Consider the following 288358-nt stretch of genomic DNA (forward strand, 5'->3'; position numbering starts at 1 on the left):
CAGTCAATTTGAAAAATCTCAAGAACTTTAAATGTATCCCATGTGCAGTCATCGAATGCCAAGAGCTACCAATGCTGCAAAATATATACGTTTAATAGATTCACTAACCTCAAAAACCAGCCGATTTTCATAAATTTTTAACATCCACTGTTCAGAGTAGACTGTAAGTCAGAGGTTCATTGTCGATTTGCGGTAAAGAAATCATTACTTTGGAAGAACAGCAAGCAGAAGAGACATTCTTTGAGCCAAGAAACACAAGGATCTAATGAATATTAATTAACTAATCCTTTACATAATAAACAGCAAGTTTGGACACACCTTCTCATTTAATACTTATTATTATTGTTTTCAATATTGTATATTAATAGCGGAGACATTCAAACTTCCTAGACAAATATCTCCTCCATAAATTAGAGGTGTGTTGGGGTCATTGTCCTGTTTAAAAAAAAAAAGAATGACGGTCCAACTAAGTGCAAGCCGAATGGGATGTCACTCGAAATCCTTTGATAGGCATGCTGGATAGATGTGCCCTCAACAGTTTTACCAGCAAATCTTCCCCACACGATCGTACCTCCTCCCCCATGCGTCACAGTGGGATCCACACATTCAGGAACCGTCTGTTCAAACTCTGTAAGTCTAACGAAGACACGTCAGACAGAAGCAAAATTTTTAATTTGGATTCATCAGGCCAAAGGTTTCCACTAATGTCCGTTCTTTGTGGTTTCTTTGCTGCCAAATCGTGTATAATGTGTACAGGGTGCAATGTAAACATACAAAATCCTGCAGACTTTGATTAGTTTTATGATGTTATTCATATTTGTTTGGGGGTGTATGTGTAATGTGTGTATGCAAAGTATTCAGAAGTAGTCTGTGTTGTGTGCGTGTAGGAAATATAAAGTAGTGCTTCATGCATTTTTCAAGTATCTACTTTATCACTCATCATTTTGAGAAACTGAATTTTTCAACATAGTGGGGGGGGGCATTACTCACTACTTTGAAGTGAATACATACTGTAAATTGCATTAAATTTGCATTAAATGAGAAGCTGTCAGGAGTTCACAAGTGTAACAGCACAATTCTGGCAAGAGTTTGAGTGAAGTGAGGGTTCGTTCACTGTGTGTAATTATAGAAAACTCTCTTTTCATTAAAGTTGAGTTCTCATAGATCAGGTTTACTTGTGATACTTGGGTACAGTACATTCAAAAGTAAGTATTTTTACGGAAGCAGAAATGTGAATGAGGATACTTTTACTGGAGTAATTATTAATCAGGAAATTTGAATATAAGTAACAGAAGCAGGGTAGGTTGTCCACCAATTAGTTCCTTCACAGTGCCATATTACTGTATAAGTACTGTACTGATATAAATGCATAGTTACCAAAGCTAAAGAGTTGATCATTTGATTGGTACTGTAGATTTACACAATAATGGACAGGGAATTTGTGTATTCTGTTGAATATGAACATTTTAAGAAACAGTTACATTTTTAGCTAGTTGAAGTAGCTATTCGGAAATTCCCAAATGTCTGCTGTGTGTGTTGTTAAATGTTATGCTAGCTACAACTTTGATGTTTAGTGGAAAATACTTTTTTAAAAATGCAGATTTCTCAAGATATTAGTCTGAGATTATACATGTAAACGTGTTAATTTCATTCTCACGGGACTCAAGACATGCCTTCTGACATTTCCCGTAACTGCAGGCTGTAATTTAAAATTCGGCATCGATGGGGTAATATTTTTACCATTGAAAGAGCACACCATCTGCCGGTTTAATTTACATCCATTATTAGAATTATAAAGGTCAGATGCTTATGGCTGCAGGCTTAATAGAGTTATAATAAACAATCGGGGAAAACTTCGATTTCCTTTAAAGACAAATTTTCCTTCAGCAATTTTACAATTTTTTGCAGATTTCCACATTTTAAATCAAGACTTAATATAAGGAAAGAATGACAAAAGAAAATAAAACATTCTGATAATCAAGACAAGACATCATTTGCTCAAAATAGTTTATTTATTTTTGTGAACCTCTGTTTAGCTCAGTATTAGGATAGACCATACCAAACCAATGCTGAGTTACATTATCTTATTTAAAAAAAAAAAAAAAAAAAGCATATATTTATTAAAGAAATAATATAATAAATGAGATTTTAAAAAATTCTAATAAAAATGATAACTTTATTAGTTGCTTCCATGCCTGCATAGGATTTTTCTTTTTCCAGGAACCACATGCTTGAAACCATTTTTTAGATTATACTCAAGTGATAATGTATTCTATAAGTGAATAATAAATGTTATTGTTATATAAACAAAAATATGTGCATCAGCTCTGTTGAAAATAAATAAATAAAAGCCGTTTATCGATTGGCTCATAGTTAAAGGCACAGGTTGAATCATGTTCGGAATAATTTTTAGTTTCTTGAATATTGCTCTGATTTTTTTTTTTCCCTGTAAATATATAAAAAATGTATTTGTATGTAACCATTAACAGGCATAAAACATCACCTGATGTGATGCAGGAAATACAGGACAGTATACTGTATAATACAAACCAATAACAGTTCTAGCTTTATATACGGTATATATGCATTGTTTAAAGTATTGTACAGATCTGTACCTGAGTCTAAACAATATTCCAAAAAAATAAGACTTATTTTACATTTATAGCACCCAATACATACATCTTACATCTAATAGTTACTAAACAATGTGTAAAACCTACAGAAGGCCAGAAATTATTTTTTATATATTTACTAACTAATCAACAACAAATACTGTGCAACAAAGCTATTCCTGTTGGTTTTGTATTTGCATGTATAGTCGTTTAAATAGGCCCTCAATGCAGCCTACATACTAGGGCTTAATTTGAGAACATCATGTAGAAGGCCAATGTGACATTCAGCCATGTCATTTAACATCTAACCTCAAACCTGGGCACGTTACTAAAGACAGACTTCAGTATGTAATTGTACAAGAAGATACAATCAGCTACAGGGGTACAAGCTGTCTTCAGCTTGCTCTGCAGGCCCTTCTGTGCTTCATGTTCTGCTTCTGGAGAGTGTAAGAGTTTTAGTTTTGCCCCTCGCTGACTGTGCAGTTGCGAAGGCGGGTGCATGTGGCCACTCGGTTGCCCTCCCAATAGCCAGCATCCTGTCCGTCATGGCATCGGCATTTGGTGCAGGAATCCACCCACACTGAATCGCCTCCGGGGATTATCTGTGTCCGAGATTCGTCCACGTAGCAATTGGGGCCTAAAAGAAATTACACACACTAAGTGGACTGGAAATGACATTAGCATGCCGAATATTATGCCAAGGGTTATGATAATATAGCATGATGTACAAATCTAAACGTTTGCTCGATTCTTATTCTGAGGAACAGTAATGTAGGCGCCTTACAATCAACAATTAAAAGTATTCGCCACTTCCAATAAATAAAATTAACCACACCAAACTTGGTAAAAGATGGTCAAATGGATTTTATATTTCTGGGTCTCTCTCTTTTAGAGTTGCTTTTCCTGTGTTCCTGTAGGTTTCATCAGACTTTTCTGGTTTCCTCCCACCTCCCAAAACATGGATCCCAGACTCATGCCCAGTGTTCCCCAAATAGTCTCCGGATCACCACAAGCCAGAGTAGAATAAAGTGCTCACTGAAAGAGTGAATGCCTGTATTTTATTAAGAATAATACGTGATGAAGATTATTAACACAAAATGATCAGCATCCCCACAAATAGTAACTAATACGACTAGAGAGAATCACAGCATCAAGCCTCTGCCTGTAAACCCAGTTAAAACTGCAGGCTTTAAATCTGTAGGAGGGTCAGTACACTTAAGCATCCTGGAATGCTTCAAAATCTTCGGTTATTTTTAACCATTTTAAAGTGTGGTATTATATATACAGTAAATGGACTGAACATATTTTTCCCATATCTTTTACTTGAACTGTGTACAAGCTGATATACAATGCAAACCTGGATTAATTTCAGGGGGAAATTCCATTTTTTGTCAATAAGACTAGAAACTGGCACAGTCATGTTCCTGCTTGAGTATTACACTAGGGTTAATACATTGCCAAGAGAAACGAATTGCAGATAAAAGCTGGATGTATCATTGCCTGGGGTGTCCTAAGTTCAGAATAGTAGGATTATTAATGCGTTTTGAAGTCGGTGCTTGAATAAAGGGTGTTCTCCCCTAAATCGGGTCTATCTACACTGTTTAAAGCAGCTTACCATCTTTGCAGTCTGGGCAGCACTTCCCACTTTGAAACACCGGGTTCACACATGCAGGGGGGGCACAGTCCGCCACTAGGCACCTGGCGATGCCATCGTTGTCACAGGTGCACTGTTCACTTCGGATGGCTGTAAAAATATTCACATGCGTTTGTTGTTGTCAGTAATACCTAATCTCGGCTCTTGAAATATAACCTAGAACGCATAATTTATCATAGAGAAAATCCTTTTCCCCCCAGCTGACAATGTGTAAAGCTCTTAGACCTAAAATTCACAGGGTTAACCTTTAATTTGACATTTTTACACAATGTCCTCCTAGTCAAACGCATACAATATAATATAGTCCTCGCCTCCAGGATAAAGAAATCACAGGGCAGCACAGCCACCTGCTGTTTAAACTGCGACAGCATGCCACCTACAGTTCCAAAATTGGTCCAAAAAAAAAAAAAAGAGACATCAGCTGCAAAAAAAGCACCCACCTGCAAACCTGTCACAGTGCTTTGATCACCCCCTTAGGATTCTTCCATTCCCTATAATAATTTTAATAACTATAATAACTAAATGAGCAAGATATCTAGAGCTGATCTGTACCATATGCATCCAATGCTGCAGCTCCTTTATTTAATTTATTATTCTGTTTTTATTTCTCAATGGAGAAGTCCTATTTTACTATAGAGTTTTTATTATAGATAAAAGAAGGCGGTAGAACTCAGGGACACCTTTAATAAAATGTAATTAAAATTACAATCTTCTTCTTCTTCGTCTTCTTTCGGCTTCTCCTATTAGGGGTCGCCACAGCGGCTCATCCGTCTCCAGTTATTAAAAATGCAATAACGAAATAAAAATGTCGTCACACAACATTTAAAACATTTCGAGAGGTATAATGTGCCATTCTAATGCAGACCATCCGATGAAACATTTTCAAACAGTACAACCTTTAAACGTTTGTAGATTCTTTAGAAAATGCTTTATGAACACGACAAAATAATATGGGGAAGTTATGCCAATACTATAGTCGACGTCATATTCCTATTGAAGGAATAGTGAAATGTGGTTGTATGAAGTATATATATACCTGCAGTAGTCAGCACTCAGCACTCTCCCTGTTTGGAGAAGCAAAGAGATACACTGCTGAGAACAGGGACAGCAACACAACAACAAAACACACATCTTATCCTCTTCAAAGAAGTCTCGTTTGATGCTGAGTTGTTGTTTCTGTGCTCAGCAGTGGATCTCTCTGGTTTTGTCCCTGCACTGTGCTTTGCTTATGCAAACTGGAAGAATGCTGTGAGCTGTCTAGTATGGGAAATACACTGACTATGCATACAAATCTCATACAACCCCACTTCAGTATTACTGTAATATGAATATTACATTGACTATAGTTAAAAGCGTACCTTTACTATTTTTTAAGTACTTTTTTCTTTTTCTCTTCTTCTTTCCCAAGAACACTGCTGTATGTCTCTGCCATCTCCATCTTTCTTGCAATTTAAATGCAGTCGTTTCCAGGAAATGAATTTTTTTCCAAGCACTCCCTAAGTTTGTATAACACTTCAAACAAAACATATACTTAAGTGAAAAGAAAATTACAGATTTTAAAAACCACTTTAAAAATTTGAACTACACATAAATATATACACACAATAAATAACACAATAATGTAATTTTTAAAAACTTCTTTACTGCCTATAGGTTTATTTATAAAACATTAAATCAGAGGTTCCACATTTCCAGGCTTGGAGTTTTGGTTACCTAAAAATAGTTGATTAAGTACATCCCAAACTAGGATCAATAGGTGGTTCCGAGTGATGTCAGGTTTGGAGTTGAGGAATCATGGGCTGACCCGAGTAGTTTTTCACAGACAAAATATGCATTGATGTTTCAGAATTAGCTATTATATTCATTGTACCCATTATTGTACAACCTGCAAATCAATAACTTTATAATAGCAGTTGCTAACAAACAATATGCCAATATATTTTACCCTACAGGTCAATATACGCTAAATATACACTTTTTTTTTACACCTTATTCTTGCACCTATTTAATCAGTCAATCAAGTGGCAGATTACTTGGGTCAATTCATAAAGTCAGACAAAAGTAATCCAGAAACTATTGATCTCCTGGGATTTTTATGTAAACACAAACACAGCGGTGTCTAGAATTGATACAAAATGGTCCAAAAAACATCCATTAAACAGCAGGTCTGTGGGCAGAAAGCACTTATTAGTGGAAGATGTAAAAAAAAAAAAAAGAACAGTCAGATTGGTTCAATCTAAAAAGAAGTTTGTGATAAAACAAATAACCACTCTATAACTGCGGTGAGCAGACAAACAATTCAGAATGCACACCATGGATGGGCTACAGAAGCACAAGACTGCATCAAGTTACACTCGCCAGCCCAGTACAGGACTCTGAGAATGCAGTGGGTACAGGATCACCAAAACATACATAGCTGAAGCCTGGAAAAACCGTGTTTGGTTTTTTCCCGCCTTAAACTGTGTCCATTGTAAGTCTAGTGGAGAATCCATTATTTCATAACCTTATTGGTGCACTTATATAGAAAGTAAGAAAGTAGAGACGTTAAGAATTTGTAGATAAATATAAAAGAAAAACGTTTTATTTTACTAGGGATGTAACTAACGATTGTTTTGATAATCGATTCATAGGACGATTTATTATTATTATTATTATTAATTGGATAAATTAGATGTTTTGCTTATTATAACTATTTGAAAATCTAATTCAGGGTATTTATGTATAGAAGTGTACTTTAGAAATGCAAAAGCCACATATTGAGTTTAACTATCGTTAACATCGATATTTTAAAGCTGATAGTGGCTGCTTTTTTGAGGAGCGAATGGGGGATTTCTCCTTTGAACAAATTCACTCATGCAGGTGTTGCTTCCTCCTGTAAAAATGTTTTCATAAAAAACAGAATTTAAATATTCAAGGTGAAGCAAATTTGTTTAAATCAACATTTGTATTCTTTTTAATGATAATTAAAGATGGCAAGTTGACAACCATGCTTAAAAAACCCCAATATAAAATATAATAAAACATTGTTTTGACAATTTTTGTTTAAACAAAAACAGACATTTTGTTCAGTTGTAAAGATATAAGCATCGAGAATATATAATGAATTACATTTTGCATAATAATGATACGATAGATGCATAAATATACAAATATTGAAAACAAGCATGTGAACGTAGTTCAGCGTATTTCAAAGTAGAACAGAACCGAAAAACTCAGCAGGGTTCATTCGAAAAGCATTCGCTAAAAACCACAACAGTGACTAAAAATGTGATCATTTACTCTGTGATTGTTTCCTCTCCATCAATCACACAAGTGTGTTTACTTTTCGTGTGCTTGTGCATCACTGTAGTACTTCCATCCCACACAAGCTCCACTTTCCAATAATTTGCAGGTTACAGTCTTCTTTATTGTGTTTAATATAAAATGCTGCCATGCCTTGGATGACTTGGGACACACACTTTTTCCTGCTGCAGATTAACCTGTACTTTAGCAACTTCAGCAGCCCAACTAATCGATAATGGCATTCGTTGAATTTCATTATTGATTATTATCGATTTCATCAATTAGTTGTTGCAGCCCTATATGTAACAAATAAACGCTCAAGTATTTGAATTTTTAGGTTAGTCCTATTGTATCCAATTATTAAAAAAAAAAATACTCAGCTTGAGTCATAATGCATATCAAATGTCTCATGTCATCAGAAGATCTCTGTGGTCGAGTCCCTTGTCACCGTTTTCCTTTACAGAAGACAGTGGACCTGCATGTCCAGAGTCAGGTACTGGCAATTTTCTTGTTCAGAGACATCTATTTCATCTTGTAACTATATTGCCACGTGTTTCTATTGTGCAGGATCATATTTAGACCTTCAAACTCTAATAAATAATAGTCTAATAAACCAAAGTGGTTATGGCCTGCAGAAGTACATACACTGTAAATTGCTGTACGAAATAACTCTTGATCAGTCGTCACCAATCCTCCTTATACCAAACAGAATTCATTATAAAACCAGATCTACCCATTACCCTGTCCAATGTCCTCTGAAAGTGATTAATTGTATGCAGTGCACTACACTATGTCTCAGTATGTGCAAGAAGGTAAATATTCAGGTGATGATGTAGTGGTCACTGATATCTGAATACACTTCTGTTATTTTTAATATACTAAGGAATATTGACTTGCCTTGACTTTTACCAGCTAGCTTGATATTATCAGTGGTACAGAGGGGGCTTTTCTCACCTTAGGCTTCTGGGAACCATCATAAAGACTGACAGATTGTTTATGAGCCACATGATCTTCATGCTCAGGAACTGAACTATGCTGCATTCAAAGGATGCAGAGATCAAATATGTAGGTGAAGCAATCATTTCTGTATGAAGGCTGAATTACCAGTGGAAGTACCATTCAGAGATCTACTGTACATGGGACAACCACATGGTGGCAGTGAACTTTCCAAAAGAAATATTAACTTGGCTGGCTTTGTGCCCAGATTTCTTGAAGCAGATTGAACCGATTTACTAGGTTACTTTGTTTTGGAACCAGTGGTCTACACTACAGTTGGCCTGAGTAAGTGCAGATAACATTTAACATATGTTGAGATGAGTCCAGAAGATAAAATACTTGCGTTTCAAAGCCATTTTCAGTTGTGTAACCTCTGTAAGTATTTGTAAAGAAGGCTGTGAACACTGATTGAACAAGAATAATAAATCAGGTGAAAAATGCTTATGTTCATACCACAAGCTACTAATATATAAATATTGTATTGCCAAAATAAAAAGAGAAAAAGGAATGAGTAAAAATATAAAACAGACTCATAGAGCCATATCTTACACAGTATCTATCTATCTATCTATCTATCTATCTATCTATCTATCTATCTATCTATCTATCTATCTATCTATCTATCTATCTATCCATCCGTCAACAATCCATCTATCCTACCTACTGACCTACATACCTTCCCCATCCATCCCATACATCCTTCTATCCTTCCTGTCGACCTACCTAGCCGTCTATCCATCCTTTCATCCATCAACCATCCATTTATCCTACCTAACAATCTACCTACCTACATTTCACATCCATCAATCCATCCATCCATCAATCCTTGCTACCTACTTACCTACCTACCTACCCATTCATCCATTTTCCGTCCTTCTATCTGTCAACCATCCATCCAAACAACTACCTTCTCCATCTATCCATCCATCCATCTGTCAACAATCCATCCATCCTACCTACTAAACTACCTACCTTCTCCATCCATCCCATCCATCTATCTATCCTTCCTGTCGACCTACTTATCCATCCTTTCATCCATCCTTTCATCCATCCATCCATCCATCCTTGCTACCTATTTACCTACCTACCTACCTACCTACCTACCCATCCATCCAAACACCCATCCAAACACTACCTTCTCCATCTTTTCATCCATCCATCCATCCACCCTAAAGGAAGGGGTGTTTGGAAGCGCTCACCTGGAACTTCTGCCCGAGGTCGTACACCTCACCGCGGTACTCACAGCCGATCCTCTCGCAGCGCGCGCAGCAGTCGCTCGGGTAGCGGCTCACGTGGATGCAGGCGGGGGCAGCGCGGTGCACTCGGTGCGCGCGCACGCCGCTCCTCGGCTGTGCACTCGCACTGCGTGCAGTGTTCCGAGTCCAAGAAGTACCACTCACCCACGTAGTACACCGAGCCGTTCGCCTCGCATGTGCCCTCCTGCCCCGCCACTGAGAAGCTGAAGACGCTGCGCACGCAGAGCAGAAAAGCGCCCACTCCGAGCCACGGTCAGCCGCCCCATCGCCGCCATGGCCCCTGGCTTATTATTATAGAGGGGTAAATAAATATATAAATATATTAATTAATAAATGGTAGCAATAATTGGCTGTAGTTTTGCGATTAAAAAAAAGTTAGAAAGTTAGAAACGGGCGCTGTTGCATTGTAGGCTGGTTCCACATTCGAGCGCGCGCTCTGACGGACTCGGGAGGCACGAGAAACTTTGCACGCCTCTCGGATTTGGTTACGGTGCGCACGTGACAGCGGAATATTAACGGTGCTGTACTGTAGTGCGCCGCTCAATATTCATTACATCGGCATATACAGTATGCACGTTATTGTGCGCATGCGTGCGGAGATGCGGGTCAAAAATGTAGCCATTAAAATCCTATTTTTTTATTTTTTATTTTTGGACCAAGAAGCAGTTGCACGCAAGACACATTTTTCACGGATTTTTTTTATATATAACGTGCATATTTTATTATTATACATCCTATATGAGTATATATATATTTTTTAGATGTACATGTTGAATTATTCATTTTAATGGTTGCATATGGACTCAACTCACCAGAATGGAGAACCAGTGCGAGCTTCATTTAATGATACATAGAAAATTAAAAACAAAAGAAAATGCGACTGAAATTGCTGATGGACTCGGGAATGGTCATATTTTATAAACTAAAAACAACCAAATAAAAATACCTCCTAACATTATGTGAGTGGAATCACAAAAAAAGTGCCAAACTCTTCAGTGCATTAATAACATGCATTTATTTCATGGCATTGATGCAACAATTTGTGTTTACTTTCCTTTTGGAGTGAGAAAATATGTGTGTGTGTGCTTTCCCATGCAATTTCACTGTTCTCGTTTGCAGCTCTGTAATCTCGCGAGACCTTGTGCCTAGCAACGCAATGTATACATGGATACAGGAAGAGGCAAGAGAATAAGGTAAGAATCCAACTAAAGCACGAATTAATAATAATTGTGTAGCTGCAAATGTTTGGAAAGGGTTTGAACCAGATGTTTGAACATTTTCACATGCTCATGTTGTATCTGATTCTATAAATAAGCTTATTTACTGACATCTACAACTGTATTTAATTATAGGCTAGCTCATACTACAGTGGGACCACAATGGTGTTAAATGAATGATGCAGGTGGTTTAATGGAACCTGTTGAGCGTGAACAGTGTGTGTGGAGCCTGATAAAGGAGTGTGTGCCTGACTCTGAGATTCCTGAGATAAGGGCTATACTTGGGGATGCACTCATCGACATGTACACAGAAATCTACTCTGAGGTAAGCCAAACTGTAATTTACACAGTCACCAAAAATAATGATACAAAAAAAAAAAAAAAACCTGCTTTCACAAAAGTGCCAAAATGTGTTTTGGCATGGTTTGAAGTGGGTCAAGCGAGACAAAATACTACTTTTCCTGTGTTGGAACTATTCATTATTTCTGTCATAATAACATTTGTGGTTAAGACACAAGTCTACTCAGACTGCCAGCTTCATGCCTACTTATCACTTCATTAAGTTTGTGGTGAATGCACATTTTTTTCTAAGGCAAAACCCCCAAAATACTGGAGCTTTAATAGTCATAACTGTCCGTATTCATTTAAACAATACTCCAAACTACTTCTAGAAAGGGAGGAAGTAAAACCAGGTGATGAGAAGATGCTTTGCATGTCAGTTTAAGGTAATTTAAAGCTCCCAGAGGTGCTCCGTCACACATGGCTCAAATATGCGGAATGCATTCACGTACATGACATGGATTCATTTTGCAGGCAAGTGAGGCACAATCCAAGCATGTACTGTCTTCAAGTACTTATGGTTTAAAGGCTTTGCTCAAGAATCCTAGAGGAACTTCCTGTTAGCCCTGGTATTTAAAATCACAATGTTATACCTGCTAGCATAGATCATGCAAAATTGATTTCTCTCTTGCTTGCATTTAGCCGAGGATAAGAGCCTCATTAGTCCTCCTGTACACTAGATAATGACAGCATCGACCTCTAAAAGAGCATTCTCTTCAGGATCAATGTCCCATTACCATCGCATAATAATAATAATAATAATAGTAATAATAATAATAAATTATTATTATTTAAAAAACTGTCTTTATTAATATAAGAATTGGCATTTGTGTGTGCATGCGCTGAATATTGTTGGCTCACTCTAGGTGCAGATGTGGCAGCAGATGTGGCATGAGGTGCATGATGGGAAATCCCAGATGCCCCATTCCCCCCTTGCTGACCCTCCAGCTGTTAAAGAGCTGCTGCGTTCTGAGCTCCAGCTGCTGCTACTCAGTCTGAGACAGCAAGCAGCCACATTGGGCAGGTGAGGAGAAATTTTTACTTTTGGACCATTACATACACAATAACTATAAATAGCACAGGTGAAGTGCTGTGATGCTCCAAAAAGTAAAACCTTTTTCCTGTGTGTGTGTGTGTGTGTGTGGGCGGTGTGTGTGTTGGGGGGGGGCTATGTCTGTGTTGTTCTTATTAAGGTGATTTTTTGATCCTGATACACTATATGGACAAATGTTCTGAGTTGACTGACTTTTCCAGCCATATGTGGTTCATCTCTCAATTGTTACCACAGTGTTGGAGGCACACAATTTCTATAGGATGTCTCTGAAAGCAGTAGCATTAAACTTTCCCTTTACTTAAACTAGGAGACCCAAACCTGTTCTAGCATCACAATGTCTCTGTGCACAATGTAAGCTTCGTGAATATATATTTTACATATATTTTACATATATTTTACATCCTCACCCTACATCAGCACCTGATTTCACTAAAGCACTTGACAATGAGAGAAAGACTCCATTATGTCCATTATGAAAAGTGCTATAGAAATAAACTTGACTTGACTTGTGGCTAAATGAGCAAAAATCTCTACAAGCACACTCTATGGCTTAGTGAAACAACCTCAGAGAAGAATCGAGTTTATTATAACAGCAGATGGGTCAGGTATCCACAACCTTTTGTCCATAATATATGTCTTTTTTAATACACTGATATGAAATGTAATTTCCCGTTAAACAGGTGGCTAACCCAATGGTAGCACAAATGTATTATTGTAATTTTAATATTCTAGTGTTCATAAACGTATCTTTCACTACAGTATGGAGATCAGACTTTTTCTTATTAACCAGACTTCCAAATTTAGAATGACCTAAAGGACATAACGCACTTTGTGTTTCTGTTTGTGATATTAGTAAGATATACTGTAATATTGCAGCCATGAGTTGCTAAACTCAAGCTACACTAAGTAAATAATGCTTTTATTGCCTTTTTTTGTGCAAAAATATATAAAATAAGATAAGATAAGATATACCTTTATTTGTCCCACAGTGGTGTTACAGCAGCAAAGGAAAATAAATGCAGATATATAAAAGAATAGAGGCAGAATATAGTATACAGTATATACACAACACAATGCATAATAACACAAAAGAAGAAAATAAATAAATAAATATGGCTCTACTTATATGTGTACAATTCGTAGTATATTTTATTAAGTTTCTATCGAAGGTCTTCCTGTTTAGTGGGTGTGGGAGAGTATTGGCTTTTAATTTCATACAAATTTACTTAAAAGATTTACAATTGAAATTTATTAAATTTGTAATAAAACCATACCATTGGTCTGTTGGTGCTTGTACTAGAACCTTGAAAGTGCAATGATGTCCATAACTCCTAATCTAATTTGAACAAAGGGTGAATTTTAAAAAGGATATATATAAAAAAAAAAAAGGTTTTTTATTTGTGTGTCTATTAAATGGTTAAAATGGACTTGGCTTGACCAATTGGTCTGCATTAACCAGACTGATTCTTGTCTGGCCTCAGTAAACAGCCATGCATGAAATTTCAGGAAACAGGAACTAATACATCCTGCAGTTTAACAAAGAATCAATTTAGATCGGTTTCTGTGATAACAGCGGGAAGAAACGGGCTAAATTTCGTAAGGCCTTTCGTGTGAATGAATGCGTTCATCTTTGCACTAATCCAGCCTTCATTTCTCCTTTCAGCTTTCATTTGGCCTTTAGATTCACTCCCTTCCCATAAATAAATGTGCTGATAAATGTGCTGAGACTACACTGGTCTCTGAGGTATGGGAAAGGGTCAGGACCCCAATTTGTCAAGTACGGACAAAAGCTCTAAAAGAACAAGTGCTGCATTTTAAATCATGTATTTGTGGGAGCAGAGACTGAACTGAACCCAGTGTTTAAGTGTGAAGGCATCGCTGCTACTAATTGTTTTCACAAAGCATTTCTATAGCATTGTTCACTCCTTGTTTACTTAAGTCTTTTTGAATTATTGCGTTTTATGATAACATTTCAATTAGTTGCTCGGTTACAGGCATTATAGAGGATGCCATGTGGCAAAATAGCAGGCTTTTGGGTGGCCTCGCTTTTCAGTGCAACAATGCATCCGGATGACCGTTTAACTCTTTCTAAAAGAAGTTATTTACAGGTACTACTTGAACAGAACGAGTGATCGTGTCCAAGTAGTGAAACGATGGCGGAAAGAATGCTATGTCTGCCAAAGCACTTCCTTCCAAATAGCAGTTTTATGTGTTAGTCCTATAGAATTTTTTTTTTTTTTTAAGATGTTGATGTCAAACATCACTTGACTTTGCATGCATTGACAGTTAAGATTAGAGGCCTGGTTTCCCAGACATGACTAAAGCCTAATTGTAGATTAAAAGGCTTTTTAAATGCAGAATACCAACCGACTGTTATTTGGTCCATCCACGGTTTAATCCGCGTCCGGAAAAGCGTTCATTAAATCTTTGTTTGGTGCGCTACACCTTATTGTTGGGAGCAGGTGCACAGCAAACAGCGAGACACTTCATCAGGAGAGCACTTCGAATGTTTACAAGGAGTCTTAAAGCATAAATTTGTGATCTCTTTCGAGCTGTGTTGAAATAAATCGCCCCAAACGACATTAGCAGAAGCCGGCTATACGATGTCCTCACCGTTTCTCAGTCGTGTTTGTTTTGTTCGTCATGCTTCGTCTCTCTCTTTGCTTGTATAATTAAGTCTCACACTGTAAGTCAGTTGCTTTCAGATGGGGTGTTGATCTTTGCCCACTGGTTTTGCTCCAGGCTTGTGTTTTTTTTTCCCAGCACAGAACAGGAAACCTTTGACTCAGTGCCACTTTGGTGAGGACGGACTCACCTTTTAAACAGAGCCTGATTTACAGGAGTGGACTGACAGCATTTTTTCTCCCTCTTTCTCTCTTTGGGTTTCACCAGCTTCCCTCCCCTCTTGTGTGGTCAGCCTCCATACATTGTTTGTGTGATTTGTTATGGGTGAAGGCAACGGAGCTGCACCTGTCCCTTTCCACTGAATGCCCATTGATTAATCGCATTAACGTGGCCGTGTGAACTGCAACCGGCATAGGCCCTCAAAGCTCCCTAAATCTCCACAGTCAAGCAGAATAGCAAATGCAGCAAGCCTGGAAGGCTGCAAAAGCTGTGTTCATGCAGTATTTTATGTTTGAACGGAGGCAACATTTTCAGCCTAAAGGAAACAAATGAGGCATTAGGAATCCTCTCACTGGGAGCAGCTCTGTGCTAGTCCCCAATCTATTCTTGTGATCTGTGCACAATGTAGCCTCTGTTCTCCCCTTTCACCACAAACACACATAGTAAGGAGTATGATGATGCTGGCTATCATACTTGGATCCTCTTTTTGAAAAGAAAAAAAAAGGGTAAAATTATATATATATTTTTTACAGAATGTAAAAAAAGGATAGTGTCTTTTTTTTACTAAAAGCAAGTTTGATATAATACACAAACCCTACATGAGCATTTATTTGTGACAGAAGTTGTTTTTGGTTTTTTTCATAAGGTTGTGTAGTGACCTTGTACCAATGTGCCTTACACATAGTCTCAAAATAACCAAATGGAACAGTGTTTAAGCAGCACGCACTGCTAAGAAGTGCATAAGAGCATACATATGATACATCTCAATAGACAAACTTTGGGCGATTTCTGGATCGTGTGACTGTAAACATTGCACTGTCATAGGATACCACCTTTGCTACTAATCCGAGCAATTTCCATTCTGTCAGATCAGTGCATCTACAAATCACCCCATTTTCTATTCTGTCGCTGAAAACAGAGTTCCAAAATACTGTACCTCTGGATGAAACATCACCGGATGAACTGTGCATTGGGAGTTTAGAGATATGGTCTTCCATGGGCGAGCAGGTTGCACGCAAGCATATTTTCACTATGCACAGCTTGCGGGGCAACTCTATTGTAATATTTACGATTTTGGAATGGGATGTCCAAAAGCTCATGTAGGTGAAATAGTCCGGTGTGGATATAATGCCATTTATTGTCAGAATCAGCATCAGAATCATCTTTACTGCCAAGTATCATGGGTTGCATGTAAAACGGAATTTGCATGGTGTGCTGTTGCTATAAAAATATAAAAAAACTCTTCAAGAACTAGAAAAAATAAATACAGATAAAGATATTACTATACCGTTTGTGCAGGGTATGTAAAGTGAGGCATTGCAAATAATAATAAAAGTGAGAGTGCAATGATCTTTTTTTTTTTTAATATAAGTCCAAGGTGCAGGGTTGCAATATACTGTAGTAGCCCTTGTTGATTGTGTTAATGTAATACATGTGAAATGAACAGTGTGGGATTTACATTACTTTAACGTTAATGGATGCAGGTCAGGAATGATGGTGGGTCCTTTTTATTACTGATGAGGTCGGTTGCAGATGGGGAAAAAATATTTTTGTGGCGTGAGTTTTTGGTTCTGATGGTCAGCAGCCTCCTGTCAGAGGAGAGTGATTTAAAAGTGATTCAAAATTGTAATTGTCATGACAAAGCCATGGTATTAAATACACTATATGAACAAGACTATTGAGACACTTGACTTTTCCAGCCATCTGTGGTTTTTCCCGAAAAAGATGGCTTAAAATGGTCGCAATAAATTTTCCCCTCACTTGCACTAGGAGACCGAAGTCTGTTTGAGCATGACAGTGCCTCTGTTCCAATGCTCCATGAGAATATGGTTTCCATTGGTTGAAGTGAAGATGTTGAGTGGCCAGCTACACAGATTTGACCTCAACCATCTTGAACACCTTTGGGATAAATTGGAATGCACCCCGACCCTCCTCACCCTACATTAGTAACTGACTTGACTTGTAGCTAAATGAGCACAAATCTACAGAATCACACTGTACAATCAAGTGGAACATCTTCTCAGAAGATAGATTTTTTTGTCCATAGTATAGACCCCATTTGGGTAATAAAGATATTTTTCTACATAACTGTTTTAATTATTTTAGCTTAATTTAACAAATGTATTAATTCCATTCTTTATTATAATCAAAATTGTCTGCTTTTAAGAGAAATTCTTGAAGCAAACACGAAAAAAATACATATCGCTGGACAGACATCGATTATGCTCATGTGCGAAGAAACAACGCACTTAATATATATATTAAGTGCATATAATATATATATGCATATATAACAATGCATATCATATATATATACCCCCTGGCATTGTTTTGTATGTTTTCAAGTTTAATAATAAAAAAATTTAAATATGCGCTTAAAGTGGGAGGCGGAGACTAATCTAACTTGCGATCCGCCACTAAATATGTTCTTGAAAGAACTCAGATTTAAGATATGTTCTGCACATTAAAAGGATTGAATGAACCGAAAGCCCTGTACTAAAAAGTTTGATGTGAAAACATGTGCCATTATAATCCTAATATAGTATATAAGTGCTGTTTTTTTAATCTATATTGATCACTTTCATGCAACAACGAGTTGCAAATCAGTGGTCTTGACTTTTTAAAGTATATTTGTTAAGAGAGTATCATAACAGGTCTGTGTAACTGAAAAAAAAAAACTGACGTATTTAGTAGACGTCATGTATCGGAATTAATTGTCATAATTTTTTAAGGAAATGTCATCAATAGCTTTATAGGCATATATTTGCTAAGAAGCAGTGTAAAACACAAACACTCAGTATACAGTGGGTTCTGTATCTAATTCTCAGTGGGTACTCTAATGCCTCACACATGCCTGTTCAAACTTGTCTTTTAGACCGGCGGGGTTTATTTCAATGCTGCAGAATTGGCTAGAGATAATAAGATGCACTCCTGCAGCCTTGTTCCAAATCCCCCGACTCAGTCTCTGTTTTCCCTCTCTCTGTCTCTCTTTCTCACTGGAACTCAGACAAGAAGAAAAAATGGAAAGGATCCTCTTTATCTTTTTCTTCTTGCCTGTGAGTCAGTTCTGCATGGGGAGTAAAAGATTACAGCACAGAGCTTCAGAAAAACAGAGCAGATAAAAGGAAGAGGTAGAGTGTTCACACTGAGGCCAGGATTTTGGAAACATACATAAACTGCAGATTTGCAGAATGTGCTTAACATGATGGACTTATTTTTTATGTCAGAAAATTCACGTTTGCTTAGTGTAAAATATGTTACTTCTATAGCGGTAACAACCCTGAATTTAATATAATTTTATTTGTATACCAGTGGGACACTGCCACAAAGCAGTGTCAACAAAACGAGTAGCCATGGCGACACAAATTTCCCTCTTTTTTCAGGTCATTGAGGATGATTTTTATTGTAATGTATTTGGAAGCATTTTTGGTGCCTTTCCTTCTGCTACTTGATACCACAGACACTGTGTGTTTTTTTTCTAGTTTGTTATAATTTTTTTAATCTTCAAGCACTATTACTTAACATTTAAGCAGGAGACTGTATCCTTGTTTTTATTGCTTTATATTCGGGAAGCTACTCGCTATTATAAACCATCGTCAGTGGTCCCTTCCAGTCAAAACACAATAAATATATTCTTTTCGTTAAATAAGGAGACTGCGTTAATTAGAGAGACACACATTTATTACAGTATAATCCCAACCCTAACCGTATATTTTCTGCCTTATTTTCTGATAAAAATAGGGAAAGAGATTATCTTTGGCATTTCTGTCAGCATTAACCATGATTCGTTGCTATAGAGATGAAGCCAGAAAAAGGCAGTCGTGCTGAGTCGCACGAAAAAAGGAGGGAAATTTATGTCCATGAACACGAATTAATAGATTAAAGTTTGTGACTATATTACGAAATGCCATCAGACTGTAGATAGATAGATAGATAGATAGATAGATAGATAGATAGATAGATAGATAGATAGATAGATAGATAAATGGATAGAAACAAATTAAAGTTATTAACTTTTCACTGATGGACATTTGAGTTTGCTAAGATTATTATTTATTTTTTATAACATGTTTTTTTGCTTACATGCAGCAGGTATTTCAGGGGAAATTCTTTTTATGTTAATTCAAATTTAAATGTTAATAAATTGTGCATTTAAGATGCTCTATAACTGAATTACATGACAAGCCTGTGTGTGTCATTATGAGGAATAGGAATGTTTAGAACATTTCTCAGTACATTTTTAATGTAGAACAAATGAGTAAAATCTTCCAGCATTGTTTTATTAATATTTCTGGACATGTTCTAAAGTCCCAAATAAGCATAATTTAAATAAAAGTATCTGGTCTAAAATGAACAACAGTAGTGTATAATTCTGCACCCACAAATGCATCTTACTTCATTGTTGACACATGAATGACTGTTATACAATTTATTATTAATCTTATTCTTATTAAATTCTGATCATCTTTTGTTCTGAACTGTTTCTTGTGAAAAGATCTTTGTCCTCTGTGTGTTGCAGAGGTGGAGATGAAGTCATGTCCCGGTACAGTCCCAGAGTAGTCAGTTATGCGCTCTGCACAGAGAGACAGCAAAGTCCAGACAGCATTGATCGTCTAACACCATCTAGCAGGCCTGAGTCCAGCAGGTCAGTGTTGCCGTAATGTAATCCCAATCCAATTGAACTGCAGTCGTTTCATCATCTCATTTAAAAAATTTAGACCATTTCCCAAAAATATATTACGACCATGATGTCACAATATATGAGTACAGGCGGATGCGATTGCATTAAAACAGTTTTAATTGGAAGCCAGACGAATATTAAAATGTGGTCGGAAAACAGGCAAAGTTTGGGGCGATTAAGGGGGGGGTTAATATCATCATTTATCATCATTTATCATTTCATTTTATCAATACATCATATGGGATGCAAAATAAAAAAAAATAAAAAAAAATTAATAATAAATGTAAAAGTTTAATAAGTTATTTAATAATGGAATAACTTTCAAATGTTAATTTGTTTTAATTTAGCCAAAAAAAAAAAATGTAAAAAGGAGTTTCGGTACAGCATATAGTTTGATCACATTTTTTTAGAAGCAGCTAAGATATTTGATTTATATTTTAGGTTTAGTAATTCCAATGTATTTTTTTTTTTACAGGTCAAGTTCAAGGCTCTCGTCTCACTCCAGCATCAAAGATGAAATTGAAGCGCTGCAACAAAAACTGAACATCACCCATATAAATGAAGTTGTGTCCCATTTACAGTGAGTTGAAATGAGCGAAATAATTCAATGGGTTGCTGAAAGTCAGGCATTAATGTAAAAATTGTTTATTCAGAGACTCAGAGAACTTATATACTTTTTAAATTCTATTGAACCAATGATAACCTCTGGGATTTATAGCTTTGATTAACAACAGGATTGCATTTTTTTTTACATTTAATTTTAAATTATTATTATTATTATTATTATTATTATTATTAGTAGTAGTAGTAGTAGTAGTAGTAGTAGTTGTATTGACTTAGTGGTGAAAACGGGAACTGCAGAAAATTGCAAATCAATAAAAGCATCTCTGCCTCATGGTTAGAGAAATAGCAGCAGATTAAACAGTTAAGGACACATCATATCTGGATTTTATAACAGTCTCTGGCTGTCAAGTCTTGTTCAAATATTCACAGTTTTGAATTAATTCTGCAAACAATGTATAAGTCCAGACAGTGTGTCTATGAAGTACAGAAGCTTTTCTATTATATCACAAAGATGAGAAGAAATTGGATTATGAGTGGATAACGTGTGTAGATAAGAAAGGTGTGTGCGCCATGGTAAACTTGTTTTCACCTCAAAGGCTGAGGGAAAAAAATGTGTCTCCTGTTTCCAATTCCTTATTGTATTTATTTAGCTGATGGATTATTATATATAGTTGACTATTTAGGGTTAACTTTCAAAAATCACTACTCGTTAATCTATTTCATAATTTACATGCAAAAATCACTTGTAGAAATAATGGATGCAAAGCTTGACACTAGGTTGCACAGTTCTTTGTAACTGTATTGTAATATACAATATATGATTCACTTGCATGCAGAAGATCAATCTGTGATGCACCACAATAAAAGGATTCATTTTACAACCACATCCTTGCTGTCTAAGTCCAGGCTCACGGTGGTAAATAGCGGTCAATAGGAGTGGCTTAGAGCTTCTTATTACTTACAGCACACTTGTGGTGGAGATACTGTATAATGCTATACACTGCTTCGTAATAATACAATAAAACCATGAATGTATATACAAATTATTAACCATTTATTAAATCACATGATATGTGATTTTTAAAGATCTTAAGCCAGATTTGTATTTAACACAGAACACAGGAATCTCTTGGTGTGGCCTTTCACTTAATTCTGTGTTAAACCGGTGTGGTAAATGTTCCAGAATGACTGTTCATTCACAGATGGTTCATTACCCACTCGTCCCGTTCGTGGACACAGAGCAGATATATGTGCAGATGTGCTATTTAAAGACTAAGCACTCTATGTTTCTCACTCTCCACTGTTACCCCTTAAAGGGACACTCCCTGTCTAGACTCCAAACCGTCTGCATAACTTCTACAGTACATGGCCTGATGTTTGTAGGACATCAGATGTTTGTAAGACATCTACTGGCTCTGAACTCTTGTAAAGTCATAATTATCCTTCATTAGCATTTTATTAAGAAGCATGAATTGTTATCAACAAAAAGAACTGTTTAACTTTTGTAAATAATATCCTGGGCTCTTTTTGGCAGACGATTGAGTAGTGGAGAGTGGAGAGGAAGTGGGCCAGCTCAGTCCACCAGAACAGAAACCCCCTTTGTGAGCAAATGAATAGCAGACCCAGGCATATGTAAGATTCCTGAGCCCTAAAAAAGGGGAAAGCAATTAAGAGTGTTCAATGTTTATGTAACAGGAAAAGACTAGCCCCTTTCTCTTACCCCTTTCCTGCTTCTGCTTTTAAAAAAGATTTAATCTTTAGTTTTTTTGCCTTTGCCATATGTTTAAAATGTCTGAACTGGACATAAGCATTGTGATAAGAGGAATCATAAGAGAAATGTTGGGGCAAACTCAATGACTGCAAAATACTTTATGCTAATCCTGAAATCATGTTTCTGCCACTCTATTATTGTAATCATTTGTATCCCTATATAGTCAAGCTTTTTTTTCATAAAATATGATGTTTGTGTTACATCTGATTGCTTGTTTGACAGATCGGTTCTTATCGAGGAATATGAAGCGCTGAAAAATGATTTACACATGCTGCAGGTAAGATTCTGCTTTGTTGTCTGTCTATTAATCACACGCATTTTTTTTAAAAATACATTTTGCTGAAAAATTAAAAAAAATAAAGCAATGCTTGGCCATCGGGGAGTTGGAGCTGGAGCTTTAATTTCAGAATTTTTGTGTTGAAAATTGTGAGTTGAAGACATAATGTTTCATTAGTGTGGATGCCTGGGTAAGGGTCATCTCTCCCTGACTACAGGAGGTGGTTGTATTAGTGTAACACCAGATTTGCTTCACTCTACTTAAGAATGCAATATCATACTGTATACTACCTTCTATTAAAATTGTAATGGTCAGGATTGCCAGGTTTAGATCTAACTTGACAAACCCTTTCCAGTTTTTGAACATGAATTGCAAACAAGCCTAAAATGCAGTATGTTGTCCTATAATGTTTGCTCTAGATTCTTTGGATAAATTCATGAATATAATCTGGTTTATTTCACATCTCTGCTGATGATACACAGTTCTAAAAATGCACAGATGAAGAGAAATTCTATTTTCCCAAACTGTAATAAACAGAAATGCTGACTCTAGATAGTAAAGTTTTAGCCCTAGAGTTTGATAGATGTTATTTGAAAGCCTTGTAGTACTGTATGATGTCCCATAAGATGTTGTCTTTATTATTTATCTTTTATATAACCCAATAGATACATAATTCACAAATTTATTGTAGGCTTTCAGTTTTATGACGATGACACACTTATGCGTTAGGCCAAGTTCAACAACACAGCTACACACAATGGAAGAATGCTGTAACAAAATTAAATGCTGATACTATTCGGTACTAAAATGGCCACTATATTACATATTAACATTATAGGTTATATGACCACAATGAGAATTCTGAGAAAAAATCACTAAATACAAAATAAGAATAATATTCCAATCCTTTATAAAACTGTACTTGTATATTTATTTGAGGCTATCCAGTGAGGCACTGTACTTTTAATCCTTGCCCATCATCCATTAATTAAACAAGATTTTGACATCAACATTTGGCTTCATATTCCTTTCTAGCAATAACTGCACCAACCCTGTGACTCACAGACACCACCAAACTGTTGCTTGTTTTGTGTGTGTGCATGAGGGGTCTCTCTTCAGAAGGTAAATGCTAGACAATTGGGTTAAGGTCTGATGATTGGCTTGCCCGGTTTAAAACCTTCCACAATTCCCCCCGACGAAATCCTTAGTTGAATTGGAGGTGTGTTTTGGATCACCGTCTGCATAATTAAATTCCTTCTGATTAATCTGGATGATTCATTTCTGTAAATTAGCAAACAAAATGTTTTTGTGAATTCATTCTTCAGCTACCATCATGAATGAAACACTCAATAAAAATGATTGGGCTTATTCCAGAGGTAGCATGCAAGCCCAAGCCATGACACTACCACCACCACCACCATGTGTTACATAGATGAACTTGTATATTTTGGATCATGAGCAGATCCTTTGTATTTTTTTATTTCTTTGATGTTGCCTCTAAAAGTTTGCTTTAAATCCACTTTGAATCCAGTGGATTCACTTCACTTCTGCCCTGTGGAGGTTGTTTGCTGTGTCACTAACTATCATTAAAGCTTTTTTTTTTTTTTTTGTCAAAGCTCTCACAATGTTTCTGTCATCAACTGTTGTTCTCCTTGGCCAACTCACTCAATGTCTGTTGCTCATTACACCAGTGGTTTCTTTCTCTTTCAGGACATTTCAAATTGTTGTATTGGCTTTGCTCAATGACTCTGATTGATTTTCACCCATTTTCTCAGCTTCAAAATGTCTAGCTTTAATCCCATAGAAGGCTTTCTGAACATCATGCTGTCTTGTCCTTTTTTAACAACAAGCACAGTCTACACAGGTGAAACCGAAGACTAAAAGAGTAGAGTAGATCAGTCTAACAGGACACACCTGTAAGTCATATGTTCCAGTATTTTAACTTGCTTAAAAATGTAGTGGTCTGATACAAAGGGGTAGTGGTAATTATAACAATTGGTAACTAGTGGTTAGAACAATAGATCATAAGTTTCAAATGCAACAACACCAACCTGGCAAGGCTCACAGACCCAGGAGCAGATCAACCCTTATCTACACAGTTGTATAAATCAAATACTTGTGAGCAGCTCTGGATAAGGGTGTTTGCCAAATGCAGTAAAAGATGCAAAATTTGGTTCATCGTTGATCTTATACCCAAATGTCTTTAAACTACAGCCAATACAAATGAATTGGGCTTTCTGTTCCAATAGTTTCAGAGGGGACTGTAACTACTGAAAGGAGCTGAACATTATTAAGGAACACTTGTAATATATAAAGCAGTTAGGGAATGGGAACGAATAACAAAAAGCTTAAAACTCTACTGAGAGTCTAAAGAAAACTTTTTTTGGGAGGAGAAGAAAACTAGAAAGGTTAAAATAATAATAATAAATAATAATAATAATCATCAAAATTTATTCCATTTGAGTTCTGAAATCCTGAATAATTTTTTTTTCTATAACAGTGGTTCAGATTGTATTTTGAAATTGTTGTTGGCTATAACAATGGAAATCACACAATTGTTTAAAAGTTAAAGCTTATTTATCATCTCAAGAACTAAGAGTAATGATCTGCACTGTAATTAATACCAAAAGTCTGCTAGAACGGCTCAGAACCACAGGTAGCATGAACAGTTTTGCATTTACCGTATTTTCCGGACTATAAGCCGCTACTTTTTTCCCACGCTTTGAACCCCGCGGCTTAAACAATGAAGCGGCTAATATATAGATTTTTACCCAGGATATCCTGTGTTTTTCCCCGTTTCACAAGCTTCATACTAAAAAATTGAGCCCCATAACATTAGACCAATGAAATTGCCGAACAGGTTCAGTTGAACCAGTGAAACTCTTTATATTAAATCAGATGCGCTCTCACTGAATCGGGCCACACCACATCATAAATATGGATGAGGTTTCTCTGAGGTTTGACCTGCCGCTCACTCAGACTGTCAACAGGAAATGAGAATCATTCATCACGCTGAAAACAACCGGGCATGAAAACACGCACTTCACCTGTGTTCTGAGCTGCACGGCATCGGGAGAAAAGCTTCACCGATGGTGATTTTTAAACGCATGACGATGCCAAAAGATAAACTCCTGAGAGAAATTGTTGTGAAAGGAAAGAGGAAGACAGTGAGCAATGACTTTCTTGGTAGGCTACTGTTTAGATACAAGCCGTGTAACAGACACTGTCTTTTGTTAAAGCCTGTGAAAAGTTCATTAGTTTCAATGTAGACACCTGCGGCGTATAGACAGGTGCGGCGTATTTATGTTCAAAATAAAAATCTTTGTCAAATTCAGTGGGTGCGGCTTAATAGTCCGGAAATTACAGTAAGTGCCCATCACTGAAAAACTCAACAATGATGGAACCGTAATAAATGGAAATTTGGTGCCACCCAGATGAGGATGGGTTTCCTCTTTGAGTCTTGTTCCTTAAAAGGTTTCTTCCTCATGCCATCTCAGGGAGTTTTTCCTTGCCACAGTCACCACATGCTCACTCATTAGGGATAAACATTATAAGGATCAAACTTAAGGAACAAACTTATAGGCACTAAACTTATGCATTCCTTTCTATGACTTTATAACCGCTGTATCTGTGTAAAGCTGCTTTAAGACAATGTCCATTGTTAAATGTGCTATATAAATAAAACTAATTGAATTGAATTGAAGCTTTCTATTAGTAAATGTTTAACAATATGTCTGAACAATATATCCTCTTTATTAATGTCGAGAGAGAGAGAGAGAGAGAGAGAGAGAGAGAAAAGACTGCTGGGGAAAATTGTTTATTGCTATAATGTAAGTGATAACAGGAACTAACTTATATCATGGACATTTTCTACCATTATGCATGGATCTATATGGTTAACAACAAATACCTACATTTTTTTAACCTTAAATCTTACCTCTCTCCCTCTCTCCCTCTCTCTCTCTCTCTCTCTCTCTCTCTCTCTCTCTCTCTCTTTCTTTCTAAACACACACTTCCTTTACTTTGTGTTGGCACAACAGTGAACACAGTTCCAGATGTGGCACTTCTTAACCCTATCAGATGGGAAAACCACACATTCCCCTTCCCTACATTCATACTGTACTACCAACATAGCACTCAGCTTCTCCATCCTCTCTTTACTATGATTTATAATAAAATAAGTTTTAAGAAGGTACACTCACTATTACTGAGCTGTTTGGAAAGTATTTACATGTATGACTTCAAATTCAAAGCAACACCCAGTGAGAGACCCCTATTCCAAAAAAACTGCACAGTTATTATATATTTTCCTCTTGAGGGTTTGTTTCAGATGGCTTTTCTCCACACTGGGCATGCAGACAGGGCCATCTGCTTCAGCCGAACTGTAGAGGGACATCTAGCACACACTTAACACAAACAGCTGTGTCCTCCCCACTAGAATATTTAGCTGTTTAATTCATGTCAGAGCAATAAGCTCAGAGCACATAAAGAGGTTTTGATGGGTCTCACAGTGCTCCTTCACCGCCAGCTGCTGGATACCACATGCACTAATGCGAGAGCATATCTTGTGACAGCTGTGGCTTTTCAAGCAGGGATGTAATAGGTGTCTAGTCACTTAACCAAAAAACCATGACTAAGAAGTTGTGGAGTACAGCATTACTCTTACATTTAATTTTGCTTTGGTGTGCTGTTTAATCATTTATCATATATTCGCAGTGGAGCTTAAACCTTACATGAAACCTTGTATGTGTGTGTTTCAGGAGAGTGTGGAGTTGATATATATGAAGCCGAGGAGCTTCCAGGAACCCACTCTAATAGGTCAGTAGGCAGCCCTATATTTTGACTGTATTCACTGTTTTATTTTTTTATTTAGTATCCATTTCATATTAGTTATGGTAAGTATATGGGACTCACTGACTCAGCATTTTTAAGGCTGGGATTTGTGCTCACAGCTACCTTTTAGCAACTGATGTATAATTTGGATAGTCTCAGTTGCTTCCAGGTATTAATAGTGCTCAATTACTGAGTTTTACTGAAAAGTTATTTCAATTACTGAAAATGAATGAAGAAAGAAAAAATGATATATTTAGCTGAACTAAATGATCAGCTAAATATATACTTTTTTCTTTCTTCGTTCATTGTTTAACTTAGAATAATGTATACTTTTTTCCTCCTTAAAAAAAAAAGGGAAGATGAAAATAAAGACTTCATTTACAACTGCAAAGTCTTGTTTATCAGCCAATTATCAAAAAATGTTTGGAAATGTTTCAAAGGTGACTGTATCAGGGTTAAGGCAGATTAAATAATGTAGGTAACAGAATACTCAGCTGGAATAAACATCCAAAGCAGCATGAGCAAGAGCACTTTAAAGTAAATGAAAGAATAAAAGGAGACGAGAAAAAAAGGAGACCAGTATTTGTGGAAAACAGCTTTAATATATTAAACAGAATGTGTGTATGATTAATTTCGTAAAATACTCGGATTGTCACCAAAAAAGGTCTCTTGATGAACCAAATGAATTTGCGAACGTTGTGTTTTTGCAATTATGTAGCAATGGCAAAATGACCTGAGGGGTTTAGGAATCAAAAAAGGAGGTATGCGATAATTTACTTGAACATGTTGACTGTTATATAATATCGATTTAGAAATGTGGGAGACTATAAAGGTTCTTTGTAGGACCTAATTAATTAATAAATGGCCATTCAGCGCCACCCAGATGAGGACAGGTTCCCTTTCAAGTCTCAAGGTTTCTTCCTCATGTCATCTCAGGGAGTTTATTGCCTTGCCACAGTTGCGCCTGACTCACTCATAAGGAACAAACGTATACTTTTTATGATAACCTTTTATAATTCTTTATCTCTGTAAATGCTTTGAGACAAATACTTTAAAATACATTGCTAAATGGATGTGTCTGAATACAAAATATGGACATTCAAGTCAAGTCAAGAAGGTAATAGAAATAAAGTATTTTAATAACTTTAAGGAACATTTTAAACTATCATGTTATCTATTTTCAAACACATGAGCATGAGCCGCTCAATTGAGTTTCACTACCATCTAGTGGTTTTGTGATGAATTTATATCCAACTTTAATGTTCTTTCACTCTCTAAAAGGATCAGTGGTATGAAGAGCACAAAGAAATATATACTTGATTAGCATTTTTTAATTAAGCTTTTAAACCTGAGACAAACTTAAACTGTGAGATCAGTCAGTGTGTCCTGCCTCAGCACTTTGACGCAATGACAATGAATCGATATTTTAATTCATAGAATGGAAGGAACATGTTTGTGGGGTAAAAGTCTTTAATGCCAATTTTTCTGATCCCTATTTCTCCCCAGAGCTGAAAAGGGAACGGCGTCTTATCCAGCAAGACTTGAATTTGATGAAGGAATCCACAGGCACAAATCTAAAGTCTGCTGTCTCCCAGATTCCCAGCAGGTTTGATTTTGTTTTCTCCATTTATTTATTTCATATTTTTCACTATAAAACCACTGTATGTTATTTCGCTCTGTGAGATACTGAAAATATTTCCATTCTACTGCATCAATTTTCAGGGAAATGAAAATGACTGCTTTGGCAAATGATTCAGAGAAAAAGCAGCCGGTCTCACCCGTCTCACTCCGAACAGATTTTCTTCAACCAATGCCTCCTCCAGCTTTATATAAGAACAGAGCTGCTTCCCTGGGCCAAACCAGGCACAGAATTCCGCTTAAGGCTACACAGCTTCCACGGTCATCCCTGGATCTTCCACAGCTTCACAAACCGGATTTGGAGAACAACCGTATCCAACCAGTGGAACAAATGAGCTCTGCATGTTCAGCCACTCTACAGAGTTCTTCAAGCGAGTCTAAAATTGCATGTGTAGGATCAGAAACTTGTAGACTTGGCCATATCGGAGCTGAAGCTGTCCTAACACCGCTGATACCAGTCCCACCTGCAGGGCAGAGAGGCAGCAGCAGGGGGCAAAGGATGGGCAGACACCTTGTACTTCATCACACATAAAACCTCCTCAGTGCTACTGGAATTCTCTAACTCAATATTTTCTGGGATCACAGTGCATTATCTGGACTAAGATCACAGTGCATTATCTGGAAGCCAGATAGATATACTATTTACATGATAAACTATGTTGTAGAGGTTTTATGATACATGTTCACACATTCCATACATGCAAACTCAATACATTGAAACAGTTTTATGTATTTATGTATTGAAAAAATAAATACATTCGTGCAATCTTTTTCTCCAGACAGATTTTTAGGCTGATGGTATCCTAAGTCTGCAGCCTAGTGACCAAGCGTTGATGTATTCAAAGCCGTAAATGCAACTGTAAACAGCTGTTATTCCATAAAAAGATGCACAAACAGTTGATCTTTAAAATAAACTTTATTTTATCATTCGAAATTGAACCATTTAAGATACACAGCTGACGTGACTAAGACAATGTTTGATGCAATTTGGCCCTCAAATTCCAAAGACATGGCTAGATATGTTTGATAGAACGTTCTGAGTTTGTTTTTGTACATGTGCTTTACTCTCCCTCCATGCTGTTGCACCAGTTTCAGCAGGATGTGACAGTAGTGGAGATTTAAAGTAGTTGAGAGGTTATTCTATATAACATACTCCTATTAAACATCATAAAAGTGAGATTTGTAAAGTGCTGGAAAGACAGGAAAATGCCACCTGATGCATTCTGTTCGGAAATAAAAAGGACTAAGCTGAAAGAAAAAAAAAGCACAGCTTTAGTTATTTTGCTTGTATTTTAAATTATATAATGCTATACTGTCACTGTCCAAATAAAATCTAGTGTGCATTAATACATGGCAAACCCCCAAAAATATAAACTATGTTATATTTGTAGTGGAACTCAATAACAGATATGTGAGCAGCACAGACATTCAAACCAGAAGTACATATTGTGGTGTGTTACAATATCTCTATTGGAAGACCCCACAGTGCACTGTGATATTTCAGTTAAATCTGCAGCGTATTAAAAGGACTAATAATTGCACAGTGACAGATTTAGTTGAAACGTCAGTGAACCCTCTGAAACTTTACAGACCATCTCCGTTCTAAGTAAATTATAATGAATTGCCTTGTTTTGAGAATGTTGTTGAAGCTTATCTGTTATAGGCATTTTATTTTAAACATGACTTGGAGGATGGAGATGGAGATAAACTTCCTGTAAAGTTCCAGTGTCCACTGACATTTCATAGTGGATGATCACCTCCTAACCTCCTACTATGATTAGTCCTTTTAATGCAATGCCATTTACAAATTTGGCATCTGGCAGACGCCCTTATCCAGTGTGACCTACATTTATCTCATTCACACAACTGAGCAGCTATGAGGTTAAGGGTCTTGTTTAGGGGCCAAGGAGTTTCAGCTTGGTGTGGTTGGGATTTAAACTAAAGTCAAATGCCGTAACCACTAAACTACAAAGTCCCATTTAAACTGAAATGTCACAATCCAATAGAGATAGCTAGACTAGATCCTGTGTATGTTTTTTTCCCCAGATGGCTGATTGGGCAGGTTACTATCTTGCCAAACCAGAAGCTATTATAATTTAGGCCAGCTGCTGATATTGTTCTTCTCTGTATCAGTACTCCTCTACTAAGAACTCTTCTATCAAACATGTCTATCAACAGATTTTGGAATATAGTTTTAGTTGGACCAGAGTATGTAGAGTCATATTTTCCTAAAGGAGACTACAGCATGCTTTAGAGAACATGGTTCAGGCAGAACGTATTACACTGTGGTGAAAAAAAAAAAAAACTGTTTAAATCTGTGTTTGTACTGTGCACTGTAAAAGAGGTGAATATTCGTTCTTAGTTGAGCACTGTGAAAATCATTCCTCGGTGCTTCAAGTTTCAGTCCAGAGTGTTAGTTTGGCAATATTTTTTGATATCAGCTGGTTTAAGGAGCTTAAGATAAAATAAAACGGTGTCACTGCATATAGAAAAAAAAAATGGTACAACTTTAGGATAACACACAGTTTTAGTACTATAAAAATAAACCAAAAGCGACTCTCTTAAAAAGGTAAACTCTTTCTGTTAAACGACCACATGGCTAGTTACATACGCATTTCAAATGACATCAATACTGATATTATTCTGCACTAGGTAAAGACTGTGCCGAGTACACAGAAACGACGGCTAACAAAAAGAAAAACAAATTTAAAAAACCTATAATATGTTCCCCAATTACAAAGAAAAAAAATGCACATGCACACAAGTCCGCTTCTTTAATTATGTTTGAAAGCACTGAAATACAAAACAGTACAGGACCAGAGTGCACTTGCATCAGACCAAGTCTCGTCATCGCTAGCATAGACAAGAATTAACCGAATTCTACACACTAATAAAATATTCATTTCAGAGGAAGAGGTTCAGAACATCAAGTTAAATGCTAAAACAGACCCAGTTTGTGGGCTACGATTCACCGTGTGAACAGGTCCGTCATGCATCAACACCGTGCAGAAATGATTACTCGAAGGAAATTCATATACTTCTTCGTATATTTTTGTGTATCGTGATCATTGTTAAACAATTTTTATACATCGCTTCGTGCTCTTTCTACTATTTCAGGATAGCTACCGATCATGCAAAGGCTAGTTTCAGCCTCACAGACTGATGCCACTTCAGAATCATTTGCTTTTGCAGGCTGACTGGTCCCACAATCCTGTTCACTGCTTTTTAGATCGAAACACAGTGGTTCAAAGCAAAATATAGACACGCCAATTCTTTTAAAGTTAGTTAAAAATTCAGACAATGTCGGATCAACATGCTCAGCCATTTACATCGTCATTTTAACGCCTTTTGACAAAAAATAGTACCTGACTGTTCCTATCATTGGGATATTCTGATTTAAAACTGGACTTTCATAGAACATAAAAATGCATAGAAGTGCTAGCACTGCCAACCTCTAAGCAGGATGTCAGGTAAGAGCTGCACAGGTTTTAGAGGAATATCTGTTTATGGGGGGAGAGTGGAAAAAATGGCAGGGAGTTGAAATCTAAAAATTGTCCAAGCTGACAGAAAACTTACAAGTTGTCTACAAGAGGACATTAATCTCCTTTGTAATAAATAAATCTCATGTCCTGGTCAGAATTGTGAATTTCCTATATATGACTTGATGCTTATTACTAATACTGAAGCAGGGGCAGGCTTCTAAACTGTGCAGGACACCGACATGGCATCATGGCACCATTTTAATTATTGCAAAACATCAATTATTGCAGTATGAGTACATGCTTTTTTTAAATTGTAAAGTCAAGTAATGTAAAACCATTGCACTGACCAGGTTTATGCTTGTGCCTATTATTTCCTTAAATGACTCGCATTAAAGGATTGCACTGTGCTGTGCCCAACTGAGCGTCCGATACCTCTCACCTCCCTACTTCTTTTTTTTTTCCTATAATTTCCTATTGCTGTTTGTTAGTTTGTACATTATTTCTACACGTTCTGTGGGACAAGAGTATAATCTTATCATTTTTCAATCAAGAGGTTATTCAAACAAAAAAGAGAACTACAGACAAAATAAAAAGGACTTGTACAGCAAATATGACACAGTGATATATTGTTAAAAGATAAAAAAAAAAATAAAAAACAGAAATACAACCCAGGAGTTTGTTCCATTGCATCATGAAATGCACTTATAGCAGCTACATTGCTAGACCACTGCCTTCCTCTGGCACTGTCTGGCAATATCTCTAACATACTGTATACAAGTGTCCAATACACTGTGACACTAGACTAGACAGGCCTTGGTGACTTTGTGTATCTGGAATATCTGTAAACTGACAATTCCAGTAAAGAGCTCACAGCAAGACCCCCCTCCACCCCAAAAAACTTATCTGAAAAGAAAAGAAAAAAAAACTGAAAATAAGTTTACAATTGAGGAATGGTAAACGTTTACAGGTTATCACACATAATCCTCTTGTATCTTTACGAAATAAACGCACAATGATTTAGTACCATGATATACAATAAAGGTCAGTCAGTAAAGCTCTATTCTATGTATTACAAATGCTATGCAATTCAGTGAGGTCAGTAAAAAGGACTGATTTCTTTTCCATAATCAGAGTCCATCATATCTCCAGCATTAAATCTCTGTCTCCACCTTACCACTTCTCCTTCTCTATCAGTGTGGTGAGGACAGATGATCCTAAACACAAATATATAAACAAAAAGACACACAAACACTTGCACTCCAGCAGTGCCCTCAGGAAATAGGAGGTTTGTGCATATCACAATTTCTTTTTTTTGCCTTGTGTGTGTACACTACAGTACTGAGTCTATGGCAGCTCCTCTCAAGCCTTTTTTTCTCAATGATCCGCTCACTCACCACGTATTTCTATTCAGAATGGAACACTAGTCAAAACCAATGAGATGTCTCTTAAGTTTAAAATGTTAGCATGATTACAAACACTTTATAGAGGGAAAAAAATTATAGGAAATTGTGCACAACCCTGAGAATGGGTTTGGGAACTTAATGTGCTTAGATCGAGGGATTTTCCATTAGTAGCTGTTCTAAAAGCTGAAGGCAAAATATCCTTTGTGCTTTGTCTCATGCATCTCTTTAGCCCAAGTGTAAAAAGTGTTGGTTCTGTAAAAAAAAAAAAAAAAAAAAAAGAAAATAGAAGAACCACTGATAAAATACTACAAGCAAACATGGGGCAGTGGGTAACATAAAGAGAAATCCCAATCTAAAGATTGAACACGGCTGCGTTTCGATAATAGATGGTGTCTATAATCACTACAGTCAAAGAACATTTGGTCTTCAGCTTTTAACCCAACCAGCACTGTCACCACTGTACACACAACAAGCCGAAACCTACAGCTGCAGCAACAGTAGTCACATTTCCAGATAAATTTTTACATGGAAGGAGAAAGAAAACCAATATAATCCCACGCTGCACTATATATACACACGATCAAGATGCATAAAAGACTTCCTGTGTATGCATATGAACACATTTTTGTACTTACAAAAACAGCATTATTAAATTAAAAAGAACCCAAAAAAAAAAAAAAATCGAGGGGTTGGGATGAGAACCGATTCTCTCTAGAGGTTAGGTGTAATAAAGCCCTTACAATATGTAAAGGTTCAGCAGGTGTGGTCTTGCGTCTATACACTGGGTGTGGGGTTGAGCGTGGAGCCGTTGCTGCCCTTTATGGTGAGCCCGATCTCTTCCTTCTTGTCTTTATCCTGATCTTTCTCTTCATCTTTAAGAGAACGCACCTCCACGGATTCGGGGCCGGCCATGGCGTAGCGGCCCTTGCGGTGCTCTTGCAGCGCCGGGCCCCAGCTGGGATGTGGCTTTATCGAGTTCTTAAACCTCTGCAAGCAAAGCACAGAGTTTGAAAATAGATTATGAAGTGAAACACAGACGCATCTTTTCCACCTGGTGTGTTCGCTTATCGTGCTTTCAAAGCGGGGTGGAATTCATCAGAATTAGCTGAGTCAGCTGAAATAATGGAGCGGATTTAAACGAGCAGCATGCTGATGTAGATAAGTAATAGAAAACGTGCTCGGTTAAAAAGGAACATTCTAGATTAACGGCCTTTATGTGACTTCTTTCGTCCAAAGCATGAGGGTTTTTGCCCTCAGCTGTATAAAACACTTATTTGAACTTTTTCAAGCTAAATTTTGTAGCAATTTTCAGTCACTAACTGCATCATGAGTTAGTTTTAATTTCGGTATGGTAAGGGGGAAAGACATGCAAAGCATAAAATTGCTTGTTGTTTTTTTTTTTATTAATATTTGTGATCTAAACATTTAAACAGTTTACATTAAACACAAAAATTTAATTTTATTCCTGCTTGGTTAAATAAAATCGAAAATGATATTTCATAAAAAATAAAAAATAAAAATCAAATGAATGTTTATCAAATTCATTCAATACCTCGATATGCGGAATTGTCGGGATATTCTCCTCTTAAGAAAAACACTTTTTTTTCCTGGTTAGCAGCTAACGGTAGTGATTTGCATTCTTAAGCGTTTTCATGCGTGCGCAAAAACAAACCTTATTTTCCGGTACGGAGTGAGTAGCCACAGTGACACTGCGCTAGCTTTACTTTCTTTTTTATACCCCTGGCAGTGTTGTGTATTTTTTTACGTATAATAATAATCAGAGGTGGCAAAAGTACACACATCCTTTACTTAAGTAGAAGTACAGATACTCATGTTTTAAAATACTCGGGTAAAAGTTAAAGTACTGATTAAACTTTTTTACTTAAGTGAAAGTAAAGAAGTCTTGGCTCTGACATGTACTTAAGTAAAAAGTAGTTATTACTTCTACCTGTTTTAGCTGTTAACTGGACCTCTCATCATAGATAGATAGATAGATGGATAGATGGATGGATGGATGTGATAGTCTAGTGGGTTAATGTCAGGGTCCCCACAAGGATGAGTTTGAGAGTTTGATTCCTGGTTGAGCTGGTTGCTGTGTTGGTAAATAAAACTTCTGGACCTTGTCCACTCTGAAAACATTTCAATTCTGTGTTGGATTAATTTCTTGATTTCCTGGTCTTTAATGAAAGATAACACCACCAAAAAAAAAAACAAGCACTTCAGAGGTAGCTCAGTGGGTTAAGGCTTGTGCCTGAACATGGTCCTTAATATAGTCCATGCTGGTGATAAGGTTTCAAAGCCAGTCCTACATGCCTTCTTTCTTACTGCACTGGCATGAAACAAAGTATGAACCCTCCAAAAAGCACACATGCTTTTCAGCAGTGGTCGCTCAGTGGTTTAAGGCTTGTGCCTCATCTACACATGCTTCCCAGTCTGATCTCTTTCATGGTTCAGTGGGTTAAGGCTGGTGCCTTGCTGATTGTGAGGATCAGGGTTTGAATCCTGCTTTCTGCCTGCTAGTTGTGATGTAGGTTATGTTCCTGCTTCCTAATCTTACTTACATCTATATTCGCTTCCTAAATCTTTCTTTAGCATTAAATTATTGTGTTGATGGTTTGAAAAGAATGACAGACCTGCTCTAATCAAGCTTCCCATCCTGTTTTTTCCTGATGGCTTAGTGGGTTAAGGCTGGTACTTTGCTAATGTTGGTGGTCAGGGTTCAAACATGAGGTAGGTTAAATTCCTGATTCCTACATCTTCATATTCTTGTTTTGATGGGTTAAAAAGAAAGATAGACCTGCTCTAAACAAGCTTTCCAGCTTGTCCTTCCTGATGGTTCAGTGGGTTAATGCTGGTGCCTTGGTAATGGTGTGAATCAGGGTTCGAATCCTGCTTTGTCCTTGCTATTAACGTTATGGGTTTGCTTCCTATGTCTGTCTTTAGCATTATATTCTTGTGTTGATGGTTTGAAAGAAAAGATAGACCTGCTCTAAACAATCGTCGCAGCCGGTCCTTCCCGATGGTTCAGTGGGTTAAGACTGGTATTTCGCTGTTGGTGGGGTTCAGGGTTCGAATCCTGCTTTCTGTGTTTCTGTCTGGTCTGAATTTCTAGTTTTGAAGCATGAAACGAAGGATAAACCCCCAAAAAAAAAGAAGGTGTGTTGTGGGACTTGATGGCTTTGTGGTAAAAGCCTTGCCTCTGAGTTCAGAGGTTGCAGGTTCAATTCTGGCTTCTCCCTGCACTGGGTAAGCTGTGTGGAAAGTACTCTGTGGTGAGCAATGGAGTGGTTGACTGTAAACAAAGGCTGTGAAGACCTGCTGCTTCACAGCCTCAGAAAAAGTGGGGGTGATAGGTTTTTGGCAGAAATTTTCCCTATAGATGCAAAACTAAGTCGATACTTTTTAGGACGTTTTTGCTTTATAACCCCCTGTTTTCAGCTTCTCAGACGCTGGGGGGGCAGATGCCCGGATATTGCCCCCCTGTTTCAGGATACGCCCTCCGAAACCGTCCACATCCAACCTTCCACGCAGCCATTCCTGACACCTTCCTTACTACGGCCACCGGAACCTTCCACGCTCTTAACTTTGAGCCCTGGCCGGGGTTTGAACCGGCAACCTCTCAACCCAGAGGTAAAGCTCTTCCAATTGAGCCACAGGATCTCCTTCAAGAACCTGATTTTTAGGACCTTTTATAGTTCTTTATTAAAACTTTTTAAACACTTTAAAGTAAAGCTAAGCAGTAGGAATCAAACCGGGTGAGTCAGATAGCAGAGACCGCATCACTAACCACTACACTACCATAGGGGTGGCAAACAAGGCTTTGCTTATAGGACTCTTGGTTTTTCTATAGTTAAGAGACCACTGTTTTCTCTTAGATCATGATTTTAGAGGGTCAAAATTTCTCCTTCCTGTTCGTTCTCTCAGTAACTCGAAGTCTATGAGAAGTGACTCAGGTACAAGAACCACATCTCCAACACCTGCACCACTGTTATATCATGATTTGCCAGCAACCAATTTTAATGATCTTTCATTGTTCTGTTTTTAAAAACTTCTTATAATGTTCAATATGAAACTAAAGGTAAGAATCGAACCAGGGAAGTCTTTTATCATAGATCACTAATGGTATTACTTCAAAACTCAAAACTTTGTTAGACATGTAAATAAGCAGGAAAGACAGAGACAAAGACAAAGAGACACAGACACAGCTTTAGAAAGAGTGAGAAACAAATAGAGAGACAAATAGAGAGAGACATATCCAGTGAGACAGAGACATTTACTAAAAGAGACACAGAGACAATTAGATAGAGAAAATAGAGAGACAAAGATAGCGAGATATAGCCACTTACTGTTGGAAGTGTTTATCCTGAGCGACTCTTAATGATCTCATTTACTAAATGAGCAGTAGTGAGTTAAGGGCTTGCTCAGGTGCCCAAAACTGGCAGCTTGGAGGTGTTAAACATGTATCATATGTACAGCATGTGATATATATGTAAGCATATGTACAGTGATTAAATATAAAGGCTATAACAGGGCAGAGATGTGTGGACATCATTAAAATCCTTAGCTATGTTTCCACACGGACAGTTATTGAGGTGATACCGGAGAGACTGCACCTCTTCAAGTCAAGTCAGGAAGCTTATATATATAAAATTATAGACATTTTACAGATTTGAATGATGTTTTATTTTTATCTGTACGATCAATAAAGACAGTAATTTAAGTTTGTGTCGCCATTATGAGGGAAAACCCCACAAAACGCCACCCAGAGGGTAAATTGTGAGAATCATGGTGGATTTTGGTGTTTGATTTGAGACTCAAAAATAAAACAAAAGTTTAAAAATATTTTTATCTGGAGTTAATTTATTTATTTTATATGTAAGTAAAGAAAGGAAAAACATTTCGTGCCGTTTAAAATAATTTTAATTTTGACGGCTAAATATATATATATTAATAAAAATTACAGAAGGCAGTAAGAAGTTTGGGGTTAATGTGGATGAGACAGAGGGAGTCAGTGATTAAACATGACTGAGAACAGACACATTTATGATCATCATCATCTTTTCTCTGCTTGTGTTCTATATGTGGATCTTCAGCCTGGGTACATTCATTAGGTAACAACATTTTTAATTGGTTTTGTATTCATATATATATATTTGGCTGTCAAAATTCAAATGATTGTAAACGGCACTAGATGTTATTAACGCTATCAATTCAGCGCGCATTTCTGTTTTTACCATTTTTATAAAAAGTATAAATACATAAATAAAGAACTAAATATAAAAGAGGCGAAATTAAAACCTCCAGCAAAACATACACTTATTCACGACGTCCCTTTTTTTACTTAGATATAAAATAAACAAATAAACTCCACCGAAAAATATTTTTAATCAGTAAACTTTTGTTTTATTTTTGCACAAAGTCTCAAATCAAACACCAAATCCGCCATGTTTTACACAATTAATCCTCTGGGTGGCGTTTTGTGGGTTTTTCCCTCATAATGGGGACACGAATTTAAATGACTGTGTTTACTGATCGTACAGATAAAAACAATACTTCATTTAAATCTGTAAAATGTCTATGATTATATATAAAAGCTTCTTGATTTGAAGAGGTGCACTTTCTCCGGTATCACCTCATTAACTGTCCGTGTGGAAACATAGCAAAGGCTCTTAATGATGTCCACACGTCTCTGCACTGTTATAGCCTTTATATTTAATCACTGTACATATGCTTACATACATATCACATGCTGTACATATGATACATGTTTATCTGCACTATTTGCACGATTGCTACTTTTTGCACTTCTGGTAGATGCCAAACTGCATTTCGTTGCTGTGTACCTGTACTATGCAATGACAGTGTTCTATCTATCTATCTATCTATCTATCTATCTATCTATCTATCTATCTATCTATCTATCTATCTATCTATCTATCTATCTATCTATCTATCTATCTCTCTGTCTGTCTGTCTGTCTGTCTGTCTGTCTGTCAAATATTAATATGATGTGAGGTCCAGTTAACAGCTTAAACAGGTAGAAGTAATAACTACTTTTTACTTAAGTACATGTGAGAGCCAAGACTTCTTTACTTTCACTTAAGTAAAAAGGTATAATCAGTACTTCAACTTCTACCCGAGTATTTTAAAACATGAGTATCTGTACTTCTACTTAAGTAAAAGATGTGTGTACTTTTGCCACCTCTGCCAGTATCACTGGACACCAGGCCTAAATACACTCTATCCAGATTCATTCACAGGTTTAGTCACAGCTACAGGCGTTTAAGTGTAGCCTAATTCTACCTACTGCCTTGTTTTTATAAAGCAGAACAACAGAGAGAAAACAAGAGACGCTTAGGCTTAATACCATCATACCGTCTCACCTCCAAAAATGTGGTTCCATCAGACATGGAGATCTTGAAAAGAGCGTAGACAGGAATGCAGATTACTGAGGACAGGGCCATGCAGAAACCGATGACCAGAGACCAGTCTGGGTACACGTAATCATTGTAGGTAATAGGTTTGTACTGGATCACTGTGAAGATCAGGATGAACTGGACACAAAGATGACGGGAGAGTGTTAATGCTAGTTGAGAACATAGTTAAACTATAGGAATTTTTTTTTTTACAAATGACACAAAAAAAAAGACTTTAAACATTTACTCCAAAATTCCACACTTACAGAGATAATGAGTGGAGAGATGAACCTCCAGCAGACCCTGAAGAACACAGGTGGAGGGAAACCCAGCATCATCTCCACATCCTTGAAGTAGTTTTTATGGCCTATCAGAGAGAAATAAAAACGCACTGAGCACCGCAGCCCTATCCACACAATCAGCAGATAAATAGGATGTCGAGGTGGATAACTTACCGTAAACATACATGATGCAGATGCACATGATGCACGAGATGATGACGAGAGAGAAGCTGGCAGCGTAGTTATCCATCAGCAGCAGCCAGTATATTCCCGCCTGCGACCACAAGAGGGCAATATAACATGAGGCACAGCATGGTTTACTGGCTTTTACAGTTTGTCTGCGTTGCTTTGAAGCATTTCTCAAGTCAAGTCAAGTTTATTTCTATAGCGCTTTTCACAACAAACATTGTCTCAAAGCAGCTTTACAGAATTTGCCCTGATGAGCAAGCCATGGCGATTTCTTAGATCAGAGATGAAAAGATTAAAACTACTTGTTCAACCTCCACATCATGCAGTCACTTGTAAAACCATTTCTCGCTGCTTTGAACAAATTGCGAATGCTTTGGTACCATTTTTGAATTGATTGTGTACAATTGAGTTTCTTACATAATCAACTGGTTATGTTGATCAAAATATATTATACTGGCTCTCACCTCAAAAGTTTTTCTAAATTGCTTTGGAGTGTTTTTTTTTTAAATCATCCTTAATATTTGCAAACCGGGTAAATGCTTTTCTCAAAACAATTTGTACAAACAGCATAACATTGGATTTCTTGCCTGTACCTTTCCCAAAATCCTTATTTATCTCTTAAAAGTAAGTATTTGTATCAATGAACATCATATTGCTATCAGAATGACAAGTCCTTTTGTCACTGTTCAAACAAGATATTCAAAATGTTTGGTCATGTTATCAGTGTGAGTGCACAGTTTCAGTATTTCCAGATATAAACTACAGTTTGGATTACAGTGATTGAAAATTCACCATTTTGCATTCAGTTGCATCACTTCATTGCATAACTCACTGAATGCAAACGGGTTAAACCAGTTGTCAGAATCCATCAAGCTTAAATTTCTATTTAACGCTTTTTCCCCCAAATGTTTCTTGAATTGATGAATTGTGCACATTGTGTATGATATCAAGATCAACCAATAATCAACTAGTTCTCTAAAACAGGTCAAAAGTGAATCTCGTGAACCTTCGATCGGCGACAGACAGAGCAATCCACAGAATTACAATTTCTGAAAATGGATGCACAACCAGGAAACGAACAGAGGCTATTACAGGAAGGTAAAATTGTGAATCAAATGCAATCATGTAAATGAATGTGTGCTGTTGAAATACATAGATGTCGCACAGGAGAAATTCAGCCTTGTGCATTTTCAATCCCTGTAATCCAAACTGTAGTTTATATCAGGAAATACTGAAACTGTGCACTCATACTGACACCCTGACCAAACAATTTGACTATTTTGTTTGTGAACGATGACAAAAGGATTTTCAGATGGCAATGATTTGTATATTGACACAAATACTTACTTATCAATGCTGATTCTAAGAAAAGCTTCAAAGCAACTGAGAAAAACTGTAAGACTATTCAGGTGAAACCAATATATTATATTTTGATCAACATGAAATCGTTAAGTGATAATGTCACAAAAAAAGCAGACAATTGTATAAAAATCTATTAAATGAATGTACCCAAACATTTGCGATTTGATCAAAGTTTTCACAAGTGACTTCATGATGTGTAAATAAATGTCTCGAAGCAACTGAGATAAAACTGTAACCCCCAAAACATCCAGGCATCAGTTCGTTGCATAAATCATTAATTGCAAAATGGTTAAACCAACTGTCATAATCTGTCAAGCTAATCTTCTTCACATTTCTATTTAACTTTTTTTTTATATTTATATTTTGAATTTATAAATTGTGGAGATGAATCTTGAATGGCACTAATTAAGGGGAGTGTACGGCATCAAGATCAACAAATTTCGTGAACCTTCAATTTGCAAGCATTAAGTATATAAACAGAGCAAAACTCAAAATGACTAATTCAAAAATGAATGAACAAATAGGAGATGAAAAAACACTAGTACAGTACGGAATCCTGTCCGGTCTCTTGCAATCAATATCTCACATACAGCAATGTGTAAATTGAAATTGATATCTTCTATACAGATTTTGACGATCTCATTTGTGAACAATGACAAAGGGACTTGCTATTCTGATGGCAATGATATGTTCAGTGACACAAATATTTACTTTTGAGAGATGAACTAGGCATTTTGAGAATAGAGCAGGCTTTTTGCCAGAAATCCATTGTGTGGTTTCTGTGTGAACAAATTGTTTTAGGAAATGCATTTACCGGTTTGCAAATATTAGGTGATTCGAGAAATGCTCTAAACAACCAAAACCCGCCCCTGTAATTATTAGGTGTGAGCACGACTCACCCGTGTGGTCAGTGGCACTCCCAAGAGAAACCCAAGGACGGCCACTCCGAGCGTGATGTAGGTTTTGTTGCGGATGATCCAGTCGGTGCCGATCTCGTCCACTACGGCTGTCACCAGCGTCTCCAGAAGACAGAACTGTCCAAACACACACACAAAATTAGATGGTACTGCACTCTTCATACATTCCTTGCTTATGAATTAACAGTACAAAAGTGCATTACTGAATTCTTCATTCTGATTTTCTGCGTTTTTTTTTTAAAGCGTGTTTGTTGAAACTACAGAAGCCAAGTTTACCTGTGTGCCGAGACCCAGCAGGATGAGCATGAAGAAGAAAAGCAGCGACCAGAGTGGTGAGATAGGCAGCAGCGTCAGGGCTTCTGGGTAGGCGACGAAGGCCAGGCCCGGGCCGTGATCAGCCACCTCGGACACGTCCACTCCCAGGTGCTGTGCCATGAAGCCCAGGATGGAGAAGATGACAAAGCCGGCGTACACGCTTGTTGCACAGTTCGTCACACTGATAATGATGCTGTCTCTGTTCAGCGAAATTTAAAAAGAAAGTGGATTTTATTCATGAGTTTGATTCATTTGATACACCTTAACCTAAAATTCAAATCATATGCATTCATATACATACAGTAAATGTGCTAGAAAATGTCTAATAATAATTATTTACTGTATATACAATTTTATTGTGATTGTGGTTTGTTTAATAAGATAAACATTCCCGATTATACTGTAAGCAATCGTTTATAGATTTTGCTGGACAAAAGCAAAATCTAAAACCAGGCAGGTAATATTTAATTGTATAAAAAACACCCAATATATCTAAATATGAATGTAAAGGGAATTATTTCACATCTTAATATTCGAGACAAAGGCCATTTCATTTCATATTCCTTTCATATTTTACAAAATGCTCTAAAATTTGAAGTCTTCAAGCTGTACCTGAAACAGTTGTTGTGAAATTTGTTATAGGAAGCCATGGTGATGAGTCCACCCCAGGCACAACCCAGAGAGTAGAAAATCTGAGAAGCAGCGTCACCCCACACCTACAGGACAACAAAACAGAAACTGTGTTATACCGGTACTGAATATAAACATTGCTGCTTCTCAATGTTAATCTGTGTTCCAGGTTGGTGGTGTGCTGACCTTGGCATCCAGAATCTTCTCCCACTGTGGAGTGAGGTAGTATTGGATTCCACTGATGGCACCATCTAACGTGATGCCTCGAATGAAGAGAATGGTCAGTACCACATAGGGGAAGGTTGCTGTGAAGTACACCACCTGAGAAACATCCAAAACATCAAAATTAGTACATTTACCCAATAAATGATTCTCTTCTCTATTTCAGCGGACAGATTGTGGCCTGGATAAAAAAGCAGCAAAGAATTCCAGCGGATTTCTCTAAGCATTTCGTACGGAAATGTAACAGAGTCTAGAGTCCATATGTCAGTCTTCCCATATTTTTGTTGATTTATTTTGATCATTGAACTTTGATATTTTTACTTCTCCTCTCTACAGTCTGATTAATCAACTGCATAGAAGTGTTTTCTTCATGTATTTATTTCAAGACAGACATACAGTAGAAGCCAAAAATAATAATGTGAGTCCATTTAATGTCAAACAGATGAGGATGGGTTGCCATTTAAGTCTGTTTTTTCTTAAGGTTCCTTCCTTATAAGGGGTTTCAGGGAGTTTTTCTTTGCCATCACTGGCTTTCCTCATTAGGGACATTTTTTTATGTATTTATGATGCTAAAATTTATATTTCTTTCTTTCGGCTTCTCCCGTTAGGGGTCGCCACAGCGGATCCTCCGCATTTTTGATTGGGCACATGTTTTTACGCTGGATGCCCTTCCTAACGCAACCCTCCTCATTTATCCGGGTTTGGGACCGGCACTAAGAGTGGCTGGGGTTGGTTCCCTGACCGGGGATCGAACCCGGGCCGCAGCCGTGAGAGCGCCGCATCCTAACCACTAGACCACCAGGGAACCTTCTAAAATGTATATTTGTAATTGATTTATCACTGTAACGCTTCTTTAGGACCATGTAGATAGTCAAAAGCACTATACAAATCAGTGGTGTAAAGTATTTGAGAAAATGCACTTTGTTACTGTACTTAAGTATTTTTTTGGGCTATTTTTCTTACTGAGTATCAAAGATTTAAGCAGCTTTTACTCTCTACTCAATTACATTTATGATTTAATATATGTACTTTTTACGCTACTCTATTTTAATTGACAGTTACATTTACCAACGTTTTATTATATTACATTGTGTTACCAATTACATGCACCTCTGTTGAAGATGTCATTAAGGTTCAACACTCCCCTACCTGCATCTGATGCCTGTAAGCGACTTTTTAGCACTGCAGTGCTTGTTTTTATTTCCATATTTATTAATAAAAATATTGTCCCTCTCTGAGACTGAGAGGTGCATCCAATCACAGTCAGCTCTAAATATTTGGTTTTATTTTATCTAAAATTATTTACTTAAATGTACTTGTCCATTGAATACCAATAGTTCTTTTACTTTGTGATATGATATCTTAAATTATATTTGTTAATTGAAGGTACCTTTTTGAAAGGCTGCTTTACTACTTTGTCTTTTTTGTTTTTGACCGACTTGTTTAATCTTTGTTTCAATCTGACGTGTTAAAGACGCTGTTGATCTGGTTAATGCTGTGTAGAAAACCTCATGTGTCTTGGTGTCTTGGTGCAGTATGACACAAAGCCACCACTTCACATGACCTATATACACCCTACATAACCATGAACTCATCATTAATGGTTAGGATATCTGTTGTCACCATTATGTCAATTTTAACCAATATTTCAAAAAAATCTTTGTAACTGAAAGAAAGTTTGGTTTCTTAATGTTTAGCATAACACAAAAATTGCAGTCATTTAAAATTTGCTTCAGTTTTATGTAGGGAGAACAGATGGAGAACAGTCTGGCTCACCTTGCCAGAGGACTTCACCCCACGGATAAGGCAAAGGAACACCACCACCCAAGAGACAGCCAGGCAGCCCAGGATGGGGAGACGCACTTCGCCAAAGTCCCCTATGCCGTCTGATATGTTCAGAACATAGTTCCTGAAAGGACATGACAAATTAATAATGAGTGTACATATTTCTGTGAAGCTGTTTTGTAAATTGTATAAACGCGTAATACGCGATTATCAATGTACTGTAGATTTTATTTTCCACTGTAACATTATATTTTAAATTATTCATTATTTTCATCAGTTATAATTAACAAAAACAAAAACATTTCTAGAAACATTTATTGGGAATCTTCCTAATGGAAGATTTCCTCGACTGGTTTCCTCGACTGGTACCACCTTCTCTCAGAATGAGAGGTAAGTATACTTCAAGGCTCTTCTCTGTTCTGGCACCGAGGTGGTGGAATGAACTTCCCCTAGATGTCTGTACAGCGGAGTCCCTGACTATCTTCAAGTGACGATTGAAGACCTACCTCTTCCTGAAACACTTAAATTAGCACTTTCCAAGTTTGCTTTGTAGAATTCAAGAGTTATATTTATATTAAGTTTGTAATCTTGACTTAAAGCACTTTTGTACGTCGCTCTGGATAAAGGCGTCTGCTAAATGTCGCAAATGTAAATGTAAATGTAAATGTAATGGCAGAGTCGGCTGACTAACATAAGGACATTAGCCTTATAAATGAATAGAGATCTAATTATTCAAAATTATATCATGGAGAGGTACATAGCAAATATATTAGTTTTAATAAATGTCATTTTGTATATATACGGCTTCTAAAAAACAGCATACTCCTTACATTAATACAAAAGCAAGGCGCACACCTAAACAACTAAGAAACTAAAATTATTATGGCCAATATATTGACTAAGAAGATATACGCTCTCCTGCCTAATCTTTTGCTGTAGGTTTCCATTTACTGATAAAGCACCAATCACTCTGGACTGTGGGTTTAGTACACAGAGAAAAACAATCCAATATTTTGAAACCACTCATCAATCCGAACAAACCCTGCTCTCACGATGCTGGGACAGAACAACAGCAACAGAAACGTCTTTCATGGTACAATAACAAACACAACCCGTGGAGCTAGGCACAACCCATCTACAGGATGATTTAACACACACACACACACACACACACACACACACACACCTCACTGTCAAAGCTTCCATTTTCCACACACTGACAGCAAAAAGTTGTATACAGAATGATTACACACATACACACATTCACGTGGGTACACACGTACACATGCAGAAGCATCCCGAAAAACATTATGCGCTGAACAAACGTATCTGTGAAGCCTAAATCCAAAACTTGCAGTGCATTTCCACAGCATAAGAAAACTGCAGAGACAGTACATTTCATACACTAATGAAAAACGCAATTTATCATAATAATTATGGTGGTTCATTCATTTTTGAGCACACTGCAAGTTTAATTGTTACATGCAGGGCTGTTTTGGAACGTTTTCGGTGCCTGAAGTGACATGGCAAAGAGAAAAAAAACAAGCCCCATCATCTGGCACTTCACTAATTTTATGTCCATTCTTACATCAGTGGAAAAATCATCGTGGATCATTGCGTTCCAGTGAGCTCGACTGGTTCATGGTTTTTATCAAATCAATTAAATATCAGAAAACTTTGCTGTTGTAATGACGTGATGCTGCAGATGCGAAGACATTTTATTTATCGTGTGTTTCATCTGTCCTTTCAGCTGACTGGTATCTTCTGCACCATGAGCATTGCAGATAGAAAGCTAAAGCAAAGATATAAATGAGCCAAAATAAAACATTTGGAATGTTAAAAACCTTTTTTGGAAAATAAACAAAGTGGACGTTTGTTTGTGGAGGTACTACAGTGGGGGAAATAATAATTTGATCCCCTGCTGGTTTTGTACATTTACCCCCTTACAAAGAAATGAACAGTCTAGAATTATTATGGTAGATTTATTTTAACGGAGAGAAACAGAAAATAAAATAAAAAAAAATGCAAATAAGACGCAAATAAATCCTGTCTTTTTAGTAAAGTACTCCTAATATCATCTCGCATTGTGTATAACAGACACCAGTCACAGAATCAACCTCTTCCATTCAAACCTCTCCACCACCATGGGCAAGACCAAAGAGCTTTCAAAGGAATTCAGGGACAAGATTAAAGACCTGCACAAGGATAAAATTGGCTACAAGACCATCATATTGTTGCCTCAGCCATATGTTTTTTAGTCATTGTCACACTGGAAGCCCCATCCCACCACCCATCTTCAGTGTTCTGGCTGAGGCCGGGAGGTTCTCATCCAAGATTCTACAGATTCTACAGTTGTCTTCCTGTACCCTCCTTAGCAAAGAAACAGTCCCAAAGCAGAATGTTTCCTTTGGATATTATGACTCTTTTTGTTAAAATAAACCTACCATAAAAATTCTAGACTGTTAATTTCTTTGTAAGGGGTAAACACAAAATCAGCAGGGGATCAAATAATTATTTCCCCCACTGTAACCAATATTTCTGTATTATATTTCTGGATGTTTTCAAGAATTCATCCATGGTATCAAGTGAGTTCTGCCAAAATAGCTTTGCAGGCATAAAATATTATAATGGATGATGTGAGAAAACAGTTCTAATACTGTGTATTATATAAAACTACAAACTCATTGGTGCTGTTCTAACCTCCAGTATTCCTCACTGGGACTCGTCCTCTTCGAGTGGCTGATCACCTCAGTAAGGCCTGACGCTACAGTAGCGGTGATATTAGCTAAGGTGCCGTTTGCTTGCGGTGTGCCCACTACGCCACTACAGTCAGGGGTGTTCCAGGGATTGTTGCAGTATGTCCATGGCAACAGATTGGTCATGGACATGAAAAAGTAGTAGATTGCGATGCAAATCACAACATTGTAATAGATGCCGATGTAAGTAGAGACCACCATCATTCCATAGCCGACACCTAAGAGGAAAAAAGTGCAAGAGCAGAATATAATTAAACCTGTTGACTTATGCTTTCATATCTGCTTTCATATTGCAACATTGAACATTTAACTTAAACTCCTCAAAATACTGTTTAGAAATATAAACAATATCAGGACCCTACTGATAGAAAATAGCACAGAACAAAGAGCAAATACGTGATGAATGGAAAAATTATCATTTTGCTTCATTCATTCTTTATTGTCTAGACTTTTATTTTAACTTGGTCATGTTAAAGTGATCTATATGATCTGACTTTGTATGTTTAGCATTCCAACATTAAATACTTAGGTAGAAATCTTTTTCAAAATGTAGAATTTATGACCAAACAGATCCTAAACATTAGACACGGGGTCTTGGTTAAAAGAAATGTCAAAATTTAGACTTTAAACCATGGGCCCAAAAATCAATCATTACTAAGTGACGTCTGGTTCTATATCTGACCTAAATGGTGCTATCTGGAGGTTTACCTTTGAACATGGGGCTGACCTTCCACACTCCCAGGCAGCCAAGTGATGTGAACTGACCAAAGGAGAGCTCCAAGAAAAACAGTGGGATGCCACAAAACACCAGCATGATAAAGTACGGGAACATGAAGGCGCCTAAGAAACACAACACACAGTAGTAAATCCCTTATTTATATTGTGATGTTTCATTGTTAAATAACAACTGAATTATATTGTGAGCTCATAAGAAGAAAAAACAATCCAGTATAACCCAACAAGGGGTTTCGTTTTTTAGAAACAATTCTAAATTATAGGACCCTGTAAGTATTTGAAGAACCCTAAACTATACAAAATACTATTAAAACACACACAAACACAGACATTTTAAAATATTCAGCTAATAAACTAGAGTAAAAACTAGTAGATGACGCAACAGAGTCACAGGGTGAGCTAGATAGATAACAACTAGCTAAAAACACTGATATAAAACAAGCATAAAATTTCTATATGATCAGGAAACATTGCATTTGCTCTTTTGGCAAAATGTCTATAATGTGTAGTGTTTTTACTTTTTTTGGTTGTTGAATCTACTGGTCAATGACTTATTCAAAATGAATTGCATGTCATCATAATTTGCTTCTGGGCTAATCGTGTGTATTTTAAAGTAGCATGGGACAGAATACAAACAGGAGCATTCACAGTCAAACTTGAAATTTGCTAGGTGTGCTAGAATAATTGGTAGAATTTTTGGAGACAGAGCTTAAGGTGGCAGAGAGATGCAGTGATTTTTATTTGGAGTTACATGGACGGGCAGGAATAGAAATGAGTTTATCAGAGGGACTGCGCAGGTTGGATAGAGGCAAGGTCAGAGAGAATCGATTGAGATGTTTTGATCATGTGCAGAGGAGGAAGGACATGGGGTATATCGTCATAAGAAGGCTAAGGATGGCGCCGCCAGGCGGGAGGAACAGAGGAAGGCCAAGGATGTGGTAGGGAAAGACGGTTGCAGTTTGTTGGTTTGAAAGAGACAGATGTAGAGGACAGAGTGATTCCCCTAATGGGCAACCCAAAGAAGAAGAAGAAGAAGAAGAAGTAGTAGAGGTCTAATTCAGTGGCTGATCTTCCAGTGAATAAGAATCAATACTACTTGTCACTATTCCAAAACATACACAAGGATAACCAGTAAGTGAACTGATGATATGACTGATAACTGGGCAACTGTTCAACACGTGTGAAATCTTTCTGATTCATTATTCCTTACATAAGATGATTAAAGATAGGATATTTTTTTACAGAAAATACAGATTGGTTTTTGAACAGTACAAATTCAATACAGACAATACAGATTAGTTGATACATTATAAGAGAAAAACAACATACTCACCTCCGCCATTCCTGTAACAAAGGTAGGGGAACCTCCAGACATTGCCAAGCCCCACTGCATAGCCTACACTAGTCAGGACAAACTCAATCTGGTTCCCCCAGTTTCCTCGTCGAGAATTCTCATCCTTTTTCACTTGTTCTCCTGGAACCGCTCCATTCTAGACCACAAGCACACAGAAAGACACGGGGTCAAAGATTTATTTGAAAAAAAGAGAATACTCGTGGTTAACGCATTAACTTGCATTTAGTACAGTATTTAAACACACACAAATTTCTCACAAATATTTGCATATTATCAGCTTTCAAATCATGACGATCGATCTCTGTGAATATTACATGACCTCTGTTCCTTGACAGCATGTGTGCAAGGAGTGCAAATGATGTGAACCAAAATCACTGCTGTCTCCACAAAACTACCCTTTGGTCTTGTCAGCTCATTTTCTCCATCTGTTCCTGTCAGATGGTTGTTAGCGTGACCTCTAAAATGACCACTAAAGAGACACGATGAGAGTGTCTTGCCACAATCACAGTAGGAGTGGAACTCACAGTCAGTCTGCTTACACAACTGTCTGGGCTTTTTAAGATCTCATAAACAATAGAGGCAGAACAGTCAATATAAAAAAAAAAAATAAACTGGTCATAGAGAACACAGTGCATGGACTCAATTCATTGTATGATAATTATATAAATAACTAGCGCAGATAATTTTTTTTTGCATGAAGACATTCTCTTTTTGTCCACTGTTTCAAATATCTATCATCCTATTTCAGCAGCTCTACAACTACTAGGTCAGTTGTTGGTCATCAGAACAACAAAGCTCTCAAACAAAAAGTGTCATGTTTGGTTCATTTCTTGCAGCTGGACAAGTTAAGGCTGGAATCACTTTGTTATTGTATTTAAACATTAGAGTTTCTTTGGAACAGAACCAAGACCACTTTGCTCAGAAGGATTTCTAAACATAATTCCTGCTTTGTCATTCTTATGGATGTATAGTTGGTTCTGTATGTATGAATTAATTATACATACATACATACATACATACATACAGTATAATTGGTTCTGTATAGATGTATGAATTGGACCATTTTGAGCCTTATAGCCCCTATAAAACATTTGTTAGTAAGAGAGTACAGTATAACATTAGTATTCTCAATAACCTGTACACATATTATTTGCCTAGAGGACAAATAGCCTCATACCTCTTTAAATATCTTTCGAAATGAAACTAGCAGGTATTGATCAGATCAGAGATGTGTTGTTGGTTTTTTTTGCTGCTTGATTTACTAGGTTTGAAATTTTGTCATTTTGGCATATTTACTGTACAGTCAATTGTGTAATTTCTGAATTGTTGGTGGATAAATTTTAGTTGCCTAAATAATTAAACATATAATACAGATTACTGTAAACTGTGGACTGTACACAGAACTTTCTTTTGGCTGATATTTACCTGTAAGAATGAATTTAAAAGCGGCCAACATGTTGAAAGAAAATGGTGGTTTATGACCTTGCTTTTCTTATTTTAAGTATTAACTACTACTGTTTTTTTATTTTTATTTTTTAATTTTTTTTCAAGCTTTTGCATTAGCTTAATTCATTAGTTATCTTGTATCGAGTAGGGCTGCAGTGTAGTATGAGCACTTGTATTGCAGTCTGGTGTCTCCATAAATAATAATTTCTACAATTCATGTTCAATCACCATTCATCTTTAGTGACTGCTTAACTTTACTTAATTATTATGTACAACCCTGAGCAGCAGGGTTTATGGAATCTTTTTTCTTGTACTGCTGTAGCTTCTTTTGGTTAAACATTAACATTTTTATTCTAATCCCAAGTGAGATTCAAATGCACCTGAGCCAAATAGCTGATGGCAGTACAGGCCTGATGAAATGCCTCGTGTGTGGAAACAGCTGCGACACTTCAGAAATGTGTACTGTCTACAATTCCTCCAAAATGCATACACCTTTTCCTAATATTACTTACCTACATGCAATAGCCCTTTCTTTTAAAGCACCCACTTTTAAAATGTTCTTTTTTGTCTTAATTGACATCAATCATTATAAAATATCAAAGTTGTTTTGTCTTGTCTGTTGATTTGCAGAGAAACATACAGAATAACAGGTTTTCAACACATAGCATCACCTGGTTGGCATATCCCTTATTGCTGTTTCTACAGTACAGAGTGCTCCATACAGAACTGTCTATATAGTTAACAGATAATTCATTTATTCATTCATAGAGCTCCAGTAAGCACTTTAGTCTGATAGATCTGGAATCTTGGAAAGTTTAGTGTGAAACTGCAAAACGCTCTAAATAGGACTTTATGCATGTCTTTATTTGTTCAAAACATTAATTTGTTTCCTTTTGGTGAAATGCACTTAGTTTATTTAAAAACAAAAATCAAACAGAAAACGAAAAAAATGTATGTAACCATGGTTCCCTGAGGGAAAGAAACGCTGCATCAACAACGCTTTGGGAATGAGTGTCCAATACCGCCAGACTGACCAGTTCCTGCCTAGTGTGTAAGAGCACAGCTTGGTCGAAGAACAGAGGGGCCAGAGGATCAAGCCTTAGATGCCACCACACTCCAAGTTGAGTGCGCTCTGACCCCGAAAGGAGCCGGGGGACCAGAGGACTCATAGGAGGATTAAATAGCATCCACAATTCATCTGCTGAGCATCTGCTTGTTCGCAGCAAGACCTTTCCTCAGAGGGCCATAGCAGATAAACAGTTGCTCAGACTTTCTGAACATACTTGTTCAGGCCAAGAGACCTTGGCCATAGTGGCCACTCATGACTGCATCTCCAACCCATGAGGAAAGCATCCATCTCCGGCATGTAGGGCTCACCACGTGACCTTGATTGTATGTAGTAGAGGGATCACAATGTCCTCCTTCCTTAGGAGAGTGTCTACTTCCTGTTCCATGACCAGAGCCTTCTCGGGTCCCACAAGGGTGGAACACGCACCGCTGAATCGTGGCGGATGAGACCCGAACTGAATCGTATATATTCTCTGTCTACAGTACACAGGACCCACAGGTAGTCTTTTAAGGGTATCAGTCCCTCAAAACTGACCTCTGGTAAGCCTAGAGCCAGAGCTACACGCTGGTGCAGCTCTAGGGGCCTCCTAGGAAACCAAGGAGCGTACTCACTGGAGTTGGTCGTGACCTTAAGCACTAAGCGTGGCAGGGACCAGCTCCCTGGGGGTGCCAGGGCGTGGCAGGCACCGTATAATGAGTAGCACAGCGCACCTTCCCGGCAAAATCACCAGAACATTCTGTGTCAGGATCATTTGGCCAAAGCCCTCTTATTGAAAATTATCCTCAAATCTGTCATTTCTCGGGGCTTCAGCCAAGAGCATCGCACAAGGTCCCTGGTCGTGACGCTCTATTTCTGAACCGCTGAAATACTGTAGACTGCTCCTGGAACCTCTCGACAACCGTATTAACAAATTTGCCGAATAGGCCAGTCGGTACCAGAGGGGCGTCAAGCTGCACGGCCCTATACCTATCGAAAAGATCCGACAGTGTGAGCCATAAGTGTCTCTCAGTCGACACAAGGGCGGCCATAGACAATGGCCACAGCGGTCTCTTTAGTTGCCCTAAGGGCCCAATCTGCTGTACAGCGGAGCTCCTGGACCTCTTCGCCGCCCGAGATGCCACCCACGTCCAGCTCTCGCAGCAGGTCAGCCTGATAGACCTGCAACACTGCCATGGTGTGCAGGCACGCAGCGGGCAACGTATTTCGAAGGGGCTTGGTGGGCAGAGTCTGGGTTTTCAATGTTGGAGTACACGGACGTTTTTAAGAAAGCAGGCCGAAAAAAGGCTTAGCCCAGGACCTGGACACCCCATGGCCCTGGGCAAAACCTGACGCGGAAGCTGAGATGCTGGTTGCAATTTATATCAAGTTTGGTGCGGGTTATAACCTCCAATAGCTCCTCAAACCCTTGTTTTCGTGCTTCTGAGACTTGCGAGCGAGTGCTGGACCAGGCATGTGAGGAAGGAGAAAGAGACAAACCAATCTCCAGACACTTTGCCAGGTCCACCTGCAAGCCCCAGGAACTAGCGTGCCCCTCTGCCTCAGCGAGAGGAAGGCCATTACCACGAGGAGCAGGGGCATCCTTGAAGAGTGCCCACCAGGAGCGGATATAGACATGTGAGCGCAATTTACCGATTTAGCATTCTCCACTCCCAGGAAAGCCACACACAGGTTGTGTGTATCCCCCCATAATATAGCGGGGTCAGGGAGGAACACACAGCCGGAAAGTGTGCTTAGCTTTCTTGCTTGCCTTAATTTTTCTTTATATATATTTTTTCAGACATTTACCACTGACCATTCAGACAAACATACATAGAGTGCTTCATGAACAAACAGAAGCTAGCGCCGGCTTCACTCCATGTGCTTTTTATAGCTTTCTAGTCATGACGTCACCCCGCCAGTGGTGCCGTGCCTTTTATTGGACTTAATACACGCGTTGTTGATGCAGCTCAAGTTCCTGAAAGGGAAATGTGGCTACAAACAGCCTTTTAGATTAATTGCTGAATGTCTAAGTACAGATTTGTGCAAACCTGGCTAGCCACCTGTTCTCTGTGATGAAGAAATAAAAGCAAGGTTAGGTTCTGGTTGTGTGCTGTAGAAGCCATGAAGAAGATACATCTACACTGCTTTATGTATATGACCAGAAAAGCGAACACGGAGAAAGCACACAAACACAAAAATCCCTCTCGTCTACTTTTAAATGAGTTTATAGCAATAGCTCTTTTAACACACTACCAGGTTAAATAAATTACACTGCCCACATAAAGTTATGTTTTTAGAAGATGTTTATTAACATTAGTTATCACAAATGTCGTCTATTTTATTGCTAAACTACTTGCTATTGTTTACTGGCTTGTTTTATGCTACGATACTGACTGCTGCTGTGCTGCAATTTTAGTCCAAAATGTTGCACAAATGGGTTCACTATAGTAAAAGAGAACCTAGAGCTACTGTAACTTTAATGCATTTAGAAAAAGCTGTTTATAAGCTTTGCATCAGAGGTGGGAAGTAATGAAGTACAAATACATTGTTACCGTGCTAAAATAGATTTTTCTGGTAACAGTACTTTACATCACTATTTTTACTTAACTTTTTTATTTTTGTTTTACTTTTTAATTTCACTTATTGCATTTTTACACAAATATATGTACTTTCTACTTCTTACATTTACAACCCAGGCTTGTTACTTTAGTTTTAAGTGATTATTTTGCTCAATGGTGACATTATCAATATTTTTTCTTTTCATTGCACACCATTTTTAGCCCATCAACCTATTTCGTGTCATTGCACCACTTTTTCAATCTACCACTGGTGTATTATTTCCTGGCTATCACGCACCACAGATGTAGGCTAGTCTATAAAGCTAACAACAAGCAAGGCAGAAGGCAACAAGAAGTATGACTAGCGTGGATGAGACAGAGTGAGTCAGGGATGTAAACATGAATGAGAACAGGGACATTTCTGATCACCTGATCATCATCATCTTTTCTCTGCTTGTGTTCTATATGGTGGTTGTTCAGCCTGTATACATTCATAAGGTAGCAACATTTTAAATTCATTTACACTGCTCAAAAAAATAAAGGGAACACTTAAACAAAACAATGTAACTCCAAGTCAATCACCCTTCTGTAAAATTAAACTGCCCACTTAGGAAGCAACACTGATTGACCATCAATTTCACATGCTGTTGTGCAAATGGAATAGACAACAGGTGGAAATTATAGGCAATCAGCAAGACACCCCCAATAAAAGAGGGTGGTGACCACAGACCACTTATCAGTTCCTATGCTTTCAGGATGATGTTTTGGTCACTTTTGAATGCTGGCAGTGCTTTCACTCTAGTGGTAGCATTAAACGGAGTCTACAACCCACACAAGTGGATCAGGTAATGCAGCTCATCCAGGATGGCACATCAATGCGAGCTGTGGCAAGAAGGTTTGCTGTGTCTGTTAGCGTAGTGTCTAGAGCATGGAGGCGCTACCAGGAGACACTCCAGTACATCAGGAGACGTGGAGGAGGCCGTAGGAGGACAACGACCCAGCAGCAGGACCGCTACCTCCGCCTTTGTGCAAGGAGGAACAGGAGGAGCACTACCAGAGCCCTGCAAAATTACCTCCAGCAGGCCACAAATGTGCATGTGTCTGATCAAATGGTCAGAAACAGACTCCATGAGGGTGGTATGAGGGCCCGACGTCCACAGGTGGGGGGTTGTGCTTACAGCCCAACACCGTGCAGGACGTTTGGCATTTGCCAGAGAACACCAACATTGGCAAATTTGCCACTGGCACGCTGTCCTCTTTACAGATGAAAGCAGGTTCACACTGAGCACATGTGACAGAGGTGACAGCGATGCCTTGGAGCACGTTCTGCTGCCTGCAACATCCTTGCAGTTTGGCAGTGAGTCAGCAATGGTGTGGGGTAGCATTTCATTAGAGGGCCGCACAGCTTTCCATTTGCTCACCAGAGGTAGCCTGACTGCCATTAGGTACTGAGATGAGATCCTCAGACCCCTTGTGAGACCATATGCCGGTGCTGTTGGCCCTGGGTTCCTCCTAATGCAAGACAATGCTAGACCTCATGTGGCTGGAGTGTCAGCGAAGGCATTGATGCTATAGACTGGCCCGCCCATTCCCCAGACCTCATGTCTGAGACTGTCCAGGCGTTGGCGGATGCTTTAGTCCAGGTCTGGGAGGAGATCCCTCAGGAGACCATCCGCCACCTCATCAGGAGCATGCCCAGGCATTGTAGGGAGGTCACACAGGCATGTGGATGCCACACACACACTTCTAAACCTCATTTCGACTTGTTTTAAGGACATTACATCAAAGTTGGATCAGCCTGTAGTGTGTTTTTCCACTTCAATTTTGTAAGTCCAGACCTCCATGGGTTAATAAATTAGATTTTCATTGATAGTTTTTGTGTGATTTTGTTGTCAGCACATTCATCTATGTAAAGAACAAAGTATTTAATAAGAATATTTTATTCATTCAGATCTAGGATGTGTTGTTTAAGTGTTCCCTTTATTTATATTATGTCAATATATTAATATGATGTGAGGTGCAGTTACCAGGGTGACACTGAAACAGGTACTAGTAATAGCAACTTTTTACCTAAGTCAGAGCCCAAACTTCATTACTTTAACTTGAGTGAAAAAGTGTAGTCAATACTTAAACTTTTACCAGAGTCTTTTAAAACATAAGGAACTGTACTTCTACTTGAGTGAAGGATGTGTGTAGTTTTGCCACCTCTGCTGTCCATGCGCTCACAGAGCAAAGAAACTGGCAACATTCATATTCTTTTTCTCATTTTGCTTATAGGGATGTAAGAAATTATATTACATCACAAGTTACAAACAGTATTTGGCTTTAAGTTTTTAACTTCAATCAAAAGAGAGATTTAAATGCAGCAGAGTTAAAATAGCTATATAAAAACCCGTTTCAGTGCCTCATGTTTTCATCCAATATAAACAGAATACCTATTTTTCAGTAGTATTTTACTTTTAAGTGCCTGCAATTAAATAACTGACCACAAGGTATCACTAATTTTTCGTCATTTACGTTTACAATGTCTACTTGATAAAGTGACCTATTTACTCAAGTCACAGCAATGTTTAGTCTTAGACTGAATGTATTTTGTTCAGTCATGGGAACCACCATGCTGTTTTCGGTCTTGCTGTTTTTAAAACTGCACCCACTGAAAGAGACAAAAAAAAAAACCAAGAACAAAAGATCCCAGCTGGGATCATCTGCCCTGTTACACAAGTGTACACACACGTAAACATGGCCTCAGTAGGACCCAGTCTAAGCATGTGCCCCTTTGCAAGCACATGTGCATGTATATGTACACGCATTATTTCGGAGAAAAAAAACCTGCGGTGGAATGAAGATGGCTGGATGACAAAGAAACAAAACCTGGGAACTCTGCACATACAGGAAGAATAAGTCAACTAATGAATCTGATACAGGCAGGTGAGATATGAAATAGCTGCGTTTTTTAAATGAGGTGAATGTTTTAGGTCATGACTTTTTTGTAGAGAAAGTGATAGTAGACACTGACATTTTGAAAACATAGTGATAATAAGATGGTATAATGTAGTGTTGATTTGATTTTAATAACAAAACAGCCCTGATATTATTAGTTTTAGGTATATTTTTTGTTATATTATTATTGACAGAGCAATTATAATGTACTTTTAGCCATCAACATTTTTTGGGACATAAATTATTCATTCAAATTCAAAAACAGTTAACTATTGTGTATTATGACATGTATATTGACCTTGAATTACATTATTACATTTTAAAACATTCAGTCATATCAAGTAAAATTATTGTATTGTCCCTAAAAATATGTACTTATTAACAGTTTTCTCTGAAGAATAAAACTCGGGTTTTCAGTTATTGGACAATAATCAACTCCTTATTTAACTCTAAATTAAAATCTGCTCAAGAGCACCTTTTTAGGGAAGGTTTCTTGGAGTATATGTGTGAAGATTAAACATCTAGTTGGTGCTAACCACAGCTTTCACCATGCAAGTATGTTCATGCAAAAAAAAAAAAAAAAAAAGGAGACGCATAGACATCCCCACACATCTCAATTCAACCTTCATATACAACCTCATGTTGTAACAAAGTTGCTTATTAAAAAGATTGATTTTACTTCCTATTGTGCAGGTTAAAGAGGTCTGAAGGTCTAAAGTCCTAACCTTTCATAAAGAGGCTCATTAAGTCTAGGTTTCTAATTAACAGATCACTTGACATCCAACTTCTAATACACGAGTAAAGACAGCAATATCTATAATTTAAATAGTGACCAATAGAGAAAAGTCTCAATATTTGATTATTGGGACAAACAAGTAAAATATATAAAACAACAACCTTAAGGACAGTGAGAATTTTTTTTCTTCTCAGAATCAAAGCAACACATTTCGAAACAGCTGAAGCCATCTGTTCAAATACCTTGGTTATACAAGGTTCATCGATGATGGTGGGCTGACCTCCTGCCCAACCTTCTGAACTCAAACGACTCCTGGAGGCTGCATTTCTAACACCATGTTTACCGTCTTTCTCTCCTTGGGGAGAAATTCCTTCACCACAGGAGAGTAAAAGTCCCAGTTTGAAGAAAGTGAAGATTCAGGAAAAAGTTACAGGGCAATTAACACGGTTCAGCTGATATTAGGAATACAATAATATAAGCCTAATAAGAAGATTTTCAGAAAACTGCAACAAAGCTGCAAGGACTCTTTAGAGAACCTCAAATTTATATATATAAAAAAATTGCACACCTGGCTAAAGCAACATGTTAAAAAAAAAAAAAAAAAAAATTAATAATAGGTTAAGTTCATGATATCTGCATTAGCCAACAGTATTTTTTGGACCACCATCTGCTGAAGGCCCCTCAAATTTCCCTAAACTTCACTCAGGAGGTAAATAAGAGAGGCTTCATTCTCTTCCAGTGGGATTAGATAAAGTTGTGTGGACAAAGCTATTAAAGGGCCCATTATGCATTCTCTGTGAGGTGAAAGTAATTCTGCCACAGACACTAGGCTAAGGCTTTTCACCCTGGAAGTGGTGGGCCACAATTCTGCACACTCATTGGTTCCATAGCTTCTAAAAACAAAGTAGATGTTTGATGAATAACTTGAAAGGACAACTGGGCTTGGGAAGGGCAACCTTGGATAGCATTAGGTTGCTGGGTTAGGAAAGAGGGCATGGTAGGGGTCAGGTCAAATCAATCAAAAACTGTGTTGATACATTTGTGTTGCATTGGGTTAAAGCTAGGTCTAGCTATTTCTGTAGCCTGGTATTTGAGCTGCAGGTTTAAATATACACACAAAGTCAAAGTCAAAATTAAAACCCATATTTAAAATTCCATATGCAAAATAAAATTTAATTAACAGTTAAATTAACAGTTTTGCTAAGCTTCTATATCTATTACCAGTGTTGTAGTCAGGACTGTCTCTAGTCTAGACCAGAAATGTTAAATCCTGTCCAATCCACATCAGCATTTTTGTAAAACACAACTTAAGACTGTCATCGTTTTAAAAACACTTCTATTCTTTTGATTTACAACTACAGTAAGCTTACAACTACAGTAAGCTACAACCTCCATTACTACATAGAGCACCTCTTGTCACTCATATACTGTACTTGCATTCTAATGGATAGAGACTAAGCAGATCTTAGTGTGATACATTTGAATTTTTTCCACCAAATAACTTCAAATTATTGTTAACCAGGACTATAAAGAGAAACAGCCTATGCAGTGGGCAGTGTAGCAGCTGACACGTATTATATATACAGTAAACTAGCATAGGTTTCTTCACAATACCCAGTTCATTCATTTGGTACCCAATAAATGAAATCAAGTTTTCTGAACTAGAAACCAGTCAAAGATGTGCTGATCGGTTTGTTCTCCTTGGTCCGAGTTCAGTACAAGCTTGAACGTGTACAAACCTCCCAAAACTGATCGGCATTAAGAGCGAGGTCTAGCCGTAGCTATGCACAGCATGTGCTTAACTAGATCATTTAATTAGTGCTCAGTGAGCATAGCTGTCAAGTGATGCAGGAATGTAGCCTGAGGAGATCTAAGCCAATGCAAGCTGTTCACCTGTCCTCTACACACAGACACACAGACATACACAGACACACACAGACACACACAGACACACACACAGACACACACACACACACACACACACAGTTTTTTGTTTAATAAATAAAAAAAAATAATAATAATAATAAATATAAATGAACACAACTTACACAGACAAGGTGGTCACTGCAAAATGTGGTCTGGGACGCATGTGTCCACATTGTATGTCTAGTCTGAACGCAAATGCATCGGGTTACTGTATGAATCAAAGCTATAGAAGATTTTTTCATTTATACCAATAAACCATGTTATATTAACTATAGTAATTTTATAAACCTGTTTATATGAAACCTATGGTTTCTGTAAACCATAAACACATTTCTTAATTGTTCTTGACAATCCCAGATTTATCAATGAATTTCATCCACTGATCTGATCACCAATGACAATGCAGTACTAGAATTTTTTTTTGTCAAATTTGCAACCCTGCTCCTAAAGGAATGTGAAGACATATGATCGGTGGACACTTATGAAACGCATAAAATTACCAAGTGTACATGGCTAACAACCTCGACTGTCCACCGGTGACCAGGTTATGTAAAACAGAAGTTAAAACCAATACTTAAAATACTGACATATCTTTGGCCAAGTTATAACTTCCTGGCAGAGGCTAGTAGATGCCAGTCTTTGAGCAGTTTTATTAGGTTTATCAAATGGTAATAATATTATTTTAAAACTTCCTCTGAAAAATCTCTTTGATAAGAAATAATTTTTGCATTGGAAGAAGGTTGAGTAGTTTCTTTCAAATGTTTAAGTGGAATTTTTGTTATAAATTAAAGTGTAGATGTAGAGGACAGGGTGGTATGGAGACGGATGTCGACCCCTGTGGCAACCCCTTATGGGAGCAGCCGAAAGAAGAAGAAGAAGATAGTGTGTAATAGTTACTAGATTGTTAAATGGCACCAAAACTCGCAGTGGAAAGTAATGAATTTATACACTGCAAAATGCCAAGAATCTGTTGACCTTACATATTCAGGCAATACTGTCTAGTCACAAATAGTTTTTGCATTTTCAGCAAACCTACAATATGATTTTTGCCATGTAAATGCTGTGGCTGGAGTCAATTAGCTTTCCTCTACTATCAAACAGCCTCATATCTACATGTAAACAAGAAATAATTGACTGTCATAGGTCTATCATATCAATATAATATACTTTAAAAATGCTAATCAATTTGCTAATAAACACTTTGCATTACAGGACAAACTTCTCCTTCCTCGTGGAATGTTTGGTTGGGAAACTCCCTCAGCATGTCACAAACAATATAAATCACCTGGAGGCTGTAAAAAAAACCAAACTAACCTCTAAAGAATCTTACAAGTTCTGCCTAAAAAGTAAAAGTAGCTTATATATAACTAACCGTGAGTAACTATTACCAATAGTTTTCCCCAAAGGCATGTAAAAGAAACACCAGGAGATAGTAAAGTTATATTTTGATTATGGACACAAAATACAGATAAGCACATTTATTGCATAATCCAGACCTAGATTCATTCCATTGTGTTCTCACCCTTCACCACATTTTGGATAGTGCTTGTATGTAACAAGCTTTTCGCAGAGATCGCAAAGATTGGGGTATGAAAGAATTAGAACTGTGTGACAGGACACGAGTGTGAAGAAGGCAGACACGCTAGCATTTACTTCAGTTATCTCTGTCTTATTCCAACCTGCTCATCTCTGTCTTTCTCATAATACAAGAAAGACAAGTGATAACAATTGTGCTGTGAGGTGGCAATCTCTAGGTCATGGAGAATAAAACCGAAGCACACAACATTCTATTTTAAAATGTATAATTTTACTATACATGCAACTGCATTTATTTCTTTAACTGTCCAGTTGACGAAAGGGCACCCGCTGTCTCCTGATGAGGTCTCTGTTGTAGCTCATCCACCTCAAGCATTAATAAGTGTTTTTGAAATGCTTTTCTGCTCATTACAGCTGTATAAATTGTTTGATTATTTTAGCTACTGCAGATGTCCAGGTCAGGTTATTCTCCTCTGATCTCTCTCATCATCAAGGCATTTCTACCTAAAGAAGTGATGCGTTTGACTTTAATTGTATTTTTGCCATTTTTTTAAGCCTACATGTCTGGCATTAATAATGAAGCAACAGTTAAAATCGCAGAGATCACATTTTTCCCCATTCTGATGTTTTTGTTAGCCTTAACCAAAGTGCTCGACTTACTTACTTTATGCATTGTGCTGTTGCCACATTATTGGATACAGATTACAATGTTACAGATTAGGTGTATCAGCAGCTGATGCGTGTAGCTTGATACATCTAGGATACAGACAGTTACAACACACAAAACAACCTAGAAAAGCCTTAAAAAATGATCAAAAAGAAACAGAACAAGAGAGTGCTTAGTACATCATATGCACTAGTGACTGGCAGCTGTATGCCTTGGAGGATAGTCAGAGGAGGATTCTGCACGGCGGCTGCCTTCAAAAGACCATATGGCTGTCCCTATGTCGCTCGCACTCTTGAGTGTACCTCTCTGATGGTACGTCCTTGTGTTGTGAATGACATAAGATGTCCATTTGTTGAACATACCAGATTACCATATACAAAAAGTAAACATCACTTGTGAGATCGTATAACCGACGCAGAAATCTAGGACAAGATTATCATCATCTGTGCATTCCAGTGCATTGACTAACACGATTGACATATTTTTTTTGTTACTGTATTAACAGTTAAATGCTGAATGAGTTGAGGAGAAGCATGATGTGACTACATGCTGACCTGTTCGCCAATCCTCTGAACACCTCATTTCATTTGTCCATGCTGTTAAAGCAAGCGAGGCTCCGTCAGAGATTATAGCTCCATGTAACCTCTTGCAAGTCCTTATTAGCGCAATTATTACTGAACCATACGGTTTGCCTTTTAGCAATTCAGTACACAGGAGGAGTGATTACATCAAATATTAGCAGCTTGTAAAGAAAATTTCATAGAAATAAAGTTGTAAATGTAATCTAACAATTTATTCCTCGCTAAAGCAAAATACACTTCCATGATGTACAGTTTATTCAGATTTATTTGACTAAGCTAACATTACACAAGTATATTTTGAAAAATTTAATCATAGACTAATAATAAATAATATTACTTATATTAAAGTAAAAAAAAGTGTGTTTCCAATTTGAATATAATACAACCATATATAATCTGTGGAAAAAAAACATTATATCAAAAAGTGTTATTTTTTTTTATTAATTCATTTATTTTTTTAGATCCACCAATTGCCACTGCCAACAAACAGTTCCTGACTGAACTGCTGGTGCTATTAATATTAAGCCCTTTCCAACTCTCCTCAAACCTGAAATTGTGGAAAAATTATCATTACATACATACATTCATCTACAAGAGAAGGTACATCAAACACATTATTATGCATTAGAGCCTTAACTTTATTTAAAATTAGTTATATCAATTAGCCTAAACAAAAAATCTGGAATAATATTTTTTCATATCATATGTTTTTTTTTTTTAAACTGATCTTCTTTTCCATTTGTATTTGCTTTGCACGTTACTCAGAGAAGCACAGTGGCTCCACAGTGGCTCTTATTTCCGACAAATCTTTCTGTGGCTAAATGCTAATGTGTGTATGTAGTTTTGCACATATCAAATAAATAAAAAATTTTTTTTGTGTGTGTAGAGACGTCCAACAATGATCAAACCAATCAGACATCGGCTGGTGCAATGTACCATATATCCCTCCGCCAGTAAAAACATAATGTTCAATTATACTGTTTTTCCCTTTATGTACAGTAAATCAAAACTATATAGCCATGTCTCTGGAATAAAAGACCAATAATATATTTAAGTTGAAGGCAACATTATATTGAAACAAATACAGTACACATATAAAATAAAACATATAAAACTGATGTCCATTCATAAATTTCTATTTCATTGACAGTGTTGTTACATCTCCAGGCTCATTGAACAAAGTGGCAAATACACCACATGTAAATCTGGGACGTACAAAGTGGCTTAACGGATATCAGCGGCTCTTTTTCTCCGAGCAAATCTTCCTGGGGATTGTTTAAGTGCCCTAGCGGGTAAAAGGGAAGCAGAGGAAGAAAGAAAGGCATAAATATGAGTCAGACTCCTTTTAAAAAAAAAGCCTGGACACTTTCCTTCTTCGCTCTGTCATTCAGTCACACAGTTCTCCTGCCCACTTCCTTAAAACTTTATCACACAGCCCTTCTGCTAGTGCGGCCCGAACTTCCCACTGCAATTAGTTATAAAAACTTTTCAGCCCGGCCCACACGTGGTTTGTTTTTTAAGGAGCTGCAGCTCCCTTCTCACGTGGTATATGGACTATTGAGTCGTCACAGGCCCCCTGAATGATGGCTGAAAAATAAGGCGGTGCAAACAATGCTTGGCCTTGATTAATTCAATTCTTTCAGGACCCTGCACCGTCGTCCGGGCAGCTTCACACAATTGCCGCTTTGATGCTTGGGATAACGTACTCGTGCACTTAGTGAATTAAAATAATTACATTTTTAAAAATGTTCTGCCTTAATGATTTTTTTAATTGTAGCGAAGGTGTCAAACTTTTGCATTAAAAAAAAACGGAACTGTTTGTCATTACAGTTCTAGACGTTCTACCAAAGACACAGGAAGAAAAACACTGACCTGATCGGCCTGAAACGCCACGGTGTTGGTGGACTCCGCCATGGTTTACCAGCACCTGCAGTTTCTCTAGGTTCCGATCTTGAGTTCTTCATTCACCTTTCCATTTGCTTTCACAGAAGGCGCGTGCACGAGGAGGGGGGGCGGGTACCCTCCTTTCGGCTAGGCTTGATTAATGCCTGAATTATTTTCACCTCATTTCATTTGAGGGAGTTCTGCTTCCTCTCCGCCTCTTTCAATCATTCGGTGTGGAAGCGTTCTCTCTTTTTCTCCCACCCTCCAGCAAACCCACACTGCCTCTCTCACATTCCCTCCTTCATCCATTCCCTTGCTTTACCTCATTTCCAGTCCCTTTTCTGCTCTATTATACTTTGGAGAAAATGCCCCCCCCCGCCGTATTCGTCTACACTCGTAGGGGGGAGCTGAGCAGATCCACAGCCCTTGCCTCTACTTTTGCGATGAATAGATTCGTTGTCATTCAAAGCACTTTGGGTGCATACTGAGTATCAGGAAACTGCTAGCTTAGCTGCCTGGAGTTTGCTAGATGAAAGGGCGAGAGGACTGTGCGCATCCACAAGATTCTGTTCCACAGTTTCTTCTACTTGTTTTCAGAGGAGCTGAACCCAGACCACCAACGCTTCCTATTCACAGATACTTGACTCTCAAATCCTCGTCCCTCAACATTGCCAAGCCTTCAGTAACGTCCTGCTAGAGGCCAGAAGAGGGACAGACGCTGTCCTCCTTCTGCGCTGCACCATACTCCCTGTAATTCATCTGCTTTTTCTCTAAAAGGCAACAGATTTCCTACTCTTTGTTGTTGCAGCCACAACCAGTCCATAGATCCATTGCTGGAAGGTGGTGCTTGCCGGAAAGAGGATAACTGCACCACAATGCATGGGAAAAAGATTGTAGAGAAGCCGAAATCTTCACACAAAAGAAAGCTTTCAATTGATGCTCTTGGCGGTGGCCTCAACCGAGTATCCTGTTAGTGGTGTCAGAAGTTGACAAGCTTTTGGCCATCAGCCTAATGAGCATTTAGTGAAGGTAAACAATAGGAGTAGGGTGTTCAATAAACAGGCCCTAAGTTAATATGGTGTGAGGATTGATGCAGCAGATTTCACACTGATTGAGACCTCAATTCTTACACAGGATCTCATGAACATGAAGAGCTATCAAACAGCACTTGCTTTGTGTGTTTTTAGCACAGTATCATCAAGAGATTCCAAAAAGTTGCATGCAATGTAACATTACAATGTTTCATACTCTAAAACAATGCAACAGCATTTTCTGGACTGATGGTCTACATTTCCTAGGGGTGCAATGATACAGCTTATAGTAGCATACTGTTTTATTTGAGCCTGCACATGAACAATACATTTAATAAGGCGTTTAATAAAGTAGGCTACCACTTATTTTAAGATTTATACTTAATACTTATATTGAACCATCAAGACTAACAAAAAATGAAGTCTATAATCTCAAATCTACACTAGCTTCCATTCTATTTCAAATCAGGAAAGACTACAATGGTTTAAAAACCATTTCTCCTAAACACACTGTGTTCACAAACCAATGAGCTAGCATACAAGCAGCAATGGATTTAGTCCATTGGAAAAGTAGCAATGGATTCACTTAACAAATATCCAGTTCTAGTGTATGGAGCACTTCGGCTTCCTAGTAGGTTACTGTTATTAGTGTAACATACATCCACGTAAAACTAGACAAAAACATGAAGCAGCAGCATACAAAACTCACACACACTTGCACATCTCTCTTTGTTGTATTCAGTTAGCATCTCCTTGCTACAAATAACAAATCTCCTTCAAATAACTAAAAAAAATCTGAGCAGCTAATAGGAAGCTAATAGCTGCATATATAAGATTTTATGCATGTCCATGGCTACAGAGACCTGGGTAACTCTAATAGATAAAAAGCAATGTCCAACACTTCAGACACACCACCCCTGAGAGTCTTCTGTGACTAATGAAATCTTGGCCTTGGATTTAATGTTTAATAAGCCATGTTTGATTGTGTTACATTCTATTGCACAGTTTCTTTGCTAAAAAAAGTCGGAATGGATCTTGCAAAACTACCCTGAATCATTTTAAAGTTTTTATTATTGTGCATTAAATGTTCTGTAACAAATAACAATAAAAACTGATGTAGATGGCGTGGCTTATTTTTGCTCCCTTAAAAATGTCAAGACGTGTACATTTATTTACACCCAAAGCAAAGCACCGAACCAACCGTGTTAACTTTGTGGTAGCTCACTGGATAAGACTTTGGAATTTTGATCAAAAGGCAGTGAGTTCAAATCAAGCAATCCCTTTTTGCCACTGCTGGGACCCCGAGTAAGCATAAATGAAATAATATTGTAATATTAATTATTGTTATATAATATTGTCGTTAAGGGCATCTGAAAAAATTCTGTATAAGTTACCATATGCCTTTCTACAATACTACCAGCTGGTAAACCAATCGATTTATTCCAACTGATACCTGTATAGCAGATGCATATGTAGAAATAATACTGCACAAGCTAATTTAACTTGATGAGTAAAATTTATTGAGTTTTGTATCAAGTATCAAAATCTAAATAGTAAAAAAAGTCAAACACTTTAAGTGCACTGATATTTTTTTTTTTTTAGATGCATTGTTACGGATTTCCTTTTAGTTTCCACAATCAGTTTTTGATACAGGTCTTAGAAGACGATGTACTCTACAAATGCAATGCCTAGTAATTAGCCAGAATATGGAAAAACAAGTAATTTGCCCCCTTAGCCACACCCACTCAGTTACCCATTATATCTCGCTTAGCATGGCAGAAATTCACCTAAGCAGCAATATTGTATAGGGTTAGGGTTAGGGTTATATATATTCTTGGACATGAAGCTTATATAGAGACTCCTAAAGGTTCTGTATGAGGGCCAAAGATCACAATGTGCATAATAATTAGTTGGTTCCTTTCTAGCAGATGTCAATACAAGTCTCTTCGCCATATCCATTTGGTTTAATACATTTTTAAACAAGTTATTTTCAACTTGTCATCAACTCATAACTCGAGACCCTTCTCGGATTAGGGATTGTGACTCAATACATTTAAATCACAAACTGAATATAAAGTTGAGATTTTAACTGAAAGCTTTGTATATTTTTTTGACCTTATTATGACTACTGCACATTTTCACAGGTGCCAGCACGGATAACAAGAAAATCCTAGGGAAAAAAAAAAAAGAGAGAGAGAGAGAGAGAGAGAGAGAGAGAGAGAGAGAGAGAGAGAGAGAGAGAGAGAGAAAGAAACAGATTTCACCACAGAATCCCCCAGCGTATGTCGGGTATTTTTTAGCTGAACAGCGATCAAGAAAGCTGCAGTAATGTGTGGATTTATATGCAACCAGCACAGTGTAAAAACTTACGTTACACATTTGATACAAACGAACATAAGCATGTGTTTAGGCTGTTTATGATGATGTATATGATATGGGCTAAAAAGATTTTTTCTGTTGATTAACTGCATTAATTTTTGTATACTGAGCATTAGAATATAGTATTCAACTATTATCAGAATTACTAATAAACAAATTCAGACAATTACAGACAGCCCTGACTCTTTTTCTAGTGCAGCAAATGACAAAACAAAAAAAACATGGCAAACATTTGGTGTGACTGCCACCAACCTTTTTAAAATTCTTCTTATTCGAAGATAGTGTCCTATGAATCTATACCTCACAGTTTATCTATTCAACATAAACAAATCCACTATTGAATGCAAATCCTTTCCTATTCATTGACCAGTTCTTTTTCAGATTTTTTGCCTCTCTCTGATCCAATGGTTTTGAGTTGCTTGTAATGTAAAGAATAAGAACAGTGCTGTAAATGACAATCAGCCACACTTTTAACAGGAGTTTTTAATTAGCCAGATTCTAAGGTTCTAAGTTTCACAGTTCTACAATTGCTAATAATGTTGTTGGTTTTAAAAGGTATTTGCAGCTCGGTGGCTAATAAGACTTCATATAACAGCTGTTTGAATGTCATTTAATGTTTGAATGTCACTTAATCAATGTGTGTTGATAACTGCCTAAAACACTGCGATAAACTAACAACATTAATGGAATAAAAGAATGCTGTCAGTGGCTCTGATCTATTGTAACTTCACTTGACATTTACTAATGAAAGCTGGATTTCCAGCTCCATCCTACTTGATGAAGTGCTGAAGGACCAGCCGAATGTCCTCAAGATCTGGCTCATCCTCTCTAGATACAGTCTCCCAAGCAGGCTATAGAATATGTGTTTTATTTTGTTCCATCTTACATTCACAGACAGACAAACAGATACAGATACAGACAGACACAAACACAAACACACACACACACACACACACACACACACACACCGCTCCAGGCAGCGTGTTGCATCTGAGCCATGGGCCTGGCACGAAGAAAGTTTGACACCAGCGGTCATTAGAGTCTCCAGGGGCCGCAGCCAACTCCTATTAGTCAAAATGCAGCACGGGGTCTTGCCGCCTGCCATACAATAGCGCTCTTCTAATGAGGATATGAAGACTGGCTATTTTGACAACTCAGCAGAATGGAAAGCTACAAGAAGAAGGAAAGGAAGAACAAAAAAAGGAAAAAGCATACCCGAAGCAAGCATGTGTTAGGGCAATTAGCTCTGATAATTAGATGGTTATATTAGGTACTTAGTGCTCATTAGGGAACACAGATTTCAAACCGTTGACTAAGTCCCAAATTAGCAGTGAACATTCAACAGGACCTTTTCCACACTCCAAAACTCCACACTCTGAAAGAGACAAGCTACTTTTTTTGGTTTATTTTGAATGAGAAATAAGGTTTGGAGTGTGGATTTAGCAGTTAGCATTGGCCTTCCAAATCAACATCATCACTGACTACAGGTAGCTAAATAAAGGGATACTTCACTTCATAGAAAAGTTGGAAGAGTATGTGGAAAAGTATATGCAGAAATGTAGTTTGTCTAGATTTGCGATGAGCACATAGTGTATACTAGAAAACCACCTGTTCAGGTGTTGCTAGATGCATAAATAGTCCTGTACTGCCAACACTTGAATGTCTTGCATAAGGCCATGGACACTCCCTGCAAACCAGCAGCAAGTTTATATTCAAGAAGGTTGAAGGTCTTCAAGTAGTAATTAAAGAACATGGAGCTAATTCCAATAATTAAAAGGTCCAACTATTTTTTGAATGTAGAATTTGGTGCAAAATGGTTACAAAAAGCAAGCAGGGATGGAATGATACAAGATTAAATGTCGATATGATATGATATGATATATGATATGATATGATATGATATGATATATGATATGATATATGATATGATATGAAATATGACATAGTGGTGCCTTGGTATAATACATTTTCTATTGAAACTTGATCTGTTTAGCATTTAACCAAACATCAGAACCATAGACATGAAGTGCATTAGTTCCCATTGATTATCAGTTTAAAAAAGGTAACGTCATCTAATGACTCATGAGAGGTCTGCATCACTGGGTGTTTATTACTTATTCAATTGTTTTGTAATTCATGCCTTTTCCATCTTCTAAAATATCAGCACAAGAAAGAAAAAAAAACAAAAGACAGAAAAAAGAGAGAGAAAATAGAGTATGGAGTGTGTATGTGTGTGTGTGTGTGTGTGTGTGTGTGTGTGTGTGTGTGTGTGTGTGTGTGTAAATAATTCCATTGCATCTCCCTATTCCACACATAAAGGAAGTTACTCTTCAAAGAACTGATTGTATTTTTTGGAAGATTCAGGTTACTTATTTTTTATTTTTGTGATTGGTACTTTGTTTTATGTTTATGACGCAATCTGGGAAACATATTGTTCTGCACCCAGACACATGGCATCAAGACCTTGTAATAGTACAAGACATTTTTGTATGCCTCATTTTATAATGTGTCATTGTATCTGCAAATAGGTAAGAGCATGATTATTAGCCATTATTACCCGTTATTCCAATTTTTTTTGCCTATTTACGTCATTTTCTGAAAGCAACCCCACCACACACACACACACACACACACAGACACACAAAAGAGGAAACAAAAAATAAGGCACAACATAGGAGTGAATTGAGAATTTGTTCAAACTGGACTGGAAAACCAGAGAAAAGGACAAGCAGGCAGTAAATTTGCCAGAAAGGAAGTGCAGTTTCAAGCATCTCTGCTTAACCAGGTATTTCCTATTCGGGACACGTCTGTGCTATTGACAAGGCGAACAACAGAGCCTCAGTGAGCACTAAAATACTACTGCTGACTAAAAATGTCACTTTTTTTAACTTACTGCACCTTTGATGCACCACCTCTTTCCGCCGCACTCTCAGTTTTTTTCCCCCCAATCTCAAGTGGCATGTCCGACACACACATAAAAACTAACACACACAAAGCAGGGGACTACGACATAAAGCAATCCTGCACGATTCTCAGCCAGGACAACAATGAGTCTGAAAACACTGCCTGGCCTACATAGCATGCGATGCTGGTAACAAACTGTCTGGTTGTATACACAACTTAAAAAGCCAAATGCTTAACACTAAATCTACCACTAGATCTAATTTAGCTCTGAATTAACTCATTGTGATACGGTCATGTGCACACTTATTACCATTAACTGAGTTGTATTATTGATTTTAAATATAATACCCAATATTCGTAACAGCTCAAAACACAAAACCAAACAATGAAACTGTTAAACATAAAATTAAGCTTTTTAAATGTTTACATATCCAATTACTGCCCTTTTTCAAAAGATATTCTCAAAATTCATTTGATTAATTTATTTGTTTATTTATGAAAGGAAAAAAATAAAAATAAAAATCACTCTGCTGCTGAGCATGAAATGCTTAAAGATCACTATTAGATAATGTTACATGTTATGCCTACAGAAACAATAAAGATGGCTGTGAATATACTTCCTTTTGACAGCCTTAGAATTGTAAATACATTTATATAATTTTCTAACATTTCTATTGAATTATAATATTTGCATTATTGTGTTTATATTTTCACTGGATTATGAATCAATAAGATGCATGGTTTGATGTGTGGTACTGAAAGTGTTATTCTTCTTTTTAAACTTTTTCAATTCAGGTTGCCAAGTATAAGAAGACGCAGGTGCTCTGCAGTGGAGACAAGAGTCTTGGGAGTATTTTAATCCTGCTTGACCTGAGAACACTGATGGCGAACCATGAACCATTTCCAAGTCTAGGGCAAAAGAAACAGGAAAATCTAATCATTTGAAGCTGGAGTTAAAATTAACTTCCTGTGCCATATCTTTAGCTGGTTTGTGTAGTATATTTAAAGTATATAATCTGTGACAGGTTCAGCATTGCTCAGGAATACAAAGAAACGATTAACAGCGGCTGAGTAAATCCAAAGTTTTTATGATAATTTCCCCCTCCTGGAAGGGCCCCAGCTGCTAATTCTTTATAAATAGCGAGTCGCTCGCCTCTGGGGAAAATGGGGCTCAGCAGAAAGGCAAGGACACAAATCGAACTGGAAAAAAGAATTCACGTTTAGAGAAACATATGGGACCATCAGAATAGATGGGAGGTTGGTAGGAGTGTTGCATCAGTTTAATGAGTTCAGTAAGTAAAAACTGGAATGGTCGCACTTGTAATTTCAAGCTTTGGAGAGACACTAACACGTTGGCCCAGAGTGGTTCAGGAAAGAACAGAAAGACCATGTGTTACTATGTTTGAAGCGCAACACTGTGGCGACCATATTTGTGCACATGTTTAAAGCAAACATGTTCCAAAGGGAGGTCAGGGGAAAGAGAAAAGGGCTTCTGAAGGGTCAAGGCTGTTTTTCGCAAGTCACAAAGAAATGTTCCAGGAAGCAGTCAAAGATACTTTTAATACACCAGTGAAGAACTTTGAGACACGGTAACATTGAGACATGGTAACCATGAACTTTACAGAAAGAAATAGTTCAGGTTTTTATTTATTATTTATTTATTTTATTTTTTTAAGAAACAAGAGAATTTGAAACTGTGTTGGAGGTCCTTTGACACGGATAGCTTCATAGTGATAAATAATAGCAAAGAGGGGCTGGCTGTGGGGAAAGACCCCTGAGAATTGTGAACCCCCCTTTATCCCATGCCTGTATCTCCTATTCAGCAAGGCAACCAGGGGAGCAGGTTGGATTCAAGCACAAAAAAATGACCTAAATATGGGGTGAAAAGCTGCTGAAGGCTTGCAATTCAACTTGTAAAAGAAATAATCATCCGAAGCCAGATGGAGCAATGGTGTGAAGACACATGGGTAGACTAAAACACAAAACAGCATCCTATTTTTGTAGTTGCTGTTGGCTTTGCTGTTAGTATTTTTGTTTAACTTCAGACCACCTCCATACATAAAAGGAGAAAGGAAGCAAAACAGAAAAACTAAATTTTCAGCTTGAGTGGTTTCTTCAAACAGAATCCAAAGGCTGAGCCTCAATGGGGCCTTTTGGCGCAGGGTAGCTGGATTTTTTTATTTTTTTGTTAAGGAAATGCAGCAGTGGACGTGTTTAGCATGTGGTGGCCCTTGTCCCCCATTGTGGCTTCACCACAGTGACTGCCTGACCCAGGCTTGTTGCACTGTATTGCAAAGCAAAACAGACAGTGTGTTCGACTTCCCCTTTTCTCCGCCACATCTGTTTTCAGTCCCCTTGATGCAGCATGGTGCAAAGCCTCACAGTGTTACCAGTGTTAGAATAACCTAGAGGGCGAATCGCATCTCAATATGTTCCTTACGTAAGTCTGAAACATCTAGCAGAGACATGGCCTTGAGAAGAGCCTGAATAAATGTGCAAATAATGAAGGATGTCCAGAATGCAATGTAACTAAACTGACCTTAATTGACTCTTTGTTTAATAAAATTTAAATAAAAATGTATTTATTTTGTAATTGAGATAGGATAAAGAAGTCAGAAAAAAGATAGGAGTATGAACATATCCCAGCCTTGCTCTGATTTGTTTAGAGTTTTTGCAGGTCGCTGACAGTAAAGGACGATATGCAGTTTGAGATGGTAAACAGCATGTGCACTGAACTGATATTTCATTGTCTACGCATCAAGGGCCTCTTAAAGCTGAATAGCTCCTGTCTTGAGATAAGGAAAAGTCACAGTCTAGTCAAGCCCTTGGCACTAGCTTGCGTGCCATTGTTTTGTATGACAGCACAAACAACAATTTTCATTACTATAGTAGACGTGGAGAAGTGTCCGCTGCTCAGATATTGTAAAGTACCTTAAATAAAGGGTTTGTATGGAAATAGGAGAGATGCACCTTCAAGCAGGACACAGCAACAAAAGTGATCTGTCCATCAAAAAAGTAATTTCCTGCTGAATGCACTGCACTGTCCACAAAGTCCCTGATCATACAAAAGTTATACAAGGGCATACAGTAGAGAAGCTGTTTAACAACAAAGACACAGGCCCCTTACTTAAAAAACAATAATGCTAAAAGTTTAAACAAATGTATGCAATTTACGTAACATCCTAAACAATGCATGTAGCTTACTGTGCATGTAATGGATCCCCCTGTGTAGCACGTGTAACATACTGTGAAATACATGGCACCCCTGTGCAGTTAATGGAAGCTATTGTGCAATACATGTAACACCTTGTACAATATATGGAACCCCCTGTGTAATACATGTACAACACTGAAATACATGGAACCCCTATGCAAATAATGGAACCCATTGTGCTATACATGTAACACCCTGTACAATACATGAAACCCCCTGTGTAAAACATGTAACACCCTGTACAATACATGAAACCCCCTGTGTAATACATGTAACCCCCTGTACAACACGTGTAACACCCTGTACAATATGTGTAACAGCCTGTGCAATATGTGTACCCTACTGAGAAATACATGGAACTGCTGAGCAATTATTGGAACCCATTGTGCAATACGTGAAACACCTTGTCTAATACCTGTAATGCCCTGTCTAATACATGTAACAGCCTGTGAAATACGTTGTAGCATGTGCAATACATGCAACCTACTGTGAAATACATGTAACAGGTGAAACATTGAAAAAAATTTGTTTTCTTGATTTTCATGTTTAATTAGAAAGTTGCAAAGTTATGCATCATTCTAAAGGTGCTATTACAAGTACAGTAATAAAGATGTCTATGGGAGTCAATTTATGTTTTTATACTGCGCAAAGCACAAGTGGTATTCTAGGGCTATGTTTTCTAGAACATATGACAAGTTCTTTTCCAAGTTTGAAATACTACTTAATAATCACAAAGTGACATTTCAGCCTGTTTCACGGTTTCTGAACATAATTACATATAATTTTCCAGAGGCGTCACATCAGCAGCAATTTATAAAATGGACACTTATGGTGGATCAGCTGGACAATGTTCCGGGTGTTTAAATGCCGTACATGTAAATACATGTTAGTCTTTTCCCTTCACTTAACATGAATGACAAATAAAAGTGTGACATATTTATGACCATGGCTTGTATGCATGTGGCATGTGGGAGATATATATATTTTGATGCATGCAATTCAATAATAGTTTCTCAAATGTTCCATGCTGTATGATACACTGATTTGGCAGTACACTACATTTTGAGTATAGTTTTTGAATTCTGACCTTGGAAATGTCTTGTTCTTTTTATTATTTTGGCTCTATAGCATCACTAAGCATAATTCCTGAGAAGACTGAGCAAAGCGCATCCCCCTCCCCCCATCCTAACCATGTTCTTCAGAGGGACCATCGAGAGCATCTTTAGCAGCTGCATAACTGCCTGGTTTGGGAACTGCACCGTCTAGGATCGCAAGACCCTACAGAGGATAATGAGGGCGGCTGAGAAGATCATCAGCGTCTCTCTCTCCTCTATCACGAACATTTATACCACACACTGCATCCGCAAAGCCAACAGCATTGTGGACGACCCCACACACCCCTCATACACACACTGCACTCTCCTACCATCAGGAAAGGAGGCATTCAAACCACACATCCAGACTCTCACACACACACACACACACACACACACACACACACACACACACACACACACACACACTCACTCAACTAACACTTAATGTGTTACTAAACTGTACAACCTGAACTCAACATCCTCATCTCAATCCATTCCACCACCATATTATATTTATATTTAATCATATTGTTTACATACTGTTTACATACAGCTGTTTACATACTGTTTATATGCTGTTTTTTGCACCTCTCGACTGCTGCTACTGCAGTTTTTGCACCACATTGTGTTTATGTTTACAAATACTCTTACACTCCTGTATACAGTTCTATTTTGCACATTACTGTATAACCTATTATACAATAGGTTTACTATTTTGTGTTTCGTGTATCTGTCCCACACTCTGTCTGTCTGTCTGCACTGTTTGCGCTCGATTGCACACGATGCACTTTATGTGGCGAGGACACTTACTTTAATCCTTTGCTCTGTGTTCTGATATGTAGCTTTATTTTGTGTGATGTAGCTCTATGTTTAATGTAGCACCAGGGTTTTGGAGGAACATTGTCTCATTTCACTGTGTGTCAGCTAGATATGGTAGAAAATAAAAGCTTCTTGACTTGACTAATCCATTCATCCTTCAAATTGGATGGGAGGCTCTTTCATGAATGATTTCGTTGATTATTTATTCAATCATATCGAAAAAGCTCCTAAAATTTCCTAAAAGTGACCCTTTTTTCCTTAAGTAAGAACACCACACACACACACACACACACACACACACACACACACACACACACACACACACACACACACACACACACACACTAAATCTGAAGGATAATGCAGCACTGCAGCCATTCAGATGGAACTGTACTCAAAAGAAAGCAGAAGTATTAAGCTGGGAATGCAACGTCATCTTGTGTACAGTTACTGAAAGTGCTACAGACATATAATCTCAACTGCAATTTTAAAAGTATACTCAAGAGCAGTTCAGTTTAGGATGGCACAGAAAATGAGGAATTGATCTGATGTACATTTGGAGTCACTTTAAGGAATGAAGACATTTTGGGTACTAATGATCAACAGCTCTGCATACAGAAACAGTATATTACTTCCACATCCATTGGTTTATTGTTCTTTTAATGCCAATGCTAGCATCCATGGCTATTTTCATAGCAGGATCAAAGTAGAGAAAGTGAGACAATACGGAAATAAATCGTACAGTTTTTTGACTGTGACAAAAATCTGTTTTAAATTCAGTTATTTTAAATCCGTGGTTTTAATACTTTAAGAATTCCAGTATATCCTTTAGTGACACATCCAAATTAATGGACAAATATGAATTTATGACAATAACTGGACCATGTCCGACTATCTATAATGGTTTAGCAATGATCCACCATGAAGAAAAAAAGTCTCTTATATAGAATGAGATTTTATATAGTCTAATAAAAGTTCTAACACTAAGCACAAACATAATGCACAGATCTACACAACAGCCAGATTTACACTAATGACATCCAAATGAATACATTCACTATTTGTTTCCTTACTGAACAGTGTTAACAAATCTAATATACATTGTACTCCGTCACTAAAACCTAAGTCCTGATTCTCACTGCATGCATCAACAAGCCTGTTCTCCTCTCCTCTTCTACTACTGGATGACCTTTAGGCTGTATTTATTCATATTTCATGGTTTGTTTTTATGTCTTTGTAGATTTTAGCCAGTCTATTGGCATATATTACCAAGTTTAAACAGTAGACCTATAATGTATTAAAAACTTTTGTGTTTTGAATGCTTCAGCCAAACTATTGCAAACCATCCCTGCAATACTGACTATCCCAAGTTAATGATGGTCAAAGGAAAGTTCCTCTTGGCTCAGGCTAATTACTAATGTTGCACACAGGACTCACACAGGTATAAACAGGACATGACACTGATTTATTGTAATGATGCTGAAGTACATCTTTGTAATTGAGAATTTGGATTGGAAATGGACATTTGTACATTGTGTATTGAGCAAATTCAACAGGAGCTTATTTCTCGTTTTCAAATGGCCCATTTGCTAGATTATTCACTGAAGGAGAAACTGCATGAGTGGATTTATTGTGTAAATTCTTTTAAATATTTGACATTAAAAGTTGTGTTTGTGTGTGCGATGTCATTATAGTGAGCAGTATTAGCATTCTATTAGCAATCTGACTATTTCAAAGTTACTGAGAGCACCATGCTGTTATAATGTTGCACCTGCAGTCAGATTTTTTTGTATATGCTATTTTCTTCTGTCTACTTGCCAAAAATATTCCTAAACTGATAGATTGGTGAGAGAACTTTTTAACTTTTTTGTAACAGATATAAAAGTGGACACAAGCAAAATGAAAAAAATACAATACAGTATTAAATAAAAAGACTCACCAAGATGCCAGAAAACTGTTTTTCCTCCATATTGGCAAACTATGGTCCTCTTGCAGAAGGATGAAGGTCCTCTGCTCTCTGGGACTTGTCCTTGTGTTGCTTGATGTGTGTCTCTCCCACTGCGCTTTCTCTCTCTCTCTCCCTCTCTCTTTCTCCAACACTGACTCTCTCACTCCTCTTGTTCACTTGCTGGCTACTTCGCAGAGCTGGGCTTTATGCTAATTCCACACTAATCCAGGAACTTTTCTATGCTGTGAAAGGGACATGTGACAGAAAGTGGGGCGGGAGGGACGGTACAAAATGGGAAGGAAAGCAATACTGTTTACTGCATTTTTCTTTTACAAACCATTTTATAAAACAAGCTCTGCATTTGTCCTAAAAGAAAAAATAAAGAAGTGTGAAATGTACAGTCAATAATGCTGATCTGTTTAAGCGCAAACCATTGCTTCTTCCACACCAAATGCTTTACCACAGTAAGAACCTCCAAGCATATTCAAACCATATAGGTTTTTTTTTCCCACATCCCAGCAAATCCATTATCACTCTATAAACAGATGGAGGCCCTTATCACTTAATGACACTTCTTCAGCTATCAGGTAGCCCCGGTGACAGCGCAGTAGCTCACTCAAAAATTTTAGTGGGCTTCCTACTTGGTTTTAATCTCTGGAAATATAATTATCTGCTTAACGTTTTTAGGAGTCCCTAAGCAATTAAAACAGGTCGCTTCCATTACTCAGCTCACTGAAATCACTAAACGAGAACAGAGGGTTTCATGGACTAGAAATTGTCCAAACTCAGCAGTTTTGCTTTAGATTTGACAATGTGTTACTGTGACATGTTTTGTGCATTTCATAAATTCTGGGTCTTTAGTAATAGAACAATAGTCTTTTTATAAAACCTTTACAAAAACAAGAAATTAAAAAGTGGCTTTTTTTTCTAAGAATGAGACTGTGTCAATCATTTGGAATAATATGCTTAAATCAATATAAAAATGTAGGACGTTTTCAAATCAATCCTACACTGAGCTCAAGAGCTTATATTTAGTTTTAGCACTGACAATCAAGATTCAGCAGAGCCATTTTCTATTACGGTGCGTGCAGTCAAAGGTGGATGCTGACGCAAACATATCAGCCCTTGGACAGCGACACATAACCGTTTCAGAATTCAATAAGTCATGAAAACATATCAGCGAAGAAAAGAATTTGCCTCCATAAAGTCAACATTCATAAATCACTCACACTGTTGCCCCATGGGAAAATGGTGAACGGAAAGGCTTCACAAAACCCAGTTAAAAACCGAGATTGCCCTCACTGGAATACTGACTTGCAGGTTTAATGAATTAGGTTGCTCAACTAGCACTTCTGTGAAACTCTGATGAAGTCTGATGAGTGTCCTATCCCCCTCTTCCAACTCCTGTATGTACACACAGCTCCTCAGTCACACAAAGGGAGGGTTAGAGATAGAAGTTTCTTTCAGAAAGATCATTATTTACATGTGCACATGAAGCCATATCTAACCCTTAAATGTGCCCAAATGTTTTAAAAAGGAAGAGGATAGGAAGCAACTAAGGAAAAAATCTCTGAAGAAGAAAAAACTAGAGAAATAATATGTTAGTCCCAAAGAAGACCCATTTAAAAAAAATATCAAGAAACAGCGGTTGGTGTGAAATCTTCTTTTGTTTAATGAATGGAAATGGTAACGTGTACATCTTTATAATAATAAATAATATAAACCATATCAAATAAATTATGCTTAATATGATGTAGTAAGAAAAAAAAGCTGTAAATAGGTCTTTGTGCATAATGAACATACAGTGATCTATTGTTATTTAATATACCCTAAGCTACATATATGTATTATGATTTAGCTCTGAATTTTCCTGATGTCCGTGCAAGGTTACTTTTTTGAGTACTGTTACAATTGACCTAAGCAAACCAAATTGACTTTTGGTTGCAGTGGAATTGTACATTAATGACTGACAATATGGGTGAACTTGTAGTATGAAGTAAGCAAAGTGAAATGACAAAAAAGCAAACAAATCTAACATTGTACCAACCTTTCATTCAATTTTAATTGATTCACTTTATTTTTATTTAAATTATCAGGACATGACGAGTGTACTTTTCCACTGTGTCCGAAGGAATTGTTCCTGAAAAATTTAAGAAATAATCTGTAAATCTAGCCCTATCTCAAGTCTGAATTTTGATACACCGACATCAACAGTGGACTTTAATCCATGAAGACATAAAGACTAAAGCTCTTCAGGGTGCTTTTCCGCTGACTAGACTCAATGCCTAATCCTAAATCATTCTGTGTGCATCTACCACAAAAGAGCTGATTCCCTGCCAGCAAATTTGGTTATATTCTATATTATATATAGAAGGAATAGAATAGAAATTAATGCTGGTTGGAGCAAACTCCCATTGTGCGCTGTCAAATACATCCCATTCTACATTTAGTCCCTCTTTTACTGTTATAATAACCTGCACTCTTCTGGGACATGTCCCACAAGATTTAAAATTGTGGTTTTGGAGATTTATGCTCATTCTTCAACAAAGGTTTAAGTAATGTCAGATTCTGAAAAAGGGTGAGAAGATCTAGATTGCAGACAGCATTCCAATTTATACCAAAGGTGTTCAATAGGCTTGAGGTCAGAGCTCTACAGAAGGCCACTTAAGATCTTCCACTCCAACCCATGTAAACCATATCTTTATGGAGATCAAGATCATGAAAAAGATTTGGGTCTTCTAGTTCTAATAAACGGAAAATGTAATGCTACCAAATCCACAGACATCCTAATTTCCAACTGTGTGGTAACAGTTTGGGGAAAAATCACATGGATGGAAAAGTCAGGGGTTACATTACTTTTGTCCTTATAGTGACTATATAAAAAGGCACATTTAATTTCCATTATTTAAAATTCACTAATTTAAATCAAGTGTGAAACACAAGCACAAAATGTGGATCTTAAAATTCCCACACCTAAAGGTGGCACCTACTAAACAAAATGTTTTGCAAGCATTTATTTTATTTATTTTTTATTAATAAATAAAAGTTTGACTCATTCATCAAATACAGGACAGTGTAAATCATGTGAATCAATGTTGGGTGAAAAACAGTACACACCACCTCCAAGTTTCAGACTTAATTCTGAATAGAAATCAAACAGCAAATTCAATAAAATCACATTAATATGGCTTTCAGATGCAAAACCATGAACCCTGATTGAATAACAGGGTCTGAATTTATATTTTTTACATGAAGGTAGACAATACATGGCAGAATTCATGCACAATTCATATATATACAGTACAGACCAAAAGTTTGGACACAAATTCTCATTCAAAGATTTTTCTTTATTTTCATGACTATGAAAATTGTAGAGTCACACTGAAGGCATCAAAACTATGAATTAACACATGTGGAATTATATACATAACAGAAAAGTGTGAAACAACTGAAAATATGTCATATTGTAGGTTCTTCAAAGTAGCCACCTTTTGCTTAGATTACTGCTTTGCACACTCTTGGCATTCTCTTGATGCCTACTTTGAAGAACCTACAATATGACATATTTTCAGTTCACTTTTTTGTTATGTATATAATTCCACGTGTTAATTCATAGTTTTGATGCCTTCAGTGTGACTCTACAATTTTCATAGTCATGAAAATAAAGAAAACACTTTGAATGAGCAGGTGTGTCCAAACTTTTGGTCTGTACTGTATATATACTAATTCTGCACCCACAATAAGATGTACTAATTTATTTTAAGTTTTTAAAGTTCATCAAAATATTCTAATCTTAAGTCACATCTTATCTTAAATTTATATTAACTCTTCTGAGAAATTTAAACTCTCTGCATCAACTAATAGATATTAAGAATCTTAAATCTTAGAATGAAATATAAACAAAAAAAAACTTAAACTTGAAAATTTCATCTTACCCCCTGTGCTTAGTTTTTGATTTAGAAGTTTGAAAAAGAAATGAGAATAACTGAAGCATTGGAATCTTGGATCTAATGAATTATGATCTATGTTGGATTCATGACATTTTAGTTAGAGAGTAGAGCAAGAAGAATGGGGTCAGGATCCGATTGTGTTTTCAATGCTGAAATCTGGGAGATTACTCTTGACCTAACAACACGAATAAACACATTCCTTGTTTGCAATCATCCGAGAAACGGAATACGGCAAATATGGCCATCTAATCCTGTGGCCCCATTGTAATGACAAAGGATAGGCCGATGGTCTGGATGGGAAATTCAGTGTTTGGGTTTTCTCTAATTGTGCCCAGAGGCATCAACGATACAAAAAGAGTTATGAACATCTGAGCTCTTAGTGCAGCTAATCATGTTGAAGTAATTTGTAATTAGTGATCATGCCCAATTTAATATAGACATACCACCAGTGGTCTGTTATGCAAAATGTGCTGGTTTGCTGCTACAGAAAACAGGCACATAATGGTGCATTTGATGATTCTTTTCAACTGGTGGAAAAAAATTGGGGGAAAATTCAAACGAGTGCATTTAGAGTCACATGACAAGATGAGTGGCTTGTTAAGAATGATTGCATCATGCTCTCTCAACACAAGAATAAAGCTCGCAGGCTTGGATTTAAACTGCTGTGTTGCACTTAAAGCACTTTTTCACATGTCACATCAGCAAGGCAAAACCCACACATTACGCCTGACAAGAGATTGTGGTAAAAAGGAAATAAAGCTTCCCGTCTGCAAGGGAAGGACGTTTAGTGTTGACAGTGTGTGGTATTCCGCACTGATAGACCGCATCTGGTGAAAAACACAAAAAAAAAAGCAGATACTGGGCTCAGCGATGATGCCCCCAAGAATGCTATCAAAGCCTAAACCTGGTAGAAAGCCTTGCTCCAAACATGTTAGTATCCTTATTACATCTTCTTATTGGTCTCCTAATTTTATAACCAGATTTGATTGATAAGACTGTTAATGGACATTGGACATAATTTCCCATCTTTCCTTATGACCTTTTTTGTAACATATAAACTTACATACTACTAGTTGTAAAGCCAATGGGCAAAAATTATATCGCTGAAGTCAATGTAAAGGTGGTGGTGGTATAAAACAATACTATAGTAATAACTAATAAGTATTACATTTAAACCACATATTCCAACATTAAATCCCAGAAACTCCCAGGTAGATTTTATTTTAGTTCCATATTTACCTCCACTTCTAGATCTAAATAAACCGATCCCACTGTAGAGATAAACATCTCTATACCGAGGTTAGGAGAGCTTGAGCCTGAACTGAAAAAAATGTGGACTGGCTGGTTTTAGAGTCTAATGGCTACAGATGCTATAGAATCTGTCAGTTTGGTGCCTTTAATCATTTTAACTTTGTGTCCCATAAATACAAAAAAGATTTATATGTTATAAAGCAAATTTGTGACAGATACAAATTTAAAATACTGATTATGCTATTTAAATGGGTGCAATAATTATTTGGTTATATATGAAGATATTGAGCAGTTTACACCTGATTATTTCAGTTACAGGATATGCAAAAAAAATTGATTGTAATCAAGGTAATGCTATACAAAATTGTTAAAATTATGAGAACTCTTTTAGCTTGAGCGTCCAGTCAAATAAACCAATAGCTATATGAATGAAACAATAAATATAACAACGTCCACCACTGTAGCAAAACATCAGCAACAAAATAAAAACCCTGGTTGCACTGCTACACTCTGTACATTTACTTCCAACCAAATAATCAGTTGGTAAATAGATCAATGGCTCAGTAGGAATGAAATTAAAACACCTCAATCGGACTGACTGAACCCAATATAAATGACATTTCTATCCAATTGAAAAGGGGATGGTGTAGATTTGAAATAAAAAAATAGGTGAAAACAGCTTGGAAATGACTGATCCGACTATTTGCTTCAAAAATACCTTGTGCACATGTGCAGCCTTCTCATCTTTTTTCCTGCACATAAAGTTTTTTGGAATTTCATCTGGAAAATTGTTTCAATGCAAATGTAAACATATATCTGAACAGAGAATGTTTAGAGTAGATATATACAGTACTGTGAAAATCTTTAGTCGTAATGAATTTGTTCGAATTGACAAACATCAGTGCATTTTTTTCCTTATTGCTGAGGTGATTCCATAAAGGACATATCTCATGTCTCTTTATTTTTTCCCTATTTTATTCAACCTTGTAATCTAGCTTTAAAATGATAATCTTAAAAAAAAAAAAAAAAAAAAAAAGGTACACCCTATGCACCGTCCCAGGTTAAACATACAAACTGAAGGTACTACCAAATATTGTACTTTTATTTCTGAATGTGTTTTCCACGAATCCCTGGAAAAATTTCTAATCCTTACTTTTGAGATCATTGTTATTTAGCAACACCCTTGTTCTACATACATCAACTACATTCACAGCACATTTACAACCGTAAAAGTTTCTTCGTTTGACGTTTAGTTTTTTGTTTTCTTTCAGAAAGGTTCGAAATTGAGCCATTTTTCTGTATCGAACGAACCTTGAACACCTGAAGAAACATTTTTAATGCATTCTAAAGTATAAAGGAATCATTTTGAAGTGTTCCCATGAAAAAAATGATACATTTGTTAGAATTATTCCTAGTATTTTCCTTCAGAGAGTTACCCTGAAAGAATGGGGGGAAAAGAAAACAAATTTAAAAGTTGGCAAAGGTTCACAGATCATGATCATAATAATATTATTATCATGACCATAATATTAGGAGTATATTAGTGTGTTTATTTTGGCTTTCTACCTCCCATTCTGCAACACTCCAGAGGTGCAAGGGATTCGCCACGTGGTTAGAGAACACACTAAACACCTCACTGATTAGGTTTCTGTCAAAGCTTTGGCAAATGGCCAAGTTTTTATCATCATTTTTCGGATAAACCTATAAAAAAAGCTTTTTGACGGCAACACTGTAACCGACCCGCCTCCTGTATTATCATTAATACATAATAATACATTGTTATTATATTTAACACCAAATTACCCCATATAATAAATGATATAGATGGTATAAAATGAATGCATTCCGACTTCTAAATACATTAGACCTAAACAGGATTAAAGATTTTCAAAACCGGACTTTTAAAAGATCACTGTTTACAATGATCACTGTTTACAATTTACAATTCATTCATTGCTCTTACCATCACTCGGTCCCTTGTGTTCTACTGGTCAGAAATGAGAATTTCATTACAAAAGTGTAGTTTAAAAAAAAATGCACATATGATTTAGCACCAAATTCTCCGGCTAACATCTCAGCACCTCCCCAAGTCAGACCCTCCTTTTTTGGTCGAAACAGAATATTGAAGTAGCCGCGGTGGCGGTGGTGGTGGTGGTGCGCCCCTCCTCCAGCCATGTGGCCAAACAGAAACAGCCGGCAGCTAAAAGTCATTCACCTTCACTCGATACAACCGTCTGAGCCAATGGTGTTAAACATAATTATTAAAGGGGGCCAGAAACCAAATACTGGCTTAAAGTAAAGGGTCAAACACTGGCAACATTTATAAACAAGACAAACAAGATATAAAATAAAGTGTGGAAATAAAACAGAACGTAAAAGCAGTACATTCATAGTTTTTGTCAAGATTTGGGGGGGATCCTTTTAAGTTTCCACCCTTTTGTATTTTTCTTTTCGTGTTTATCCCTGTTTTGACCACCAGATGTCACCATTTGTGTACTTGTGTCCCTAATTGGTCGCTTATTGTTTGCACCTGAGTCCTGTGTGCATTAAAGTTCCCCACTTTTGTCTCAGTTTCTTTGCTTGATCTTTAGAGATGTGTGGTTTGTTTCCCTTGTTTGTTTTCATGATGTGAGGTCTCCTGCCATAATTGTTCCTGAGTTTGTAAGTTCTTGAGAACATTATGATTTTGCTTTCTTGAGTTGTGGACTGATCTTTGCTCCTTTCTTCATTTCTGAGTCTGTCTTTGCACTTGGGTTCACACACGCCCTTGTGGCAAACTCCTTAAACTCTTACCTTTCACAAGGTTAACCACAGTTCAAAGCCCAAACCTGACACATTTGTCTGAGCAGGATGGTTGGCATCATTTCTTGACTCTCAGTTCATCTATGTTTCAGGGTTAGGTGCTGTGGTGGAGAACAGATGGTGCGCATCAGTGAGAAGACTCCTGTGTGTGCTATTGTTCACCTTCATAATGGAGAAAAAGTCCTCACACAGGTATGTACTCTACTTCCAAACATGCAGAGTGTTAGAGCAGCCTGTAGGCAGAGATGGGAAGTGTAGAAACTGTGCAGTGACCACAGAGTCAAGCTTTTATCAGTAATAAAGAATAGAGAATCATTTCACAGGCTGGATATAATAGATTCTTGGGACAGAAGTGATTAAGCTGATTCCTTAAAGCCGTTTGTAAATATTGTGTAGAATGTAATTTCATTCCTAATTCCACATTAACTACAGCATGCAACCTAAATACATAATATATATTTATAACATTATATAATACACAATTTATGCAACTAACAAAATTGTATTTTGCTTGTCCTTTTAGTGTTTTCGAGAACATTAATGATTTACTATTAAAGGATGTCCTCGGGTTATAAAAAAAGGTTATTAAGACAAAAGTATGTAAATGAATATCCAATATATTTTATACTTATTAATACTTCATTACACTATTGTCCTGTGTAATTATTGCCCTGTATTGGCCTTTATTGTTTAATAATCTGTGTTCCACATTCCACATTCTTCTATGTAGAAGAATGGCAATATGAATGTGCAAAATGTTTCTTTATTACATTTATTTTTATTATTGATCATTTATAGGTATTAACTATTTTTCCTAGTGGTAGAAAGCCACAATGGATCTCTCAGAGTAAATATGAGAAATTACTGCATTATTCATCAGAGGTCAAGGACAACAACAATACCAGTAATCACCTTCTAGCTACTTTGCAGTATGTAAAGTAGGGCTAATGTCCCTGTAGAGCATAACATAAGTGCTATTAACTTAACTTATTCACGTTTGGTATTAAATGCGTAGAAATATTGACATTTTGCCCTGTTTTGGGTCTGCAATCTCATGCTCTCATGCTTGCATATTTCTAAGCCTTTCACTTCTTTTTACATTTTTTTTTTATATATAAAACAGCTTACATTGTGACTTCTCTACCCAAAGGCAAGGTTTCTGCAGGACCTGCACATATTTCCATATTTATAGCAGCTTTAAGCCTGTTTTATACAGTCATTGGGCTTACTCTGTATGTACTGCCATGTGCCCACCCTTTATGCTAAATGTGAATGGAAGATCCGGCACAGCAGCAGGCTGTAAGGCATGCAGTCCTGGTTATGTTCAGTTCATTTGTATGCGTACACCACAGACGAGCCGCATTCCCTCAGCCTGAGCCCTTCAAAAAAAAAAAAAAAAAAAACACCCTGTAGCCCTTGCACCACTTCAGATGGATCTGTTCTTAACAAATTTAGCATCGTTATCAAGCATGGATATCGCCATTAGTGTGGTTCTTATCCCTGCAGCGAAAACACTTAGTAAACCTTCTGAAATGTTAACCAAACATGGGCCCATGGGATTGTGGGTTTGTGAGGTGCTATCAAGGGCAATACTATGGGTCCCCCAACATAGCACACAAATACTCCCTGAACCAAAACAGACATGACTGAATTCTTTCTTTTATTAGAGTAAGCAATTCACAAATAAAACACTTTATATATATATATATATATATATATATATATATATATATATATATATATATATATATATATATATATATATATATATATATATATATTTTTTTTTTTTTTTTTTGCTGCTCCCAGTAGGGGTCGCCACAGTGGATCATCTATCTCCATTCCCCTCTGTCCTCTACATCTGCCTCTTTTAAACCAACTACCTGCATGTTTTCCCTTTACCACCTCCATAAACCTCCTCCTTGGCCTTCCTCTTTTCCTTTTTCCAGTGGCTCCATCCTCAGCATTTTCCTACTGATATACCACATGTCCCTCCTCTGCACATGTCCAAACCATCTCAATCGCGTCTCTCTCGCTTTGTCGCCAAATCGTCCTACATGCACGGTACCTTTTAATAAACTATCATTCTAATCCTGTCCATCCTAGTCACTCCCAATGAAAATCCCAGCATTTTCAGCTCTGCCACCTCCAGCTCCATCTCCTGTATTTTAAGGTCTCTAAACCATACAACATAGCAGGTCTCACCACAGTCCTATAAACTTTCCCCTTCACTCTTGCTGATACCCTTTTATCATGCTGTCCTCATACATGTCCTGCACCACCCTCACATACTTCTGTGCCACACCTGACTACCTCATACAATACCACAACTCCTCTCTCTCCGATTACCTTCCAAAATCTTGTTAAACAATCTGGTTAAAAACTCCTCTGCATCTCTCCTAAACAGCTCCATGCTTCTACTGGTATGTCATCTGGTCCAACTAACTTTCCACTCCTCATCCTCTTAATAGCTGCTCTCACTTCATCCTAACTAATCCTATCCACTTTCTGCTTCACCATCTCCACACTATCCAACCTTTCTTTCTTCCTCATTCATCAGCTGCTCAAAATACTCCCTCTACCTTCTCAACACTCTCTTCACTAGTCAACACATTTCCATCTCCATCCTTTATTGCTCTAACTTGCAGCACATCCTTCCCAGCTCGGTCCCTCTGCCTGGCCAATCAGTACAAATCCTTTTCTCCTTCCTTAGTGTCCAACTTCTCATACAGCTCCTCATATGCCTTTGCCTTTTGCTTTAGCCACATCCCCCTTCACCTGCTGCTGCATCTCCTTGTACTCCTGCCTACTTTTCTCATCACTCTGTCGATCCCAATTCTGTTAATCCAACCTCTTTTTCCTTATGCTCTCCTGTACTTTTCCATTCCACTACCACATCTCTTTGTCTTCCTTTCTATTTTCAGAAGTAACACCAAGTACCTTCCTAGCTGTCTCCCTTATCACTCCTGCAGTAGTTGCCCAATCACCCAGCACGTCTTCCCTGAATCTCAAACTACAGTCTTCCTTTAGCGGTTTCCACCATCTGGTTCTTTTTTCAGTCCCCACTCTCCTCCTCATCTTTTTAACCTCCAAAGCCATCCTACAGACCACCATCCGATGCTGTCTAGCTACACTGTCCCCTGCCAGCACCTTACAGTCTCCAATCTTTTTCAGGTTGCCTCTCCTGCATAGTCCACCTGTGTGCACCTTCCTCCACCCTTATGCATCACCCTATGTGCCTCCTTCTTCTTAAAATAAGTATTAACCACAGCCATTTCCACCCTTTTAGCAAAATCTACCACTATCTGCCCTTCCACATTCCTCTCCTTAAAGCCATATTTACCCATCACCTCTTCATCACCTCTGTTCCCTTCACCAACATGCTCCCATGCCTCAATTACCAATCATTCATTCCTAGGTACACCTTCTACCACTTCATCTAACTCACTCCAGAATTTTTCCTTTTCCTCCTTACAACCCATTAGAAGAGCATAATTACTTCTTATTTCCTTGCTGTAGACGTCGTCCTCCTCTCCGTCTCCTTCCTTGGTCAAGAGTAGCACAATTTCCACTGATACGCTGTTGTTAACCCGGGTCTCGACTGTTCCAGTATGGAATTATGGTTTGTGATCAACATTTGATTTGCCATGTTTTATGCTGGATGCTCTTCCTAACGCAACCCTCCCCATTTACCTGGGCTTGGGACCCGCACTAAGAATGCACTGGCTTGTGCAACCCTATTGGCTGGGTTAAGTTAATAATAAGCTATAGTAGATTATTATGTATAGGTAAGTCACCAGTGGGGTTCTGTACCATTGCTATCATGATTATGCAAAAAGAAAAAAAAAATCCTTATTATTAGATAATCAGTGTGTCCTCCTGGCCATAAGACAGACCTGCACATTACCAATTCTTATTCTTTGATGACAGACAAAGGTGGACATCAGCTGCAATATTGTGTGTTGACTGACAAAAGAGCTGATGTTTCCTTGCTCCTGCTGATTTTTTCACAGTTAAATTAATTAATTAACTATTGCTAAATGCTCTTCAGATAGACAGCCATTAACACATTTTATAACGAATTAAATTCCTTTAATTTCAATTTGTATAAAATAATGGATTGCAATTAGTGCTACACAGGAAAGAATGAGTTACTTCAATTTTTTCATCCACTTTGCACCATATGCCAGGTTACTGGTTCACAAACACAAAGAAGCTGGTTTATTAATGTTTCAAGATTCAGATTAACATAATGAAGTGGATACTCAACCTCAGATTATTAGAAAGAGTTAGGGAAAAGATTTAATAATACAAAAATTAACGGTAATTAACGTCTGCTGTAGTCGAACCCAGTGCCTCACATTTGCAGGGTAAATCTTTAACAAAGCAACCCTTTCTTCCACGACTCAAACAAATGGTCATCTAAATTCCTGGTGGTCTTTATATGCAAAAAAAAACCTGCTTATGCTATTTTCACAATTGGCTCAAATACTTGAGTCTGCACCCAGGACAGCTTTTGAGCTGAGTTTCAACATGTGACAAAAAAATGCCTTATTTATTAGAGGTTTACTTTAACTGTTTTAAGTCAAGCAGTGAAGAGCAGTCTTTTCATTTAAATTTATTCTTTACTTCATATATTGGAAAAGGACCTGTAATTTTAGTTCACACACAATGACAAACATGCAAGGGTTTGGTTGCAGTGGGTTCCAGACCACCAATTTTAGAAAGACAATGAAGTTGTTCCCTAGAAACGGCTCACACACACCATCAAGCATAATGAACTCTCAAAGCAAACAGTCAGAAGTCTGTCACATATTTTATGATGCACTATACTTTAGTAATAATAGCTGCTGGTTTTGTGAAGGTTTGAGTAGTTTTTTAATGTTGTGTGCCATTCAACTGAGATGCAACCTTGTGAGTCTGGCAAGCACTGTTTAGTTATGTATTACATAATGTAAAGTATTTTAATATAACCGAAACATCTTCAGAGCTTTCATTACAAAATCAGTCCCGTCATCTGTACCAGATTCAATTATTTTTTTATTTGCATAGCGCTTTCTCAAAGCAGCGTTACACAGATAATGTGATTAAAAGTGAATATGTTCTTTATAAGTAAGTTTGTCCCTGATGAGCAAGCCGGTGGTGACTATGGCAAGGAAAAACTCCCCGAGATGGAACCAGACTCAAGAGGGAACCCATCCTCATCTGGGTTGCACCGAATGTCTATTTGTAGCAGATATACGATGTTGTGGGGTACAGTGATGATGATCAGAAGTGAATAGTAGTCCTAAGTCAGTGTAGGAGACTGTTGACATTAACTACAGTCCAATCCATCCTTAAAGCTCCCGTTCTTACTCCAGAATTTCATGGAACCACCCAAGGTGTTGATGAGAAACCGTCCCAAGCTGCACAGAGTGGCTTCCAATCGAAGAGAACACTATCCAGAGGCAGGCCTGGACGAAGTGGGAAGATCCACGGAGGGGGGAGGGGCAGGAACAGTGGTCACTGGAGCCTCAGGAGTATGTTTAACTCGACAGAGAGAGAGTAAGGGAGAGAGTAAGGGAGAGAGAAAGGGAGAGAAGAGGGGTAAGAGGAGGAGAAGTATATGGATTATTATGTGTCCTTATTGTTGTATAAAAGTTAATGTCACTGTGCAGTTTGGACTCCAGCAAGACTCGCTATGGCAGCATAACTACAGTTGTGTTCAAAATTATTCAACCCCCACTGAAATTGATTGTTTTGGTCGGTTTGACATTGATTATGATCATTCAGTCATCCTGCTTACAATTAAATCAAAGAGGCACGTGTAGGTCAGACAAATATAACAACATTTATAATGAAATAACCACAAATGTCTTTTCTGAGCTCACATCATTATCAGTTTTATTCAACCCCCAAGTGACATTCAATCTTAGTACTTAGTACAACATCCTTTTACAGTTATAACAGCTTTTAAACGTGAAGCATAGCTTGACACAAGTGTCTTGCAGCGATCTATGGGTATCTTCGCCCATTCATCATGGGCAAAAGCCTCCAGTTCAGTCACATTCTTAGGCTTGCGCACTGCAACTGCTTTCTTTAAGTCCCACCAGAGGTTCTCAATCGGATTTAAGTCTGGTGACTGCGATGGCCACTTCAAAATGTTCCAGCCTTTAATCTGCAACCATGCTCTAGTGGACTTGGAGGTATGCTTGGGATCATTGTCCTGTTGAAAGGTCCAACGTCTTCCAAGCCTCAGGTTTGTGACGGACTGCATCACATTGTCATCCAATATCTCCTGGTACTGAAGAGAATTCATGGTACCTTGCACACGCTGAAGCTTCCCAGTACCTGCAGAAGCAAAACAGCCCCAAAGCATGATTGACCCCCCGCCATGCTTCACAGTAGGCAAGGTGTTCTTTTCTTCATAGGCCTTGTTCTTCCTCCTCCAAACATAGCGTTGATCCATGGGCCCAAACAGTTCTAATTTTGTTTCATCAGTCCACAGAACACTATCCCAAAACTTCTGTGGTTTGTCCACATGACTTTTGGCATACTGCAGTCGACTCTTCTTATTCTTTGGGGACAGCAAGGGGGTGCGCCTGGGAGTTCTGGCATGGAGGCCTTCATTACGCAGGGTGCGCCGTATTGTCTGAGCAGAAACTTCAGTACCCACATCTGACAAATCTTTTCTCAGTTCCTCAGCAGTCACACGGGACTTTTCTCCACTCTACGCTTCAGGTAGCGCACAGCAGTCGAAGTCAGCATCTTCTTTCTGCCACGACCAGGTAGCGTTTCAACAGTGCCCTTTGCCTTGAATTTGCGAATGATGCTTCCTATGGTGTCTCTTGGTATGTTTAACATCTTTGCAATCTTCTTATAGCCATTGCCCTTCCTGTGAAGAGTAATCACCTGTTCTCTTGTCTTCCTGGACCATTCTCTTGACCTCACCATGTTTGTAACCACACCAGTAAATGTCTAGAAGGAGCTGAGTATCACAGTCATTTTAAAGCTGCCTAATTGGTGCTTATTAGGCTTTATTGCTGCTCCCTGATATCCACAGGTGTTTTCAATACCTGATTGAAAACACTTCATTGAACCTCTGTTCTTCAGAGTGGTAGTCTTTAAGGGGTTGAATAATTGTCAATGAAGAATTCACAAAAGAAACATTTACTACTGTATTACAAAACTAATTGATATCATTTTAGTTGCACATGGTTCTTTAGAAGTCCTTGTAGGATTTCATTCTGAATACAATTACAAATGTACACTAAATTCCCTAAAACCATTTACAGCATTGGGGGTTGAATAATTTTGAACACAACTGTAAAAGGGAGAACCAGAAGGTAACACAGACATGAGGGATCTCTGGGATAAGAGATGACCCACCACACCACCGTCAACAAACCTGAGTGAACGTGTGAATGACAGCATACAAATATCCCAGTTCACCAAACACAATCTACTGATCAAAGACTTAATAAATATGTTTTTAACTTTGACTTGAACACTGAGACTGTGTCTGAGTCCCGAACACTGATTGGAAGGCTGTTCCATAACTGTGGGGCTTTATAAGAGAAAGATCTGCCCCCTGCTGTAGTCTTCGTTATTTGAGGAACCAACAGATAGCCTGCACCTTTTGATCTATGTAGGTGTGGAGGATCATACTGGTACAGAAGTTCACTCAGATACTGCGGTGCGAGAGCGTTAAGTGCTTTATACATCAGTAGTAGTATTTTATAATCAATGTGAGATTTGATTGAAAGCCAGTGTAGACTGAATAAAACAGAAGTGATGTGGTCTCTTGCTGCTGCATTCTGAACTAACGAAAGCTTATTTATGCACTTACTTGCACACCCAGACAGTAAAGTGTTACAGTAGTCTAAACCATGAAGTAACAAAAGCATGAACTAGTTTTTCTGCATCCTGTAACGACATCATAGCTCTAATTTTAGCAATATTTCTAAGGTGAAAGAAGGCGATAATGGTAATATTATTCACGTGAGCCTCAAAGGAAAGACTAGGGTCAATAATAACACCAAGGTCTTTGACAGCCGTACACGCTGAAACAGAAACACCATCCAGAGATGCTACGTAGAAATATGATCTAACATACTTTTCAGTATGTCATTGAACAGCACCTATCAAACGCAAAAAAAAACAACCCAAAAAACACTACCTCATCTGGAGCTTCATAAAGTTACCAGAGGATCCCTTTTCCACACAAAAAAAATCCGACCTACAATAATACATGCAGGTCATACAGTTCATTAAGGCCATAAGATTTATGTAATCTTCATTTAGATTTTTACCTCCAGATAGAACAGTACACATTCCGATGAATCAAATGGCTTCTTTTTCTTAAAAACATAATCCTGTTTATGGAAAACAACTGGCTAGTTTTCATAGTAACATGGCTTACCCCTGCATTTTTTTTCTGGGTGACAAAGTACACTGAACATTTTATTATGCAGTAAAAATTTTAAATTTTTGAGAAAACATTAAGTTAATGATTGTACAATACATTATTTGTACCTTTAGTAAATATGCTTTACCTAGAGAAGTGATTACAGTGCAAAACACTATCAACATTTGTATGATATATTTTCCATCTTGTTTTCATCAGTCCTAGATCTTCTGTTTAAAAAAAAAAATCAGTCATAAAGCTTAGAACTAGAATTAATGCATGGCTTCTTCTTTATCTACATTAATTGTTACATATCATATACAAGGCAATACAGTATGTTTACAGTATTGCCTTGTAGTTTACAGTATCATCACCAGCAGCCAAACATATGCTCAATGCAGTGTTCCTTTTCTGGCCAGTTCTCACAAGATTTGTGCATTGATGAACTCAAGTTCAATCAATGACTGAGTCTATCATAAGAACAGTATTTTAAAAAATGGAAAGTTAAAAATTATAAAGTCTAAGAGTAGTCTTCAACTGTACAATTTGGGTGAGTTTGTGCCCATAACAATCACAGATTCTTGTTCCTGGCTGACAGAAGTGGAACCTAGTGAGGTCTGCTACTTTAGAAGCTCATTCTCCTCAACATCTGATGTATTCTGATAAGCTTTTCTACTCACCATGGATAATAAGGTGCTTTTTGGACTTGCTATATAATTCCACTGCAAATTTTTCATCCTCCTTTGAGCATCCTTATCAAAAAGGTATTTTAACCTACAGACCCTCTGTATGTCCAGATGTTTAACACCATAGACTCTAGAAACTGTTTGTAAAATCCTAAAAGATAATCAGTTAAAAAAAGTATTTAATCAGTCCCTCTAGTACATAAACCATGTCACAGTCACAGAGATTACACTCCCTCTAATATTTTATATAAATATTACCTAAAACTCTTGACCAGTATCTACAAGTATTGCACTGCTGACAAATGATTGGCTGTTTGGAAAACTGAAGAAATTAGCAGATGTACAGGTGTTCCTAGTAAAATGGACAGTGAATATATACAGTGCATTGCAAAAACATTCATACCCTTTTGAATATTTTCACATTGTCATGTTTTAAGCACAAACTTTAATTTATTTAATTGGGAGTTTATGTGACAAACCAACACAATATTGCATAATTGTGAAGTGGAAGAACAATGATACATGATCTTAAAGATTATTTACAAATACAAATCTGAAAAGTGTGGTGTGCATATGTATTCAGCCACTTTTACTCTGAAACCCCTAAATAAAATCCAGCACAATCAACTGCCTTTAGAAGTCACCTAATTAGTTATTAGAATCTACCTGTGTGTACTTAAATCCCAGTATACAGTGAGTAAAATAATTATTTGAACATTCTGCTATTTTGCAAGTTCTCCCACTTAGAAATCATGGAGGGGTCTGAAATTGTCATCGTAGGTGCATGTCCACTGTGAGAGACATAATCTAAAAAAAAAAAATCCAGAAATAACAATGTATGATTTTTTTAACTATTTATTTGTATGATACAGCTGCAAATAAGTATTTAAACACCTGAGAAAGTCAATGTTAATATTTGGTACAGTAGCCTTTGTTTGTTATTACAGAGGTCAAATGTTTCCTGTAGTTTTTCACCAGGTTTGCATACACTGCAGGAGGGATTTTGGCCCACTCCTCCACACAGATGATCTCTAGATCAGTCAGGTTTCTGGCCTGTCACTGAGAAACACGGAGTTTGAGCTCCCTCCAAAGATTCTCTATTGGGTTTAGGTCTGGCTAGGCCATGCCAGAACCTTGATATGCTTCTTACAGAGCCACTCCTTGGTTATCCTGGCTGTGTGCTTCGGGTCATTGTCATGTTGGAAGACCCAGCCTCGACCCATCTTCAATGCTCTAACTGAGGGATGGAGGTTTTTTCCCAAAATCTCGCAATACATGGCCCCGGTCATCCTCTCCTTAATACAGTGCAGTTGCCCTGTCCCATGTGCAGAAAAACACCCCAAAGATGATGCTACCACCCCATGCTTCACAGTAGGGATGGTGTTCTTGGATGGTACTCATCATTCTTCTTCCTCCAAACACGTTTAGTGGAATTATGACCCAAAAGTTCTATTTTGGTCTCATCTGACCACATGACTTTCTCCCATGACTCCTCTGGATCATCCAAATGGTCATTGGCAAACTTAAGAAGTGCCTGGACATGTGCTGGTTTAAGCAGGGGAACCTTTCGTGCCATGCATGATTTAAAACCATGACGTACACTTAGTGTACCAACAGTAACCTTGGAAACGGTGGTCCCAGCTCTTTTCAGGTCATTGACCAGCTCCTCTCGTGTAGTTCTGGGCTGATTTCTCACATTCCTTAGGATCATTGAGACCCCACGAGGTGAGATCTTGCATAGAGCCCCAGTCCGAGGGAGATTGACAGTCATGTTTAGCTTCCATTTTCTAATGATTGCTCCAACAGTGGACATTTTTTCACCAAGCTGCTTGGCAATTTCCCCTTAGCCCTTTCCAGGCTTGTGGAGGTGTACAATTTTGTCTCTAGTGTCTTTGGACAGCTCTTTGGTCTTGGCCATGTTAGTAGTTGGATTCTTACTGATTGTATGGGGTGGACAGGTGTCTTTATGCAGCTAACGACCTCAAACAGGTGCATCTAATTTAGGATAATAAATGTAGTGGAGGTGGACATTTTAAAGGCAGACTAACAGGTCTTTAAGGGTCAGAATTCTAGCTAATCGACAGGTGTTCAAATACTTATTTGCAGCTGTATCATACAAATAAATAGTTTAAAAATCATTTATTGTGATTTCTGGATTTTTAATTTTTTTTAGATTATGTCTCTCACAGTGGACATGCACCTACGATGACAATTTCAGACCCCTCCATGATTTCTAAATGGGAGAACTTGCAAAATAGCAGGGTGTTCAAATACTTATTTTCCTCACTGTAATTACAGCTGCTCTGTGAAGGCCTCAGAGGTTTGTTAGAGAACATTAGTGAGCATGTTCTCTACTGTCTGGTGTGACTAATAACACACCATATAAAACATTATATGTTTAAATGTTATAAAAACATTTCCCAAGCTTTAAACATCTCACCAAGCACTGTTTAATCCATCATCCAAAAATGGAAAGAGTATGGCACAATTGCTAACCTACCAAAACTGACAGCCCGGGCAAGGAGAGCATTGATCAAAAAAGCAGCCAGAAGGCCAATGGTAACTCTGGAGGAGCTGCAGAGATCCATAGCTCAGGTGGAAGAGTCTGTCCAAAGGACACTATTAGTCATGCACTCCACCATTCTGGCTATTATTGGAAGGAACAGCCTTCCAATCAGTGTGTGTTTAGGGCCCAGACACAGTCTCAGTGTTCAAGTTTAAGCTGAAAACATATTTATTTAGTCGTCTTTTATCAGTAGATTTTTCTTAAGTAAAGGAGCAGATCTGGATGGATTATAGATATAGAGTTTTCAGTGAACTGTGGTATTTGTGTGCTGTCGTCTTTTCACTCTCACACGTTCACTCAGGTTTGTTGATGGTGGTGTGGTATATTTACATTTACTTTTGCGGCATTTAGCAGACGCCCTTGTCCAGAGCGACGTACAAAAGTGCTTTTAGTCTCTAGCAATGAATAAATCTACACTAGATTACAAACTTAATAAAAATATTACTCTTGAATTCTACAAAGCAAACTTGGAAAGGGCTAATTTAAGTGTTTCAGGAAGAGGGAGGTCAACCATCACTTAGCCAGGGACTCTAGGGAAAGTTCATTCCACCAGCAGTGGTTCCATGAAATTCCGGAGTAAGAACGGGAGCTTTGATGATGGATTTTGACAGTAGTTAATGTCAACAGCCTGCTACACTGACTCAGGACTACAGTTTGCTTCTGATCACCATCACTGTACCCCACAACAATGTTTATCTGTAATAAATGGACATTCGGTGCAACCCAGATGAGGATGGTTCCTCTCAAGGTTTCTTCCTTATGCCATCTTGGGGAGTTTTTCCTTGCCACAGTTGCCACCGGCTCACTCGTCAGGGACAAACTTACACTTATAAAGAACATTTTATTCATTTTTAATACCACATTATCTGTTTAAAGCTGCTTTGACAAAATGTTCATTGTTAAAAGTGCTATACTTGCTATATATAATAAAAATGAATTGAATTGAATTATGGAAGAGTGGCAAGAAGAAAGCCATTGTTGACAAAAAAAAAAAAAAAGAAGTCCCGTTTGCAGTTTGCCACAAGCAATGTAGGGGACATAGCAAACATGTAAAATAAGGTGCTGTGGTCAGATGAACCCACATTTTTACTTTTTGGCCTACCCTGTCCTCTACATCTGCCTCTTTTACACCAACTACCTGCATGTCTTCCCTCACCACATCCATGAACCTCCTCTTTGGCTTTCTTCTTTTCCTCTTTCCTGGTGGTCCCTCCTCTGCACATGTCCAAACCATCTCAATCTCGCTTCCCTCACCTTCTCACCAAAACGTCCTACATGGGCTGTCCCTCTAATAAACTCATTTTTAATCTTGTCCACCCTTGTCACTTCCAACGAAAACCTTAACAACTTCAGCTCTGCTACCTCCAGCTCTGCCTCCTGTTTTTTACTCAATACCACTGTCACTAATCCATACAACATCGCAGGTCTCACCACAGTCCTATAAACTTTCCCTTTCATTCTTGCAGATACCCTACTATCACAAATCACTCCTGTCACTCTTCTCCACCCACTCCACCCTGCCTGCACCCTTTTCTTCACTTCCCTAACACACTCTCCATTACTTTGCACTGTTGACCCCAGGTACCTAAACTCCTCCACCTTCTCCACCTCTTCTCCCTGAATCCGCACCACTGCACTGACCTTCCTCCCATTCACACACATGTACTGTCTTACTCCTACTGACTTTCATTCCCCTTCTCTCCAGCACATACCTCCACCTCTCCAGGCTCTCCTCAACCTGCTCACTACTCTCACCACCTGTCAACCTATCCATCACCACTGCAAACAGGAAAGGGCTCAGGGCCGATCCTTGATGCAGTCTGACCTTCACCTTTAACCAGTCTGTCGTTCCTTCTGTGCTTCTCTATACTTCTCCATCAACATTCTCAAATGCAAATAAGGCACCTCTTCTCTCAGCCTGGCTTCCACTACTCTTTCCCATAACTTCATGGTGTGACTGATCAACTTAATTCCCCTGTAGTTACTGCAGGTCTGCACATCTCCCTTATTCTTAAAGATCGGTACCAGCACACTCCTTCTCCATTCCTCAGGCATCTCACCTTCCAGAATCTTGTTAAACAATCTGATTAAAAACTTCACTGCCATCTCTCCTAAACATCTCCATGCTTCTAGCGGTATGTCATCTGGTCCAACTGACTTCCCACTCTTCATCCTCTTAATCGCTGCTCTTACTTCTTCCTTACTAATCCTATCCAGTTCCTTCTTCACCAACTCCACACCACCCAACCTTCTCTCTCTCTCATTTTCCTCATTCATCAGCTGTCTAGCTACACTGTCCCCCCCCAACACCTTACAGTCTCCAATCTCCTTCAGGTTGGATCTCCTACATAGAACATAGCCCACTTGTGTGCACCTTCCTCCACTCTTATACGTTACCCTATGATCCTCCTTCTTCATAAAATACATATTTACCACTGCCATTTCCATCCTTTTAGCAAAATCTAGCACCATCTGCCCTTCCACATTCCTCTCCTTAAAACCATACCTACCCATCACCTCCTCAATTCCTCTGTTCCCTTTACCTACATGCCCATTAAAGTCTGCCCCAATCACCAATCGTTCATTCCTAGGTACACCATCTACCACTTCATCTAATTCACTCCAGAATCTTTCCTTCTCCTCCATCTCACAACCCACTTGTGGAGCATAAGCACTGATGACATTAATCATCATCCCTTCAACTTGCAGCTTCATGTTCATCACCCTATCAGAAACTCTCTTCACCTCCTCTACACTCTTACTCTTCCTTCAGAATCACCCCTACACCATTTCTCTTTCCATCCACACCATGATAGAACAGTTTAAACCCACCTCCAATGTTCCTGGCCTTACTCCCTTTCCACTTGGTCTCCTGAACACACAACATATCTACCTTTCTCCTCTCTATCATATCAGCTACCTCTCTCCCTTTACCCGTCATAGTACAAACATTTAAAGTACCAACCCGAACCTCTACTCTCCTACACTTCTCCTTTCCCTGCCATCTCTGTAGACGTCTTCCTCCTCTCCTTTTCCTCCTTCTCCTCCTCCACCTGTACCCTGTTGGCCAACGATACCTGAGGCGGTCATTGGTAACCCGGGCCTCGACCGATCCGGTATGAAATTCTTATTTGTGATCCGCATATTCGATTTGGCACGTTTTACGCCGGATGCCCTTTCTAACGCAACCCCTTTCCATTTATCCGGGCTTGGGACCAGCACTAAGAGTGCACTGGCTTGTGCCTCCCTAATGGCTGGGTTAAACATACAGCCAGAGCTACAGTGTTCAGAAAGTGTTAGAAAGGAACAGTCAAAGTCCAAACCCAAATCCTATTGAGAATCTTTGGCAAGACTTAAAAATTGGTGTTCAAAGATGTTTTGAATCCAATCTGATTCAATTGGAGCTGTTTTGCAAAGAAGAATGTACAGTCTCTATGTGCTGGCAGAGACATACTGTACCCTAAAAGACTTGCAGCTGTAATTGATTGTAATAAAAGTATTGATTCAGATGGGCCTAATACATATGCACGCCACATTTTTTAGATTTTTATTTGTAAAAAATCTTTAACACCATGTATATTTTCCTTCCACTTCAGAATTATATGACATTTTGTGTTGGCCTTTCACATAAAATCCCAATAAAATAAATTTAAGTTTGTGGTTATAACTCTCAGGGATCCACCTGCCACGCCCCCTTTGGTGGCTCTCTATGCCTCCGCTCTCCCTAGAGCTCCAGGTTTAACCACGCACACCTGGAGCTCATCATCACTCATGCCTCCACTCTCTCTGGAGCTCCAGGCATAATCACGCTCACCTGGGGCTCATCATCACTCCACCCCGCTTCTATATAAGCTCCTCATTCACTCCCACTCCCCGTTCGTTATTGTATGTGTTGGACTTTACGTGCGATCTATGTTTACCTGTGCAGGTCTTCACACAGAACTCTACTTATCCGTTGCATCCGGACTCCACAATCCCGTACCGGCTGCCCTTCACCTTCCTGCGCATCTCGGGTCAGCTAGCGCACCTCAGACTCTCTCAACCGTAGGACTGATGAAAATTGTCCTTGGTTTCTCAGTGACATAGTAAAATGTGTTCTAAGTGATATAATAAATAACTGTCAATGACTGAAATCATTGACTGGAATTGAAAAGCAAAGCACAATTTTTTTTGTGCAGTCTGTGAACTTAGTGTCAATTTCAAATACAAAACTGCATGCAGTGCACATGTAACCCGAGAAGAGAAGTAATGAAGTGCAAATACCTGTTAATTAAGTAGATTTTTCTGGTACTTTGCTTCACTATTTCTTTTACTGTTTTAAACAAATATCTCTATTTTCTACTCTTCACATTTTCAAACCAGGCTTGTTACTTTCGTTTGAATCTTTTTGATGAATGATCAATATTTTTTTTTTCTCATTGCACAGTTTTCAGCCCATCAACCTATTTCTTGCCATTGCGCATCTTTTTCAGCCTACCAGTGGTGAATCATTTCCTGGCTATTACGCACCACAGATGTAGGCTAGCCTACAAAGCTAACAGCGAGCAAGGCAGAAGGCAACAAGAAGTATGGGGCTAACATGGATGAGACAGAGGGAGTCAGTAATGTATACATGATTAAGAATAGAGACATTCCTGATTTCCTGATCATCATCATCTTTACTCTGCTTGTATTTTATATGGTGGATGTTGAGCCTGGATACATTCATTAGGTATAAAAATTTTAAATTATTTTATATCAATATTTTAATATGATGTGAGGTCAAGTTATCAGAGTGACACTAAAACAGGTAGTAGTAATGGCTACTTTTTACTTAAGTACATTGCAGAGCCCAACCTTCTTTACTTTAACTTGAGTGAAAAACGTGTAGTCAGTACTTTAACTTTAACCAGAGTCTTTTAAAACATGAGTATCTGTACTTCTACTTGAGTTTATGTAGAGTCATAAAGTGAACACATTAGGCAGAAGAAGCAGATCGAGGAAGGCTTGGCACGCTACTATGTTTTGGTGAAAACTTTTAGATATCAGGCAGTCACAGGGGGCCACCTTGTGGTCTAAAATAGAAACAAATTAAAGTGACAAAATAAGCCAAAAATAAATAAAAATACAGGAGTGAAAAGGGACTAAAATGTTGGTTAAGAGAACAAAAATGATAGAGGTGATGGGTAGGTATGGCTTTAAGGAGAAGAATGTGGAAGGGCAGATGGAGGTAGATTTTGCTAAAAAGAGGGAAATGGCAGTGGTAAATACTTATTGTAAGAAGAGGATGGATCATAGAGTGACGTATCAGAGCGGAGGAAGGTGCACACCAGACTATATTTTATGCAGGAGATACAACCTGAAAGGGTTAAAAGAGACTAAGGTGTTAGCAGGGGACAGTGTAGCTAGACAGCATCAGATGGTGTGCTGTAGGATTGGGAGGAGGAGAGTGTAGGACTGAAAGAAGAATAAGATGATGGAAACTGAAAAGGAAGATTGTAGTGTGAGATTCAGAGAAGAGGTCAGACAGGGGCTCGGTGGTGGTGAAGAGGTGCTGGATGATTGGGCAACTACAGCAGAAGTGATAAGGGAGACCGTTAGGAAGGTACCTTGGTATGACATCTGGAAAGAGAAAGAAAGACAGAGACATGGTGGTGGAATGAGGAAGTGCAGGAAACCATAAGGAGAAAGATGTTGGCAAAACAAAATTGCGATTGACAGAGATTTAAAACGTAGGCAGGAGTACAAGGAGATGCGGCAGCAGGTGAAGTGAGATGTAGCGAAAGTAAGGGAAAAGCCATATGAGGAGCTGTATGAGAAGTTGGACACTAAGGAAGGAGAAAAGGATTTGTACCGATTGGCCAGGCAGAGAGACAGACCTGGGAAGGATGTGCTGCAAGGTACAGGAATAAAGGATGCAGATGAAAGTGTGTTGATTAGTGAGGAGAGTGTGTTGAGAAGGTGGAGGGAGTACTTTACGCACCTGATGAATGAAGAAAATAAGAGAAAGATAGGTTAGTTGATGTGTAGATGGTGAAGCACAAAGTGGAAAGGACTAGTAAGGATGAAGTGAGAGCAGCAATTAAGAGGATGAACAGTGTAAAGTCGACCAGTTGACATACCAGTAGAAGTGTGGAGATGTTTAGGAGAGATAATAGTTGAGTTTTTAAGATTCTGGAAGATGAGAGATGCCAGAGGAAGAGAGAAGGAGTGTGCTGGTACTGATTTTCAAGAATAAGGGCAATGTGCAGTTGATCAGTCACACCATGAAGTTATTGGAAAAAGTAGTGGAAGCCAGGCTGAGAGAAGAGGTGACCATCTGTGAGCAACAGTATGGTTTCATGCCAAGGAATAGCACTACAGATGCAATATTTGCTATGAGAATGTTGATGGAGAAGTATAGAGAAGGTCAGAAGGATCTAGAGAAAGCATACGACTGGATGCGGAGACTGGAGTTATTGTATGAGGAAGTCTGGTGTGGCAGAGAAGAATGTGAGGGTGGTGCAGGTCATGTACGAGGATGGTGTGACAGCAGTGAAGTGTGCAGTAGGAATGACAGACTGGTTCAAGGTGGAGGTGGGACTGCAAGAAGGATCAGCTCTGAGCACTTTCCTGTTTGCAGTGGTGATGGACATGTAGACAGACGAGGTCAGACAAGAGACGCTATGGACTATTATGTTTGCGGGTGATATTTTTATTAGTGGCGAGATTAGGGAGCAGGTTGAGAAGAAGCTGGAGAGGTGGAGGTACGTGCTGGAGAGAATAGGAATGAAAGTCAGAAGGAGTAAGACAGAGTACATATGTTTTAGAGGGAGGGCATTGGAGTGGTGCGGTTGCAGGAAGAAGAGGTAAAGGTGAAGGAGTTTAAATACCAGGGGTCAACAGTGCAAAGTAATGGAGAGTGGGTTAGAAAAGTGAAGAAAAGAGTGCAGGCAGGGTGAAGTGGGTGGAGAAGAGTGGCAGGAGTGATTTGTGGTAAGTGTGTCTGCAAGAGTGGAAGGGAAAGTTTATAAGACGGTGGTGAGACCTGATATATTGTATGGGTTAGAGACAGTAGCGTTGACTAAAAAACATTAGGCAGAGCTAAAGGTAGCAGAGCTGAAGATGTTGAGATTTAATTTGGAAGTGACCAGGATGGACAGGATTAGAAACGAGTTTATTAGAGGGACAGTGCATGTAGGGCGTTTTGGGGCCAAGGTGAGAGAGGAGATTGAGATAGTTTGGACATGCATCGGGGAAGGGACATGGGGTATATCGGTAGAAAAATGCTGAGGATGGAGCTGCCAGTGAGGAGAAAACGAGAAAGGCCAAAGAGGAGGTTAATGAATGTGGTGAGGAAAGACATGCAGGTAGTTAAATAAATATAAGGCAGATGTAGAGGAGAAGGTAGTATGGAAATGGAAGATCCGCTGTGGTGAACCCTAATGGGAGCAGTCAAAAAAGAAGAAGAAGAAGAAGGAGAAGAAGAAGGAGAAGAAGAATTGAATAAGGACTGAAAACACTTGTATAAAATAATTGCTAATGAATTAGGTTTACTCTATTTGTGCTCTGTTTTTTTTAACAGACCTACATTTTAGAAAAAGTTCTACTGAAATATAATTAAATATGATAAAAAAATATAATTAAAAGTATTTTATGACTACTTGAAGATGAAATAACAAATTACCTCTCTGGGTCAAACATATATTTATCAGAGAAAGAGGTTAACAAATGTGTGCTGTTGCTTACCTTAAAGACCAGATTTCATGGTCAGAATTGTAGTTTTTCGAATTTTTTTTGCATGTATTGGTCAAATTTAGGGGTCACCTAACATACTGATGGTAAATGACTGCCAGTCTGTCGGTCAGTCGAGTTCTGTCCAGCCCCCGGGCATAAACTGTCAAGTTGTATGAATTTTAAAGCTGACGCAAAGCAGCACCTTATGTAGTAGATGTGTAAAGAAGTTAAGAGAATCAAAATGTGCCTAATGACTTAAAAACAAAATCTTGAAAGCAGGTAAGCAATGAAAAATGCAAATAAATAGCATGCATATCCCCTGGTTGCAGTAACTGTCATGCATTTGACTCAATTACATTACCAAATTTTGAAATTTTGATATTCTCCAGGCTTTTACCCCAGTCTCTTTTAGTTTTTTTTATGTAATCACAGTCCAAATCCATTCTCTTGAGTTGATCAGTAACTTAATGGATCTTTAGACTAACAGCTGGTCTCCAATTGAAGAAAACTCATCCAGAGATAGGCCAAACGGAAAAACAGGGCAAAAATGAATAGAAGAAAGAAACAGGAGCACTGGCACCGCAGAAGCATGTTTAATTTGACACAGAGGGGGGAGAGAGAGAGAGAGAGAGAGAGAGAGCGGTGTTTAAACTTTATAATCTTTCATCGCATGTGTTAGTAAGGCCATGTTACAGCACCCCGGGAGCACAGACTGTTAATAGGCTTGTTAAATGTCCACAAGACTGGTGAGTGGCTTGGCAATAGCAGGACTTGAATCCCTACTAGCAACCCAGAGTTTTAACCACTGCTTTACAATCTCCCCAGAAAGAGAGAAGAGAGCTGACAAGAAGAGTAAAATAAGGATTATAAGAGGTCCCTTTTTTACTGTTATAAGAAGTATTATCATTCTGGAACAATTTTGGGTGGTCTTGATCTAGTGAAGGAAACATTTTACAATTCTCTACAATTCTATACAACAATGCATCCAGAAAGTATTCATGAATTAAATTAAATATTAATTATTGAATTAAAATTGATCAAATTAAATGTTTTCCTCAGAATTTTACAAACAATTAGTAAAAGAAGTTTGAAATGTTTGCTAATTTTTTAAAAAACAAACAAAAATCACATGTAACTGCCTTTGTCATGGCACTCAAAATTGAGCTCAGGTGCATCCTGTTTCCACCGATCATCCTTGAGATGTTTCTGCAACTTGATTGAAGTTCACCAGTAGTAAATTAATTTGATTGGGCAAGATTTGAAAAGGCACACACTTGTCTATATAAGGTCCAACAGTCAGCAGTCAGAGCACAAACCAAGCAATAAAGTCTGCAGACCTCTGAGACAGGAATATATCGAGGCACAGATTTGGGGAAGGGTACAGAAAATTTTTTGCAGCATTGAATGTCGGAATGAGCACAACGTGAAATTTTGGTTTCCTAGAGGTAAATATATTACCTTTTGATAACTGGCTTATGTCAGAATTCCCTTTCAGGAACTCGAGTTGCGTCAACAACACTTTGGGAACGCTTCCGCGTTTCCATGCTTTGAATCACGTGTAATCTGTCCATAGGAAAGGCACTAGATCCTCGGCGGGGTGACGTCACAACCATGAAGCTATAAAAGCATGTGTGGTGAAGACAACCATAGCTTCTGTTTGTTCAGAAAGTGCTCTGTGTGTGTCTGTGTCAATGGTAAGTGGTAAAATATAAAAAAATAAATAAAAGATTTAGCTGTGTGTAGCTTGCCTTGGAGCGGAGAATACTCAGTCGGTTCTTGAGGGAGCCGACTGCTCTCATTTGGCCGCATGTCCATGCGGGCCCTCTTGTCCCGCAAAGCGCTCTTCGGAAAGGGTGCTCTCGCGCCTCGCAGTTCTGGCCCTGCTTCCGCTAAGGCGATCCACGTCGTGGGGATAGCAGGTGGATCTGGCAGAGGGCTTGGAGAATGGCTTGTCCCTTTCTTCAGCTTCACCTGCCAGATCAGGTTCCAATGTCTCCATCTATGCAAATGTAGTAGGGTTAAAAAAGTGTGGTTGGAATTCCCCGGCACTGCCCACCAAGTCCCTTTGGACTTCCTTGGCCTTGTTGGGCAAGGCTTACATGGCAGTGGGTCAAGGTGCTGGTTGCCTGCACACCATGGCAGTGCTGCAGACTTATCAGGCTGACATGCTTCAAAGGCTGGACAAGGGAGCTATTACGGGGCTGACGACCAGTAAGAAGACCGCTAGGGCCATTTGCCGGTCCATGTCAGCCCTCATGTCCACATCTGTGGCTCATGTAGGCATCTAGGAGGAAAGCTCTCTCCCTGTCAGGGATATCAGTGTGCACCTCAGTATACGGTGCCAGTCTTGAGAGACTGGTTCCCTTAAGAAACTATCTGGCAGCCTGGAAATGTTTGCCAGATGTGTCTCAGTGGGTCCTGCTCACTGTAGAGAGGGGCTACTCGATTCAGTTTAAGTCTTGTCCCTCCACTTTAACAGGATGTGTCCCACTTTCATGAGACCTGGCTCTGGTCATGGCTCTGATCATGGAAAAAGAAGTACACACACTCTTAAGAAAGGAGGCCATTGAGGTGGTCCCTCCGCTAGACAGAGAGTCTGGGTTCTTCAGCTGGTACTTCATAGTTCCCAAGAAGGATTGGGGTTGCATCCTATTCTGGATTTCCATCAGCTGAACCGCTCACTATTGAGGCTCAGGTTCAAGATCCTTAAGCAGGTCATGTCTCAAATCAGATTCGAGGACTGGTTTGTCAAGAAGACCCTTACATCCACATATCCATCCTTCCATTGCAGGAAGTTTCTTTTTAGCTTTCGGGGCCGAAGCTTACCAATACCGTGTCCTTCTGTTCGGCCTTGCACTCTCACCCCTATGTGGCTCTGGTCCTACTAAGACTTCAAGGCATACGCATTCTGAACTATTCAACGTTTGGTTGATATTAGCTCAATATGAGCTTTTGGCGGTCAGGCATCGAGATGTCTTTCTCACACACATGAAGGATTTGGGGTTAAGACTAAACGCCAAAAAAAGTGGCCTTTCTCCATTACAGAGAACCACTTATCTTAGCGTAGTGTGGGACTAGACCGTTATGCGGGCACAACTTTCTCCTGCTCGGATTGAGTCTATCCTCACAGTCATCAAGAGCTTGAGAGAAGGCCAGTCACTCAGTGTGAAGCAGTTTCAAAGACTGCTGGGTCTGATGGCAGTGGTTTAACCTGGTTCCGCTTGGCCTCCTGCACGAGACCCCTTCAGTGGTGGCTCAGGGACAGAGGGTTCTCCCAGAAGGGCAACCCAATCCGCACTATTAAGGTCATGCAGAGAGCCCTACGGGCCTTAGACATGTGGAAAGAACCTGGGTTTCTGTCTCAGGGCCCTGTGTTGGGAGCTCCTTGTCATCTTGTAATGCTAAAGATGGATGCCTCCCTCACGGTATAGGGTTGGTCATAAGTGGCTGCTCCACCCAAGGTCTGTGTAATGGGCTCTATCTCACCTGGCATATCAACTGCCTTGAGATGCTAGCTGTGCTCTGGCTCTGAAGCACTTTCTCCCGCTATGTGCTGATCCATATGGACAACACATCAGTGGTCTCCTACATGAACCGTCAGGGCAGCATATATCCCAGGGTACCTAAACCAGGGAGCAGGCACCTTCTCAAAGCAAGGGCTGAGGCCTGGGAAATGGATGCTCCACCCAGACTAGAGCAGATATGGAGGAAGTTTTTTTAGAGTACAAGTGGACCTAGGCCTCGGGTGCAACCCAGAGTGCCTGTGTGTGACCAGGCCCTGTCTAAGCCTTCTTTTCAAGCTTTTGCCCGAGGTACACTTGAAGTTTCTTACAGTCAAGACTGTATTTCTTTTGGCTATTTCCTCACTAAAGAGGGTCAGGGACCTTCAGGCCCTTTCTGTGACCCAATCTCTCCTGAAGTTTACCCCAGGCATGGCCAGTGCCTTTCTCTCCCCCAAACCGGGGTATGTTTCTAAGGTGCCCTTGGTTCCCGCATGACCCCTTGTGCTGCAGGCATTCTCCCCGCACCTTTTGGGGTCAGAGCTTACTCCACTCGGAGTGTGGCAGCCTCTAAGTCCTGGTCCACTGGAGCATCTCTCCAAGACATTTGCAGCGCTGTGAGCTGGTTCACACTGCTGACCTTTATTAGGTTCTATAGCCTTGACCTTAGGGACACTCCTGGCTCCTCCGTCCTTTGGCCTAGCTCTGTCCATCCACACTAGGCAGGGACTGTTCAATCTGGTGATATTGTACTCTCATTCCCAAAGCCTTGTTGACACAGCTTGAGTTCCTGATTCATCCCTGCAGCACTTCCTTCCATTTCAGAACCTGATGTCATCTCCACCACATGCCCTTTTTTAGCTTCCTGGTTGTGACGTCGCACCTTTCCATTGGACAGATTACACATGTAATTCAAAACATGCAAAACATATTACTGCAAACCATTTCTAGAATTGTTATCTGAAGAATCAAAAGTTGACATCTATAAACAATACATCAGTTCACAATACATGAATTACAGCAAATAAAAAAATTAATTCATGAATGAGTATATGGCCAATACCATTTAAATTTGATATTTGAATCACTTAGCCCCACCCACACCAATTTGCAATAATTTAAATTATATGCAAAACCTACTTTTGTGAATTACCACTAGGCTTTAGGTCAGATTGTCATATTTCGTGTCAAACTAGTCAGTAGAGTGTGAAACTCAATAATTATCATAAACATTTGTAAATAATATACAGGATGCCGCCTGTCAGTCACTTATTTTGAAGCAGAGCATCATTTACTTAGACATAACTCATGAGTGCTTTCATGATTTTCATGAATTTTGATCTTTTAAAGCATAATAATTAAAGCATACGTTTTAGATTGGTTCATAAATTAATATTTGACCAGTCTTCAAAAAATTTGTCACATTCTTCAGATCAAATGACCAAAAAAACGTGTTAATAAATCTGTAAATAATACTTAACAAATATGATTACCATATCTCAATCAATTTTGCAGCGGTGGAAGATCTAATCACAGCTCTAATGATTGCTTGCATTGTTTGACAGAAAAAAATCGAAAGGTTTTTCCAGGATTAATAAGCCATTTGAACCCACTCAACTCGTCCACTAGGGGTCCCACTTATTCCACACAATTAAATAAATAGAAAAAAATCAAATCAAATCAAATTTTATTTGTCACATACACATACATACAGGGTACGACATGCAGTGAAATGCTTTTAACGATGGTCCGGCATGAGGGAATAAAATAGGGTAAAAAGGGGAATAAAAATATAAATATAATAACAAAATTTAAAGAAAAATATAGTAAGAAAAAGAAGGCAGATAAATAAAGATATAAGGATATCTAAATATATATGTATATATACATACATATACATATATACATATATATACACATACACAGAAAATGTTTATGGCAGTGTGCAGTTAACCAGTAAACAACAGTAAACAGTAAACAAGTTAGGCATTTTTTTGATTGTCCATAAGTGTCCGTGTGCAGTAAGGTGTGGTGTAAAGTGTCCTTGTGCGGAATGGTGTGGTATAAAAAAGAATATAAGAAATATGAAATAAATATGAAATAAAATGAAAATATGAAAAGTAAAGTGCACTGTGCTGTGCAAGTCCAGTGTATAATGTGCTGTAGCACGAAAAGTGTGATTGTGCAGGGGAAAAAAAGGGTGATGATGGAGAGAGTGGGCCAGTTTTTAGATCCTGGGTGTTTCCTGGTTTAAACACCGAATGGCCTGCGGAAGAAGCTCCTCCTCATTCTCTCTGTGTTCGCCTTCAGGGAGCGGAAGCGTTTCCCCGAACGCAACAGAGAAAAGAGTCCATTGTTGGGATAACTGAGGTCCTTCACAATTTTCCTGGCTCTGGTCCTGCACCGTGCTGTAGATGTCCTGCAGGTCAGGAGCTCGTGTGGATGGTACGCTCAGCTGAACGCACCACCCTCTGGAGGGCTCGTCTGTCCTGCATGGTGCTGTTCCCGAACCAGGAAGTGATGCTACCCGTCAGAACACTCTCAATAGTGCAAGTGTAAAAAGTCTTAAGCACCTGAGAGGGTAGTTTAAAGTCCCTTAAGCGTCTCAGATGGTACAGACGCTGCCGGGCCTTCTTCACCAGGGTGTTGATGTGACAGGACCAAGACAGGTCCTGTGTGATGTGAACACCCAGGTACCGGAAACTGTCCACTCTTTCCACTGGAGTCCGCAGATGTTTAGCGGTTGGTATGACCGCTCCTGCTTCGTGCTGAAGTCCACGATCAACTCCTTAGTCTTGCTGACGCTCAGGAGAAGGTTGTTCTCCTGGCACCATCTCTCCAGGTTTTAACCTCCTTTAGGTAGGCCGTCTCGTTGTTGTTGGAGATCAGGCCCACCACAACGGTGTCGCCAGCAAACTTGATGATGGTTGTGGAGTTGGAAGTGGCCACACAGTCATATGTGTACAGTGAGTACAGCAGGGGGCTCAGAACACAACCCTGGGGAGCTCCAGTGCTGAGGGTGAGGGTGGATGAGGTGTGTTTTCCCACCCGTACAGCTTGTGGTCTGTCCGTCAGGAAGTTTGAGATCCATTGACACAGCGGCAGGCTGAGTCCCAGGACCTCCAACTTAGAGGTGAGTGTGGAGGGAATTATGGTGTTGAACGCTGAACTGTAGTCCACGAACAACATCTTTGTGTAATTCCCATTTCTTTGGTCCAGGTGGCTGATAGTAGTGTGGAGAAGATGTGCAATTGCGTCCTCAGTCGAACGGTTCTGACGGCACGCAAACTGTAGTGGGTCCAGTGTGTCCGGTAGTGAGGCAGTGATGAAGTCTCTGACCAGTCTCTCAAAGCACTTCATCACTACTGAGGTCAGAGCTACAGGGCGATAGTCATTTAGGCAGGCGGGCTGGGGTTTCTTCGGGACAGGGACAATAGTGGACTGTTTAAAACATGAGGGGACAACAGACTGTTCCAGAGAGAGGTTGAATATCTCAGTGAACACCGGTGCTAGCTGGTCAGCGCAGGCTTTCAGAACCCGACCTGTGATTCCATCTGGTCCTGCTGCCTTCCTGGTATTCACTCTCTTGAATGCCCTCCTCACGTCATGCTCCGAGATGGTGATTGTGTTTACCTCTCTGGCTCTCTTAGCGTGCATGCTGGTTGTGCCACTAGCGCCGCTAGCGTGGTTAGCTGCAGCCTCGAAACGAGCGTAAAAGGTGTTTAGCTCGTCTGCCAGAGAAGCGTCCGCATTCACCATTCTGGAAGATGGTGTTTTATAGTCCGTTATTGTCCTTAGTCCCTGCCACAGGCTCCTGGAGCCACCTTGTTGGAACTGTGACTCCAGTTTCCTCCCGTAGCGCCGTTTTGCATCCTTCACCGCTCTGCGAACACTGTAAGACGCTAAAAAAAAGGATTAATAGTGATTTTTCTTTTTACATGTAATTATTTTCAATGGCACACCCACTCATATAAAAATTGGAATTATAAACAGAATAATATATTGATGTTTGCAAGCACCAAAAAAGCTGTACCTTGATTTACTAAAACAAGTTTAACAGAGGATTGTTTGTATAGATCCACATGAAACTTGAAAGGCACCTACATGCAAATTATTATAAGGAGGGATGCAAAGTTTGCTCTTTAGAAATTTTAAAGGTATTAAAAAACTGACTAAGCTGAATTGTATACTAAGATGTACAATACTATCATGTTAAGGGTATATTGTACATTACATTTTACAGCACCCTTATCCAGAACAAATTACACTTATCTCATTAATACAACTGAGTACATATGGGGTTAAGAGCTATACTCAGAACCCCAGTAGTGGTTGCATAATGTGCCTGTGATTTGAAAACATGACCTTCAGATCCAAAGTCAAATGCCTTAACCACTAAGCTACCACTTCCCTAGGTGGATATTTGCTACAGTATATTGTTTGCAAGATTTCTGCTAAAATTTCGATTGTGTGCAGTTGTGAAACATAATGCCATTAAAAACGTACTTCTGAGGTGAAAAAGGTGTCCTAAATTAATTTGTGTAGTGTACTGAACACATTTTCATGTTATCTATCTTGCTACCAATAGAGGGAGACAAAAGCTCAATCTCAAAACAAACTCTCTGAGACAAAAAGAGGAAGAACCCTTGAGAAAAACCAGCCTCGTTTGTGTAATACTTCTCTGTATAATGTATAATTGAAAAAATCGAATTGTTTATTTAGAAACCTATGAGCATTTAAACAACTTATGAATATGCATATGCATCAATTATAATATTTTTACCTTGAAGTTACTTTTGTTGATGTTATCAACTGTTCATCACAATTGCAGTCTTATGGCTATTCAAGGAAGAACATTCACAAATAACAGAAGTTTGCTCAGTGTATTTTATAATTCAAATTTGATTGGGAGCCAATGCTTTGTGTATACAATAGAGTTATTTGCTCATATATTCTAGTTCTATAAATAGCTGCTGCTTTCGCACAGATGACCTGTTTATGCACTTATAATTATAAGGCTGTAAGACTTTTTTTTTATTGCATCTTTAGTCACATTATATTTCTTACCATAGTAATATTTATTAAATAAATGAATGCTTTAAGTGAAAGACTGGAGTCAATTATTTAGGCCAGTCAGAATGATTTTGGATTTTTTTAAGGGGTTTGTTAGTTAATATTTTATAATATTTTGAAGAAGAATGTGTTTATTGTTAAAACAACTCTCCTTATGAGTAATTAGTTTGGTCTCCTGAAGGTGAGTAACACATGGAAATTGCTGGTCTGATATGGTTAAATTGTTTTGTACATGTATAGTTAAACCTGATTGTCTGGCTTTATATTAATAGTCTGTTTTTTTTTATTGTCACATCATTGCTACTACATATAGATTGTTGCGCATGCTCCTGGGGTAATCTTAATCCTAGTTTAAAGTTCCCACACTACTACTTGAGAATTTAGGATTATATTTGTGATCCTAATTTCAAGGGAGGAGATATTAAAAACGTTTAGCCACTCTTTTTCCATGCTGCATAGTACCAATTTAGTTGATAGCATTTATATTCTAAAGTTTGAATAGTCCATTTTAAGTAGTATGTGTTTTGCTAGGTTTTGATAGTTATGCTAGCTTCTTTCTAATGAATTTTCCTGTAAGTGGACCTACATTATCTATAGTAAAGGAGAATGTTGACTCTAAGCATTCAGTTAGCTGATAAAGTTCCATGGGGCCAAATGCTGAGATAATGATCTGAATGGCTTCGGACTGGAAGGAAGGGAATATAGAGTGTATTTAGTCTAAATGTTAGTATAAGATCAAGAATGTGACCACCATTATAAGTAGATATTATTATGATTTTGTTGTGTATGTGTTCCAGATTATTCAAACTAATATAAAAGTCAATAATACTTTGTTCAAAGAAACAACTAGATTTAAGATGAAGCAAGCACAGAATGTTAAGCTCCATTAACAGTAAGCAATGTAGATGTGCTTTAATTAGTAAAGAATATATTTTATATTTATACAGTACAGACCAAAAATTTGGACACACCTTCTCATTCAAAGAGTATAGAGTCACACTGAAGGCATCAAAACTATGAATTAACACATGTGGAATTATATACATAACAAAAAAGTGTGAAATAACTGAAAATATGTCATATTGTAGGTTCTTCAAAGTAGCCACCTTTTGCTTAGATTACTGCTTTGCACACTCTTGGCATTCTCTTGATGCCTACTTTGAAGAACCTACAATATGACATATTTTCAGTTCACTTTTTTGTTATGTATATAATTCCACATGTGTTAATTCATAGTTTTGATGCCTTCAGTGTGACTCTACAATTTTCATAGTCATGAAAATAAAGAAAACTCTTTGAATGAGCAGGTGTGTCCAAACTTTTGGTCTGTACTGTATATATAATATATATAAACCTTTGGTCTGTACTGTATATATAATATATATAAACTTTTGGTCTGTACTGTATATATAATATATATAAACTTTTGGTCTGTACAGTGTATATATAATATATATACAGTACAGACCAAAAGTTTGGACAAAGTACTGTAAGTCCAAGATACAGATCAGATGTGCTGGCTATGTATTTTTACATTTTCATAGAACAGAGACAGTCTAAGTATAATAGAACCTAAATAATGACTCAGTGCAGCTAGCAGGCAGGTCAGTTTAGCCTACTTGTTTGCTCCTTTGCATTGGTTCTTGATTGACAAGGCCTGTTGGGAGACTACAGTTATGCTAAAAATGAAAGTGGAATGGATACCACCTCAACCCAAACACCAAGTCTTACTGTCAAGCTACTCCAATAATAAAAAAGCCCACAGTACCATCCATACATCCAGCATTTCAGTGACCACCTTCTGTAAAGTAAGACGGCCATGTCATAGTGCCCTTAAAGTATTCGCCTTGCAAATTTCACATCTATAACCAAACTCTTTCAGCTTTCAGTAGGTGCTTAGAAATGTTGAAAAATTATAAGTCAGGGAATTTTAGCTGTCACAAATTCACCCGACTATGAAGTCTATAATGCCATTGTTAACTCTGGTTAAGTCATTCAGACTTTCCCTCATCGGAAAGTGTGATACTCGTACAGATCTGACACGGATACCCTCCATTTGCTGTTTTAAAAAAGTTCTTATAAAATGAAAACAAAACCACACCTGGAAGTGAAAGATACAACAAAATAAAGTTGTATAAACTTATTTATATTTATTTTTAAACACTCCAAAAGTTTACATTTACACTTCCTCTTATTTACTGTAGACAACATGTTATTCCTAAAATAAAATGCTTGCTTTGCATGAGTTTGTTCAATCCATATTTATGTAAATGTTATATACAAAATTATGTCAGCTTTCTAACTTTCCATAACAATAACTTCCACTTGGATGTCCAAGATACTCACTAGCACAAAATCTCAAAAACACTTTACACTTTACTTGTAACTGGCATATGGACTAATTAAAGTTTGGAATTACTCCCGACAGGGTTAAAGTCACAGCAAGGTCAAATATCTGAAATAGTTATCCTTCAATAACTTCTGTAATGGTTTCCTTGAAATATTTTCATATTTTAAAGGTATTTTAAAGCAAGAAGATCTAGACTTGGTGATAGAAGCATACCTGTTGATGCCATTGGCATTGATTTTGAATTCTTTAATATAAAATATATTCCATTTTGACATTTTGAGAAAAAGAATTACAGAAATTAAAAGATAATGCTTTGTAAAATGTTGGTATAACTTCATTTGAATAAGCTGAATGAGCACAAATCTCCACAAGCATACTCCAATGTCTAGTGGAACATCTTTCCAGAAGAGTGGAGCTCATCATGCCAACAAATGAGGACTAAATGTCAGGTGTCCAAAAACATTTGTACATATAGTGGATCTAATCTGTGTTATGTTTTTTTTCTTAAATATTGGGCATGAGCTATATATTGGCACTGTAGCTAAACCTCTCACAACATTTTTTAAAAGAGACAGAAGGAAACACTTCCTCACCTCCAATATAAGTTTGACTAATTATCAGACCATAATGAGTTATCCTGAAGATATTAGCAATTAACCATTTACGAGTGAATTGTAAAAGCACTAAATAGGCCTAACTGTAAGTACAACTACAACATTAAATAAAATTATCTGACATTTATGGATGACACTCCTAGTGTAAGCAGTAAATAATCAAAACATGTTAATACATATTGCTTATTAGATGCAATTGTCCTCTTATTTGCTACTACTGTGCATACTGGTAAGGTGGTGGTATCTCAATGTTTAAGATGCTGAACTTGAACGGTCATGAGTTTAAATCCCAGTACCACTAATCTACCACTTTTGGGACCTTAAACAAGGCCTTTATCTTCAACTGATAAGTGTATAAATGGGATAATTGCAAGTGGAAAAGGTCGTCTGCTAAATGCCATAAATGTAAATATTTACCTCCTCAATAACATTCTTTTGAAAAATGAAACGCCTTTTTGGCCTCTAGATGGCGACATTGCAATGTAAAATGTGACAACAATGTAGACTAAGTATTGCCAATTGAACCATGACTGTTGAATGGCAGTTATTTTGTTTGTGCTTGTGTAGTCCCTGATTAGAAGTAACTTTAATACCGTATAATCTCACCTTAAGTGACCTGCTTAATGTAAGATGAACTTGATCTAATTTAAAATGAATAGGAATGAAAGCGATCATGGAATATTTGTTTGAATTGTACTGAATGTCATAATGAACAAACTCTATCCCCACCCTTAACCATGCAGCTTATCCAAAATATGTAGTGTGTGGAAACCCACATCACGGGTATTTGTGGTACTGTGGTGTTCTTTTTTTATTCTACTCAACTTTTTTGAACGTTTGTTTTCTTTCGTGTTACAGTATTTGTGCTGGGAGTTGTGTATTGTATTGAAGGCTATAGTTTGTACGACTTTGACTTGCACTATAATACTGGAGACCAATGTATATCTGTAAGTGTATGTGAAACTAAAGCTGATTTTATGGTTGCTCTTGCTCTCGACCAAAACTTACAGATGAAAAAATGGAATCAGTCAGTTTATAAATTCAACTTTCTGTATTTTAAACTTTCTCAGGGGTTATATACATAAAAAAACACCATATTCAAGTATGTAGTATAAAAGGTTTAAAATATTTGCACAGACATATCACTTAGATTAAAAAAACAAAACAAATTAGCTTGAGTACCTGAAGTGAAAGTCCATGATTTCACACTGAAATTTATATGAACAGTTCATATAACAATTCATTGTACAAAAAGGGGTGTAAGAAGTCCTGAATTCTACTATAAACCCCTAAATGGCAAATTCCCCTGCCTCAGCCTGAAAGCATGAAGACGAAAAGCAATATATACAAAAAATATGGGTCCTGCCCTGTTTCTTTACAAAGCTGTCTTCGAAGTTTGCACGAAAATAATTTATTTTCTTTTTTTTTTTCCAGCAAATCTCTCCTCTTCTTAAATACTGCTATAATTTAAAGTTGACACAATCTTAGTCATATATACAACCCTGCTGTCCAAAACACAGGCATATTCTTAAAGGAGTAGTTCATGAAGAAAAAAACAACAACTAATATACATATGTTTTGGTGATACTAATTAGTAGTCATGAGCTTCCATTATGCATTAGGTACATCAGATAAAGGAGCTCCAGTGCAAGACTAGTTAAATATTGATGTGAGGTAAAGAGGAAAATATGTATACTTTTTTTTTTTCCCCTCCTTGGACCACTTCTCTAATTAAATGTCTAAAAATATAAATTGTCCTTTAAAAGAAGACATGTTTTCACATGTGTCTCTTCATGTGTAGGGCCAGATGGTCGGACCGGGAGAATGCCCTCTCACAGAGGTGGCACTGGAAGGGCCTGTGTCCTGTGTGTTTCCTGTAGTGGCGGGTCAGCTCGTCGGAACGGGCGAACTTCCAGCCACATCCCTCCCAGGTACAGTGGTACGGCTTCTCACCTGAAGAAAGCAGAAGGTAGGAATGGTTAGAGCTCAACTCTTGGGAAGTAAGAGCATTCTCATTTTTGTGTGTAATAGTGTATTTACATTATTTTCTATTAGTGTTATATTTATTGGCATCACATTGTTAATTGGTCAAAAAGACGTATTTCTAAAAAAGAAAAATACATTTACATTGTGAAAGCAATCTTATATTTTTAGAAGTTTCAAATAGTACTGTTCAAGTGTTGATTCAGGACTTTATGCAATAGCTTCCGCTTACCAGTGTGTGTCCGCATGTGCGCCTTCAGGTGTGAGCTCTTCGTGTAGGTTTTCCCGCAGCCCGCAAACTCGCAGCTGTGCGTGGCGGCGCGTCTCCGTGCCCACGCGCGCCTCCCCCGCTTCGGTCTGCTCTCCTCCGTGCCGTAGAGCTCGAGCAACGGCGACGACGGTGGCGTGAGCACTGCGCCTGGCATGCCCGGGTGATGGGCCCGCATGGCATCCGTGAAAACGGCGTACTGTCCGTGGTAGTGCTGCGCGCTGTGATACTGCGGTGGGTACCCATAGTGCTGCTGCTGCTGCTGCTGTTGAGCCACGTGCGCGTTCACCTCCTGGGCCGCGTCGTGCTGGACGAAGGGCTGCACAGGCCCCCCACTGTGAACCTTCTGTACATAAAAGTGCCCCATGTAGTCGGTGGCGTGCATCATGCACGCCTGCTCGCGGCGCTCGGTCTTTATCTTGTACGCGGACGCGTGCGGAGGGGCGAGGTGCAAGTGCGCGTGACTTCTGGTGTCCAGCATGGTCAGGTCGGTGTATTCCGGTGTATCGAAATGTCCTTTTGGGTTGTAGTCTTGAGTCGTGTCGAGTCGGTAGCCCATGTCTGGGCTTAGAAGCTCGGCTACAAGGCCGTGCGATGAATCTGCACCGTCGTACGCCGTGCCGCAGCTTTCAGGCGATTCGGGGAGCGGATACGCCGGGGTTACGGAGGGACCCTCGTTCTGGGATGCCATCGAGTTCGACAGAATAAACTCGAGATCTAGGAACCTGGACAGCTCGTCCTCGTCCTTGGTCAGTGGCGGAGACTCGAGGATGCTGAACTCGACTTCGACGCGGGGTTTGGTCCCGATCTCGGGTTGATCAGTGGACCATTCCTATTGACACAAACATAGACAGCTTTAGTTGTGCGTTCTGTTTCTTACATGCGTCAAATGTGCACATTGATTTGATCCTACAGCAGATCTAAATCATGCATTTTACACTATTAAATTTATGAAGCAAAGTTCATAATAACACATTTCTACTTACTCGCAGGATTTCAGCATGTTTCTCGTCCAAAACCTGAATGCTGGAAAAGCCAGCAATGGACGGCAGAAGCGCATCTGCCAGAGCCATCCTTTTACGCACAAACCTCAAGGAATTCAACAAGTTTACTTTCTCATCCGGGCACGAGTTGACACCATTGAGCTGTAAAGTGTGAGTAACTGCTGTACGGGCGCTTGAGCCTTTTTAAGACACGGTTTGAATGACACGTGGGCGTGTTCGTGACGTAGAAAGGCCACGCCTTCAGCACTAGGTTCAAGCCTCAGACCTGTCATTATGCACCACAAACATTGTTTTAATGTAGAAATGCCACGGTGATCCAGACAGATGATTTTCTATTTGTTTGTAAGTGTGTGTACGTGTGGGAGAATTTATGCTGTAAGTGTACGTGTGTGTGTGTGTGTGTGTGTGTGTGTGTGTGTGTGTGTGTGTGTGTGTGTGTGTGTGTTCAATCCTTTATACATTTGCAATACAAAAAGCATTGATATTAACAATGCCTATAGTATAACATACAGCCGAAGTTATTATTTATTTATAGCCTGTAAAAGCAGTTAGTTTGAAGTAACGAGAACATTTTTAGGGTTTAGGTTTAGGCTTTTTAATGTAAACAAGATATTGAATCATATGATATAAGTGCAATATAATTATAAATATGAATATTATTACTATTATAAAATTTGTGATCATATGTTCCTCTGGAGAATCATCAGTCTAATCGATTTGTGGATACACACATGCATGCACATGGATTGATATGATAGTAAAAAAGGGAAAGACATGAACACTCACATACACAAAATTAAAGGTACACTGAGTTGAAAACATTATGAGGACCCCCCCCTCCAAAAAAAATAAAAATAAATAGATGTCCATCCTACATGCAGACTGCCAACCAGAAAAACTGAAACACTGGCTGAGCATGTGGACAAGCAGAAAGCCGTGAAATGAAGTTTGCCCTGGGAGTTTCGACCAAAGACCCTGGCTTTCATATTGAAATGAAGCTGATCCACAGAAGACCCTGGACGCGCAGGAGGCCTGATATTAATTTGTCCGAATCGAATATTCACAACACAATTACCATGCGAATGAGCGAGCTGTGAAATCTCAGCGCCATCGAAACAAACATGATAATCTTAATGTCAAACAGCGGACCCAGAGGAAGATAATGATGGCTAAGTAAATAAGCCTATTCTTTTAGTTGATTATTATGCAAATACCGAGTTTTGTTTTATGGTTGCCGAAATCATGTTTGGAGACAAGGTGGGTAGTTTTAAGCACAAAAACCTACCCATCATACTCTTTTCATCTTTACTCTTTTACTCTTTTCACCTTATTCTACTCATCGTACTCTCATGATCCTGCTCTGTGCTCTCATTTAGACACACGTGTAATACTAAATTATAGGAATTAAACATAGTGTCCGATGACTGCAGATTTCAGAGCAATCATTTCGTTTGAAAACATTTCCCCCCCCCACCCTAAGAAATTTTCACCCCCAAAAGCATTCATCCCAAATAACCAAAAGTATATTAAAGTACATTAATTACAGAGAGAAATCCGAACTTATCCCTTTTAGCAGACTTGCACAGTTCACACAGTGATGCATTTTTATTTTTATGCATTTTTGAAACAAAAAAACAACAAAAAAGGAGAACAAGAAAAAAAAAACCCTAAACAAAAATATACTTTTAACTATCTGTTTTTCTTTCTTTCTTTCTTTCTTTCTTTCTTTCTTTCTTTCTTTCTTTCTTTCTTTCTTTCTTTCTTTCTTTCTTTAGCGTATAATGATCGAGTATTCCATTTGACAAACTGTGGTGATAATGTTGGCAAACTGTTAATCATCGTTTAATACGTTTTTATGGGTTTTTTTTGCGCCATGTGTCATTGTTTAAAATTGTGTGGAAATGCACAAACAAACAAACAAACATAACAGCAAACAAACAAATACATACATAAATAAGTACATGAACAAATACATAAATAAATGTATATTGTAATTATTATTATTATTATTATTATTATTATTATTATTATTATTATTATAAGGGCTATTTAGGTTAATAATGAATCGGCGTGTCTTCTGTGAATAAATAAAAGAGCTTTATAATGGTCATCTCCGTGTCTGTGTTCAAAGAGAATAGGAAGTCCCCTCTCTTTTTTCCTCTAAACACAATTAAACAGATTGTAGTATGATTGCAGTTTTGGCAGACGGTGAAGTTTCCTACACGGTTTCGTTTTACGAGATGTAGTCAGATAAGTGATTCTAATACACGTGCCGTTTACTGGACTGCCCGCATGCAGATGTGTGTGTGGGGGGGAACTAACGGGAAACGGACGCAAAGTTCAGTTTGAGGAAGATTACAAAGAGAGGGAAAGACACAACACACGTGTTTGTCTCTACTTGCTAATTTTCCAATGTTCATTGAAGAGAATATTTGAATTATAGGTCCTGCATCATTTTGTATTTCCTGGATAAATTAACGTTGGCGAATCAAATAATGTATTTTCTAAAATGGCATGAATAAAATGATACAAAAAATAGTATTGTGACTTAGAAATAAATAGATAAAAAAAGGTATTCGCCAGAATAGGGGTTCTAAAACGAATTTGAGGATTGAAACTCTATTTCCTTCATTGTAAATAATAATAAAAACAATACAAACAATTGAAGAACAAGATGAGAAATTGATTTTGATGAAAATAATCTAACTATATAAACATCACTATATTATCATTTAACTGTACTTAATAATATTATAAAATTCAACTTGCCATTCATGCCAAATAAACAAACAAACAAACATGGACCCTTAGTTTAAGAATCAGGGGTCAGTATTCTTCTAGAGTAGAAAGTATGTTTATTTTAATTTCAAAATCTTGTACTAACTATTTTTCAGTTATTTTTTCCTACTTGTATGAATGCATAATGATGATAGTAAGTAGTAGCTTATTACTTCTATAAGTAAGTTTATTAAATACCATTGTATAGAATAAATAAATATTGTAATGTAATAAATATTAACAGCACACACAATATACCGATTCAACTTAAATGCTTACGTATAGCCTTCATTGACGTATCATTTGTGAGGTTGCTGCTGATAAGGGTGGTATACACACACACACACACACACACACACACACACACACACACATCCCTCTAACCAATGGTTAAGGCCGTTGCAAATTGCAGGCAGAGATCACACTAGAGGAACAAGGAGATACAAGTGAGAGTCCAAGTCTCCACCCTCACATACTTTCATATTTTTACCTCTTTAAAGTAATTTGAACTCGGGACAAATGTGTACGACGCATGATGTGTATGATAGCCAGTGTTTACACTGCCTTGTTTATCTCTATTGATGTGTGTACGTGTGCAGAGTAAGTGCTTAAATGGATTACACAAACTTGCCACTGCAAGAAGCTTTATCCGGTGAATAGGTTCAGAAGCTGTTCTGCTATAATGAATGGAAGCTGGGAGGAAGAAACTCCTTCCAAATTCATGAAGTTACGCCTCTCTTCTCATCATATCACCGCACACAGTTGTCAATGCCTTTTACCTAAATTGAAACTATCTTTTAAATCAATCTATATATAAAAATTCTAAATAATGTAATTCCCAAATGTGTAATGCATATAATATAATATATGGTGACCATCAGTGTGTTGAAGATGTTTGCTCTCCTTTCACAGAACCTGCTTTTCCTCTTTCATTTATCACTGCAGTGGAATGCCTGAATGAAGGTGGTCGCACATTTTCCAGCACCTTGTCCAGTTTGACTAATTGGTGTGTCTGGGTAAATAGAATGCACAGCACTCACTTATCTTTGAACACTGACTGCATAATTCCATTTGCTCACATAAACTTAAGTAAACGTCTTCGAAAAATGCAATTAGACTTTCTCTCTGAGCGACACTCCGCTGGTTTGTTGAGACTGTGGAAGCATTGGTGTGTGTAAAATGGGTTTCATTTGCATAATAATCTAAATAATTCGCTTTTTTTATACAAATGTGCTTGGTCACATGAGAAATGACCCAAGATTAAATAAATATAAGGATAGCACACCACTGGTACATCAGGTTTAAAAAGCTCTTTGTAAAGCAATGCAGTGTTTAATGGTACCGCTTTTCCTACAACTAAACAGTACTTCCGTGTTCATTTATCACGGTAATGGGATGCTTGAGTGCAGGTGGTCATCAATTTTCCAGCACCTTGTCCACCTTGACAAATCAGTGTGGCTAGGTAAATATTTGCACCGGGTGCTGCTCGTACCACCCGTGTAGCGCCTTGCACGCTCTGGCCGGGTTAAACACTCATTACAACAGAACGAGCCCTTTCACTTCCACTGGTCCATACCAGAGAGCCAGAGCCATATGGATAAGGCTTTAGTCACAAATGTGACCTCAGAGGCCACAGAATGTATGGAGCCAAGAGAGTAAAAGCAAAAATTCACAAGCGAGTCACATGCGGCTTACATAATGAGATGTTAGCAAGACATGGAACAGAAACTCAAACACATTCGCCGCAGTGGAAAGGAAATTATGCTGTAAACATCCTAGAAATTTGGATATTGACTGGTAGCTAAAAGAGGATGTCCTGTTTCTCAGGAACCTTCCTGTATGCCATTAAAATTTTTCTCTAATACAGTTTCCTTATAAGATTTTAAGCTAAGTCAGTAAGAAGTCGAATATACATAGATAGAAAAGCTCTGGCTGTTAGAAAGCATCCTGTGGCATGGCACATTAGATAGTTGCTCAGTAATAGCTCCTGGCTGTGTGTTCTGTGTGATGACTGTAGCTGATACAAGTCCCTCCCCAGCCTCCCTGTGTTTGTCTTTCCCTTCTACTGGTTTTTTTTTTACTCAGGCACTTCAAAACTCTATTACAGGCTAATCTACAGGCTCCAGAGTAGTAATTATCCCCCATCTTGCAAGAAGCAGGGGAAATCCACAGCTATCTAATACAAATTTGCTTCCTCGCATGATGTGAAAAAGCAACATGGAGACGGCACCTTTGCTAATGCATCAAACGAGAACAAGCAAAGACAGAATGGGAGCGGCAAACCAATCAGTCCTGGACGACCATGGGAAATGAAAAAGCAAAAAGTGGTGGCCTTGATTTGTAATCAGAACTCCTGCATTTCCTGTCGCAGAAATCCATACAGGATTTAGTTAAACAGTCTGTCTTGCTGCACGTAAGCTGAGAATGAGGAATGTTTTGGAAGCATTGCAAGAAATTCCAAACTCAGTTCCAAACTCCAAGCTGATTTTGACTTACGAGATGTGCCAATTGGACTTTTTCCCAAACACAAAAAAGAATAATATTTGTTGTGCTGTATCTGTATTTTTTAGAACACAAGTTGTATTTAGAGGGAAATCATATGAAGCAGCACATGTTGCACTGATAGAAGACCCTTAAGGGTTCTTTAATTGTACTACTAAAGGATTTATCTAGAATCAGTTAGCCGAATGTTTTATAATTCAAAAGTTTTGAAAGCTGAAGAACACTGAACTATCCCAAGAAATATTGAGGAACCATTTTAATTAATGTTCACTTCCTATATTTAGCATGTCTACAACTAAGATTAAAAAAGCCTGGCGCCCTTGGCTGTGGTTCAGTTTCTCTTAACGCTTTCCACATCTTTTTAGTATTGTCGAGTTGTAATAAAGGTGTCTGGACTTGTCCCATAAATCTTTAAGGTGTTTCATCAGTCATTTTAATACGAGTCCACTTATACAATTCCTTACACAAGTTTTCTCATCATCTCTGTGGGCCCCGGGGTCAAAAGTGCACAGGAGGAACCAGTCCAGGTTTCCTCCATGCTGCCACACAACAGGAATGTACCCGAGGAAAGCAATTATTTGCACACCTGTTCTCTGTCTTTTCATAATCTTTATGCAGCCAAGTAAAGTTTACTAACGCCTCAAGTTTAATACCTAGCAATGGGGGTCGCACTGACCTAGACGTATGGTGTGAATAGAAACAGTTGAATTTACTTAAGATATCTTTTCTAAGTCTCTGGTATAAGTATTAGTATTTATGGATATAGACTTGAGAATGTATATATTTTGTGTGTGTGTGTGTGTGTGTGTGTGTGTGTGTGTGTGTGTGCGCGCATGTAAGAGAGAGAAATACCTAAACATCAAACAGGATACAGGTGACCAGTTGTTTTTTAAACGGATCCAGTGGTAATAATTTGCATAGTTGTTAGAGAGTGAAAGCACTCAACAAGCTAGTACCAAGATTTGCAAGCGATGTTGACTCATTTTGCACTGGAATTGCAAGCTTGCTGTTTTTCAGTGATAAGAAAAGCCTGCAACTTGTGATGAGGCAACATGTTTCATTCATCCTTATATCTCTTGCAAAATGTCATACAAATAAAGATGTAGGAAAAGCTATAACCATTTTTTCTGCTGATTGCACCAACATATCACCAAACTAGATAAATGTCTACAACTTTTAGCAGACCTGCTCACTCCCACTGCAAGTCACATAACACCCTTCATTCATAAACCAACCTTAAGGCAGAAACTAAATTACACAGAACTAGGTTGACAGTATCATGTGTAGACTGTGTGAGAAATGACTGAAATAAGCATTTCTGAGAAATATAAAATCAGAATATTATATTGTTGACTGTTGTGCTGCACATCAAAATTCTGCATATTATATGTAGTGGCGTATAAAAGTATTTTCGTATTACTGAATAAATTATTTTAGGAAAATGTCTGCCAGCATATGTATCCCCCCAAAAATTACCACAGCAGGTGTTTAGTGGAGATGCCACTATTGTGAAAAGCATGACTCGAGTTTCTGCACAGTGTGAAAGACACACACACAGTAAACTGACCTATCTAGGGCATTTGTGTGGATTTTTACAGATGTCAGTTGGTACCCTTGAGGGTTGCTTACAAACTTGCCAGGGCTTCAGGAGTATGTACGTAAGAAAACCCTGTGTCCTGATTAACTCAGCTTTAAAGCCATAAAACAGATTCTAAAATGAAATGTCTCTTGCAGGATTAGGTTAGCACGGCACTTAGTACCAGCTCGGCCTGTTTTCGTTCATGATCATTTGCAATTACAAGTGGAATTTTAAGCCACGGTAATCATAGGAGTTAGCAGCCACTTTGTATCGACAGCAACAGCAGCTGAATAGTAACAGAAACTGAAAAGTGTGAGAACAGAGGACTAAATCTCATGCACATATTTACTCTGTATAAAGAAAAAAAGACCTCTTGAACATAAAAATTGTCTTAATAGTTCTGTTGTCCCTTTAGGGTCGTGTTAAATAACCTGTAAGTAAGTGTTTTGCTCTAAAGGGTTCAAAATCCAAGGGATACAAACACAGGATAAATATTCAAATCCATCACTTGTTGATGAACAAGTGCACACCCCCTCCCCTCATTTATGCAGGCAACAGCAAGCACACTACCACCTACAGAGACCCTGACAAGATTTATTAAGATATTGATTAGACTTAGCAGACTGATTATGCAGTACTAATTAACCCATTTGCAAGCTGATAAGAGAATGGGTGTTGTTTAAAATCTCTCTTAAATTTTAGAGACAAATACTTGCTTTGGGATTTTTTAGCACTCTATCTTAAATGAGCAAGAGGCTTAGAATAATGTGCAAACGGAATAATAGGTGGACCCTCAGTAAGCTTACAGACGAGAACATGGATAGCACAGTGGGGAATATGTCATCGCAAGAAGGTGCTAGCATTTTGGCCAGCAAGCAAACAGCATGCAAACAAACAGTTTTTATGGTCCACGGTTAAAGCAGAAAACAGGTATATGTAATATAACCAAATAAGGATAAATGATAACATTATTGCACTGAAAATATGGATTAAAGGTGACTCATTGGTTAAGGCTTTGGGCTATTGATCAGAAAGTTGTGAGTTGAAATCCCAGCATCTCCAAGCTGTCACCGTTAAAGCCTGGAGCAAGACCCTTAACCCTCAACTGCTCTGTTGTATCCTGTCTCAGTTGTAAGTCGCTTTGGTTAAAAGGGCCAGCCAAATGAGCGAATGCAAATAAGTTGTTGGCATAATAACAATCAAATTTTGTGTTGACGTATTTTTTTCTTTCTTCAAGAGAGATTAGAGCAATGCCAAATGGAAGCTTACTAGTACAAAACAAACAAACAAATTACTTTAAGTTTTATGTCTTTACTGTTCTTATGATCAGGGGTTTGCAAAGTACTGAGAATGTATACTAAATTGTATATATATACAACTTTTTTTGACAACATATAACTTATGTGTCAAAATCATTTAAATTACATTTGGTTAATTTAAGGTTTATTATGTAAATAAGAACTTTGAATGTGTATCTATATCTGTTTGAAAATGAATTTTGTGTAAATTGCCATTTTACCTGAAATCATTATTTAATTTCTGTCAGTTTGCAATATTTGCCATTGGCTAGAATTTGTATTGATGCCTGTTAGCTCCTGAAGTTTAGGCTAGACTAACTGAGCATGAGCAAACAAAACAGGCCAACTCAGGTTAAAACAGGTACACTTACCTCAGCATGCTTGTTGAAATGAGATAAAATTCATTTGTTTTATGCAAAGGCGAGAGAGAATGAATGTTTCTATGAATCTCTGCTTGCTTTAGTATAAAGGAACATTTTAAGGTAGGGTCAGGGGTGCAGTTCCACACTGAACTCCAGGGCTTATACAGCTTCGGAAATAACTAAAGCATTAATTACATTGTGTTTCATGAGAAGTTTTTCCATATCAAGGCTGGTTTAAAATGGACCTGATAATATAATATCTAACCCCATTCCGAATGATGAACACTGTAGAGTCATTGGCTGGATGTGAGATAAAGAGCACTTAGAGATTTGTAACAAGTACTAACTGAAGGTCTAAATAAAAATATAAGAAGTAAACTATAAACTTTTTACTTAGAAATGTAACTAAATAACCGTCCAAGTAGTATATTTTAAGTAAAGTATAAATATGGCAAACAAATTACAAGTGAAAGGTGAACGGTCTGAATGTTGAAATAACGCTTGATATTTAGTCAAGCATGACAAGTCAAGGTGTTAGTGTACAGGAAATAAGGGCTATTACAGAAGTGATAACCTTGTTTTAGGATCCTGAGTCATTTCCTTGTCTACCTATCTACCGCATTTACATGTTCTAACCTTGCTTTATTGATATACTATGTAGAGAATTTTAGTCAGTGTAGATACTAAAGCTGTGCATCTCTGAGGCAAACAGGTAGAGCAGGTTGTGAAAGTGGTTATTTCTTTTTCAGCTGCAAGTAATCTCGAGAGGCTCCTGTAAGGCTGTATTCTCACAGGTTGTCTACTTCTCACCTCATTTTTTTTTTTGCTTGCACATTTCGATTATCGTCCTAGATAATAAAAAGGAATACAAATTCTAACTGATCCACTGTATTGGAAATTGCAAGCATTTACCCTAGAATGTAGACAACTAGAAATAAGGTGGAACATACTGATCTGTTAAATCTTGAATCTTGTGATGGATCGCTTTATGGGCACATTAGTTTGTTTTGGCTTTTTTTTTGCTCAAGGCATGACTTCTTACGGCACCTCAAATCGTTCATCTCATTCATTTCACAGGGATGCTAATGACAAACACTTGTAGTGGGTATCAGGTGTAATCTAGTTCTCTTCCCCCACTCCTGATTCTACTTTCTCCCCTGAAACCGGGCTGGCTTTGTTGTAGAGACAATTCCAAGCTTTCAAGTCTTCTGTATTCTATTGGAAATGATCCCAACCTGATTTTACACAAAAACATCTGGAAACAGTAAAAGACGTGATTTTTCACTGACTGGAAGATCATCTTAATTTGTATGATTTTGCATCAGGAATCTTTCTTTAAAGGGTGTATTGTGATTCAAATTGTTTTTTTTTTTCTTTCCTTGTATCTGGCAGTCTTATGTGCTTGTCCAAAGGGAACAGGATAAGGCCTCAGTACAGAGAGGCAACTCCCTGGAAACACTAAAGTTATCCTCAGAACTGAGAGGTGGTGTTCCCGAGTTCCTACACAAAAACACACAACCACACTCGCCTCTCAGGAACTGACGGTGCAGGATACAGGACTGTCATTTGCACTTTATAATTTAAAGAAAAAAAGGCTTTATTAACAAAGGTTAATAAAAGAGGTGGTGATGGTAAAAAGCAAGAAAGAGAGTGAGGCTGACACTTTTTGTGTGTTAAGCCTGACATTTTGCCTGCTCACTGTATGGCAGATCACTAGCTTAACCCTCAAATACCCAGCTGATTACAGAGTAGAGCTTTTGTTCTGAAAGTGAGGAATGTACTGTAAATGTACCTGTCAATGTATCAGAGGTGTTTACTGGGTTAACCAGCATTCCATGCCAGTATGAAAAGCAAAGTATGAAGACGAACTGGATGAATGGACAGACAATTGCTTTAAGGTACACTTTGCACATGGCTTAATTTTCACAAGAAAACAAGCCATTCACAAACTAACAAAACTCTTGACTTCCCAGAAACAAACACTCCCATTTAATTCTTCATCAAAAAAAAGAAGCTCTTTATAAAAATGTATTTTTACACACAGCTGGAACACTTCTCGCCAGGGTTAGTATAGTCAAATTTCATGTGATTGTTGCTTAATAGTTTACTTTGTGGTTGCTGCTCTTTGAAGCTCTGAGAATGATAAGTCTATAATTTAGCCTATGTTCCACAGTGCACCCTCAGGCTGCTTAAACAGAGACACCTTTTTTGAGAGACATTTTCTTTGTATACTTCTACCTCAATATATACTAAGACACTACCATAAGATATCATATACATTTAAAAAACAGTTGACCAAATGGCAAATAGTCATTAGATCAATTGCTAATAAATATTCTAAAAGCAAATATTGGCTCTGTTTAGAGAGTCTCACACTTGTGTATTGGACTAATGTACATCTTTAGTGTAAATCCAAGTGAAAGATAGGAGAGAGATTAAATAAACCCTTTAAACCTGAAGGTCAATATAACATTATTAAGGCTAATGAATGAGTTCTAGTAGGGGAATAGAGGTCTGGGGCAAGGCAGAGGCGCACACACACACACATAGACTATTTGACGCTTATCAGTAAAAAACAGCTGAAGTATGCAAACCTTCAGATAGATTAATCTCCTAAAACAATATAATTTATTTAAACAAAAAGTAAAATAAATAAAGTTATAAATTGGAATGATCTTTTTTTTTTTTTTTTTTTTACATTTTGCTTGACAATTTAAGCATGTTGCTTATAAGACTAATTTATTAACATTGAAAGATGCACATACAGTGCTATGACTGTAAAAAATTTTTGGTATTATTATATATCCCACAATGTATTTCCTGCCAGCGAGTTAGTACTCCCTACAAATGCACTTGCTTGTTGTTAGATGGTGGATACCTATACTAATTGCTTCCCCTGTTAGTCCTTTGAGTAAAAAAGACCTGTCAAATATATAATTGTAATTGTAGACAAACTTTATAACCAAGATTCTTGACTAATGGAGTTGGTACTGATAACAGTGTTTAAGCTAGTGTTTCCTCTCCAGCTTCCTTTAACAGACAGGACATGTAACAGACACAGTGAGGGAAATCTGGATCTTCTGGAAAAACGTGTTGCTTATTTATTTAAATTCTTTAAAAAAAAAAAAAAAGTTGTTTTTACAGTCTTAAGTATTACATTTATATCATCAGCCAATGAATTTACAAATGGACCTGCATCTTTTTCACTTTTTTATTTTGATTTATTTCTTTATACATTAATTCAACACCATTCCATAACACAGAGACTCCTTTAAATAAAACAGAAATATTCAGAACCCCTTGGACAGATACATTTTTATAACATCATTTAACTATTCATATATTAGGCTTCTTATTTATGTGTGGACAATTTTATTTGCCCATTTATTATAGCTAAACCTTTTATTTACCCTTTCACAAGAATCCATTATACTCAAGTGGACATTGTTTATAGGGTACAGATTTCTGGCTTAGATTACAGTAAGTGAATTCATGTATCTAGTCACATGAATAGGCCAGATCGCAAATCCCTTAGCTATTCACAATGGATTCCTGGGTTTCCAGGACCACACTTTGAGATCAGCTGCCTACAGTCCTACATTTATTTTGCACTTGGTTCTACTAAATTGGTGGAAAATAAGTTTGGCTATCACCAAACTAAATTGGTGTTGTTTGCTTCACTTACTGTATACTGTCCTGCATTCCCTTTAAACCATTGGAGAATATACATTTTTTCTATTAGACAACACGTTTAAAAATAAAGTATAAGAAGTCTTTTATGGTCCTTCATGTTTTACCCCACATTAGTGTGGTTTCTTGGCCAGTACCTCCATAGTGACCCGCCTGCTTGGAACGTTTTCGAGGCAACTTCTAAGAAAAAGAGAAAAGTGCGTTATCTCTCGCTCCCCTCTTGTGTTTCCGTTAGAGCCGGCCCACTATCTGAGTCCACCTCTGGACAGTCTGGCCTGCAGAGAGCCGATTACTGCTGATTAAACTCGCACAGGAGAGCAGCTGAGACCGTTCACGTAGACTAATCAAGCAGCCGTAGATGAGCTGCTGTATGATGCAGCACAAATTGGGTCAGGTTTCTGTGGAAGTATATCTCAAACTTTAGCTTCACTTGTAAAAGCCTTTGATCAAAGCTGAGGTCATTTTTTACTGTCATTGTTACTTGTGCGAGCTAGAAACTCATCGAGGTAACTGGAGTCACTTAGCATTATTCACATGTTACACATCATTGTGTTGGCAGACAATGAACTTGGACAGTGAAACGACTGGAAAGATCTTTAATGGCAATGGAAAGGACAGCGTATTGTACTGTAATCAAGTCCTGCTTTAATGTTGAAAGCAGAAAGAACAGAGAGCCTTTTAAAAGGCAGATTAGGATTCCCAATATCAAATAACACCACAGATGATAAGTTGTCAATTTTCTTTTCCACCAAAACAGGAAGGGTTTAATACAAACTAGGACATAAATGCCATGATAATTATGACAATGGTGTATGGATTGCACTCAAACCTTAACTTACTGAATAATAGTAATATGTAAATATAATATAAACCTCACTATATACTATATCACAAAATTATGCTAGCCCACATAAATCCCAAACTGTTTTAAATATGTCAGAAACTTACTGATAAAGGACTAGAGGTCAATTAACACACCATTTGCACTAACAAGATAAATACTATTTAACTTCGGACTAACAAAGTAAGTGTTTTCTAATATTGTGAGTGACCAGTAAGACTTTAAACTGTTTAAGACCCAGTGCTGATGTACCTGATACATTATCAGCACCATGCACACTACCATGTAAGTGTCACAGTCGGGTGGAGAATAATCCACCACCCCCTGGTCAGTGGCAGTTCTACAATGACCCACAGTGAGTAATTGTACACCAAAACTATCAAGCAGAACAAAAACATGGGATAAAAAAACACAACTTTACAGGAAGCAGCAGTAACCAGTTTTATCCTTCAGTGCATATAATTTATTTACTTTATTATTATTAGTCTTTTATCAGTTTTGTCGTTTGTTTCAAGATTGTCGGTGATTGTCATATTGACAGAGGCAAGCAGCATTTACTCGCGTGAGAACTGTATTTACTTTTCTCTTCTTTCCAAGTTTTGTTGACTTATTCCTCTTTCTTCAATGCAATGCTTATTTAATCGTCTTATTTCTATTCAAAATACTATCAGACCAATGCCTACATGCTATACATCAGATATATGGGATTCTGCACATTCTATTTACAACTTAGGGTAAAGCGTCAACGCACATTCATCAATACTAAATGCTAGTCGATGTAATTTAGGCAAACTATCTGATTCTGGACTAAAATGTGGATTTTAAAGATGAACCACCTTGGCCTTAGATCAGTAGAATGTTAAGTAAGCAAATAAGGTAGCCAAGAAAGCAAAAACTGTCTAATGTGATTGGCTGATGTGAGTGTAGTTTCTAATACCAGGTTAGAGTTACATTGATCTCAGAAACTAACATACCCTGGCTACACACCAAGTCCAATTCAAGTTTACAGGATAATTTGGTTCTGATTATTTACTTTTACAATCTACACATGTTTTTTTCACAGGGTTATACAGGGTTTAACAGAGAAAGATGTTTTAAGGCAAAATGGTGAAATCTAAAAGACTTTTAACAAGTTTAGACAAGAAATAAAAGCTTATTTTTACATGAAACTAACTTGATTTTATCTTCTGGAAATATTAAGTTTTTGATATTTGTCTACATTTAAAGTTTCCATTTTATTTCTTTCAGTACATTTTAGCTGGATGTTTTGACATTTGCTGTCAAGATTTTGGCACATTTAACATTTTTGATTGTCTGTAGTTCCTAATTGTTCAATTATATGAGTGTGTGTGGGGGGGGATACATTTTCCACTAACCTGAAACAAACTTCTCTATATGGTAAGGGCTGTCAATGAAGATAGGCAGCACACCAAGTATCCCACAGAGTAATGTATACTCAAAAACATAATACATGCATTAAAATCACCCTTAATATAGAAATTCATTACAGAGCAGCAATATGACTGAAATTAGGTCAACTGAAAAGAAATACAGTAAAAATACGACAGTATATAGTCTGTAGTTATAATAGTATATATAAATACAGTAAGCAATGTCTAGTATGGCTATGTTAAAAGATATCTAAAAAATGTGAAAAAATTGAAAAAGGAAACAGTAATTTTTTAATGTTACCACATACAATTTTTCTTTTACTTTTTTTTCAATAACAAGTTGAATAATTTGCTTTGAGTGAAGATTGTAATGTCTGTTTATTACAGAAATTATGGTTGTGATATTTATCTGAGATCAGAGCTTTTGATAATGAAACTTATGTGACTGTTAATTGTAGAAATAGAATAAGTATAATTAGAAGTGTAGAATGAGTATTTTTTTATGCAGCATACAACACTTTTACTGTTAAATAATAACTTTGGTCTGTTTTGCGGTTAAAACCGACACTGTTGCACAAGGTTGGTATTTATATCCGTCTTTGATCCTTCTACCATGAAAACATATAGACTAATGTTTCCTATTTCCGACGTTTCTTGGATGCAGGAGGCACCACCATGTCCCAAGTGTGTCACTAAAGAGATGTGACAGGCCTGAGACCCCTTAAACAAACACAACAGTAGGGACAACATGCCAGTTCCCATCATAGACCACACAGTTTGCCCAGGCACGGATACACACACAACAAACACGTGCTGCATGCTGCCGCCATCTTCCACCTTCCAATGGCGCCTCTGATAAAGATCTGCTTTAGCCACATGAAGAGAAAAAGAAACAACCAATTATACTATTAGTGAAGGATAGTTGTGGTGGTAGGGGGAATGGGGCAGCAAAATGTTTTCTTTTTCTCAAGGGTTTTTTTCCCCTAAACATAGACCATGTAAAATTAGGAAGCGAATGATTAAGCCTTATTGAACTTAATCTGTGGTTTGTGGTTTTGTTGTGATGTCTTTCAATCAAATAACTGAATAAAATATGTACTGAAGAAAACATATTGGCATGTGCTGTTATAGAAAAGTTGATTGTTTTCCAATGACCGTGTGTCCTCAGGTGATTTATTCCTCTTATGCCATAGGAATATGCCATTGAATCCAATTTTCAAATAATAATAAAATGCCACACAGAAAACACATATTCATGCTTCTTGGTCATCAGTTATTTTCACAATGACAGATACATGCAACTATTCTAATGTGAGGATTCGGCTGAATTTACTTTTCTCATCTTTCCTGGTTTTGTTGACTCGTCTTCCTCAGTTCTTCTAATTCATTTCCATGTGGCTTGGCAAACGTTATCAATCCAGCAGCCATCATATTGCATGAATGACAAACAGCTGTCACATTTTATGGCCAGAGAATCTAGCATTTCAGAGAAGAATGTTTTGAAGCAAACATTAAGAAAGAGATTAATATTATTGAACCCGACAAACTCTCCCGACCGGCGGTGCTAAGTCCCTGATGACCTCAGTCACTTCTACCTATACTTTAACCACAGTAGCAGGTGTACTAGTAGCAGTGCAGTACAAATAATACCCCCTTTCACTGTTGAACATCCACACACTCCACAACAAATTTGCATTCAGCACAAAATGAATTAAAATACACATACAAAGGCAAACCAAGGTGTGCTGGCCTTCTCTTTCACCTGGCCCAGGCACATCATACCAGTGTTGAAACATGTTGCAATTTTGCATTGCCAAATTGTAATTAAATGTTTTGAAAAACTGGATTTGAATCACCGCACAGCAGGTTTGTCACATTTATTGGACTCCTAATTTTTACCTGCTGCTACAGCTTACAAAACTGAATACCAAACTTAATGTCCTGGCATCAGCCCCTCCATATACATTTGGAGAACAAACTATAACTAAAATACCTCAGTCTCTTAAGTTGTGCAATCACTTGTCTTTACTCTCAATCTGGAAACTGGTGTCAACAGTGTTGTTGTGCCTCTTTATAACTCCTACAATCTCATCAAGTATGCAGATGATACCATAATGGTAAGTCACATTAGTAAAAAATTATGAGTTGAGTAAAACACGGAGAAAACTTTAACAGCATTGTGTTCCACCAATAACCTTCCCCTCAGCACTAAAAAGCCCAAAGCACATGTCAAAGAGCAAAGCAGCAAACATTCTCTCATTTACATTATAAAGCTTGAAGTAGAGCATCTCTCCATGTTTAAGTTTCTGAGTATTCATATTTTTGATCTATCCTGGCACAAATCTACTTAAATACTGGTTAGAAAGTTACAACAGAGATTGAACAAAGCTTTATTTATCTACTAAGGTCTAAATAACTTTTAATCAATGTCACATTCAGGGAATCCTGACTAACTGCATTATAGTGCGATATGCTAGCCCAATGTGTCTTACAGAAAAGCCCTGCAAAGGGGTAAACATTTTCAAAAACATCACTAATGCCAAACTCCCATCCACTGAAAATTTTCATGACACGAGATGTCTGTGTAGCACATGAAACTAATGATTTACTGTCTGGTATCATCCTGCAGCTCTACCGTTTACTGTATAATCTGTATTATGTATCTAATAATTAAAAGATGCATAATAAATATGCATCTGATGTTATTTTTATATGTTGGTATATCATCTGCAAATGCATAATTTATTACCTATGAATAATCTCTGTACTGTTGAATATACAATATGTATGACTTAGATCTTCTAATCTATTATAGCTTTCCTATTGTAACCTAATATAATTACCATTCATGTTATGTACTCAATAGCTACTACACATATTCACTGTACACTAACCATCCACTTCATTAGAAACATCTGTAGACATGCATATTCACATGCAGTTATCAGCCAAACTTGTGAAATGCTTCAGTTACAGAATAAACACCAGAATGTAATAAATGTGATCTCTGTGGCATAAATGCTGGAACCAGAGTGGACTGGTATGTCAGGTAATGAGTATGTCATAACCTGCTGATCTTCTGGGATCTTCACAGAACATTCTCTAGAGTTTACATAGACTTGGCAAAATAAATGTTAATGATCACCTGCTCCAAGGAGTTGTCTTTTTGTTTGTTTGTTCTGTTTGTTCTGTTTTTTTTTTTTAAAAACACATTAAACTTTATAAAACGATACTTTCCTAGGTGCCTAAAAAATATTTAATGTGCAAGCACAAAAGGTAATTAATAAAAAAGCAAAAGCACAGACACGGAAACTGTAACGCAAATCTTCTCTTTTCAGAGGCATCGTTTTGTAAGCAGTGTCAGGGAGGTAAACAGATCTGGGGTAGGCTGAAGCAGGGGGCAGTAGGCAATGGCTTTGGGGCATGAGTTAGGATAACCAAGACAAGGCAATTCATCTGCTGGTGAGAAAATCTCAAGGCAATGCACAGACCACACTGGATCCAATCTGTACTGACCCCATTTATAACACATTGATTCTCCATATGTCTCAATGGCCTCTGGTCATTATCTTTATAACATACATTCACATTGTTTTTGACAGCCAGGACAATGGCTTATTTAACACAGCCTTCAAGCTATCAAACAGGCTCATCAACATTTGCCTATTGTGTATTATGTTTTCCCACAGTGGCCTCAATCCATCATATAACTTTTTTTCTTGTTTTGTTGACTTTGTAAAACATGTAAAGTAAATATTTACAGATTACTCAAATGATTCCAGATCTTTGAGGCTTCGCTTTCTACATTCAATTGTTTATTTCATTGATGTTTGGTAAAGTGCTATAAATGGAAGCTTAAATAGCTTTACATGTTATGTGTTTTTGTAAAATATTCTCTTTCATGCATGCTGTTCTAGAAAGCAATTTTACTTGGAGTTAATGTTTAAGTCTCAAAAGCCAGACCAAAAACAACATTATGGTCTAGAGTGATTTGTAGAGATCCACCTACTTTTAGAGAAAGATGCCACTTAAGTAACGCAAATTTTTCCCATAGTCTTTCAGAAAACATGCAACTGACACCTAACTGCTTAGAACAAAACAAAAGCCTTTTTCTCAGGTTTTTTAAAAGGATTATCCCACTTGAATTTACAGAATAGCAAAACTTGTGGCCAGAAAAATGAACAAAATATATTAGACATTTCCTGAGATTATGTTTTGGTTGATTTTTCTGCCCACTAGGATGTACATTTGATCTAATCCGAAACACTTTTACACTTCACTTCACATTTTATTTTGAAAAGGCAATGGGCATCACTTTTGGGAGGTAGAGGAAACCAGAGATCCCATATGGACATGGAGAGAACATTTGAAACCCTACACAGATAGTAACTTGAGCTTAGGATCGAACCATGGACCCTGGAGCTTTGAAAAAGCATTGCTACCCACTGCCTCTCCCAGCAAATATTCTGTATTTTTTATTCCAACTATTTTGCAGAAAAACTTTAAAAGCACAATAGATCAGTCAATTTCCAGGAAAACTTAAGTGCAACTATAAATTGGTTTATATCTTAGTAACATAAAATTAATGGTTGCAAGAAATAAACTGAAAAAGGTTGACTATTTCATTGAAAATCTTAAAGCTATAATTAGCTACCATATGGCACCAAAGCAATGACATAAACAAACATTACTTCGATTTATTTATTTTTTATTATGTTACAATTAGAACCTGTAACACTTTAACACTGTTTTCAATATCTAAGATGTCCAGCAGGTGTATAACATCTATTAATTAGATTAGCAAAGCCCACCTGACCCACCAGTTTGGTACCCTAGACCTGATGCCTACAGGGACATATTGACAAATGGCCATAAACTATGACCTCAGTACAATAAGTGACCAGAAAAGAAAAGGAAGTAATTTGTCTTGTTCTGGTATCACCTTCCTCTGATCAGGCATCCCTGCTTCCAAAGCTGCCATCTCACCTGACACTTTCTCAGATAAGGTTCTGAAAACATGGGGGGTTTCTCTCTCACTCTATTTTCGGACATATTGTGTTCACTGTAATTGAAGCTTCTTCAGAATTTTCTTTCACCCCATCTTTCTCTTATTCTTTCTTCTTCCTATGTGCCAGTGTCATCGCTTTTCAAGCAGTGATCTCAAGGGAACCCCTGGGATCAAACAATGAGCCTTTCGTTGACATTATGTGACGGAAATGCTACAGTCATGGAAGCTTGGCGAGTGCTTGGACTTTGAAGGCTGAGACAACATTCCAGAAGCCAATGTATTATCTTTGAGTCATTTCTGATTCATGCCATTATCAGATGCTACAACTCTTTAAATAGGCATGCAATTACAACTGCCCACAGCACCCTGTCAATTATGACCTAATAACTCCTAAACAAACTTATGCTGCCGGAGAAACTAAACAGGAAATGGTCTTTACGAAGATGCCAAGACTATAACACATACGTTGTATTTAAAATCCACAGGAAATCATGTTCCAAACCTGTAGTCCACGTAACAGCATGCTTCCAATGCGCTATTTCCTGTTTTGTTTTAATGTATGAGTGTACTTCGAAACCGGCCCACTTCACACTTTAATTGCACAATTTCAGGACACAGGGTTTTGAAGAGGGCTGAGTACAAAAAAGACAACAACAGTGTCCTATTGAAACATTCAGGTTCAAGTGCATCCCTGTCCCCAAGCTTACACATGTACTGAGCAATGTGCTTTCACAAATTAGCCTCTTGAATGAGGTGCAAAACCGTGGCATATAATTCACACAGCCATGAGAGTTACTCCATTCAGTAGTTTTATATAAAGCAAACCTATTTCACTTCAAAAAAAATTTGAGAAAAGGGCTATTATCTGCAGTGGTCAGCAGATGCTTTTAATAAAATTGAGATGCTTCATTGAGAAGATGAAAAGAGATTTTTTTTCCCACTTATAGGTTATTATTACTATTATAACGGTTTCAGATGCTATATGCCTGACACACACATCATGCTGATTGGGCTGCAATAATGCAGTAGTGCAATAGTGCAAGGACAATTACTAACTGATATCATAACTGTGAGGTGATGGAAAACTGATCAGACAAAACATATACTGTTTTGATGTTTTAACAATGAGGCACATGTTTCAGTTTATGGTGGAGGTAAGTTTTGGAAATACATATATATAGTTTGAATTAGTGAGTGTTTTTAAAGCTGATATCATGTTGGAGCAGCTTTTTTAAGCTTTTGGAAACAGGAAAAGCCTCTGCCCTGCTGTAGAATCATGGAACATGCCAATGCTCCATCAACCCTGCACCTGGTGTAGGTCAACACACACACACACGAACACCAAGTTCACTGAAGTAAATGATCTAGACGTAATACTATTATTAAAATTAATAAATGTGCTATAAATTACATTAGAGACCTGCCCTTATTTGTTGTATCCTAGGATCTATTGTCACACTGTTGTTATTGCTAGTCATGCTATTTAATTGGTATTTGTTTGGTATTTGTTACAGTATGTCACTGTTCTTTTGTTTTCTACATACTGTAGTGGTTTGCCAAGCAGTCAGTGTATGGTGTGTTTCTGATACTGGTGTGTTTGCTTTCTGAATGATGTCATTATTTTATCTCAAGATTTGCATTTTAGATAGAGAATATACAATAAAAACACTTTGTGACCACTAATAGAAATGTTGTTTTTGATTTTCTTTTATTAATTTAAAGGTTTTTAATACAAGTAACACTATGAGTATTTGGTATATCCCAATCTTAAACTTAATTGTAATTAAATAAAGGATTGTACATAGAGGAACTGCCGTCTTTGGGACACAAGCACAAATCAGTCACTAACCCTATACATTTCCCATATGGGGTCAAATGATGATAGAAGTGGACCACAAGCTTAATGTGTTTAGTGACAGGAGATGTGTCTTATTTATTCATCATTATAAAATTCAGTTTTAAGTAAGTTGAAAGTTGAAAAAATAAGTGTTTGTATCCTCATTACCAGTCTCTTACTCATACAATCCCATGGCCCAAAGATCCTGCTCACATATGGATGTCCGATACAGAGATGGTAAAAGTACACACATTCATACAGTTCACTCAAGTAGAAGTACAGATACTTATGTTTTAAATGACTCTGGTAAGAATTAAGTACTCACTACACTTTTTATCTTAAGTTAAAGTAAAGAAGTATGGGCTCTGACATGTACTTAAGAAAAAAGTACTACCACCTGTTTTAGTGTCATGCCAGTAACTATACTGGAAACTATACAATATAAAATAATTTAAAATTCTTCAGGAATGTCTCTGTTCTCAGTCATGTTTACATCGCTAATTCTCTCTGTCACAGCTACGTTAGACATACTTCTTTTTGCCTTGCTCGTTGTTAGCTTTACAGGCTAGCCTATGTCCGTGGTGTGTGATAGCCAGGAAACTATACAACAATGGTAGGTTGAAAAATTTAATTACAAAACTAATAGGTGCACTTGCAGGTAAAGCATCAAGCCAAAAATAAAATATTCATTGCTACTATTAAGTGTAAAACATATGTGTTGTGTTCCAAGCCCCTTTCTATTGTTTTTATATTGACATCTTTGGCCATACAGTGTGTTTTACCAAATCAGACTGTTTTTATTTACTTTTTAATGATGACTGTCTTCCTAAGCTTATGCTAAGTAAAGAGTCTGTTTAATCACTTCATTTTGCAGTAATGATGTATATACCTTGCTAGCTAAATATGATGTCCTCACACAGTGAATGACATACTTTGATCAAATTATTGGACTGTTACACGCCATAATGAAATGAAATGGAAATTTATTAGACATATACTCATTAGAAGCCAATCTGCAATCTGGTGAATAAACAAAGAATTATGTGTAAAATCAAAGTGGGAACTAATTTATCATTATAGACCTATGTGTCGGTGAGGTGTAGATTTTACAACAAATGTAAATAAAATGAATGGTTGCTTTTGGATCAACGTGTTTTACCAGTATAGTCTTTGACACCCTGCTATGCAACATGCGCAGGGCCAAGAAAAGGGTGGAACCGTTGCGATACAGAATGTTATTCCAACATAAATAACCAATGCATAAAGGAAACAACCTAATAAACCTGCTTTTTTTATTCAGTTCACCTCCCGAGAGCAGAAACATGTCTGCACAGGTATTTGGTGTGGCCATCATATGCTTGGCCTCCCATGGAGCTATAGGGACCCTGCCCTGTCTTACACTTTATGGACAGAGGAATGTTCCTGTTTCACTCAGCCCATTTTCCCCAAGCATTATTTAAGATTTAAAGATGTTTGAATGTAATAGTGTCAGTATGCTCCAGTATTTAAATATATTTAAGGAAGAAATCATTCTTTCAAGTATTCATTTCATGTGACATTTCTTCTAACGCCTATAAATGTCATGTTATTTTAGTGAGAATGACAACTTTAGCTATGACCATTAAGTAATTATTTACGGGATGCATAACAGTGCACGGACCACTATTATTATCCGCCATAACTAAACCACGGGTGTGGAAATGTTCATTAGCTCTGGCATGGGTTCTTAAAGGAATGCTCATTAGAGGATGCAGTGGCAGGATTGAGGGCCAGGATAAATTAGAGCCTTGAGTCTTGGCGTGGCATGCACTCACCTGTCTCACGGGCCAGTAGGTAAGGGCTGAGAGTCGAATTTGCTTCCTGTGGAGTGGCCACAGGCCTCAAGGTGGTGCTGGGAATGGAACTGCATGCTGGGTCCATGAAGAGGCCTCCACCCCTCTCTGCAGGATCCCCGTCACTCGGCACTGACCCCCTGCAGACCTCAGACCTGCCAAGACATAGCACGGAGCACATGCAAGGTGAGAGAGAGGGACTTATCTTTTTGTTGTCTTATAAGGGGCAATAAGGGGCTGTAGGCAGGTGCCTTACAGGTTAAATGCAATGGCTATAATAAATGTTACATTTAGTGTGCCTAATGTCTTTATTTGTTATTTATATGCCCATACTTTATCCTATATTTGCTGTTATTTTATTATATCAACTGTTCAACATCATTAGACAATTACTGGACAGCATGCTGCATACTTAAAAAAAAAAAATGTACAGGTACAAATTTGGCATAATCTGTGTTCTCTGTTAATGCTGCACTAAATCATTATGTGTTCCAAAAACATCTGATGCTGTCTACTAACTTGTGTAGAACTGAGAAAAAGTGTTTATGCATTATAACAGCTGCGTAACCTTGCAGAAACGACCTCACCACTGTGCTTGCTATCAATGCACAGGTAATCTAGAACGAAATCTTTCAAAAATACACTGTGTACACAATGCTGTTCTGCTTGTGAAAAGCTTGTAGTGCAGAACTTGTTAATTATAGCAAAATTCCAGGGAAAGTGGGGGTGGGATTTTTCCATAACCGAGACGCAAATGCGACAGTTTTGGCCAGTTGACAAAAATAATGGCAAATGTTCCAAAAGATCAAACATATGGGCAGGAACCAGAATCCACAATTACTCTCAGAGGGAAAGGTGATACGATGATAAGTGCAACAACCCAAGCCATCATCGAAAGAATATTTATTGCTATTTCTAACACCTTCGAATATCTCTAGATGACTTAACTTTGAATCATGATTCACTCAGGAATGCAAGCCTGGCAAAACAGAAGTCAGTAACAAGATCTGAAGATGTAAAGTCAGCATACCAAATGGGTGTGTGTCCATGAGTGAGACTAATCACTAAGTTAAAGAAAAGCCCACCTAAGCCTGAGGAAGAGCTGAGAGTAGATGTTAGAACTCAGCAGGATACCTGTACCTGGACTATTAGTCACCTAACAATGGAGATTATACGAGAAGGAAGGGGGTATGGCAGATGACCAAAGGATGCTCAAGCCATAATATAGTGATTGCTTCTGTGTAAATGTTCACCAGTCAACAGTCAGTGTTTATGTTTGTTTTTTGATAGACATTGATTATAGTTTTAGTGTAAGTACAAGAAAATACTTGTAGTTGGGAAAAATAGACATGATACTACTTCAATTGTATGCATCTGGAAAATCCATTTTCTAGCCAGTCATTAAAGGTTGATGCATTATGCATCCTTGAAAATAATCGAATAAAAATAAAGATTTTATTATTATTATTGTTATTATTATTATTATTATTATTATTATTGAAATTTGGGAGAACAGTGTTAACATTTCTGTGCTTTAGGAAATAATAAAGGAAATAATCATTATGAATCTAAAGTTATTAACAGTCTGTTCTTGTAATACCACAATTTTATTCGGCCAATACCACAATTCTGTTCTGGCAATACCACAATTCTGTTCTGGCAATACTACAATTGCCCAACCCTAGAGCAGGAAATTTGCCCTTCAGCAAAGACAAACACACCTAGCTGTAAATTAATACATTGTCCTGTTGTGTGTGTTCAGGTAGGATCTGTGTTTTATAACATATCAGTAGTGGGGTTCAGCCCTCTCAAAATATATAATTTGAAAATATGTGTGGGATTAATATTTATATTACACAAAAGATTTTATCTATCATCTATCTATCTATCTATCTATCTATCTATCTATCTATCTATCTATCTATCTATCTATCTATCTATCTATCTATCTATCTATCTATCTATGTGTGTGTGTGTGTGTGTGTGTGTGTGTGTGTGTGTGTGTGTGTGTGTGTGTGTGTGTGTGTGTGTGTGTGTGTGTGTATATGTGAAATGCATGATATTTTTTGTTCCGGGTGCATTTTTTACAGAACTTTCTCTGTATAATTATCTCGTATGTGTTTACAGCGATTTGTTGGAAACAGCTTGTTTTTTGCCTTATTATGCACGTGGAATTATTTTCCTTCTTTCTATGAATACATTTGGTTAAAAAAAGTTCTCCCAGATTAATGAATATAAAGTAATTTCAAAGAATCATTTTCATACTTTTCCTTTTTCTCCTGAGCAGCATATTGTACTTGGGTGTGGTGATGTTACAGTTCAGCTTGTTCTGAGCTTAGTCACAATCTAGAGCTGTCACGACAAGCACATCATGAGTTTTGGTTAAAAGCTGGCACGCTGCTCTGTCCATGTGCCAAACATCACGTGAGTAGAAGTCGGATTGCTTAAAAGAACGTGTGAAATGACTAGCGTATCCCATATTTACAATATCTACTCTGTCATCTCTGGAGATAACTGGAGATAATGATGAGAAAAAAGTTGAATTTTTGTCTTCATTAAACACGAAAAAGAAATCCTAGTTCAATTTAGCCATAGCACTTGCCTAATGTAATATTCTTAACATACTGTAGATGTGTCAATGGAGAAGGGAAAACAAGCCCGTTATAGCACAGAGAGTTTTGTGGAGTTGGACAGTAGGGGGGCGTTAGCTGGTATCATGTGTCTTTTAAGAGAGGACCCTGGTGGGCTTCCCCGGGATCCCAGCAGGAAGGGGTGAGGTTGCCCACCGTGGAATGTTGTTTCTGTTTTGAGTGACCATTACTACCTGCCGATAGTCTTTCTTCCAGGCCTCTATTGCCTGGGGATTCGATTGGATTGGAGCTGTAAAACTATGTTTCACAGGGCAGGTCCTCGGGGTAATTGTTGGGAGGCAGAGCCCTCATTCAGCCTCAGCAGGGGGCTACAATCGCAGGCCTGCCCTAGCCTTTGGGCTGCTCTGCTTGGAGCTAAAGAGACCCCAGCAGGGGACCTTATTCCTGTTACATGGCCCTGGTGCCACAGCTGTCCCAAGACAAATCTGTTGGTTTAGATGGAGAGTCTTTTTCAACAAGCCTGTTGTCCTGGAATGTGTATTCTTTCAGACACTGATTCATGCAATTCTGCATAAAATCTAAAACCATGGTTTATCACAGAAGAATGAACAGTCATTTATAGAAGAACATTTCATATATAATTTCTGGGGATCTAACTGTAAGGCTCTCACGTTTCGGTGAAGTTAATAGCAGTAAAGTTTATTTTTGATGAAGGTCTGATTTAGCTCTGGTTACAATTACTGTGCAGGCTCATGTCTATGTGTCAGTCAAGAACAGATATCAAATATGATTCCTTAGTGGTAAACAGAGTAAAAACAACTGTTGTGTTCTGCTTGTGCTCAGTTCATGTTAAAAGAATGCATAAGGTATATTGAGTGTACAGTATGCGGTGGAAGTGTGTGTCCTTGTTAGTACAGTGTATGACCTTTAAGCTGATGCTGTAGCTAAATTCTTCCGCCCTTCTCTTTTGCTCTTGGCTCTGTTTTCACAGGTGCCAGCTGCTTGGATAGAGGCAAGCATTTAAGCCAGGCGGTGTAAGAGCAAACGATATATTGCTCGCGTCATCACCTGGCCAGGGTCAAGTCTGTGAAGTGGCTTTAAATCCGAATGGCCAGGGTAGTGCGCCTAGGGCACTTCCTCCACTGCTCATTATGGCTAGCGCAGATAGGCTTCCACCTCTCAGGAGGAACATTAAGGAAACTGTAACAACTCACAAGCCATAATGTCTCTCTGCGGAGCTTGGCATTTGTTACGCTTCCTCTCCATCACCACCCACACCAGTACATGAAGTACAGGAAATGCTTGAAAAAAGAAAAAAAAACTAAGCAGTTGGGGTATGTTGTATGGTTTAGGGTTTCCCATCATAAAATATAAAAGTCTAGGTTAAACCATAAACTAATCATCTTTATTCCTGCAAAAAATACCAGAAATCATATATTATAGCTAATCCAAGCAGCTGTCAAATGCTGCTCTGAAGCACAAATTTGGATCAGCAGCAGCAGCAAAGAAAACTCCCCCTCCTGTCAATCCATCTTAATTATATCTCTTTGTGATGAATAAGCTTTTCTGCAGAGCTTCATTTTAGGGTCACTTAAAGCCTTATGATGATAGCCCTGGTTTTTGGAGGAGGAGAAGGAAGACGAGGATGACAAAAGGACAATAGCCCTGAAGGCCCAGGAGAAGGTGATAAGCATCCATTCTGACCTGGACAGTACAGCTGCAGGGCAAGACCAAAGAAAACTGCTTGAAATGTACTATCAGATAAACATGTCTCTCCAGTTCTACCACATCTTTCCCTCCATGCCAGGAAGTTGCAATCAACATTTGTGTGATATAGAAAAAAAAAAAAACTAGTGTTAACACAGGTTAAGTCAGACACAAATGTGTTCATTCGATACACTTCTATTTTTGAACTCTGAACAAGCACATGTAGGCGTAGGTTCGGCACTATTGTTTTGTAAAAACAACAAGCAGTTTATGCTCACTCATGAAGACAATGAACAATCCTGATAAAATGTAGGTCACTTCTTCTTGACCTACATTCTACCTACAACTACTAAATATGATAGTATAGCATAATGTGCTATTATAGTACTTTGATGATTCAGGTCTTTGGGAGAGTTAAGAAAGGGCACAAATATGCTTTCACTTGATTTATCTTGTCGTGATTGTACAAAATTCACGATAAACTATATGGACAAAACTATGTGGCACCTGATCGTCAAACCCATATTCCCAAACTGCTGGAAACACCCAGTTTTTTAGAATGTCGTTGTATGCTGTAACATGACAATATACTTGCATTAATACTAATAGGTCAAAACCTGCTCCAGCATTGCAATGCTCTGTTGCACAAACCAAGCTTCTTAAAAGCATGGTTTGCCAAAGTTGGAATAGAAGATCTTGAGAGTCCTGCAAAAAGTGTCAACTGAACTAAACACTGGAGTGAATTGAAACACATTCTGCTCACCGGGCGTCCTCACTTGACATCAGTGCCTGACCTCAGTAATGCTCTAGTGGCTGAATAAAACACATAGCCTTACAGCTATGCTCCAAAATATCATGGAAAAAGTATTGGTTAATTATAATCACAAAGACTCAATCTGTAATTAGATGTTCAAAAAGTACATGTCATGCGACCGCCAACTTTTGTTTATGAAGGTAAATGTTTTTAGTGAGAGTTTTATATAGCTAGGTTGAATTTTTCATTCTTTGGTCATTATCCAAAAATTGGATGCCGTTTTGAACTAGTAAGATGTTGCTATTGTATGCTATCGGTTAAAATAAACTTTTTCTCATATATACCATGGAAAATGTCATTTTTTTGCTTTTATTTGTAAATCCAATTCATTTTATGCAACTGTGCCACATTTTGTGTCAATTTTATATAATTTAATGAATACTTTATTCGTATGCTCTTTTACTAATGATTTTCATGAAATATGACACAATTTAATGTTTTGCTTTCACTATTTATTTTTTGCTTAACAATATATATTTAATCTTCCTTTTCTATAAATACAAATAAGGGACTTAACCACAGAATTGATGAAAGGGGTACATGCTCAATAATGTAAATTAATAACATCTACAGTATATTAATATGGTAAAACTACCAGATTTGTTACCTTTCTTATTACCAGGATTGATGACACTAAACTCCTAGTGAAGCACATGGAAGTTAATGGTAATGACGTTGTAAAAATTTTCATAGTTTAAAATCATTGTAGTTTGGATAATGCTTGCTAGTTGATTTAAGTATATCATGCAAAATGAATGATGACCAGACTATTTTACTTATTGAGTAAGTACTAATATAGGGCTACACAGCCTAATTATTGTTCTATTAAGTTCATTGTTGTGTGAAATATAGATGGAAGAGGCAGGAACATATTTTGATGCTAAAGATAATAACACTGCATTTTTCTAAACTAGTTTAAAAGTTGTAGTTTTTTTAGTCTGTGCCAATATGTTGTGTTTCTGCTGCACCAAATTGTAGTAAGCAAAATCAAGCCTTAGGACACATACTCTTAGGAAATAGGATTGTGGCCTTTGGTTCTTGGTTACATAAAAAAAGATATATTTTTTGCACAGTATGTAACAGATAAATATAGCTCATGAAATGCGGTAATAAAACATAATTCTATGTTTCGGCCATTGGAAGGATCAGCGAAACGCTCAATAGAGTTGCTTTGCTTGTGGAGGCTTGCTTTACAACGCAAGTTGTTCATGAAATAAAGGCAGAGAGAGAGAGAGAGAGATAGAGAAAGAGAGAGACCAGATTCTGATGTCTCAGCTCTTTGAATAACCCAGTTTTTTAGAATGCCGTTGTATGCTGTAGCATGACAATATGATTGAATTGGAACTAAAAGGTCAAAACCTGCTCCACCATTGAAACACACTGTTGTACAAACCGAGCTTCCTAAAAGCATGGTTTGCAAAATTTGGAATAGAACATTTAGAGAGTCCTGCATAAAGCTTCAACTGAACTGACCACTGGAGTGAATTAAAACACGCCTGCTCACCAGGCGTCCTCACTTGACATCAGTGCCTGACCTCAGTAATACTCTAGTAGATGAAAGAAACACAGATTCTTACAGCTATGCTTTAAAATATCATGGAAAGAGAGACCAGTCCCACCAGCACTATTCCCTCACACCATCTCTTAAACCTATATATTGCTTAGCACTGCTTAGCTAAACGGGGCATCCTAAATGTAATTTTATTGTTTTATATAGAGAGATTATAAAGTGTCCTAATATACAAATTGAGCTTTTCTATTTTCTGTAATTTTTTTTATACAGAGAGGACAGAAGAATTATCATTACTGTTCTGAGAGACTTGTCAGAAGTGCAGAAAAACTGCAATTAGCATGTAAAATTAGTCCTGTTGCACTTTTTATTGCTGCTTCTTAACCCAAGAGCAATTTTCTAGCTTCTAACTTTTTGTGGCTTCTGAGCAATTTAGATTGACACACCTAACAGTAGGTTTGTTTAAATATTTACAAAATGATTAACAATTTCAAATTGAAACATCATACATTACCACCAAACAGCTCTAAGGAAATCTCTATGATGGCATGCAGTAGATTAATAATCCCTAATAAACAAGTCAAAAGAGTAGCAAAAAACTCCCTGAGACAACATACTACACTGAGATTTCATGCAAACCATTAGTAGTAACAAGCAGCAACAGGTTCCACAAAAAAAACTGCAATGGTAATCATCTTAATTTAGACTTGGGAGATGAAGGTGTAGATGTTTTTTTTTCCCCTTTGATCGCCACTGTCCTTGGCATCCAACAATAGTGAACTGGCTCTCAATCTATATTGCTATGCGCTAACATGTTTTCTTGTCAAACAGGAACGGATATTTGTCAATGAATTGTCTAAGGATGTCTCTTGTATGAAGCAATTGCTGATATTTCCATACGAACTTGGATAATTCATGAGGGAGAGGTTTTATTAGGCTGTATTAGGCTTTTATTAGGCTGTAACCCTAGATTTGCTGTGAGGGAATTCCTGTTAGGGGTGGCATAAACATGAGTACATTTAAAGCTAAAAGCATGACAGTACCACACATCAGAATACAAAATGCTACTCAAAACAATTAAACACCATATAATTTCATAGATTATAGAAAGTTTCCACTTAGCCTTCTTTAGTGCTTCTTAGCTATGGTCACTGAGTCACATGAGGCTAGTCTATGTTTGTGTTGAACCAGACCCAAGACTAACAGGCAGGCTTGTGATGTCAGTAGCAGGGCTGGGTGTGTTGGTGCAGACTGATTCAGATACATGCAGATTGACACATAACTTTGAAAATGAACTGCACACAGGATGAGGCAGGAAGCCGAAGCCTGCTGTAATGCCAGGCACACCAAGTGGATTCTATTGCCAGAATTGTAAAAAGCATAATGATGGCCAAAGGTTGCAAGCAAAGGCGGAAAAGAAACGCCTGCCAAAGAGCGACAATGTGTCTGCTGCTCCCATGCTGTCAAAAAGCAAAACCAAACACTAGGGAATATTACCTGAAGTTCATCAGCTATATACAATTTCTCAAAAACCAAGATTTCCCACAAATATATGAACTATTTTGTAGAACCAATCCCAAGTAAAGTAATTTTGCATTTGTATACTAATACATACTAATGACTCATTAAAAAGGTGTATGCTAGGCATAATATGATGTTGGGATGCTTTTCTAATGTGTTGAACAATACAGATCTAACCCTTAGCTGCACCTACAGATAAAAGAAGGCACGGTATTAGCCAAAAGTCTCTCTGCCCTCTCTGGCCTCCAAATCACTTTCACAATTCTCTCCATTTATGGATCTATTATATTTTAGCAAATAAAATGACAAAGGTGTGTCAGGACAGGATTTACTGCTTTCTTTATTCGTCTGTCAAGTGAGCAACCGCCAACCAGGCATAGTCCAGTGAAATTCATAATAATTTTATGCTGTACTTAACATGTTTTATTATTTATGGAGAGACAGAAATTGTTTATTGTTATGTGCTCTGAATACTTAGTACATAATCATTTGTTGCAACGAAAAGCAGTACAATGCCAGTAAGTTGTTTACCTGGACTAATGTAACAAAGCATAAACCGGATTATCAGTTTATTGGCCAGACTTAGACGTTGCTGTTTGTACTGTATGTCCAAGTAGATCATGGACACTCCCACATACCAGAGGAATAACTATCTAGTACATCTATTTCAAATCTATGTGTGACTTGTACAATGAGCATAGTAGATTGTTCAACACATTGACTGACCTATATACAGTAATCACCTGACCTCAATCACACAGAAAAGGATTTGAATTTTTTTGAAAGTGCATGGTAACACACCCTTCTCTGAATTCTTCACTTTCTTTCACCCTCCCTAACATGTACCTTTAGGTGGATTAGCTGCAGTGTGTGAATGTTTGTGTACATGATGCACACAAATGAGCACCACATACTGTTCATCTTGTACATCAATTGCATTGGTTAGATACCTGACAGGATTGTTGTTACTGAGGTAAAGAAATGTCTGCGAAAAACGTATTTTTCTGTTATTCTCCCACTATCCATAATTGCAAGTCTTCTTCATAAAATGTTTTTGTTATATATTCATTGCTTGGCACATTTTAAAGAAGAGTGAGAGATTAAAACAGTGTGGATGATTAAGTGGAGTTGTTTCCTCTCCTTGGTTTTCCACTCTGGGCAAAATAAAAAGAAGTTACTTTGTCCCGAATACTTCTAGTCCATCCTCATTATGGAAAATCCAGAGTTATAACTGAACATCTGAAACCACTGTCACCTAAACCCTCAACAACCCCTTACAATACTCTGAGTTATATTAAAATTAATTTGTCTAAAAGTCTATAATAATTTTATATAAGAAATCAAATATAATGGGACATTTATATGGGAAGGTTAATAGTCAATGAAAAGGTTGTGTGAGGTAGCAAGGTGTGAAACAGTTACTGTTACCACCCTGAGGGTGACTCATTTCCTATAACTGCATATCCTGATATATGGTTAAAGCCCCACTTGCCACTCTTAACCCTCTGTGCTCCAGGGTGCTGTATCATGGCTGACCCTGGGCCCTGGCCCCAGCTTCCTAACATCAGTGGATTATGTAAAGAAAGAATTTAACTGTGCTTTGAAATACATGTGACATGTCTGCAGAAATTTTACAGTACTAATAATTGTTTTTGTTTAAAAATATATATAATAAGTAAGTGATATTATTAAGTAAGTTATAATACTTACTTAATAGTGATGCATTATTAAGCAAAATTTGTAAGTGGAAGAAATCAAATCTTAAGGTCTTGACCTAAACACGTAAATTAATGAAAAAGACAGGCTTTCTTGTGCTACATCACTGCCTTACCTCTTGTAGCATCATAAATAACCCTGAAATTAATAACTAACCATGAGAATAACCATAAGATTAATGCAAATGGTATCACACTAACTGCAGATGTTCTTCCTCAGATAGCCTAAAGACAAAAAATCAGTTTACATTCAAGGTTTCATTATTAAAAAGTCAATTGGAATATTCCTGCAGAGGAATATTAATCATGAGTTCAAAATGTTTGATGTAGGTCTTTGCTGTATTTCTCGCATATATCTAGAGACCATGACATTGGCCCAAGGGATTTTAATGTTCTTAATCACAGAAGAGTAAAACCAGTCTTCCATGGTATTTTTCTCTGTGGTCTACTAACAGTTCCCTGTACCACCTCGGCTACATCACCTCCACGGTAGCACATCAAACAGCTCTCGATGTGGGAAAGAGCAGAATGGTCATAGGGAAAACCCCACTGCCCTCTGTCTTTCCCAAGTGAAGCCATCAAAACCTCAGCAAGTAATGCAGAGTTTCAGGCCGTGACAGGCTAACAGGCCCCCTGATGCGGCTTAGTTAACGATCAGAAGGTTAACTGATGGAGACTTGGCTACCGGAAGCCGCCAGGTTCCCCTGGTGGATGCAAAGGAAGCACATCGTAGTCGAGAGCCCATTAAAACCAATTATGGAAAGCTGTCTATTTCATTTATCATTAGAGTGCCTGTGCTGCTGTTTGTCACTGTATGCACAAGTTCATTTTGAATTATGATTGTTCTGGAAAGGAAAGGAAAGGAAAGGAAAGGAAAGGAAAGGAAAGGAAAGGAAAGAAAAAGAAAGGAAAGGAAAGGAAATTTCATCATGATTCATTCATATCATATCCAGGCGACATTATTAGCAGACTTTTATCCAGATATTCATGTATTATTATGTGGAGTTGCTTCCTCTCTCTAGTTTTCCACTCTGGGCTCAATAAAAAGGTTATTGTCCTTGATACATGTAGTACATTGTCATATTGTTAATGCAGATTTATACCTGAACATCTGAATCCTCTCGCTCACCTAGACCCCACCCCTTACCATACTCAATGCCATGGAAAATTAATATTAAAATATTATTAATATTTTTAATAATAATAATATTAAAATGTTCAGTGGGATAAAAAAAGTATTGCACAGCTTTTTCCTCTTCTATTTCATCACAATTAATCAGATTCATATCCAAGTAACATCATTTGCAGACTTTTTTTCAATCATTCTTATATTATTTGGTTGGTTGTGCTGACTCTTTGTCATGGTGAAAAGTGAACTTTTGACTGGTTTCTTATTTAAACCTATTACAAAACTTATGAATAACCCCATTATGTTTTCTGTTACTTGTTTCTTTTTTCTTGCAGATTGTCACACATGCATTCAATGATAATCCAGGTCCCACCACAAATTCACAATCCAGCCCACCCATCTCCTGTTTCTGTTATAATACATACTACTGCATTTTTCTTTGATTTTGCATTTGCTCTGTTATCGTTATTTTTTAATCCCCACATGCTTATGACTAAAAGTCTGTCTGCTAATTTAAACTGTTAATAACAGCCTTACACTTACCTGCACCTCACAATTTATATGTAGATGCATTCAAGAGGACAGTGTTTTAAGTCCTAGTCGCTAATCTCCACAACCTCCCTAGCTTACAGTACATACATATTTCATGCATTCCGTTGGTGACTTAAAGAGTGGAGTAGTGGTTAGACTTGATAGTCGAGTTAACAGTGAAAAACAAAGGCTATAAGCTTGCAAGCAGGTATACAACTCCTGATTTGAAAAGAAAAGTAAAGTGTGCTTTGTCAACTTGCAAACTATCTCATTCCATCATGCCAAAACAATTCCACATACTTCGTTTTGTGATGACTTGCGCCAAGAAGACATTTTCTAAGTATTGCATTTAAGCAAAAATCACTTCTAAAATACAGTCCAGAGCCCAATAATCTGTTACTTTTTTGTTAATTTAGTGTCTATGTATGGAAAAACTAGATATTATCAGTCAATTGACTGTCGATGCAACTGCTACAAGCCGAGAGCTTTGACTCGGCGTAGATCTCACATTTTTAGGGCTGTTCAGATGTGTCGATAAAGAGCCTCACCCTGTGTGCTTATCCCACTCTTCGTTCATTGGTCCAGCAGACCAACCGTTGGAGAAACTCAAGGTGGGGTGCTGGAGAGATGGGAGGAGTAGCAACAATGTGATGAGTCAATGCTTCTTTACCTTTTATTGACAAATCATGTGGACAGAAGTTGCACAGCACTCGTAATATATCTATTAATATTTCATGTTTGTAGACGATCTATACAATAAGAAACAATACGCAACTGCTTTAGCTCAAAATCTTACATTTGCTTGAATCTTTTGCATAACATGAAATAACATCTACAGCAATGTATTATGCTTTAGGTTTTAACCATCAAAAACACCCAGGACTTATAGTGCAGCCAGGCCTACATATAATTTAAAGAACTGCATACTCTTAGGGATGGTTTCATTATAGCTACTGGATAATTCAAAGCTGGTCTGACTCATCACTAAATTCAATTCAATTCAATTTATTTTTATTTGTATAGCGCTTTTAACAATGAACATTGTCTCAAAGCAGCTTTACACAGATAATGTGGTGATTAAAAGTGAATATGTTCTTTATAAGTGTAAGTTTGTCCCTAATGAGCGAGCCAGTGGCGACTGTGGCAAGGAAAAACTCCCCGAGATGGCATAAGGAAGAAACATTAAAAGAACCAGACTCAAGAGGAAACCCATCCTCATCTGCATTGCACCAAATGTCCATTTATAGCAGATATACGATGTTGCGGGCACAGCGATGATGATCAATGAATGTTTTATCAAATATAAAAAATATAAATATAAAACATTAAATCATGTCAGGTGTACTCAGAGTTTTTGGTGTTAGACAACATTTTCTGTTGGCACCAAAACAACTAATTCAGGACTATTTCAAAAAGAATTCCAAGTGTTCTCTTAGTTTTTTTTTGGTCCCCCATGTGCTAAAATGTAATCCTGAAGAGTTTCTTATTATGGTCTCTACAAATACAAACTTTTAGCTGTGCAAACCTGATAAAGTCTACCTATGACTCATGGTGACTCAGACTGTAAATTAACCATAAGTAACTCAATTCTTATTCATCGCTCTATCAACAATCAGTAACCTCCATGAGAACAGGCATGTCCAGTGTCATACACATGAAGATCACAGCACTGCAAAGAAACAGACACAATTTTCACTGAGAGACATGGAGATTAGCGTTGCTCTGGTAAATACAATACTTAGAGCAGCAGTTCCCAACCTTTTTTGTACGCCTACAACAAATGTACAAATGTTACCTACAACGTTTACACAGTATTATATATATAGTGGATAAAAAGTCTATACACCGTTATGAAATTACAGGTTTTTTACATATAAAGACAGAAATAACAACATAAATGACAGACTTGTTACATATTTAATGTAATCTTCCAACAAATAGAAATTCAGATGAAATTTAATTAAAAAATCTATCCTCAGAGTTAGCCAGTTGTATTAGGTAAATGCAGGGTAATGGAATACACGTGTCATAAATTAAAGTGATTCCGATTAAAGTCAGATACAATTCAGCTGTACACTGAATGTATCATGCAAAACTGTCGAAACCATCATCCTTAAAAGGACAAAATGAGGCGCCACAAACACATTGTAGAGATCAGGACGACCCTTCAAAGTTGATGAGAGAATAAGAAAACTTATCAGGGAGGCTACCAAGAGGAACACTGAAGATGGCAACATGGAAACCATTTCTTTCAAAACGAATTTGCATTTTGTCTGAATTATGCCAAACGTTTCATTCAGTCACCCCAAATCATGTGAGAAGATAAGTTATGGTATTTTTTTGGCACAAAGCCAATACAGAGCATCTTCCAAGAAACACCATACTAATAGTGAAGCATGGTGGGGGTAGAATTATACTTTGTGGCTTCTTTTACCTTCAGCTGGGCCAGAGGCACTTGTTAATAGAGATGAGAAAATGAATAGTTCCAAATACCTATAGTATCTCACAGAAGTGAGAACACCGCTCACATTTCAGCAACCATTTTAGTATATCTTTTCAAGGGACAATACTATAGAAATGAAACTTGGATATATTTTAGAGTAGTCAATGTGCAGCTTGTATAGCAGTATAGATTTACTGTCCTCTGTGTCCATTATAGTCAAAATATCTGAAAACTAATGTGAGTACACCCTAAGTGAAACTGTGCCCAAAGTGTCAATATTTTGTGTGAGTACCATTGTTATCTAGTTTCATTAGTTTCATCAGACCACAGGACATGGTTCCAGCAATTCATGCTCTTAGACAGGTTGTCTTCAGCAAACTGTTTGCAGGGTTTCTTGTGAATTGGTTCCAGCTTCAGAATAGGCTTCCTTCTGGGACAACGGCCATGCAAACTGATTTGTTGCAGGGTGCAGTGTATGGTCTGAGCACTGACAAGTGGACCTTCCACTTCTGCAATCTCTAAAGCAATGTCAGCTATTTTGAGAATAATAGCTATATATTAAGCTATTTTCAGAGAACAATAAATGTGTACTGCTATACAAACTGCAAATTGACTACTCATATCCAAGGTAGTATTGTCCCTTGAGAAGATATACTAAAATGGTTGCAGAAATGTAAGGGGTGTACTCACTTTTGTGAGCTACTGTAAATTTTTTGGCACAAAATCTTCTGTCCTTTGTCAAAAATCTAAAAATGAAGAAGAATTGTACATTTCAACATCACAATAAACCAAAGCCCAAGCAATTGCCTTTGATTAATTGATCATCAGCATGTGTGACCACTTTTATATAAGCCCAAGTGTTAAAAATTGTTTGGTCTGGGGCTTTCAGGTGTATGTTAAAACAATGCCAAGGAGGAAGACATCAACAATGATCTTAGAGAAGAAATTGTTGCTGCTCATTAATCGGGGAACGCTTATACAGTAAGGTAATTTCCTAGCAATTTAAAGCTCATCATTCTACAATGAGGTAGAATATTCACAAATGGAAAGCATTCAAGATAGTTGCCAATCTTTCCAAAAGTGGACATCCCAGAAAATTCCCTGCAAATTCAGACCGTGAAATGCTCATAGAAATTGGATAAAACCTAAGAGTTACCCTTTCAGCCCTAAAAGCCTTGGTTGGCATCTTGAAAGTTAATGACAGTGCAATTAGAGAAAGACTGAAAAATGATGGTTTGAACAATGAACAATGGCAGCTTGGATTAGGTTTGCAGAGTTGCATCTCAACAAATAACAAGATTTCTGGAACGATGCCCTTTGAACTAAAATCAAGATGTTTGGCTATAATGTGCAGCTCCATATTTGGCGAAAATCAAACACAGCCCCTAACATATAACACAAAGCACACTCATTGTGTTGACCTTGAAATCCTCCAAAATTATATGGCACAAATATTAGGAGGCTGTCCAACAAAAAGCCATTACTAGGTAAGGAGGCTGTTAAACAAACAGTGTTAAATGTTATATTATTTTCTGTAGGTTTACTACATTAGTACCAGGTTGTATTACAACAGGGGTCTCCAAACATTTCAGCCCGAGGGCCGCATTAACTATCAAACAGCAGTTCGGGGGCCGACTACACACTCGAGGTCCAAATAAAAAAAAATCAAAACATGGATGTTGTTTTTAATTATTTATTTAATATAATTTTATTCAGTTATTTTTTAATAACACATTGATACACATGAACACCTGTATTAGTGGGAATGGTGAAATTGTTTCCTGGATGCCAGAATAGCAGACATATCTGGCTTTAGATTTGATGTCCCTAACATCAACAGTGACCTGAGATTATCATCGGACAAGTTTGTTCTCAAATTGTTCTTCACATATTTCATTCTTGAAAATGTTTGTTCACACAGGTATGTTGTTCCAAAGATTGAAAGGTTTTGACATTAGGAAAGTCTTCCTTGGGCAAAAACTGGTAAAAACCCACCAGTCCTTCTTTGAACTTGTCCCTAAGGAGGCCATTTGCTAATGATTACAAAATAATGTGAAATTATTTGAATACATAGGCAAAACAACAATGGCATTAATCTTGATTAATAGCAGAAAGTAAAATGTCATCAGAAATGATTCATTTTGAACAAAACAGACATTAACGCTTTCACAGGTAAGCAGCTGAGGAATCTGCTAAGAAAGATAAACATGTGTCTTCATAGTTCATGAAAAGCCGTGCAAACAAATATGACTCAGGCCAAGTAATCCGAGGAAAAGTAGCATAAAATAACAAATGTGACTATTTCCAGGAAAATACAACTTATGGGTGGGGAGCCAAAACATTTGTTACACACCAGTAAGGACCATTTACTGTTTCAAGCCTTCAAGCCTTCTGTGTCAGACACCATAGTTAGTGACAGTACACACTGATTTGCATGTATGTGTTAGCTGTCAGGGGAAGTTTCAGGCTTGTTGACACTGAACATTTCAATTCAATAAATGTTTATTTGTAGAGCACTTTTAACAATGGACATTGTCTCAATGCAGCTTTACAGAGATAAAGAAGTTAAAAACAGTGTATAAGTTTAGTGCCTATACATTTGTTACTCTTAATTTTAAGTTTAAACTCCCAGAGATGGCACAAGGAAGAAATCTTAAGACTCTAAAAGGGAGCATGTCCTCATCACCAAGTGTCCATTCATTACAATTATATCATTGTTAGGTGTTTGGTGTTGGTGTTAAATGCAGAACTTTTTGCAAACTGTGGTCCTGAGGGATTGTAGTAGAATGTTGAAAATTATCTATTGCTCCAAACTCCACAAAATTACTTCTAAATACTAAACCAAATGTAATAAACAAAAAATAAAAGAAAAGAGTTGTTAATATAATTAAGTTTTCTATAAGCATTAATGGGATACATAAGTCATATATTTATACATGAAAATTGGTAAATATATACAGTACAGACCAAAAGTTTGGACACACCTTGTGTGTCAAACTTTGGTCTGTACTGTATATATATATATATACAATACAGACCAAAAGTTTATATATATATATATTATATATATACTGTACAGACCAAAAGTTTATATATATATATATATATATATATATATATATATATATATATATATATATATATATATATATATATATATATATATATATATTATATATACAGTACAGACCAAAAGTTTATATATATTATATTTACAGTACAGACCAAAAGTTTATATATATTATATATACAGTACAGACCAAAAGTTTATATATATTATATATACAGTACAGACCAAAAGTTTATATATATTATATATACAGTACAGACCAAAAGTTTGGACACACCTGCTCATTCAAAGAGTTTTCTTTATTTTCATGACTATGAAAATTGTAGAGTCACACTGAAGGCATCAAAACTATGAATTAACACATGTGGAATTATATACATAACAAAAAAGTGAACTGAAAATATGTCATATTGTAGGTTCTTTAAAGTAGGCATCAAGAGAATGCGAAGAGTGTGCAAAGCAGTAATCTAAGCAAAAGGTGGCTACTTTGAAGAACCTACAATATGACATATTTTCAGTTGTTTCACACTCTTTTGTTATGTATATAATTCCACATGTGTTAATTCATAGTGTTGATGCCTTCAGTGTGAATCTACAATTTTCATAGTCATGAAAATAAAGAAAAATCTTTGAATGAGAAGGTGTGTCCAAACTTTTGGTCTGTACTGTGTATATATATATATATATATATATATATATATATATATATATATATATATATATATATATCATTGTTATATTTGTGTTATATGAGTTATAAATTACATTGGGACATGCTGGTTTGGGAATATAATCAAATTTAGGATGGTAAAAGTCACAGTATCAGTATCCTTATCACACCATCTTGTATTATTCTATAAATGCAGTACAATTTCTCAGCTAAAATGTATTAATTTTCACACCCTGAAAATGAACATGAACCTGACCTTTACACAGGTTTTTATAGCAGCAGATCAGTATCGCATAGCAGCCAGATTAAAAAGAATGTCACACAATTTGTTTTATATCGAATTCCACTTCAGATTATCAGCTCTAATTTATAGTAAAATAACAGCAAATGGAAAATATGAAGTGGTGTGAGGAAAAAGGTTTATGTTAATTATATAGGAATTCATGTTTTCTACTATCTTATCACAAAGCTCAAATGTTGTACTGTCTTCTATTTCAACATACTATCATTTCTACTAATAAACCTTACTGTTTAAACTATTAAAAATGACTGCAGTACCTGCCAGTAGAAAATGATTTTTATGTTTAAATGAATATAAGATTGCATTTTATGACCCATTCTATAGTCCGGACTTCATTCTTTCACAAGAATGTATATGACTAGAAAAAGCATTAGTGAGAAATATAGAACAGGTTAGTGGGTAACAGATTAATCAGAGGATCTGGATTATTTGAAGAATGTGTCCATGTTGCTGCTTTCTGGGAATTTGCATAGAAAACCATAAGTATTTGCACTGCTAAAAATAGCCTTTCAAGCTTTTTAAAGTCAAAAACATTTTGTGGTTTCTAATGAAAGCAAAAATGCCATCGCTGCACTCATTACCACAACAGAGCACCTGACAGTTAACTACTTTTTGAATGATTGGCACACTTTGTGGACAGTGAATAGGTCTATTTAAAAGGAATAGCATATCATGATGATATTTTAGAATTATAAATGAGGATATGATGTAAAGGCTTTATCTATAAATGTAAATTTTTCGATCATAATATATTTAATATTGTGCCTTTTTTTTTTTTTTTTCAAAACTTTCTTCAACTGCAAGTAAAGAACCTGAGCACCTCCATGTAATAATCTGGTATAAACTGTGTTTATTAGTCATTCTGAGTGTTCACACTTGTTACATTTCTATTGGTGTTGTGGTGAGTAGCAATACTGTCTTAAAGTTCCATAGTCATGGGTTAGATCCAGAGCTTGGATTAGTGTCTCTAACTCTGTTTTCCTCTCATTGACCAAAAAACATGCAGCTTGGCTTGAATAAATTGTCCCTAGGTATGATTACTTTCCTGTGAATTCTTCTACATTCTACATTGATTTACATTGATTTTGTGATACAGGTCTTTATTTTCCCTTGTGAGAATCATAATCCTTTATTGATCCCACAGGGAAATTGTTCAAATATTAGATGCAGGCAAAGAAATTTTACTGTAATGAAATGAAAATTTTGCATAATAGTATACCAAAAAATATATGCAATTTATGGCTAAAGATTCTTAAGCAAAGTGACATTTGAGATCAAATTTAAGAATGAAGGAAATAATGCTATAATACACACTTTGTTGTAAGTCTCAGCACAATTTGCTTTAAAATCTGAAATCAATTTTACTTTATAGAGCTAATCAATAAAGCACATATATGTAATACTGCACAAAAGTTTCACACTAGATTTTGTCATTTTTACCTTAGATGTTTATTTCATGAAATAAAAAAAGCACACATTTGCCCCAAAACTGCAATAGAAATTCAAGGATTGTTAATGAACTATATTCAGATTTATATAGAAACATGAATTATTTTTCAAATAGCTTTTTCAAACTAATAGTTTATATAAGTTTATTGGTCATTCGCTATACAAACATGTTGTAAATGTAACTGATGTGCACTGAACCATTAACTAATGACCAGCATGTGCAGTGCACACTGACCCAAAAACTAATACCAGTAAATTAACTCTATTAAAAGCTTGCCATAAATCAATAACATGCATGCTGTGCGGGTTGTGGTGGTTCATTGGTTAAAGCTTTGTGTTACCAATTAGATGGTTGTGCCTTCAACTAGCAAAAGTTTTGCTTATTTGACATTTTCTGTAAATATGTTTTACTGTTGTTTACATGCAAGTTAGGGGAGACTGTCAGTAAATTTGTCTAAAAATATTTGACAATATAATTCAATAACTGTGCTTGTAAGTGTATAAGAGACGATGCATGAGAACGCTGTTGATGTGCACTACACTGGAGCACTACAGAGGACAATAATGGGCTATCTCCGATCCACTTAATTATGACATATCATATTCAGAGTAGTGTATATATGGATAAGGAGCTGACAGGGGCTTTAGGGAATGTGTTAGTGTGGTATGTGGCTCGTCTCCAGCTCGTCTCCAGCTCGTCTCGTCCATGGGCCAGGGCACGTAGCGAAGCCCCGTGGGGATTCACCAGCTTCCACAGCGAGAGAAAGAGGAAGGAGGTTTCGCTTGTGCTCGACATCAAAGTATTGCAGGCGGAACGGCGACAGTAACGGGCAATTTTCTCTCGCTGATGTCGAGCAGAGGCAGTAGCACTGAGTACACGCCAAACACACGCATACACACGTGCAGAACTGTCAGCAGTGACCAATGATGAAACAAAATGAATACTATGAAAGTTTTAAACATTCAACCAAATCTTATAATTACTGTGGGTCCCTCCAATCCAATGACAAATACACACACACACACACACACACACACACACACACACACACACACACACACACAGGCCTGATTATTTATAGAGCTGAGGCCTTTATCATTTATGGAGCTAAATAGTTCTATACTACACTCACAAAGATATGAAAACACATTCCAGCACACACACACACACACACACACACACACACACACACACACACACACACACACACACATACACGCACTATGCTCTTGTGCACTATGTACTCTGTAAGCCCACTCATTACAACTCATTAGGGAGTAATTTATATACAGTACATAGCGATCTGTCCTGGAGTGATATTTAGCCAGTGAACAATAATTATACACAGTGTAATTAAAAACGCTTATGTTTAACCAACTGGCGTCACACAGAATGCCTCTGAGCCACGACTATGAGCTAGACCTTTACCTATTATCATGCAACAGCAGTGAAACTAGAATTGTCCATGGATATGATCATTTTGTTATAATATATGCACAATACTATTTATTATTCAAATAATATCTAAAAAAAACAGCCAATCCCAGGCTGAGCTGGTTAAACTGGTAGCCCCATCGTTTCTAAAAATAGTTTTTATTATTCAAACTGATCAATAAATGTTTGTTTTGTTTTCAAAAACCTTTTCTGCCAGCACTTGCCATCTGGCAAAGGAGGTCTACCAGTCTGACCAGCTTAGTGTGTGTTTTGGCAGCTGGTAGCCGTCCATTTTTCAGCAGACATTTTATTTATTTATTAATGCAATGTCAATTAGTCTGCTGATTACTTATTATTGCATTTTTATTTTAGTATTTAGAATCAATGACCATAATTAGGAAACGAATACTTTTAATAATGCATACAATTCTTCTTCATTTAATATATCTTTAATAACTGGCCCTTAATTAATAGCGTGTTCATTCGCTTTTATTCCCACTTGATACATTCGTTTTCAAAATATAAAGATGTCTTTTAAAATCTCACTTTCTTAACTAGAATCTTACTGCTACCAAAGTTAGAGCCAAAGGAATTCAATAAGGCCTGGTACCCTTTATTTATAATACATTGCTCTTTTTATCATTTTTACACTCACTAGGCTGAAATGTCAGCTTGCTACAGTACAGTTTAGGAGCTCTACACAATCGTTCACACATCCATGTCTTCAGCACCACTCATATTACATCACTTCATTACTACAAACTGTTTACATGCCGTATTTGCACATCTTTTTTTGGATTGCCGCTATTGCTTTTTTGAGCAACACTTTGTTTACATTTTTTGTTAATTACAATGTTCAATTTACCCTTTTACACACCGCAGTGTGCAATATACAACAGGTTTACTGGCGGCGCTTTTTTGTGTTTAGTGTATTTGTCCTACACTGTCTTGTGTTGTCTTGCACTGTCCTGTATTGTCTTGCACTGTCTTGTGTTGTCTTTGCACTGTTTGCACCAGGTTGCACACATGCGCTTTATGTGGAGAGGACACTTACTAGTCCTTAGCCCTGTGTTTTCTGTGATTGTTGTTTTTTTGTAGCACCAGGTTTCAGGAGGAACGTTGTTTCATTTCACAGTGTACTGCATCAGCTATATATAGTTAAAATGGCAATAAAAGCTTCTTGACTTGACTTGACTCTTGACTCTAAGAATACACTCGTGGTCAGCTAAATTGTAGCCCAGAAAATGGTTTTGTTTTCATTTGTAAACTAAAAGAAAAATCGTTCTTATTGTTTATAAATGAAAGGTAAAAATCTCCACCTGCCCTCTACCATCATTATAGTCTGTGTGTGTTTTTCAAAAAGAAAAAAAAAAGGTTTTAGGAGTTTAAAGTGGAGACAGCACCCTCCTGTGGTTGCTCCATATAAACTGCACTATTTAAGATTCACACAGATACAATATATATACTAAAATATTAAGAAACCAGCCATATTTGGTTCTTGCACAAACTGTTACCACACATTTGGAGGCACACAATTGTAGTGCAGTTTTTGAATGGGCTTGTATAAAATGTCCTCTTCACTTAGACAAGGAGACCCAAATCTGTTTCTGCATGACTATGGCCCTGTGCACAATGCAAGCTCTATAAAGATATGTTTTTACGTTGGTTGAAGTGAAAGATCTCAAATAGCCTGCTATTTACTTTAACCTTATTGAACACCATTTGGGATGAATTGGAACACTGACTGGACCACAGGCCTCCTTACCCCTAAATCAGTACTTTACTTTAATGTGTCTGTTGTTTAATGGGCACATATTTCCACAAGGACCCTTCAAAATGTAGTGAAATGTCTTTCCAGAAGAGTATAGGTTAGCAAATAGGGGACTATATGTGGAATGGGATGGTTTACAGGCTGAAGCATAAAAACTTAAAAAGTAGCCTATGTTGTAGTAGAGAATATTAGTAATTCACTCTACCTGGAAGCAATACTGATAGACAAACATGGGTATACAAAGTAGACCATTAAAAAAAGAAAGAAAAATCAGTACAGATTCAGTCACGAAATGTAATATTTTCTTGTAGGATCAAGCAACACACTTTAAATACCAAGCTGACACTGGCTAGAATGTTTTTGTAATCTACCTGTAGCATCTTGTCTTGCTGATAAAGGGCAGCATTCACTGCTTGGTTAGCATTGTTAGCCGTTGTTTAACCAGTGGATAAGCCGTCAACGCAGACAGACATTTCCATGGAGCTGATCGAGATCTCGATGCCAGTGAGTGCACAAACAGATAAACTGATTACTGGGTCATGTGGCTGCAGTGGAATCTCTCTCAATGTGTGTGTTTGTATATGTGTGTGTGTGTGTGCCAGAGCACTGTAGGATTCTTTGTGCAACTGGACTCATAGGACTTATTTTGCCCAAAAGTGAACAGGTCTTAATCCAGGAGCTTGGGGACTGGAAGTCTTTGTACAGTATGCATGTCACAGCTTATCTTCACTGAAAAAACATTAAAATGGAACACTAAATGCTAGCTTAGTCTTACAGGGACTGGAGCAGTAGCACTGTTTGCACACAGGTCTGTTTATTTGGGGTCTGCAAAACCTAGCATTCATTTCCTACCCAGTAGTGCTAAACTATATGAACAAACGTTTTTGGACACCTGACAATAAGATTCACATGTGATTTTAGAACATCCCATTCCACATTTAATAGCTATTTACTGTTATAATAACCTCCACTCTTCTGGTAAGATGTTCTACTAGATTTTGGAGTGTGGTTGTGGAGATTTGTGCTTATTCAGTCACAAGGGTGTTAGTAAAGTCAGCTACTGATGTAGGGTGAGAAGGCCTGGGGTGCAGCATTCCAGGCTATAGAGCAACTGTAGATCTGCTCAAAAGCAGATCTTCCACTTTAACCCATATAACTTCATTGGTGCACCAAGAAATTGGCATGCTGGAACAGGATTGGGTCTCCTACGTCAAGTGAAGGGAAGATTTAATGCTACTGCATCCAAAGACATCCTATTCAATTATACGCCTCCAACTTTGTGGTAACAGTTTGGAGAAGCACCAAGTATAGCTGGAAAGGTCAGATGTCCCAATACTTTTGTCCACATAGCGTATCCTGAATATAATAAATAAAACATGCTGTTTATAGGACAGTAGTCACTGATGATTTAGTGTGGTATTGAGTTAGTTATTCATCACGTTCAATAACATCTTAGTATATTTATTTTTCTTACACTACAGCAATTTTTACAGCATCTATTTCCTGTTATTAATAACTGAATTACAGGTTGTACTTTTTTATTTGGTTATAATTATGATTAATTATGTGGAACGTTCACCATACACATTTGTTCCTGCAATCACTGATATTATATATCCTATTAAAAATAATAGAAACGAACAAACAAAAAATATTCGAAAGATTTTCTAGTTTCCAAAATGAAAATTTACAGGCTGTTACAACACACTGACACTGAAAACTCTTAGCAAACACAAAGTATTCATTTGAATTATTGGATTCAATAATTGTATGCACTTAAAATATTCAAATAGAGGAATAATACAAGCAAAACATCCAATTTTCATCAAAATAAATTAGTAAAAAAGTAAGTTGTCCTGTCATTTGTACACATTTTATAGTCTAAAGATCATTTTGCTCATTTTAATTTTATTTTATTTATAAAAAGCAGCAAAATAATCTGCCAATAGAATAAAAAAAAAACGTATGTGATTGAAAAGCAACAATAGACTGTGTGTTTCTTAACTTGTAACAGGCACTGTACAAGATTACTGTTAACCCACATTAGAATCTTTTACATATTACATATTGTATATTTCTTGACTATATTCAGTAACAAATGAAAGACCAGTAGTGTATATTGGATGACTGGCAGTAATAATGAAGCTTAGTCATAAGTCATAGGCTTAATGCTATAATAACTCTCTATGATATAGCCAGTGGAGGACAAGTAATGATGTAAATGTTATTCATTACTGTTATTAAGTAGCTTTATATCCATTTGGGGGAAACTTTTACCTTCACTTCATTACATTTCAAAGTCAAATATTAAACTCCGGAGTAAGAAGTGTAGTTAATGTCAAAAGTCTGCTACACCGACTCAGGACTACAGTTTGCTTCTGATCACCATCACTGCAACATTATATATCTGCAATAAATTGACATTCGATGCAACCCAGATGAGGATGGGTTCCATCTTGAGTCTGGTTCCTCTCAAGGTTTCTTCCTTATGCCATATCCATCTCTGGGAGGTATTTCGTGCCACAGTCGCCACCGGCTCACTCATCAGGGACAAACTTACACTTATAAAGAACATATTAATTTTTTATCACCACATTATCTGTGTAAAGCTTCTTTGAAACAATGTTCATTGTTAAAAGCGCTATACAAATCAAAATGAATTGAATTGAATTTTACTTTTTATTCAATTACATTTTGTTAAATTTGTCAACATTTTTTTTATTTCTGAGTGAATAAATAAACTTAACTAGTCAAGCAGGCAGTGATATCTACTTGGCATGAGCATACAGATCAGCTTTATTTCAAAAGCAAGCAGGACATTTTGAGATTAACTGGTTGTGTGCCTTATCCACCACTGAAAAAGAATACATTGAGCAACATAAAAAAAAAAAATCGAGGCTTAAACCACATATTTGAAATCCCATTAAAAAACTCAAAGTGAAAAGGATATTTGACAGGTAGTTATCATTGGAAGATTCATTACAGTTATGGCAATTCTTAGTTTGTAAAACATCCTTTTGTGATCAAAAGTCCATAACACTTATTGCAGATACTGAATAAAGTATAATTCTACCATAACAAGGATGCGCTCTTTAGCAGTGAAAGAAGATTTACTTGTACAGTTACTGTATTGAAAGGTACATAACATTGGTGTCCATGCCTTTTTTTCCACTGAAATTATTTTGTGTTGACATTGTATATTCTTGTTTTTCTCATTCTGAATGATCAACCAGAATGGTAAGGTCCAACGTGCACTGTTTTACACAGGATTTAAAATGAAGACACCTTTGACTGGAAATGTGTTTATTTTCTTGTGAGACATTCTTTTTTTTTTTAAAAGCAGGTGCTTCATTAGACTCTGGATGTTATTTATTTGAAAAAGCATGCAACCGTAAAGTCAAAGCCTTTAGGCGATGCTGGGAAGGTGGATGGGCTGAATATGGCACTGTTCGTGTGAAGAATCACGCCCCTTGACATGTTGCTTTACTTGATCTGACAGGTTCACAACAAAAGATAATATTCCGAGCCTGTGAGACCTCTGATTTGTTTAATAAAGAAACACCTGTCGATGATAAGATCATGTGCGTATTGCTTTTACAGACAATGGGTGGTAGAGAGATAGAGAAAGAGAATGGAAATGTGTGTGTGTGTGTGTGTGTGTGTGTGTGTGTGTGTGTGTGTGTGTGTGTGTGTGTGTGTGTGTAAATATATGTACAAATTAATTAAAAGGCTACAGGAGTGAAAAATGTGCAGACTCTGTTGAAAATGTACAACAAGTAAATAGTTAAAAAGGGCTATATGAAATATTAGGCAGGATGTATGTAAGGTATATATATATACACATACATATATGTGAAATATTGGTGCAGATCTATGTAAGGCACAACATGTGAAAAGAACGGGGCTATATTTATGTACAATATGCATATGTACAGAATTTTACACAGTGTTTATACAGTGTTCTAGAGGTGTAGTGTAGAGTTCAGTAGGGTGATGGTGGATGGTGGATGGCTTGCCCTGAACCTGGTCGTTTTGGTGCATATGTTCCTGTATCTCCTTCTTGATGAAAGGAAGTTAAACAGTTTGTGACTGGGATGTGAGGAGTCCTCGATGATGTGAGCTCTGCGCAGACCTCTGCTGTGGTAAAGGTGCTCAATGGCAGATCGTTGGGTGCCAGTGATGCGTTGGGCGGTTTTGACCACCCTTTGCAGGGCTTTACGTTCACACACAGTGGAGCCTCTGTATTATACAGTGATGGAGTTGGTCAGCATGCTCTCAATGATGCAGTGGTAAAAACTTGTTAGAATCCTTAGCGATCTTTAGACTCCTCAAGAAGTACAGACGCTGTTGTCCCTTCCTAACCAGAGCTGAAATGTTCTGGCCCAGGACAGATCCTCAGAGAATTGAACTCCCAAGAACCCAAAGCTGGGGCCCCTCTCTACCTCAGTTCCATTGATGTAGACTGAGGAGTGTCTTCTGCTCTTAGATTTTCGGGTTGAAGATACCTTTGTGCCCAACCTAACAGACTGAGGTCTATTTTTGAGAAAGTCTAGGATCCATCTACATGTAGAAGTGCAGATACCTAGGTCACTGAGCTTGGTGAGCAATACAGTGGTGATGACTGCATTGAATGCAGAAATCAAGTCAATGAACAGCATTCTGAAGTAGGTGTTGTTTTTATCCAGGTGGGTGAGGGCTGAATGAAGAGCTTTGGAAACTACATTCTCTGTCGACCTGTTCAGGCAAACTGGTGTGGGTCCAGTGTAGGTAGTAGGCCCACAGTGAGTTGATTCAGAACCATTTTCTCAAAGCACTTCCTAACAATAGGGGTGAGTGCAACTGTGCAAAAAAAAAAAGCATTCTGAATGCTTAGGCACTGGTATGAAGGTTGTAGTAGGCATGTGAGAACCATGGCTTGGGCCATGTTAATCAGCAAAGACCTGTGACAGTTGACCAATACATGCTCTGAGCACATGTCCCGGTATGCAGCCCGGACAAGCTGCCTTGCATGTGTCCACTCTACTCAATGCTGAATAGTAATGTGTTGTGGAGAGTGATAGTGGATTGTGAGCAGAAGAAGATTTAGCAATTGAGAGTCCTTTGCCTTGATTGAAACGGGCAAAAAAGTGATTAAGTTCATCAGCTAGGAAGGATTGTGGTGTTGGTTTATAGTCTGTAATGGTCTGGATGCGTTTCCACATGCGTCTGGGGTCAGAGTTGTAGAAGTGCTCTTCTATGTGGAGTTTGTATGTGAGTTGACTCTCCTAATACCCATTTTTAGGTTGGCCCTGGCTCTGTTGTAATCCTCTGTGTTGCTAGATTTAAAAGCAGCATCTCTTGCTTTCAGCAGAAGGACCTCAGAGTCCAAAATAAATGATGTGTAGATGTCCATGTCTGTCTGAGAGTCCAATGTGGCCTGTGAGGCAAACATGCTCCATGCAGTATCCTGAAACTGTTGCTGTAGAGAAGAAAAGGCCCTCTCTGGCCATACCTTCACTGTCTTCACAGCTGGTTTCACCCGTTTGATCAGTGGTGTGTATTTGCGTAGCAGGAACAAAAAGAGGTGATCAGACTGTCACAAATGTGGGAGGGGAATGGCTGTGTATGCCTCAGGTATGTTTGTTTATACCTGATCCAATGTGTTGTCCCCTCTGGTAGAAATCTTTGTAGTACAGATCTTAGGTTGGAGTGGTTGAAGTCTGCAGCAACAATGACAGCTCCTTTTGGGAAGTGCAGACTGTTTGTTGTTTGCAGTTCCTCCGTTGCTAGCTTAGCATTAGCATCCAGAGTAATGTACACTGTAGTCACAACAATGGCTGAGAATTCTCTCGGTAAATAGAAGGGCCTATAATAATCAATATAACCTATAATAAGCAATAATCATCTACACTCAAAAATAAACAGATGGTAAAAAGTTTTTGCTTGACTTTTTTCCACAGAGCTGGGGTTTAATTAATTAATTTGTTTGTTTGATTGTTTGTTTACAATAATAATAACAATAATTAAAATAGTTATAATATAATATAATTGTAATAGTTATCCTTTTAGAATCACTGCACTATCCTGGGAACACTGGGTAGCTGCAACACACCCGGAATGGCATGCCAGTTTTTTGCAGGACACCATGTACTCACACTTACACACAAACAAACACACACCAACACACATTTACAATGAGACGCTCATTCTTACCCAGAGGCAATTATGCGTCGCCAATCTGTCTATGAGCTTGTGGTGGGAGAAAACTGAAAAACCCAGAGAGAGCACACATGGAGAGAATTATGCACTGAATGACAGTATTTGATAAAACAGCTATGATGATGATGTTGATGATGATGATTTTATTATTATTATTATTATTATTATTATTATTATTATTATTATTATTATTATTACCTAAATGGCAACTAAGTCATTAATTAAATTAATACATAGACAGACAGACAGACAGACAGACAGACAGACAGACAGACAGGCAAAGCAAGTGGTCTGGATGAGGGCCAGGTATGTGAAGGATAGACAGGTACGACTACACCATCTCACTTATAATAGCCTCCAAGTGCTTCCCCAAGGGCATAACTCTGTCAACATCACCACCTTCCAACAACGCCGAGGCCTGCACACACACACACACACACACACACACACACACACACACACACACACTGTCCCAAAATACATCAACATAACACAAAAACTATATCAGGCCTGGGTGTATTAGCCAAGAAAATTTCACTTTCAAATATCTTGACTTGATATCCATGCTGACCTGATATCTGGTATCAATCAAAGTGATTATAATGATTATAGATTTGCATAAAAGAAATCTAAACAATATCTCCCGATTCTGTTTCTATTAATAAGCATATCATTTTAGAGATCTCACCACGAAAGAGGAAACCATTACCTTAGAATTCCTCTGAGACTTTACCTCTTTGACCGAGCTGCAATGCAGGATGAACACGATCCGGCTTCTATCTATTATTTGTTTTCAGCTGTTGCATTATGTGGTGTGTAAGTCAGTAAGGTAGGTGTCCAACTGTACATAAGTGATAGCAGTGCTTAATGGACAGAGACTGGTTTTCCCCTTATCATTGATTGGTCAGTTCCTGTTCATGCTTTCCAGGAAAGAGCAAGGCCTTATCTCAAACGGTGTCTGCTCGAAAGAAAGTCAGCAATCAATTACTTTAACACTAGAGTTAGTGGCTTGGGGGGAGACAGCGGCGGAGTGACCCCCCTCCGGTGCCTCCTGTTTAACAAGCACATTATGGTGTGCTGCAGATAAACCTGACAGACTGCCTTCATCCAGGAACTTCTTGCTAGACACACACACACACACTCACACGCACCTGTCATGGCCCAGACTTGCATAGCCGTTTGACAGCTCCAGAAGTGACAATCCCCTGCAGTTCTGCAAGACTAAACAGTGAGTCTGTGAGTCACTAACACGAAGCTGAAATTCCGACGTTAGCAACACGAGAGCGATGGAAGCACAAACCGCATTCTGCACCTCCCTCCAGAAATATGTGGCTGCTTTGATCAAAACGCTTTTGTCAACCACAATATCATTTCACTTTTTACACTCTTAATGATATATTAATGAAATCTCATAGAGGTTAATGCTATAGAAATGGCTCACGCATGTTGTAAATGCTGTTCTATTTTTACCATGCTTTGAAATGTCATCGTGCAGGTTTTCCAACAGTTGGTTTCTTTTTTTTTTTTTTTTTGACAATTGTGTCTAAATTGCTTGAAAAAATTATAGGAATAATCTTTCTTTTGTATTTAGAGTTCACTTAGCTTAAGAGCTCTCAAGCACAGTCGGTCATTCATTATTCCTCCTTATCATCACGAATAGGAAAGTTTTACAGTTAAAAATAAAAATTATAAAAAGGTTAAATAATGTTCGCTACTGTATTTTCTAAAAATAACATTATGCTAGCTAGTTAGCTAACATAATACAGTAACCAAATTACTTTTTCAGCTTAAGTGTGGTTCTTTCCCAAACTGTTACCACATAGTCCAAGGCACACTATTGTATAGAATGTCTTTGGATGCTCATTCACCTTGTGGGCACAAATCTCCACAAGCACACTCCAAAAATCCCAGATCTTTTATCGTTTTGCACTTTTAACAATGAACATAGTCTCAAAGCAGCTTTACACAGATAATGCGGTGATAAAGAATTTAGTAAGATTGTTTTTTATAAGTGCAAGTTTGTCCCTAATGAGTGAGTCGGGGGCAACTGTGGCAAAGAGAAACTCCCAGAGATGGCATAATTAAGAAAACTTGGCACCGAATGTTCATTTATTACAGCTAAATAAGGTTGAGGTGTGCAGTAATGTTGATTAGATTTAAACTGTAGTCCTTTGACAGTGTAGCAGATTGTTGACATTAAATACAGTCCAAAACCATCCTCAAATCTCCTGTCTTACTCCATAATTTCTTGGATCCCCAGGCTGTTAATGAGAAACATTCCCAGCTGCACATAGTGGCCTCCAATCGAAGAGAACAGCATCTAGAGGCACGCCGGTACGAAGCGGGCAGGTCCGAGGAGAGGGGCAGGAACAGTGGTCACTAAATAAATATGTTTTTAGTTTCCACTTGAACACTGAGACTGTGTCTAAGTCCCGAACACTACTTGGAAGGCTGTTCCATAACAATGAGGCTTTATAAGAGAAAGATCTGCTTCCTGCTGTAGTCTTCATTACTCGAGTTACCAACAAATAGAGTACACCTTTTGATCTAAGTAGGTGTGTGGGATCACAGAAGTTCACTCAGATACTAATCAATGCGAGATTTTATTGGGAGCTAGTGTAGACTAATTAAAATAGGGATGATGTAGTCATATTTTCTAGATCTGGTAAGGACTCTTGCTACAGCATTCTGAACTAACCGAAGCTTTTTTATGCACTTACTCGAACACCCAGACAGTAAAGCATTACAGTAGTCTAATCTAGATGTAACAATAGCATGAACTATTTTTCCTTCAGCATAGCAATGGAAGCTAATACCATGTTTACGTATAATTTCACCCAGTGGCAGCATATACAAAGAAAAAAGCAGTGGGCCTGAGACTGATCCTTGCGGAACACAGAGAGTGTTGAGAACCATTTACATCAAAATGATAACGATCAGTCAGATAAGACCTAAACCAAAAAAGAGCTGTTCCCTGTATTCCAACAACATTCTCTAGTCTAGCAAGGTCGTGAAAGGGGTTGAAAATGCTTATGGGATTGTATAGCAAGTTTTTTAGTTAATCTATTTGTGTGTGAGCAAGAAATAGGAGAGACTGAGAAAAGTCAAATATGAACAGATGTTAGAAGCTAGACAAAGCAGGGGTGTCTCTCATTCCCTCTGAGGATTTTAGAACAGCAGATTAAACACCTTGTCACACGAGGATGCATTATGTAAGTACTGGTCATGTTTCTCTCACTGAGAGTCACTAGATACTTGATTTGGAAATGGATCTGTCCACTAGCTTTTTGAAACACTCCTATGCCCAGGCTCCTAATAAGGAGTTCAATTGTGAATAATCAAGAGGTGGAGCCCTGCTTCTTTCATGGTAAAAATATTGTTTAAATACTGTTTTATAGGCTAGAAAATAATAAGTTTTATACCACAGCACTGTTGATGATTGATACATTTTCTCGAACAGCATGGCTCTGACAGTACTTCCATTTTCTGTATTAATGTGCTAAGTAAAAATGAGTTTTTTATAGAAACAGATAATTTTAACAGAAGTATGCCGCAACCACACCAAATAATTTTTTTAAATGCTAATGTTTAATAAAGAAAAGTGTTTCAGACTTCTTGCACCATGTGAAAATGTTTGGGACTGAGAAATTTGAGGACTTTGTGATTTGCCATTTCTTGGAAACATGAGCTGTGTTTTGTTTTATTCAAGGAAAAAGAAAAAGACAAAGGAAAATTATATTGAAAGGCTGCTAAGATGCTTTGTTCAGTTTCTTGTAATTCCGAGACTACTGCAACTCTCTGCTGGCAGGTCTGCCTCTGAACACTATTTTTCCACTGCAAATTATCCAAAATGCAGCCTGCCCAAGTTCTCCCACAACACTCCACTGCTGCACTTACTTCAACGGCTTCCGGTAGCTTCACGTATCAGATTCAAAACACTGATGCTTGCCTACAAGGCCAAAAATGGACCAGCACCATCTTACCTCAAAGACCTCATCACTCCTCACACTGACCACGCTGCCTGAGATCCTCCAGCACTGCTCGACTGGTAAAAAGGTAAGTATACTTCAACGCTCTTCTCTGTTCTGGCACCAAGGTGGTGAAATTAATTTCCCTTAGATGTCTGAACAGCAGAGTCACTGGCTATCTTCAAGCGACGGGTAAAGACCTCCCTTTTCCTGAAACATTTAAACTAGCACTTTGTTTTGCAAAAAAATTATTAAATCCTCTAGGCTGATTTATCAAAAGTTTGTAATCTAGCATAACAGTGTAGATCTATTCATTGATAGAGACTCTAAGCACTTTTGTACGTCGCTCTGGACAAGGGCGTCTGCTAAATGCCGTAAATGTTTATTGTTATAAAGTTATTAATAACAGGAACCTACTTGTTTTGTCTATATAAAATGCAATGCATGAACAAATGTCATTCATGAATAAATGTGAAACTAAATGTGGAAATGTTGGCATAGTCGCTGCAGTGTAAGAAGAATTCTGCACTTTATCAAGTCAGGTCAAGTCAAGAAGCTTTTATTGTCATTTCAACCATATCTAGCTGACACAGTACACAGTGAAATGAGACAATGATCCTCCAGAACCCTGGTGCTACATTAAACAACATAGAGCTACATCACACAAAATAAAGCTACATAACAGAACACAGAGCAAAGGATTAAAGTAAGTGTCCTCGCCACATAAAGTGCATCGTGTGCAACCGAGTGCAAACAGTGCAGACAAAAAGAAAAATGCAGACAGACAACACAAGAGAGTGTGGGACAGATACACATAACACAAAAAACAGCATGTGAACAGTTTAATATAATTTAATATAAATATAATATGGGTGGTGGAATGGATTGAGATGAGTAATGAGTGTGTGTTAAATTCAAGTTGTACAGTACAGTTGAGTGTGTGTTTTTTGTACAGTTCAGTTCTGTGTGTTGTGAAGCCTGCTGGCTTGAGGGAAAGGCAGTGATGCAGCTGCTCAGGATGATCTTGATGGTCCCTCTGTAGGACATGGTATGGGGGGAGGAAGATGGGCTTTCCTCAGTCTTCTCAGGAAGTAGAGGCTATGCTGTGCTTTTTTGCTGTGCACAGCATTTGTTGAGTGACCAGGGGAAGTTCTGCGCCAGAGGTTCACCAAGGAATTTGGTGCTCTTGACGATCTCTGTGGAGGATCCATCGATGATGAGTGGAGATGGCCGCTCTGTGTTCTGCTGAAGTCAATAATCATCTCTTTGGTTTATTTCAAAGTAGACTTTTCAAGCTTTCTATACATATATTAATGACATTATGACATTATGTCTATGAGGCTAGTATTCTATGAGTCTCAGATAGTTTTATTTGTGTCTGTAAAGAGAGGGGACAGAGACGGCAGAAAGCTCACCCTATCTGTTTGCTTTATTTTGCAAAAGCACTGCATATTGTTATAATTATGAGTGTACAAATAAAAGTAGACCCTTTACATAATTAAATGATGTATTGCTCTTATCTGCACCATAAAAAAGACGGAGTAATTTAAGTTTGTTGCTGCGTTATGAGCAAAAAATGCTACAAAACACATTGGCGTGTTTCTCAACCCAGAGGGTTAACTGCCAGATGTGTGCATCATGGCAGATTTTGGTGCTGATTTAAGACTTGGCACATCAGTAAATCAAATGTTTACTGATGGAAAAAAAAGTTTTTGGGTGGATTTTATTTATTTATTATATCTGAGCAAAGACAGGACATCGTAAATAAATGTGTGTTGCGCTGAAGGTTTTAATTTCGCCTCTTTTATAATTATTTATTTATATTTAAAAAAAAATGGTCAAACAGAGATGTGCACTGCATTAATTGCGCATTAATAAAACGTTGCATTTTGACAGCGCTAATTAATATATTAATACAAAACAAATAAAAAAAATTGTTACTCAATGAATGTATCCAGGCTGAACATCCACCATATAGAACACAAGCAGAGAAAAGATGATGATCATCCGGTGATCAGAAATGTTTCTGTTCTCAGTCATGTTCACATCGCTGCCTCCCTCTGTCTCATTCATGTTAACCACATACTTCTTGTGGCCTTCTGCCTTGCTTGTTGTCAGCTTTATAAACTACCCTACATCTGTGGTGTGTGAGAGCCGGGAAATGATTCACCAGTGGATTGAAGAAGCCACACAATGAAAGGAAATTGGCTGATGGGCTAAAAACAGCACGCAATGAGAAGAAAGAATATTGCCATTTCATCAAATAGATTTAAACTTGAAAATGTGAGAAGTAGAAAGTACAGATATTTGTGTAAAAATGTAATGAGTCAAAGTAAAAAAGTTGTCTGAAAAATAAATAGTGAAGTAAAAAACTGATACCAGAAGAATCTAAGTACAGTAACGAAGAATTTTGTACTTCGTTACTTTTCACCTCTTTTGTATGCTTACTCGTCGTTCTTTCTGTTGATTGGTGTGTCATCGGCGAACTTGATGATGTGGTTCGAGCTCTGCATTGATACACAGTCGTGAGTCAGCAGAGTGAACAGCAGTGGGCTGAGCACACAGCCCTGCGGTGCTGGAGATGCTGCTCCTGATCCGACCTGACTGAGGTCTCCCAGTCAGGAAGTCCAGGATCCAGTTGCAGAGGGAGGGCTTCAGGCCCAGTCGTCTCAGCTTCTCAATTAGGAGCTGAGGGATGATTATATTGAATGCTGAACTGAAGTCTATGAACAGCATTTAAATTTATGTGTCTATAATGTTCAGAGTGGTGAGGGCCAGGTGGAGGGTCATGGAGATGGCATCGTCCCTGGAATGGTTTGGACAATACACAAACTGCATGGGGTCCAGTGAGGGTTGAAGCTGGGTCTTGATGTGCCTCTCGAAGCACTTCAATACGTTAGTTGTGAGTGCGACGGGACGATAGTCATTGAGACAGGAGACTGTAGACTTCTTCGGCACTGAGACGAGGGTCTTTGTTTTGGGATACATAGGAACAACGGCGCTGCTTAGGGAGATGTCAAAGATGTCGGTGAAGATATCTGCTAGCTGTTTAGTCCAGCAGACTTCCGTGGGTTAACTCTGTATAGAGTTTTCCTCACTTCAGCCGTGGATAGACAGAGCATCGGGTCACTGGGAGGAGGGGTGGTCTTCTCTCCACATTGTTCTGCACCTCAAACCATGTGTTTAAGTCATTCAGCGCATCTGGGTGGGATGTGGATAAAGTTGTCTTGTAGTTCATGAGTAAATTATGTTTGTGCTGTTATAGGCCAATAATCCACCTCAGGGTGGTAATGGCACCACCTCGGCACTAAATATTTTTCAAGAACGGCATGTTCCAAAGTGTTTAAAACCTAGCATGATTTTAGAGGTTCAACTTTTAACCTGTAATCTGTTTGTGTAAAAGCAACTTGTATAAGCCTAATTATAATGTTTGCGTACTGACTGATGCCAAATGTGCTCAAAAAAACACTTGCATGTCAAGTCAAGTGGCTTTTCATTCCTCCTTACAACCTGTAGAGATTGGTATGAATTGTGTTTTCTAACGAAATGACACAATGCAGTGGCACACTACACAATGCTACAAACATTTACAGTAAATTCTCAAGACAGTTCAGTACATTTGCAGGAAGTGCACACATACTTGGAATAAAAAAAACAAAAACAACAGCAGCAGCAGCAGCATAAAATTAAAAGAATGAGTGCAAGCAACTGTCTGTAAACTGTAGATTGTAGATGTTTAATATTATGTCATTTAATTACACACAACTACATGCGGATGAAGGTAAGATAAAATGTAAACGCATGATCGGTGGTAAATAGCAATTCTACACTTCTGAAGTCATAGTACAGTGCATGAGCTAATGCTCTAAATGTGTGCTCTCAGAAGAACTGCTTGATGTGTTTGTTTAGCTACTTACTGAGAATAAATGTAGTGTAATATAATACTTTGGAATTACTTGAAATAAAAAAAAAATAAAAAAACATTGTGGGAGAGCTAACGGTTTAGGGGAAGGAAGAACAGTAAGGCGGCAACCAGTTTTGGCAGAACCAGGTTTCTTTATTGGTTACTTGCACTTTCTCATGCACACACGCACACACATGTCTCTCTGTGCCCCCCCACTGCAAAATAGAACACTGATTAGGTACATTCCCAACAGGTGTGTGATTCTTACCGGTTGTCTCCCCCGGCCTCGCTCTCCATTCACAAACCGATTGGCCACATCTCCACTGCTACGAACAGCAATAATTTATGATTTTGAAATTATGAAACTATAACAAACTTTACACTATATGGAGATAAGTTTTGGGACATCGGACTTTCTTTCCCAAACTGTTACCAAAAATTTGTGATGTCTTTGGATGCAGCAGCATTAAAATTTGAACTAGGAGTCCCAACCTATTCCAGCATGACAATACCCTTATGCACAAAGCCAGCAATGTTAGAAGCTGGGGAGCACTGTGCACAGTGGCCCTGGAGCACTGAGAAATAAGATCCTTGCCTTGATTTATGGTTATTTAGAAGTTAGGATGCTCAAAACTCTCATTTCAAACATATATTCAACAAACATTTAGTTTCTGTCTACCACTATACGGATCAACAATCATCTTTATTTTAGCTTCTCATTAGATTGTCTGTCCAACCAAATGCTGGTACTAACTTTTAAGCCTGAATACCACTGAGATATCATCAAAAACCACTGGATATCATCCTGTCTTTCTGTTTCAGTGGTATTTAAATACCACTGCAAAATTCAAGGCATTTCATAAGCTACTAGTAAATACCTATAAAAAAAAATAACAGACCATTCCATTTGCCAAAGAATTTTGAAAATGAAATAAAACCGTGTGAAAATAGAGCATAATGGTAAATGGGGAGTGCCAAAAGTTGGGGAGTTTCCAACTTATAATGGTATATTGTGCATAAATGAAAAGGATCTTTTAACTGAATTTTTAATCTTCTCTGACATGAGTATGCTCTCAGGTTGATTATGGTTGTACTGCAATAAACTCTATTTTGCTTTTTTTTTTTTTTTTTAGACATTATTGGTACCAGAAAACCCAGCTATTGTTGTGGCAGATTTTGCTACGACACCTGAAGACCCCTAAGAAGAACACTGTCTTCTTCTGCGTAATTGCTCTGCTGCTCAAAACTGATTGAACAGGTCTAAGGGAGAAGAGGGTGGAGCTTAAGTGTTTAGAACACTTACATTGTAATTGTTGATTGGCTCAACTACAGATAGAACTTTTACTCTTCCTTCCAGAAAGATCTGAAAAAACTGCCTTTTTTCCCAACTGGTAAAAAAATTGTAGGTGACCCAGCTCACACATGAATCTGGAATGGCTTGTGCATGTATTTTGGAAACTCCTCCCCCTTCCCCACATTTAACATCACATTAATCTCTTTTTTCTGCTGAAATGATGCACCTAATGCAGTGCCAGTGTTTTTTGTGGGGAATGTTTGCATTAAATGTAATGTGTGTTAGCTAGCAAATTACTCAATTAAGTAAATTTAAAAAAATCTTACCTGAAAATCATTAGGAACGACACATTTTGGTAAAAGCCTTGTTTTATGGCTGACAGATAAAAGAAATGAAAGACCTACATAGTTTCACTATTAATAATAACAATTAAAAAGAGATTACAAATGCTGCCAGTCAGTGTAGTCAAGTTCAAACATATATGCATGTTCTAATAAACCAGACAAGTGACAGCACCACCTAAACATCCCCCAGTCCTTTAGTTGTCAACCCAAGACCCCAGGTACTGTAAAATCCTGTCAATACAAGCATTACTATTTCTATAACATGCGAGTCATTTGCAGCCCTGTGCAATGCCTTTCCTGTGCTGTTTGATTGACTCTGATATTTAAAAAACATTGCCAGTATAGAGTTTTGCTCAGGTGGCTTCCCCAATCTGTCATTGCTGTAATGCATGATCAGGCCATATCACTCAGACTGAATCTCTGGGATCGTGTTACCGGGTCGCCCTTACAGAAGAATAGCAGGCTTTGTGAAGGTGAGGAGAGAATGGAGATCTCTTGGAGAAGTCTCCAGCTCCTAACATACATGTGCAGAAGGCTCACATCAAAGACATCACCCGGTTAACCTGAAGAAGGTCTGACGACCACCCAGCATAAATGAAAAGAAACAGAGGAAGTGGGTGGTATTTTCAAATTTTATGTAAAAGTGGGTAATGAGCAAAAGGGCGATTCAGAAATGACAGAGTTGAGTAGATTAATGTAGTGCTGTGGTTTGGGCTGCGGTGGCTTTGAAAAGGAGGAAGTGTAAAAAACCAGTCCTGCAGGACGAAGGCCCAGAGAGTGCTGTTTGAAGTCTTCTCAATAGGTCTTGCTTTTCTCATGTGTCTTTCTTTCTTTCTTTCTTTTTTCTTTCATTCAGCTTTACTGTATTATATCCACACACAAGCATACACAGACACAAACACTCTATCTGGCAATTTGATGGCAAAATTGGTGTCACTTTTGTTCATTTCTAAACTGTTCAAGCGAGAACACGGATACTGACATGCAGGAAATATACAGCATGCCTGAATTACAGAATGTAATACTCAACCATGTGAATGCAGCACACATCTTATTCACCTCTCTATCTCTCCTAATGAACTAGAGACCCATGCCTGCAGCCTTTTGGCTTGTTCTTCTATGATCATTGCCCTTTTTTGTGTGTCGCCCTACTTAATTTAGCCCTCAACATGCTCCTTTAATAGCTACAGTCTTTTATGTGCAGGCAAATAGAACTGGGGTTCAGAAACAGAGGCAGGAAAGCACACTTGTCCAATTACATTCTTCCTTCTGTAATTTTATGTCTGTGCCCTTTAAGTCACACCAGAAACCTAAATGGATGTTTGAAATTTACTCTTTGTGGGAGCAGACAATAGGCCCAGTCTCTCACAATGCACACATCGCTGTCAGTAAGACGCACTGAAAGCCAGTTCGGCCATATCCGATGCACAGGTGACTTTAAGCACACATCAAGCACAGGTCACCAGAGCCTGAGCGCCTACCTGTGTAAATCATGGCACAAAAGATTCGCAATCCCGGCATTCAACAGGCCACACAAAAGAGCTATGGGAAGTATAGTTTCCAGCACAGTAAAGCAGCGACAAAGACTTCTGAAGCAAGATGGCCCGAGGACAAATCATATGACACTCTATGACAGGAAATCTCTAAATCGCCTATTGTCCACCACCACATCAAAAATGTTCCCCACACACACACACACACATACTCAGTAAAAAGGGGCAAGCTGCACTAAGGTTGTTTTCCTCATTAAACAATTACAGGTGAAAACAAACTGAAACTTTTGATGAGAAGAATAACATTTGAATGCATTTAAAAAATTGCTTTCAGGCTTTCTGTAGAAAGAACATTCGGGTCAAACTAGTAATTAACACAGAAGTGTGTGGCATTAGGGTATATGTATCTACTATATTCAAGATTGGATTAAAAGTAGGACCTGCTGCAAGGACATTTCAAGAAATACTGTGGCCTTTTTTACAATATGCCTCCAACCCCTGTTTGCGCTTAAGTTATAGTAGCTGTTTAAGGGTAGCTGTTTATTCTGTTGAGGTAAATATAAAATGACTTCATTATGTTTAATGATAATGGTATAATGATGGCATGCCAATGAGAGAAATACGCACCAAAATCTGCTCTTTTATAGATTTATTTATCTTTAACATAGTTTAAGTATAAAATGCATGGTTATTCCATAAAATATGATCAAATATATAATCGGTGAGAAAATAATCAATGATGGGGAAGTGTAAAGTGATTATTTTCCAATACGTTGAACCTATTCATTAAACAAAATAAGATACATCATTCTTTTTTACATCCTTTGATTACATTAAAATAGTTATAATGAATGTACAACTAGTTACATTCGTTCATAGGGGAACTTCCACAAACACAAACCAAGTTACCTGATGTATCATTTTATTTTACATTATACCAGCTACAAAGCACTGAGCAACTTAAGAACTTTGAGGATATATCTGGACTGTAATATTAACAATCTACTGTGATGTTATTTGTGGTGAGAGTAGGAAGCAGTTTGAGAAGAGCCTGGAGAGGTGGAGATATGCGCTGGAGAGAAGGGGAATGAAAGTCAGTAGGAGAAAGACAGAGTACATGTGTGTGAATGAGAGGGAGGGCAGTGGAGTGGTGCGGTTGCAGGGAGAAAAGGTGGAGAAGGTGGAGGAGTTCAGGTACCTGGAGGACAGAGTGCAATGTAATGAAGAGTGTGTTAGAGAAGTAAAGAAAAGAGTGCAGGCAGGGTGGAGTGGGTGGAGAAGAGTGGCAAGAGTGATTTCTGACAGAAGAGTATCTGCAGAATGAAAGGAAAAGTTTATAGAACTGTGGTGAGACCTGCGATGTTGTATGGATTACAGACAGTGGCATTGAGTAAAAGACAGGAGGGACAGCGCATGTAGGACGTTTTGGAGACAAGGTGAGGGAGGCGAGATTGAGATGGTTTGGACATGTGCAGAGAAGGGACATGGGGTATATCGGTAGGAGAATGTTGAGGATGGAGCCACCAGGATGGAGGAAAAGATAAAGGCCAAGGAGGTTTATGGATGTGAGGGAAGACATGCAGGTAGTTGGGTTGAAAGAGGCAGATGTAGAGGACCACTGAACATCTCAACAATGACAGACCTGAATGAATGGAAGTGCAATGCCACCCAAATGAGGATGAGTTTCCTGTTTGAGTCTGGTCCCTCTCGAGGTTTTTTCTTCATGGCATCTCAGGGAGCTTTTCCTAGTCCCACTCGCCACTGGCTCGCTCACAAGGAATAAACTACACTTATAAGGAACAAACTTATAGGTACAAATTAAGTCACTTTTTTATACAACTTTATAAGCACTTTAATTCTGTAAAACTGCTTTGAGACAATGTCCATTATTAAAAGAGCTATACAAATAAAATTGAATTGAATTGAGGAAAGAAAAAGAGATGTTCCTTCAAGACCTTTTAAAAAACAAATTTCTGTCTTATGAAGTTAATAAAGACAAAACAACAATACAGCTGCAATCAAAAACCAGAGAACCCGAAAGTGCAAAGTACTCTGCCTTGATGACACTTTTGTGCTATGAAACAGCCATCTGTTATAAGCTGCTGCTGTAGATGCAATATTACAATAAATATATTGAAATTAACCTTCTCAGCCCAAACTGCTGATTAGAGAATTCAACAGCTCTGAGCTATAATGTGGCTTTATATGAACTGGTTATGAAAGAAATAGAACACACCTGGGATCGTTAAAAGTGCAGGTGAAAATGGACTTGGCAGGTCGTGAGACATCTCTAAGGCCTTTCGTGACAGACTCAAACAAACAAACCAATAAAAAGCGGATACAGTGGTTCCCTGTTTTACATCCTGGTTTTGTAGCTTTTAAATGCATAGAAGTTCCAATCCAGGTTTACCATGCAAAAGAAATGCAAATGGAGAGAATGTTTGTTTATGCGGTATGAGACTGCCTGATGTTATATCTTGATCAAAAAATGTGAATTATATTGACCATCAGCCTTATTTCAGTATGTGTGAACCTGGGAATAGAAGAAGCCCTAAGGAGTGTTACTATCAAGGGAAAGTTGTTCTTATAGTGTGTTAAGAAGAGGCAGCAGTGGATAGAGGACAGAGACGGTTGAAGAGAAACACTATGGCGGATTTAAAACCGGTCCTGCAGATCTGTTTGCACAGGTGAGTCACGCTTGCCTCTGGCATCACACACCGAGTATTTTTTTTTAAATGGGGGAAAGATTTTCACAACGGCCTGCAGTTGCATGATAGTGACTGGGAAACTGCAAAGGAAAAGTAGAAGCGCTGACATTAAACTGACATGCATTATGTAGCAGTGATGGGAAAAACTGCTACTGTTACTTCAAAATGATACACCCTAATTATGTATTTGTAATTCAGATGGAGGGGGAAAAAGAAACATTTCAGCTTCATCTTACACTGTGCTTGTCTAGGTCTACTCCCCTCTGGTGGACAGAAAGCAGCAGAGCAAGTTACAGAGCACTTTCCATTTTCCATTTTCCAACACTATTTATTGTAGAAAAAGCAAGAGAAAGCAAGAAAGAGACTTCAAATGCATTGTTGCATAAAATGTATATATTAATATGCAAATCCACATGTCCTATTCATTATGTTCATATTTCTGTCTGCTTGACAGGACAAATTTGTGTATCTTGTATTAAAGCAGTAAAAATTTGGTGCTTTGAGTACATTTCTTTTAGTCTGACCACTGGATGTTCAACATTTACATTTATATTTATGGTATTTGGCAGATGCCCTTATCCAGAGTGACTTACAATTTACAGCAGGAAAGGCTGAAGGGCCTTGCTCAAGGGTCTATCAGTGGCAGCTTAAAGGTGGTGGGATTTAAACTTGTGATCTTCCACTGAGCTACTACTTTCTGTTGTCTGTAGAGACTAAAATAAGATGTCCAGCATGTGTGATGATGCCCTGGTGAGAAGAAAATTGTGGCTTGCCTACAGTCAAGCATGGTGTTGGTAGCATCATGGTCTGGGGCTGCTGGTACTGGGAGGCTGTGGATCATTAAGGAAAGCATGAATTCCAACATGTACTGTGACCTCCTAAAGCAGAACATGATGCCCTTTCTTCAGAAACTGGACCGAACAGCAGGTTTTCAACATAATAACAACTCCCAGAGGGTGGATTTGGACCGTGCTTAATATCACCAGTGTGCTACAATGGCTCAAGACCACAATTTTCATTAACAGTTTTGCATTTAAGCGCCCGTCACTGCACACCTCAACAATGATAGAACTTTTTTGAATGGCCATTTGGTGTCAGTCAGTGTAAGATGGATTCCCGTTTAAGTCTGGTTCTTCTTAAGGTTCTTCCTTACCATCTCAGGGAGATTTTTCTTGCCACAGTCGCCACTGGCTCACTCATTACGGATAAACTGTTTGACCATTTTTATTAAAAATATAAATAAATAAATATAAAAGACACAAAATGAAAACCTTCAACGCAACACACATTTATTCACTACATTTTTTCTTTACACAGTGGAAACATTGCTAAAGTTCCGTTTAGTGTCCTGATAATTTACAAAATTTCAAGAATATTGTGTCTTCATGCTCTATTTTGAGTTTGGTTTCACTAATAATAAACATACATTTGCATAAAGCATCCATATTCGTCCATACCCATGTTGATTAGAGTATTCAAAACTTAAAAAATCGTAATTTAAGCTACATTTAAGAACAGATAAAAATGCGATTAAGTTGCGATCAATCGTAACGATAATGCGATTAATAGCGATTAAATATTTAAATCAGGTGACAGCCTTAATATATACAGTATCTTACAAAAGTGAGTGCACCCCTCACATTTCGGCAACCATTTTATTATATGTTCTTACGGGAAAATACTAAAGAAATTTAAAAAAAGAAACAGCGATTATTTTCTAAATAACTGCCAACAAAAGTGAGTACACTTTAAGTAAAAAAATGTCAAAACTGTGCCGAAAGTGTGAATATTTTCTGTGAACATTATTGTTATCTAGCACTGCCTTAATCCTCCTGGGCATGAATTCACCAGAACTGCACAGTCTATTGCTGGAATCCTCTTCCAGACAGGATATCACGGAGCTGCTGGATGTTAGACACATGGAGTTACTGATCTTCTTATAACCTCAAAGGTAGGTTATAAGAAGATCACTAACCATGAGGTGCCATGTTGAACATCCAGTGGTCAGTATGAGAGAATTGTACTCAAAGCACCAAATTACAAATACAAGAAATTAGCAGACAAAAACATAAACATGATGAATAGAAAATGTGGCTTTGCATGGTTGCAAGACGAGCTTTTATCACTTAGGGGTGTACTCACTTTTGTTGCTTTTTTGACAGTAATGGTTTTATTTTGAGTTATTATTAGAGGACAGTAAATCTGTACTGTTATATAAGCTGCACATTGACTACTCTAAAATATATCCAAGTTTCATTTCTATAGTATTGCCCCTTAAATTGATTGCTGAAATGTGTATATACATACATACATATACACACATACAGTGTTGATATATTTTGTCCTTTGAAACCATTTATGCCACAGGGTGATGTATAATGATTTGAATTGCATTGTCTAACTGAGTCCATTAAATAGAAACTCTACTTTAATTAACAGGGCAGAACACATAGTAAAGTCTTTCAGAACAGCTGTATCCCACAGGCTAAACTGTATGTACTGAAATGCACATAGAATAAAAATAAATGTGCATACGTATATGTGGCAGAAGACTATGTGATGCATCCCTGCTAACAATGGCTCTTCTGGCACGCATGATGGATTAAAGGGAGAGTCAACACCTTCCTGCTCGTTCTGTATTGACTGTAGGGATCAGTTCACTGTTGTCTGTGATAACAGAGAGCTGAACGAGCTTACATCCTTCCGTCCTTATCGGCAGCTCCCCAGGGCAACGACCAGCAGTCACTTTGTCCATCAACCTACACTCAGATGTTTAACAACTGTCTGTTAGAAACATGTCTGTTCATCAGGTCATTTGATCTGCCTATAAGGTAGAAATGTGTACGTTTATCGTTCTGAGGCTGTAACTGTGTGCATATTTGTGGTAAAGCAATGGTTTTTCTCTTATTGAATGCCATATTGATGGGTACCTCGACATTGGGCAAAGTTATGGTTAATCCAGGAGCCATGATACCATGAAATTATTAAATACTCATTATTAAAAGCAGCAATAAAAACTGCCTCCATTTGGGATAATGGAACCCCAAGTGGAGTTGGAGCTTCCGGGAGCTAAAACCTGTTTATATGTCATTCTCTTTTTTTGTATTTGGTCATGACTCTTATCTTTCCTAAATATAGGAAATATTCAGCCTACTATTGAATTGACTTGGTGTTCTACCTCATGTACTGAGTGTTTCTGAAAGATTGATGTCCCATCAATTTTGCCAAATAAGGCTTCTACAGATTTGGCCCCAAACACCCTGCAATTGTCATTCGGCAACCTGAAAGTGTCAGTACTATGTTCAGCAGATGTGGCAAAAGCACACCCATCCTTCACTCAAGTAGAAGTACAGATACTTATGTTTTAAAAGACTCTGGTAAAAGTTGAAGTACTGACAACACTTTTCACTCAAGTTAAAGTACAGAAGTTTGGGCTCTGACATGTTCTTAAGTAAAAAGTAGCCATTACTACTACCTGTTTTAGTGTCACGCTGGTAACTGGACCCCACATCATATTAATATATTAATACATAGTATTCAAAAATTTGTTACCAAATGAATGTATTCAAGCTGAACAACCACCATATAGAACACAAGCAGAGCAAAGATGATGGTGACCAGGAATGTCTTTGTTCTCAGTCATGTTTCATCCACTTTTACCCCATACTTCTTGTTGCCTTGTGGCTTGCTTGTTGCTTGCATTGTAAGCTAGCCTACATCTGTGGTGCACGATAGCTAGGAAATTATACACCAGTGGTAGGTTTAAAAAGTCACATAATGACAAGAAATAGGTTGATGGCCTGAAAATGCCTTGCAATGACCAAAAAATATATATTGATCATCAAGAAATAGATTAAAACTAAAGTAACAAGCCTGGTTTTAAAATGTAAGAAGTAGAAAGTACAGATATTTGTGTAAAAAAATATGAGTCAAAGTAAAAGTTGTCCAAAAAATAAATAGTGAAGTAAAGTGCAGTAACGAAGTATTTGTACTTCCTTACTTTCTATCGCTGGTGTTCAGTTTGGCAAATGCAGAATATTTAATTAGATGTGCAAATCTAAACAATACAAGACACTGCAATTAATCAATTTCTCTAATTAATTGAGATTTTGCAAATATAGCCAAGCAGTAGCAGTGTAACAGTCAACCACCTGCTGGAGCTCAGGTCCACTGAATACATCCTAATGAGGACCCAACTTCTGTGTAAGTAGCCAAGCAACTTCAAACCCCGCCGACATGCCAGTCATGGCTCTGATCTGTTTGTCGAGTTGTTTGTATGCCTCATTACAAGCTTATGGTGTTTATGTGTGTACACTGCTTTAACATAACGAGAAGCTTCTCGCTCTGTTGGTTTAGTGTTATGACCAGTGGAGGCCAAAGCCTGTTTTAACTCTACATTGTGCTGCTATTTGTTGGAGCATCCATGTGATGTTTGCTCACAGTTATAGAAATCTCTTTCACAGTACTATTCATAGACTCTACCCCTTAAACACACACAAGTCCCACCTGTAAGAGCAGATTAGCGTAGCCAGGAAGGGCTAGAATAGCCTAAATAGTCCAGAGAAGCCCAACTAAGGCTAAACAAAGTGGCAAGGCACTTCTAAGAAGTGCGGCACTTCTGAAAAGACTTTTAAATAATACCGCAAACTTTTTTCCTGACACACTTATCACTTTGCACTGTTTGTTTACAGTGAGAAAACCAAGAGACCAGTGATTTGGATAAAACCATATTAGCACCCTGGTAGTGTGAGAGAATGCAAGTATGTACACTCAATTATCTTAAGGCACAACATTTAGATCAGTTAGTGTTTGTGTAATTAAACATTACGCTTGTGGAATAGCTTCTGATGCTTGATTAGAAGTGCTGATGAGTCAAATGTGTGATATTAGCAGGAGAACCCCAACCTCATTCATCGGTGAGATCTTAATGTAGAGGAATGATATCATTAAAGGCATATCACACATACACACACACACACACACACACACACACACAGTCACACAAAGGACTAGTGTGTGGCCTCGGGCAGAGAAAAAGATGAAAGGTGGGGTGATGAGTGGTCTAGATGTAGCGGGTTGCAGGGGTGAAAGGACTGAGAGGTGTGTGTGTGTGTGTGTGTGTGTGTGTGTGTGCGTGTGTGTGTGTGTGTGTGTGTGTGTCAAGCAGCAGAAAGTGGATTCAAATGTACTTTATATATTAAGCATTATAAATGGATAATCATTTATGCAGCAAACAAGATATTCAAGCACAAGTCTGTGTATGTATATGTGTTTTTTTTCTTTTATTTCACCTCAGATGCATAAACCTATCTATATACAAATATGGAGGATTGCATTTAAATACTAAATACACCATTAATTACCACAAAATATCATCCTCTACACCAGAACACGTCCAATTTTTCACTCTAATAGATGGAAACTGGAGAGTTTTCTTGCTGTTAGCTTAGTACCGAGCGACCCCGTGTGGAACATGTCCTTTACTACAAGAATACTTCGCATCTCTTCATTTTCCCAAGATGTAATGTAGCACAAAATGCAGAGCTAAATTCTTGACCCACATAGTGTTAGAGGATATAAGTGGTTATTTAATAAAACAAAAACAACTAACGGAGTACAAATACTTCGTTACTGTACTTAAGTAGGTTTTTCTGGTATCAGTACTTTCCTCCACTATTTATTTTTCAGACAACTTTTTACTTGTAGTCTACATTTTTACACAAATATCTGTACTTTTTACTTTACTTTTTGTGTGTATGTATGTATATGTATATTTGGCTGTCAAAATAAAAATTATTTTCAATTTCACGAAATGAAAATGTTATTAACGCGCTATCAATTCAGCGCACATTTCTGTTTCCCCAAATGTAAATACATAAATAAATAACTAAATAAAAAAGAGGCAAAATTAAAACCTTTGGCAAAAAATAAATTAATCCACGACGTCCTTTCTTTACTTAGATATAAAATGAATTAATAAACTCCAGATAAAAGTATTTTTAATCAGTAAACTTTTGTTTTATTTCTGCGCCAAATCTCAAATCAAACACCAAAATCCGCCATGTTTTACCCAATTTAACCTCTGGGTGGCGTTTTGTGGGTTTTTTCCCTTATAATGGCGACACAAACTTCTTTATTGATCGTACAGATAAAAACAATACATCATTTAAATCTGTAAAATGTCTATAATTTTCTATATATAAGCTTCCTGACTTGACTTGAAGAAGTGCAGTCTCTCCGGTATCGCCTCAATAACTGTCCGTGTGGAAACATAGCAAAGGATTTTAATGATGGCCACACATCTCCACACATCGGGGAGTTGGTAGCTCATTGGGCTTTGGATCAGAAGATCACAGGTTCAAATCCCACTACCACCAAGCTGCCACTGCTGGGCCCTTGAGCAAAGTCCTAAAACCCTCCCCTGCTCATTTGTAAGTCGCCCTGTATAAGGGTGTCTGCCAAATGCAGCAAATGTAAATCTCTGCACTATATAGACTTTATATTTAATCACTGTACATATGCTTACATGTCAAGTCAAGTTTATTTCTGTAGAACTTTTCACAACAGAAATTGTCTCAAAGCAGCTTTACAGAAATCAACAGTCAGGGTGAATGGTGTGTATTTATCCCTAATGAGCAGCAGTGGCGACTGTGGCAAGGAAAAACTCCCTTAGATCTAATGAGGAAGAAACCTTGAGAGGAACCATACTCAAAAGGGGAACCCATCCTCATTTGGGTGACATCAAGAGTTTGATCATAAATCTTTCAACAATACAGAACACTGGAGAGTGAGAACTAACATGAGTACTGGAGTATAAGATTATAAGTAATGTTCTTCCTACAGTCTTATACAGTCTATATGGTTAGTAGCTCCTAGTTTTATGAGCTCAACATTTGTGATCATCACAGATCCAGCATCAGCTTCTCCACGCCAAAACCTTTAAACACTCCAGGAGGTCCAATGTCAAAACCACACATGTAGTGGGATCCAATTGGCACCGCTACATCTCTAGATGGTTCTGGATGTTTGCGAGTTCGGCATCTACTTCTTCAAAGGTCCATATTCTTCACGAGGTGGGAGGTGACTGGAGCTGGCCAAACCTCAGGATGCCTCGGGATGGGGAGGGAAAGAGAAGCAGTGGAGAGGAATTAGCGTAGCTGCTGTTCATGATATTAACAGCACAAGTTGATAATGTGCATGTGATCAGATGTTCTGGAGCACAAGGTTATGATGTGAGATGTATGTTATGTGTAGGCTTTGCTAAAAAAGATATGTTTCAATCTGCACTTAAACTGGGTGAGTGTGTCTGAACCCCGAACACTGTCAGGAAGACTATTCCAGAGTGTAGGAGCTAAATGTAAAAATGATCTACCGCCTTTAGTGGACTTTGCTATTCTAGGAACTACTAGAAGCCCAGAGTTTTGAGATCTCAGGGAGTGTGACGGATTGTAGCGTGTTAAAAGACTGGAGAGATACATGGAGATAATCCATTTAGTGCTTTATAAATAAATATACATAACATGCCATGAATATGATACATGTTTAACACCTCCAAGCTGCCAGTTTTGGGCACCTGAGCAAGCCCTTAACTCACTACTGCTCATTTAGTAAATGAGATCATTAAGAGTCGCTTGGGATAAACACTTCCAACAGGAAGTGGCTATATCTCGCTTTCTTTGTCTCTGTGTCTCTTTTAGTAAATGTCTCTGTCTCAATGTATATGTCTCGCTCTTGCTGTCTCTCTATTTGTTTATCACGCTTTCTAAAGCTGTGTCTGTGTCTCTTTGTCTTTGTCTCTGTCTTTCCTGCTTATTTACATGTCTAACAAAATTTTGAGTTTCATATTGAACATTATAAGAAGTTTTTAAAAACAGAACAATGAAAGGTCATTAAAATTGGTTGCTGGCAAATCATGATATAACAGTGGTGCAGGTGTTGGAGATGTGGTTCTTGTACCTGAGTTACTTCTCATAGACTTCGAGTTACTGAGAGAATGAACAGGAAGGAGGAATTTTGACCCTCTAAAATCATGATCTAAGAGAAAACAGTGGTCTCGTAACTATAGAAAAGCCAAGAGTCCAATAAGCAAAGGCTTGTTTGCCACCCCTGTGGTAGTGTAGTGGTTAGTGATGCGGTCTCTGCTATCTGACTCACCCGGTTCGATTCCCCCTGCTTAGCTTTCCTTTAAATTGTTTAAAAAGTTTTAATAAAGAACTATAAAAGGTCCTAAAAATCAGGTTCTTGCAGGAGATCCTGTGGCTCAATTGGAAGAGCTTTACCTCTGGGTTGAGAGGTTGCTGGTTCAAACCCCGACCAGGTCTCAAAGTTAAGAGTGTGGAAGGTGTCAGAAATGGCTGCGTGGAAGGTTGGATGTGGACGGTTTCGGAGGGCGTATCCTGAAACAGGGGGGCAATATCCGGGCATCTGCCCCCCCAGCATCTGAGAAACTGAAAACAGGGGGTTATGAAGCAAAATTGTCCAAAAAAGTATCGACTTAGTTTTGCATATATAGGGAAAATTTCTGCCAAAAACCTATCACCCACACTTTTTCTGAGGCTGTGAAGCAGCAGGTCTTCACAGCCTTTGTTCACAGTCAACCACTCCATTGCTCACCACAGAGTACTTTCCACACAGCTTACCCAGTGTGGGGAGAAGCCAGATTCGAACCAGCAACCTCTGAGCTCAGCGGCAAGGCTTTTATCACAAAGCCATCAAGTCCCACAACACACCTTCTTTTTTTTGGGGGGTTTATCCTTCATTTCATGCTTCAAAACAAGAAATTCAGACCAGACAGAAACACAGAAAGCAGGATTCAAACCCTGAACCCCACCAACAACGAAATACCAGTCTTAACCCACTGAACCATCGGGAAGGACCAGCTGTGAGGATTGTTTTGCGGGGTCTATCTTTTCTATTTAAACTACCTCATGACTAGCAGCCAGGTTTGAACCCTGACCACCAACATTAGCAAAGTACTAATCCATGTGTGGAATCCATGTTTCCCTCAAAGCTCCCCAGTAACAGCATCACTCATGCAGCCCCAGACCATGATGCTACCACCACCATACTTGACTGTAGGCAAGACACAATTTTCTTGCTTCTCTTAACCAGGGTGTTGCCACACATGCTGGACACCATCTGAGTCAAGTTGATCTTAAAACAAGTTGATCTTATTCTCATCAGACTACAGGGCATGGTTCCAGTCATTTATGCTCTTGGACAGATTGTTTTAAGCAAACTGCTTGCAGGCTTTCTCGTGAGCCGACTTCATAAGAGGCTTCCTTCTGGGACGACGGCCATACAAACTGACTTGTTGGAGTGTGTGGTGTACGGTCTGAGCACTAACAAGTGGACCTTTTGCTTCTGGAACTTCTAAAGCAATGCTGGCTGCACTCATGCGTATGTTTTTTGAAGCAGCTTCTACATCTGGCACACAGCACAATGACTCCAACTTCTTTGATGGACCCTTGTGAGGCCTGATCTGAGTGGAACCCGTATGGGAAAACCTCTGTCTGACCGTGGCCACTGTACTGTAACTCAGTTTAATCAAGACCGAAAGGTCAAATTTTGGCAAGACAAAAGTTTTGTCACCTATACAGACATTGAACAAATTTACTGCAAATACAAAAATAAGTCAGCAAATTAAGTAGTGGTGCTGTGAGATCCAAATTTAATATCTTGTATGACTTCCATGAGCTTGAAGGACTGCATCCATGTGGTTTGGCAAGGATTCATACAATTTATTGATAAAGTCATCAGGAATAGCAAAGAAAGCAGTCTTGCATGCCTCCCAGAGTTCATCAATATTCTTTGGTTTCGCCTTCCATGCTTCCGCTTTCATCCTACCCCACATATGCTAAATGATGTTCATGTCTGCTGACTGGGCTGGCCAATCCTGGAGCATCTTGATCTTCTTCGCCTTGAGAAACTTTGATGTGGAGATGGAAGTATGTGATGGAGCACCATCCTGCTGCAGAAGTTGGCCTCTTTTATGGTTGGGAATATAAAAGGTAGCTAAGATTTCTTGGTATTTTAGACTATTGATGTTGCCTTCCACCCTGCAGATCTCTCGCACACCCCCATACTGGATGTAACCCCAGACCATGATTTTTCCGCCACCAAACTTCACTGTTTTCTGGGTGAATTTCGGATCCATGCGAGCTCCAGTAGGTCTCTTGCAATATTTGCGGTGACTGTGGTGTAATTCAACAGAAGATTCATCTGAAAAATCCACCTTCTGCCACTTTTCCAGCATCCATCCTTTTAGCAGGTTGTGGGCCTTGGCAAATGCCACAGGGTTTTTCAATTGTCTTTTGTTTAGTGCTGGCTTCTGGGCACTTATTCGACCATGGAGGCCATTTCGAGACAGAATCCGACAAACTGTTCTGGTTGACACAGGGACTTCAGCTGACCAGGTCTCGTGGAGCTCTGCTGCAGTGGAAAATGGGCTGGCCTTGGATTTTCGAGCCAACAAATGGTCCTCTAGAGCAGTTGTCTTGCAGGGTCTGCCTGACCTGGGCTTGTCAAAAACGTCTCCAGTCTCGTCAAATCTTTTTTTATATCCTCTGTACTTGACGCTGAGACACATTGAAGGTGTCTGCCACATCAGCAGTGGATCTGGTATTCAGCCTCTTGATAATCAAAACTTTAGTCTCAGGGTGAATCTTAGGCATGTTTGCAGAGGTCTAGTTGCAGTTGATGTTAAGGTCTAGTGTACTGGGGTTCTTTTTATACACACCTGAGACCTAATTGATCCATTATTAGTCACAGGTGAAGCTCATATGACAAGGCGACAACACTTATGTCTTTGCAAAAATTGACTCAATGGGCTTTACCAAGCTGTGAATATTAGAATACTTTTTGACAGTTTCGTTTTGCACTGAAACATTATTACAAAAGCTGTTGGGATTAAAATGAGCCATTTCTTGGAAAACAAATCTTGATTAGAAATATATTTCAGCGGCACTTCAGGTCAATTTGTACACAAGCGACAAGACTTTTGTCAGGGACTGTATACTGCTATACAAGCTGAACATTTACTGCTCTAAAATATATTAAAGTTTCATTTCTATAGTATTGTCCCTTGAGAAGATATACTACAATGGTGAAATGTGAGGAGTGTACTCAATTTTTGTGAGATACAGTTTATCGCATGGAATGCAGGCCCTAGTTTGGACATCTCACAAGACTCCAGAGAGAATTTTTTTTTACATTATTACATCCTTTCCCACCTTATCGGGCAACTAACTGAAAAATAGATGAAAATTTTTTAAATTAAAATATTTGTTTCTAAATGCAAAGTTGTACAGTGTCTGTGTTGCCTTCACTACGAAATGCTCCCACAACATAGTGAATTTGACTAACAAAGCATGTTTATTTTATTATAACGCAGGCTACAGAGAATAATTCTGGAGGCACTTCAGTTTTGTTCAACACATGCTCCCATCCAAAATATTTGCATCCATTTGAACTTCAGCAAACTTCAAAGAAGAGCACACTGGTACAGTTCTACTACTTTAAGAAGTGTTTAGGCCGTCATTTTAGGTCAGGGGTTCTTCAACGTTTTTCAGGTCAAGGACCCCTTAGGCGATAGAGACATGGGGCAGGGACCCCCTGAGAGAAAATATGTCAAACATAGCCACTGATATTATTAGAAACCAGTCATTTTATGCTAATTATATCATGTTAAGACAGTTAGAACTATGGTGTTGTTGTACATGCATCGTTGTCTCTATATTTATACATTTTTTAAAAAGATGTATGCATCATAACAGTTTACACTAGTCTTTTATTTTAATATATGTGCAGTTTCATAAATTTTCCTTTTACTATGAGGTGGACTATTATACATTTACATGAACTTCAGCTTTAATTGTAATATAAATTCACATTTAATTTTATTGTTGTGTTGACAATTATACATTAACAAGAACCTCAGCTGTTTTTACCCTTATTCATATATTTTTTTACAAAAAATTATTTGTGATTCAACATTAATTAGTGGACCCCCTGCAGTACCGCATGGGACTCTCTAGGGGTCCTATTGCTAGCATGCACAGACTGTGCTAAGAATAATTTTTAAATACTTACACTTAGCACATAGTGTCTGAATAAAGCCTCAGATTTCAGTTGCCCTAAATCATATTACTATTTTGAGTCACAATCAGCAGCAAAGTTAAAGGTCAGATTGCTTTCAGAGGTTACAGAAATTCAATAACCAGTCTTTGCAACTATGGTGAGCAGAAAATCATCTCAGAATGCACATGGTTAGCAGAACTTTAAGCAGAATAAAGTCTTTTGTCCTCACCTGTGATTTTACTCTTTATGTTTATGTTTAATAGAAACATCGTTAAAAGATTTGCAATGATCATTGCTGTAAAGGTGACAGTAACTCAAATAAACAGTCTTTAGAAACACAGTGAGCAGTAAAGCATCTTCACAAATCGTTAAACCTTTGTGAGGTGAATGGGCTAGAATAACAGAAGAACACATCAGCCCCCACTCCTGTCAGCAAAGAATGGGAATGTAAGAGTCAGTGGACACGGGCTCACCCAAACTTGACCCATGAAGATTGGAAAGTTTATTAAAGTGTGATTTTTAGTGGGTAGATACACATTATGGTAGCGTTAGTATGGAGCCGTGGACCTATGCTGCCTTATGTTAACAGTTCAGGCTGGTGGAGGTGATGTAATGCTGTGAGAAATCTTTTACTGCCAGACACTGTGACCTTAATACCAATAAGGTATTGTTTAAATGCCACAGCCTATTGCTGACTATGTGCATCCTTTATAACTAAGTCCATTGGTCAATTGTTACCGGGCCACACAGAAAGAATACATAACTTACATTATTTCCATTTTATTTATTATCTGATTCTGAACGAATGTTTTATTTTGAAAAATTACTGGATTCTCTCCGCCACATCTGTCTATGACTCACTCTTGATGCATCGGTCACATGTCTTACCTCCATCCGCTACCTTCTTAAAGGGGCTGCTTCGGCCGCTAACACATAATACATTACCCCAAGCGAGCAAAATGCAGTTCCTCAGACTACTAGAACTCCAATTTTGAATGGTGTTCTGAATGTTGTAGGGTTAGTTAATGATATGATTATTATGATGATATGATAGGGAAGTGGTGGTTCAGGAGTTATGACTCTGGCTTATTGATCATAATGTTCAGGCCCTTAAGGCTCTGGCTTATTGGTCATAGGGGCCACTGTTCGGCCCTTGAGCATGGCACTTAACCCTATCTGCTCCAGTGGTGTCATACCATGGCTGACACTCTGCTCCAACCAAAGCTTCCTGACAAGTTGTGATAAGTACTAATATAAGGTGGAGGTAGCTCAGTGGTTAAGGCTCTGGGTTATTGCTTGTAAGGTTGGCCCTTATACTAGGCCAGGAGTGTTGTATCCTCCTACCCTGCACTCTGACACCAGCTTTCTAACTGGCTGGAAATGTTAATTTTATTGTGCTGTAATATATATGTAACTCAAAATTTAAACACCTGGATAGACACTAAAGTCTAATTTTGCCTTCTTTTATCATATATAAACCTTCCCCATAGGCTCACATCACTTTTCATAAATTAATACTACAGTAGGCCTCACTTTCTTAAAATATCTGCTTAGTTACTGCTGCTATAATGTAAACCGTAAGTGGGTTTTTTTTTTTGGGGGGGGGGGGGGGTTGCACATTAAAAACTATGAAACCTTCTTTATTGAAATAAATGAATGTGTTGTCATCTTTTTGTGTTGGAATAAAACACACATCTGCTGTGTTTCATTCTTTGCTCCTTAAAAATATTCATTCCAGTTTCATTGACAAATGTAAAAGTCATATAGATATAATACAAATATTTGAGGTGGAGCACAAAGTGTCTGAGAAAATGGATATTAATGTTTGATCACAGGATAAATAGATTGTGGTGGGAAATTACTGAAACACAACTACTACCGTGATATCTCATCACTCAGTGGTATAAATCTATTGAACACATGTATACACACATACGCAAACACACACAAACACTTGTGGCATAAACACAATTTTACTCCAGCTTGTTATTGAAAGAACAGCTCAGCCAAATCCTCACAATGCCATTCTGCGATTATAACGTCATTAAGCATTGGTGGATATGAAAGCAATTTGGCTAGGCTGTAATCATGAGATTAGCCTACAGAAGAAGGCTCTCAAAATCGCTGACAGCTTTACCACTTTTGTTCATGTTCCATGAAATTCAATTATTTCGAAAACAGAATAGTAATACATTTGACTACTCGATGTGAGCGATTTCTAGAATACTCAGATCCCTGAAAAGCCTGCACATTAAACTTCTAACTTGTCAGCCATTTCTGAAGAAATGTATTTTGTAATAATGCAAATTGTTAAATATATATATATATATATATATATATATATATATATATATATATATATATGAACAAAGATAGCATCTTAGTGCCTTCAAGATACCAAAGAGTCAAGTCGATCCCAACACCGAAGCTCCTTTTTTATTAAGCGCCTCAGCTGAATCGATCATGCGAAGAGGCTAAGAAGGGAGAGCTTCCTAATTGAATGAGTTGTAGTAGCACTTCAAACTGAGGTGAGAAGGAGGAAGTGGACACTGGAGTCAGAGTGGAAAAGTGGAGTAAGAACAAGTCGAATTCCCACATGTAGGTGTAAATTACAATCACATTCGGATCGCTGGAACGATCGAGGAATTACCCAGCGCACCAAAGGAGCTCTGTCCCATCGATCGACCCACAGAGATGTTTGTAAACTGGCAATAACATCCCCCCTGCACTTTCCCTTCCCCAGACAGGAAAGGCTCTGACCTCCAAAAGCGATTTCGATAGATCGGTTTGCAGGACCTACCTCTTGGATCCAGCGCCTATTGGGCGTCTGGTAACCCGAGAAGGAGCCCACCACCACGCTTAATGTACTCTATGGATCCGTCTGGACCACCACCACACTCTGAGGTCTGGGCTGGTTGGCCGAGCGGTGGGATGACGCACACCTGATACATTAACACCAGCTGATCCCACTTCTCGCGCATGTAACCGCTACATCTCGTCAACGCTCGCCACTGGATATGAAACGGAGCAGAGAGCATCCACAGGTCAATGCTAACACGATTGACCTTTCATCAGGGGAAGGACAAGATGGATTTGAACTGCCAGAACAGCACAGGTATTTGAGCTGTAGCCATTTTGTTCGAAGAGCACAGCCTGATCTGTTGCTGGTCCTTCTGTTTCCTTAGCACTAGTTTCTGATTATGGCTAGAATGTAAGCTAGCCTTAACTGGCCGTGAGTGGTTTCAACTGGTAAGGGTCAAAGTGAATAAAGAGCCTATACACACCAAGAACCAGTTTAGTCTATTTAGCACATGGTGTTCAATCTTTTCCACAAAGGGCCAGTGTGGGTGCAGGTTTTTAATCCAAACAATCAAGGGCCACACCTGACAGACATTGAAAATGCATTAGATTTAAACAGGTAGAATTTTGGTGTGGACGTCCTGGTTAGGATGAAACCGGTCCTTTGGCAACAAGAGAGGACACCAGAAAACCCAGAGGAAACCCCACGCTAAATAAACTTTTTGAACCAGGGACACTGGAGATTTCCCCCTGCTGTACCAGCATGCTTCTAGGCTGAATGGTAATCAGTATTACTACATAATGCTTCCACACCTGCCTCTTTTCATCTCATGATCATCTGTATATTTTTGCATCTTTTGGTCGAATACAAAAATCAAGACAATTTCAGTTTTAAATCAGTGCAAAATTGGTGAAATCTATCAAATGAAACGGATACTTTGATAAGATTTGAGTTCGTCCAGGTGCTTGGATCCATCAAGGGAGAAGATCATGGGCACAAGTAATTAGCAACAGTAGATCTGGGAAGAAGGCCAGCACAGGACAGTTGGTTCAGATGTACAATCATTTAATTACTGTCAAATGAAGTTTACAAACGGGTAAGACACGTACCATTTCCAAGAATTATACAAGGACACAGATCGGCTCACACAATTGTCTTGTGCAATTCTTTTTCTTTTTTTTTTGCACTGGGACAGGACCTTTTTTCCTCCAAAAAAAAAAATGAAATTGAGTTATCATTTCTGATCAATAATCTCATACATTTAAACTGTTAAGGACAGCCTCGTCTTCTATGAAGCTTGGGAACGCCACATATCAAATTTGAAAACTGGTTTATTTACAGAATTGAAGGAGATAGCCATTAATCTCTCAGCTAATGGTGCAAATGAAAAAAAAATTGTTGCAACATTTGATCATTTATTGCAGGACTGGGATCAGCAATTTGCTTTTTTTTTTCTTAAATTCTTTTCCCCTTTGATTATACCAATATAGGAAAGAAAAGAAAAAGAAAAAAAAAAAATCACAAAATATGCAGTTGCATATGCAAATACAAAAGTTCACCATCTCACTCCTGGACAGAGTGTAGGGACTAAGCCATCGGTCAATCATCCGGTCCTGTTTGAGCCTTCTTGCAGGAAGAAAGAAAAAAAAACGCATCACTGTCTTCCACAATGGGACAGAATGGTCAGAACATATCCTAAACAAACAAGGGTGTCCAAAGATTGTTTTTCTTTTTGTTTTGTTTTTTTACATTCACATAGACCCATTCTGGAAAGGTGTCAAACTTACACCAAATGACAATGATAAAGTTGTTTATTCCTCATTCAAATGATTTTGTTGTCATCAGGGTGGTTAAGAGTAAATTAAAATCAGTCCAATATTTCCAATATTTTAAAAAGGCAAAGAAAAAAAAAAGTTGAGCTTTAGATTTGAATCTACATTTTATATCGTATATCAGAGTTGGGGGAAAAAAAAACAACAACAAAAAAACGTACAGCCTAAACCTTTAAAGCCTAGTTTGAGTACTTCATTATTAATATTATTAAATTTCTTCCTGTACAATGAAATACAACTTCAACCTCAAGACAACAACACCCGTTTAAAAATACAGAGGGATTTCTTTTTCCACAAAGACTGAAACATCAGCCCCTCCCCTCACCCACCCGACCCTGACCCCAACTAAAACTGGACTTTAGCAATATATACTCGTGTGTGTCGTTTTTTTTATTTTTTATTTTGGTTTTTTTTTCTAGTGTGTGCGCATGTTATGCGTGTGTATACGAGTGTGTTCTCTATGTCATTAACTCACAACACCGTAAACATACAAGACTATAATACATGTGCTTGAACTGGTTCGTTGAATTTGGTTGACGTCACTAGAACACCACAAAAGAAGTGAAAATTGTGTGTGGGTGGAAGAGAAAAAACACAATGACACTTCGAAGAAAGGAATGAAAGTGACGGAAGGGTGGAGGCTAAACTATTTTTTTTTTTTTTTTTGTCCCTGCCGGGATGTAGGGCTGTACCAGCTGAAGACTAGTTCAGTGGACTTGCTGAGAGAGAGAGAGAGAGAGAGAGAGAGAGAGAGAGAGAGAGAGAGAGATCCATCCAACATGCACACACAGACACACACGAACACACACTCCATCATAACGGACAGAGGCATGTGTCAAAGCGAAGCAGGGAAGTGGGCAGCAGCGTTATGAACCTGCACCGGAACATGGAGCACCACAAAGGGGCGGGGGTGGGGGGATTAGAGTCAGAGGCTGGGCAAGAAGTGGGAGGAGCTTCTCACTCACAGGGAAGTTCCGAGTCTATACATAGTCCTTACAAGTCCCTGTGCAGTTTGCTGCTACATCAGATGCTCCTCGCTAATATCGGCACTAGACTCTCAGTCTGGAAAAGGAAACTGAAATCCACCAGAACAGAATAGACAAAAATAAAAAAGCAAAAACAGGGGAAGAATCTGGACGCTGGTGGTGGCTCGTTCACAAATACACGCGTCGGAGGTCCCCTGGCGACGTGATGGTGTTGCACTGTGGACACAGTTTCTTGTTTCCCTGTTAAAGAAAAAGAGAGAAAACGGTCAGTTGGTTGCCTACATGAGGCTGCTACATATTCAATGATGCAATGTAGATGGAAAGATTCACAGGAAATCCACATATTCTCTTTAATACACTGTAGAATTAAATTTTGCGTTCACGTGAGCTCGTAAAACCCGAACCTGTTCCAGCATGGCAATGCACCTGTGCACAAAGCCAGCTGCATGAAGATATACTTGGTTTGGAGAGGAAGATCTCGAATGGCCTGCTATAGAGATCTGATCTCATCCCTACTGGACACCTTTGGGATAAATTTGGAACACTGACTGCACCCCAGGCCTCCTCACCCTACATCAGTACCTGACTTCACTAACACCCTTGTGGCCGATAAACAAAAACATCTACAAGCACACTCAAAAATCTAGTGAAACATCTTCCCAGAAGAGTGGAGGAAATTTGGAGTGTGACGCTCAAAAAGCACAAACCGTACTTATGACCAGGAGCCTGCAAACTATTGGCAATACAATGTATAAGAGAAGGCACACACCATATAACCTGGCACTTAGAACCTCAGCCATTACCCATAAATGGCAGGCAGTGAAGAAAGCACAGCAGGGGAGATCACATGCACATACTTCAGTTGAAGCTTCAGAAAAAAGGAGGCCGAGTCAGCCGAAGTCTTCAGCACTAATAAAGACGGCGTGAGTCGAGTTTAAAGAGCACGCTAAGGCACGTTAGGACGACCAGCTGAGTGCGATATTTCCACGTGTCAAACAAAAAGACTGCCAACTGTTCTGCATCGCCAATTTACGTAGCTGGGGACGGACTCATGTCCACACACTAGCGTTAGGAATCTCTATATAATCTCTAGACCACGACTTCCAGCATCCAAACAGTGCCTTCACACATCAGTGCCATGGACAGAGGGTTCACATCGACAAGATCAGTCGAGTAGAGGCTGAGCAGGCGTTCTAGCTCAGACACGAGAACACACAGCTGTGAGCAAACACAGGTGTCTGGAAGCAGTGCATGCCAACCTCCCACTCTCACTCGACTTTCAAGCGCATAAAAAGGATTTGTGCCTGTGTGTAATATGAGGCAATCATCCATCCTTGATTCAACACTGCACTTTCTTTTATTCCTTTATTGTTTTGTGCAGTTTTGTACATTCCAACTGTTGCACTACTTCCAGTTTATGTAGTGCTCTGATAAACTGAGATCAAAATGCCAGGCTACTTGCACAGTGCCACGGTCAAATACCTCATTCTGGATTGCAGTTCCAGCTAAACCTGATTCGACTGCCTTTCCCCGGAACCACAGGGTGCTGCAAGTTTCATTTGGTTACTTTGTTCTAGCTAGGCAGGGGTTACCTGTATTTAACGAGTATGTGTGAGGTGCGGGTTCCTCGGTTAGCCCTGTCTGTAACCAAATTACACACACTCGCTTTGATCGAGATGCGAGGAGCCCCGGCGTGCTGCCTTTTATTGCAGCCTTAAGGCAACGGTTTTAATGCCTGCATTAGTAACAAGCCTCGGCGGGCGGAGTGGGCTCACCGCACACGCTCTTCTCTAACCCCTCACCCCTTCCTTTCATCAGTGTAGTGGACACCGAGGGCATTGAGAGCAGAGCAGGCAGGAAAGGGCTGATTTAATACAATGTATATTGGAAAAAAGGCTGTGGCTGGGAAGCATTTATTAATTGCTTCCTCGTGGAGCAGCGGAACACACTGATGGACTCCTGAGAGGAGATGCTGCAAACAGCTTAGAGCATAGAGAGATGCAATGTGTGGGTGCCCGAGCCAAATTAATGAGTTCCATCAATCAGACAACCAGCAACATTATTCAGCACGGGTTCACTATTCATTTTCCTCATTCTGAAAGTGAAATCAATGGTGATAGAAGAACACGTGTTACGGCTAGGGTGTGTGTGTTGCTAAGGTAACCAGAAGTGTACGCAAGATGGGAGATTCTCACCAGAGTCCTAAGCCAGCATTCTTCACAGTGGACATGCCAACACTGGATAGAGGTGAGGGGCGCTGTGTAGGAGTCCTGCAAAAGAAATTAGACTGTTAATAAAAATAAAAAAAGGCTTTATACCTAATTAAAAACATTAGAATGCTAGCATAAACAACGTAGTAGTATTCTAAAGCATATATAGTAGCGTTCTGATTTTGTGCATGTCCCACCCAAGAACACAGAAGCAAGCAACAATTCAGGGTCTGAATAGATAATTACCAGAATGACTCTAAGCACATTTATTCGTTACTAGTAAACCGCAGCCCATCATCACTTGGACAGTGATCAAAGAAGTGGAACAAACAGGGAGGTCTGCTTAAGTGAACCTGAGCAGCAGGTGGCAGCAGACATCCACTGCAAACCTGCAGTGCAAGTCATTAAAGATGCAAGTATCTGGCTAGAGTACTGAAGAACTGTAAAGCATGAATGGAAATGGCTTATTCAGAACAATGAGTGAAGGCCAGGGATGATGGCAAATCGCATCAGCACCACTCAGGCACTTGAACTTATCAATATGCACCCTGTCCTGATAGTGTATGAAAGCAGAATCTATGAAAATGAAAAAATGCAACCAGGAAAGAATAGAAAAGAAAGAAAGAAAGAAGAGAGGACAAACACTCAGAGTGCCAGAGTATAATATATTTGGCCGGGTTTTACAGCAACCCTCTGAGGCTAAAAATCTTTATCTTGCCAATATCTCTGTACAGATGACTTTTACAGAGTCACTGTAGCCTTAAGAATCATGACCAAGATATACAAATCAGTTTGCATTCATTTCTCACTTTGGCATAGGTTAGTAATACAATGTCTTGTATAAAATGTATTCATACCATGCAGATCAGACACTTGTATCGGTCTCCTCTGAGGATCTGCTTCTCCAGTTCTCGGATGCGAGCCTTCAGGGCGTCCAGTGTGGTGCCTGTGGAATCTTCTGTGATTCTGTGGGAGTAAAAATATAATGGAAATGTAAAAAAATGTCCATTTCTCATTAAGTATCATTAGGTAGAAGTGAAGCTGCTAATTATCTGTACGAACAACAAGAGTCAAACATGTAAACAATTTATTTAATAAAAATAAAAAAAAATTAAAAACGACTTTACACACAAAAAAAAAGCACAAACTTAATGCTGTCCATTTTGCCTCTCTCTAATCATTCAGAATATTCTTAAATCCTGTAGAACTGCATCATCACTATATGCTCACATGGTAATGCAGTGTCTTAATCCACTACTTCTCTCTCCCCCTCTATCTCTCCATCTCAAGCGCTCACTACTCATCCACTGATGAATGCCCGTGGGCTGGTGAATGTACATTTAACACTGTCCGTAGCATATGAACTCGCAATAACTAAATCGATATGGGTGCCATTGATTGGGCGACGCCTTGCTTGGTGGGATGTTTATGGTGATCCGCTCATTTTCCAGCCAGATGGAGCGCTGATCTACGGTATTGATCGCGCTGGCGTTCTCCCCGGCACTCTCCCTCCGATTAGTGCCTGTTCCGTTCCGCCGCCTTTTCCAATAGCGCCATTTATTACAAGCCAGCGCCGGGCCTCAATGAGGACTTGTCTACCTTCCACACAAACATGGTATACAGGATGTAAATCAGGGGAAGGAAGGAAAGGGGGGAGGGGGACAAATATGGACTGCAGCTATGCTTCAAGGCAAAATGGAAAGAGTGATGCTTACAGTGGTGGAAGGAATCATTGGGGTCCCCTTTAGATTGAGTTATAACCAATTCGACAAAGAACCACATACATAAAAATGGCTATATCTGAAGCGGACTTAATGTGTTGTCATGGTACTGAGGTGACTGAGGTAAACTCGTGCAATGCCTTCGGTGCTGTAATCCATATTGAAAGCGCAGGTTATAAAGTTTTCAGAGTCTCAGCATGTGCCTGGATCAGTCTTAAAAGTCACAAAGGCAGGACACAGACCTTGAGCAAGGAGAGCCAGCTGTACGTCTGGCAGGCCGGACAGACCGACGGTCAGCTACTCACTAATCTACAATCAGCACAGGGACCATAAAGCTTTAAAATCTCTTCTTACTGGTGGGCAGCTTGTAAAAAAGCATTTAGCCTTGATTAGCGTGCTTGCTTATAAAGCCGATAGGGGCCCGGGTGTATGAGCTGCACTTCGCGCCCACCGTTTTCTTTAACGGCTTCGTAAATCGCTGCGGCGCACTCCGCTCGCGCCACTCGGAACTTTCCAGCAATAAAGTGCAAACCCTCTCACACAAGGCCACAACACCATGAATATTCATCTGGCTGAGATTTATTGAAAACCACATTTGAAAAGTTATTTAATTCCTCCGGGTAATAAAAGGGTTTAATCCTTGTTTATGTGCGCAGAGAGGTGCGGTAGATAGAGCACTGAGCTCAGCGTTCTTGTAAGTGCAGGGACACGCCCGATACACAGGTCAGGATGAGCTCACTCGCAAAGGCAGGAAATAGTCCCCCCGGCAGGTAATCGCACTGCAACATGGGGATTGGACAGAGATATTAAACAGCTACTTTACAGACAATACCCTTATTGCAGAGCTACAGAGTTGCTCCAATTTGGTGTACGGAGGATAAACACCATGGTGTGGTCTTGGGAAATAAGCGGGAGCCTCAATCTCAAGAAAGCAATAGCAGCTTTATCGTTTTGAAAGAAACGCAGTATTCGCACATTATTCATTCATTTCATACAGTTGTCCACGTTTAGGTGATGCCTTGTCCAGGTGAGGGTCATGATGGATTCAGAGCCCAATAAATGAAACTCAAAGCAAGAAATGAACTGGTCAGGGCACCTCAGGGCAACATGCATTCACATAAAAATAACCATAAAAGCCTGGTTTTTTTTTTTGTTATAGAAAACAGCAGAAAAAAAAAGTAAGTATTAGAAAAGGCCTTTAGTTCAACTCGTACAGTAGTATGTCCAGGGACTCTGCATAGCCCTGAAGGTTACCTCTAAGAAGTGCATGTGTGAAATGGACTCAACTGGACTTCTAAAGCCTTAGACTGTACTAAACGAGGTTAACATTTTACACAATACAGACCCAATGATGCCAACACCTCCCTACTGGGACATTGTGTGAAGCATTCTGAAGCCTAAGAGAAGGAGTTTGCATTTAATGCAGTAACAGGCGACTTGTATAAATCTGAGACACTGCAGGCGTAGAATTGATCACAAATCCCTGTCTGACCCCTAATCATGACACACGCTTTCACATCGAGACAATCCCACCTTGGAAAAAGCGTGCGCAGTTCTCCTCTCCCTCTCTTAACCATTCACAATGAATCACTGTAACTAAACTCGACAAATCTCATTTTCATTGCAGATTGAAACACATGCGTCTCACAAAACATTGCGGGGGAGGTGGGGGGTTGTTTCTTTGCGTTCTCTGCTGGAGAGGAATCATTCAGCTACTTGTCTGGCATCTTTAAAGTGCACTCAGATTAAAGCCCTTCACTTTAGGAAATTGGAAATAACATCACCGCATGGCCACATGTTTGAATTCGGGGCTTTGAGGTCGACTCTTGCAGCAAAGAAAAAAAAATAATAATAATTGTCAAAAACGTGATCGCTAGCGTTTAATCGGTGCAATGTTTTTGAATTAATCTCAATCTAGGTATATCATCAGTTCTATCACAGATACAAAAAAAAACACCAACTACAACCCCCCCGCCCACAGCTTAAAACATCTCAGTGGCTGATTAATGACATCATCATCAGAGTTGTGTGCGCTGCTCCTTCCATAATGTGATATGGTGTAACAGCTGGCGTGCTGAGACAGAGGTAGCACCGTGTAGGGATGCTCACTGTCATGGAGATAGATAGATGGGGACGAGGCGCAGCCATAAAGAAATATTGTGGGAGATATTAAATAAACACGTGCCTGCCTGTGTGTGTGTGTGTGTGTGTGTGTGTGTGTGTGTGTCTGGAGCTATGTGCTAAGCTAATAGAGAAAGGTTACAGCAGGAGGGCTGCTCTCTGCTTCCTCCTCTTGCTTAACTTCAAACAGCTTCAGTTATTCATACTCCAGCAGGCTAAAATACTTAATGCTTCCCCCAAACACACATGCTCGGTCTAGCTTAAATGTCTGGCTGTTGTGTGCGCGAAAAAGAGAGCAAGAGGGTCTTTGTGGAAACGGTGATGAATCAATCTAACCTGTCACACTTCTGCTGTACCACTTAGGAAGTGTTCTGTCCATCTTCATCCTCCCACTCACATACCCACACAGTCTCTCCCCACCCCCACCCTCCCCACTCACACAAAAGGGAGAACAGTCATTGCGGTGGCGCTCGTTGACTCATTCATTTCCAGATATTGTCCGTCACATTGAACATGCATGAAATGCAATTTCGCTCCAAAATACATAACTTCAACAGCTCCTTCCCAAAAGGCAAACATGGTTAAACATGCACTCTGCAACTGTCACGGAAGATGTGCGTCAGATAAACCCATTCCCTTTCTCTCGCTCACACACACACACACTCTTACACACACACTAGGGAGGGACGTGCTTCCAGTGCACTGATGGAAGAATCAATTGTGCGAGCTTTACCCTGCCTATTCACCAGTTCTCAGTTCTGATATTTAATATGGGGCTCGGAGATGGGCAGCCACGCACGGCAGATTGATTCAGCCGCACTAGACAGCTCTCCCGTGAGAAGAGCACTCGGAACAAGGGAGTTTTAAATAAAAATAAATAAAAAAAAGCATACAAAAATACATTTTGTGCATACAAAAATTCTTTTGTATGAACAAAATGAAAGGAAAGAATACCAATTTATGTGGGAAAAAAATGCTGTGGATATAAGGATGGCTCAGCAATCTAATATAAGCCTCTACAAGGCTTTGACTACAAGGCCTCCTTCTACGAGCTGCAGAACGGAAGGAATTTTGCAATTATGCGTTAAGTGGCAAATCTGCAAATGAGTGTGAAAAGCCCAAGCGTGTTTTTGGTATGAAAATGACCGGATGCCCCATATGTGCTGTAATGCGTATTATTGCTGTGCACTTTGCTTTACATCTATAAGCTGTGCGACCAAACTTAAAGATTGAAATGTTGGCCGTTTCTTAACAAACAAGCCTCAAAATATCACAAGCATGGGGGAGGCTGTAGCTTATTGGTTAAGACATTGGATCCAAAAATCATGAGTTCAATCCCAGCCACACCAATCTGCCATTCCTGGGCCCCTGAGCAAGGCCCTTAACCCCATAGCTGCCCAGTTGTAGGAATTAAATGAATGTAAGTCGCTCTGGATAAAGTAAATTATAAATGTTAGACAATAAATGAGCATATTTAGAAAAAATATTAGTAGAGCAGCAAATATATTAGATTTATAAAAGTAAAAAATGGATGACAAAAAAAATACCAAACAACATTTATAGACACTTATAAACACATACAAAAAGAGCTGTGCTGAACCCAATTACCCATGCAGAGGGGGTGGCGCTCTCCGCCACTAGCATTGTTTTGCGGGTGCAGTTGTCAAGGAATATGGATGAGGACGTGGAGATGAGGGAATTAAAGGGGCCGGCCTTTTCACACCAGCCAGGTTATTCAAATTCATCTTCTGCTCTGGGCACCCTTCTAGCCCACCTAGGCCCTTTCAGTATCTCGATGGTAATCTGTGGCTAATGTCCGATCCAAACTCAAGTCCATAGTCGGTTCAGTTACTACCTTACATGCTGCACATCTACAGTTCTGGGCAAGAAGTTGGGAAGGTACTAAATGCTGCACATTGCCACAAACGCTTCCATAACCTGGTCTCGTGCATCCCTGGGCTCCCTCGCTCACCTTTAGTTTCCTCCATTACTTCGCGCTTCACTACAACTACTAACTGCCAGTGTACAAGCACTGAAAAAAGTGTCGCATTAGCATTCTCAGGGTATCTTGGTAGATGGGACAAGGCTCAGCTGCCTGAGATCAATAGCATGAGCTCCTCCCTTTGAACGAGGCTGCGCTAGAGAGACTAGCACATAAAATGCATCATTTATGACCCATCACCTCTAACACAAACTCATTTTATCCCAATACATGAGCTACTGGGAAGGCTCAAAGGGGAAGAACTGTCCATGAGTGTGTGTGTGTGTGTGTGTGTACTTACTTTTCAATCTCACTGTTTTTGCAGGTCCTGGGCACGGTGGATGTCGACGCGGAACTGGCCTCCTGCTTGCTGCTCTCACCGTTGCTGGTGGACGGCATTTCTGCAGACACAGACAATCATATTGGACTAGAGAAAAAGTCATATAGAAATGATTCGGTTTTAAATACACCACGGAACACAGTCTACAACGAAATAAAGTATCATAAAACGAGGGACACTTCAACGTGCTACTTACCGTCGCTAGCCCACTTAGAGAACTCCGGTGTTATCCTGTTGGATGGCATGCCTCCACTGAGCCAAAACAAAAAAATAAAACACAATCAAAAAATTGCGCTTGGAAAATAGTCAAATTTCAAGGGGAGAACAACAATGGTCAAAGAAGTACTTTAAAACGGCTCCACGGAGTGCCTCGCGTTCTTTGGTCTCCCCTTGGTCTTCGCCGGAACAGGGAATGATATCTGCTTCGGTGTACCTGCAAACGCTAGGTTAAGGAAATCAGCCCACAGCCATTCAGTTTATATCAGTAAACACTTAATTCCATGAATGTAGTTGAGCGAGGTTAAGGAAGGATACTGTGCTTTGCCGTACTCCAGCGTGTCGTCTCCGTCCACGTCCAGGTCAGCATCGCTGTCATGGCTCTCTTTTGTGCTGCACATGGCAAAGCCTGTTCCTGTTATAAACACAGACGTGGTTTGTTTTGATGGTGATTTGCGTCGGTTGATATTATCCTCACAAATGCAACACTTTCAACATCTGCTGAAATGTTTTCTTGATTTTAATCACAAGCGGCCACCAAACAAACTTCAGCACGAACTTGTTTACCTGGGAATTGCAATCTCCTGAGCACAATGTTAGTTTTGCTTTCAGACGATCTAATGTATCATTTTCACTTTGTTGACCTGTTTGTTTTTGGCTACAAATACTAACATTCATGTTTACATCGAACAACATATCAATAACACCCTGTCTGAACAAACATTAACGTTTGCCTTGTTTTATTTTAAATCACATCAGCTAATTTTATCTGTGAAATATTCAGAATTTTTAACCTCACTGCAATATATACTATATAAGCCTTGCCGTATAGCTTCTAACATACAATGTCTCCATGTCCACTTTCAGTCCGGTCTCATTATAGAGGCCAGAGCAACATCAATTAAAAGCCCCAGCTGCACGCTGATCGAAGGCGACAAGGCTGTGGCTTCACTCGCCAGTGTCCCAGATGAAGTGAGGTACCAGTCACAGAGAGAAGCCTGGTGCAGTGGAGCGCAGCACCTGACTGGCACCTCTATAAACCTGGTGATGAGCGCACACAAACTCCAGACGTCGCCTTCAGCTCCAGTTAAGATAAGGACGCTCCCAGAACATCCTGACAGGTTCAAAAGGTGCAAAGACGCTTTGTGTGTGTGTGTGTTGAGTGTGAGAGTTTGGGGGGGGAGAGACGGGACTGCTGCCTCCTCTCATCCCACTGAGTGATGTTGGAGTGATCTCCATTCTGCGGTGTTGGGGAAATGAAAGTAAAGAGTGGCAGGAGTAAGGCACACAACCCCCCCTCCCTCTATAGCTCTCTAAAGGGAACCCAATGGACCAAAGAGGGGATAAAAACGTGCTGCAAGCGCTCCCTTTTGTTTTCCCTCTTCTAACAACCTGGTGACGGTTTTTAGTAAGCAAATAAAAGGAAGCTTTTAAGTTTTATTTGGCCCCTATGGCTGTGCTAGTGTACGTGAGCAATGCCTTAGTATTATAAATCTCCCTTTTCCAAAACCATAGGTTGAAGGAGACAGCCAAACGGTAAGAAACCTTGACTAGACCTAAAACTATGACCGGCTATACTGCATATATCTCCGCCCTCCTACCCACCATCCCGGATTAACTGGCAAAAGACGCTGAATCGTTAATTCGCTGCGAAGATGTGGGAACGAGTACAAGCGGAAAGGGGAAAACAGCCAAATGAATAGATTGTCCTGACCACTAATGATTACAAGGCCTGGGGAGGACGTGGCAAGCCATAAGGAGCAAAACAAAAATTCTTTGTTAATTCAATCAATTGATTAAGCTGTGGATCGTGCATGGATGGTACTAATGCAAGGAAGGAGCCATTTCAAGGAAGGAATACCAATCCAGAGGGAATCTTCAGTGGTGTTTTTGCTTCACTTCAACCATTGTTTGTAAAACATTATCACGCATAAATAGCTAAGTGGTAGACCTTTCAAACAGCCTGTAAACAAAATAACTGGGATGAGGACACTGATGCAAAACAGTGTAGAAGCGAGCACATGAGAGATGTTCAAGACAATACTAATGTATTGGGGAGGTGGTAGCTTAGTGGTAGAGGCATCAGACTTATGGATTTGAAGGTCATGAGTTCAAATCCCAGCCACACCATTCCTCAACTGGTCGCTCTGGATAAGGGCGTCTGCCAAATGCCATGAACGCCAATGTACGAATGTGCGTTTACGCCAATACGCAATACTTGCATCTTCACGATGACAGGACAATCTAAGCTTCTGCTGCAAGGTTATGATTGAAGTTAAGCGCACAGTCACACACTGTGCGTGTTAAACTGCATTTGTTGAGTGTATAAAATACATTAGCAAATCAGTTTATTTTTTATGACGACCTTTGGTACGAACAAAACCCGTCCATTCCCACATATAAAAATTGCACCCAAAACCCAGCACTATTTCCCCATCAAGCACAAGGTTTTTAATAAGCACAATGTGTTCAGACGACATAAAATACATTCATAAAATAAGGATTAACGGAGGGCATTTTGTGCTGAGGTAAAAAAAAAAAAAAAAAAAAATGTAAATAATAATTCTATAGCCACTTCACTTAACAACCACTCGGCTTTGAATTTCCACCACTTCCATTCAGGTGCACATATACAAATTTAAAATTTGCCAATGCAAACGCCTTTGTACCTGAGAGGTGTTGGAAGAGTTGCTGGCTTGCTGCTAACTGGACCTGGCAGGCAATCTAATCTGTGCTGAAAAGGTCAGTGGCGCTCTAACTGCCTTTCAGCCGCATTATGCACGGTGCTGCACCGTCTCTCTGCCTGTTCCCCCCCCAGGGAGAGTGTCCTCCTTCCACCCAGTCAACACACACCCAATCAATAAAACATCTCAGCCACACATAACATGTAGCTTTACTGGTTAGCGCAGTCTACTTCTAGCACAGGGGCAAGTTCTGGAGCCCTACAAAAAAAAAAAAACTAGTCTTGCTGCCCACACATAGATACAGGCCAAATGTCAGTGGCGCAACATCATAAATGGCATGTGTACAATGCATAAAACGTGCTGCTTCTCTGTGATCCCCTGACTGAAATGAATATTACATCCTAATCTACATATGTCCTGGCTAACATGCCATGCTAATCTACATATGCCACAGCAGGAGATGACAAGAAGCCAACTACAAAAAACAAACTAAAAATAACACAGCCTTGCTCACAAGTCACCCTATTTCTGTTTGGAGCAGAGGTCAAAGTTCACCTAATCAGAATGGCATTTAGCATGTCCCACTAGAAGAAGAAGAAAAAAAAGAGGGGGTTTACAAAGTCCATCTTTAAAGAAATAATTTACAAAGGCTTAAATCGTCCCATGTGCTTTGCACTAAATCTCTATCTCTCTCACCACATCTATCCCTCTGTCCACTGTGGCTAGTCTCTATCTGTTCATCAGCCTTACAGCTCTCCTAAGCCTGGACACAGGAGGCCTGGAGCTCCAGCGTCCAAAACTGATCCGCTTCGATTTCTTTCCTCTCTTTCACCTTTTGTTCAGTTGAAAGTGCTTCCCTTCGGCTTTCTTCCTACACCTTCTGAGAGATAGAGACATCGGAGCTGGAGGTTCAGAGCTAAGAGGCCTCTTATCCCATTGATGGCTCTCTTCTTTCCCCTCTATCTGCTTTCTCTTCTCCCCGTTTTTCTCTCTGGGGGGGCTGGAGGGATTCCGCCACTTGGGCTTGCTGGCCGCCTGAGGACTTTAGCTGAGCGCTTTCAAGATAAATACGGGAGGCTTTCAAGTGCTCTGGAGGCCGGTGAGCTCTCTCGCGGCATGATTCTGGCTCTCCATCGTCGTCGTTTCAAAGTCTGAAAATCTCCGGCGCGGACCCCCGAGCTGGTCACATTCCAAATTGATTCGGCCACACTGGCTGTTTAGCTGGGACTAAGAGAAAAAGCTAAGCTGTTTTCCCCCATCTATCCATGCTCACAGCTTTGTTATTCGGTTTCTTCCACTCGCGATCGAAGCATCTTGCCTCCGTTAAGAGCACTGAAGTTTACAAAAGGCCCCTGAGGAGGAGGAGAAGCTCCTCACCAAGTGTGTCCGTGAGGATAAAGCAGTATTGGGGTTTTAGATGCTGAAGTAAACAAAGCGCAAATCCATGCACCGTAACTAAGCTGTGCATGTTTAAAAAGCGTTACGCGAAGCACTGAACACGGAGTTAGCATTCAGACTACTCGAAACACTATACTGAACAAACGACCTCTTAAGGAATAAGAGCAGCACGCCGAGTTAGAAACTCATCAGATGTGGTGATTTTTTTATTTATTTAATAAACTAAGCTGAATTCTTGAAAAACTTTTCTAAAAGCTTGCCACTACAGACTGCGAGAAAGTGTGCGAGACTTCTTTTCCCAGGTGAGCGGAGGCAGGCTGGGAGTTATAATTGCATAGCGGCAAGTGGACTGCAGGTCACTGGCACATTTCTCTCCCACGGTGCTGTGTGGGTCAAATGCGCTGCTTGCGCCGGTTCTTTACAGTGCTTAACAACTTAAAATGTTTAAAATGCAGACCAAATAAATGAACTGAATGTCCTACTGACCAAAGCAAAATCTTTGCATTCGAAGGCAATACAACGGCAAATTGCATTAGTCGTCGTTAGGGGTCGCTACAGCGGATCATCCGTCATCATCCTGCCATCACTCTTCTCCACCCACTCCACCCTGCCTGCACTCTTTTCTTCACTTCTCTAACACACTCTCCATTACTTTGCACTGTTGACCCCAGGTACCTTTAATTCCTCCACTTTCTCCACCTCCTCTACCAGCAACCGCACCACTCCACTGTCCTCCCTCTCATTTACACACATGTACTCTGTCTTACTCCTACTGGCTTTCATCCCCCTTTTCTCCAGTGCGTACCTCCACCTCTCCAGGATCTTCTCAACCTGCTCACTACTCTCACCACAAATCACAATATCATCCGCAAACAACATAGTCAAGGGAGACTCCTGTCTGACCTCATCCTTTCCCACTGCAAACAGGAAAGGGCTCAGAGCTGATCTTTAATGGAATTCCACCTCCACCTTTACTGCTGTGCAAGTTGCATTAGTCATTTAGAATATTTTTTTTTTTTTGGGTCTCCAGTCAAGCTTTAGTGAACTTGGCAGCGGTGACTGACTAATTTTTTTTTTGGAATGGATTCTTTTTCTCGTAAATGTTCACGTTCTTACCTCTAAAGCCTCCCTCCAGCAGAGAGGTGGCTCGGATCCTCTTCTGGCCACACCACTCGTACTCTTCGAAACGGGTGCCATTCTCGCCTTCCGCTTCGGCTTGGTCGTCCTCCATGCCGCCCTCCCTCTGAGGAAACAAAGCCGTAAGAAAACGCTCGCACACCAAACTCACGCTGAATCAACACTGCTCTACGCTCTTGCATTCCTCTAAGCTTTTACTAGCATTCTTACCTCTATAGCTGCACACTCACGGTCTATTAGCGCGCATCTACTTCTACATACTACTAAAATCTATTGCATCTAAAGTGAGGTGAAACACGTGCAAATCCCACCACCAAGAGTGCATTAGTAATGCTACTGGATTAGAATTAGAAAGAAATGGATGGGTAGGTGCTGCATCCTGAACCACTCGATATTAAAAACACAACGAAGCAACCGAAACACACCTGCCCCACTTCGTTGTCTTAGAAATACTCAAAAGTGGGTTCAGGAAGCCAACCTCGCCAAGCCGATCAGATATTCTACATGAGAAAGTAGGAGACGCCTTTTTAGAGAAGAGTGATGGCCGTACGGCTTCCCCTGGACACTGTCATGTCATCAGACTTAATGCTTGCCACTTGTGTGTGTGTGTGTGTGTATGTCTTAATATATTTGCAGTCCAGGGAAAGGAGCAGGCAAGGAAGAGACAGGGTGAACTCTAGAGATTCTGAGGCTCTGGAAAGCCCAGGTTTGAGAGGCTACCTTTAACAGACACTCTTCCACATGCCTATTCATTTCCTCAACTGTTCCTTCCAGCGGAGCGCTGCACAGCGGACATACCTGTCCATCTTCCGGCTTCCGCCGCTTCAGCTTGCCGATCCGAGCTGCGGGAGACAGAAGGGAAGACAGAATGGAGGGGGTGAGTAGCGCCAAAGCGACATGATAAAGTATCATCATGTGCTTTTACTAATCATTGAGACTTATACTATTAACACAAGAAAGAATCATGAGACACATGGACAGTTGATTTATGACAAGGAACATTGACATTTCAGAACCGACAAAGAGGCCAAGCTGGGCTCTTCATACATACATGAACAAATCCCTACTCAAATCTGTTCAACAGAGAACGAGACTGAACGCGCTATGCTGAAGGGCCGAGAACCTCCGAGGTGTAGTAGACCCCGATACCCTCGTATGCCACTCATCTGTGTGATGCATGCAGAAAGAAAAAGAGTGGTGTGTGTGTATTTCCGGGGGGGGGGTTTCCTCTACCAGTGCGCGTGTAATTAGAAATTTAACGTAGCAGAACAGAGCCCATTGCGCCGTAAGTCTCTGTCGCTTTTTCTTAACTGCAAATGGCAAGCGGGGACATTAATTTTTAGGTGGCTGTGATTGCCAGAGAGGCTGAGGGAGACTTGAGGGGAGAGAAAAAAGAAAAAAAGGGAGCATGTGTGATAACTTCAGGGGGAGGGTGTGCGAGTGTGTGTGCGCGCGCGTGTGTATGAGAGAGATGAGCAAGATATGGTCTGCGTCTCAATCTCGCGGCGGACGGTAATAGAGGGGGCCGCTGGGCATCATTAAACAGGAAGCAAAAGAGGCAGATTAATTAGGAAGGGCAGGAGTTTTCCCAGCCAGTGTCTCAGGCGAGAGGTGAAATACGGCACAAGGGGCCACGGTTTAAATAAAGACAGCTCCATTAGCCGCTACGCCGCCTGCCTAGGAGGAAGTGTGTGGGATTTGGGGGAATTCTCACCGTCGTGTAGGCAGTAGGAAGCTAGGGGCACATCTCGGGGCACATCCTTGCCGTAACGCCTGCGCCAGCAGAGGTCACCGACTGTTGACATATCAAGAAGCGAAGGGTTAAAGAGATCCTCTGCTAGGGCAGGCGCTACAGACAAGGGAACTGCACAGAAACGTGAACAAGACCTGACCGGCTCGGCCTAAAATCACTGCTGCACTGATATAAAAACCCGGACATGTTTCAATTTACGCTCGAGGGAAGACGATGGAATAAAGTTTCAAATACTGATCAAAGCGCAGTAAAACCATGCACAATGTGGATTAAAGACATCATTAACTGTGTTTAAAAGAGATCCAAAAAATAAAAAAAGATCAAAAAATGTAAAGAAAAAAAAATCTGCATCTCCATTATCAATGTCTAATTACAACGTATACCAATAAAGCAGGGAATTTAGTGAAAATTGTAAAGAAATCTCTACATAGACTTTGTTGCAGAAGTATGCGCACCCCCCTCAATCTATACTTCTGTTGTAGCACTTTTTGCATAAGAGTCCATCAAACTGTAATGGGTTTTCGAAATGCATGGCGCCCCACTGATTTTTATGTGGATTCGGATTCGGGCTCTGGCCTGGTCATTCATCAAATTTAAGCCATTACTTGATCCGGATGTTCGCTTTGGGACACTGTTGTTGTGCTAGAAGGCTCTGGGAGCAGAAACGAAGCTCCACTATGCTTCCACCACCATGCTTCATCATGGGTTCTTTAGCATCTGACACACCTGCATTAACGTCTCCGCAGCCGTGTTTTGCGACACGTTCTGGAGTGATTTAGTACATCTCTTTTTTTTGTATGTGTGTGTGTGTGTGTGTGTGTGTGTGTGTGTGTGTGTGTGTGTGTGTGTGCGAGAGAGTCATAGCCCAGACATGGTGAAACTATAAAAAAAAAATTGCTGTCATATATCGGGCACATTAGCACCTGAGCAGGTACGTTTCTGCGTCGCCTTTTTATACGTCCTGTTTCCTGGTGGCATCACTGTGGTCCTTATTTTGCCCCGTTTCTTTATTATGGCCTTTGGAATGATGTTCAAAGTGCCTGTTTTGGACATTTTTTTCACACCCCTGTCTCCTGATCATTTGCTTTCAACAAGTCAGATACCGGGGACGCTTGGCCGTCTCTTGGCATCCCATCAGACGTAAAGCATTTCATTGTTGTATGATAATGGATATTGAGAACTACTTTTTTCCCCCCTGAGAAAAAGCGTCAGAGCCTCTGAGCTAAAAAAATAAATGCTGTACATACAAGTTTCTGGCTCGTTTTTTTTTTTTTTACATTTTTGGGGAATATCCTGTTCCTCGTGACGTCACTGTGGTCCTCATTTCTCCTTATTTCTTGATGACGGCCTTTATAATGGACGCTTGATCGTCTCTTCGTGTCGAATCAGACGTAAGGATCAAATAATTCGAATTTCACTGGTACAAAGACAGTCATAGAAGGGACATGCTGAAAATCTGAAATATTGGTGTGCTTGTACGTTTTTGTCTCGTCCTTTGACACACTTTGAAGAGACGTCCTTGTCTTTGGTGACGCCGCTGTGGTGCTGTTTCTTCAATCGGTTGAACACCATCGTAAAGGCCATCTACTCTTTGGGCGATTTCTCCAAACACGTCTCTCCTGATGATTGGCTTGGACGCATGTTCGTCTCGTTCCTATCGATACTATAATTCTTTAAATAATAGCTACAAATAAACTGAATGGTGTATGATAACGTCTACTGAGAAAACGACTATTCTTTTCTGAGTACGAGCATCATAGCCAGGACACGCTGAGAATATGAGTGCATGTCGAATTTGCCGTTGTTGAAATGGTTTTGGCCTCGTCCTTTTTTTTTTTTTTTTTTTTGGAGGGACGTCCCGTTCTTGGTTCTTGGCAATTGCGCTCACTTTTCCGCTATTTGTTCTCGACGTACCTTTGAACGCCATTCTAAATTCCGTTTCCGTGCCTCGGCGTCTCACTGTCCCATCAGACGTGAAAGATCTAGAATTCATAGCTACAATTATTTCACTGACGTATGAAAAGGATTACTTTGCACAACCAGGTGATTATGGCTTTATTTTTTTTCCCCTTCTTTTGAATACGTTGCAATTACACATTGATGGTAATGTGGGATGTGTGAAGACGCCACAAACCCCAGAGATTCCCCGAAAACATTTCCTTATTCAAACCCGTTAAAAGATAAATTCCCGGGATCCTGTGATGGATTGGCTCTTATTTCTAATTGATCTCAAACTACAGTTCAATAAACTTCCAAATGAAAATTGGTCCTCACTTGGCATGAAGTAATTAAGAGTCTAGGAAGCTCATGTGGACTAATAGGACCTGCATCATTAGTTGGACAAACCAGGATGGATGGAATCAGGAGGGATTTGAGGTGAGGATGAAAACATCTACCTACCATTCAGTCGTGTTTGTCTGTTCGCCCGCACGCGCAGAAATGTCTGCAAGGGAACAAGGGAGGAAAAGAAAGAAAGAAAGAAAGCACAGCAGTTAGAACTCAGACTGCAAACTTCCTGTGGAAACACTCAGCTCACGCGCATTGAAGCGAATTCTGCCAGATGCCGCCGGATTGTGCAACACATTCAAACCCCCCCAAAAACAACAACACTCGAACACCTACTTCTCTTTTGCCACTTGTTTTCACCTCCTCTTCCATGTCTACCGCCTCCGCGAGAACACACTGAAACCCGCCAAACGCATGTCGCTGGATAAACAACGAGGTGCGTGTCTTTCTTCACAAGCCCGCGAAGGCCCGCATTTTCGATTGAAAAAACGGATGGGAAAGGATTGGGAAAACATTACTATAGTAACGAGCTAGTCGGCCCTACAAGCGAGCGCCATTTTGGCCCGAGTCACGTGATCGACGCGCGTCACCGCTGGCGAAAGGTCAAGCGACGCACGGCTGCTGTTTCGGCGCACGCCGCTGGGGGGAGACAGAGTCAACGTCTGATAGGGGTTCGCAAAGGCCAATAGTGATTCATGAATTTAAGTGTAATAATATAATATAATAAAATATAATATAATAAAGCTATAAAAATGTATGTGCATGGGGATGATAAACTCTCAAAATAACTATTTTAATAATCATCATCATCATCATCATCATCTTTACATGCGTAAATGTTTAATCCTTCAAAGTAATATCTTAATACAGAGGAACATACTATTAAAATGATTATGCAGAGTTTCATTAATTCAAGGATAATTATTAAAATTTGGATTACAATAATATATAATAATAATAATAATAATAATAGTAATAGTAATAATAATAATAATAATAATTATTATTATTATTATTATTATTAAAAATAGAATTGTTATAATATTAGTATTATAATAATTGGTATATTAATACATAATATAACAATTATTATATCATCATTATCATCATCCTCTATACATTCATACACATTCACTCTTTAACAGTAATATCTTAATATAAAAGAAAATGCTATTAAAATAATTATGCAATTATAATATTTAAAACACCAGCATTATGTTTTTTTATAGTTTTTATAAGTTATATTTATAATTATTGGAAACCTGATACATACAGAAATAAAATGATTTAGTGCCGAATTAGTTGCTTTTTCGCATCATAGCTATGTCTCAGCTATTTTTTTTTCAATCTAGTTTAAAATGAGGTATAATCATAATGATCTGTTGCATACATGTTTAAATATGTGATTTACATATAAGTCTCTGTGACATTAATCATATGCGTCTGTAGATTGGTTTAATGCGAATTCTGGTTTAAAAGTAGGCCTTACAGTAAAAAGACGAGTTTTATACATCAAAGTCGAAAGTATATACTTAGGCTTTATAATTTCAACTTTATGAAAAGGCCTGATTTATATCTGGGCACTGGATATTAGACTTCTTTGAACCGACATGACGGTCTGAACAGAGAAGATCCTCCCAAGCCCGAGAGACAGTTGAGGTGAGACCTGATTCCATTCAGCCAAGACTCCAGAGAAGAAGGCAAAGTAGCAAACATTTCAAGGACATCGGAGTGTTGGGATGGTGTGTGGAGGCCAGTGGAGATTAGCCCCCGGGTTAAACCATGCATGATTACATATTAGAGCAGGGCACACATTATGGCCTGAGCAAATCTGCAGCTGGAGATTGGGAGAGGAGATCTCTGTCCCTGTTAATGTGGCTAGCAGTCAGATCCATTCAGGGATAAGATGGAGGATATTATGAGAAGAGGAAATGCCAAAGCGCATGTATACACAACGGCTCATATATATATATATATATATCTAATCTATCCTTACTTTGACATTGCACTTAATTGCACTATAATCGACAAGATCTTTGCTTTTGTTTTGGTAAGGAGCAGTTGTCATTCGCTATCTTAAGCTTTCCCTGAAGGCTTTAAATCTAACTTAAATAAAAGGGTTCAAATATGCATGTGTGTGGAAAAAAAAGCCCTGCTTCAGGTGTGTATGGCATTGGGATTCTTTGAGCAGTGCTTGTGTGTGTGTGTGTGTGTGTGTGTGGTTGAGGTTCTACGCCTGGCTCACCTGGTATCTGTCAGAATGGTGCGGGTCATCGGAGGACAGTGGTGAGATTACTGGAGACTCTCCCTCACGCTTGATGTGCACTGACAACAGGAGAGACTGAGGAAAGAAAGAGACAGTGAGAGATGAACAGTCTGCCGTCATCCAACAGGATAAATATGTCACCCACAGCCCTGTTCATCATTTCTGACGGACCGCTGCATGCTATAGAACCCGTTTAAGGGCACTCGGTTTAGGTTTGCCAGAAGGCTATAAAGACACCATACAAGATAGAATCATAGGATACACTTGGTCTGTTTTCATTACAAGTCTCTGGGAGAAAAAAAAAAAAAGAAAAAAAGAAAAAGCTAGAGGGAAAAGATTTGATTTGTCTTATGGCTGTAGGAGGGCAGAGGCACAAACCCGGCTTTTTTTACTAGGAGTCTTGATCTCTGGCTTGCCTTTTATGAGCCTGCTATAAAATATTTGTATTTACAATCCTCTCCAATTAATCAAAGTGAGAGGAGGGGTAGTGGCTTTAGTGGGTGACAACTGTAATCTAATATTAATATGTGAAAAATGGCAGGCTCGCTCCACGGGGACAGTAAATTAGACATTATGCATGGCTTCTTATGCTTTTGAATTGCAAGGTCAGGAAACAATTTATTTGCCAACTCAAAGCCTTTGGAGCTTAGGGAATATTGGAAGAGAGGGAGACAGAGAACGAGAGAGAATGAATGTGTGCGTGTAGATGTGTGTGTAAAGCATTTATGTGGCTGCGCGGTATATTGAGCATGAGAAATGGAACAGCTGCTTCACAATATAGAAATTTTTAATTGTCCGCGGCTAGTTGTGCAGGAATAGAAAAATAATCGAAAATAATGACATTTGTAGATGACACAGGTTGCTGTTTTGCTTTTAGACCAATTGGAGTCGTTCCTTTCAGGCCGATGGGAAAAGAGGAATTTGGCAATGGAATTGGCCTCTGACTCACTGGATTAGTGCCAGCCTGAGCTGGCATGGAGTCGCTATGGCAATGGGCGCTCAAGAGGAGTGTGAAAAGCAGATCGGGCCAGATCGGGGTTAATCCCCTTTAGAACTCGCATGCCAGGCCAGATCCGTCAGCAAGCATGGACCCCCAGTCCCAGTTGGCCTCTTCATTTTCCACACACCGCTGAGGAATATTAAATGCTAGCTGTGGAATGCTCAGTCACGTCTGCACTCTACCTCTCTCCCACTTCCTTGCCCATTTTTTTGGAGCTTCCCGATTTTGCATAAGCACAGGTCGGAACCTCATTTCCCTCCGCCGCAGGCATGGGTCTCATCCAGCCTGGAATAATGATGTGAATCGCTTTTACAAGCCCCATCGATCAAAATCATTGCACTGTTTAAAGGTTCCTTCCTTTGGATGAGGGCTTTCTCTGAGCTGGCATTTGAAGAGAGATACAGTTAAAAATAGAGCTCAGTGAGCTCAAAGTGTCAGTTTTACATGTATGACTTGATGTTAGTTTAAGTTGATATTAAAAGCCCTATCTAATCATTCACGTATGACATGTGAACCAACAAATCTCTTTTACAGAAGTCAGCGATAAGAGCAGACTTCTGTGCCAAGCGAGCCTGCATATTTGGCAAGACTCCAGTGATAGGAAATGTCATATCTCTCCTTCTTTTTCTCCTTTATCTCACCTTCTCTGTTTCCCTTTTCTCTCCATTTCCTTACCATGCCAATGACATATTGATAGATATGAAGAGTAGTTTTAGAAATATCAAACAAAATTCAGATTCGAGCAATAAGGCTAGCGCAATCCCCTCGCTTCCTATTAAGACTGAGTGGAACAATAAACCCTCACTGGCATAGTTACCATATGATTGTTAATGAGGCCCAGCAGGAAACCATCGTAAGCTCTCACTTTTCCATAAGTACATTACTGCAGGAAATAAAGGAGCATAATTCCATAATTCCTCTCTCATAGCTAAGTGGGGCTCTTCGTTTGGCCTAATAGAATGGAGAAGAGCTCTTATTGCCGTTAACGGCGTTCGGACCAAAAAGATCATCCTTACCTTGGGTGTGCCGGGCGCTGTGCTGAGATCCTTCTGTAACGGGTTCTTACTGCAAAAAGAAGGAAATAAAAGATCAGAGCTGTAAATATGACAATTCACCAACAATGTAAGGCCAAAGTAGAAAACAGATGCTTTTTATACAGTAGAATACGGACTAGCTGTAAAAGAAGTCTATCACATTTTAGACAGACAGGGGCTCTCGGAGCATTTTTAAGAGCCTACTTTTGTCCCTTGTTCATCAATGCTCATTTGTGCTTGAGACCAAGTCTCTGAGGTGCCTCGCTTTGAAACCCAAATGGGCATTTTTAAAGGACAGCTGAGACAAAAGTCCACAAAGCAACACAAATCACAGTTTTAATCATGTGCAGATGAAAAAAAAAAAAAGTGGTGCTTTGCTGCTGCTCAGCCGTGCCCTCTGTGCCACTCAATCCTGGCAGCCCAGGGCCATGCTGTATTTGAAACAATTACTGTCCAAAAGTACCTCGGCTAAGCAGATTTGGGTTATAATTTTTTTATTGAAGTAATCATTCTCATGGATGTGCTCATCCAGTCGTTCATACCCTCTATGCTTCTACGTTCCCTCTGTGTCCCTGTCTGTCTCTCTCTGTCTCTCTCTGTCTCTCTCTCTCTCTCTCTCTCTCTCTCTCTCTCTCACACACACACACACACACACACACACACACACACACACACATATATATACACAGTTTGGCTCAGGCAGGAGGAAATAAATGATTTTGCCATTATTTGATTTGTCAGTGAAGCGCCTTGGGCACTTAGGACTTTGAAATATGTCGAGGACAATGCGCCGGCTTGTAAACATTGTATTAAGGAGGCAGAAAGGAACGGAGGGGAGTAGGGGAGGTGAGAGGGGAAAGACCCCCCTCCACACACACACACACACACACACACACACACACTCTTTCAAGCCTGGGGGGTGATGTGCTGGTGGGGAGGTGGGCGGAGGGACTACATTGAATCACCGCCTCATGGACACAGCCGATTGAAGTTGACTGATTAGAAAGCAGGAAATATTAAACGAGCCGGCTAAAGCATCCACTGACAATAGGGACAGACACATCAAATCAGATCTCTGCCTGAAACATTAATATTGCTTATTCCAGCTTCTCCTTCTCATCTCTCCCTGTCTCATACACACCTGCACACAATGACTTTCATAAATCTCTTTTTTTCTGTGTGTCTGTTTTTTCTCTTATATGGAATATTACTGAATATGGAATATGTGTGTTTTCTAGTCAGTCATTCAACCTGCATTCTTCTTTCTCCAATATTCTATACACATCAACATAGACACCATAATGCATCCTTTTTTTTTGTTTCATTCTGGCTTTCAATTTTCTTGTGTTTCCCTAAACTAGTCCTGTAATGGCTGTGGCCTGCTCTGGGGTTCCTAATGCTGAGAAATGATGAGGTGAACTGCACTGACACAGGGGAAAAAAAACGTCACCCATGTCATGTTCACTTTATGTCCCTTGTACACTGCCCGAGCTTTGAAATTTAATCTGCTCCAGCTTCTAATCCAAAAACACGATTTGGCAAGTCTGCTCATCTCTGCCACTTACACCCAAGGAAGGAGGAGCACAAAGTTAAATGAGATGGATGGATACAGCAAAGGGGTGTGACTTCTTTTTAACCCTTTACAGTACACTGGCATTCCATTCTGTAATATTGTATAGAATAATTTCAATCAATTGACAAAAATTGTTTATCACAAGACTATTATAAGATTAATCAGTATGTAGAGTATTGTGACTTTGTGTTTAGCTGAGCCCGCTTCTGGCCGATAGCATTAATAGTGCGATTAAAAATTGTATACAATAAAGCCACAATAAAAAAGTGTCTACTTTCACGAGTCATTATCCTCTACTGCAAAGTATGACATCACACATAACAACAACATAATTTATCATACAATATTAATGAAATTAGTGCTTCGAAAACGAGCTAACAACCACAAGTGAGGGCGGAGTCAGTAGCTGACTCCGCCCTCATGCAGGTAATAAGCTTCATGCCTTCCTCTCGTGCAGTTAACATGATTGATCTTACAAGACCTGAGCAGAGAGATAGAGAGAGAGACAGAGAGAGAAAGAGAGGAAGTGAAAGAGACAACAAAAAAAACAGGACAGGGCCTTGAAAGAGGATGAATTGCCCTATCGGAGGCAGTGCACTGGTTGTGAGATAATAAACACACTCCCCCAGCGTCATAAATCCGCCACTATGGCACAATGGATCTCGCTGGCCCTTACTCACATACACACACACATATACCATGAGTGTACTATACCGACAAGTTCATAAGCATGAAAAAACGGTTCGTCTTATACCCTAAAGTGTGTCCTTCTGGAGATACACTAAAAGGTACCCCTCGTTCGCTCAGCTAGGAGAGGATTCTAAAAAGAATTCAGAAGAAACAAGAACCATCAAGCATCCAAAGCCATTTTATTTCTCTTTTTCCTTTGCTATATAATACTGAAATGGAGAATTTGTATACCTGAGTGCCAACTTTACAGACACAACAAGAGTATCAGGTCCTGTCTCACACCTCTTCAAAACAGCGGGGGCAGTGGGGGTATGCTCTGTGTCATGTGCGGGAGATTTTTATTCCTTGTTCTTTACTGCTTCACCATGCATGGTGACAATGAGAGAGACTGACTTTTGAAGAGGCAGCCATCACTGCCAGAGAGAGAAAACAAGGAGAGAGAATGTTGAGGCCCTGTTGTCAATGTGACAGATATGTGAGCGAGAAAGACGGCAAGCGATAGAGACAGAGCGACATAGACAGAGAGAGTGAGAGAGAGAAGGGCCTGGGAGAGAAGAGGGAAAAGATGAAAGGAGACACGGAGACAGACAGATCGGGAGATGCAGAAGGAAGGCTGGAGACACTTTTTCCCGCGTCACGGCTGCTGCGTCGGTGGGAATGTCGTGCGAAGACATCAGCGCAAGCTTTCAGTCTGTCCTGTCAGCCCATTTTGATATGAGCGACAAAGCCGGGGACAGAAGGAACAGAGGAGACATATAGAGGTTGAGTTGGCTTTCGCTAACGAGACACCAGAACAAAGAAGAGAATAAGGAAAAGGAAAAAAGGAGCCCGGCTACGGCTTACGGTCTGTGGTTATGAAAGGTTCAGGAGTGGGAAGATGACAAATCTATACGAACAAGTTTCTTTTTATCAGCGCCACAGTCCTAGAACAAGAATTAATTCCAAGCTCTCAAGAAAACTCTTTCTAGATGAACCGAGCTCATGCTTTCACTGTCAGAATGAGAAAGAGGAAGACAAGGCTTGAGTGCACAAAGGAGATGTTTTCAAATTGAATAAATACCAGTCGAAGACCGAGGGTGGGGTTGTACACTAGAGATAAAGATTGCTTTTGGTACCGTTAGCCACACTGCTCTTCCTCGCTCGGGTTGGTGGCAAACTGATTAGGTGGAGGGGTTTGGGAGCATGTGGGAAATTGTAGCGGTAGATGGGGGCGTGTAATGTAGATTGCCCTGTGCAGGCGGATGTGTAAAGGGCATGATGGATTCCCATTTCCATACACCAGGAAGCGCTAAGGAAAGAGAGAAGTAACACAGTGAAAGGATTGGGGGAGAGGGAGGGAGCGGGAGAGAGAGGGAGAGAAAGCTGGCAGTCCCAATCTCAGACACGCTCACCCACATCCATCCAGACATCTGCCTAATGCTACATCTTAAATAGCCTTCTCCATTTTACATGCACTCCATTCTCATTTGCTGCTGAATGAAACGGTATCATTAAAGGGAGATTTACTACAAATTGCCACAAATTTGCCATGTCACTTTCAATGATCTGTGCAAGTGTGTGTTTGTGAGTGTGTGCGTGCGTGTGTTTGTGTGTGTGTGCAGCACTGGTTTGCCTGAGAAAGAGGAAGAGGAGAGGTCTACTTCTCTGAATCAGCATGCAAAAGGATCTCTGCTGTTTTTGAATTGAATGTCATGTTAAAGTTACACGTTATGTCTTAATATAAAAGGCCATGTTAATTGCACTTCTTATAATAGCCTGAGAAAACTAATGAACACACAACAAAAGATTCTTGTTTGATGTAGTTTATGGTCCCCTTATGGAGGAGAAAAAAGTACGAAAATTAATATCAAGGGTTCACTTTATAATTGGGCGACCATTAGATTTCCAGAATCCTATGGATACCATACCATATTCATCGATTACTAGGAATCCGAAGGTCATGGCTTTACGGCTGTATCCTATAGTGGTACATAAGCAGCAGTTTGGAACAGAAAAAAATGTACCTTGCCTCATATGTCTCAGAGCTCAGTGCTATTTTCAATTTTATTTCTATAGCTCTTTAAACAATGGACATTGTCTCAAAGCAGCTTTAAAGAATGTAAGAATGAATAAAGTTTACATATATTTACATTTATGTGTATTTATGCAACTGTGGAAAAAAAACTCCCTTATATAGTATGAGGAAGAAACCTTGAGAAGGAAGCAGACCCAAAAGGGAACCGATCCTTATTTGGGTGACACAAAGAGTATTGTAAATCATTAAAACATTACAAACACCTTAAGTGAGAGATATCATGAGCACTGGAGTGTTTTATTATGAAGGATGCCCTTTCTACAGTCTTATAGCATCAATATGGGGCCTAAGAGGTAGCTATAGGACCATACTAGCATAAAATAGAAAACCTGTAAATGTATACATATGATAAGATTACACATAAAAAAACAACAATTCAACAGAAAATGACAAGATGGCATCTTGTAATCACAGGGATTAAGAAGAGTTGAGCATGCCAGGATAAATCAAACATTCTGCAGTATCTGCTTCTGATGAATGAGGAGTGATGATAGTGTTTCTTTAAATAGCCCCCGCTGTCCAGGTTGGCAGCATTGATGGCCACACACTGCCCTTTATTAATTATTAATACCTGAACTCTTTAATGATATGTGGTGGATAACTAGCATTAGCACATGCTAGAGAGAGAACTCATGCACAGGATAATTGAGCTGCAACCTATCTGCATAACTTTTATCCCTAATAATACAGATTTATCTAGAAAAGCAATACATAAGCTACGTACTGGATCTTGTTTATATTATGACTCCTGACTTCCCTTTTAACAAGGAAGGAATGATAGAGTGGAGGAAACCCTAGCAGCTGCGTAGGAAGCATGGATTGTTTCAGCCTAGAGTTTTCATCAGGAGTTCATTGTAAGCTTAAGTGTTACAGGTTGTCGACTGTCATGTTGTGTCATGAGGCGACCACGGTGAGTGATGGCACGCTGTATGGATCCCTCTGATCCACTCCACATGCTTAACCTGGCCGGCTTCAAAGCCATGACAGCACTGAGGCTGATTTATGACAGATGGGCCTTCAAAACTGACTGAGCAAATGCTGGGCCTTTAGGTCAAGAGCAGGTCATCGCTGTCAGACATGAGAGCTCCTATCGCATAAGAATGCACCGTATGGTGTCTACCTGATGTGCAAATGGGTGAGCCTCTCCATCTCCTGCTCCATGTGCTCCTGCAGTTCTCCAGGACGCAGCAGAACCTGGCAGATCGGGCAGATGGGAGCCTGGCTGTCATACAAAGACACCTTCTTCTTGCCTGAGAGGGAGAGAGAAAGCAAAGATAGAGAGTCAACAAAGAATCCAACAATAGCGAAGTGACCTACATGAAAACTTCTCAAACATACTTGAAATGTTCTTTACATTGCCAAACCAGTCAAGCAGCACAGTATTTGAATCTGATTTGCAGAACAGGGAAACGGAGGATGAGGAAAAGTATAAGTGAGTGTTCTGTGTGTGTGTGTGTGTGTGTGTGTGTGTGTGTGTGTGTGTGTGTGTGTGGTGGGGGTGTTGTGAGAGAGAGAGAGTGTGTGTGTGTGTTTGTGTGTGTGTGTGTGTGTGTGTGTGTGTGTGTGTGTGTGTGTGTGTGTGTGTGTGTGTGTGTGTTGAAGGGCAGAGGTGTGAGCTGTGGCTTGCTCAGGATACTGTGTGTGTGTGTGTGTGTGTGTGTGTGTGTGTGTGTGTGTGTGTGTAGCTCGTGGATTAAGTGGCTCGGATTTCAGTAGCAGGAGAATCCGTCACCCTCGGCCTCCTGTCTCCAGTTCCCTCATTAGAGCAGAGGCGAGCGCAGTCAGCCCAGCAGCCTGAGAGGAGCTGCTAACTTACTTCACCTCACCGACTCTCTACAGTGTCTCCACTTCACTTCATAAGCTCAGTTTTCGATAACTTCTACTCCAACACAAAACGAGCTGAAAAAAATGCACTTTTCTACACAATATACTATACAGCTATACTGTAAATATACTTTATTTATATATGTGCATGTCCTGTATATGGTGTTTAGGCTGGTAGTGTAAGTGATGTTTGATTAAATCACTGACAGGTAAAACATCACCAACAGGTAAATAAGCATAAAACTATTCTGAAATATTATCAATAAATGTATTTTACACCATAATGTGCATGTGTTTGAAAGTTAAATGTAGATACTCTGAGTTATTGAAGTTAATGGCAAAAAAAACACTGAAAGTAAAGAAAAAACATTTATTGTGAGGGGAAAGAGAGCAGCTGGCAGGAAGGAAGGGCAATGTTGGAATATTTGGATTGTAATGAAGGCCCACATTCCTGTTTTCTAATCATATGTTAAGGTTTTTTACGTTTTAAAGTGCTGTACCTTGGATTGGAATAGTGTGGTTAATGAACAGGAATGAATCAATGAATGAATGGATGATTGAATGAATGAATTGCACATGATTCCATTCCAAAAGCCCAACTCTAAAATAACACTGGAGTCGCCACCTGTGTGGGCTTGGCATGGTAAGTGTGCGCGCACTGTATGAACTCATACCTTGTATATAAAACCAAGTTCATGATCTCAAAGTGTAAAAATACACCTGAAAGCTCTCAGCACGATTTGGAGACTTCCAGTCCCGCTCGGCTGTTTCTTGCTCCTCTCGCATCTGGATTCGGCCAATCACAGCGGCTATTTTTAGCGGCCTGGACAATGGGTCTGCCCTCAAAACAGGATATCCTGGATGGACTGGACATTATGAACAGTCTACATAGTACTAATGTGATAGGTGCTTACCTCATCGCATATACCCTGCGCAAACCACAAACAGGAAGTGAAAGACTTGTTTTCGTGGCCACCTGCAGCTCGCATGCACACCATAAATCAATGGAATAACCGGAAAGGCTGGAGTTAATTGTGTTTGTCTGGATCTAGCTCAGATTGCGTTACGTCTTTGTTTATAATGGATATAAAGATAACAGCTGCGAAATACAGTGCCTGCTTTTGCAGAGTACATCAACGTAAAATGATAAATGCAATTTGAAGTGGCACGTGACCCAGGAAAATGTGCGCGAACGCCAAGTAAAGTGTGTAATCTAGATGAGCCGAAAGCTTATCGTCTATCAGGGCTATCAGTTAAAGAGGTCACTTTTTATTCAAATGATGAGATAACCCAAGAGAGAAGTTGTCTCATGTTCTCTCTCTCTTTCTCTATCTCTCTCACAACACACACATGGACACACGCATACACACCCTTAGTGAGTATCCGTAATCCAAGCACTCTCTATATAAAGTCCAGAGCTCAGTCTGAACGTGTCCTTGACTTCAGAGGGCATTGTTGTGTTTGTCTTCACATGATGTGTTTACTGTTTGAGTGGGTGATGGATCAGTAACCCTCCTTTCACACACACACACACACACACACACACACACACACACACTTCCATACAACCGTATGCACACTGCCACTGCCATACACGCAGACACACAGATGCGTAGCAGGCAACCTCTGGGGGCACATATCCTCGCACACATATTGGCCTGTCAGAACTATTTCCTGAAAGAGCACAGATCCATCAGTGAGAAGCAAGCAGGGTCAATGTTAGCATGCCAACTTGCCCCAATAATCTCCCCCCCCTCCCTTTTCTCACTCTCTCTCTCTCTGTCTCAGCTTCTCCCTCCCTCTGCACTCTCCAGTCGTGCTGCCGCATACTTAAACCCTGTTCCCCGGCACTACTACTTAACGGCCCTGTGCTCTGGACACTTTAAGTGACTTTGAAAAATAGGTAATCGATTACAGTCCCATGCACCTCTGTTTCTCCCTTTCTCCTCACTCTCCCTCCCTCCCTCATACTCTCTCCCTCTCTCTCTCTCATTCCATCCTGCAGTATCGCTTTACATCTATTTCTAATCATCTCTCTTTCTCTCTGTATTTATTTACCAGAGGGTTGTCTTCTTTTGCTACTTTCCCAGCTCCTTTCATTTATCCTATTTCTATTGTTCTTTCTTTTCTGTCCTATTTGGTTGCCAAGCCTTTACATTGAATGTTTCTTTTATCTTCTATGATCCTTCTCTCTTTCTTTCCATCCCTCTTTCTTTCTCTCTGTTTCATCTCACTCCTCCCCTTCAGCTCTTGATGTCACCCATTCTTCTGCTCTCCCCTTGTTTCATGTCCAGGCTCTACGGTGGTCAGCTTTATTGCCCTGACAAGATAATGCGAGTTGTGCCAAAGCAATCACTGTCTGCAAGAATAAACAAGGCTAGGTCCAATCTAGCTCAGCAGTTAGACCACGCTCTATACTTTCTAGAGTGGAGGTCAAACGTAGCATGTGCTCACTCTTTCTCCAAGCACAGTTATTTTTACATGGAAAATGTGGGTTAATATTGGCTATACAGGCTGCCTTGCCTGCATATATCTTCACCTGTGCTCGCTTTTCCTTCTCTCGACATGACAAGCGGCTTGATGAACCAGTAGGTAATGATGTGCATGATGTGATGCTTGAGGAGTTACCAGTTCACACGTATGTGTGTAAGTGGGGTGTGAAGACAATGAAGGCATGCTTCTCGAATCTCTTTCTTTAATTCATCCGTACACAATCAATAGGCACAGTAATTGAGTCCTGATAGCTTGGTCGAGCAACTGTCACACCCTTAATCACCTCCCTGTCACCTGTCACCCTGAACACACACACATTCCCCTCCACATACACACTACCTAAGGAACATTGTTTGATGGTTCTTTGCTTCATTTAATGCTCTATTGCAAAAAACACTACACAAATAACATTGAAATGAATTTCAGTTACATTAGCTATGCTATTGTTGACTTTAATCCAGTACAAGTCTTCAAAAAATCTTTTTGGGCTCTATGGCGAATACTCAACTGTTGTTGATAAGCTTAGATTAAGTCTGATCAGTCAAAGCAGACTTTTGTGCATTAAAGGACAAGTTTCTTGTTCATTCTGGACCAGTTGTAAAAGCTTTATATATTCGGAGGAAAATACACGATGAGAACATACATTCTATTGATTTCAATTTAGTTCAATTATTGTCCAAAGTTAGATTCTAGTGATCCTTGTGATGCTAGTGATTAAAGTGAGGGTGTGTTCGAACACACAGCTGACAGATCTGATATCAGAACACCTCACTGAAGGTAAAAAATATGCTGACTCACCTATCCATCAATACACAGTCTGATGAAATGTCAGCCGCAGACTAATGGTGCGTGTGTGGCAAAGAACGTGGGTCTGCATGGTGTTTTGAAAGGGTTAGGTGTGTGTGTGTGTGTGTGTGTGTGTGTGTGTGTGTGTGCATGTGTGTGTGTGTGTGTGTGTGTGTGTGTGTGTGTGTGTGTGTGTGTGTGTGTGTGTATGCGCATCTCACAAGGGAGAAATGATTAATCATTCTCTGTCTCTATTAGTCAATCCTCTCCGGGGAGGCTGTGAACACCAGTAGCACACACATAATACCTCTGTATATAGGAAAAGCATTAGGCTCACACACACACACGCACACGCACACACACACACACACACACACAAAGCTTTCTCACCACAATTCCACTATACCCAAAATTGCACACAGATAGCATTTAACTTCACTCTCAAGCACAAAACATGTTTTTTTTTCTGTACAAACATAGTGACCCCATGACATTTCTCCAACTGTATCTCAAATGCTAATCTAGGCTACGTGAATAATGTTTAGTTACTTGAAAAATGACCACTTTGTGTCTACCTTAACTACCTAAACAAACTGCTAACAAAATTTTAGTGTGGTAGAATTGTCAAGCTAGCCACCTATTTGTTAGTTACATGTTTAGACACTCCCCTGATGTTTTAGGAAGATACTATGTTCAATAGTTAGTGATACGATGAACCTTATTGTAAGCGTAGCTAGGTTATTTAAATTTAAGCTAGATAGTTTTTGTGAACGATTAGCCATGGTTTTCAAAATATGTGTTACACTCTGGGATATTATTATGACAGACACATTAGCTTATGTATTACAGTATTTGAGATGTCATGGGGGACCAGCTAGGCAGTGAACACCAACATAGTGACAGATTTAGTATTAGCACAGGCAAGCACTAGACGAACATTCAGCTGCTAAAGCTATTCCTCTGAGGAAAACCTTTCTGTTTCAGTCGCCTCAGTATTTTTTTTTTCTCCTGTCCCTTTCTTTTAATCATTCACCCTCCTCACAGACATGCTACCTTTCTCTCTCTCTCTCTCTCTCTCTCTCTCTCTCTCTCTCTCTCTCTCTCCCAGGTGACTGATGGCTGGTAGCAGACAGAGAGATAAATCCGGTGGACGGAGGAATAGAGGAGGGGATTCTGGCGCACGGCGCTTGTCAGCGCTTTAAAGATGATTAATGTGGGATGCCCTCCTGCGCGGCATGGCGGCAGGGCCTCCGTTTAATCTGTGGGACCGCCGGGACCGGCGTGCAGAGAGGGCCAATAACAAGGAAATAGGACTGACAGAACTTTTTAGTGCTGAGATTCCTCACCTAAATGCCATGTGGAGCGAGAGAGAGAGAGAGACTGAGCGGGTGGGAGAGACACACTGACGGAAAACGTGAGCGAGAGAGAGACATGCTTTTGACAGCCATGACTGAGTGCAGGCCTCATTCTCTCTAATGCGCCAAGATGGATCATCTTATCTCTTGCTCTCTCGCTCTCCGTCTCCCACTGCCTTGCGGCGTCTCTCTTTTTAATCTCAGCTGTGGCGAGACTTTCTCAGGGACCCTTTACCGGGTCTCTTCACCCGGACCTTGAGTCGGATAGCGCAGCTAATGAGGGTCAGCGCTGCCCCATCGCAGCTTTCAGCCTCAGATGATCCCTAATTATTAAAAGCACTTTCATCACCACTAACCTCTCCATAACCTCGCTCGAAGCACAATTACATACTGGACAAGCAATGTAGTGTATGCTAATATTCTTGGCGAGCTAATATTCTCTCTGGCTATGGAAGCTTTAGTCGCCTTGGAATCCAAGCGCGGTATCCAGCAGCTGCCAGCTGTTCAACGATGTAGCACTTCTCTTCAGCTCGCTCTTACACTCCTTACAAGTTGTTTTATGAGCCGCTGTGTTAAAAAAAAAAATCATGCTTGACAGAAGCTGAATCAAACAAGCTCTTCCTAGGCGGCTGGCAGCCATCCACGAGTAGCTCTGGGCCTGTAAGCGGTCTGTCTTTACGCTCATTTAGCAGCATAACTCGAACCGTTTGTTTAAAAAAATACACTAATATATCTGTCCATAAAAATAAAGCTAAACTGTCGATTTTGATGAAAACACTGATGTCAAAGTAAAAGAAAAAAGTATACATCAGTAAATGGTGCTGTGTTAGAGCATAGAAAGTATATATTTTTTTGGATGTATAGGTATATATTATACATCGATTACATTAAAAAACTATACTATATACTATACTATACTAATATATATATATAATATTAAATATAATTTAAAATATCTCATGGAACTGCTTAGGATGCTAATGGCCTTTTAAAATAGCAAGCTTATAACATGCGGTGAATTCATTCGCTCAGTCGCTTTACTGCGGTCGTCTGGTTTGGTTGTTTGCAAGAGCATGCAGTGTACGTGTGTGTGTGTGTTCATGTGTGTGTTTGCCAGGTGTGTGTTCACTAAGCAGAATCAAGTGGTTCTCTTAACGCACTGGCGAGAGAACAAAGCCTCTGCTAATGGGCAGAGAGGGAGTTGCGGGAGCCTTTTGAATTCTTTCTGTGTTAACAACGTAGTTCTGCTGGGTAAGTACACATGTGCAGGCAAGTGCGCACGCACACAAACACACACACACACACACACACACACACACACACACACACACACACACACACACACACATACCTACATACAGTCCCTGCTAGTATCATTCCAAGGCTTGTGTGTAACCTCACAAGGGAAAAGCTAGTACTGGGCTTGTATTTTTAATCTTTTCTTGACTGTTACACCTCCATGCTACATGCTATAATACCTCTACAAATATTTTAAACACAGCTAAACTTTCTAACCACACACACACACACACACACACACACACACACACACACACACACACACACACACACAAACACACACACACGCTTAAGATATAAGTCCTGTTTGGAAGCAAGGTTGTTAGAAGTTGGAAGTTAGAAGTTGTAGAAGGTAGGATGTGGTAATAAGTGAATTTGTTTGATTGGCTATGGGGTAAAGGTGTCATCTTTCGAAAGAGATGAGGGTTTTTGCATGGTTTTGGTGTTGTCTCATGTTAGGAAGGTAATAATGAATGGAATAGAAAATGAGCTAGATGATTTAAAACTGTCTATGTAAAAAAAGAACCTGATGAATTAGCATTTAATCTAAAGCCTAATTATTATCAAGCTGACTGAGTTAAAAAGACATAATAGTGCTGAGAAAAAGAGTCCTTAATGGACATATTTCCAATACAATACTTTTAGCTCATCACAGCAGTTGTTTGGAGGAACTTTTTTTAAAACTGCCTAGCCTCTTCATTGGAATTAAGGGTTCAGGAGCATTAATGAGTCTTAACCACTATAACACAAATACAGCCACACATTGAGCATATTTCAGCCTGTGTGTTCACAGTTTCTTCCATGCATTTCAATGCTATAAATTCAATAGACACTTGAAGACAACTGAGGATGAACTTTTTAAGATGAATCATTAGAACTGATTCCGCATTTGTATGTAGACAACACCTTATTCCTATTTACCTGTGAGGACCTGAACAAGGACCATTTGCCTATGTCCTTGAAGAAGCCACTTGCACCCTGTTGCATCTCCTTTCTGCCTTTGATTCATCCTAAATAGGTTTTTCCTGAAGTGCATACAGCGTTTACACCACCCTGCCTGTCTCTGCTCATCCCTCCTTCCCTCTCTCCCTCCTTTTCTCCCTCTCCTCCACCCCTAAACATGCCAACATCAGTAAACAGTGAAATCTCTCAGCCCCTTACCGCGCGTAACCACATTACCCTGCCCGATAACGTCTTCAAATAACGCCCGATAAGAGCAATTTGATTTGATTCGTGAATGGCCTTCTTCCCCCCGCCTCTCCTCCACAGAACCCCCTCCTTTCTTCTTCTTCTCCTTACCTCAGGCTGTACACCCTCCTCCTCCTCCTCTCTGCTCTCATCTTCGGCTGCTAAAATGACACTGCTTCATATGCACAATCAAATAAATCCAGCGGGCCTGTCAACCTTCATTCTTTGGCTTGGCACCTTCTTAAATCAACTCAAGGTGAGACGCCACGAGTCATCTCCATAACGCCAAATAAGAATGCTCTGCACAAAAGGAAGGGAATTAGAGCTTGTGTGTGTGTGTGTGTGTGTGTGTGTGTATACAAGTGAGAGAAAGAAATTCTTCTTATGCAGGGCTGTGGAGATATTAAACAGGTTGGACTCATAGGATACAGAGATACCAGTCGTGGAGGGAAAGGAAGAGGAAAAGAGAAGAAAAGAGTACAGGAGAAAAAAGTAGCAAAAGCAAATAAAAGCAATGAGATTAAATTAAATCGAGGGAAAAGGAAAGGTGTAGAAGTGACGAAATTCAAGAATTGATATAAATTAGATGAGGAGAAATGTTAGGAGATATCAGGGAAAAGAGGATAAATGTGGGTGAAACGAAGACACAGAAAAGGAGGAATAGTAGAAAGAAAATTAAATGAAAGGAACCAAGAAAAGAGGAAATAGAGGGAAATCAGAGAAAGAGGAAATCAAGTGAAAATTGGGGAGCGAAGAAAAGGAAAAGGCAAGAGGAAATGTGGAAAAGTGGAAGCGCAGAAAGGCAAAAAGCCGACCAGTGGACATTTGCAAAAATGGAAAAGAAGAGTAAAGAGGAAGAAGGGAAGAGAGGAAAAGATAACAGAGACAAGGGGAAATTGGGATCAAGAGGAATGGAGAGCAAGGAGGAAGGATGGGAAAATGGTACCAAAGGAGAGGTATAAGACATTATTCCTCCTTCCTGATGAAATGGAATGAGGTCGACCTCATGTTGTGCCCACTGAGCGCCTGTGTTAGCATCAGGTCTAGCAAGGCCACGTGCCACTGACAGTGATGCATTGTGCTGTTTAATAACAGCCGCCACACACTCCAGCTCGAAGCCGATCACACACACACTCTCTCACGCGTTTAAATAGGCAGATGCAATCATGCTGCGGCGAGCAGGGACGGAGGGCGTGAATGCGAAGGGCGGAGTGTTTTGCTAAAGATGATGTGTGTGTGATCCCTGTAATCGGGACGAGGCTCTCCTTTACGGGAGAGTGACGCCACTCAGGCGCAAACAAGATTCAGCGGCGCATATAGCAGGTTAACGGAGGGGAGGAGACGGTATTATATGAAAAATGAAAAAAAACAGTGAGGACTTTTTTTTTTTGCCAGTGTGCAACGATGCACTCCTAGAAAGTGTCCAAGTGCTGTCTCAGGAGGTCGTGTTCAGTGTGCATGTGGACTGAGGGGGTGTTGGTGAGATGAGTGCTTGTGTTTGGAGGGTGCGGGTGCTCACAGTAGTGACAGCTGTTTATTCAATCAATCACCTCGCGCTTGGTACAGCAGTTTGCCTCGGCTGGAGATTGAGTTTTGCCTCACGGGGAGAATGGAGCAAATTAATAGAGCATTACCCAGCCGCTGACCCAGGAAATGAGTCTGACACTACTGGGTTAGATCTGCCAGCTTAGGCTGCTTCCCTTCCTGCTCCTCTCCCTCACACACACACACACACACACACACACACACACACACACACACACACACACACACACACACACACACACACTCAGGCACTCAGTCCCAGCTGTGGTGTATGTCTTGGTCTTGGCTCTCAGCTCGTCCCTAGGGGAAAGAGCCATTACGATTCGCACTCCCTGCCAGGCCGGCTGGAGCAGGAGAGGGCATCGGGCCTACTTAAATATGGATGGATTTGGGCGGCTCAGAAAAACGTTTCAACGAAAACCTGTTCAGACTGGTGGCCAGGCAGGAGTAAGGTCACAACCTAGAGCAAGGGAGCCCTACTGAGACCCTGCCATGTTGGCCAAAATCTTCCAGTCAGGCCACCTTTCAATGAGCATAGAAAAAAGCATAATTCAATCGATAAATAATAATTACCATAATTATGACTCTGCAAAAATGGTGGTTGTTCCTCTCTCTTTTCTCTCTCTCTCTCTCTCTCTCTCTCTCTCTCTCTCTCTCTCTCTCTCTCTCTCTCTCTCTCTCTTTTGCTCTCTCTTTCACGCTCTTTATTTTCTCCTGATTTTCATTCTGATTAGTTTTTTGGAAACGTTCAAAGTGACTTGCAATCAGCTAGGGATTCAATTTAATTCATTTTTAATTGTAAAGCCCTTTGAACAGTAGACATTGCCTCAAAACAGCTTTACACAGATAAAGCAGTTACAAAAAATGTATACATTTGTTATAAATGTAAGGTTTTACCTAATGAGCGAGCCAATGGTGAATGTGGCAAGGAAAAAACCTGTAAAGGAACCAGACTCAAAAGAAAACTCTTCCTTATCTGGTTGGCACCGAATGTCCATTTATTGAATTTTCAGTGTGCAGTGATTGAATGCAACCTGTGGTCCTAAAGCATTGTAGTAGACTGCTGATATTAACACAGTCCAAATCCAATGCATTAATACTACTTATAGACAATATGGAAAGATTTAGAGCCATAAAGGCATAAGAATCATTTAAAAATTATATATATATATATATATATATATATATATATATATATATATATATATATATATATATATATATATTTTTTTTTTAACTTAAATGTTAAATGTTATCTTAGAAATTAGAAGATACTTTCCTGGGGAACCCCTGTAAAACATAGAGTTTTCCTGCTTTAGACACAGGAGATATAATTCAATCCCTTGAACCTCATTATAATAAGGACATCAAATCCGCAAGAATTCTCCTTTGATCATGGCTGGATATTTAACATTTACTCAAAAAACTGGCATGCGGGTGTTCTTTTTTGAACTAAGATATAGCGATAACATGACAAAACCACCTTTGAATGTCAGGACAAAAGTTACATTTACAATAGGATGCTAAGTAACACTAGAGAACTTTGGTAACCAGGTAATCAGCAACTTTCTGTAAATTTAGCTACTCGTGTTTGCTTAAAACATTTTGCCAAAAAAGTGTAGATGTATGATGAAGAAAAAAAATCAACACTAAAGAAACCAAATCTGTAGCTAATGTCAATTAAGTTTGCGAGTGCAGTTTGTTCCAGCCTGTAAGCGATACTAAGTGCTGCTGGCTTCTGTCTGTCCATTAGTGGGATCTTTTTCTCTGACATACATAAACACTGTTTCCCAAATAACGCCTAACCATAATTGATAGCACAAAGCCACAGATAACCTCTGCAAGGTTCCTTTCGCAAAGGCACAGCCCCATCACTCTCCATTCTGCCCCCTCTTTCTTTCTCCCTCACTCTTTCTCTCTTCGTTCTCATATGCTGGAGAGTGGGAATTAATTACCAGAGCCAATTTGCTGTTTATACTCTGATGTTTTAACTAATTAGCACTAATGGCAACAGAACAGCAGCCAGTGGAGTTAATTGAATTCAGACGGCGATGTGGAGGAGAGAGCCGCAGGTCTGTCGAAACAGAGCAGCTCGGAGCTGTCATCACCGACGGGCCCCTGCCTGTGCCTGGGTTAACACTGCACACACACTACATGTACGCACACACAAACATGCGCGAATGAACGGCTCGCAAATGTATTCACAAAGGACCTGTCTTCTCGCATTGCTCTCGCTGTCTCTTCGGAACCGCTTTATGGAGACGCTAATCTTTCACTCTGCTAATTCCGGTCTGTCGTCTCAGTTAGTCACACAGTGCCAATGACTAAATGAACGACTCTAATGCCGAACCCATCGCGCTATAGCGGCGAGCCATAAAAACCCATGGGGACACTCTAAAGGCTTAATCATTTGAAAGTTACAAGAGAAAGTGCTGTTGCGAATGGCGATCAATCATATCTAGTACAGCCAAATGGTCTGGCTTCTGGCCTCACGCTCAGTGTGCAACGACATACACATACATGGGGAATTTGAGAGTGTGTGTAATGGTTGACCTCCCAAGACAAGTCCTGTGGATGCAGGTGTGAACCCGCAGGTCCTTCGGGATTCTGGACCGTTCACTATGCAGTCCATTGGTGAGGTACATTCGGGGAACATTTGATTATAACGTGAAACTTTTGCAAACAATAGAAATTTATTTTAACCTGTATCTCCCTGATATATGGAAACTGTTTTTTTTTTTGTAATGTGATCATTATCCTCATATTGCTCAAAAGCAGCATAATGACCATTTTAGATGTAATCAACTAATCCTGCCCTGCAAAAAGAAAAAAAAAATCTCTTGATTTTATGTAAAAATTATGTTTCTATTTTTTTTTTTTATCAGATGAAATAAAAACAGCTCAGACACAACTGTATCATTTGCACCATTTAACTGGAATCAATTCGCCTATTTTAAGGCCTTCTTTCGAATAAATCAAAAGCTGCGGAGGCATAACTATGCGCGATTAGCCGCAGTCACTTCTGGCTTCACTCTCTCTCTCTCTCTCTCTCTCTCTCTCTCTCTCTCTCTCAGTTTTTTTTAATGCAAATCGGCTCTTTGCATAAACCGACATTGATTTCTTTTCTTTTGGAAGTCGTGGTTTAACACACGGTTTTCCATTGCACTCAGTCGGAATTATGGAGTCGCGTCCACTCCGGGGGGAGCGCTCGCTTTGTCTCTGTCCCTGAGATTAAGGCTCAAAGTCAGGCTGAAGTGTCACGCAGGGTAAAAGCGATCTGTCTTCTCACAGCTCTGGTGTAGGCCCGAGAAGGAGGAGGAGGTTGGGGGGAAGAGAAAGTGAGCTACTGATTGATTCGTCACTGGAGACTCTCCTGTGTCTGCTTGCCTGCTGCTGCCTGGCTCTGCAGTACAACATCTGTCACACACACACACACACACACACACACACACACACACACACACACACACACACACACATGCACACACACACAAGCGCACGTGTGCTTGCCCCCTCTGGGCTACAGGGCCAGGGACTTCCTGTTCCTAGCTGCTGCTCATCTGTCAGCTTCTGGAGTGAGTTGACACTGGCTAACCCCTTCATTGCACAAAGCATTTACAGCCTCAACCTCATCCCTTCACTTCCACTCACTCTCTCTTCTCTGTTTTTGGAGGTAGGACCTTGTTGTTAACACAGCACCTGTCTTGAAATGCAGTCAACACAGAAACCTCAAATCTGTTGTCCTGCACACGGTATTATTAGTCTTATCTTGTAACGCCGTTTGTTTTGCGCCAACCCCAGTGCCACGACTTATTAAAATGTCCGCAGGAAAACCATCAGATGGATGGAACAGATACCAAATTGGGTCTTGTTAGACGGCTCATCTGCATACTGCGTTGCCAAAGGTCACTACTGCAAGAACGATTAACGTACAATACATCACGCAGCCTCACTGCTTAGCACCTGACACAAGCGCTTGCTGACCTGACTGTGTGTGTGCATGTGTGTGTGTCCTCGTCCATCAGAAGGTGCGTGTCGGAAGCGCTGAGCTTCAAAAATATGACCCAAAAGGTCAGCACGAAGGAGCAGGGGGATAATCAGCACGCCACTGGTTCGACATCGCTCACTACAATGGGCTGTGATTTATTCTCCATGAGCGGTCGGAGCAAAAGCTACAAATCTGGTCTAGTTATAGGAAGAGAGAAGGGTGGAAGAGGGGAGAGGAGAGGTAATGTAAGGAAAGGGAAGAAAAGAAAAGAAAAGCAGAGAACTCTCTACTTTCTGGGTCTGCTGTTGATTGTTTTGCATTTGTCTCTTTGACGTCACCTCATTTTTTTCTCCTTTTTAAAATGTTTTATATCTGAAGTATAAACTGTAATGGCTGTCTGACTCCTTCCATACTATTTTTATGGGTATAATTATATGAAGGACATCCACATTCTCTACATTACTTCATTCTCTTTTTCCTCACTCTCAGAGCTCTTGGACCACTATCAAAAAAGCAGTCTAATCCTTTCACTGCAGCACCATATCTGTGGCTTTAGCTGTCATATACTGTATGCTTCACTCATCCTGTATGTCTTGCTATGTAGCGGTTAGAGCTTAATAAATGCTGGAGGAGTGGAGCTAGGGTGGGAGATGCCTATCAGGAGAAGTGGGTTTTACAAGAGAACGATAAAAACAGGGCCCGAGGGTTCTCGTGGGCTGGCGGAAAAAGAACGAGATGGAGATGGTGCACAATCGGACATGCCACGATTGCATCTCACGTCATCATCGGACATCGTTGCGATCTTATCCTAGCGCCTCCTGGGCCTGGCAACCTCAATCCCTTCTACTTATCTCTGTTCTGGACATCTCTGTCATCACGAGTGGTTTATGCATTCCAACAGTAGAGGGGGATGTTACACTTTGGATGCAATGCGTGAGCGTGCGAGTGTATGTGTAGGACCATGCGTGTGTGTGTGTGTGTGTGTGTGTGTGTGTGTGGCAGGCTGCCTGTTTAACCTCTCAGATTATGGACATTATTCACACAGTGTCAGTTTGCCCCGGAGGCAGGGGGTGGGGTAGATTTGGGGGTGTGGGGGGGTAAGCGACATGGAGCAGAGGAGGAGCACAAGAGGAAGGAGGGAGGCGACAGAAGGAAACCTCTGCTTCAACACACATCAGTCCCAATTCTCCCTTTAGACCAGGAACATGGCGATCAATACGAATCAAAGAGCCTGGAATTGCTCTTGTGATGCTCACACATTAACCTCCCAGCTCCCCTATCATCTCTCTTTCTCTCTCTTTTTTTTTTACACTCTCATACTGTCTCTTTCCCTCTCTCTAGATGTCCCTCACGTCTATAACATGCTGCTACGTCCAAAACAAGCCTATTTCCCTTGTGGGGAAAAAAAACACTGACAGGGCAACAGCAGTGTTTAGGAGTTTCGGCACTAAAAAAGAGGTTTGAGAAAGCATCAGTGCGGTGTAATGGCCAAGAGGGAGAGAGATAGGGAGAGAGAGATAGAAAAGGGAGCTTTGGCTGTCAGCTTGCTGTCTTGGGACTCAAATCTCAGAGCAATTTTCAGAGTGCCTGATTGGCAGCTTGATGTGTATTCTTCCCCAGCAGGAGCAGGGCGATAACTCGGGCCCATTGGCCCGTCAGCAGCCCGTTGTGGAGCCATTACAATGACGACGCCGATAAGGGACATTTATCACTCCCGCGGCGCTGTGACAGAGGCGTCCCATCAACAGGTCTAGCAACCAGCAGTGGCCAGTGGGAGTTCACCGAGCCTGAATTACAGCGCGCTCAGCTGGAAAACAACACACACCCACAAACACATACACATGTGCACCAAACGCGCACACATCTGATATATGTAAATGTTGCAGTTTTTGACCTTAACTCGATTTTCTTTCTCTATTGCAAGTCTATTTCTATGACATACAAGCTATTACTGTATAGTCATAAATAAGTCATATCTGCATGGTGAAGACTCCAAAAGACATGTATACACATTCCAAGAGCACTCCTACTTGCCACAACACTTGCCCCAACCACTTGTTTGTTTCATGTTGTCTCAGTCACAGAACACATTAAACTTGAGACCTCATTGAAACTGTTTAATAAATGGTATAAATTATATATATATAGACACTCCTGCTCTAAACAACGTTGCTGCTTTCAGTCATGACTTCTTCATGAAGTCTGCTTTCCTGTAATCATGCATTGTGTAGGCACGTCTACCCATCTTGCAGGTTTGCCCATACACTCACTCTGGATGAAAAATTGACCTTGTGTTGGCCTCAAGGAGGTCAGAAAGCTCTTTGTGCCTCTGTGCTGTGTGGTCAAAGAGTCAATTGTGTGGCAAGTGGGTGGCACGGCCTGCTGGTGACGGGTGGCGGCAGGGCGACAGGGTAACGGTCTGTGACCTTCACCTCATATGATCACAATGAGTGATGTGGTACGGAGTTACAGGTAGATGCATGGAGGGAGCAAAAGCTATATGAATGGCCAGGTGAAGTTTGTAGAATTTGCCACACTGTGAAGCATTAATATAATGGGAATTATAGGAATAGGGCAAAGTGCATAGTGAAATATTTTTAAAAATATAAAGCAAAGTGTGGTAAAAAAAAGTGTAGATTGTTGCTATAACTAATGCTATATTAATTGTTTATTATATATAGATATTTTGTTGCAGCTCAAAGAGACATTATGTCTCTCTCTCTCTCTCTCTCTCTCTCTCTCTCTCTCTCTCTCTCTCTATGTGTCTCTCACATTCAGTTTTCTCCTCTGACCTTGAGTCATTAACACCTCAACCCTCCAGACGAGGCAGCTCCTTTACAGCTTTGAGAGCACCTCAGCCCCACCTCCAACACAGGCATGCACACCACACACACACACACACACACACACACACAGATGCACATACACAAACTGATTGAGAGAGAGTGAAATGAAAGCTGTTGAAAAAAAACTGGCACCTACAACACAATCAGGATTTTCACGCTGACCATCTGTTTCTATTCTGTAAAAAATATGGGAATAACTTCGAAACAAGTAATCAATATAATCCTTGTAGATCGAATTGACTAGACTTTTGAGTGATAAAGCACTTCAGATGCTTTACAATTAGAACACAAGTTTAAAACTATCCCACAAATCCAGTCACCTCACCTCCCTGCCACTAGACCAATCAATTACCTGAATAAAAAAAAGCAAACCAGAAAAACTGAAAAATCTGTTTCCTGTGACAAACCGCAACACAAATACTATATAATGATTCTTAGATTAGTCTTCAAAGATCACTTCCCTGTGAATTATGATAGCACTGCTAGCCACAATATGTGTGTACAGTAGCACTGGCACTCACACACATACACACTCACTCGCACACTAAACATGCAGCGCCATCTTGCACAGAACCCTCCCTATAATCACCATTTATCAGTAAACGCCCAGCACTGACCGCACTGCCTAAACAAACTCCCAATGATGGATGAGCTCCTTTCTGGCTATAAAATTATTAACTTTTAACCAGCGCCTACTGCTTGGCATGAGAGCCGCCCGCCAAGAGTGAATCCCCTGGGGTGCCAGTCTATACGTCAGGCCCAACTTTTCCTCCCTGTACCAATCCATCTTTCTGGGGGAGGGTGCGCTCAGCTACTATCCATTCCCCATCAAGCTCTTAGGAGATCACGGTGCAGAGGAAAGCATGTGTGTCACTGTGTTCGACAATGATTGCTTCCTACAGTCATCTGAGAAAGAATATGAAATTTAAAATAGCACAGTAGCCGTGTCACAGTAGGTGAATGACATGACGGTAAGGAGTTTCTCGTTAGCCGGTTATGTGTGTACGAGAGGCGTTGTCTCAAATGAGAAAAAAAGGGTCTAAATATTAAGTTCCAATCTGCACAGAAGGTTTTGTGCTTGTGTCATATCTTGTGTCGGTTTCCTGTGGCTTAGTGGTTAATAAAAGCGAGGTAATGGGTGTAATAGCAGTTGCTAAGTGTGGAGCATGTGTCTTTGTGTGTGTGTCTGTGTCTTTGTTTGTGTAGGTGTGTGTGTGAGTGTGTGTGTGTGTGACCCATGCCCTGTTTATTGACAGACTCCAGCCAGTCTGGAGTTCATTGGGAGTCTCCATAATCTCTCCTGAGATGATTAAAAATTAATTGATCAGTGCAATACTATCCATACTGGCCAACCAACTAACACAGATGACAAGCCATCCTAATAAACGTTAATGACTGTTTTTCTTTGCCTTCCTGTTTTATGGCTCCTCGCCAGTGGTTTGGGCCTCCACATATCAGGTCATAAATTCATTAGTCGCTAACACACCTAGCCAGAACAGCTCATTTAGCAATAGCAAACACGATTAGGAGAAGGGGCGAGGGTTATTCCACCTCCTTACTCTTGATGCTCAAACAGCCGTGATAAGGCCACTCACCTGTCTACTACATGTACCTTACGAGTAAAAATCCCAATTGAAGAATACCTATCTTAACATTCGCCAAGATTATCACTTGAGCGACACAGAAGTGGTAGATTTAGGAGTAGTAGACATAGAAGTGTTTCCTAACTGTGTTAAAGAAAAGTTTTTAGTTTCGCTGACTTTATCATGATCCATGAACCTCGAATATCATGCCAAGGTCATGTTAAAGATAGGTGCATATGAAGGCTTGTACATGTGTACACGTGGGAGGGTATTACCATGTTGTACTAGTGACAAGGAGCTAGTCACTATTATGACCCTGTACAATGTAACTTTCGAACTGTAGAGAGAGTCCTCAGATTATGTAAAATTCTAATCTACAATTTCATGAAAGCATCATTTGTTTCGTCTCGAGTAATAAAATTCTAGCCTAAACAACTTGCATATTAATATTACAGCCTTTGCTTAACTTGCTCTGAAGACAGCTATGCTTTCGTATTTTTGTCCAGGTCTTTCACATCCTGTACACTCACTCTATGAACATATCAACTTTTAATATCGCTATCAAAGCCATCATGTCTGAGACCCGAGAGCATTGAAAGTTGATCTGCTATTAACGCCATTGTATTTGTTCTATCAGTGTCCCTTTATGACACTATAAACACTAAACTCATCACAAATATTTAAATATAAACATATTTCATGTCTTTCTATTCACAACATCCCTGTCTCTTCTAGCACCCTGATACGCTGTGCTTCCTATCCAAACAAAAAAAAATAGAAAGTCCTATTCTGCTGTGTTAAATTAGCAAATAATACAAGTCAGGCACCAGGCTTGTCTGCACAAACAAAAGAGCGCAGCCGGCATTTTTATCGTAGATGAAGAAGTGCAGCGAAGGGTACACTAGACGTCGGGACAGAATCAAAAAATCAATCACTAGGTGCTTATCAGCACTGGCTCTGACAAGCTGACAGTTTCCTCTCCTCAGGAAAAAAAAAAGAAGCGGGGGAAAAAAAATATCTTCGAAAATGTCATTTCATCTCTTCACAGCCAGCACTTGAACTTATAACACATTTATACCAGGTAAGCATGCAGTTTTGCTCTCCCAATTTCAATTTTACACAAAGTTTCTGGCCACTGGAATGTCAAGAAACCCATCAAACCAGTAATGAACATTACGACTTGGCCCTTTTCATAGCCCGTGTACTGATGTACCGAAATTGAGAATGGAGCTTCTAACCACAGCACGAATACGAACCATGGGAGTCAGACAGGCCTGAAGCAGAAATCTGTAAATGTGTTTATTTACAGACAGAGACTAATGCAGGCTTAAATGCTCAGCGTGTTGACAGAGAGAGATACTTGTTGGCCTAAACTCCATTAAGCCTTCAATCAGTTCACGTTAATGGGTCCAGCCTCCACCGGTCTAGAACTCGTATTTACGTATTATCGTATTATATAATGTATGGGTTTCAGTGGTTTTCTTTTTTCTTTTAACTAGCAATATTTGTGCTGTAATTTTCAAATTAAATCAATTAAGGTGAATTTGGCTAATAGAAGAAGTGATACACCAAATCTGGTTCTACACCTTTAATAAGTAAGTCAAGGGGTAAAGTCTCAAAACCAAATCACTGTAAATTTAGATTTAATTAAAATGATTCGGCTAAATTCCTACGCCAAAGGCTTTCTCTTTTTCCCTCTTTTACTTTTTTTTTAAGAAGGTGTGTAGCATGTGTGCAGTTTCAGCAGTCGATGGGACATTTTCCTGATGACATTTCTCCACAATGCTCCCTGACATGTGCGTCAACAACTGGCATGCTGCACCACTGAAGGTCAGGGATAATGGGGGAAAAGGCCAGGGAAATATTAGAACGCATAAAATCACAGGAGGCTCAGGCTTTCCAGCAACTGTCACTTGTAACTCAAGTATATTTGAAAGGCCAGGAGAGAAGGGCAAATCTGCATGTCTGTCTGTCTGTCTGAAAAATTTTATTTTGGGCAAGCATCAAAACATGACGCTTGAAGTGTGTGAAATTGTGCTAGATGGTTAGTAGAGTAGGAGAAATGTGAATAAAATGAGCATGTTCATTTCAGGATGATATGAAGGTGCAGTTTCCTAATTCCTGTCCGTTATAGGTTTTCAAGTAGATATGGACCAGAAAGATTGCTTTGGTTTTGCCAGGAAAATGCTGCTGATCTGAAACAAAGAGCTATGGACATTAAGGTCATGAATGAACATTTACATTTGTGGTATTTCTCAGACGCCATTATCCAGAGTGACTTACATTTATCTCATTCATACAACTGGGCAGCTATGGGGGTAAGGGCCTTTCTCAGTGGTCCAGGAGCATCAGCTTGGTGTGGCTGGGATTTGAACTCACAACTCTTTAACCACTAAGCTACCATCTTCTCTGTAAGCATGAGCAAGACAATTTGGTAATAGTAAACGAGACTGATTGTAATGTGAGTGAGACAGATTTGTGACCATGACTGAAGCTATACAAGCTCAGCAAGCTGTTAAAAAGACTGAGATAGGTCTGTGAGAAGTAGTGTGCCATATACAGGTGCGAATTGTGTAACAGGATGAAGCAGGACGGTGTGTGTCGCTTGTTAAGGCCGTTAGCTAACCACACCATCGAGGGCCTCTTCCTCACAGTAACGGCCATCCAGCTCCTCCAGTGACCTGAGAGAAAAGTACGGCGAGCTTTCACAGGAAACTGAGGTTAGGACACCACACATGTTACATGAACGCCGAGACGTGCCATCGAGATCGGCATCTGTCCCAGAAAGCAGGATTAGATAACAGAACGAGTGCGGAAGGCAGATACCACAAAACATGTCAATCTGGGGGCGAGACCGCTATGAGCTGCAAGAGCTTCCTCAGATGGAGCATTAGCTTTAAGCAGCCGTCATTAAACTCATCCTGATTCATTAGTCAGCAGCTGTTCTTCATTAGCCCACACACTCTGTTTGTGTGCACGCACTCACACACACACACACACACACACTGCATCTAGCACCAGACTCTCTATCTTTCTCTCTCACACACACATATATATGCTGTTCTTGTATTTTGCTTCTGTCATAGTGATCTCTATAAGCAGGATTTTTACTCCCTGTGCACATCACTATTTACGCGTTCACAGCAAAAAAAGCACTGTGTGTTTAAATTCACACACACACACACACACACACACACACACACACACACACACACACACACACACACACACACTGGCTGTGGTGCCGTTAGCCCTTTCAGAGCTGTGACAACCGCATTCCCAGCCATGCATTCTACCAATCCCTTCCTGTAGTGTCCTGTCCCATTTCCACCCATTATTAGTTAAATTGTCATTAGTTTCCTGTTGACTCTTTTGCAGGTATAACAACCTCAATGATAGTCAGTAATGATTTACATCACTGTAACACATTTAGTAAGGACTCAATGCCTCTAAAAACAGACCCCATGTATAATTTGGATACTGAGGTTTCTTATCTGAGCAAGAAGCAGCCTTGGCCATTGCTACATTGCCAAACAAGATAAAGCTAGACTTGTGCTAGCGACTAAACTCTTCCCAGTATAAACATGTAGTAATTGTGCAAATCTGTATATGCCACATCTTTGGTATTGCAAAAGCTTTTTTGCTGAACTGAAAAGGATCAAAGAGCATTTAAGATTTTGGTTATGCTGTTTTTGTTTGGTTGTACTTGTGCAATGAGACTTGAATTGTGAACTAAAAGTAAAACACAGAAATAAAAGGTTTAAGCAATGAAAAATGGCAAGCCAACAACGATTAATTAAAGACTTTATCCTTTCCTATTTGTTGGAGGCAAAGAATGTACAATTTATTTTCCAAACTGATTTTTATTTCTCACATTTTTTTAAATTCTTCAGCCAGGGCTATCTACACATGTATAGGTTAGAGAACCAACTGCATCTGAATTCTGCCAGCAGTCCTTTTACATTTTCATAAGTGGGTCTCAGATCAGATTGAGATGAATAGTGCTGACAGCCCCTCACCAGCTGCCCCGAAAAAACAACCTGGAAAAAAATGCTGCCACGCAATTTTATTTAATTCCAGCGGATCAGCCCTTGTCAAATCGCACATGTTTCTGTCATCCAACTGAATGCACCTAACCCTAGTCCTGAGCCCCCCCTCCAAGTAATTTTTGATGTTTTCTTTTCACATTAGCATGAGTCTCTGTCATTCTGCAGATCACGCACACTCTCCCGGGCCCTTCAGGACCCCCAAGGGTGGAGCGATCTGGCTTGTTTTCCCCTACAGTGACAATTTTGTGTTTTCTCCACTCCCCTGCTATGTAAAAAAAACATCTTTCAAACCCAGCACCAGCATGAGCAAAAAGAAAAAAGTTCCCTTTGCAAGACATAGATTGCCAATGCCAGTTTCAATATGACAAGTGCCAGCGTTATGAAGACAGACATGATCCAAGATGGGCGGGGTGACCTTTTCCAAATGTCACATGTCATCTGAGTTTTATGTCACCCTCCAAACAATATGTCAAGAGCATAAAAAATCATTACACCCAAGAATTATGTTATACAGGCCAAAAATAATAATTAAGATTATATTATTCAAAGCCAAACTGAGGTTCAGGGAAATTTATGATTGGCCTGAGCGTAAAAGGGTAAGGAAACACGTTGTCGTAATGTCGAGCCGGTGTGGATTTTCAGTTCAGAGCTTCTCTTTGTGCTTATCTTTCGCTGTCCCTGCAAAAAAAAAAAAAAACGCAACCTCAAGCTTCCCTGCGAAAGGCACTCATAATACACTCTTCAAAGTCAAAGGTACACATTCTTACAGAGCTCCTCTGTGTCCTTGACTCTAGCGATTGCCAGTGGACATTTTTACATAAACCAACAACAGAAGAGATGGCACTGATCACCTAATTCCTAATCACATTATTGATCACCTGATGGAGCTGTTGTCTGGAGATAAGGGAGCACACAGAGAGAGGGTATCATCATACTTATGATGTTTCATAGCCTAAAGCTGAAGGGCAGATATAAGTAATGCAAAAGAATGGCCTGACATGTGTCTCTTATGTCTCAGAGTAGTTGTGCATGTCAGTGCAGGTGTAATGCTCCCTTACATCAGCGGTTCGGGAGCAGTCGATAGAGGGAGACTTGTCCAATCAGCAATATGCGGCACACGAGGTGAGAGGTCAGCATGATGTCATACATCCTCGCAACACAATAAAGACTGTCTTAGTCAGTCTTCCTGTTCTGCTCTCTCTCTCTCTCTCTCTCTCTCTCTCTCTCTCTCTCGCTTTCTTTCACTGTCTCTCAGATAGTGTAATGGGCTCTTGTCTTTGTGAGCTCCATACTAAAGGCCCGTCTTTCCTCAATCTGGCATGAGGTGATAAAGCACTTCGTGAAATCTTTATTGCTTTAATAAACAAGAAAGAGTGATTAATGTTGGTCTTCTCCTTTAGTATTTCAAATAAATTATGACAGCTTTATATCACGGTCAAAGCAGGCAACTCCCCATGAAACCTGTCCATGGAGGATAGATGGTCTGCACTTATGCATGTAGAAATTAGCCAAATAAAAGGCTGTGCCATTTCGGGAAAGTTTTTTTTTACTTTGAATGTGTCCCGACATTTAAGGTCCATTCTGTCTTTATTCTTTTGTTCTTTCCTTTGTTATGAGATCGTATCTGGTACTCCTCTGCCAACCGGCTGAATACAAGATGTCTAGTAAAGCAGCACTTAAAAATATTGCTGGAGACTTAAATGGCCAGGGAATAAGTCTACGAGAGAGAACTCTGGCCTGGTATGTGTCAAATGAAAGTCCCCATGCCAGGACTTTCTGGACCCTCGGTTCTGACTCACACACATTAAATGGGTGAGATGTGCGTCAGTTTATAACGTTTTAGCGATGACAGTAATAACCTGGCTATGACACTCTCTAGCAGGTCATTATTCAATTAGAATGAATTAGAGATTTTATAGGTTGGAAACATTTAAGGTATGCAATATGTATGTTGCAAAATAAAGATCTGGTTTTAGGGTAGAAAATATGGGCTGTCTGTGTGTGCACAATATGTATGTATTTTTGTACGTGGATGGCCAAAGAGACTACTTTGCTATTTACAGTCTTCTACATGGCCATTTCTAGCGTATTTTGGCACCCTAGGCCTATTGTCATATAACCCCACCATGGTTCCACCCTCTTACCCCTACACCATGCATCAATCATATGTAACCTTCCATAAAAAAAGTTTAAACAGATTTAATGATCATTGGAAAAGTGCCTGAATTCAAATATGTAAGAATATACTGTTATTTAGCTTTAAATAAAAAACAGGTAAATAATTTAAATAGGTAAGGGGTTAGGGCGTGGGTGGCAGCAAGGCAAGAAGTGCTCACCGGCCCTAGATGGCCACGTAGTATGCCTATGCCTAGAAACGGTGCTGGTGTTCTATATGTGTTTAGGCGAGTGTAGCTTTCCTAAATCCATGTAGCTCCCCTTTCCAAACCGCAGCCCATCCCCAACCCAATTTTAACAGTTTTCCAACGTTAGGAATTTGGTCATTTTGTTAAAATCAAACCAGATATGCATGTGCTACATAAAGCCTCAACGTCGTGGCTTCATTCATTAAAGTCTGCCTTTATAAGCCCCTACTTGGCAAGCCTGACCACCAAGACAGAGAGAGAGAGAGAATTAGAGAAAGATAGAGAGACAGAGTGAGAGTGGAAAGGCTTTAACTGGATAACTGTTCAAAACTGGAAATGGGTGCTAATATATGGACGAAAGTTTATGTGTATGTGTAAATTGTTATTGTGATAAGTGACATAAAGCAATACAGTTACACCATAGCCAGCCGTCTCAGTGAGAGTTGAAAGAGCAAGCAAATTAGGAAAGGATGTCTGGCACGAAACTGTTTAGCTTCTGGACAGCAGACTGTGATTCTAAAGGTTTTTTTTTTCTTTTTAAAGTCTCATCTCTGGTATAGTATACAAAGCTGTCAATCAGGGGACTTTTATGGGCATCAAATACACTCCCTTTTTCCCCATTTTTTTACAAAGAGGCTGTAAAACATTTCCCTAGAAAAAAGGAGAAGCTTGAGCAAACCACCTATTACAGTTGTAGCCTTGGGAAAAGGCACGTGGCGCCATACCTGATAATCTCAGCGGTGGCTGAAACGCTGAGCGCTTTTACAAGCTCTTTACAATCTCCTTCTTTCTTTAATCAATTATCACACTTTGTGAAGGGGTATGCCTCTCCACCCTCACTAGGCAGCCTTTCAGAAGGCCTGGCACTATTGTAATGAGGTGGCTCCCTGAGGTGGGACTGAACGCCCAGGTGCAGGCAGAGCAGTCAGGTGTGTGCATGTGTATGTGTGTGTGTGTGTGCATCTGTGCATGTAATGGAGCTTTACAAGATGTGCCAAGTGTACCAGTCCTGTAGCAAGCCAGGAGCTGGGAAATGAGTGCTGTGAAGTACAGCCTGCCCCTTTTGTCTCTCTCTGGAGCAGAAATGACAGAGTAGACAACCATCTTCTTCATGACTTATTGAGGGGCCCATCATGATCAGTAATTATTACCCCCCACACATATTCTCATTGCCATAAACTCACATCCGGCCCCTTGTTCATAACTAAATAGTGTCAACCCTTTTTCCAGTTTCTGTCCCTTGGTCTTTACTCTCCAATGTTCTCAATTAATTGAGCGAATACATTACACAGGGGGGGCTAATAAATTAGAATATCACATCCATACTATAATTCTATGAAAAAAAGTCCAGCGGGATCATCCCTCTTATTGCTCCTGTGAGGAATTGGGGTTGGCAGTGTTCAAATAGAAATGCTAATACCATGTTACATGTAATTGTCCTCTGCCATTTTCCCTCGCTGCAATAGCACTTTATTAATAGTAATTGCGGGAATGAATTATAAATGGAATGATTTTCTCCTAACACACAAAAGTGAGGCATAATGACCATGGTCCTAAATCATCATTTTGACCCTCTCAAGCTATGTTTGCATTATCTCTCTCTCTCTGTCTTTCTCTCTCACACATATTGCCTCATTTTCTCCCTTCATCTATCACTATTTTAACTTTTCTTCTCCTCACCAAAGAAACAGAGAGCAGGAGTGTGTGACTGCAGCTTCTCCTCTGTATGAGTTTGCCTAAGCCTGTCAATTACACATGCATGCAAGCTATACGCCACTCCGTTCATTCTGACCAGTTAAGAGTTTTCTAACACGTTTACTTCTTTTCTGTCCATATAATCTTATTTATTGGGGCATGAAACTTACAAAGTGATCCCATGTTTCCTGTAGCTTGCAGTAATTGAATAATACGAGTGCTGCCAATAGCCAGGGGTAAGGGCGGAGGGGTGGTGTTGGGGCAACTAGGTCCTTTTGGCAGGACAAGCAAAATTTTTCCCCCCTTTTAGCTTTTTTAAAAAAGATTGGCTTTCCACACCTATGATCAACCGCCGCGTTCGCCCGAGCCGAGCATGGAGGCCCCAGGTCTGCTTCTTATTTCGAAACATCAAACGGTTCACTTCATTAAGGCCCCCTTTTTTTAGTCGCATCTGAAGCATGTTTTCCGAAACAAAAGACGAGAAGGGGAGCAGCAGGGGGGAACAGAAATCGCACAGTCTGCAGCAGTTTTATTGGGGGAAATAATGGGCAATTGAGGCTAGGTATTTAATAGGCAAAACCAAGCGCAGCACTGTATCGGCCGGCAGAAAAGCCATTTGCCAGCCTGGTGAAAAAGAAGCCCGTCTTTCTGGCCAGGTTTTTCTTGAAGACCAATGAGTCTGTCACTTTCTCCCAAAACACCCATGGTATACCCATTAAGAATGAGTGAAGTCACAAAGGAGGTGGAGTGAGCATTTGATAGACAGCTGAGAAAGGGAGGACTTGATGCTGCCCTGTGCAAGGGCATCTGCATATAAATGAAAAGCAAATGGACAGAAGGCAAAACATTCGAGGATCAATAGTCCAATAACTAGAGCAGGAAGACTCCAATAACTGCATCAGTGGCCACCGATGGCTATGTGGAGGGAAAAATGATACACAATTGGAAAAGGACTGACCACGCTAAGTGGATCAGGCCTCGGCCCCAATGAGCGCGACTTCCAAAAATGAATCATTATTCAAGAGACCAGCAAAGCCGTTTGCATTGATTTCAATACACTTCATGCTAAGCCTGGCACCATAATATGGTCATCACTAGCCATGAGATAATTGTAAAAGTTATTAAGTAGTGGTCATTTATAGGGGGGAGGGCTTGGATGTGCCAATAAAAGAGAGACCGAAAAGGTGCATCCTTTACAAATCAGATAAGCAGGGACACGAGTGGACATTGAGAAGAGTGCTCTGACCTTCGTGACCAGTGGTCAGTATAGAACTGACCACAAGGGTCAATACATCCCCCCCAACGTCACATTCACAGCCCAATCAATGTCGAATTATGGGTTATTTATTGAATAATCAAAACATTATTATCGCCATGGCTCTCATGGAGGCTGTCACAGGGGTTGACTATTTATCAGACTGCTCGCAAAATTAGGGTAATCACTTAGCATGTAAACAAGAGCCAGCAGCTGCCTGCCAGAGTAAGACTATTACTCATAGGTACTTATCAAACACTATGTGTGTGTGTGTGTTTGTATGTGTGTGTGTGTCTGTGTGTGTGTGAGAGAGACTGAATGAGCCAGATTGAAGGTGAAATAATGCATTTCCTACATTGCAAAGCATAAAATTGGGGTACAACAAAAGAATGCACACATAGGCACAGACAGAAACACAGACACAGACACACACAGACACACACACACACACACAGCACACAACTGTCATCGGAGTCCAGTGATTTTTACAGAGGTCAGAGAACCTCGTTTCACAGGGGTTATAAAGGACACAGGATGTAGCTATAAGCAGATTGAGTTTCTTTCCTAGCCACAGGCTGGAGTACACTTGTGTACTGGCCTCACACACATCACACACTTGCACACACTTATGCACAAACAAATAGAACCGGTAAACAATCTGGAGCGAAAAATTGATCACCAGATTTAAAAATATCATTTTAAATTTAATCACCTGCCAACACTGCCAACAAACAGCCTTACACTGGGGAATAACAGAAAGACGTGTTTACTGCTTATTTGTCTTTCTGTCCATTCTGGCAGGAAAGACGAGACGTCGGTTTTCCGTCACCGAGTCCATAGCTGTACGCAGCAGGTTTCCGGATCTACTCATTTGTTCTTTGGAAATTAAATAAATGGACATGTAGACTGCTCTTAAACAGTCCTATAAATCACACGCACTTATGTCTGCCATAAATTTCAAACCAATCCTAGTTGCTCTAATGTCCTGGCTGGAGCTGCTGAGGTACAGAAAGGGGGATCTATAGCTGTGGTTGGCAGACCCGAAAGCTTTCCTCTATTTATGTTATTATCTGTCACCATATTTTTGTCTCTTAAAAAGCATTAGACAAGCTAGCGATGCTTCCCTAACCAGATTAGAATTGGTTTTGGTCCTGGCCACCAGGGAGTTCGAGTTACCGACAATAAGATCAAAAATGAGCCAATTCCTTTTCTATTCTCATTCAAAACAAACAAAAGGGGGCTAATATGCCCTGCATCTGTGGCCAGAGCCATGCCAGGTCGATATGTGCACTGATAGATGCGAGCTGCGCAATTGCTGGTTATTACGCTACTGAAAGGGCCTTGCCTGGTTTAAGTGGTCAGTGGCCCCTAAAGCCTCTGATCATATCTGGCCGTTGGAGATTATCAGCCATAAAGCAGACCAATGTTCACTTATCGCGGTGAAGACTCTGCTCGAGAAATGTGGCGATAAGCATTATTGGGTAATAGCGGGGGGAGTTGTATTGAATGCCCCATCTAATCATCTACAATGGCATTTTTACTGTAGTCCAGTTAAACAAAAAGCCAATCGTGACATTTAAAATCATGTCACCTTCCTAATTGAAGCTCCCTGTTGTGGCTATATTGTGGATATGAAAACTATATTTTTGAATGTTTCAGATCATTCAAGTCTATTTGAATGTTTATTTGGCTTGACTTGATGTTGCACTGAATACGATGCTTCAAAATACAGTTGACCCTGTGCTGGGTAAAGTATGCAGATTATAGTTTGGTCAGTATTTGATGATGAGGTCCTCTGTTATAGTGTGGGCTGTGTTATGATGGAGGTCCAGCAAGTGTGTTTCTAGCAATAACTTAGCCTGGCTTTACTCTACTTCCATGTACTCAGCTCTCCTCAGGGAACCATCACCTCTGTCCTCTTGCGTGATTCAATTCCAGGCTGCTTTTCCTCCCTTGATGCCCAGGCCTCAGGCTGTAGCAACACCAGCAGCAACCTTGTCTTAACCCCTCACTCAGTGGTGTTAATTGTGTTAGGGGCCAAAATGGAAGCTTTGTAATGGGTAGGTCTGCTTCACTGGTTGGGATAAAGGACTCTCCTCGATCTCATCCTCTCTCGTTATACAACATTAGTCAACTCCTCTGCCCGGCGCAGGTGTGACCAGCCTCTAACTATGTTAGTGCACTTGTTAGTGGAGGAAATGTTCACCCCTCTGCCTGCCTATATATCGATTCCACTAGAAGCCTCACCTTTCTAAGCCCTTTGCCTTTATGACCCCATGACTGTATTTATTTGCTCTGTATGGAGATGCAGTGTGATGCTTCTTATGAGCTCTGACTGAATCCAGCCAGACCATATAAGGTATGAACTGCAGGTCTTTATGGTCTACACTTGTGGACTTTACCACCTCACAGATCCAGACATCTGTAGATGTGACTGTTATCATACAGTGACCAACATCTATGGTTCTAGGATGTCAAAAGCCTATAACATTTCATGTTTGAATTAATATTTGAAAGAAGACCAACATGGGTCACACCAAAGCTGCTTCACCAAAGGCCATAATGGCACATGCCAAGAAAAGCCAACGGTTGGTGACATGATTAAATGTATTAATTGCAACGGCTTGGGGACCTACTGTAAATACTTCCGAGGAAGGAACCTTGGACCCCTCTTATGAGAGCCACATTAAGCTCAGTGTTCCCAATGGACCAGGGCCAATAAATATCATATCAGACTGACTCCAACTGCACCCAAATCCCCACTATCCTATTACTCTAAAAGCTGGGGCTGCTCTTTAACGCCATAAAGGACCCCTTTCCCTTCCCCTCCTTTTCCTTTCACCCTTTCCTACTCCCTGCAGGACAGGCTGTAAGATGTGTGTGTGTATATCAGTAGGATGCGTGCTTAGCTTCACTCCCGGGTCCTGGCCAACCGGGCCTGATGATGATGGAGGCTGCTGTATAAACGTCCTCATAAAAATGACAGCTAGACATATGTATGGATCCCCATTAAAATTTTACTACTAATCACCCGGCTGCTGCTCGGGCTGCTGACTCCCCAGTAGGGCTATGCCACAGGGATGTGCTCTAAATGAAGATATCAGTCGCATGCTTTGAAAAAGGCAGTCAACAACTGCTTGCTGAAAGTGTCCTGTTATAGGCTTTATTTTTATCTCTTGGTTCACAAAGACCAGACAATTTTAAGCCTTCCATTTTTGTGTTTCTAAAAATGGGAGCTCAAGTCCAAAAGGACAGAGTGAGAGAAATGATAAATGTTGTTCTGCAGTGGTGTAAGTCAGTAAAAATCGGCATTTTGGTTTTAAAAAAACTAAATATTACATAAAAAGACATCTTTAGGTGATGAGGTAATAATTTGAATAGCTTTTCTTGTGAATGAGCTATCTGAAAATGGCCTTTTTTCTAATTAATTTTTACTACTATCTAAAACTCTCTAAAAACCAAAACTATCTTTGTTTGGCATCAGACAGGTTTGACCTTCCTTTTGGCCAGACCACAAGGTTAATGCAAACAGGTAGTAGGGTGACTGACCTAAGGTCAAAGGTGAAACGCTATGCTTTCTGTGGCAGCACGCAACCAGAGACAGAGTGGTAGAAGTATTTTGTAATGAGAAGGAGGCTTGCTTCGAACATGCTGGATTGAGCCGTAAACATTTGACAGGTGTCAGATGGGGAAGAGCACCTGCGAAACCTCCACCACCATCTGTGCTTTCCCTGTGGTAGGAATTCAGACTGAATTAACTGTCTCCAAAAGCCAAATTCAGGCACGCCTGTTATGACTGAAAATGACACTCGAATTAGTCTCTTCAGAAACGTACCATCTGATCAGAGTTAGCTTAATCTCAGTCAGCCACAGCTAACTATGCCAACACGAGCAAGCAGGATGAAGCTGTCAAATTACACGTATTATGTTGCTAACAACATGGATTAGGCGAACTGAAGACGAAGGAGGGCCTTCTTTGATTCGCAGACACCAAACAGCTGGTAAATAGCATTGAATTTATGGGATCTAGCTCAGTGCCTGCCCTAACCTAACAATGATGAGTTAAATAAAAGTACACTTTCAATCAATTGGGGCAGTCTGTCATGTCGGGGAATAGGACTCAGAAAAACAAGAGGAGGAAAAATGAATACGCTCCAAAGCAGGTCACAGTAAGCAGATACCCTCTAAATGAACCCCTTTTATTAACCCCTCCTGCTGCCTCCCCCTACATTCAGAACACCTCTTCTCTCTCTATTACCTCCATGGCCGTTTCATTATCCGAACTGAACTCTGTGTAACCCCCCCATAGTCATTTTTTATGTCACTCAGGATACAGGGTCCATGATTTAAACATGCAGTGCCCATAATTTGATTTCTTCATGGGGTGCACCACAAAGGCGTGATGCTGGGGGTAGGGGCTCTGAGGTCGCATTGGTAAGGATTGCAGAATGATTTGAAGGGGCCAATAAAGTAATCAGCCTGTTCGTTACATGGTAATAATATTGCTTCTAAAACACTGTGAACTATTACTTGGCTCAATTATTATCGAATGATGAATAGCCTCCCTCCTTTCTCTACTCTCATTAGTGTCAGTTAAAAGATGACACGAGTAACCAGTGACAGTAAACTGCATATTATCATATAACAGTGTACTTGGATATTTTAGAAAATAATAATCGACTAAGATAAATGAATAACTTTGATATTTGTGAAGCATCAATTATACTAAACTGAACACTGAACACTTGAAGGCTGCATTCCATATAATAAAGAAAGCTTAAAATGGATATTCCCCAAAGCTGATTCCATTCAAGCTGATAAGTGGCTAAGCAGCACCTATGTTCCAAAAGCAATCTACAAAATCCTCTATTTAATCTTTCGTTCTTTTACAGCCATAGATCTCTAGCCGTCCGCTGTAGAGAGGGCTATTGAGTGGCCCTGCTGCCACAGATGTCTGATCAGTCAAGTGCCATCGACTCGACCCACTACGTTTACACCTGGAGAGGACACGACGTGGAGCGGAAATCAATGGGAATCACCTGAGTGGCACCTTGGCCTCCTCCGCATCAGGGGGAGAGCCAGAAAGAGCCGGGAAGTAGGAGGAGGAGGAGGAGGAAGAGGAAGAGCAAAAGAGGCAGCATGGAGAAGCTTCTCCCTAGCTAGAAGGTGAAGGGCAAAGAAAGTGTTAGGTGGCGAGAGGAGAGAACGCGCACAACCTGCATTTCATGCATAGTGGCAAACTGGCCAGGATTGCTGATCTTAACTAAGATTTTGTAACGACATTTATTAAAAATGTCTGTGTGTTTCTGTGTGTGTGTGTGTGTGTGTGTGTGTGTGTGTGTGTGTGTGCTTTATCTGTGGGCGGATGTGTCTGGGAGTGCGAGAACAGTGGGGGTTTGGGCACAGCTAGTGCCAGTTCTTTACCATACAGGGACTCCATCTGGAGAGCAGACCTTGGGCATTGCTGCCAGTCCATTATGAGAGGGATTATGGGAGTTGTGTGGTGTGGGTTAAAGTGTCTGCATTCCAACAGGTCGCTTTCTCTGCCACTGCTAACACTTTAAAAATGTTACATGCTGTATCTATGCATGGCTGTCGCCAGCGCGGTAATAAGATGGCAGATCTGCTTCAGCAAGCACGTGGAGTCAGTGGAATGTCAGTGAAAGCATGTGGTATCGACATGGAAACAACCAGTGAAATAATGAACCTGCTGGGTTTGATTAATCTCCTCATATTTATGAAAACAAAAGCTGGCTGGGGGTGGGATAGTGCTTTACAGTCAGTATATGTATTAAAAAATGTATGGTGGAGAAACATGTTCAAAACTTGACTTACCTAAAAGTAGAAATCCATGATGGAACAATGAGTCAAGCATGGAAAAAGAAAAAGAAAAAGAAAAATTAGCTCAGTATGCGGTTTTTGAAATTGCATAACAAAAAAACTGAATTGTTTTATTTGACTTATAATAGATTTGCAAAATGATAAAAATGTCAAGAAATCATAGAATCCAAAAATAGATTTAGGAGAACTGTGGTTAGAGATGGAAAAAAGTACAATAGATTTCCTTCCTATTGTGCAGTCAAAGGCTAGCACCCCTGTGTGGTTTTAGTTATTGAAGTCCTGCTCTGTATGTTTTCCCGGTGTGAGGCCGCATGCTGCCTGAGCGTTTGTGTGTGTTACCGTGTGCCCTCCTGTGCCCTTGCACTGTGGTGTAAACATAGATTGTTAGGTTAGGGGTTAAAAGTGTTGTGCTTAGATTCTTTGACAGTAATCTAATTTCTGCTCTCTCGCGCATCTATATTTATTTGGTTTTGTCAACACTCAGGGCTCTTTTTTCCTCCCTTTTGCCTTCAGCGTATTGATCCCTCTAATGGATTGGATCTGATTCCAGAGAGTCTAACATGCTTTCGTATCCTCTTATTTTCACCCAGGGAAATCGATCATGCAGGTCTGAAAATCAGCCAGGATCAGGTTTTAAGGGATCCACTGTGGTAGGAATGGTAAGGCCATGCTTAAAAGCACATTGGTGATGGGAGGACTTTTGAATGGGAGAATGGTGCATGTTGGTCAAGTCTTATAAATGGCCTTATTGAAAAGGCTTGCAACTAAATGAAGAGTACGCTGATGCTATACTCAAGCATATTGCTGGATTCGATACATAGAAAGCAATGTGTAGGTGTTTAAGCATGTGTTGTGTGTATGTGTATTAGGCCTTCCTGCTGCACCTGTCCTCAAGCCATGCGAGCGAACCTAGGAAGTTCAACTAATCAATGGCGAGATCCCCTTCCTGCTGAGACAGCATCCTCTTCTCTCCACACATTGATTGATGAAGGAGGAGGTGGAAGCTCATTTGCTTTTTAATATATTGGCAGTGCCAGGCTTCTTAATATTTCCTATTAGATTTTATCCCAGCATTCATACGTAGACTGTGGCAGGGGCATCCTTCCAGCCGTCAACAATAATTCGGGTAATTTTGTCACACTATGGACTCACACATAGGCAAGTGTTAAAAAGTAACCAGATCTCGATCAATAAGCAGGATAGTATTGGTGTGTAACTGTGTGACTGGAGTAAGGGGGGAGTGTGAAACTGTTCCCTTCCGCACTTCTCTACAGTCCCCGTGAAACCTGAGAGCAGAGCCTGATCAGTTGGAAATGGCACAATATCAATGCCCCCTTGGCTCTTCACACAGCTGAGCAAATTGGAGGATTTGTCGCAAGTCACAACATGAAGGCGCCAGGAAGAGGAAGAGAGAAAGCAAGGACGGATGCAGGAGATCAGGCCACAGCTGATGTCAGGATGTTTAGTCAGAGGTTACCCATCTTGGATTTGTCTGGGCTCCCACAAGGCCTATGAACAAGGCATATTGGGAAGTTCTTCTTTCCTCAGCGTCTCGCTAATACACATGAGTACAGGGCAGTAGGAAGGTCGAGTCTCCCATTCCGCATATGTGGGTTTGGATCATGTCTTACAACGCTTCCGAGGGTTTTAATCCTCTTTACGCTTTCTCTTGTTGTGATCATAGATGCTTATTTATTTACTAGTTTGAATTACACATATAAATTTTGATTCTTTTTTTTGTGTCTTAAGATCAGACCAGTGTACAGCTGTGATTTGTATGCTAGTGTAAAGAAAGCAGTTCAAGCCTTGTGACAGCTTAGCGCTGTCTGCTGGGGGTTAACAATGTGGAGAGCAGGAAGTCACTGACACATCATAAACCTATCCATTTCAGGGAGCAACCTACACACAAGAGATAATTTCTTCTCGTGACCTTGAAGCAATCTGTAATTGTAATTAGTTGCCTTTAATCTACCTTAACACACACAATAACAAAAACAAAAGCGGGACTGTTTATGCTAAAAACCTCTCATGCAACACGTTTCTCTTTAGAAGTCAGTCTCTTTAACAGTGCATCCATACACACCTGTCCTTCAATCACCCTTATGTTTGGAAACAAAGGATGCAGAAAGTGCATTACGTGCACAGGTGTTCCCCCCTTTCCTTAGCCCCATTGCTTTGAGAATCATAGCAGATGCAAGGAGATGAAAGAACCGCTCTTCCTCTTCCCCCTATCCATAGATCAGATCCTATCAGCCCCACCATGACATTTAACAGTAGCCATCTTCAATAAGAAGGCTGATATCATGGTTTGGTCTTCCTCCTTCAGACAGACGCACCAACTCGAGGTCAGCTGCTCTGGGTGTCATTAACTGCCGGAATGCTCTCCCCATAAAGACAACAATGTCAAAGAATGAGATTAAATTACCTCCCAGTCTAAACAGCAACATTAAAGAGCAGATACCGATCTTGACATCTCACTGATCTAATATCAGAGATTGAGCACTTATGAGTGTTCTTTTTGAAACTTTGAAAATCTTTTAGTCACCAACCATGCATGTGTAAAATGACCATCTTGTGTTTCACAGTGTGTGTGTGTGTGTGTTTGTGTGTGTGTGTGGGGGAATGACAGAAAGGCAGATGATCGAGGAGGAAAAATGAACTCATACATCCTTTAATGTGATGTGCATTTAAGGTGATGGCTTTCCATCTTTTGCTGGTGTGAAATCAAATTCTGCTTTTGTGCATCTTCTCGCTCTTGCATACACACATACACAAGTGTTCACATACAAGACACACACACACGCACACACACGCACGCACACATGCAAAAAGTCCTCCTCACAGATTTATCACCCAAGCCCTGCTCCCGTCGGCATCACAGTGGCTGATTTTCTCATTTCATAGGCCACCGAGGTAGAACAGGCATGTGCTTGTTCAAATCCACCCAGCAAGACGCACCGGTTTCACCACACAGCTTTCTCTTTAGCAGCTTAACAGATGCCAAGCAGAAGGGCAGCCAGGGGAGGGCGAAGGGGGCGCAGAGAAAGAGACAGAAAAGGGGTGGGGGGCACAGCCACAAACCATCAAGTGCAAGCCCTCCCCATGCACGTACATGGCATGACCGAGCCAGGAGAAATGAGGTACCCATGACCCACGATCTAATAACCATGACTCGAGAGGAGAAGCAAGAAGAGGCGTTTTTTTAATTTATCATTCTAACTTCATGCTTTGAAATGATAGCACGGTGAGCACACTTTTCGGCCCACATCAAGCGGTGCACAGATTCTCTCCAAATATAGTGATCATGTTTGTATTGTTTGACACTGAGGCCTGAAGGAATTCTTATTCTACTCCTGCCGACACACATACGCACACAAACACACACACACACAAACTCCCTTGCTGGGCTGAGGCTAAGAAAACACACACACACACACACACACACACACACACACACACACACGGCATCAGGGCCACAGACCTGGAAGGCTATTAGGGAAAGCAAGGAACCACATGAAAAACATCTGCTGTGGCATAGTGGAGTGCCACATACTTGCCAGGAGGTGTGTGCATGTATGTGTGTTTGTGCACATGTGCACACGTGTAATGATATTACAGTTTATGCGTGCCAGATTGCTTAAAAACAGAGACTTTTGGGTTACAGTTACATAATTGCACCCCTTCTTTAGACGATGTTGGCTCATAGATGTAATGATTTACTCATTGTGCAGTTAAGGAGGTACAGTAAAATAATAGTGGCTTGTTTGGAGGCACAAGTCCAGAACACAGCAGTTTATCTAGAAAACCTACCAGGACACATCGATAAGCTAGGCATTCCTAATGAAGGGTGTTTTGTTCGAGACACAAGACAGGCTCTGTTACTTCAAACGTAAATTATGAATCCCCTATTGAGGGACTACGCATGTTTGCACACACAGCCATAATGAGAATAGGCAGGGATACACTATAGTACAGTTACTCTAGGAACAAGTCCATGGATACAGTACAGTACAACTTCCACTAGCACATTAGAACATCTGAGTCCTTGGAGCAAACAAATACATTTCGAAGAGCTGGGGTGATATACATGTGAACACACACTCACACACATGTATATGCTGTTTGAAATTTTTTGTACTACAACTCAGGGAGAAAACAAGCATGGGGAAAAAACTCCCTTTTCTTGCAATCTTGGTGGTTTGTGGTGAGAGCAAGTGAGAGAATAAGTTACCTCTGATTGGGCGCCAAGCAGAGTAACTGTGGATAAGCACAGAGGAGCCAGGAAAATATACAAGGCACGAAGCAAGACTTGGTTTTTACAAAACAGCTAGCTCATAGAACGAACCCTCAGTTATGCATGAGTCCACTTGCTCCGGGCCCCATGGTGTCACCAAGAGACCTGGAATCTCAGGCCCTGCTAGGACTGTTATTTTAACATGGTTAACACATGGGAATTAACAGCACTGACTATGTACCTCAATCCTTCAAACTGGCAGTTATCAACCCCTAATTACCTTGACCCCTGTCAGCTGTCCAACTATAGGCCAATATCAATCCTCCCCTTTATCTCCAAGATTTTAGAAAATGTTGTATCACAGCAGTTATGCTCTACTTAGAAATACCCTTTTTGAAATGTATCAGTCAGGATTTAGGCTATATCATTGCACAGAGACAACGCTAGTTAACATGGTAAATGACCTGCTATTGGCTTCTGATCAGGGTTTTGTCTCCTTACTTGTTTTGTTCAACCTTGTGCAGCTTTTGACACCATTTATCATACTATCCTCCTTTCTAGACTTGAGAATGTTGTTGGAATAAAGAAATTATAGGGAATATAGGTCTTATCTGACTAATCGCTATCAGTCTGTTGATGTAAATAGTGAGTTCTCCATACTCTCTGAGGTGTTCCGCAAGGATCTGTCTTAGGCCTAATGCTTTTCTCTTTATATATGCTGCCTCTGGGTGAAATTATGTATAAACATGGTATTCGCTTCCATTGCTATGCTGATGATACACATTTGTATATTTCTGCAAAGACATTGAGCAGTGTGTAAAGGACATTAGACAGTGGATGCTTGATAACTTCGTTCTGCTCAACTCGGTTAATGCTAGAAGTAAACTTTTCGATTATGTAGCATCTCTGGATGGTGTTTCTGTCTCAGTTTGTACAGCAGTCAAAGAACTTGGTGTGATTATTGACACTAGTCTTTCCTTTGAGGCTCACATGAATAACATTACCAGGATCATCTTCTTTCACTTTAGAAATATGGCTAAAATTAGAAATATGATGTTGTTACAAGATGCAGAAAATGTCATGCTTTTGTTACATCTAAATTAGACTACTGTAATGCTTTACTGTCTGGGTGTTCGAGTTAAAGCTGAAAAAACATATTTATTTAGTCAAGCCTTTTATCTGTAGGTTTTTCTTAGGTGAAGGAGCAGATCAAATCAAATCTAATAAAATAAAATCAAACCAATCAGATCTGGAGGTCTCACTGATATAGTGTTCGGTGAATTGGGGTATTTGTGTGCTGTCATCCCCTTGGATTTAGAGAAAGCGTACGACAGAGTGCCAAGAGAGGAGTTGTGGTATTGTATGAGGAAGTCAGGTGTGTCAGAGAAGTATGTAAGGGTGGTGCAGGACATGTATGAGGACAGTGTGACGGCAGTGAAGTGTGCAGTAGGTACGACAGACTGGTTCAGAGTGAAGGTTGGACTGCATCAAGGATCGGCCCTGAGCCCTTTCCTGTTTGCAGTGGTGATGGACAGGTTGACGGACGAGGTCAGACAGGAGTCTCCCTGGACTATGATGTTTGCAGATGATATTGTGATTTGTGGTGAGAGTAGAGAGCAGGTTGAGAAGAGCCTGGAGAGGTGGAGATATGCGCTGGAGAGAAGGGGAATGAAAGTCAGTAGGAGTAAGACAGAGTACATGTGTGTGAATGAGAGGGAGGGCAGTGGAGTGATGCGGTTGCAGGGAGAAGAGGTGGAGAAGGTGGAGGAGTTTAGGTACCTGGGGTCAACAGTGCAAAGTAATGGAGAGTGTGTTAGAGAAGTAAAGAAAAGAGTGCAGGCAGGGTGGAGTGGGTGGAGAAGAGTGACAGGAGTGATTTGTGATAGTAGGGTATCTGCAAGAATGAAAGGGAAAGTTTATAGGACTGTGGTGAGACCTGCGATGTTGTATGGATTAGAGACAGTGGTATTGAGTAAAAGGCAGGAGGCAGAGCTGGAGGTAGCAGAGCTGAAGATGTTAAGGTTTTCGTTGGGAGTAACGAGGATGGACAAGATTAGAAATGAGTTTATTAGAGGGACAGCACATGTAGGATGTTTTGGTGACAAGGTGAGGGAGGCGAGATTGAGATGGTTTGGACATGTGCAGAGGAGGGACATGAATTATATTGGTAGAAGAATGCTGAAGATGGAGCCACCAGGTAGGAGAAAAAGAGGAAGGCCAAGGAGGAGGTTCATGGATGTGGTGAGGGAAGACATGCAGGTAGTTGGTGTGAAAGAGTCAGATGTAGAGGACAGGGTGGTATGGAGACGGATGATCCGCTGTGGCGACCCCTAATGGGAGCAGCCGAAAGAAGAAGAAGAAGAAGAAGTGTGCTGTCATCCCCTCACTCTCACATATTCACTCAGGTTTGTTGATTGTGGTGTGGTGGCTTTTCTTATCCCAGAGATCCCTTGTGTCTGTGTTACCTTTTGGCTCTAACTTTTAGTTATGCTGCCATAGCAAGTCTTACCGGAGTCCCCAACTGCACAGTGTCCTTAACTTTTATAAAGAAACACGGAAACCTAATAATCCATATCTTCTCTCCCTGTCACCCTCTTTTCTCTCACTCTTCTTTCTCTCTCTCTCTCTCTCTCTCTCTCTCTCTCTCTCTCTCTCTCTCTCTCTCTCAGGAGCATTGAGGATTTGGATTTGGACTGTAGTTAATGTCAACAGTCTGCTACACTGACACAGCACTACAGTTTTGCATCTAATCAACATGCACACCTCAATATCGTTTATCATTAATACATGGACATTCGGTGCCACCCAGATGAGGATGGGTTCCCTCTTAAATCTGGTTTCTCTCAAGGGTTCTTCCTTATACCTTCTCTGGGAGTTTTTCCCTGCCAGGGTCACCAACAGCTCGTTCAATAGGGACAAATTTATACCTAAAGAGCATGCTTAATAATTTTTTATCACTGCATTATCTTATTATTATTTTAGACAGTGTTCATTGTTTAAAGGGCTATACAAATAAAAATGAATTTCATTTAAATGAATTAAATTGAATTTGAATGAGTGCTAAAACCAATCATTCAACTTCAGCCCTCCAACCAAGTACACCACTGAACCCTACAAAGTACCAATATGGATTCTATCTCCAAATTTTCTTCCATAAAGAATTCATTATATATGTACAAGGACAGATTATGCTGCAAAAATTGAATGTCTTTAAAACTCTTATGATACATTAATCCCAGATTAAGGAAAATGTGCAAAGACAACTGGACAGTCAAAGCCTCTGGATGCTGATTTGTCAGTGACTGTAGTAATCAGTGTTTGAGGAGCAACAGACAGAGCAGTTTCAGGCTCTTGGCACTTTGACTCCAACCCAGCACACATGCTGAACTATTGTATTTGGCAACGTCATTCCCACAAAACAGATCACAATGCGCTGGCTCCCGCTGGTCGGTGCAGTGTTTGCAGTAGGAGCAGCTGTCATGGAAATGGCCCTGTAAGCTCTTCCTAATTACCTAACATGTTCTGAGTCTGAATCCCGGTTAGCACTTAGATCCCCTCTTAACACACACAGACACACACACACACTACCAGGCCTCCACTGGGTAAACAAAAAATGGGGATGGAGGTTACAGAGAGAATGCAGAGAAGAGCTGAGTGGGGGTGTTAGTGTAGTAGTTAGGTTTGTGGGGGCACAGTCGTGCCCCACCTGCCCCTCCATCTTCTTGGGTCAGCCCAATACTCCTCCAGATAATATATCAGGCTGCCATCCCCTTAGCAACCAAGTCAGACCTCACACACAACACTCGAGGCTAGCCAGCCCCTTTCTGCTCCCCCAGTACGGCCACCTGGCCCCCTCGGCCGGCCTCTCAAAGAGAGAGCCCCATCGCTCAGCTAGCAGTCCATTGTTCAGCTCATGAAGTGACTGCCGGGCAATTAGCAAGTTAACAAGTTAAGAGGCGGACTCTGTCAAATACGAAGCTTTTTCACCCGGGGGTCATTTGTGGGGGATCTCTTTTCTCATTCTGAGAGAGGAGCAGCTTCATAAAATGGCTGCTGATGGGCGTAAGAGTCCACCATGACTTTGCAACTCAGGGTCTTTTTTTTAAACCCCTTTCTTTTTTGTAAAAGGTTTCTTTTTTTCACAACCTGTACCAGTAAAAGCTACATTCAAATCCTCTTAATGGGCTTTTTCAATCCCAATTTCTTTTACAGCAATTAGACGTTTTTCTGTTCTAGGATGCTTTTTAGCGTTTGCCGAGATTCATTTGTAACCAAATCATAATATGGAATCCTGCACATTAGTGCTTCCAGTTACCTGTCATCTCTTTGCTTGTCTGACCCTTGCAAAATTGGTACTTCACTTTTTCCCTCAATAAGCAATTTGAAACAAAGCCCTGACATATTTCCCCTTTAAACTGTGCAATTTGCATTGTGTCGCCATGATTCACAATACATTCTATGGCCCCCCTGCATCCTTTCAATGTCCAGAGCACCCACCCACCCATCCCCAAACCCTTTCACTACATTTTCTCTTCTGCCACCCCCTCTGCTTCCCCAGAAAGACAAAGCCCCCAATTTGTCACGTCATGTCCAGCTGTTGACTAGGGAAGACCTTCTCAACCAGTGAATGGTGCACAAGCTGGGGGAGCCAAATGGCTTTTTCCCCTTTTTCTGTGGGAATGTTTGCGCAAGGAGACAAAGCCTCCTCCCTGGGGGTTGGTGGAGACTCCCAGGGGGTATATGCCTTGCTCCATGTTCTTTAACCCTTTTACGGTAGCCAACCACCTTGAAATGGAGCACCATTGACTAGATGCAAGCTGGCAGAATAGCATCATTAAGCTCCACTAAACTCACTGTGTGCCTGTATGCAGATAGAACGGCAAATCATGATAAAAGAATTACTGTTAAATCACAATTTCAGGGGACACCTCATATTAGGATTTGGCCAACAAGAGACAACCAAACAAAATTTCAGAAGTATGTACGAGGCTAGACTCAACTAATAATAATATATTTAGATGGTGGTCATAAGATACCAATGAACCCCAAGCAGGTCTCCATAGGCTACAGCATTTATTCCACTTGCCACTAATTGAGTAAAAAATTGGTGGTTGCTTGACCCTTCTTGACCAAAAGCACCTGCAACCAATATATGAGATGATTAATTGATATTCATGTGGCATTTGTGTTGACCTCCTAACCCAGACTCTGGAAAGTAAATTTGGGGTGTACATGCATATTAAGTCTCCTTGTGCAGAAACGCCAAGGGACATAATGGACCACCCATTAAAACCAGGCTACCATCTTCTAAGGCCGATTCAGCCAACACCTATAATCACTCCATCAAAAAGACTTTCACCCTGAACACGACAGCGCTAATCAAATCCCTCACTCCACTCTGTGGAATGCCTATTCCCCCACCCACTATTCCTTCTGTCATATTGTGCTTTCAGAAGAAATAAGGTGGTGGGTTTCTTCACCGGCTTTTAATGCGCTCCACAATTACAGCTGTCATAACACAAACCTCTGTGCACAGTGTGTTTCATTACAACCTCACCGCCCCAACCCCTTTTTTTTCATGAAATATGGAAGCAGGGAACAAGCCCTCTGTCATAAATACTGCCACTATGAGAGCTATCAGAATAGGAGCTTCATTGCAGGTGGGGGAGAGCTGGCAGGTGTGTGTGTGTGTGTGTGTGTGTGTGTGTGTGTGTGTGTGTGTGTGTGTGTGTGTGTGTGTGGCAGGGGGTGTTGCTACTCATAAATTATTTTGCTGTGCAATAATATTTGCCTTATGGAATGAGCCCCCTGTGGTGCATTTGGCCAGCAGGAACATCCACGCTGACATCTTCAAACTACTACAAGACATTACTACATAGTATGTTTGAATGCACAATTCAGATATGAAAATCTTATAGGGCTGAAAAAGGAACAGAAGTTTATGTTTCCAAGCCATACACGGAATCATTGTGTATTGCTCCAAGAGCTTCTAAGCTACTGGAATCAATAAGAGAATAGACAACCATTTTCCACTTCTCTCATGATTCTCAGCTAGCTCAATAATAAGCAGTCTAGATCAACCGACCAATCAAGTTTAACTGGAAAAAAAAAAATCAACCCTACCCAACATTTTGCCCAAGCATGCCATAGTACCTTGAACCATACAACATATCCAGGTTCTGATCTCCCTATGGCACTTGACACCACAAGTATTGTAGCTCCCTACACCACAGCAATGGCCTGATCTCAGACTAGCAGAAGCCCCAGGCCTATCTCCTGAGCTTCATTTTAAGCCGTCAATATGCCTGTAATCTCTCTCACCAATACCCCAAGCCTGCCTGGCTGTGGGAACAAAGAGAGAGGGGGCAGCTGAGGTGATATAGATCCTGATGCTTTCTGTTCTTCCTTAAGTCGGGTCATGTGGAAAACCAGAAACCAGGGGCAGCACTTTGGAAAGGAACCTGATTCCGACTGACAACCTTGAGCGAAAGGTTCAGAGGTCGTCCTCTTCATTATTGAAAACCAACTGTCCATTTTGATCTGGGTGCATTGCCACACAAGGACGCTAACAGGCATGGCATGCTTGTAAGCACTCGCAAATATAAAGTCCGTGCAAATTCTAATTCCGATCTTCTTATATGTCATATGGAACACTTCAGTGACTGCCTTCAGCATGAGTCTCTAGCACTAACTCATAAACATGAGATACTAATCCCATATGCAAATGAGATCATGACAAACATGCCATATTAATTAAGCAGGGGGCAGATTAAGCAAAAGTGATGACTGACAGATCCGAGCACCAATGAGAATGCTCCGTGAACGGATGGCACTCAGACCCCAGTGGAGCGTAGGGAGGTGAGGAGCTCTTCCAGCACTCCAATCTCATCCCTTAGAAGCCTGAGGAGTCATAATCAGACTCTTGTAATACACTAGTACTTGTGTGGTCCCCTGGGCTCATTTGCATACTAATTACCAATTGCAAATGAAGGAGGGGAAGATTGTGTTCCGCCTGCATTGCCTGGCGGGCGAAATATTCCGGTGATCCCACTAAGGAGCTTATCCAGCACAGCGAGGAGAGAGAAGGCGAGCCACCACCACCATCACCCCCTCTCCTGGATATACAGCCCCTCATTAGTATTACAATAAAGGACATGAAAGACACATAAAACATTATATACTGCCAAAGTGTTGTTTTCATACCAATTAACACAGTGCCTGATTTATCACCACAGTGGATTGAGCACCTCACTGCCAGAGCTGTGCTATAACACACACACACACACACACACACACACACACACACACACACACACACACACACAAGTGTCAAAATTCTTTTTGAGAAATCTTTTTTTTTGGGTGGGGGTGTTGGGAGGGGGAGGGGGGGACTAGACTATTTCTCAACACGGGGGAGTGCATCCCAAGACATCTTCACATGTGCACTTATGAGCTCTGATGGGGACCCTGAATAACAGCTACCCCTGGACGACAAATCATCGTGTTATTCTGCACAGTTAGCTTGTCTAACGAGACAACTATCTCAGTCCTTGGTCTTTAAACTGACTCTCTTTTCTCTGTAACCAAGCCCTTACACCCCCCACCCACCCCCACCTCCCCACACACACACACACACACGCACACACACGCACACACACGCACACACCCCCCACCCACCTTTCGACATTTTTAGGTCTTTTGTCCAACAACCACCCTCTAAAGCATAGACGTTTGTAAAGATGTTTGTGAGTATATATGTGAGTATGTCTCAAATTGGTGTTAGAGCAGAAAACAATCAGATGCCATATGTGTTTTTAGACATGCTGTTCCACCTCTTGTCTGTCTGCCTTCGAAGAACATTTTCGGGGTCTGTTGCACAGCTGTGCCGATTTGCCCTCAAAAACAGCAGGGGGTCTATGTTTCCAGCTCAGTCATAAGAGGTGACGTATCAGTGAGACACGCATACACAACAAAGTCACCACTAATCATTTGTAATGAATTAAACAGAGTCTCCTTCAGAGATGGTATAATATTAAAGTTATTTACAGGGAGAAAAAATGTATAATGGAAGGAAACAGCCTAACCTTTAATCCCTGATTAAATTTGTGAAAGGTTAACCCAGATGTATAGTATACTACAAAACAAACAATATTTCAAGAAAAGCATGTTTTGAGGCAGAAAAAAAAGAGACCAATCAGACCTCTGTGCGATTTGAGCCAAATGTGAAGATTGGGCCAAATTCTACATGGGAGGCTTTTCACTTTTGTTTACCCACAGTTGTGGGTGCAGTGATGTGAAAGTTGGAGGAGGAAATAAATCAAATAAAGCTGCTCTATAGTTTTCAACATGTGTTTGATTATAAAATTAGTTTAGATCCCTCTCAAAACCTTTCTGTAGCCTTAGAAGCATACAAGTTCTTTCTAATTGCACTTGTAATTGTGTTTTGCTTCTTTGTTCTGTGGTTTAAATATTCATCTCTATTTAGTATGTCTTCGAAGTAAGGGGTATTGAGAAAAGCCCTCGCTGTCCTCTCGCTCTCCTCACAGCAGGCTAATAGCTCCTGTTACTAGGCTTTCTTTAACCAGAGAATCAATCTCCCTACCACAGTCATTCTCTCCCATTCTCACTGCCACACAGGCTAAGCCGTTCCAAAAGGCCCATTAACCTGAGCTAAATCCCTTAACCACTGTCTACCATGAGCACACACACACACACACACACATACACACGTAGAGGAGAGGACATCTCAGCTGGAAAGTGTAACAATTCTCCTGCAACAAATCTCCTTTCTGGAGACTGTGGCATTAGGCTTTCTTCAAGTGCCTGCTTGCTAATAAGGCTGCAGCTGCTGGAGCAGCAGAAATTAGGTTATTTTCATGTTGAATGATTTTTTGAATAAATAGTTAAATAAACAATTTCAGGGCACTTTTTTTTGCTCAAAGCAGGATTTGACACTGGTGCGAAGGGAAACACGGTGAACATGGCTTTTAATAATGTGCAGCATGTCCGTGTCACTTTGAAATATATATCTCGCAGCGCAAGTCAGACAAGGGCGGAGGAAATGGGGAAGGAGTTTTGTTTCGGGGCCTTAAATGTTCTCTGTGCATGGCTGGTGACACACACCTCCCTCTCTGTCTGAGAGCCTCATGCATGAGTATTATATCAGGCCTAATTTTCCCCTCCATTCAGCCTGCCGCTACGCAAGGTTAACACGGATCTTTATCAGCAATCTCCTGCTCGTTCTCTCTCTCTCTCTCTCTCTCTCTCTCTCTCTCTCTCTCTCTCTCTTTCATCCTCTCTCACTCACTGGCACACTCACATGCATGCGAATACGCACACACATAGCCTAGATACACACTTCTTCCCATCTCTCTCTTTTACTCTCTGACACATGACATTTGGCTCCGGTAAAAGCAAATGCAGACAGTTGTTTTTATACCGTTTTGTCTTCAGTCCTTCTGTCTTTCGTGACCTCTCTGTGCATTACCACGAGTAATCATGTGGCATATTTGCGCCAATAATTCGCTATCTACAACACGTTGAACCATGTAATGCGATTACAATGCTCAGATGAAATATCGAAGACCTCCCAGTGCAAGTAATGAATCTGTGTGTGTGTGTGTGTGTGTGTGTGTGTGTGTGTGTGTGTGTGTGTGTGTGTGTGTGTGAGTGAGAAAAACAGAGAGAGAGATAGAGAAAGAGGCAGAAAGTGGGATCAGACAGATACAGGAGAACCAAAATCAATTTCAATTGGGCTAGAAGAGAAACTAGTGAGAGGCTCACAAGTCCAGGGCTGTCATCTGTTTTTCTTCTGGATCTGAATTTTACAGTGCAGCTGGGACATTTCAGCAGGGTGATCTCTGTCAGTATAATGTGAACAATAACATGCTTACACAACAGCAATACACTACTTATAATAAACTAAAAAAATAAGAAAGGACTAATCTGATTACCTTTTGTAGCAAAACACCTAAATAATACTTCTGAGTCTAAATTATGCACATAAATTACCCAACTGATTAAAAATCTGCTGCAAATCATCTTTTCCTCTTGAATATAAATCTTTTTTCTTTTCTTCTTTATTTCCCCTGCAGTGCTATGAATTTCCAGACATGCCCCAGGGATGAGAAGATCTCTCCCAGCCCACCTATTTCCCCTGCCTTCCAATGTGTTCTTCATAAAACCTTTGCATTCTTCCGGGTAGTAATGGGGTTTTACAGCTCTGTCTGCTAATTACTTCGGACAAGCCATCAGCTGTGTGCACCTGGCAGGCCAGGAATGAAAACTGAGCCAAAATCCTGGTCAAGAGAAACAACAATGACATACTTGCTTACCAGGAGAAATGAGCAACTCTGGGTTTTGGCACATTTCTTGTCGGATTTCCGCCAGGTTGAGTAAGAAGTCGTCTAAAAGCTGTTCAGAATGACTGGCCTGAACTTCCTCCATAACCAGACATTATTTGAGGGCGAAGACAGATTACGTTCCCATTGAACTGGGCCTAATCCTAAATGTTACATTTGCAGTAAGGTCACGCCATCTTAGCAAGAGGAAGTCCCTTTGTTCGACCTCCCAGTAAGGCAGAGAAGGGAGTCAGAGGTGGCAGAGGTTGATGGAACCCTCTGTTAACTGGGGTATGCTGTTACTACTTCAACACACACACATGTTCAGACCTTGAGTCCCAGAACACTTGAGCAGCAAAGCCCACCATCACCTAACAGTCCCACTCAGGCCAATAAATCCCTCTTGATAAACACAGACTGGAAATGGAAGACAGCAAAAAAAAAAGAAAGGTGGAGGGTTGAAGAGAGAGGCGGAAAGAAAATAAGGTCAAAAGGAAGAAAGCATTTTAAAAGAGGGAGAGCTGGAGGAGCTAGTAGTATGTGCTTAACTCTTAAGCTGTGTGTGTATCTGCAGGTCGAGACGAACCAGGAAGGTCATTTGGAGCTGACCCTTTACTGCGGCACTACGACTCATTAGGCTGAACAACACAAAGGGCCCTAAAGGAAGTAAAGGCCAAAACATTCCCATATGAGACAGGTCAAACAGGAACAGTGTTCCTCTGGGGTCAACAAGAACATCCTACACTACACCTCCTCCTGCACCTCCTCATTTAAGAAAAATACACAAGGTGTGTAAGTGGGAATACAGGTGTCACAATGATATGTGTGGAAGTGAAACATCATCACTGTCATCACCCAGATGACAGAGTAAAGAAGGTGCCTTGGTTACATGAAAAAAGGTTTAGCAGCAAACGCGTCTCCCGTAAATGGTCTGGGCCTTTTAGAGGTGACCTCAGCCTTTGTCTTGGCTACGGCCAACACAGTTCAACAAAAAAATAAGCGTCCTTAAATCGGTCCGCCTACAAACTCGCTTTGGCCTGGGTTTAGCAATGTTGTGGCGATGGTGTCACAGCAAGACTACGATTACACCGCAGCCACATCACTAGGGAATCATGGAAACAGCGTGAAAGTGCATTCCCGTGTCTAAGACTTCACCGTAAAACATTTGCTTTCTCTGTCTCCTGCCAAACCAGGACATTTATTTATATAAATGTTTCCTTTTTTTCCCTCCAATCTCTCCCAAAGCATTCAAAACTAAACTGCCAAGGAGAACAGTGGAAAATAACAAATGTATTTTAGTCTGTAACTTCCTAATGTACATTTTCTAGATATGCACTAATTTTTAAGCTTTTGAACTTTTCAGCACCAAGCTGAGAATTTCCTTTAGCTGACTGACACTTATCCTTTTGGGAATTGGGAGAGAATTTGAGAATTTAAACACAGCTTGTTTCCTTAACGGAGCACTAAAGCAGCCTTAGGCGGCTCTACTATTAGTATTACTGGTAAGGTAATCAGCCTGTGTTCACTGGCCTTAAAGTATGTTTCCTATATTGAAAAACACGCAGCCCAAGGACAGGCCACCGGCACCTTGGCTCTCACACGCATTTGCACGCCTAGACACACACACACACACACACACACACACACACACACACACACATATGCAGGCAACATTCAAGAGTGTGCACTCCTAAGCTGGAGCTTCAATCAAGAGTGCCGGTTTTCTGACATCAGCTCACATTGACAGATGTGCACACGTAGGCAGACATGCACATGCGTTCAGACAGGGACATACCGCGTTGGCAAGAGAATAGTAACATATGTGCAGTGTTAGCAGTGGGCGAAAAAAGGCCATGCTGTGTCCAGAGCTCTATAACAGGTCATCTCTGTATCTGAGTACTGCTTTAACCCTTCATGTCTCCCTGCTTTGCTATTTGCTCATATGATTTGTGGACTCCAGGGAGTGAGGATGTGCCTTTCTGCAGAAAGCCAGCAAGCACAAGTCCCCTCCTCCATCCCCAAGCCAAACGCTTTGAGTCTCTTCCCTGCCGTCTTTGAACTGAGATCAGAGGGAAGCGTTTTGGCACACACTGCGCCGGTCGATCAGGTGCAGGGCCAGTCTCCTTTCGAGTGGTCTGTTGTTTTAATAATGCAGCCTCCCTTCTGTCTTGACTTCTTGTCCTCTCTGCTCCCCTCCCTGCACCTTCTTCATACTCCTGCCAGCCCCCACCAACACACACACACCACCCTTTCAAACCATTACAGTCCACTTGGATTTCTTTCACCCAGGGCCATGCAATTACTCGGACAAAGAGACCAAAAGGACGACATGAGTCCAGAGGGTCCAAATTGTAGGGGGGGGAGACAGTGATGACTTAGAATCCCTAACCAGCATATTGAAAAATATAAATGGGGCTTCTTTCAAGAGTTTTAAACTAGAATAAGAAAGATCTATTTTACCCCTTTTCGTCTATGGAGGGGGCTCTAACTTATCAGGAAGCTATGAAATAAAAGTCGATGACTTGAGTAGTGGCGTCGTAAAAAAGCTCAGCCAAAGAGAGTTACGGTGCTGAAGATTCCACAGATATTCAGCAGGCTGAAATAACAAATAAAGACATGTCTTTTGGTTTCAGAGACTCACATGGAATGTACATCTTTTTTTTGTTGTTATTCATGCTCAAGTGATTTAAGGTGACAATTTAATGCAGTTGGGCAAAACTCAAAAAAAAAAGTGTTACAAATAAAGTGAGGAGTGGCACGAAAAAAGAATAGAAAAACCAAGACTGTTTAACTAGCTTTCTTTTTTTTTACACCTGTCAAGCTCTAAGCTGCTTCAGTCATTCTCTGGTTATCGTGGATTTAAAAAAAAATGCTGCCTTTTGACTGAGTAAATCAGAGAGCATGGCAGGCCAAAGAGAACAGGGGCAGGGAAACAGCCGGTTTCAGCGGCTGACGCCGCAATTTGGTTCAAATTTGGCTGGGAAAAACACAGGGTGTTTATTGTGTGCTATCATACGAGCCCTGTCAAAACTGCCGCCAATTATTGCCATTAGGCTTCCATCATGTCAGTGGCTGTCGCTCTCACGCAGCACGCCCCCTTCTCCCAGCCCTATAATCTACGCCCACTTTTGCTCCATCAAGGCCAGGTTGAAGCACAAGGATTGTTAAAGCTTGACGCCCCTCTCGCTCTTGCTCTCTTACGTCTTCGGAAATTAGTAGAGAAGAGTGGGGCCAGGTCCCCATCATTCTTCAAACCTATACGCTCCTTGAACCTTTAAAGATCCTGACAGGCGTTTGGGGTCCTAAATGATGTTCGCATTGTGTGTTGAATTGAAAAGGATGTGGCCATGAAAGTATGCAAGATAGTGGCATAAATTGGTATGTGATGGTGTGTATGTGTCGGTTTTGTGCTATGTTAACTAACATGGACCTATGTACCTATAGGATGATCTTTAACTTGTTCTTTTTACTCTATAATATTTAAAAATACAGCTTTGTCAATCATGTACAAATAAATAAAACTCTAAAATCACTATACGGTACATGACTGTATATATACCGAATTAGCTGTAGGAGGGCATAGGCATGATCTAGGTAATATTTTTGGAGAACTAGGCCCAATAGGAAAAAAATTCATCATATATAAGTCAACATATAAATCTGAATCACTGTACATGACTAGATAAATAGGTTATCCTATAGGTGTGTAGGTTCTGTGCTGTGACCTTTAATGTCTATGCTAACATGCTAACACGGAGCAGGCATAACAATCACGGATGAGAAGTGCATCGTTCCTAAATCACAGCACAGACACCGTGACAATTATGGAAATTAACATTTGTGACACAAAACTGGGTGACAGAGCCGACATGGGGGTGATGCAATTTCATGCTTCAAGGTTTATTTGCCATATGTAGCATGCAACTAGAAGTGTGTACAAAATACATTTTCGCTATGTTTTTTTATTTGCCAATTTGTTTGAAAAAATTATAAATAAGAGAGAAAATGTTACCTTTTGGGTTGTGCTGCACTTCCATTGATATAAAACAGGCTTCAGTAATTTCCATGTATGCATGTGTTCTTATTATTCTTATGCTTAATATATGAGGTGTCACACATGAAAATCCTCGGAGTTCAATTAACACCTAGCATGCTCGAGAGTTCGTTTGTGTCCGACTGAAAATGAATAAACACTGTTGGTTTATCGTGCAGTGTTTAAGGATCAAAAGACCAGCACGAGATCGTCGGCTTCATTCAACTGGATCGGTTTTAGGTTTGCATATAACTAAGGCTAAACTAGATAAACTAAAACGCTCAATGTCCACAATTGTTTTCAATCATTTCACTAAATTTGCACACTGGAAACTGAAACATCCACACTGAAACGTCTGAAAACTGTACTGCACATGAGCGAAACTTAAGACAATTCGACCTGGCTCTTTGAAACGTGGCAATGTCAGGGAAAGGCACCGTCACATGACTAAAAACGCATCATCATTTTCGAAAGTGTTTTGAAGAGCACTTTCAAAAAGTATTTTTTTTTTTACTATAAACGCTGCCTTAGTGTTGGACAGAAGGCCAAAACGGAGAGAAAAATATGCGTTTTCAAGCGAAAACTAATTACTGTGGACATGGGTTAATTCTAATCCAATTTCTTACTTGTTAAAATATAGAGCATCTGAAAACAGATTATGCTGAAGTGGAAATAGTACAGATCCCTATCAGCAAATGCATTTAATATAGTTTTATCATGAAAAGAAAGTGGAGAACCAGTCTTTATGGATTATGGAATTCCATTGTATCAGAATGTGTACCTCAGTTTTAGACATGTAGCCAGTGATGTTATCAATATGTTAGGATACACGGTAATTGACCAGATTGCTAGGCTCGCTAAAGAGGGCAAGGAAAAGAGAATGCACATTAACAAATCAGACAAACCAGGAAAATGACTTGCACCAAGATGGTTTTGATTTACTTATAAAAACAAAAGTTTAAAAATCATGTAAATGTGAAATCTAAACAATGAAATAAAAAGACAATGAAACGATAAAATAGTAGAACACAAAAAAAATCGTTCCCTTCCTTTATTTAAAGAAACTTTAAAGATCTTAAACTCCTTTGTAGTTACTTGATCTAATTATATTATGTTTGGTTAATATTCGAATAATATTTGCTACTTTGATTTATGAATCGTCCCTTTTTGTATATCAATTTGCGTTTAAATCGATTCAAACTTGTTGCTTTATAATCTCTTATTTTTTTGGAGCTTTGTTTCTTACAAAATTGGTTCAATTAGAACCTTTAAAAGAAATAGAAATATTCAAAGAAATATTCAATTTCCAATAAACAGATTACATCAAGAAAAAATATATATATATATGAAAATAATTAAAAACTTGTCAATAATTTACCATAGATGAATAGTTCTCAGCCCATGGAACACACGTATGTGTGTAAGGAAAATAGTCGTCTGAATCCAAATGACGAATCCAATAAATGCAAAAGTCTGGTATGATGTGTGCAATTGTTTGTGGTGTAAGTGTTTAATAGTGCAACAATCAGTTCTGTGCAATGAGGTAATCAATGAGAAATACCAACAAAGCTGGATGAATACCACTTGTGAGAGCAGATAAGGCACGGATCACTATAAGGTGCCCGTCGTTAAATAAAATATCAAGTTAGCATTTTTTTTTTTTTAACTATTTTTCTTTGTTCATAGTACAGCAGAACAACTTTAATAACACATTATATTACCCTTGTTAGTGTTTTAAATGAAAAATATAATTTTTGCAAATTAAATTTTTTTCTCATCAGCTTAATTCTGACCTGTATTACAGACAGTATATGTTTTTATTATGGAAAAGAGAAACAGGTGGCTTAGAAGCCTGGCAATGGAGGAGGATGTAGATATGGTCTGGCAACTATTTTCGGGGTTGCTGATGCGAGCAATGTTGGAGTGAAAGCAGAGAAAAGCAGCTTGTGTGGACGAGCGATGAACTAGAGAGGAGACGATGACATCATCTGGAAGCTGAGGTTTGCTTTCTTTCATCTTCTTGGGTTTTGCCGACTTTAGTGTTGAGTTTTACAGCCTATAACAGTGTAACATTCAGCTGAGCAACCTTCTTAGGAACAGAGGAATTGATTTAAAGTCCGGCAAATTTCCACCATGATAAGTACGGGGCAGAGAAATGCGATTCCAGGAACATTTTAGTTTCTGTTCCAGAATAGTAACTATTTTTGTGGATGAGGAACTCTGAAAGACCATTAGACCATAGAAACTTGCATTTATTTGGCAATGATTTAAGTTTATTTTCAGTGGATGTGCAACACAGTCCCAAATTCATACACATAACCAGTGGCATTCCATTTGTACGTAGTGGCAAATTGATGTTCAGTGCTGCCCCTATGAGCCAACAACAATAAAACACAAGTGCTAGTTGATCTGAAAAGTGGAAAACAAATTCCTTCTGTAAAGATTCTCATGAGTGCATTGCCTCATATCTCAGCACATTTTCATTCGTTTTCATTTGTTTCATCGTTTTTCCGTTTATTGATTTATTTATTATGTTCCTCCTTCCTGTCAGTGTTTGTGTATGTGCATCTAGAAGTGTGCAATATTGGAGTCGGAAAATATCCTGATTAGTGCCAAATGCCTCCCTCTGTACATCAAGCAAAGTTCATTGTGCTTGAGCTTAAGCTGGCTCTGCCTCTTGCAACTCTTTCTCTTAGACACACACACACACACACACACACACACACACACACACACACACACACACACACACACACACACACACACACAAACACTTATTTAAAAAAATCGAAAGCATGCAATCTTGATCTAATTTCTAATCATGTAAGATAGGTCTTGTAATAAATGATAAAATAATAAGTACTACATGAAATAAAATCTCAATATATCTTTTAGCAGCATGTTTCCTTCGAGGGACTAACAGCAAAGCCACAAGATTATTTTTTTTCGGCAGTCCAATGAATGCAAAGTTAGCCACAGATGGTTTCGAAAGCTAGATTCCGAATCTCTCTCTCTCTCTCTCTCTCTCTCTCTCTCTCTCTCTCTCTCTCTCTCTCTCTCTCTCTCTTTCTCTCTTTCTCTCTGGATAATTCAACAGATTGAAGAGAAGCACAGCAGTCAGTGGTTTCTGTATGGGGGTGCTGCACATTACAATAGGCCAGCAGGAGCGCAACTCTTTTCAGGGGTGTTTAGAGAACTCACGTCCGTCCTCTGTTGTGTGTGTGTGTGTGTGTGTGTGTGTGTGTGTGTGTGTGTGTGTGTGTGTGTGTGTGTGTGTGTGTGTGTGTGTGTGTGTGCTTTCAGGGTCACCGAGGAGGGCATACTAAAGCGGCACCATCAGGCTGATCATTTCACTGTTGGCTCTGTTGGCAATTTTCAGTTCTTGCTCTCGCTATCCTCCTGCACCATATGCTTCTTCATTTCCTACCCATCTTTAGATATAAAGCTCAGCCTCGAAGGTGAAGGTGGTCACGGCAGAAACGGTCAAGTGCATCAAAAGTATCTTACCAAACAAACACTCTCTCCCAATCTCCCCACTGTCTTTGCTAGTGTATGCTGGAAAAAGAGGAGAAAGGGAACAGTAGCCTGTGACACCCGCCCCCTCCTCGCAAAAGCCCCCCCTTTACCCCCCTGCTAGGATGAAAGCTGTTTCAACTTTAAAGTGGATTAGAGGAGCAAAACATTGAAACAATAGGAGGTGAAAAAATCAAATTAGGCTCTTCAACATCAAAAAGAGGCCCCGAATAGCTAAGCTTCCTCTCGCCTAATCTGTTTACTTTCAGTCAACGATATATTCACAATCACAGCCTGTTTCTGCATCAGCTTGGCACTGCTGCACAGCTTTGGAACTTTTACTCCTTTTTTTCCAAAAGAGTGAACTCCAAAGACTATGATGCTATAGATATAGAAAAGAGGGGGGGAAAGTCAGCTGGAATGCTTACTAGTAAAAAAAAAAGAAATCAACTGTTTTCCTTTCTTTTACTTTCTTCCTATCTTTTTGCTCTCTCTCTCTCTCTTACTCTCTCTCTCTCTCTCTTTGTCGCTATTCGTCTTCATCTAGCAGGGGTGTT

General features: G+C 39.4%; 5 protein-coding genes and 1 long non-coding RNA gene across 19 annotated transcripts in view; 2 read left to right on the forward strand and 4 right to left on the reverse strand.

Moving 5' to 3' along the window:
* Positions 1 to 2156: 2156 nt before the first annotated feature.
* zgc:113531 (uncharacterized protein LOC541359 homolog) lies at positions 2157 to 10050 on the reverse strand (the record flags this gene model as incomplete). Its single annotated transcript, XM_046851165.1, is given in 6 exon segments — positions 2157 to 3249; positions 4228 to 4346; positions 8665 to 8675; positions 9744 to 9850; positions 9853 to 9891; positions 9894 to 10050. Coding segments are annotated over 6 exon segments (615 nt in total), but the record flags the coding sequence as incomplete, so codon positions are not given.
* ccdc24 (coiled-coil domain containing 24) lies at positions 9965 to 34584 on the forward strand. 2 transcript variants are annotated; one of them, XM_046851398.1, is made up of 10 exons: positions 9965 to 10101; positions 10920 to 10993; positions 11153 to 11342; positions 12223 to 12380; positions 19750 to 19899; positions 20411 to 20515; positions 22493 to 22547; positions 27308 to 27365; positions 28887 to 28986; positions 29103 to 34584. In XM_046851398.1, the coding sequence occupies exons 3-10, from the start codon at positions 11190 to 11192 to the stop codon at positions 29548 to 29550; spliced, it is 1227 nt and encodes a 408-aa protein (XP_046707354.1). In that variant the 5' UTR covers positions 9965 to 10101; positions 10920 to 10993; positions 11153 to 11189; the 3' UTR covers positions 29551 to 34584. The 2 variants fall into 2 exon arrangements, with proteins under 2 accessions (XP_046707354.1, XP_046707355.1); XM_046851399.1 differs by having other exon boundaries at positions 19774 to 19899.
* On the reverse strand, positions 33110 to 86952 carry slc6a9 (solute carrier family 6 member 9). 2 transcript variants are annotated; one of them, XM_046851397.1, is made up of 14 exons: positions 86744 to 86952; positions 79571 to 79821; positions 50845 to 51001; positions 49485 to 49616; positions 48721 to 48994; positions 46012 to 46144; positions 44200 to 44334; positions 43996 to 44099; positions 43345 to 43582; positions 43051 to 43185; positions 40775 to 40874; positions 40586 to 40686; positions 40287 to 40457; positions 33110 to 34890 (listed from the first exon to the last, which is right to left on the reverse strand). In XM_046851397.1, exons 2-14 carry the CDS (start codon positions 79598 to 79600, stop codon positions 34678 to 34680), a joined length of 1923 nt encoding a protein of 640 aa, XP_046707353.1. In that variant the 5' UTR covers positions 79601 to 79821; positions 86744 to 86952; the 3' UTR covers positions 33110 to 34677. The 2 variants fall into 2 exon arrangements, with proteins under 2 accessions (XP_046707353.1, XP_046707352.1); XM_046851396.1 differs by lacking the exons at positions 79571 to 79821; positions 86744 to 86952 and adding an exon at positions 66176 to 66473.
* A 375-nt stretch (positions 86953 to 87327) lies between these two features.
* Positions 87328 to 141298, forward strand: LOC124387475. Of its 5 annotated transcripts, none has more exons than XR_006926169.1 (6): positions 87328 to 87441; positions 87675 to 87774; positions 120254 to 120421; positions 121696 to 121857; positions 125398 to 125501; positions 141284 to 141298. It is a non-coding gene; the product is annotated as an uncharacterized LOC124387475 (long non-coding RNA). The 5 variants fall into 5 exon arrangements; XR_006926168.1 differs by lacking the exon at positions 141284 to 141298 and adding an exon at positions 136813 to 137396; XR_006926171.1 differs by lacking the exon at positions 141284 to 141298 and adding an exon at positions 136813 to 137396 and having other exon boundaries at positions 125398 to 125491.
* Positions 119563 to 121825, reverse strand: klf17 (Kruppel-like factor 17). The gene is made up of 3 exons (XM_046851870.1): positions 121690 to 121825; positions 120668 to 121535; positions 119563 to 120405 (listed from the first exon to the last, which is right to left on the reverse strand). Exons 1-3 carry the CDS (start codon positions 121774 to 121776, stop codon positions 120230 to 120232), a joined length of 1131 nt encoding a protein of 376 aa, XP_046707826.1. The 5' UTR covers positions 121777 to 121825; the 3' UTR covers positions 119563 to 120229.
* A 62764-nt stretch (positions 141299 to 204062) lies between the features above and the next one.
* The window catches only part of rnf220a (ring finger protein 220a), a 114666-nt gene continuing 30370 nt past the window's right edge, over positions 204063 to 288358 (reverse strand). The window contains exons 3-16 of one of the 8 annotated variants that reach the window (XM_046851735.1): positions 232692 to 232821; positions 227217 to 227265; positions 225180 to 225275; positions 223049 to 223091; positions 220610 to 220690; positions 219694 to 219737; positions 218875 to 219001; positions 213995 to 214091; positions 213807 to 213896; positions 213657 to 213712; positions 213422 to 213521; positions 208155 to 208263; positions 207283 to 207357; positions 204063 to 205327 (exon numbers count right to left, since the gene is read on the reverse strand). In XM_046851735.1, the coding sequence (XP_046707691.1) occupies positions 205256 to 205327; positions 207283 to 207357; positions 208155 to 208263; positions 213422 to 213521; positions 213657 to 213712; positions 213807 to 213896; positions 213995 to 214091; positions 218875 to 219001; positions 219694 to 219737; positions 220610 to 220690; positions 223049 to 223091; positions 225180 to 225275; positions 227217 to 227265; positions 232692 to 232821 (1169 nt within the window). In that variant the 3' untranslated portion in view covers positions 204063 to 205255. Of the gene's footprint in view, positions 205328 to 207282; positions 207358 to 208154; positions 208264 to 213421; positions 213522 to 213656; positions 213713 to 213806; positions 213897 to 213994; positions 214092 to 218874; positions 219002 to 219615; positions 219738 to 220609; positions 220691 to 223048; positions 223092 to 223270; positions 223519 to 225179; positions 225276 to 227216; positions 227266 to 232691; positions 232822 to 288358 lie in introns of those variants that run through there. The other 7 variants (XM_046851733.1, XM_046851734.1, XM_046851739.1 and 4 more) reach the window with 7 other exon arrangements.

Source organism: Silurus meridionalis, chromosome 6 (genome assembly GCF_014805685.1).
Source record: "Silurus meridionalis isolate SWU-2019-XX chromosome 6, ASM1480568v1, whole genome shotgun sequence".
Lineage (NCBI taxonomy): Eukaryota > Metazoa > Chordata > Actinopteri > Siluriformes > Siluridae > Silurus > Silurus meridionalis.

Bases quoted from the DNA above. Each gene is read 5' to 3' on its own strand.
- ccdc24 (XM_046851398.1), top strand. From the start codon at position 11,190: ATGAATGATGCAGGTGGTTTAATGGAACCTGTTGAGCGTGAACAGTGT. The intron at 11,343-12,222 runs GTAAGCCAAACT...GGCTCACTCTAG, and splicing joins ACACAGAAATCTACTCTGAG to GTGCAGATGTGGCAGCAGAT. The intron at 28,987-29,102 runs GTTTGATTTTGT...ATCAATTTTCAG, and splicing joins GTCTCCCAGATTCCCAGCAG to GGAAATGAAAATGACTGCTT.
- slc6a9 (XM_046851396.1), bottom strand. From the start codon at position 66,217: ATGGCGGAGTCCACCAACACCGTGGCGTTTCAGGCCGATCAG. The intron at 48,995-49,484 runs GTAAACCTCCAG...TTTTCCTCTTAG, and splicing joins GGTCAGCCCCATGTTCAAAG to GTGTCGGCTATGGAATGATG. The intron at 43,186-43,344 runs GTAAACTTGGCT...GTGTTTGGACAG, and splicing joins TGCTGGGTCTCGGCACACAG to TTCTGTCTTCTGGAGACGCT.
- klf17 (XM_046851870.1), bottom strand. From the start codon at position 121,776: ATGGCTCTGGCAGATGCGCTTCTGCCGTCCATTGCTGGCTTTTCCAGC. The intron at 121,536-121,689 runs GTAAGTAGAAAT...TTGTGTCAATAG, and splicing joins AACATGCTGAAATCCTGCGA to GAATGGTCCACTGATCAACC. The intron at 120,406-120,667 runs GTAAGCGGAAGC...TGCTTTCTTCAG, and splicing joins GCACATGCGGACACACACTG to GTGAGAAGCCGTACCACTGT.